The sequence below is a fragment of the Heterodontus francisci genome, chromosome 25, assembly GCF_036365525.1.
Source record: "Heterodontus francisci isolate sHetFra1 chromosome 25, sHetFra1.hap1, whole genome shotgun sequence".
Taxonomy (NCBI): Eukaryota; Metazoa; Chordata; class Chondrichthyes; order Heterodontiformes; family Heterodontidae; genus Heterodontus; species Heterodontus francisci.
Window position 1 is genome coordinate 34,679,493 of NC_090395.1, and position 271,912 is coordinate 34,951,404.

Genomic DNA, 271,912 nt, shown 5'->3' on the forward strand with positions numbered 1-271,912 from the left:
TTAACAACACACTGACCAGTATAGTACATGGTGGCAGTGGTAAAAATGATTTTTGTAGGGTAACGACAGAAAATAGCGGAGAGAAGCATGGAAAGGTCAATACCCTTATCGGAGAGCTTCGAGCGAGCGGCGGGACCCAACCAGGCCGAGGCATGACCGAGATAGATTCAATGATTTGACAGATAACGTCTGCATCGGGTCTAGTAGCATGACCAGACAAGGAGTGGTTCAGTGTTTTAATGTACGAAATGGGAGACAGTGTGGATGACATTTTAACTACCCTGGGAATTGATGAAAAGGAAACTCCATATGGCAAAGTAATAAAATCCTTAGAGGGATACTTTAAGATCGGATAGAATGTTATCGTAGAAAGGGTGAAATTCAACAAACGCACCCAAAAACATGGTGAAAGTATCGATTCATTCGTTAATGATCTATATAAAATAGCTGAGGATTGCCGCAACTGGAGCTTGCAAGAAGAACTGATTCAGGACAGAATAGTAGTCGGGGTGTTACGAGAGTGCTTCTAGTTTTTGTAAAATATGTTTTTAAGGATTTATAGTTGAATTATGGGCATTGATTCTTCTATAAGCTTGAAGAGATGCTGAACTTTGTTTTTTTTAAAAGAGATCACCAGAAGGTTCCTGGACTTGGCTTGTAAATGAGCCCTTACTGGAAGGCATCTGTTTGCAGATAATTACCCGCTTGTTGTTTTGACTTGGAGAAGATGTTTACAGAGAAGTGACAGGTCAAGATTTATAGGGGTCAGGAGGTTTGATTCTTGTGACATTGTTTTGGTTTTGCTTTGGACAGTGAGTTGAAGTGTAAACAGCTTAGAAAACAGTTGTTTTTTTCCTGCCAAGGAAACACAGCTCATCTCTTTCTCTATCTAGGAAAGAACCCTGTAGATCTAGTGTGTCAGTCTGCTCTTTTCTCCTGTATTTGAAGAAACCCTGTGTATCAAATGTGTAGGAACTGAAATCCCTGTTCACTACTCAGTAAGAAATCTTGTTTAGCTTTACAGCTGTTATGCAGGATTGAAGAGATTAAGGGACAAGAGAATCAGCTCAGTGATTTTAGAGACGAATTCCCCAAATTATTTGAAGGTTTGGAAAAACTAAAAACAGAGTATCACAATATTCTCAATGAAGAGGCAGAACTGGTATGTTTGTTCACACCAAGAAAGGTCCCACACCTACTCCTGGAAAAGGTAAAGAAGGAAATCGAAGCCATGCTAAACCAAGGAGTTATTTCCACAGTGACTAAACCCACCAGGTGGTGCTCTGGGATGGTTCCAGTAAGGAAACCAAATGGGTCTAGTAGGATTTGTGTGGACCTTACCGAACTCAATAAAGCTGCAGAAAGAGAGAGAGATTCACCCCCTGGCATCAGTCAACGATAGCCTTTGCCAAATTGGGAAAAAGCTCCATATTAACTAAACTAGATGCATATACTGGATTTTGGCAGTTACCTTTAGATAAAGAGTCTAAATTGTTAACTACCTTTAATACACCCTTCGGAAGATTGTGTGTCAACAGATTGTCATTTGGTATTGCGTCATCACCAGAGATATTCCAGAAGACTATGTCAAGAATCCTGGAGGCCTAGAGGAAATCATCTGCCACATGGGCAATGTTCTGATTCATGGAGCAAACAAAAGGCAAGGGTCAGAGCTGCATTTCACAGATTACAAGATATTGTAATGATATTGAATGAAAAGTGTGTATTCTCACTGTTGACAGTGAGGTTCCTTGGCCACATAATTGATGGATCTGGCATCAGGATAGACCTACAGAAGACAAAGGCAATAAAGATTTCCCAGAGCCAAAGAACATAATAGTTTTAAAGTGATTCATGGTTGTGGTTGACCAGGAAGGGAAATTCCGACCAAATCTGGCCACTATGAATGAGCCTTTACGACAACTTCTAAAAAGCAGCAATGCCTGATGCTGGGGAGACTGCCAGAAAAATTCTTTCAAAAAGATCAAGGAAATGTTAATTTCATCAGAAGTATTCGACACTAGGACTCAGAGCTAATGACCATTATTGCAGCAGATGCATCGTCAACAGGATTAGGTGCAGTCTTGTTTCAGATTCAAAAAGATGGATAATGCAAGCCTATGTACTTTGCCTCTCGTTTGTTGACAGAGACAGAATAAAAGTATGCCGTAATCGAGAACAGCATTGGCAGCAACATGGGCATGTGAGAAATTTTCAGACTATGTACTGGGCCTCAAGGTCAAGATCGAAACTGACCACAAACCACTAGTAATTCAAAGGAGCTAGCAAAATCACCCCCAGTGGTACGGAGAGTTCGACTACGACTGATGAGATATGACACAACAACTGAATATGTCCCAGGGAAACATCAGGTGACAGCTGACACGTTATCAAAAGCATCAATTGCTATACCTGACGTGGGAGATGTCACATTCCTGGAGGAAGTGGAAGTTTTTGCTTTAGCTATAACCAAAGATTTGCAGGCAACTGCTCAAAGGTTACGCCAAATTAGAAACCTACAGAAAGAGGATGCAGTCTGCGAAAAAGCAAGACAGTTTTGCCCTGAAGGTTGGCCAGAATATATGCTTAATAACCTGGCTTTAGGAAAATATCATGAGCAACGAAGCCATCTTACTATCGTGGATGACTTAATAGTCTAAGACAAAAGACTAGTTATTCCAAGGGCTTTAAGGTTGAACAGCCTAGAGAAACGACACCAAGAGCACTTAGGAATCACCAAGTGTAGAGCAAGAGTGAGGAACTCAGTATGGTGGCCAGGGGTTTCCAAGGAGATCGAAGACATGATTTCCAGGTGTATCACATGTGCTACCACCAGACAAAACTCTAGAGAGCCACTGATGATGTCTTCATTTCCATCCAGGCCATGGGAACACCTGGAAATGGACCTGCTAAATAAAAAGGGAATATTTTTCTTATTGTCATTTACTATTACTCGTGATGGGTTGAAGTCAAACCAATACACGGCCAGAGTTCTATAGCTGTAATTAAATCATTAAAAGAAGTTTCCACCACACATGGCAATCCAGACCTAGTGATCTCTGATAATGGTCCACAGTTCACGAATGAAGCCTTCCATGATTTTGCATAAACGTATTGATTTGCCCATGTTACAAGTTCACTGAGGTAACCCCCAGGGCAACAGAGAAGCGAAGAGAGGCATTCGAACCATGAAAATGCAACTGAAAAAGAATGAGGATTTTCAGTTGGAACTATTAAACTATCGATCAAGGACACTCCAGAACGTGTTGGCCCCTTGTGAGCTGCTAATGGGAAGATGATTGAGGTCACAACTACCCACACTCCCAAGAACCCTTCAGCCACGAATTGGTGCAGAAGATCAGGAAAGAGTGAGAGAAGAGAAAGAGAGGTCAATCCAAACAGAGAGTCACGATAGACATTACAGAGCAAAAAGTCAAATAGACCTATGACCTGGAGATTTGGTTTGGCTTGAAGATTAGGGTCGCTATGGGCGAGTCATAGAGTCATAGAGTTTTACAGCACAGAAACAGGCCCTTCGGCCCAACGCGCCTGCACCGACCATCAAGCACCCGTCCTAACTAATCCCATTTCCCTGCACTTTTTTCCCCGGTAATTATCCAACTTTTAAATTTGCTACACTAAAAATCAGTTTCCTATTCCCCCTTGCAGTCCATTCCATACAATTACCACCCACTGCGTAAAGCAGTTCAATCAAAACTCCGTTTCCAGCCTCCAAGACTCCTTTACCCAAGTTTAAGGCTATGTCTACTTTTTATAGAATCTGTGACTTTGTTAAACAGATTGATGGCTGAAATTGTCATAGGATCTTCAATACTTAAAACCTCAAGATTACTTCAGTGTTCAGAGTAAACATTTCCAGCTTCAGCAGCTTCTTCTGAAAACTCAGGTGTTTAATCACAGCTATTAATTAAGTTGCCCTTCACTGCACCCTTTCCAACACATACATTTCTCTTTCTCATAAGTGACCAAAACTATACACAATATCCTAAATGGGACAGGACTAACAGTTTCTTAAAAAGTGAATGCACAAAGTATGAACTTCTAAATTAGTTTGCAGAAACAGAAGATAAGGTAATTCAATATTGCACTTATGATCTCAATAAATAATGGGAACAGCCACTACAAAATTGTTAAACTTCATTAATGGTCTCCAAAGCTGACAGTTCTGAAAGCATCAGTTTGATGTAGGAGTATTATGTCTTGCTGTTTAAGTGACTTCAGTGGATCTGGAAATGCATGAAAGAGAGAGAGCCAGGGAGAGAGACGTTCCTTCTCTGTTGTCTTCAAAGCAATCTCTGCCCTCAACCTGTCCCGTTACCACAATTCAAAAGCCCTGCGCCACCACATTTTAGTCATGTGACTAGTTTTTTAAAAACAAACTCTCCTGCATTTTTGTGGATTCTTTTTGTCTTAGCAGACACCCGCAGTGAGGGGCGGGGGGGAGGGGCGGGAAATGGAATACTGGCTTGCTCCACCTTCAATGGCTGGTGATCAAAATCCATTTGGGTTAATTGGATCAGGGAGAAATCTTCATATCCTCAATCCTGCATTGTCCAGACAGACCAGGGATGGATAAGGAGAAATAGATCATTGGTACTGACAGCAAAGAAAAAAACAAATGGGGAAAAATCAAGAGAATCAGTTACCAGAGAGAGCGGATGAACTGGTGATACCACCAACAAAAGATCATCCAGACGACAGTGAAAACAGAGAACCTGAGTCATCCAGTAGTTCCATTCACCCGCAGGAAAGTAAGGAAGAAGAACTGAAAGACCCAATACCCCAAACAACTGACAGAAGAACACGTTATGGCAAAGTCATGAGAACCCCACAGCTTTACAGACCTGATGAATTAATTCAGAGATTTGGGGAGAGATGTATTATAATGTACATAAGCTGTTGCTGGGTAGATTATGTATTTTGACCTTAAGCATCATCACAGGATGTAATGTCATGTGTCTGAACCTCGTGTTGCTCAATGTTAATGTAGATGCATTAGCGATAAGACAGCTGTAAATAAACTGCTGTTACTTTGACCCAAAGTCTACCATCCTCATTTAATATTAATGGCACACTGACCATTGTCGTACAGATGTCTCCAGCACCTGCATTCTGGTCATCTGGCGCTGCCATCAGCGCCTTGTGGCCCACCTCCTGCAATAGGATAGGCTGCGCACCTTGGTTATGTTAATTGGCCAGCCGCCACATGATCGAAGTCGGATGGCAGCATACATGATGTGCGACAATGGCAGCTGCTCCCGGTGCTGCTGCCAGGACCCACGATGGGCTGACAAAATTCAGCTCTAAGTGTGTGTGGCACTGACTTATAAAACAACTGTATTATAAATGCAAAGTGAAGCTGCTTCACACTGATGTTAGTTATAGCGTAAATGCGGCCTTTAATCCTGAGTGTTTCTTTTTTATTGTTGACAGTGAAGAATAGAGAAGATACTACACTGGAGTACTGGTTGTCTGCTTTTTTGATTCAAATTGCCTCTGTTGAGAGTACTGCTTGCTCTAATCTGCCCCAACAATGAGCTATAATTCCAAACTAAAAGGCCACAATTTACACTTGGCTAGATTTTATCAGCCCTCTGGAGGTGGGATGACTGTTAAAATGATAACGGAAGGTGTCAGGAGGCCTGATGTCTTCCTGTCGCCACGGGATATTGTTGGAAGCAGGAATGACAACATTGCTCTGAAAGGCGGGCCACCTTCCTTAATTGGACAGCGGCCTCTTAATTGGGCGCCGCTGGTAAAATCCCCCCTAGGGTCCTGTCCGTGCAGGCTCGGGAACTGCTTTCAGTCCTGGCAGCGGGACCTCAGGCCTTCCAACAAAGTTCCGGCGTTGTGTACAAAAATCAAGGCTGACACTCTAGTGCAGTACTGAGGGAGTGCTGCACTGTCAGAGGTGCTGACTTTCAGCTGAGATATTAAACCGAGGTCCTGTCTGCCCTCTCAGGTGGTCGTAAAAGATCCCATGGCACTATTTTGAAGAAGAGCAGGAGAGTTATCCCTGGTGTCCTGGTCAATATTTATTTCTCAATTAACATCAAAAATGCAGATCATCTGGTCATTATCACATTGCTGTTTGTGGGAGCTTGCTGTGTGAAAATTGATTGTCGTGTTTCCTACATTACAACAGTGACTACACTTCAAAAGTAATTCATTGGCTGTAAAGAGCTTTGGGATGTTTGGTAGTTGTGAAAGTCGCTATATAAATGCAAGACTTTATTTTTAAAGATGTGTTTTGATAAACCTTTATAAAACACTGGTTAAGCCACAACTGGAGTATTGTGACTAATTCTGAGCACCACACTCTGGGAAGAATGACAAGATCTTAGTGAGGATACAGAGGGAATTTACTAGAATTGTACCAGGAATGAAAGACTTTGGTTACGTGGAGAGACTAGAGAAATTGGGTTTGTTCTCCTTAGAGCAGAGAAGATTAGGGGAAAATTTGATAGAGTGTTCAAAATCATGAAGGATTTTGATAAAGTAAGTAAGGAAAAATTGTTTCCAGTGGCAGAATCATCAGTAATCAGAGGACACAGATTTAAGGTCATTGGCAAAAGAACCAAAGGAAACATGAGGAAAATAATTTTTTACACTGCAATTTGTTGTGATCTGAAAGGCTGGTGGAAGCAGGTTCAATAATAACTTTCAAAAGGGAATTGGATAAATACTTTATGGGGGAACATTTAAGGTAGGGGCTGTATGGATCACAGGAGAGACACAACACTCTGCACTCCTCTAATTCTGGCCTCTTGAGCATCCCCGATTTTAATCACTCCACCATTGGTGGCTGTGCCTTCAGTTACCTAGGCCCTAAACTCTGAAATACCCTCCCAACACCTCTCCGCCTCTCTACCTCGCTTTCCTCCTTTAAGACACTCCTTAAAACCTACCTCTTTGACCAAGCTATTGGTCATCTGACCTCATATCTCCTTATGTGGCTTAGTGTCATATTTTGTTTTATGATGCTCCTGTGAAGCGCCGTGGGATGTTTTATTACTTTTAAGGCACTATATAAATATAAGTTGTTGTTGTTGTTTGTTGCTGGGTGACTGGTGATAGAATATAATGAAGGCAGATATTGGGAATCACCCATGTAGAGGCAACATCTTGGGTGGGGAGGAGGACAGTTGACACGATATTTGCGATTGTCAGAGTGACATACAATCAAAGAGCAAATTGCTGGACTTGGGGTTAGTAGAAGAGTTTAAATGCAGACCATACAATATACAGTGTGGGAGAACTCAGGATTGGAGACAATAATAGAGACAATCAAAGAATGGACCACACCATATACTGGGGCCAGACAAAGCAGGCCATGAATAGAAACAAAGTGGCAAGAGTATGGAGTGCATTGAGAGTGTAACCAAACTCATTCAAGAGTGCACCCAGAGCACAGAGAGAGAATAAAGCCAGGGGTAGACAAAAGCAACCCTACCTGGTCCACAGAAGGCACAGAAAGCAGTTAGACCATGTATAGAGATGACAAAACTCAGGGACTCAGAGCTGGAAGCAGAACACAGAGTATTATATTAGTCAGCCGTGGCTCAGTGATAGCATTATCACCTCTGAGCAAGAGGTTGTGGGTCCAAATTCCACTCCAGAGACTTGAGCACATATTCAGGCTAACACTCCAGTGTATACTGAGGTTGATCTGTGGCTAAAAATAAAAATAACTTGCATTTATATAGCACCTTACACAACCTCAGGATATCCTAAAGCGCATTACAACCAATGAAATACTTTAGCCATTCTTGTAATATAGGAAACTCATCAGCCAATTTGTGCACAGACAAGTTCCACAAACAGCAATGTGATAATAACCAGATAAGCTGGTTTTAGCGATGTGGCTGTGGATTAAATATTGAACAGGACACCAGGGTGAACTCCCCTGTTCTTTTTCAAATAGTACCATGGTATCTTTTACATCCATCTGAGGGAACAGATGGAGCCTTGGTTAAATGTCATGTGTGCCTGACAGCACTCCCTTAGTACTGCCCTGGAGTGTCAGCCCAGATTATCTGCTCACGTCTCAGGGCTGTGATGGGAACCCTGACTCAGAGGTGAGAGTGCTATCAACTGAACCTCACATGACAACAGTGATAAAGTATTCAAATAATTTAATTAAAAATTGATCTTTTGAGCAGTTTTGGGAAAAAGAAGCAGTCTTAGAGCTGAATTAGGGCAAACCATACTCTGAGTAAATTGAGGGGATAGGGCTTCAATTTTGCACATGTCAAGGTCCAAGTATGACCTTAATCCAAGTCTATAATCCAGATCTTTATAAGCAGCCAATAATGGATCCTTTCAGTCATTGTACAGCTATGTACAGATGGGTGGCACAGTGGCGCAGTGGTTAGCACCACAGCTCCAGCGACCCGGGTTCGGTTCTGGGTACTGCCTGTGCGGAGTTTGTAAGTTCTCCCTGTGACCATATGGGTTTCCGCCGGGTACTCTGGTTTCCTCCCATTCCTCCCACAGCCAAAGACTTGCAGGTTGATAGGTAAATTGGCCATTGTAAATTGCCCCTAGTGTAGGTAGGTGTTAGGAGAATGGTGGGGATGTGGGATTAATGTAGGATTCATATAAATGGGTGGTTGCTGGTCGGCACAGACTCAGTGAGCCGAAGGACCTGTTTCAGTGCTGTATCTCTCTATGACTCTATCTCTCTCTATGACTTAAAACCCAGGTCCTGCAGTGAAAGGTAATGATCAAAATCTACAATACCAAACAGGGCCCTCACTTTTTTCAATTAATCCTGCGCTCTCATCCAAAGACAACTTTCGTACTTTTAGCAAGAACTCCACTCAGATTAATTTTATGGGATTGCAAGAACATTACTGGAACAGGTAGGTGCGTGTGAGTGAAACAGGTGTGTGTCTTTTTTGAGAGGTGACAGCTGCTCCACCTATTTACAGTAGCTCTTCATTTATATTGATTCATTTACTTAGTCACACAAATTATTTTATATTCAACAGCTGCTGTGAACACTAATTTTACTTGGCTGAATGCCAGTGTAACCATTGCTATGTGTAGCAATAGATCGCTTGCATTTAACCTTTTCCCTCAAGATCTCATTTTGTTATATTTTACTTATTGTCTCCCTCTTGTTTGTATATGCTACATGTGAGCTCTGTACATACCTGACTGTGTATATCAGGATCACTTTTCTATGTCTCAGCTGGCAGTGAAGTATGTGCTGTCCCACTCGGAGAATTGCAGGCCTGCTGTGTATGACCTCCTGATCCACGCTGGTGGCAGAGAAGTATCTCACCACTAGGCCAGGCATCGACAAATGAGGTCACAGTGTTCAGTGGAAGAGCTGCAGAAATCCTGGTCTAGAAATTGGTTGAGGCTATGCCCATTTTACAGGCATAAAATGGGCACCAAAGTGTTCAATGTACTGGGTGGTGTGTGTGCTCATTCAGTGCTGGAGTGTGTCACCCGCCATATTGGTGAAGGGAGAAAAAGAGGCATTCATGACCCACACCTGAAACAGGCTTTGCATACACAAATAATGCCTGTTTGGGGCCTTCTTCGCAAAACTGTCCTGCCCTGAATGCAGCCAGCCTGACACCTCATAAAGGGGCCACTGGAGGCTGTAATTCCCAGCTCCATTGCACTGTCAAATGTCATTGCCAGTTCCCACACTGCCCTTCTCAAATGCCTACCCATTTCCAGTCTCCTCCTCCTTTCTAATTGCTTCCCCACAATTGCCTCCTTCATCCAGGACCTACCTGAGGACCCAAAATCCAAAGTTTATTCACCAGTGAGCTGCCTGAGATGCCCAGCATTCATCCATAGCTCCTCACTTAAATGAGGTCTGAGCCCCAATATCGAGCATGCCGCGGATCTTTCCAGTCCAGCTGGGATCATTCACTGCCCCCAGTTTATGCCAGTAAGTTAAGACAGATAAGCAAGAAAACCCATCACAGAAGTTACACCCTAGAAATTAACAATTGGCTGTGATTGGTCTACACTGTGATATTGTCCTCCACATCTCTATTCCTTCTCACTCTTCCCATGGTACCCCCCTTTATCCTTGTGAATTGTGCACATTAATAACACAACATCAATAAATCATTCAGACGTATTGTTGACAATGCTCTTGGCCTCTCTTCCTCTTTCCCCCCAGCTGTCGTGCCAATTCTGCTGCAGTGCACGGGACTGCATCGCATTGAGAGCTGTTTTTTTCACTCACCTGTACTTCACGGTGAACAAGAAAGACAGCAAATTTTAACAAATATGGTCCAACAAAGAGCAATGAGAGAAATGTCCAGTTCACCTGTTTTGGTGATGTTGGTTGAGAGTTTAATGTTGGCCAGGGCACTAGGCGAGCATTCATAAGAAATGGGAACAGGAGTAGGCTTCTCGAACCTGCTCCATTATTCAACTAGATCATGGCCTATCTTCTACCTCAAATCCATTTTCTCGCACTATCCCCATATCGCTTGATATCATTAATATCTAGAAATCTATTGATTTCTGTCTTGAATATACTCAATGGCCGAGCCTCCACAGCCCTTCTGGGATAGAGAATTCCAAAGATTCATCACCCTTTCAATCCATACCAGTATATTACCCCCAATTCCATGTGGTCTAATTTTGTTTACTAACCTGTGTGGGACCTTATCGAAAGTCTTCTGAAAATCCAAATACATCACCTCCACTTATTCCCTCTTATCTATTCTGCTAATTTCATCCTCAAAAAACTCCAACAGGTTTGTCAAACATGATTTTCCATTCATAAATCCATGTTGACTGCCCTATCCTATTTTTGAAGTGTGCAGTTATCACATCCTTTATAATAGATTCTGGTGTTTTTACGACTACTGATGTCAGGCTAAAAGGTCTGTAGTTCCCTGCTTTCTCTCTCCCTCCTTTCTTCAATAGTGGGGTTACATTTTCTAACTTCTAATCTGCAGGAACTGTTGCAGAATCAATAGAATTTTGGAAGATGATCACCAACACATCCACTATCTCTACAGCCACCTCTTTCAATATTCTGGAGTGTAGATCGTCAGGTCCAGGGGGTTCATCAATTTTCAGTCCCATTAATTTCTCCAGTACTTTTTACTAATACTAATTTCTTTCAGTTCCTCATTTTCACCAGTACCTTGGTTCTCTAGTATTCCTGGGAAGTTTTTTGTATCTTCCTCCGCGAAGATAGACACAAAGTATTTGTGTCCATTTTTATGTTTCTCGCTAGTTTAATTTCATATTCTTGTTTCTCTTCCTTTTTCAGTTTCTTGGTCCTCCTTTGTTGAATTCTGAAATGCTCTCAATCCTCAGGCTTACTGCTTTTTTGACAACTTTATAAACCTCTTCCTTTAGTCTAATACAATCTTTAACTTCTCTCGTTAGCCATGGTTGGGTTACCTTTCCTGCTGAGTTTTTGTGCCTCAAAGGAATGTAAATTTGTTGTAAACCACATATTAATTCTTTAAATGCTGTCTACCATCATACCTTTTAATGTAGTTTCCCAATCTACCACATCCAATTTGCCCCTCATACCTTTGTAGTTTCCTTTGTTTAGATTTAAGACCCTAGTTTCAGACTGAACTACATCAGTTTCAAAGCTAATGTAAAATTCTATCATATAATGGTCATTCTTCCCTAGAGGCTCTTTTACAAGAAGATTATTAATTAGCCCTTTCTCATGGCACAATACTAGATCTAAAATAGCTCATTCTTTAGTCGGTTCCTCAACATACTGATCTAGAAAACCGTCTCTTCTGCATTCCAGGAATTTGTCTTCCACATCATTTGTGCTAATTAGGTTTACCCAGTATATATATATAGATTGAAATCCCCCATGATTACTGTATTACCCTTGTTACATGCAGGTATAATTTACTGATTTATACTGTGCCTTACATTACCACTACTGTTTTGTAGCCTATAAATAACTCCCACCAATATTTGCTGCCGCTTGCTGTTTGTTAGCTCGACCCAAACTGATTCTACATTTTGATTTTTTGATGTAGGATGCTCTCTCACTAATGTACAGATCTCATCCTTTATTAACAGCACTGCCCCACCTCCTTTTCTTTTTTGCCTATCCTTCCTAAATGTTGAATATCCTTGGACATCCAGTTACCAGCCTTGGTCACCCTGCAACCGCATCTATGTAATAGCAATTAGAACATACCTGTTTACTTCCATTTATGCCATCAATTCATCTATCTTGTTGTGAATGCTGCATGCATTCAGATAGAATGCCTTTAATTCTGTCTTTTCATTATTTTCGCAACCTCTAGCCTTACCTGCTGGTGCACTCTTAGGTTTGTACGCTCTGTCCCTTCTTGCCTCACTCAGATTGTTAATTCCCTTATTGCTACTTTGCCCTCTTTCCTTTTCCTCTCTCTTTAATTTAGCACATCGTCCCTCACTTGATCCCGCATCCCCACTATTTAGTTTACAGCCCTCTCTGCCGCCCAAGTTATACGACTCGTCCTGGAGTCAACCTTGAACCCACATCTTTACTATTCCGAGTTGGAGATAAACCACTGAGTAAAACTGACACATAGTGTCATAGCCAGTGATATTCAAGATGAAAATTGAAGCCAAAAATGCCATTTGATGTGTGGAGAAAAAGTAGCCAACATGTGAGAATGAGAATTTATAATTCACAAAAGCACAGGGACACATTGTAAGGTTCACGCTTTAAATATTTCAAATTATGAACTGTTCTGCATTCATTGCATGATTATCTTCTCCAAATTTTCCCTTTATATTATCCTTTGCATTATCAATGTAGATTTTGATTTGCCATTTCTCTAAATTATTGCATAGCCAACCAAAATACTTTTTGCTAATCTTTTGCCGCAACCTCTATCTTGACTGTTCTTGTGGTGAGATGCAAATTTGAGCAGTTTACAGTTGGTTTCACAAACCGAGCCATTTATTTTATTGTGAGTAGCCGTCCTTCCTCATTCGGGCTCAATGGGTGCACAGGTAAAATATTTATTTTTACATTTTATATACAGTTGTGTTATTTCATAGTTCGGGATCATTATTGCATAATATTAGTGCTTTTTCAGCAATAAAGTGAATGATGTGAAAATGAACTGAATTTTAACTTGCAGCGGTGGGACCGGCAATAGGTTGGGAACCCGAATGATCTCGGTGCGGGCTTTGCCGTGGCTTTTTAACTCAGCCATGGCATTAGCATCTCACTTCCGGGTTTCCCGACCAATCACAGACTGCAGGCATGCTGATGGCCAGAACCTGCCAATGGAAGGGTTCCTATTTAAAGGGACTACAGCAGGAGGCAGAATGACTCCATTGCAGATTTATCTGTGAGGACACAGCAATTAGAAGATGGATGCCCAATGTGGGAAGGCTGGTCCCAGCCCAGTTCTCTAATGTTTCCTGGGAGGTCATGCTGTGGGCTATGAAGACCTGCAGAGAAGTGTTATTTCCCACAGAGGGGAGAAAGAGGCCAGCCTCACAAACCAAGCAGGCATGGCTGGAAGTGGCTGAGGAAGTGAGCAGCAGGAGTGTAGCCTCTCAAACCTGGATTCAGTGCCACAAGAGGTTCAATGACCTCATGAGGGTGGGAAAGCTACCAACCCCCACACTCTGACTTTCCCAGCATTCTCCTGCACAACGCTCCTCAGAACAACACACCTTACAACTCCACTCATTTCTCTCTCTCCAGGCACCTCCTCACATTCCCATCTGAACAGCCAACACTGAAACTCACCCTCATCTTTGTGCCATCTCACACCAATGCTGTCAGTCCATCCTCTCCACACAATCCATTACTCACACTTATAACTCTGCTTTCTCGCCTGGAAGGAGAAGAGAGCGCAGAACTCCAGGGAGAGGCAGCCTACCTGGCGTGGTCCTCCAGTGATAGCCACCCTCATCGCTGGGGAGGAGGCCATGGAGATTGACAGGGTGGCAGAGTGCATGGCCATTCACAATGGAGAGATGGGGGTCCCCCAGAAATCTGGTGACAGAATTAGATATCCTTCGACAACACCTACCAAACCCACGACCTCTACCACCTAGAAGAGCAAGAGCAGCAGATGCATGGGAACACCATCCTGACTTGGAACTATATCATCGTTCCTTCACTATCGCTGGTTCAAAATCCTGGAACTTCCTTACAAACGGCACTATGGGTGTACCTACATCACATGGACTGCAGTAGTTCAAGAAGGTGGCTCTCCACCACCTTCTCAAGGACAATTAGGGATGGGCAACAAATGTTGGCCTTGCCAGTGATGCTCACATCCCAGGAACAAATAATTAAAAAACACTGCCGCATGGCACAGAACAATCACTAACATTGAATTGATGTCACCACTAACTGAAATATGAATATTTGCAAAATGATGACTTTGAATCCTTTCCTTGTGTCAGTTCTGATGCATTACTTTCATCTCCCACAAGTCCACAAGTGGAGCTGCAGCAGCAGGAGACTGAGGAGCTCGCAGAAGAGGTCATACACTCTGAAGAAGCACCATCACATGACTCATGCGCGCCCTCCACCAGTGCAGATACACACTCCTTGATGGGGCTTCCAAGGTATTTAACTAGGTTGTCACATGGTGAGGCGCACATCACAAGTGAGCAGGAGCTGGTGTTGGAGACAGGGACAGCAGTGCAGTGTCCCTATCGGTGAGCGCAGGACACTTCAAGCTCTGCTCAGCTGGATGAATATGCTGAGCATCAGGACTCAACAAAATATCAGGTGCAGCAGGCCACCCAGTGAATGCTTGCCCTGACCAATGGCCTGTACATTCAGTCTGCCACTCTAAATAGGATGGAGGAAAGCCTCGCCTTGGCCATTCAGAACCTCACTGAAGTGTAACAAAATGTTCTCCAACTCTTGGCTAACAGGGAAGTGCGGGTGGACCATGAGAGGGAAGATGGAGAAAGGGCACATGGACATGCAGACGCTCAAGGCCATGCCCAGGGGACGTCTGCCACGGGCACCTCAGCTGGGAATGAGCAGCCTGCCTCCAGCTCTGCTGAAGCCACATGGGTTGGACTACGTAGAAATAATAGGAAAAGGAAAAGAAAGACTTTGTAGTTGCACTTGGGTATTTACTTGGGTAATTGTAAAAATGTCACTGTCTTTATGTATTGGAAAATGTAAATGAATCATGCACGTTTTTACGAGTCGCCCTCTCCATTGTTGCCTCCCGCCTTGAGGAGACTGGTATGGCCAGAGTGAAAAAGGAGCAAAGGATGTCAATGAGATGGAGGGATTTCTGACTTCAGGAATAATTTGTGTTGTGGGGTGGCAGTGGGTTTAGCATCGATGTGCCATATGGTTTCACACACTCAAGTTATCTGAACTGTGCCTGTATGAGCTTGCTGTGGGCTTCTCCAGCAGCTGGGTGAGCAGCTACAGGGACCCTCGCCACTTCAGTCTCCTCCTCTTTCTCCTCCTTTTCCACCTCCTCTAAGGATGCAGACCATTCCTCACCTTCCTCTTCCTGCAGCTCCAGTCCTCTCTGCAGCACATTATTGTGCAAGATACAGCAGACCACTACCATTCTGGACACCCTTGCTAGTACATACTGAATGTTTCTCTCCAGGCACCTGAATCAAATCTTCAGCAACCCAGTGGCTTGCTCTAGGGGCACCTTTGTGCTTATATATCTCCAGCTGTATCTTTCCTCTGCATCAGGCTTCTCACTGGTGTCATCAGCCAAGTCCTGGGAGGGTAGGCCTTGCATCCAAGGAGTTGTCTGCTCAGGGGTGTGAAGACCTGTTGGAGATGTTGACTGGTGCACGTGAAGGCCTCATGGTAGCTTCCAAGATATCCTGCACAGGCATGCATGAAAACCTTCTGGTGGTCACATAGCAGCTGAACATTCCAATTGATAAATACTCCAGGCTGCTCGGAGGGTGCCTTGATTGCCTCATGTGTGTAGTCTATGACTCCCTGTATCTGTGAGAATTCAGCCACTGCAGCAAGTGCAAGACCCCTCTAGGTCTGACTGGCCTCAACAGTAGCAAAGTGGATGCATATGGCAGTCACTTGGGGAAAAGCACCTGTGGGCGGCAGATTATGAAATCCTGCAGATGTCACAAATAGATCCCTGGAAGGAGCAAGAGGTGAAGTAATTCAGGGCGGTGGTGACTTTAATGGCCACTGGCAATGCATGTTCATCTGGTCCACTGGAAAGAGGTATTGTCCAGGGGGATGCAGATCTCAGCAACAACCTTTCATGAAAACCTGAGTTTCATAAGGCACTGCTGCTTAGTCATGTTGAGAAAGTTGATCCTCTTCCTGAATACCCTATGCTGGAGGTATAATTTCCTTCGAGCTGGATCTCTGTGTCCATCCCCTCGGTCCTGTGGTACAGCTGTGTAAGCTACTCCCATGCTGCAGTGAAGGCTAACTGCAGGGAAGTGCAGATCAAGGTGAGTTGCCTGGGCTGGAGCATTTCAGCTATGAAGAGAGACTGGATAGGCTGGGGTTGTTTTCCTTGGAGTGGAGAAGGCTGAGGGGGGACCTGATTGAGGTATACAAAATTATAAGGGGCATTGATAGGATAAATAGGAAGAAATTTTGTCCCTTTGTGGAGGGGTCAATAACCAGGGGGCATAGATTTAAGGTAAGGGGCAGGAAGTTTAGAGGAAAAAAAATTTCACTCAGAGGGTGGTTGGAATCTGGAACGCACCGCTTGAAGAGGTGGTAAAGGCAGGAATCCTCACAACATTTAAGAAGGATTTAGATGAGCACTTGAAACGCCATAGCATACAAGGCTACAGGCCAAGTGCGGGAAAATGGGATTAGATTGGATGGGTGATTGATGGTTGGCACAGATGCGTTGGGCTGAAGTGCCTGTTTCTGTGCTGTATAACTCTATGACTCTAAAATGCAAGATAGCAGAAATGACTTTCAAAATGTTGGAAATCACCTGTCAAGTAGTGAAAAGACACTCTCAGAAAAAGTCCTATTAACACAAGCCTTTCACATAGGTGGGGAAGCAGCTGTGCAGTTTCAATCTTCAAAGGCTTTGCAGCTTGCCAATTGCACAGAAGAATGAATCCCCACTGTGCTGTTGCCTTAGATGGCTCTGGTGAGGTACACACAGCTTAGGAAACCCATGCTTGTCAAAATCTAGGACAGAAGAGTTAATTTAATTGCTGCTCTGCCATTGGGTTCAATACTGTAGAAATATAGAATGGTTACAGCAGAGAAGGAGGCCATACAGCCCGTCATGTCCATGCTGGCTCTCTGCAAGAGCAACTCAGCTATTTTCATTCTCCTGCCCCGCCTCATAGCCCTACAATTTTTTTCTCTTCAGGTGCTCACCCAATTCCCTTTTAAAAGCCACAATTAAATCTGTTTCCACCACACTTTCAGGCAGTGCATTCCAGATCGAGGTAAATTGAGAGTGACTGCCCTTGATATCAAAGCAGCAGTTGACCGAGTGTGGCATCAACAGGCCCTAGCATATTTGAAGTAAATGGGAATCAGGGGGAAAACTCTCCACTGGTTGGAGTCATACCTAGCACAAAGGAAGATGGTTGTAGTTGTTTGAGGTATGAATTAGCCCGCTTGATTGGCACCCAATCCACCACCTTCAACATTCACTCCTTCCACCACTGATGCACAGTAGCAGCAGTGTGTACCATCTACAAGATGTATTGCAGCAACTCACCAAGGCTCCTTCAACAACACCTTCCAAATCCGTGACTTCTACCAACTAGAAGGACAATGGCAGCAGGTGCATGGGAACACCACCACCTGCAAGTTCCCCTCCAAGCCACACACTATCCTGACTTGGAACTATATTGCCGTTTCTTCATTGTCACTGGGTCAAAATCCTGGAACTCCCTCCCTAACAGCACTGTGGGTGTACCTACATCACAAGAACTGCAGCGGTTCAAGAAGGCAGCTCACCACCACCTTCTTAAGGGCAATTCGGTATAAATGTTGGCCCAGTCAGCAATGCCCACATCCTGTAAAAGAATCAAAAAACACTCACTGAGTTAAAAGTTCTTCCTTATGTCACCGCCGTTGGTTCTTTTGCCAATCACCTTAAATCTGTGTCTTCTGGTTATTTTAGATTTTAGATTTAGATATAAAGCACTGAAACAGGCCCTTCGGCCCACCGAGTCTGTGCCGACCATTAACCACCCATTTATACTAATCCTACACTAATCCCATATTCCTACCACATCCTCACCTGTCCCTATATTCCCCTACCACCTACCTATACTAGGGGCAATTTATAATGGCCAATTTACCTATCAACCTGCAAGTCTTTTGGCTGTGGGAGGAAACCGGAGCACCCGGCGAAAACCCACGCGGTCACAGGGAGAACTTGCAAACTCCGCACAGGCAGTACCCAGAATCGAACCTGGGTTGCTGGAGCTGTGAGGCTGCGGTGCTAACCACTGCGCCGCCCTAATGGCCAATTTATCTATCAACCTGCAAGCCTTTGGCTGTGGGAGGAAACCGCAGCACCCGGTGGAAGCCAACAGAGTCACAGGGAGAACTTACAAACTCCGCACAGGCAGTCCCCAGAACCGAACCTGGGTTGCTGGAGCTGTGAGGCTGCGGTGCTAACCACTGCGCCACTGTGCCACCGGTAGATCCCGGTAAAATATTTCTGATTTTTTTTTAAGAGATACAGCACTGAAACAGGCCCTTCGGCCCACCAAGTCTGTGCCGACCAACAACCACCCATTTATACTAACCCTACAGTAATCTCATATTCCCTACCACCTACCTACACTAGGCAATTTACAACAGCCAATTTACCTATCACCTGCAAGTCTTTGGCGGTGGGAGGAAACCAGAGCACCCGGCGAAAACCCACGCAGTCACAGGGAGAGCTTGCAAACTCTGCACAGGCAGTACCCAGAATCGAACCCGGGTCCCTAGAGTTGTGAGGCTGCGGTGCTAGCCACTGTGCCGCCTAGAAAGGAAATGAAGCCTTTTGAGCACTTTGTAGCTGAGCACGCAGAAGAAATTGGGAGAAGAGGAGCTGGCACCACTGTTGAATGCCAAGAATTGGCCGAGCAGAGCTAAGAAAGGAGCAGAGAATGCAGGCTTCGATCCCGCTACCTCTCGCATGAAAAGCGAGCGCTCTACCACTTGAGCTAATTCCCCAGCGTCAAATAGAATTACTACTCCTAATGAGCTAGTGCAGAGTGCTTTGATGAGCCCGTTGGAGGATGCCAAGAGAGGCTATAGAAAGATACAAAGAGAAGCTATAGAATTATCTCATAGTGAGTCAAGCCTTGGACAGCAGCAAGAGAGCAGGAAGGTTGAGAAGTACTGAAAGATTGGGGTAGGAAATTGATTGCAGCTGAACTTGGAACAAGACCCCCTCTCTTTCACTAATCTCCAGATCCATTGAAGTCACTTAAACCTCAAGGAGGGAAACGTCTCCTACTTCAAAACAAGTTTTAAAACGTGCACAGGGCCCCAACGAAACAGAAAGACTTACGGCAACCAAAGACTCTCCATCGAACTTAAAGGACTGTAAATAATTCCCAGATATTGCCTCAAACTTTCCCCCTTTATTCTTTCTACTTTTTTGTCTCTATCTGCATGTCTGTTTATCTCATTTGCATGCTAGCGTGGTACCGTCGCATATTCGTAGTCATTAACCGAATTAGAGTTTAAGATTAATAGATTTAAACAAGAAAGGTGGAAGTTTAAGAAAACCTGTCTGATTGATTTCTTTGCCTTACAATTGGAAAGCAGTGAACAAGACTCACTGAGGGGGAGCTAAAAACAGTGTTTTTAAAATTAAACCCTGTTACGGTTAAAGCAGACAAAGGCTGAGAGGGAACCCCAGACCACTTTCTCACCTGGTCATAACAATCCTCATCACGCCCACAGTCTTGCATTCTGATTTGAACATCCTCCAGCAACCCAAAATATCAGCCTTACTGAGTCATTACTTATTAATGGGTGTTCTTTTTCCTCAGAACCCCTACTCCACTGCCTTCCCTGCCCAAACCACATTAGTGGCATAGCTATAATCTCCCAACAGCTCCTCTATCCTTCATTGTCCTCCATTGGTTCCATTGGAATCAAAAATGACTACTGTCTGTAGTCAAACAGCTTCATGTAGACAAAAGTGAAGCCATCCTTTCCTACATACTACTTCCATTATCTTATCAAATGCCATCTCAGGCTAAGAATCTCAACACATTTCAACCCTCTACCTCAAATCTCAACCCTCCAGTTCCGATGAAGGGTCACTGACCCGAAACGTTAACTCTGCTTCTCTTTTCACAGATGCTGCCAGACCTGCTGAGTGGTTCCAGCATTTCTTGTTTTTATTTCAGATTTCCAGCATCCGCAGTATTTTGCTTTTAATCTCAACACATTGTTTGGTTCCATTTTGCATTCCCTTTCACAAACCCAGTACATTAACACTTACGCCATGGGAAAAATTTCTCTCTATCTACTCTGTCCAGACCCCTCATGATTTTGAACACTTTTATCAAATCTGCTCTCAACCTTGTCTTCTCTAAGAAGAACAGCCCCAGCTTCTCCAGTCTATCCATGTAACTGAAGTCCCTCATCTCTGGAACAATTCTTCTAAATCTTTTCTGCACCCTCTCCTTCCTAAAGAATGGTGCCCAGAATTGGACAATACTCCAGTTGAGACCAATCCAGTGTTTTATAAAGGTTCATCATAACTTCCTTGCTTTTGTATGCTATGCCTCTATTTGTAAATTCCAGCATTCTGTATGCCTTTTTAACCACTTTCTCCCATAGGCCTTTTTAACCACTTTGGCTCGTATGCCTTTCCTGCCACCTTCAATGATTTGTGCACAGATATCCCCAGATCTCTCTGTTCCTGCACCCCCTTTAGAATTGTATCCTTAATTTTGTATTGTCTGTTTTTTATTCTTCCTACCAGAATGTATCACTTCACACTTCTCTGCATTAAATTTCATCTGCCACATGCCTGCCCATTCCACCAGTCTGTCTATGTCCTCTTGAAATCTATCACTATCGTCCTCACAGTTCACTATATTTCCAAGTTCAGTGCCATCGGCAAATTTTGAAATTGTGCCCTGTACACCAATGTCTGGGACATTAATTATGTTCTATGTTCTTAAGAAAAGCAGTGGTCCTAGTTCTGATCCCTGGGGAACCCCAGTGTATTCCTTCCTCCAGTCCAAAAAACAACCGTTCACGATTACTCTCTGTTTCCTGTCATTGAGTCAACTTCATATCCATGCTGCCACTGTCCCTTTGATTCCATGGGCTTCAACTTTGCTGGCAAGTCTTATATGGCACTTTATCAAATGCCATTTGTAAGTCCATGTACAATACATCAACTGCACAGTACCTTCATCAACCTTCTCTGTTACCTTATCAAAAAATTCAATCAAGCTAGTTAAACACTATTTTCCTTTAACAAATCCATGCTGGCTTTCCTTAATTAGTCCACACTTGTCCATGTGACTGTTAGTTTTGTCCCGGATTATCATTTCTAAAAGCCTTCCTGCCACCAAGGTTAAACTGACTAGCCTGTAATTGCTGTGTTTATCTTTATAACCTTTTTGAACAAGGGTGTAACATTTGCAATTCTCCAGTCCTCTGGCACCACCCCTATATTCACGAAGGATTGGAAGATTATGGCCAGTACCTCCACAATTTCCACCCTTACTTCTCTCAGTATCCTTGGATGCATCCTTTCTGGTTCTGGTGACTTATCAACTTTAAATGCAGCCAGCCTTGCTAATACCTCCTGTTCATCACTTTTTGGCCCATCCAGTGTCTCTACCTCCTCTTTCACTATGACTTTAGCAGCATCTTCTTCCTTGGTAAAGACAGATACAAAATATTCATTTAGTAGCTCAGCCATGCCCTCTGCCCCCATGCATAGATCCCCTTTTTGGTCCCTAATCGGCCTCACCTCGATTTTACTATTTATACTCCTAAGATGATTTTTGGATTCGCTTTTATGTTAGCTGAAGTCTCTTCTACTCTCTCTTTGCCGCTCTGATTTCCTTTCTCACTTAAACTCTGAACTATCTATATTCAGTCTGGTTCTCACTTGCATTATCAACCTGACATCTATCATAAAGGACACTTTTTCTGCTTCATCTTACTCTCTATCTCTATCATCATCCAGAAAGTTCTAATTTTTTTTGCCCTGCCTTTCCCCCTGGTGGGAATGTACTTTGACTGTATCCAAATCATCTCCTCTTTGAAGGCAGCCCATTGTTCCATTACAGTTTTGCATGCCAATCATTCATTCCAATTTACCCGGGACAGGTCTGTTCTCGCCGCACTGAAATTGGCCCTCCTCTAATTAAGTATTTTTATGCTAGCTTGCTCCTTGTCCTTTTCAATAGATAACCTAAACCCTATGATAGTATGATCACTATTCCCTAAATGTTCCCCTACTGGCACTTGATGCACTTGATCTATCTTATGCCCCAGAATTAGATCCAACAATGCCTTCGTCCTCGCTGGGACAGAAATATACTGATCACAAAATTTCTCCTGAACACACTTCAGAAACTCTTCCCCCACTTTTCCCTTTATCTCAGGCTATATTAGGATAATTAAAGTCCCCCATTGTCACTGCTCTATAGTTTCTGTACCTCTCTATGACATCCTTGAACTTGGCACCAGGAAGGCAACATACCATCCTGGAATCACATCTGTGGCTACAGAAATGCCTGTCTATTTTCCTAACTACAGAATCCCCTATCACAATTGCTTTCCCAAACTTACTACTTATACACTTGAGCCATCCATGGTGCCGTAGACCTGATTCTGGCTGCAGTCTCCAAAGGAAGCATCACCCTCATTGACATTCAAAACTGAATAGTAGATGAGAAACAAGATGCACTCAGGGGATTCCTGCACTACCTGCCTGATTCTGTTTATTTGTTTGGGGGTGACCCATTCCCTCTCTGCCTGCATACCTTTAAGCTGTGCGGTGATCACCTCCAGAAGCATGCTATCCATGAAACCATCAGTCTTGTGCATGCACTGTAGTGGCACAGGCTGCTGCTCAAGCTCCGAAACCTGGAGCTCAAGCTCCTTCAGCTGACGACACCTCTTGCATATCTAGTTGTCCAGGACACAAGAAGCGTCCTTGAGTTCCCTCATGGAGTAGGATGTGCACTCCATGGGACTGAGGTGTCCTGCTATCCCTCTATTTATTAGAGAACTAACTAAAAAAATCAAAAATAAAACAAGACTTTAAAAAAAACTTAAGATTTAACACTTAACACCTCACAACTTTTTAAAGCCTGCTTTAATTATTCTAATTCCCTATCTTAGATCCTTATCTTTATACTTACCCTCAATCACGATGTTACTTCCCTTGGGTTCTGCCACTCCCTCCTCATTGCACTAATTCTGACTTCTATCTGACCTTATTCTTTTAATTTCTGCTTGTGTTAAATTTCTCACGCTTCACTCTCATTCTCGCACCTTCTGGTGAAGGCTGCTCTGCCGCCGTGCTATTTTATCCCTCTCCGCTCTGGCTCTACTCCTTCTCCTCCTGGGAAAGCCTGCCCTGATGTAATTTTTGTTCAGCTCGCACTCTCACTTTGATTTCCTGGACAGTACTCCCACTGACTCCTCGCTTTTACCATTTGGTCTCCAGCACTGTTTTCCCTCAGGCTCACTCTGTCTGATGACTGGTGCCCTGCAGCTGCAGTATGCACAATTTAAACAATGCACCAAGGTTACTTTACAGCTGTGAATTCATCTACTGAGAAAAATGTTCAGCAATGTTGTGACAACTCCATCACCATCAAATTCAGCTCCAAGTCACACATCATCCTGACTTGGAGATGTTCCTTCATCGTCACTGGGGCAGAATTCTGAAATTTCCTAATCACCATAATGAGAAGAGTATCACTAAGAGGACTGCAGTGGTTCAAGGAGAAGGCCCACTACCACCTTCTCAAGGCAGTTAGAGATGGGTAATAAATAAAGCTGTGCCAGCATTGCTTACAGTCTGAGAACAGTTAATTAAAAAAAAAATTTTCAATAGGACACCTGAATCCTGCAACCATACTTAACATTGAGGCACTGGAAGTGGAACTGGCAGAATTTCTGATGATGTCCTCCCATCAATCCCATCACTTCTGATGATATCCGCCTGAAAAAGGGTGGAGCAAGAAGTATCTCACCCTCACTTCTGATGGAATTACAATGTTAAACCAGGGGCAAGGGCCCAACAGAACTGCATTCTACCCAAATTCCAGCCGACCCATCTCATCCAGCCATTCGCCCCACCCCAGCCCTGAACTGTAATAGTATTATAAATAAGAACCTCTTACTATTTGGTGATTTAACCAATGGTTATACCTTATATTTAGAGTTTCATGAAAAAAGCATGGGTTACAGAAGAAGGGAATGACAGGAAGGAGGCAATTTCTAATGTCATTGTCCCCTTAATATTAGAATTTACTTTATAACTGTGGGTGGACTTACACCACATGGACTGCAACGGATCAAGAAGGCAGCACACCAACCCCTTTCTTAAGGGCAATTAAGGATGGGCATGAAATGCTGGCCTTGCCAGCATACAAACATATGCATTAGGAGTAGGCCACTCGCCCCCTCAAGCCTGCTCCGCCATTCAATAAGATCATGACTGATCTGATTGTAACTTTGACTCCACATTCCCGCCTATCCCTGATAACCTTCCACTCCCTTGCTTATCAAGAATCTATCTACCTCTGCCTTAAAAATATTTAAAGACTTTGCTTCCACTGCCTTTTTGAGGAAGAGAATTCCAAAGACTCACGACTCTCTGAGAGAAAAAATTTCTCATCTCTGTCTTAAAGGGGTGACCCCTTATTTTTAAACAGTGACCCCTAGTTCCAGATTCTCCCACAAAGGGAAACATCCTTTCCAAATCCACCCCATCAAGATCCCTCAGGATCTTCTATGTTTCAATCAAGTCACCTCTTACTCTCCTAAACTCCAGAGGATACAAGCCTAGCCTGTCCAATCTTTCCTCAAAGGACAATCTGCCCATTCCAGGTATTAGTCTAGTAAGCTTTCTCTGAACTTCTTCCAACACATTTACATCCTTCCTTAAATAAGGATTCTTACAGTTCTTTGAAGACAGAAAGAACATGTACACACCTTGCGCCTGTTTCAGTTGAACAAAATAAGTGACAGCCATTCACTGGTTCATTCCTCAGAGCAATGCCTTGACCAATCAGAGTCAAGCTGCCCGGTTTAAATTTCAAACAAAGCTTGGCAGTTAACTGTCAGTCACCGTAAACTGGTGCATTCTCCATGCAACGCCTCTACCAATCAGAGTTCACTTGCCAACCAATCAGCAGTGTTTTCTCATGCAGTATAAGTTGTTGTTTTCCCTTACATTGGTTATTAGCGCAATTGTCCTGATGAGTGCAAGATGAAAAGCTTCGACAACATGTTTCTATTTTCAGCAATACTCAAGTTCTGTACGACCAAACGACAAATTGGTTAAACATGATTTCCCTTTCACAAAACCATGTTGACTCTGCCTGATTACCTCGAACTTTTCTAAGTGCCCTGCTATAATGTCTTTAATAATAGCTTCTAACATTTTCCCTAAAACAGATGTTAAGCTAACTGGCCAGTAGTTTCCTGCTTTCTGTCTACCTTACTTTTTGAATAAAAGAGTTACATTTGCTATTTTCCAATCTAATGGAATCTTCTCCAAATCTAAGGAATGTTGGAAAATTAAAAAGAAATGCATCAAATATCTCACTAGCCACTTCTTTTAGGACCCTAGGATGAAGTGATGCTCATATGAGCATCTTATGACATTAGAATGAAATGATAAAAAAAAAAAAATTTTCATCAGCAGCAGATGCTTGAATGCCACTGTTTCATTTGGTGATGTCATGACAATGATTTTGCTTATAGGGAAGTGAATCTGAAGCTTTCCCACCCAATCACACTAACAGTCACCTGCTGAGTTGTAAAAGCAGAGCCAGATATAGCTGTATGTTAACATCTGACCTTAAGCATAAACTGAAGCTCTACAATTCAAGGTGTTAATCAACAGAGCATTTAGGGGCGAATTTCCTGTTGTCAACAATATTAGTGAATCTAAAGTGTTGTTCTTAAACCTTATACTCACATCTATATTTCACCTAAATTAACAGACAGGAATTCCAGCTCGTAAGTGTTCATAGCTGGGGCTTGGTCCATTTATGGTTAACAATAGCCCAATAAAGTGAAGTAAACGGTCAGGTCAAATTAAAGTAGATTTCCAAGAGAATTTAGTGAACCTTATAGGAGACGGCTGATCATTGTTAACTAATGTTACATAGTTACGTTCAACTTGACTCCAAATGCGCTGTAGCCAGTGACAACTTTCAGTCGCAACCCACGTTACCGCAACAAAATGATAAACCTCAAGTTGTGGTGTGAAACCTAGTAGGTGTCTACAATAGCCGTATAACATTGACGTTAGTGCAGGGAGGCTGAGCTGTGTCTGCGTACCATGAAGGTTGTCAACTTGGCTTTCACAAAGAGCAAGTGAACCAGAGGAAAACTTTGGCAACAAATCAAAGGTTGAGAGCAGAAAGGGTTCCATGCTTGCAATGTTATCAATAGAAGTAGCTTATGTTGTGCAAGCTGTTTTTAATCATAGTGCACTAGAGCATGCAATTGGCATGCTGAGCACAGATGCTATGTCTTGGATAAGCTCCTTCTGTAGTTACAAAATTGACAGAGAATAAGGTGTGATACAGGCAGGGGTTGTAACCTGCAACCTGCAAGTATGGTGACTGTCTTTCTTCTAAATATGCTTAAATATGAAACTTTTTTATTCTTAAGGATCTGATCAGCAATGCACCATTTGCAGAATTTATATCTTGTAAGTGTGAAAATCAAACATCATAATTCAGGTGCTCCTTAATTGCTCGGTGAGTAAATGCACCTTACATCTGTGATATGTAAGGTGTCAGCTGTTGCTCAGTGCTTGCACTCTTCCCTCTGAGTGAGAAGGTTGTGGGTCCTAAACCAGAGACTTGAACACATAATCTTTCATAATCAGTGCAGTGCTGAGAGAGCCTTTCACTGTGAATGGTGCCGTCTTTTGAATGAAACAGTAAACCGAGGCCCCGTCTGTCCTCTCAGATGTATGGAAAAGATCCCACAGCACTATTTCAAAGACGAGCAGGGAAGTTCTCCCTGTGTCTCGTCAATATTTGTTCCTCAGCCAACATCATAAAAAACAGGTTATCTGGTCACTATAATCGTACTGTTTGTGGGAGCTTGCTGTGCACAAGCTGGCTGCCACATTTCCTACATTACAACAATGACTGCACTTCAAAAGTCCTTCATTGACTGTAAAGCGCTTTGGCAGGTCCTGAGGTCAAGAAAGGTGCTATAGAAATGCAAGTCTTTCCTTTTCTTTATTATATTACTCAGTGTAGAACTGAGTCAAGCACCAGAAAGATGCTGAGTTTGTTTGCTATTTTGCACTGATTTGGTTGATATCAGTTTGTGGTGACAATTAAGAGTGAAACTGCTGCCCTCAGCACCCAGGCATGGAAAGTGGGAGACCCTTGCAAAAAACATTTTTTGTTTTTCTTTTATTCGTTCGTGGGATGTGGGCATCGCTGGCTAGGCCAGCATTTGATGCCCATCCCTAATTGCCTTTGAGAAGGTGGTGGTGAGCCGCCTTCTTGAACTGCAGTGGTGTAAGTACACCCACAGTGCTGTAAGGGAGGGAGGTCCAGAATATTGACCCAGTGAAAGTGATGATGTGTAACTTGGAGGGGAACTTGCAAAAAGTGGTGTTCCCATGCGTCTGCTCCCCTTATTCTTCTTATGTGGCAGAGATCGTGGGTTTGGAAGTTGCTGTCAAAGGAACCTTGACAGTCGTGCATCTGTAGATGGTACACACTGCTGCCACTGTGTGCCAGTGATAGAGGTAGTGAATATTTAAGGTGGTGGATGTTTTGTGCTAGATGTTGCCAAGCTTCTCAAGTGTTGTGAGAGCTGCATTCATCCAGGCAAGTGGAGAATATTCCATCACACTCCTGACTTGTGCCTTGTAGATGGTGGACAGGCTTTGGGGAGTCAGGAGGTGAGTTCTTCTTCTTCTTCTTTGGCCTCCTTGTCTTGAGAGACAATGGGTAAGCGCCTAGCGGTGGTCAGTGGTTTGTGGAGCAGCGCCTGGAGTGGCTATAAAGGCCAATTCTAGAGTGACAGACTCTTCCACAGGTGCTGCAGGTAAAATTGGTTGTCGGGGCTGTTACACAGTGGACTCTCTCCTTGCACTTCTGTCTTTTTTCCTGCCAACTGCTAAGTCTCTTCGACTCACCACACTTTAGCCCCGCCTTTATGGCTGTCCGCCAGCTCTAGCAATCACTGGCAACTGACTCCCACGACTTGTGATCAATGTCACAGGACTTCATGTCGCTTTTGCAGACGTCTTTAAAGCGGAGACATGGATGGCTGGTGGGTCTGATACCAGCGTCGAGCTCGCTGTACAATGTGTCCTTGGGGATCCTGCCATCTTCCATGTGGTTCACATGGCCAAGCCATCAAAAGCGCCGCTGGCTCAGTAGGGTGTATATGCTGGGCATGTTGGCCACCTCGAGGACTTCTGTGTTGGAGATACGGTCCTGCCACCTGATGCCAAGGATTCTTCGGAGGCAGCGAAGATGGGATGAGTTGAAACATCGCTCTTGGCTGACATACGTTGTCCAGGCCTCACTGCCGTACAGCAAGGTACTGAGGACACAGGCTTGAAACACTCAGACTTTTGTGTTCCGTGTTAATGTGCCATTTTCTCACACCCTTTTGGCCAGTCTGGACATAGCAGCAGATGCCTTTCCCATGCGCTTGTTGATTTCTGCATCTCGAGACAGGTTACTGCCGATAGTTGAGCCTAGGTAGGTAAACTCTGGAACCACTTCCAGATCGTGGGCGCCGATATTGATGGATGGAGCATTTCTAATGTCCTGTCCTATGATGTACGTTTTCTTGAGGCCAATGGTTCGGCCAAATTCGTTGCAGGCAGCCGCAGTCCTGTCGATGAGTCTCTGCAGACACTCTTCAGTGTGGGATGTTAATGCAGCATCGTCAGCATAGAGGAGTTCCCTGATGAGGACTTACCATACTTTGGTCTTCGCTCTAAGACGGGCAAGGTTGAACAACCTGCCATCTGATCTTGTGTGGAGAAAAATTCCTTCTTTTGAAGACTTGAAAGCATGTGAGAGCAGCAGTGAGAAGAAGATCCCAAACAGTGTAGGTGCGAGAACACAGCCCTGTTTCACACCACTCAGGATAGGAAAGGGGTCTGATGAGGCCCCGCTATGCTGAAATGTGCCTTCCATATTGTCATGGAATGAGGTGATGATACTTAGTAGCTTTGGTGGACATCTGATCTTTGCTAGTAGTCTGAAGAGACCACGTCTACTGACAAGGTGAAAGGCTTTGGTGAGATCTATGAAAGCAATGTAGAGGGGCACCTGTTGTTTGTGGCATTTCTCCTGTAGCCAGCGAAGGGAGAACAGCATGTCAATGGTGGATCTCTCTGCTTGAAAGCCGCACTGTGCCTCAGGGTAGACACGCTCAGCCAGCTTCTGGAGTCTGTTTAAAACGACTCGAGCGAAGACTTTCCCCACTATGCTGAGACGGGAGATTCCACGGTAGTTGTTGCAGTCACCGCGGTCACCCTTGTTCTTGTAGAGGGTGATGATATTGGCATCGCGCATGTCCTGTGGTACTGCTCCCTCATCCCAGCACAGGCAAAGCAGTTCATGGAGTGCTGAGAGTATAGCAGGCTTGGCACTCTTGATTACTTCAGGGATAATGCTGTCCTTTCCAGGGGCTTTTCCACTGGCTAGAGAATCAATGGCATCACTGAATTCCGATTTTGTTGGCTGTTCGTCCAGCTCATCCATGACTGGCAGAGACTGGGCTGCATTGAGGGCAGTATCAGTGACAACATTTTCCCTGGAGTACAGTTCTAGGTAGTGCTCCACCCAGCAGTCGATTTGCTTGCAGGTCAGTGATCGTTTCCCCTGATTTAGACTTGAGGGGGGGCGCGCGATCTTCTTGATGGTTGGCCCAAGAGCTCTCTTAATGCCATCATACATTCCTCTGATGTTTCCGGTGTCAGAGGCCAGCTGAATATGACTGCATAGGTGTTGCCAGTAGTCATTTGCACAGCACCTGGCTGTTCTTTGTGCAGCGCTTCTGGCTACTTTAAGTGCTACGGATGTTAACTCGCTGGGGGCTTTCTTGAAGTTCAACAGTGCAGTGGAGGTGAGTTACTCGTTGCAAAATACCTAGTCTCTGACCTGCTCTTGTAGCCACAGTATTTATGTGGCTGGTCCAGTTCAGTTTCTGGTTAGTGGTAACCCCCAGGATGTTGATAGTGGGGGAATTCAGTGATGGTAATGCTGTTGAATGTCACTGAGAGATGGTTAATTCTCTCTTGTTGGAGATGGGCATTGCTTGGCACTTTTGTGGCACATATGTTACTTGCCAGTTATTAGGCCAAGCCTGCATCTTGTCCAGATCTTGCTACATGTGGGCACAGACTGTTTCAGTATCTGAGGAGTCACGAATGGTACTGAACACTGTGCAATCATCAGCGAACATCCCCACTTCTGACCTTATAATTGAGGGAAGGTCACTGATGAAGCAGCTGAAGATGTTTGTGCCTAGGACACTACTCTGAGGAACTCCTGCAGCGATTAATAACATTTCTAATCTTTGCCAGTTCTGATGAAAGGTCACAGACATGAAATGTTAACTCTGTTTCTCTCTCCACAGATGCTGCCAGACATGCTGAGTATTTCCAGCACTTTCAGTTTTTATTTCAGATTTTCAGCATCCGCAGTACTTTGATTTTATTCCTGCAGCGATGCCCTGAAACTGAGATGATTGGCTTAGCTCCAACAACCACAACCATCTTCCTTAGTGCTAGGTATGACTCCAGCTAGTGGAGAGCTTTCCCCCAGCCCCATTGACCTCAATTTTACCAGGGCTCCTTGATGCCACACTTGGTCAAATGCTGCTTTGATGTCAAGGGCAGTTACTCTCATCTCACCTCTGAAATTCAGCTCTTTTGTCCATTATTGGGCCACGGTTGTAATGAGTTCGGAGCTGAGTGGCCCTGGCAGAACCTGGCAGACTAAGCATTGGTGAGGAGATTATTGCTGAGTAAGTGTCACTTGATAGTACAGTTGATGACTGTTTCCAACACTTTGCTGATGATTGAGAGTAGACTTCTGGGCAGTAATTGGCTGGATTGGATTTCTCCTGCTTTTTGTGGACAGGACATAGCCGGGCAATTTGTGTTGTAGCTGTACAGCAATAGCTTGGCTAGTGGTGCAGCAGTTTTGGAACACACATCTTTAGCACTGTAGATGGGATGTTATTGGGGCCTATAGCCTTTGTTGCATCCAATGTGCTCAAATTTTTATACAACATGTAGTGAATCAAATTGGCTGAAGACTAGCATCTGTAGTGCTTGGGACCTCAGGAGGAGGCTGAGATGGATCATCCACTCAGCACTTCTAGTTGAAGATGGTTGTAAATGCTTCAGTCTTGTCTTTTGCACTGACATGGACTCTGCCATCACTTAGAATGGGGATACTGATGGAACTGCCTCCTCCCATTAGTTGTTGACTTGTCCATCACCATTCACAGCTGGATGTGGCAGGACTGCAGACTGATCCGTTGGTTGTGGAATCGCTTAGTTCTGTATGTGGAGAAAAGACAAGGACAGAATTGTGCTTAGCTCTGACCCACCATGATCAACCAGGCTCCTGACCCTATAAATCTCTCAATTTATATATGAAGTCAGCGGGCTGAATTTTGTCGGAAGTTGAGAAGTCCCGCCACTGGGACTGAAACCAGGAGACGACCCTGTGGCGGTACCGTGGGGTGACATTTTGCCAAGGGCGGCCAATTATTAACAAGCTGCCATCAGGACCGCTGTCCAATTGAGGATGGTAGCCCCCCTCCCAGAGCTGCCAGCCCAATGCAGCTTGGCAGCCTTGGCAGCGACATTGCTAGAGGTGGCACTGCTGAGGCTGCAGCATGATGAAGAGTGTGCCTCAATGCTGAGGAGCCCTCAAAAATGAGTACGTTTCTTTCAGCAAGGATGGGTAGGGTGGAGTGGTCATATTCCAGTGGCGGCACTTTAGCTGCTGGGGCAGACATTGCCACCTGGGAACCCCTCCGTGGGCCATTGAGCGTTCATTAAGGAGGCCCCCCCCCCCACCCCCACAACCAGGAACCTGCTTAGAAACTGCACTGGCCACCCAGTTGGCAGCCGCACCACTGAGGTTTCTGCCGCTGGTATGGCAGCAGGAAGACATTGGGTCCCTTGCTGACACCTTCCCCAGCTTATTACCAGCCCTCCCACCTTCCAACACATCGCCATAGGGCTGGTAAAATTCAGCCCAGTGTTTCAGAAGAGGAGAAAGTTGGGGGTTGGGTGCAATGATAATTGACATGTGGCATAATGCTGAGCAATCATAATGGTGAAATGTGATCCAAAATAAACTTCAACTCACAAATTGTTAGGAAATGGTGAGTCCTGTGGAACAAACTTAGTGTCTCTCAGAAAATAGGCAACATTTTTATATTTATGGTTCCTTCACACCTGCTAAAGAACTTCCATCTCTCACTGTCACTTGGGTGATATTTTCTGTTTATTCTAATATCATAAGCACAATGATTCAAACCTGAAATGTGTTGCCTCCTACAAAGAACGATCAGCTACTGCAAGGTGCTTGCATCTCATAAAGATTTCAGTGGGTTTTTTTTACTTGCTTTACTTAATAAAATTACTGCTGAAGATAAATAAGAGTGTATATGAGGTTATAAAGTGCCTTTCAGAACCACGGGAGGCCCCAAAATAGCATAGGGAAACACGGCAGCCAATCTGCACACAGAAAAGTCCCACAGACACAATGAGGTAAATGACCTGACGATCAGTTTTAATGATTTGGGTTAAGGGATAAATGTTGGCCAAGGCAATGAGCAAACTCCCCAGCTTGTCTTTGAAATAAAGCCGTGGAATATTTTACACTCCCTTCCCCCACAGGTTTAACATCTCATCAAAAGACAATAGGATAGGCAATTACCTTTGGTTTCAAGGCCAGCCCATTAGATAGGATGATCTCTTCTGTTTGCTGACATTGAGGGTCTAATGTGAAATGAATTTTGACAGTCTCAATATGTATAAAGCTCCCTCAAACTGTCCCGCCGGACAGTTGATGTGTGAAATGGAAAATGTGGCAGAATGACAGACTTTGCAGCACAGAAATAAGGCATTCTGCCTGACAGGTCTATCCGGGTGTTTATGCTCCACATGAAACTCCTCCCACCCTACTTCATCTAACTGTGTCAGCATATCCTTCTATTCCTTCCTTCCTCATGTACTAATCTTGCTTCCTCCTAAATGCATTATGTTATTCGCTTCAGCTATTGCATATGATACATGTTCCACATTCTAGCCACTCTAGGATAAAGTTTCTCCAGAATTCCTTATTGGATTTATTAGTCACTATCTTATGAGCCCTAGTTTTCGACTTCCCCCTAAGCGAAAACATCACCAGTAAGGATCAAGTGCTTTTCTAACATTGGATCAAAGCAATGAGTTTTATTCTTCAATTCACCAGTCTAATTTTCACTTGGAAATGCATGGGTGTCCAAAATCCAATCCCCGGAAGCAGGAAAACACATAACAAACATCTTACAAAATCAATAAGACTGTCAACTGTCAATATGAAGATTTCAAAGGAGCATTGGGACTGAGCAGGTTGTCTGCCCATTATCTGAATCGGGAATGGAGAAACCAAAAAAATAGAGACAATATGGAGGTAAAACAGCAGGAGCACTTAGTGCAAGGGCCAGAATGTCTAGCACGTTGTTTATTTTTTATGACCTGTGTTATAAAATGTCATCCATCACAAGAGTTGCTCCACTAACCATATGGAGCTTGTATTTATTTAGGAGAGTTATGTATTAAAGGGTTGAAATATGTACTGTGGCCCCAGCTGTTCTAGTGACTGCAGAGAGTGCAATATCTCACTTATATTGATCCACTTTCAAAATTTGGATTTCTTCTTACTTCTCACTGTGGAATTAAATTTAATCATTAACACCAACAATTCATTTCACTAGGAACAAGTGTTGTTTAAGGAAAACAGGGTGAATGCACAGAGATACCATGGAAAGGGGCATCTTGCAGTGTTTGTTCGGTGTTTTCTTTCACTCTTCAACTTGAAAAATGTTTGCGGCCAAATTGTCGATAGTGCGAGTTTATAACACAGCAGTGAGGTTAACAGGGCATCTGAGACCTTGGTGAGTGACAGGACCAATAGTTTACCTCCTTAACTAATGAGATTCAAGAATAAAGAAAGAAACAGAGGAATGACGGAGAATAGCGTGAATTCGACACAAATTAGATACTGAAATAGAGATAAACAGAAAGTAAGATTGGATTAAGAGTGAAAAAAAGAGACAGAAAGGAAAAGTAAGAAAACGATTTAAACCTTTCTAGGCTGGAAAGCTGTGGAGCATTGCAAGAACATAAATCGCACAGCCAAATGGTTTCTTACATTGATAAGTATCAGTCCTAAATTTCTGTGGAGAATTTACTACATTTTAAAGGCACAAATGAAGCAATTTATTGAAACTCATGGAAAGGTTGAGGGCGAGCTCCCCTTTTCACCAGGCTATCGGTGGAACAGTGCAAATCATCCAGGAATTTGTGGTGATTCAGAATTCACGGTTTATCTCTTCCTCGCCACAAATTGTTGATTTATTTACATACTAACAACAGCACGTGCATTAAATTCACCATTACTTGCCCAGCAAATTCTGGGCCCTTATTCACATTTGATTGTCGTTTTTTTCTCACTGCTCAGAGCAAGTTGTCTATCGAGATTTGGTGCACCCAGACAGTCATGTTATTTTTTATTTATTTTATTTTTATTTAGAGATACAGCACTGAAACAGGCCCTTCGGCCCACCGAGTCTGTGCCGACCATCAACCACCCATTTATACTAATCCTACATTAATCCCCATGTTCCCTGCCACATTCCTGACCATTCTCCTACCTCACTAGGGGCAATGTACAATGGCCAATTTACCTATCAACCTGCAAGTCTTTGGCTGTGGGAGGAAACCGGAGCACCCGGCTGAAACCCACGCGGTCACAGGGAGAACTTGCAAACTCCACACAGGCAGTACCCAGAACTGAACCTGGGTCACTGGAGCTGTGAGGCTGCGGTGCTAACCACTGCGCCACCCACTATAAACGTGCATCATTTTATTCTGTGCCGACAGGAATCCATCAATGATCCATATTCGCCTAATGAAAGGCTGAGAATGAACTTGTAATCTGTTCTTAAATGAATACGCCTTTGTACCTGAGCAACAATGCTTATTAATGTAAGATAACCTTCTTCTTCTTCTTCTTCTTCTTTGGCCTCCTTGTCTTGAGAGACAATGGGTAAGCGCCTAGAGGTGGTCAGTGATTTGTGAACCAGCGTCTGGAGTGGCTATAAAGGCCAATTCTAGAGTGACAGACTCTTCCACATGTGCTGCAGATAAAATTGGTTGTCGGGGCTGGTACACAGTTGGCTCTCCCATTGCGCTTCTGTCTTTTTTCCTGCCAACTGCTAAGTCTCTTCGACTCACCACACTTTAGCCCTGCCTTTATGGCTGCCCGCCAGCTCTGGCGATCACTGGCATCTGACTCCTGCGACTTGTGATCAATGTCACAGGACTTCATGTCGCGTTTGCAGACGTTTTTGCGGAGACATGGACGACCGGTTGGTCTGATACCAGTGACGAGCCCGCTGTACAATGTGTCCTTGGGAATCCTACCATCTTCCATGCAGCTTACATGGCCAAGCCATCAAAAGCGCCGCTGGCTCAGTAGGGTGTATATGCTGGGGATGTTGGCCACCTCGAGGACTTCTGTGTTGGAGATACGGTCCTGCCACCTGATGCCAAGGATTCTCCGGAGGCAGCGAAGATGGAATGAATTGAGACGTCGCTCTTGGCCTCGCTGCCGTAGAGCAAGGTACTGAGGACACAGGCTTGATACACTCGGACTTTTGTGTTCCATGTCGGTGCCAGTGCCGTGTCAGTGCGCCATTTTCCCATACTCTCTTGGCCAGTCTGGTCATAGCATGCGCTTGTTGATTTCTGCTTCGAGAGACAGGTTACTGGTGATAGTTGAGCCTAGGTAGGTGAACTCTTGAACCACTTCCAGAGAGTGGACGCCTATATTGATGGATGGAGCATTTCTGACTTCCTGTCCCATGATGTTCGTTTTCTTGAGGCTGATGGTTAGGCCAAATTCGTTGCAGGCAGCTGCAATCCTGTCGATGAGTCTCTGCAGACACTCTTCAGTGTGAGATGTTAATGCAGCATTGTCAGCAAAGAGGAGTTCCCTGATGAGGACTTTCCGTACTTTGAACAATCTGCCACCTGATCTTGCGTGGAGGAAAATTCCTTCTTCTTAAGACTTGGAACACATGTGAGAGCAGCAGGGAGAAGAAGATGCGTTCTATCCTACTAAATGAGGCATTTCTGTCTTCATGATTTTCACCCAACTCCTGACAGTGTAATGTTTCTGAACTTTTAAATGTATTTTTTAAACTATTGGTTTTTCCATGGCTATTCAGGACCACCTACCCTTTATCACGTCTATCACCTACTTCCCTCTCACGTCTATCACCTACTTCCCTCTCGTTCTCTCTCTCCAATCTTTCCTTCACTCTCTCAGTCCCAGGCTTCCTTTATGTTTTGGCTCATTTTTTAAATTTATAGATACAGCACTGAAACAGGCCCTTCGGCCCACCGAGTCCGTGCTGACCATCAACCACCCATTTATACTAATCCTACAATAATCCCATTACCCTCCTGTTGATGAGTCTCTGCAGACACTCTTCAGTGTGAGATGTTAATGCAGCATTGTCAGCAAAGAGGAGTTCCCTGATGAGGACTTTCCGTACTTTGAACAATCTGCTACCTGATCTTTTGTGGAGGAAAATTCCTTCTTCTTAAGACTTGGAACACATGTGAGAGCAGCAGGGAGAAGAAGATGTGTTCTATCCTACTAAATGAGGCATTTCTGTCTTCATGATTTTCACCCAACTCCTGCCACCCATGACAGTGTAATGTTTCTGAACTTTTAAATGTATTTTTTAAACTATTGGTTTTTCCATGGCTATTCAGAACCACCTACCCTTTATCACGTCTATCACCTACTTCCCTCTCATGTCTATCACCTACTTCCCTCTCGTTCTCTCTCTCCGATCTTTCCTTCACTCTCTCAGTCCCAGGCTTCCTTTATGTTTTGGCTCATCTTTTTAAAAAAAACTTTTAATTTATAGATACAGCACTGAAACAGGCCCTTCGGCCCACCAGGTCTGTGCTGACCATCAACCACCCATTTATACTAATCCTACATTAATCCCATTACCCTCTCACATCCCCACACCATCTACCTACACTAGGGGCAATTTATAATGGCCAATTTACCTATCAACCTGCAAGTCTTTGGCTGTGGGAGAAAACCGGAGCACCCGGCGAAAACCCACGCGGTCACAGGGAGAACTTGCAAACTCCGCACAGGCAGTACCCAAATTGAACACGGGTTGCTGGAGCTGTGAGGCTATGGTGCTAACCACTGTGCCACCCTCATCTACTTTCTATCTTTTTGAGTATTCTCACTGTCCCTGTCATCTTCTGCTCTCTCGCTCTCTTTCTCTTTTGCTTCTCTTCCTACCTTTCTCTATTTCTTGAACTTGTGGAGAGCAGGAAGGATCTGACCAGGACTGAAGGCCAACAACTGCAGGGAGTGAGAGGAATCTGGGTAGGCAATGGGATGGATCTGACCAGGGCAAAAGCATCACAGAATCACTTGCCTTGGAAATGCAAGTTGGAGGACTCAATCAAATTTAAGTATTAATAGATATAATTTAGACATTACAGACAGACAGAAGGAAGTATCAAGGGTGATTAAAAGTGAAATGTGTGTATACACAAGATTTTAATATCACAAATACTTGGTCCTTGGCCCTTCTGTTCTATGGCCACGCCTATAACACTGATAACTAGCTGTCTTTTTTGGCTGACATCCCTATTGCGTTATCTGGGCTTTTTACAACACTTCCTTGTTTATATAATTCCCAATGGAGTAAACAGCAGTGTGGAAGTTGGATGAATCAATTTGAGCTCTCTCAGTGGCTCAGTGGGTAAATGAACCAACTGGCCGTACCAGAGTGAGCAATTCTTGAAAGCGTTATGTTAGCTGATCTCAAGCAAAGAAGCAAAAGGTGGACTGCAATTGGCTTCATCCCCATCATGGCTGTCTTGAGAGGTGAAATACCTACCAGGAATCACCTCTTGATCCCAATCCAGTGATCTGTGCTGGAGCATTTGCATTGGATGCTAGATAAGGATAGGATTTGCTCTGCCAAATAGCCTCCAATGCTCACTGTCCAAGTGCACATTTGAGTGAAGTGTCACCACCCAAGCAACCAAACCCCTAAGGAGGGAAGGTTAGAAAAAGACCAGTGCAGAGAAAAAAAACAGTTCTGCTGTGTGTGTGTGTGTGCGCTCCAGTTCTATCCTTCACCTTCTGACTATCAGGAGTAGAACAGTTATCAGTAAATCAAAAGACAGGGATCTAATTGAGAGGTTCAGGTAATACCATAAATAATGAAGGTAAGCAGTTTATGCTTATCTCCTGAGACCCTGAGATTAAATTACTCTCCATTATGCACTGTCAGTCTGTATTATTGCTAATAAACAGTGAAAGGTACTTTTTTAAAGTATAAAATGCATTTTAAAAGCTCATTTGATGTTGAAGAAATTACTAATATTTTTGTAACTATACACCTCAATTACCATGGATACTGTGGCTTTGTAATGCATAGGATAATTTTCTATGCTGTATTAACAAGTCATTTTGGAAGAAAGATTTGTATTTATATAGCATCTTTCACTATCTCAGGATATACCAAAATGCTTAACAGTCAATGAAGTATTGACCAGATAATCTGTTTTAATTATATTGGTTGAGGGATAAATATTGGCCAGGACACTGGGGAGAACTCCCCTGCTCTTCTTCAAAATAGTGGCATGGGGACATACACCTGAAAGGGCAGATAGGGTCTTAACAGAAAAGGTCATCATTAATTAGAGCTGATAAAAGGCTCAGCTGCTTGCTTGTTGCAAATAACAAGAATAAACAGGTGACCTATATGATAACTCCAATATGTATTATTTGGCTCTGATTGCTCTTTAATAACTGCATTGGGATGGCATTTGGAATCATTAGAAGGCAGCTTAGTGATTCACACTGTTGCTCAAGGGTTTGGCTGCACACTTAAGCCAAACAGTCCAATAGGATTGCTTGGGAACATTTTGTTTCAGCTGTACCAACATGAAATATATATATTTTAAAGTGTGTTAGATTGTATTCACCACAGTTTATGTAAGCTGCAGTTAATTGTGCATGGTGTATGGCTGAAGTGCAAATAATCAGTCCCCCTCCCCCATGGCTGGTTTGTGCTGAATCAAGTGATCTCAGCCATGGTGGCAGCAAGGGCACTACAAATAACCTCAGTGTCGGGGGGGGGGGTTGCAGAAAGGGCTTATCTAGGATTGCCAAACCTCCAGGATTGTCCTGGAATCTCCAGAAATTAAAGATTAATCTCATTGGTACTGATGTCAGCAAATCGGGAGAAAAATCATAGGGGCATTACATTTTTCCATATTCTGTTTACTTTGAACATTTTCCTTTATTAATAATCAACATAATGGAAATTAGTTCCCCTAAAGGCAGTTTGACTGGCCAGGGTGGTTGCCTGGAGAGGTCATCTGATGAAATCTCTAGGAATATGTCCAACCAGAGTTGGCAACCAGAAGCTAATCATCTGCCAATCCTACCCCTTAATGAGCAAAAATAGAGGTTGAGTAAAGACAGGAACAGGTTGAACTGTGATGGCCTTTGCAGTTGAATGGCCTGCCAGTACTCACTGCCCAGACTCAAATATGAAGAATGTCACTTGAATGAGATACCGGAGGGCAATTGGTGTCCATGAAGCCCCAGGAAAGACTCAATGGCATCAGAAACAACAAAGAATAAAAAGTTCAATTAAACAAATTATATAGACATAATGTGAGACACCACAAGAAAGCAGAATGGGGTTTATGCCCGTGATCCACCGACATAAACAGTTCCTCCCAATCTTAGCTTTACAGGGGAGAAGTAGAGTAGAGGTTTCTCCCTCACCTCTGAGACAGCAGGTTGTGGGTTCAAACCCCACTCTAGAAACTTTAACACATAACCTAGGCTGAGGCTTTGTTGCAATACTGAGGGCGTGCTGGACTGCCGGAGGTGCCATTTTTAACAACCTACCTTTGGGTACTCCAACATCTGCATGTGACTGGCTCAGGAGTGGTACTGAGATTGTCCCTGGAGCATACCCTTTTAAGAGGACTGAAAAAACAGAGCAGAATTTTGTCTCCGGGGTGGAGAACCCGACATTGGGACTATTTCCGGGCCCCAACCCTGCAGTGGGGAAGTTAGTCACAGCCCACAATTTTCACAGAGGCAGGCTGCTAATTGGCGAGGGTGGGTTGGATGGCCTATTAGCAGCAGTGGGTGCAGGGTGGAGGCATAACTGCTAAAGTGGGCCCAATTTAAAGGGATCATGGCAGCTAATGAGGCAGCCATTTGGAAGCAGGATGCAAGCATCAAGGAGACAGGAGGAGAGGCAGAGTCGTGGCATCTGGGGCAGGGCTGCCCTCACTTCATTGGTGCTGACCTTGAGGTCCTTCTGGAGGCTGTGAGGGAGGGAAGGGAGGTGTTCTCTTTCCAGAGAGCGGCAGGAGAAGGTCATCCAGCCAGACAAAACAGGCCTGGCTGGAGGTGGCTGAAACTGTCAGAAACAGGAGTGTCATGTGGAGGAACTTGGTGCAGTGCTGCAAGAGGTTCAGTGACCACCTTTGCTCTGGCAAGGTGAATGAAATGCGAGACCCTGATGGGAGGCCTCTGGGTATTCAACTTCCAGCAGACACACCAGCTGAGGAGCCTGAGGGTGCATGACACTCCTGAACATGGGAGACATGTGTGCCAAGGAACCTACTGGCTCCTCAGCAAGACCCAGAACCCTAGCACTGTTGAGGACCTGGCAGAACTGATATATGCAGCTTCTTATGTAAATCAGACTCTGGTATTGATCTGAGAGGCCAGCAGTGCCTTCTCTCTTTTTGTCCTTGCAGGAGAAAAGGGCACATAAAGCCAGGGAGAGGACTCACACTGAAGGAGAAGTGTCCCACCTCACCATTGTCAATGCAATGTAGAAGGAAGTGAGAAATTGCCAGGGTAGCCTCACAGGACCAATTGGGAGATGGAGAGATGGGCATACCTGGAGGAGAGGGTGAAAAGAGATTGAATTGTATAGATAAATGGGATGGAGTGCACTCCTCCATGTCTGACAGCATAGCAAAGACTCAGCTACATTAGGAAGCCTCAACACTGCAGAGGTTTCTGCGGTCACAGGTGTCATGCTAGGTCCCCACCTGCCAAGAATGAGGCACATTAGTTTTGTCATGAGCATTGATTTTAAACTGTTACTGGAGTAAAGAAAGAACTTGTTAAACAGATCAGCTGTGGCTGGAAAAGATATTTACATATTAGCAGACAGTGTTTGGAAGGACAAAGCAGCCATTCTCTGACATTCAACCCACAATGGACTTTTGATCACCAGACATTGAAGGTGGGGGAGCTCACATTCCAGTTTGACTGCTAAGATGGCCGAATGCACAAACGGACATGGTCAAACCAGCTAGTCACATGACTAACCTGCTGGGCAACCTGAGTTTTTTGAATTTGTACAAACAGTTTGGGCAGAAAGTCTGGTTGCTCCTGGACTGAGAAGTTCTCTCCTGTCTGCTTCCATCTCTTTCTCACAAGCCTCTGAATCCACTGAAGATACATGAACCCCAAGAGAGAAAAGTCTCCTACAGCAAGCAAGGTTTAAGAAGAATACTGGGCCACAACGAAAAGCAAGACCTACCTACAATCAAGGGCTCTACAGTGAGCTCGAAGAACCTTAACAAAAACTCTTCAGATATTGCCTCAAACGTCTCCACTTTATTTTTCGTCTACTCTTTTCTGTCTCTATTTGCATGTGTGTATCGCGTATGCATCCTAGCGTGGGTGCGTTATGTATCTGTAGGCATCAACTGCATTAGAGTTTAAGTTCAAGTTTAATAAATTTCAACTTTTCTTCTAACATAAGAAAGCTTGTTTGTGCTGGTTTCTCTGCTTTATAATTGGAAAGCGGTGAACAAGAATTCACCAAGTGGGAGCTAAAAAAACACGGTGTGTTTAAAATTAAACCCTGTTGCAGTAAGAGCAGGTGAAGGCTGAGAGTGATCCCGAGACACCTTTCTCATCTGGTCGTAACACAAGTTAGTTTTTTTTTTAGATTTAGATATACAGTTCTCATGATCTTCTTGTGTTTCCTACAGGGTCAATCGTGGAGGGTGAGCACCAAAGTACAGTCCCATCACTGGGGGCATATCAAGCATCTGAAACAGCAGAGCCAGCACTGTTATATCATTCAAGCACACCCTCCACCAGCACAGATACACTCACATCAGTAGGTCCTCACATGCGATTAGAAAGGGTTGCACTGGGTGAAGAGCACGGCACTAGTATGCAGGAGGAGGCGAGACAGGCTGTGGGCAGTCTGCCTCGGAGAATGGAGGACAGACACAGCCACGATCAGCTGAACGCAGATGCAGGGCCGTGGAGTCACCAGAAAGGCGGCTCTACCTGGACCAGCAGCAGCAGAGGTGTTCCCACATGTCAGAGTTCCCTGAGACAGTGAGGGGTCCATTCAGCTCATGTGCACCACAATGGCTAAGGGATTTGAACACAGGAGCTCCTCCAAATGAGAGAGTGGCCAGCTACATAGAGAGCCATATACGGCACCAGTGCATGCAGGGACAGTGCACTGACATGCACAGAATGTATGCAACATGTTGTAGCATGGACCTGTGTGTGGCACTGGCAGCGCAAAGATGCATGGAGTGGATGCCCATTGGAGTAGATACCTGTTGTGCCCCAAGAGCTGAGGCAGGCACTGATGAGAATGAGGGAGCGTCCCCTCACTGCACACCATCATCAACATTGGCCTCCTTGGCTCCTCTGACTGAGAGACCATCTATGCAGCAGAACCCTGTGATGGAGGCTGCCTGAGCATTGTTGTCAGTGCAGCAACCTCTGGAGGTACCCCCCCTTGTCAGCTCTACGATGAGGATGACCACTCCGGTCATCTCAGCCACAAGCAGATACAGTCAACAGGTTGTCTCCACTTCATCCAAGGCCACAAAAGGAGAGCTGTGTGGAAGTGGCCGAGAGCCCAGACCACTGCGTCAGTCAGAGCACTAGATTTTGTTTCACTTGTAAATGACTCCAGATGTGTCAGCTTCTATTTTTTAATGGCAAAACTCAAAACTAGGGATGAAGTGATGAAGGGAAGTTTTTGAAGGGGAATAGTGAGGCTGTTGGACAGATGTGCATCATTCACTGGCAGTAAGAATGCATCCATTCAAAGCTGCGTCTTCCATGAAATTATTCTCACAGACAGCTTAAAGTGAGTTCCAGACCATGCCGTCCTTCCTGGGTTAGAAGGACAACTGAACTGTGCCTGGATCAGATGTTCCCTGATGTTGATGGCATTCTTTCGAGACCCTCAAGTCCTACGCCAGCCTGGTCACCTCCCTGTAAAGCCAGGGCACCTCTCTGCTCTGCATCTTCCTCTTCCTCCTCCTTCCCCTCCTCCACTTCGACCTCCCACTCCTCCTCTTCCTTCGATTGACTGTGTCATTTCAAGTGCCTCACCCTCTTCAAGGTCCACACCTCTCTGGAGGGCCATGTTATGGACAGCACAGCAGACCACCACAATGAGTGAGACCTTAGCAAGAGTGTACTTCAGGGCGCTACCTGACCGGTCCAGGCACTAGAACCGCATCTTCAGAAGCCAGATGACCTGCTTGATGGTGGTCCTTGTGAGCAGATGGCTTCAGGTATGGCTGTGTCTCAGGGTCATGTAAAGGGGTGAGTATCCATCTCTTCAAAGGATATCCCTTGTCCCCTAGAATACATTCACAGAGTTTGGCGGGATGGAATGAAAAGCTGCGGCACCCTGGACTGCCTGAGGATAAAGGCATCATGACAGCTGCCAGGATAGCGAGTGCACAAATGCAGGAAGCTCTTGTGATCACAGACCAGCTGAACGTTTGAGGGGTGGAAGCCCTTCCTGTTGATGAATCTTACTGGGCGGTTAGGCGGAGCCTTGATGGCCACATGAATGCAATCGATGATGCCATGTACCTGGGGGAATCCAGCGATGGAGGCGAAACACACTGCCCTTTGTGGCTATGAGGCCCCATCTCTCTGGAATTGAATATACTGCCCACTGTCGCAAATAGGGCATCAGTGACTTGTGATATGCAGTGATGTGCTGTGCCTTGTGCAATGTCACCAAGGTCTGTTGCTGATCATTGAAAGGAGCCAGAGGCAAAGAAGTTCAAGGCTACAGTGACCTCCACAGCTACTGGCAGGGCATAGCAAGCAGTGCTGTGAGGTGTGAGGGCTCCTATGACGAGGCCTTAAATTTCAGTGACCATCTGCCTGGACAGTTGCTGCCTCCTGTGACACTGGTTCTTCAACATGTCTGGTAGCTCCATCTTCAGCAGTAGATCCTTTGCTGAGGGTATGGCCTCTGTTGCCTTACTGCCCCTCGTCCCTCTCCACTACTCACCTCATGCCACGGGCTCTGCCTCTGCTGCTGAGGATGCTGATCCTCATTGCCACTTGACCCAGTATCTGAGAACTGTAATCCCATCATCAGCTGTTGCCCTGCTCATGTTGAGCTGCACTCACACTGGTTTCTGGAGCTCAGTCCCCCACTCTTATTGCCCTATGATGCCAAGAGGGTCATGACCCCCTCCACTGCCTGAGTGAGCATAGACCACTTGCTCTGTAACCTGTGTGCCAATGGCTGACTGGCCCTCTCAGTCGTGCTCCCTTTCATGGGGCCACCTATACTAATGGTGCAGCCATGACGGTCTCCCTGCTGTGTTGCCGCCTCCATGCATCTGCATTGTCCCTGATCCAGTGTGCGCCCCCACCAAAATTACAAACTGGCCCTCGATGAGCTGATAATGTGCTCGTTAACAGGATTAATTGGCTTCATATCCAAATCAGGCGGGCCCACAGTCACCCCCCCATCCTTAGCAAAATCGCCAGCGGCAGCAAAGGTGACATAAAACTGGCACACTGGCCAGGTGGCACTAATTTTTGCAGCCTCCCACCTGCGCATCTCCTCCTTTGGGACCTAAAAATCCTGCCCACAATATCTCATAAATGATGCCAATATACAAATAAGTGTTTGGCAAATGTTGCAGAAATCTGACAGTACCATCATGTTCAGTCAGATTTCCGCAACCATATGTTCTGATGTTTACAGTGTATGGTGCAACACTGTATGAGCTAGGCACTTATTTTGTGCTTGGCTGCAAACTTACCTATCATCTCTGTCCTTGGGAGGGTTGCCAACTCTGGCTACATGTTACCCAAGAGGTTTCATCATATGGCTTCCTGCCTCCACCTGTCCCATCCCCCAGCTCAGTCATTGCTCAGTCTAAAAGTCCATCTTTGTGTCACACCAACCTCCCATGCCAACTGGAAAACAAATGGACTCTTCATTCTCCCATTGAATGATTCTTTACTGTCAGTCAAATGTCCTTTTCTCCTCCATCTCCAATATTTTGATGAAAGGTCACGGACCTAAAACATTAACTCTGCTTATCTCTCCACAGATGCCTGCTGACCTGAGTATTTCCGGCATTTTCTGCTTTTTATTTCAGGTTTCCAACATCTGTAGTGTTTTGATTTTGCTCCAATACTTTTTATACCTGATGCACAGAAGTGTTTAAAGAAAATGAGGAAAAAAACAATAACTTTTTAAATGCCCCTATATCTTTTCACCCTGGGATGCTCCCAGCAGTGTCCTGGAGATTAGCCTTTAATTCCTGGAAACTCCAGGGCAATTCTGGAGGGTTGGTGACCCTCGTCCTTGCTGATCTCTGCTCATTCTCTGAGCTGAATTCAAAATCAGCTTGCTTTCAAATCCGTCCTTGGTCGTTCCTCTCCCTCATGTTTGCAGCTTTCCCCAGCCCTGCAGCACAGTCTGTGTTCTTTGGTCCTTTTAACTCTGTGCACCCTCCCTGGTGTCGCTCCTCCATTGGTGGCAGACTTTTCAACTCCTCCGCCCTGCTGTCTGAAGAACTTTGCCTAAAGCCCTCTCTCCCACATTTAAAAGCCTCCTTGAAACCTTTCTGTTCAACTCTGCTTCCGGTTATCTCTCTCAACTCTTTACTACTGCTTGAAGTCTGCAGCATGAGCTGATCTCTGCCAAGGAAACAGTCGGGCTGCTACAATTGGACTCATTTCTCCAGTGCAAGAGGATGAACATGACTCGGGTCCTGCTCCTGATATCTGCTGGAGGGTATATGTGGATGGACTTTGGGTGAGAGCGGGATCAGTTTAGGAAATACTCTTGCCGGGCAAATAACCTGCTAACACTTCCTTCCTTGATTCACAGATGAAGAGCAAGTACTTGAATGTAGTTTCCGCTACCCAAACCCCTGCCCCCAACCACCCCCTACCCCCCCACCAGCCATGGTACCAAAATATAGCAACGCTGTCAGGAGAGAAAAGAGAAAATTAGCAAAACAAACAAAACCTTCTATACGGCATAGCAATGTATTAATTGCACCTTTCATATTTAAAGACTACGGACTGGATTTTACCAGCCCTCTGGAAAGGGGCTGGGAGGTGGGGGGCCTCGTAAAATGGCAGTGGAAGACGTTAGGAGGTGAGACCAAAGTTTTCCTGCCGCCACAAGATATTCTCAGGGCGGGCACCTCAGTGGCACGGCCAATTATCAGCCACTTCCCACCCCTCACCCGCATTTTACCAGCATTAGGAGCAGCCACCGTGGCGGGGGGAAACCTCCAGGTAAACCATGGTAACCTTCCAGAGGATTCCTGGGGGTGGGGGGCCCTCCTTTATGGAAGGGCCCTCCCCCCACCCTCCCGGCTGCAATGGCTGCCCCTGCGTCTATGGCGCCACCACTGGAGGATTCAACCCCCTGATCGCAGGGTCTGCCTGCCTGCCCCCCACACATTAACTTCTTCCTGCCCACCTCTATCCGTGGTGTTGCCGAGGCTGCTGAGCTGCCAGCCCTCTGATTGGGTCAGCAGCTCTGGGAGGCGGGCTGCCATCCTCAATTGGACGGCGATCCCAGTGGTGGCCTCTTAGTTGGCCACTGCCGGTAAAATGCCACCCAGGGTCCTGCGCCATTCTGAGGGCTCAGGTCCTGCTTTTGGTCCCAGTGGCAGGACAACCTGGGCTGTGATAAAATTCCAGCCTCTAAATTTATCTGATGAAAATGTTGCTGGCTTGGTGTCAGTTGAAAATAAGGGGGAGCTACCATCAGTCTCAGTGCCTGTGGGCTAAGGAGAGGAAGATTGAGCCAGTTCTCCAGTTCCCGTTCACTATCCAGTGACACCGGCACATCTGCGGATGGGGATTGTGGGCAGGATTCAGCTCGGCTGTGATGGTTCCCACAATTGAATAGTCTTGTCAACATTCACAGTCCAGACTCACATGTGTAACTGGCTACTGAGGTAAAATACTAATGGTCAGCTATGGAACCCGTGGACCTGTACCCCAACAGGGGACAAGGTCAAGAAAGCAAAGGAGAAAAATGTAAACATTGCTGGCATTGAATTATGTGAATATGAAAAACACTGCATGTATCATCTGTAAAGGGGGTCTAAACCTTTAAAATATGTGAGTCCTTGAAACAAGGAAGTTGGAAAATAGTTTGTTAATTTTCCCTACGATCACTGATATGTGACATTCCACACTCAGCAAACTACAACCCTATGTTGATGTATTGTATTTTAAAAGGTTGATTTATAAATTCCTTCACCAGCTTTTGACCTGTCACCTTTGTTTTGCATGCAGTCAGCCGACCTGGGAAGGTATAGGTGACACTTTTCTGTGGTAATGTGTAATGAAATAGGAGTCTAACCATAGATTAGTTACATATGCAAAAGTTTTCAATCTCATAAACCAACTTTGTTCCTTTGCCAGAACACCCAGAAAATGAGTAACGTTTAATCAGACCATACATAATAAGTCAGAGGATCTGCTCTTTTATAAGGACAGCAGTCTTGTCCCATAGCATACAATGTATTGTTCTGATAAGGTGCATTTGTGGGTAATTCACCTACCCCTTTAAGGCCATAAGGTCTAGTTTATGTAAATGAACACATCTTGAGGCTAATTAGCAGGTGACTCTTTCTCTGCAAAATGGCAGCTGTAAGTTATAATTGGATTTCATTCTTTTTTGATTAATTTGAATTCAATATGTTGGGGGATGAGGAGGCAAGACAGGAGTGACAACCAAATGGGACTTGCCTTTTTTGATTGAACCAATAAAAGTCACTCCTGGTTTTCTTAGTGTCACTAACCAGAGAAGTATTAACCTGTCTTGATCATTGGTTCCTCATCCTCCAACATTGAATTAAAATTATGTGAAAAAAATATAATCCTCACTGCTGCATGCATTTCCAGTTGGAGTCCATCAAGGATGGTATGTGTCTCAGATGGGAATAGCCACATCCTCTGTATGGCAGAGGGTCCTTAAATGTTCTAAGCTGGTGAAGGATCTGGAAAAGACACCTAGGTATTGGAGCACTGACATTTGCTGGCTCATGTTCCTGTTCCTGCTTCTGTTCCTCATCTGTGTTGTAATTTACGGTCCAGATTTTGCAGTGGTAATGATGGCAAAACTGTCAGCATTCACCATCATTACTGCTCTGAAACTGACAGCAGCTTCTGGAGTCTGTACATGCGCAGTTAAATGCGGATCCAAAAGTTGCTATCAGTGATTCTATGCTTCCCCATAGGATGCAAGTCTGCAATCCATTAGAAAGCACTGACGAGACTTTGCCCTTGTACACTATTTGCTGTAAAAACCCTTGAAAAAGTAACACTTTGAAAGAGTTGTAACTGGGTTTTTAATGGCGTATTAAGTTCATAATTACTACTGAGAACCTTTCTAGCCCTAGAAAACTAATTTTATATTTGTGGAGTGTCAAATTTCTCCATTCTGATAAAAATTCACATTTTTGACATTATAATTTTCTTAAATTTTGTTTTGATATTTTAGCTTCTACCTTAATCCCATGTGTATGTCCCAATCATTTATTTTATACTCCGTAAAATTGAATTAAAAATGAAGGATAGTCATCAGTGCATCTTACTTCCTGGTATGCTGTCATGAGACTACTGAAATGTGAATGGCTGCTTACCCTGCTTAGTGACATCACTGTTGCTGGACGCCTGGAGATCCCCTTGACTTGGCAAAAGATTTAAACTGACATCGGGAAAGGGGAAATCCACACCATAGAGATCACTAGATTTTTGTGGGCAGCTGTCTTCAAGGTCAGAGGTGACAACCATCATTTTGCCACTGAGTCTGAAATCTGGGCCTTAATGTAATTCTATGTATTATTCTCGAACAATTTTCTCTCCTCCTGATGGTGTTGGCTGCTTGCGTTTTACAGTTTCATGGGAAGCAGTCATCCTTTGGTACATAGGATCAGGAGTAGACCATTCAGCCCATCGAGCCTGCCCCGCCATTCAATATGATCATGGCTGATCAGTATTTTACAAACATTATTTATGTGTGAACCTTGACAGTGACTGTCCGCAGGCTAATCAGCCATGGATTCATCACAGAGCAGCCCAGTTCTTTCATCATCTGGCATTCACACACATGCACTTTCTAGCAGGAGCTGTTCAATAGTAATCAGGAGGGGGAAGGAAGCCCTGGATCATTTTCCCTCTCCTTACCCTGAATCACATATAGAGCCCCCTTTACTGCCACCACAACTAAGATTACCTAACTCACTACTGAATGGTTGGCACAGACTGGTTGCAGAACAGAGTGCATCGCAAACTAAGTGTAAATGTAGGGAATTTGGTGCAAGTGGGTATTCGGTGCGGAGGGGGAAAGGGCTGCTTTTTGCTTCCAATACTTGTAGTGGTTCATGTTACAGGCAAATATTTAATTCAATCTACCTATAACATTAACTAGATTGAGTAATTAGTTAAAAGATTAAAATCTTTGAACTATGTTGATTAAAAGCATACACTAATTAATCAAATAAATGAGACAAGGTTCTATAGGGATGGCAGTGCAGGTAGTATACCACTACTGCAGCACGTGAGAGTTTGTGGACAGCATTGCAAACCCAGACATCCACTTCTGCAGTCAGTATCTGCATCTCTGGGAACTGCAGCTCAGATTTGTTGAGCTGGAGTCCGAGGTGCAGACTTTGCGGGGCATCAGGGAGACGGAGTGTGGCACAACTGCCAGGTCCTCCAGTCCAGACTTTGGGAGTTGACCTTCCTGCTCACCTGCTCCCACTCCTTTCTGATGGTGTTCCTTGAGGATTTCCTTGTTCCCTGTGGAACCATGGCATCTCCTCCTGCCCACCTGCACCACTAGAGCCTCACTGCATCCATCAGTCTGGATCGCTCTGTGTACCCTGGTGTTTAGTTTGCATTTCTATTGCAGCAATGTTTTTTCCACCTTCCCTTTAAGAGGCAGCCTTCCTTGAAGAAACAATCAGACTGCCTGTACCACATGGTGTGTAGCAATGCTATCGGTGCTTCCAGCTGTTTCCAGCTGTGTGCAGAACTCGCAACAGAATTGAGCAAAGACCAGCACTGGAGGCACAGGAGCTTATAACAATCATTCAGATGAGATGGATAGGAAAAATATGTCTCTCAACCATCTCCATCTGAATAGGTGTAGATGCACTGAAAATGATAGCCCCCACACTCAAAAATTAGGGCAAATGAATTTAGTGCCCAAAGAGTCTGCAGATGGATATTAATAGGGCAAGAAGCTGACAGAATATAGTCGAGGGAAATGTAGGTTATTCACTTTGGTAGAAGAGTAGGAAAAAATATTTTTAAATGGTGTGAAACTATTAAATGTTAATGTTTAGAGAGATTTGGATGTTCTTGTACAAGGAACACAGAAAGTCAACATGCAGGTACAGCAAGCAATTAGAAAGGCAAATGTTATGTTGGTCCTTATTGCAAGGGGGTTGGAGTACAAGAGCAAGGAAGTCTTGCTCTGATTATACAGGACCTTGGTGAGACCACAAGTGGAGTACTGTGTACAGTTTTGGTCTCTGTACCTGAGGAAGGATATACTTGCCTTAGAGTCAGTACAAGAAAGGTTCACTATATTGACTCCTGGGATTAGAGAGTTGTCCCATGAGGAGAGATTGATTAGAATTGGCCTATACTCTCTGGAGTTTTGTTGAATGAGAGGCAATCTCATTGAAACATGTAAGATTCTGAGAGAGCTTGATAGGGTAGATGCCAAGATGTTGTTTCTCCTGGCTGGAGATCTTGAACTCGGACTCATAGTCTCAGGATAAGGGGACTGGCGTTTCATACTGAGATGAGAAATTTCTTCACTCGGAGGGTTGTGAATCTTTGGAATTATCTACCCCAGAGGGCTGTAGATACTCAATTGTTGAGTATATTCATGGTTGCAATTGCTAGATCTTTGGGTTGTAAGGGAATCAAGGGATACGGGGATCGGGCAGAAAATTATAGTTGATGTAGAAGTTCAGCCATGATCTTATTAAATGGTGGAGCAGGCTCAAGAGGCCTTATGGCCTATTCCAGCTCCTATTTCTTATGTTCTTATGTTATTTAGAAGTTCCTGGTCTGTGTGACTCAGCTATTCAATGAGTTAATTGCTACTTGGCTTGCATTGATGAGAAGTGGTTTTTAATATTTCGTCAATACAAAAATTGTAGTGTAATTCAACATGCACCGTGCCATTTTTACACTGAGCGGAGAGTGAGACTGAGTCAGTTGTATAATTTAGGCCTTCTACCTCATTTACTGTAACGTAACAATGCCATAAAACTGTTGGTCAGTGCTGAAAAAACCTCAGACATTCCCATCAAGGCGCCTATATTTTCTTGTCAAAAATACACTAGAAATAGCGGTCCTGTCTAAATTTTTAAATGACTGTTAATTTTGGGATATGTCCTTACCTGTAAATTATTTACCTGTGTATGCTCACAGGAACATAGGAACAGGAGTAGGCCACTTAGTCCCTGGAGCCTGTTCCACCATTCAATGACATCACGGCTGATTGGCTCCACAGAGTGCAAACATCATTTCCCATATAAAAATACCACGTCTATAAAGACACTTCTATATTCATTTAACCCAGTGTGGACATGTTCCAAAAATGTAGGCCAGAAGGAACCCAATGGAACACAGCTATTAGCTATCATAGAGTTTAGAGTAGCTTGGGGTCTAAAAGGTCAGGGTCTGTTCCTGATGAGTTTGATTGTTTTTGGATTTTGACTCAAAATGCCAACCCCCAGATTAGCACCACATGTCTCAATTTGGATTTTTCAATGTTGCAATCAGTTTATAGAAGTTTCAAGTTCACCTATCTATCCAACCTGAACTGGTAGAAGCAGCGTACAAAATCCAAATGGATATGAACTAGAAAAATGTTAATTGTCTTGGATTCAACAACTTGCATTTATATAGCACCTTGAATATACTAAAATGTCCTAAGGTGCTTCACAGGAGTGTTATCAAAAATTTGACATTGAGCCACATAAAGAGATATTAGGACAGGTGACCCAAAGCTTGATCAAAAAGGTTAAGTTTTAAATAGCATCTTAGAAGAGGAGAAGTGGAGAGGTTTAGGGAGGGAATTCCAGGGCTTAAGGCCTAGACAGCTGAAGACATGGCCGCCAATGATGGAGTGAAGGAAATCAGGGGTGCACAAGAAGCCTGAATCAAAACAAATTGATAGCTCCTCTCTACTTGGTGTATCACAGAGTGGTTGGACCCACATTCAAGACCAAGACTTCCTATTTTGAAAATTCTTGATCTTGGTCATCTGAACAGACACAGAGAGGAAGACAGAATTGTCCCAGAGGTAGTGAAGGAAAATTGAACAAATTCTGGGTCACTTCTCCAAACATTCTGTCAATCAGTTTTCTATAGAAATACCATGTGTTGTACCAATGATTTCAGTGGTCAAGTGTACTACCACAATAGACCTGCATGGTGTTGGGTTTGATTTCAATTAGCAGTGATATTTATATAAATTGGGCTCTGTGTTGCTTGGAAATGGATTATCAGTCAGGTGTGTCTGCTGAACAGTGTTTAAAAATGAAGCCTGCTTTCATCAAGTAACCTATCAAAACTCACTGTGTAGGCTCACATATAAAGCATTCTCACTTGAGTGAAGTACCAGAGGGTGCCCAATGTCCTTGGAAGCTAGCCTTAGCATAAATAAACATATTCAAGAGAGGAGGCAGATCCTCCACCTGGCCTTTTACCTAGAATTTAGTGTTGTAATGATTCTCTGAGTCTCCACCAATTTCATTTCCCTTTCAGTGGAGAAGCATCGAGCATCCTCAGCCTTGCACATTCTCCTGTCAACCTGAGTTAAGACCAAGAACTCTACATGTAGAAAAGTATGGCAAGAAGCCATAACTTAAACACTGTGTGGAACACACTGTGCACTAAATGGCTTTAAAACCAACTTGAACAATGGTCATAGAACTTTCTTTGGATAACATTAAGGTGCACATCCTGTTTCACGTGAAATTATGTGTTGAATTATGGCCCTTTCACAATTCTGAATGGAAAGTGGTAATTCACTGTCCCTGTTAGGATCAGTAGTTCTGTTTCCCACAGTGCATTCTGGAAGACATCTTTCTTCCTGGCAGTGAGCAGCATGAATGCTTCATTGTGGTAACCAGCCCCTATGACGGTACAAAAGGCTGTTCCTGGTCCAGCAATTGTATTTGACTTTCTAGAATGTGTTTTGTGGAAACTTCCCTGTGTAATTCACACCTGTGAGTTTGGTTTAACCTGGCTTGTTGTCTAATGAGAGTGAGAGTTTGCTTATGTTGCCATGGTGCATAAAGTTAGCAGCTGAAGTCAGCTGAAGAATCACAAGAACTCCACCTAAAGCAATTACACAAGATGAGATAGCATCAAGAATGATTTTAATAATGTCACTCTTTTGCTACTGAAATTTTCTTTGCAGTCTTTAAGCTTCACAGAATTGGCTCTCTCTGACAAAACTGTGCTCATTTTCTTTAATCAGATTATACAAGAAAAAAAATGAGCAGCTCAAGTTGGTGCATGTTTGAGATAAAAGAAAGGCTTATGTTTATTTATACAGCACCTTTCATGACCGAAGTACGTCCTAAAGCACTTTACAGCCAATTAAGTACTTTTGAAGTGTAGTTATTTTTGCAGTGTAGGAAATGTGGCAGCCAATTTGTGCACAGCAAGCTCCCATGATTAGCAATGTGACAAGGACCAGATAATCTCTTTTAAAGTGATGTTGGTTGATAAATATTGGCCAGGACATTGGCGTGAGCTCCCCAGTTCTTCTTTGAAATAGTGCCATAGAATCTTTCACATTCATCTCAGAGGACAAACGGGTGCATGGTTTACTGTCTCATCCAAAAACAGCACCTCCAACGGTGCAGCACTCCCTCAGTACTGTACTGAAGTGTCAGCCTCGTTTATGTGCTCAAGTCTCTGGAGTGGAATTTGAAACCTCAACTTTCTGTCACAAAGGCAACACTGAGCCATGGGTGACCCCTGAGCTGAGATCAGCTAAATCACTGACCAAGAATTATACCTAGGCCTTCTGGAATGAATGGCATAATAGCATACTGGTGGTGCCTTTACTCAGTAGGCATTAAGGCAGTCAAATCTTTAAGGGTGATTCACTAAAGAGCGAATGAAATTCTTGGGTAATCAGCTACATTTATCTGGTACAGAGGAGAGAGGACAGTTTTTAACAGATGAAACATGCATGTTCATTTCTGTTGTTGTCAAACTCCGATTAACAGAAAAGATTTTGGAATGGTTAGTAGTCTGAAACAGATTGAGTATTTTGACATTCCTATTAATTTAAACTTACCAATGTGAAAAATTGAACCTAGAAGAAAAACCTTCCTGCTTTACATTTCACTCACTTTCTTTTTTACAACTTTGTCATCTGCTTTGCCATGTCAGTCAGCTCCCTTTAGAATCCACAGGTTATGTGGATGATTACTTAAAGAAGAAGATTATAACAAGTTATATGGAGAAAACAAGAAAGCAGTGCAAAAGAAGTCCAATAGATGCTTAAATTAAGCACATGCAGGAAAGGTTAGTACGGTAAGGGCTGTGACCCAGCATAAACAGGTCCCACCCCAATTTCTGACAACATTAGCCCCCACCCATCCAAATGTTAAATGTGAGGAAATTCAGGGCCTAAGTTTGTACATTTCATGTCATCATTCAAGATGCTGGATTGTCCCACAAGTCAATAGCACTTGTGGAGTTGGAGCTCCTTTTTTGTATTATATTGGAGATTGAAATCCATTAAAGAAGACTTCAGTGTTGAGTGGGTTATAGAGATTTGTATCCCGAATTAAGGGAGTCACAAACAACATTTAGATCAGAGATTATGAACTTGCCAACAGTGAGAGATCTGATGTGAAATTGTTTGCAAATTGTGCTACATCACCATGGATAATAGTGTAGGATGTTAGAGAAGGTTTTGACTCAATTTCTGGATCAGACAGGAAGCCATGGATATATGCTCATGTTGTAGAAACATAGAGTCACTTACGGCACAGAAGGAGACCATCGAGTCCATGCAGGCTCTCCACAGAAAAATTCAGTCAGTCCCACTCATCTGCTTGATCCCCGTAGACGTGCAAGTTTATTTCCTTCAGGTGCTCAGCCAATTTCCTTTTGAAATCATTGATAGTCTCTGGTAGAGGATATTGTGTAACCCCTGTGCTGTGATGGAACAATGCTACAATGTGCATTTGATTGTATTAAGTCACTTCCATTTTTGGGGGTTTTGCATCTAATCCCTTAGTCTGCCAAGTTGCTGCTCTCAGATGGGTTACTGTGGGGTTTGGAGGATATGGAAGGAGAATTGAAGTTTAAAATCAGAAAGAGAGTTGTCTTTAGGCAACTGGTTCAAAGGAGCATTCGTAGAGGTCTGGGACCAACTATGGCCCCTGCCCATTTTTCCGAACAGAGTCGACCAGCCCACCCTTTGGCTCCCTTGCCCAACATCAAGTTCTCTGTCTGACCCCACATCACAACTAACCAAATCTCTTCTACCCACCCTCCCAAAAGTACGTGCTGATGCATGACCCAGAGTGATCCCAGATGAGAAAAAAAAAAGAAGAAAATTAGATGGTAATTACTACACAAGAATCAAAATTGTTTTTATTACCTGGGAACATCATACAAACTAACCACAGTGAGAACATTCAATATTTGCTCTTCTCAAATAGATGGATTGAATGTGTTTTAAGGTAGTACCAAAATAGCTATCAGTTCCATGGTGTATTTGAACAAATAGCTGTTAAATGAATGATAGATGTAATAGAACCAAAGGATCTGCAGTTAAAATAGTGCATTTTATTTGCTGTTATGCCTTCTCCTCCTCTATTTTCCTGCAATTCCAAACTGTTTCTCACTCCACTTTAATAACACATTCTTTGCTCTCTCTTTAATTGAGGCCAATTGTTGTTTCCCCTAATTTTTTTTGCATTTCTACCTGTACAAATAAATATTATTTGTCATACTTTAGAGCTACTCAAAGTTGCCAAGTCAGTAAATTTACATACAATGTACGATGTTATTACAAGTTTATTGTGTGACATTCCAGTGTCAAATAAATGTCAGTCTGACAAGCAGCACTGTATTGGATTACAAATCATTTTATTTTGCTGTGAAATATGAAGAACTGTGGCAGCTGTGGTGGATCTAGGACAGCTCCCATGCTGCACAGCTCCAGGCTCGGCTCATGTACACATACAGAATACTGAGCACCATCTTAGGACCAGCTTAAAATTACATGATGTTTTGCAGTGACAACATTTTGGCGTGCAGGCAACATTAAGCCGGGCGGAAACTTATTAGCACATCAGTAATGATTTGCAGCATCAGAACTGGGCAGATATTGGTTACTTCTAGTTTATGTACCAAAGAACTGGAGTGTAGCTAATATTATAGCCCTGTTCAGAAAAGCAAAGCGGAAAACCTTATTTACTTGCACGAAAGCTAAATACTGCAGATGCTGGAAATCTGAAATAAAAAACAGAAAATGCTGGAAAACACTCAGCAGGTCTGGCAGCATCTGTGGAGAGAGAAACGGAGTTAACAATTCGGGTCGATGATCTGAGTGTTTTCCAGGATTTTCTGCTCTTTAGCGACAGACCAGTTAGTCTCACATCGGCAGAAGGAAAACGATTGATATTACCAATAAATGTATGGGCTAATCAACAACATATAACACACAGGTTTTTAAAGGGCAGATCACACTTTGCTAATATAATTGTATTTTTGAGGACGTTACAAATCGTGCACAAGGGGAGCTGATTTTATAAGGCCAGCAGGAGTGGGATTGGAGGAAAATTGGGAGGGGATGTGCTCATCCAGAAATCGGTTCTGGACATCGGTTCCGGATTTTGTCAGCGGTGGGAAAGGTCCAAGGTGGCGCGGCCCCGATGATGCGGAGGGACTGCAATTATAATTGCTGGAAAGCTATTTATCATGAATTTTCATCGGCCTGAATGAGATTTAATTGGGGTGTGTGGGGGCGGGGGTTCCTATTCACTGAATGGTGCATGGGGATCACATGTCTTCAGATCCCTGGCTGTTTAAAGGTGGCAGCACCAAGGTGAGGAAGGCAGCCATGGGGAGTGTTGGATAAATCCAGGAAGGGGAACGGGGTTGGGGGGTGGTGCGATGACCATTACCCAACAACAACGCAGCCCTTGAGGCAAGGGTGGGTGCAGAGGGGCATTAGCCTGTGATCAGAGTGGAGTGGCATGGGGAAGGCTCCAAAGGCAAGATCATCTCTCCAAGGACAGAGCACATCAGGGAGAGCGACCAGCTGGAATGGGTCTCAGACGCCCAGTCTTTGTAGACACCCGCGCTGCGCAGCAGAGACTCAGAGGCAGGGTCAGGTGGTGCCTGGGCAAGCGGATGAAGATCGCCTAGGGGAGCCACAGCAGCCAGCCACACCAAGAAGGACTTATCTGCGGCAGAGAATGTACCAGCCTCAGTTATCTCCAGATTTACGAGTGGCAGTGTCCACGAAGATTGTGGCTCTCCCGGGAGGCTGTCACCAACTTAGGCACCATGCTGCAGGATGAGCTGTGACCCATGGGCTTTGGTGGACATCCTAGGCCCATGGTCCTTAAGATCACCGTAGCACTCAACATTTACTCCTGGCTCTTTCCAGGGATCCACTGGGAACATGTGTGGGGTCTGCCAGGCAGCAGCCCACCGCTGCATCAAGGAGGTGGCCAATGACCTGGACTGACCCTAACAGTCAGGCGGCGAGGGCCATCGGATTCGGGGCCATCGCTGGATTCCCCCAGGTGCAAGGTGTGATAGATTGCAGGCATGCAATCTATCAAGGCTCCAAAAGACCAGCCAGCCACCTTCATCAACAGGAAGGGCTTCCATTCAATCAACGTTCAACTGGCCTGTGACCACCGAAAGTGTTTCCTCCAGGTGTGTGCCCGCTTCCCGGGAAGCAGCCACAACGCCTACATATATCAACAGTCTCAAGTGCCGCAGCTTTTCCGTCCTCCCGCTTGCCTTCAGGGATGGATTCTTGGCGACAAGGGCTACCCATTGAAGGCTACTGACGCCTGTGAGTAACCCTCGCACTGCAGCAGAGGAGAGGTACAACACCTGCCATGGTTCCATCCGACAACCATCGAGCAGATCATTGGGCTGCTGCAGATGAGATTCTGGTGCCTGGATTGATCTGACAAAGCCCTGCAGTATGCCCCAGTGAGGGGCTCGTGTAGCGTGACGGTCTGCTGTGCTCTGCACAATCTAGCAGTGCAGAGGGGGGAGGCCTTGCATCGAGAGGACATGATTGATCGCCAATGAGGAGGATGTGGAGGAGGATGCTGAGCAGGCAGCACTGGATGGTGAAGCCCTTGTACCAGAGGCTAGGACCATTGAAAGACACACAAGAGAGGCTCGGGACAATCTCATACACACCGATTTCTGCCACCATGATGCCCGTTCCAAGGGAGCTCAATAAAGACTCACCTTGCTGTTTTCCACATGTCGCCTCTTTCCTGTCATACTCTTGCGCCTTGCGCCCATGCTCACCAGGCGCATGTACAAAGATGAGAAGGTGCCCATACGCAGTCTGTCCCTGCTCTGGGAGCAAGCATGAAGGTGATATCTGACAGGCAAGCAGGGAAAAATGAGAGATTCTTAACAATGGGAAAGTGACCTCCATTTATTGAAATGTTTATAGTACCCAATAACAAGACTAAGTTGCATGAAACCCAAAGTGCATCTCAGTGCTCTTCCTCATGCACTTCCGTGAGCTTTTATGAAGCTGAGGTGGAGGCAGGTTGCTGAACATGCTGCCCTGTGTCCTGGGATGAATTTGGCAGGTGTCCTCTGGCTGCCTGAGGCCTGGAGGGCCCCCACTGGCTGAAGGTTTCCTGCACAGGTGCAGGAGCCTCCTTGGTCATCGCAGTTACTGGAGCTGGGGTCACTGGCAGAGGGACTGAGCAGCCACTGTCCGCACACGGAGCGCCCTGAGGGGAGCCCCCAGATATGGAGGTGAGCCTCTCCTCCTCCCTTTCAAGGCTGACTTGGACCTCCCTGCTGACCATAGTTGAACACCAGGTGTCTCATCCCCCTCTCATCTTGCCACTGCTGTGTTGAACTCATGGCCAAGGTGAGCATATGCAGGTCTGCATGCATCTCTGGGATCGGGCTCTCCAGGAAGGTTGCCAACCTCTCAATGGAGGAAGCCATGCACTTGCACGCCTGAGATATGGCAGCACTCGTGGCATGGTTGGACTCCTCCATTGCCCACACATGACTGCGCATTGCCTCTGACAGATGTTGCCTTACCTCTTTCTGCAACTCCAGCATGTTCTGTGCTGCCGACACCAGAGGGTCATCATCAGCCTGGGGCTCAGCATGGGCCTGGCCACCCACAGTCCTCCAACTGTCAGTGGTCTTGCCTGTCACACCTCTGTCAGCTGCTCAGATGCTTGTGTTGTTCTCTCACTTGCTTGTGACCCTGCATCTAGGCCCAAGCGCATACCCACCAATGTGAGAGCGTCTGCGTTGGTGGAGGGTGCAGGGGAACAGTGTGAAGGTGCATCCTCTAAGGATTCTTCCTCCTCATCCTCTGAGGATGATGGGATTCCAGTGGCGCCAGCAGACGATCTTCCCAATGAGGTGCCATGAGCTGCATGAGAAAAAACAAACATTTAGCAGTTTTGCTGCGTGGAGCTGCCGTTGCCAAACATGTGTGATGTGATTCTCTAGAAGGGCAGTGGTGGACACATGACCTTCTAACTTTCTGAAGTGGACACTCCAGTCTCTCCATTCCTTATGGAAGGGCGCCCCTGGGATCCTGCTAGTTCCATGGCCTCCTCCGCTGTCGGGGTCAGTTCTCAGATGTCTGGGATCCCACCTCCAGTCTTCGCCCTTTCCCTTTCCTGCTGTTAATCTTCGCACAGATACCAACAGGTCACTTACTCTGGTGGCAGCCCTTTGGCCCTTGATGGGGGCTGCCGAATGCCTCCCTCTCATGTCCATTCTCAAGGGATGTGCAGGGGGCAGTGAATGACAGCTGTCTTGGAGATGCAGGCATGCATCTGACATGATCTGCTGTTGCCTCTTGGCACCCCGTTTGCCTGCATCCCCTGACCATGTAACGCTGTCTCCTGCATGACCGCACGCAAGCCCTGAAGATGGAATGGATATGGAGGACTCACCTTGGCAGAACGAAGGAGGTCATTGACCTCTTGTAGCACTGGACCGAGTTTTGGAGGGTGTCCCCATGGCTGTTGACCTCTGTGAGCTCCGTCCAGGCTTGCTTGGTCAGTGGGGAGTGTCTCTTCCTGTCATCCCTTGGAAGAGGAGCTTCTCCCTTTTCCGTACAGCCTGAAGGAGAAGCTGCAGGGCAGTCATTGCTGAACCGTGGGAGCACTCGGTGTCTTCCGCTTGACATGAACCCTCTTGACTTCCAGTCAGCTGCTGGCCATATGAGGCCTTGGTCAACAGCACAGCAGCACAGGGACTCCGGCCAGGGGATGAGCAGCACAGGGACTCCGGCCAGGGGATGAGCGGCACAGGGACTCCAGCCAGGGGATGAGCAGCACAGCAGCACAGGGACTCCGGCCAGGGGATGAGCAGCACAGCAGCACAGGGACTCCGGCCAGGGGATGAGCAGCACAGCAGCACAGGGACTCCGGCCGGGGGATGAGCAGCACAGCAGCACAGGGACTCCGGCCAGGGGATGAGCAGCACAGGGACTCCGGCCAGGGGATGAGCAGCACAGGGACTCCGGCCAGGGGATGAGCAGCACAGTCGCACAGGGACTCCAGCCAGGGGATGAGCAACACAGTCGCACAGGGACTCCGGCCAGGGGATGAGCAGCACAGGGACTCCGGCCAGGGGATGAGCAGCACAGCAGCACAGGGACTCCAGCCAGGGGATGAGCAGCACAGGGACTCCGGCCAGGGGATGAGCAGCACAGTCGCACAGGGATTCCAGCCAGGGGATGAGCAGCACAGTCGCACAGGGACTCCAGCCAGGGGATGAGCAGCACAGGGACTCCGGCCAGGGGATGAGCAGCACAGGGACTCCGGCCAGGGGATGAGCAGCACAGTCGCACAGGGACTCCAGCCAGAGGATGAGCAGCACAGTCGCACAGGGACTCCGGCCAGGGGATGAGCAGCACAGTCGCACAGGGACTCCGGCCAGGGGATGAGCAGCACAGGGACTCCGGCCAGGGGATGAGCAACACAGCAGCACAGGGACTCCGGCCAGGGGATGAGCAGCACAGGGACTCCGGCCAGGGGATGAGCAGCACAGGGACTCCGGCCAGGGGATGAGCAGCACAAAGGCAAAGCAGCAGCAAAGTCACTCAGTAAAGCAGTAGTTTAAGCAGGGCTGGCAGCCCTTTAAATACGCCGCCAGCACCTGCGTTCGCCTCCGCTGATGCCGCCATTGACGTCTCGCCTCCTGCATTCAAATGGGCATGATCGCAGTCAGCTGGCTACACACATGACAAGCGGCAATGCCACCCTCATCTGGTCCCGGTGCCAGAACCCGCAACGGGCTGATAAAACTCAGTCCAGGGAGTGCGAGGGATGTAATATGTTTGACGAATTTGCTTAAGTTCTACAGGACTTGTGACCTATGATATTAAGGTGAAATGGTGGCAGAGAGAGTGGGTGAATGAAGAAGAAAAAGCAGAGAGTAGGAGTAAATATTTATTTCTCAGATTGGTGAGGTGCAGCTAGTAGCATACTTATGATCCATTTTCTTGTTCTTCACATCATAAATGATTTGGACATGGATGTAATCTTTTGGGGGTTTTTGAGGCTCAATACTTTCTTAGCAGCAGCATGACCAACCATTCCCATAAGCAGACCTCGTGTCCCCTATGATCCAGAGTGTACTTTTTGCTGCCCAGTATTTGTATAAATGATGATGAGACTGAAGGATTGCTACAGGGAGCTTTTCCTCTGTAGTGGAATGCTTCATGGGTCACCATGCGAGCCTTCTCCCTTCAGAATGTGGGCTGAATATGCACTCTATCAGACTGCCACTCCAATTCTAACCTGGCAGTTTATTTCAATAAGTCAGTTAACTGAACAGTATACAATAAAAAATACACTTCATGAATCTCCTGGATTTTTATCCACTTCCCTTTTGAAAGCTATTATGGATTCTGCTTCGACTGCTGTCGAACAATCTTCTATGTAAAATAATTACATCTAACCCTTTCCTTCATCTTTGATCGTCTTAAATTTCTGCCCTCTAGTTATTTATCTGACCAGTGGAAATAATTTATTTTCTGATTTACGTCATCTAAACCCCTCATAACTTTGAACACTTCTGTCAAATGTCACCTTAACCCTCTTTGTTCTAATGAAAAGTCCCTCAGGTTCTCTAGTGTCTCACAACTAAATCTCTCATCCCTGGTATCATGTTAGTGAATCTCTTCTGCACCCTCTCCACTGCTTTGATATCCTTCCTCAGGTGAAGTACCCAAAACTAGACAGGGTTATACAGCACAGAAACAGGCCCTTCGGCCCATTGTGTCCATGCCAGCCATCAAGCACTCTCTCTATTCTAATGCCATTTTCCAGCACTTGGCCCGTAGCCTTGTATGCTATGGCGTTTCAAGTGCTCATCTAAATATTTCTTAAATATTATGAGGGTTCCTGCCTCTACCACCACTTCAGATTCCAGCCACCCTCTGGGTGAAATTTTTTTTCCTCAAATCCCCTCTAAACCTCCTGCCCCTTACCTTAAATCTATGCCCCCTGGATATTGACCTCTCCACTAAGGGAAAATGTCACTTCCTATCTAACATATCAAAGCACCTCATAATTTTGTATACCTCAATCATGACCCCCCTCATCCTTCTCTGTTCCAAGGAAAACAACCCTAGCCTTTTCAGTCTCTCTTCATAGCTGAAATGCTCCAGCCAGGCAACATCCTGGTGAATCTCCTCTGTACCCTTTCCAGTGAAATCACATCCTTTAATGTGGTGCCCAGAACTGTATGCAGTACTCCAGCTCTGGCCTAGCTAGCGTTTTATACAGCTCCATCATTACCTCCCTGCTGTTATATTCTATGCCCCGGCTAATAAAGGCAAGAATCCCATATGCCTTCCTAACCACCTTATATACCTGTGTTGCTGCCTTCAGTGATCTATGGACAAGTATACCAAGGTCCCTCTGACCCTCTGTACTTCCTAGGGTCCTACCATCCATTGTATATTCCCTTGTCTTGTTAGTCCTCCCAAAATGCATCACCTCACACCTCTCAGGATTAAATTCCATTTGCCACTGCTCCGCCCATCTTACCAGCCCATCTATATCGTCCTGTAATCTAAGGCTTTCCTCCTCACTATTTACGACACCACCAATTTTCGTGTCATCTGCGAACTTATTTATCATATCTCCTATATTCGTGTCTAAATCATTAATGTACACTACAAACAGCAAGGGTCCCAGCACCAATCCCTGTGGTACACCACTGGTCAAAGGCTCCACATGCAAAAACAACCCTCGACCATTACCCTCTGTTTCCTGCCACCAAGCCAATTTTGGATCCAATTTGCAAAATTGCCCTGGATCCCATGGGCTCTTACCTTCTTAACCAATCTCCCATGCAGGACCTTATCACAAGCCTTACTGAAGTCCATGTAGACTACATCAACTGCTTTACCCTCATCTACACATCTAGTCACTTCCTCAAAAAATTCAATCAAGTTAGTTAGACACGATCTACCCCTGACAGAGTGGCGCAGTGGTTAGCCTCACAGCTCCAGCAACCTGGGTTCGATTCTGGGTACTGCCTGTGCAGAGTTTGCAAGTTCTCCCTGTGACCGCGTGGGTTTCCGCCGGGCGCTCTGGTTTCCTTCCACAGCCAAAGACCTGCAAGTTGATAGGTAAATTGGCCATTGTAAATTGCCCCTTGTGTAGGTAGGTGGTAGGAGAACGGTGGAGATGTGGTAGGGAATATGGGATTAATGTAGGATTAGTATAAATGGGTGGTTGCTGGTCGGCACAGACTCGGTGGGCCGAAGGGCCTGTTTCAGTGCTGTATGACTCTATGACAAAGCTGTGCTGACTATCCCTGATTATTCCCTGCCTCTCCAAGAGGAGATTAATCCTGTCCCTCAGAATTTTTTCTAATAGTTTCCCAACCACTGATGTTAGACTCACCTGCCTGTAATTACCCGGTCTATCCCTGCAACCCTTCTTGAATAATGGTACCACATTCACTGTCCTCCAGTCCTCTGGCACCTCTCCCGTGGCCAGAGAGGATTTGAAAATTTGTGTCAATGCCCCTGCTATCACCTCCCTTGCCTCACACAACAGCCTGGGATACATCTCATCTGGGCCTGGGGATTTATCCACTTTTAAGCTGCTAAAGCATCTAATACTTCCTCCATTTCAATGTTAATATGTTCAAGTATATCGCAAGCCCCCTCCCTGATCTCTACATCTACATTGTCATTCTCCACAGTGAAAACAGATGAAAAGTAATCATTTAAACCCTCACCTATGTCCTCCAGCTCCACACACACATTGCCACTTTGGTCCCTAATGGGCCCTACTCTTTCCCTGGTTATCCTCTTGCCCTTAATATACTTATAAAACGCCTTAGGATTTTCCTTTATATTGATCGCCAATGTTTTTTCATGTCCCCTCTTCGCTCTCCTAATTACTTTTTTAAGGACCCCCCCCCCCCCCTACACTTTCCATACTCCTGTAATGCCTCCACTGTTTTCAGCGCTCTGAATCTGCCAGAAGCCTCCTTTGTTTTCCTGATCCAATACTCTATATCCCTTGACATCCAGGGTTCCCTGGATTTGTTGGTCCTACCCTTCACCTTAATGGGTACATGTTGGCTCTGAATTCTCACTATTTCCTCTTTGAATGCCTCCCACTGGCCTGATGTAGACTTTCCTGCAAGTAGCTGCTCCCAGTCCACTTTGGCCAGATCCTGTTTTATCAAATTGAAATCGGCCTTCCCCCAATTCAGTACCTTTATTTCTGGCCTGTCTTTGTCCTTTTCCATAACTACCTTTAAATCTTAGAGTTATGGTCACTATCCCAAAACTGCTCTCCCACTGATACTTCTACCACTTGTTCAGCTTCATTCCCTAGGATTAGGTCCAGTACTGCCCTTCTCTTGTAGGACTTTCTACGTACTGGCTCAAAAAGCTCTCCTGTATCCATTTTAAGAATTCCTCCCCCTTTAAGCCTTTTGTACTAAGACTATCCCAGTTGATATTGGGGAAGTTAAAATCCCCTACTATTATTATACTATTATTTTTACACTGCTCTGAGATTTACCTACATATCTGCTCCTCTATCTCTCCCTGACTGTTTGGAGGCCTGTAGTACACGTCCAGCCAAGTGATTGCCCCCCTTTTGTTCTTAAGTTCTATCCATATGGCCTCATTTTAGGAACCTTCTCAGATATCATCCCTCCTTACTGCAGTAATTGACTCATTGATCAACACTGCAATGCCACCTCCTCTTTTACCCCCTCCCCTATCACGCCTGAAGATTCTCTACCCTGGAATATTGAGCTGCCAGTCCTGCCCCTCCCTTAGCATTGTCTCTGTGATAGCAATAATATCATAATCCCATGTGTTAATCAATGCCCTCAATTCATCTGTCTTATTAGTAAGTCTCCTTGCATTAAAGTATATGCAATCCAACCTTGCATTTTTCACTTGTGCCTTAACAGGTCTATATTTGCTCTGCCTTCCAGACTGACTCAGTTTCTCTTCTATATTTGGCTGTGCCTCACCCCCTACTGTACCTCCACTTTGTATCCCATCCCCCTGCCAAATTAGTTTAACGCACCGCCCCACCCCCCCCCCCAACCCCCACAACAGCACTAGCAAACCTCCCAGCAAGGATGTTGGTCCTGTTCTGGTTCAGGTGCAACCTGTCCAACTTGTACAGGACCCACCTTTGCCAGAAACACACCCAGTGATCCAGGAACCTAAAGCCCTCCCTCCTGCACCATCTCCTCAGCCACGCATTCATCTGCTCTATCCTCCTATTCCTATACTCACTAGCATGTGGCACAGGGAGTAATCCAGAGATTACAACCTTTGAGGTCCTGCTTTTTAATCTGCTACCTAGCTCCCTAAATTCTTGTTGCAGGACCTCATCCCTCTTTGGTACCAACGACATAGGTAGAATGTGTATTACGACCTCTGACTGCTCACCCTCCCCCTTCAGAATGTCCTGCAGCCTCTCCAAGACATCCTTGATCCTAGCACCAGGGAGGCAACATGCCATCCTGGAGCTTCGTTTGTGGCCACCGAAACGCCTATCTGCTCCCTTTACGATAGAATCCCCTATCACTATAGCTCTTCCACCCCTTTTGCTGCCCTGCTGTGCAGCAGAGCCTTCTGTGATTCTATATCTATTCTAATCACATTTTCCAGCACTTGGGCCATAGCCTTGTATGCTATGGTGTTTCAAGTGCTCATCTAGTTACTGCTTAAATGTTGAGATTATTTTAACAGCAGCCCAACCAACGATTTGTTCAGGTTTGGCAAAAATTACCTCTTTGCTTTTGGTCTTTCTGGTCCTAGTTATAAAAGCTAGGATTCCAGATAATTTTTTTAACAACATCCAACTTCTCCCATTTTTAATGCTGCATATTAAAACCAAATTGGCCTCTCCTTCAACTACCTCCCACTGCTTGTAAACTTTTAATGAATGCTCAACTGTTAGCTCCAGAGCTCTCTCTTGATTCCTAAATTTTAACAGGTACACCATGTGTGATATAATCATGCCTGGAGTTTTCCAACCCAAAATGTATAACATTACACTTGTCCAATCAACCACACACAGGCCCATCCCCCAACCTATTTAAATTATCTTGCAACTTCTTGATTTGAAGGATTGATTCCAGTCTGTGCTGAATTAGCTGATTTCATTAAAGGTCCTCAACTAGGAAAAATTATCCTGGAGTCTGATTGCTACACAACAACTTGTGCTGAAAGGTGTTATTGTGTGGAAGTTGAGTGAGAATGGAATCTGGCTTGACCAAGGTTCCTCCCTGTTGCGTTGAATGGTCTCAGGACACTCAGTGTTTTGGATCCCATGCAAAGAATTACCTATTAAATGAAGTAAAAGCAAAATATGGCAGATGCTGTAAATCTGAAATAAAAACAAAGTGCTGGAAATACTCAACAGGTCAGGCAGCATCTGTGGAGAGAGAAGCAGAGTTAACATTTCAGGTCTGTGACCTTTCATCAGAACTAGCAAAGCTTAGAAATGTAACAGGCTTTGAGCAAGTGAAAAGGGGGAGGAGGAAGAAGAACAAAAGATAAGGTGTGTGATAGGGCAGAGGGCAGGAGAGATGAAATGACAAAGATGTCACAGAACAAAGTGGAAGGGAGCACTAATAGTTGTATTAAATGACAAAGCATTAGTCCAGAAAGAGTGTTCATGGCAGAATAATGAACAGCTCTATCCAAAAGCAAAAACCTGAAAAACAAGTTTAAGACAGGCTCATGGTTAAAAAATAAAATTAAATTAAAAATGGCAGTCATGCTTTGAAATTGAACTCAATGTTGAGTCCAGAAGGCTGTAGAGTGCCTAATCGGAAGATGAGATGCTGTTCCTGGAGCTTGCATTGATGTTCACTGGAACACTGCAGCAGGCCAAGGACAGAGATGTTGGCATGGGAGCAGGGTGGTGAATTAAAATAGCAAGAAACCGGAAGCTCGTGGTCGTGCTTGCAGATTGAGTGGAAGTGTTCCATAAAATGGTCTCCCCAATGTAGAGGAGACCGCATTGTGAGCAGCGAATATCTTATACTAAATTGAAAGAAGTACAAGTAAATCACTGCTTCACCTGGAAGGAGTGTTTTGGGCCTTGGATGATGAGGAGAGAGGAGGTAAAAGGGCAGGTATTACACCTGGGAAGGTGCCATGGGAAGGGGATGAGGGGTTGGGGGTGATGACTGATTGGATCAGGGTGTCATGCAGGGAAAGATCCCTTCGGAATGCTGACAGGGGAGGGGAGGGGAAGATGTGTAAAAGATTATGACAGGCTTGGATAAGTTATAAAAGGGAAATTTGTTCTGATTAACTGATTGTACAAGGACTAGGGAACACACATTGAAGGTTTTGGGCAAGAGATTCAGGGGGAATGTGAGGAAGAACTTTTGTATGCAGCGAGTGGTAATAACCTGAAACTCACTGCCCAGAAGGGTGGTGGAAACGGATACAATCAATGATTTCAAAAGGAAATTGGATTAACACTTGAAGGAAATAAACTTGCAGAACTACAGGGATCGAGCAGGGGAGTGGGACTGACTGGAATGCTCCGTGGAGAGCCGGCATGGATTCAATGGGCCAAATAGCCTCCTTCTATGCTGCAAATGACTCTGACTCCATGCAGTTGGTGGTGGCATCACACTGGAGGTGACGGAAATGGTGGAGGAAGATCCTTTGGATGTGGAGGCTGGTGCGGTGGAAAGTGAGGACAAGGGGAACCCTGTCGCAGTTCTGGGAGGGAGGGGGAGGGGTGAGGGCAGAAGTACGGGAAACGGGTCGGACATGGTTGAGGGCCCTGTCAACCACAGTGGGGGAGAATTCTCGGTTGAGGAAAAAGGAAGACTTATCGGAAGTGTTGTTGTCGAAGGTAGCTTTGTCAGAACAGATGTTTTGGAGACGGAGAAACTGGAAGAATAGAATAGAGTTCTTACAGGGGGCAAGGTGTGAGGAAGTGTAGTTGAGGTAGCTGTGGGAGTCAGTGGGCTTACAATGACTGTTTGTTTGTCAGAACTCCTTTCCATTCTCCCAGTTTCTCTGTCTCTGACTTATCTGTTTTGATGATGCTACCTTTGACAACAGTGCTTATGATATCTCTTCCTTTTTCCTCAACTGAAGATTCCCCCCTACTGTGGTTGACAGGGCCCTCAACCGTATCTGACCCATTTCCCGCACCTCTGCCATCACCCCTTCTCCTCTCTCCCAGAACTGAAACAAGGTTCCCCTTGTCCTCACTTTCCACCCCACCAGCCTCCAGATGCAAAGGATCATCCTCTGCCATTTCCAGCGTGATGCCACCACCAAACACATCTTTCCCTTCCCTCCCTGTCAGCACTCAGAAGGGATCATTCCCTCCGCGACACCCTGGTCCACTCCTCCATCACCCGACACCTCATCACTTCCCACGGCACTTTCGCATGCAATTGCAGGAGGTGTAATACCTGCCCTTTTAACTCTTCTCTCCTCACCATCCAAGGCACCTTCTGGAGAAGCAGCAATTTACTTGTACTTCTTTCACCTCAGTGAAATGTGATCGCCTGTACACTGGGGAGACCAAACGCAGATTGGGTGACCGCTTTGCGGTTTGTAAACATGACTCTGAGCTTCCAGTTTCTTGCCATTTCCACACACACCCCTGCTTTCATGCCAACATTTCTGCCCTGGGCCTGCTGCAGACTCAACATTGAGTTCAACAATTTCAGAGCATGACTGCCATTATTTATTTTAATTTTATATTATTTTTTAACCATGGGCCTATATTAAACTTGTTTTTCAGGTTTTTGCTTTTGGAAAGAGCTGTTCATTCTTCTGGCATTAACACTCTTTCCGGACTAATGCTTTGTCTTTAATACAACTATTAGTACTCCCTTTGCCTTTGTTCTGTGACCTCTTAAGTGAAGTCCTAGACAGCACCAGACTCTGTGCAACTGTCCGCTAGGGTACGTCAGTACTGTCAGTTGAGCAGGAGAGGAACTTGGAGGGAAAAGGAAATAGCTTGCAAAAAAATGAAAATGTTAAAGGAATGAAAAAAACTATATTTTGAAAAAATCCTGTTTTATGTTAACAATAACAGGACAGTTTTGGGTTGTTTGAAGAGCTCAAAGTCCAACATTTACTCTGTTGCAGATGAAGAAATAGATTGGCATTTGTGGTGTTGAAGGCAGGAATGCCAACTGCAAACTATACACTTCAAGAGAAATTGCTCAATTGTGTACTCTACAGAAATGATTGATAAATATTTTGGCATAACAGGACCAAATAATCTTCAGTGGAATGTATAGAAGTACATATAAAAGCATTACTAATATAATATAGTCAAATTACATCATGGCTGTATTTCTAAGAGACCCCTGTGTTCCCACCCATGGAAAACAATGGAAGCACACCCAAGACAGCAAAAACACAGCACGTACTGACCGGTCAATACGACTTTTATCGGAGCAGTAGTGCTCCAGTAATTTCTAACAGAAGGGATAGAATTTTTCAACATGAAGCCCATGAGAAAGAACAACCAGACCAGTAACAGGTTTCATTTTATTTGTGATAGTGCTAAATCTCATTTTCATCATACTGGGCGGAATCTTGTCCCTTTTTAAAAAATAATCACGGGACGGGACCATTTCCAGGCCCAATCCTACACTCAATGGCAATTCACCTGCCAGCACGAACTTCTGGGAGGCGGCCTCCTAATTAGCTGCCTCCGGTTCCGCCATCCAATTAAGGGTGGTGGGAGGTTCCTGAGGCTGCAGGCCCAATCAGAGGCAGACATGGGTCTGCTGTAGGATAGGGACTGAAAAGGTTTGAATTTTTGAAAAACAAACTCTGGCTACAGCTGCCAGGTAACCCATGTACAGGGGAGACCCCTCCCCAGGATGGCAGGTGGCCACAGCTATGGCCAGCTGATCAATGCTGCCCCGGTGGGGGCGTTGGTGGTGGGTGGGGGGGGAGATGGTAAGAACAGGTGGCCTCACTGACCTGCCTGGCTAGCTGCTGGCAAGATGGCTGCAGGCACCTGCTAGGCTTTGGCCTCATCTGGTTTCCCATTCGCCACCAGGAAGAACCCGACAGCATCCGCGATCAGCCCACAAATGGGCAGCTAATTATCCTTTGCCAGGATATCTGAATTTCCTCCTAGTCCAGCCTTCAATCCCGCCCCTGGGGCCCAGAAAGATTCAGCCCCTTGTGTCCAATTGTGCATTTGATTGCCTCCTGCCCCACTGAAAACTATCCAACCACAACTCATTACCTTCCCATCGTGACTTGGTTGAGATCAGGAACTCATTAAAGTAAAAAGAAAAGAAAGAACCTGCATTCATATAGCACCTTTCGAATCCTCAGGCCATCCCAAAGTACTTAACAGCCAATGAAGTACTTAGTGAAGTATAGTCATTGTTGCATGATCAAATACAATAGCCAATTTATCCAAAACAAGGTCCCACAAACCACATTGAGATAAATAATCAGTTGTTCTGTTTTTGATGGTGGTAACTGAGAAATAACTATTTGCAAGTACACAGGAGAATACCTCTTACATGCTCAAATCCTGCAAAGGGTGGCGAGCAGGGGGTTTGAACGCAATTTGCAAAATTGGGCACCACAGCGCTGGTAGTTATAACACAACCAGACTTAGCTCGGGAAAAACATAGCGGGGATCCACCCTGCCAACTATTTTTGGCATGGTGGCACTGATCGTCACATTTTGAAGGGCGATAATGTGGGCATCCTGTGTATGTGACGGAAGTATGCAGAGTAGGCAGATTGTGACATCAGTCAGAGTGTAACACTGATTTGACGCACAACCTGTCATTTTCGACTTCTTCGATCCTGTTACTGTCCTGTCTTAAATACACACAGCTTAGCGTGTGTTCATCTGCATGAATGACCACTCCACCCCCACTCCCCCACCACCATCCAACTTTCAGGTGAAGTGCTTTTGACTACTTGCTGTTTCAGAGTTAGTGGAAGTACTATGTGTTGGAGAAGTTAACAGAGAACTTCCTTCAGTCGGAAGAGACCTTTGGAAGGAGTTGTGTGGTTTGGAAAGGCTTCTGAGCACACCAGTCATGGGGGCAATAGCTCTAATTCCTCTTGGGTGAGGGAACTAAATGTAACATTTCCAAGTTTGCAGACAACACAAAGCTGGGGGGTGGGGCAGGGAGGGGGTTGGTGGGGACTGTGAGCTGTGAGGAGGATGCAAAGAGGCTCCAATGTGATTTACAAGTTGGGTGAGTGGGCAAATGCATGGCAAATGCAGTATAATGTGGATAAATGTGAGGTTATCCACTTTGGTTGTAAAAACAGAAAGGCAGATTATTATCTGAAGGTAATAGATTGGGAAAGGGGGAGGTGCAACAAGACCTGGGTGTCCTTGTACACCAGTCGCTGAAAGCAAGCATTCAGGGGCAGCAAGCAGTTAAGAAGGCGAATGGTATGTTGGCCTTCATTGCAAGAGGATTTGAGTACAGGAGCAAGGATGTCTTACTGCAGTTATACAGGGCCTTGGTGAGACCACATCTGGAGTATTGTGTGCAGTTTTGGTTTCCTTATCTGAGGTAGGATGTTCTTGCCATGGAGGGAGTGCAAAGAAGATTTACTAGGCTGATTCCTGGGATAGAAGGATTGACATATGAGGAGAGATTGGGTCGACCATGCCTATATTCACTAGAGTTTAGAAGAATGAAAGGGGATCTCATAGAAACCTGGAAAATTCTAACAGGACTGGACAGGCTAGATGCAGGGAGTATGTTCCCAATGGCTGGGGAGTCCAGAACCAAGGGCCACAGTCTCAGGATACGGGATATGCCATTTAGAACTGAGATGAGGAGAAATTTGTTCACTCAGAGAGTGGTGAACCTGTGGAATTCTCTACCACAGAATGCAGTGGAGGCCAAGTAATTAAATATATTCAAGAAGGAGGTAGATATATTTCTTAATGCCAAAGGGATCAAGGGTTATGGGGAGAAAGCGGAACAGGGTACTTTTTGAATGGTGTAGCAGGCCTAAAGGCCTGATGGCCTACTCCAGCTCCTATTTTCTATATTTCTATGTTTCTAAGTAAAACAAGTTAATTGCACACAATTTACTGTGGTTGGTTTAATTGTCATTACTTCATATATTCTATTACATTACATAGCATTACGCAATGTTTACAGCACAGAAATAGGCGATTCGATCCAACAAATCCATGTTGATGTTAATGCTCCACACGAGCTTCCTCCCAACCTTCTTCATCTAACTCCCATCAACATGTCCTTCTATTCCTTTCTCCATCATTTTGCTTCCCGTTGAATACATCTATGCGAGTCACCTCAAAAACTCCCTGTGGTAGCGAGTTTCACATCCTAACCGCCCTCTGGGTAAAGAAGTTTCTTCTGAATTTCCAGTTGGATTTAATAGTGAGTATCTTATATTTATTTATTTCTGGTTTCACCCACAAATGGAAACATCTCTAAGTCTACCCAATCATTATCTTAAAGACCTTGATCAGTCACTCTCTCCATCTTCTCTTTTTTAGAGGAAGGGTTCCTGCCTGTTCAATCATTCCTGATGAGTATAACCTCTCATTTCTGGTATCCATCTAATAAAAACAATTTTGTGCCATCTGCAGTGCCTCTATATCCTTTTTATAATATGGAGTCAGGAACTGTTCACGATACTCCAAGTGTGGGCTAACGAATTTAGCATAACTTCTCTGTTTTTTAATTCTATCCCTCTGGAAATGAATCCGAGCGCTTTGTTTACATTATGGCTTTATTAATCTTTAGTTAGGCTTAAGGAACTTTTAGTGGTTTCAGTATCTCTAACCACATATTCCTCTGTTCCTCTACCCCAGGGTTGTCCAACATATGGCCCGTGGGCCAGAATCCAGCCTGCCAAAGGTTTCCACCCGGCCCACCAAGGATGAGAAATTTCTGTTGAAAATCATTGGCTTCTTCTGGCCCGCCAAAACCTTCTGTGACTGACAATGGCTACATCTCCTTTACTCACATGGAGGGATGCCTCACTGCGCTTGGCCTCCATTACCAAGGTGGCGGACGCACTTCAATACCCAATGTTCTGGCTCCTTTAGTAAGATGGCGGCGCTCGGGCTGAGCTGCATGTCTGCCGACACTTCCCGCCCGAAATCCATTCCCAGTGCGGCCTGCCCAGCCTTAAGCTTGGGCCCCAGGCCCAACATTGGCTCTGCCTGTGTACAGCCCAGCTGGGCCTTGGGCCCTGGGCACTTCATCTCCGCCACCATCACCAAAGAGGAGCCACCTGAGGAGTTGGCAAGGCCCAGGCCTGGGTACTGGGGACAGGGTGCTGGGTTAACCAGGCCCCGGGAGCAATTGGTTGTGGGGTGGATGACAGAGAGGAGGGAGTGGTCACAGAGGGAGGGGGGAGAGAGAGACACACACTGAGATAGAGAGAAACACAAGAGACAGGGACAGAGAGACAAGTCGCCAGGACCTGATGGCCCACATCCAAAGGTTTTAAAGGAAGTGGCTGCAGAGATGGTGGAGGCATTGGTCGAAATATTCCAGAACTCACTGGATTCTGGGAGGGTCCCAGCGGATTGGAAAACCGCTACGAAGGGAAGAAGACAAAAAGCAGGAAGCTATGGGCCAGTCAGCCTAACCTCGGTCATTGGGAAAATGCTGGAGTCCATTATTCAAGAAGAAATAGCAGGACATTTAGAAAAGTTTAATGCAATCAGAGTCAACATGGTTTTGTGAAGGGGATATCATGTTTGACAAATTGATAGAGATTTTTGAGGATATAACAAGCAGAGTTGATAAAGGGGAACCGGTAGATGTAGTGTATTTGGATTTCCAGAAGGCATTTGATAAGGTGCCACATAAAAGATTATTGCACAAGATAGGAGCTCATGGTATTAGGGGTAATGTATTAGCATGGATTGAGGATTGGTTAATTCACAGAAGACAGAGAGTCAGGATTAATGGGTTTTTTCAGGTTGGAAAGATGTAACTAGTGGAGTGGCACAAGGATCAGTCCTAGGGCCTCAATTATTTACTATCTATGTTAATGACTCAGAGGAGGGGGCAGAGTGTAATATATCCAAATTTGCTGAGCATACAAAAATAGGTGGGAGGGCATGTTGTGATGAGGACATAAGGAATCTGCAAAGGGATATAGATAGGTTGAGTGAGTGGGCAAAAACTTGGCAGATGGAGTTTAATCTAGGAAGAATCAAAAGGCAGACCATTATTTAAATGGCGAGACTCCAAAAATGTGCAGCACAGAGGGATCTGGGTGTTCTTGTGCATGAAACACAAAAGTTAGTATGCAGGTGCAGAAAGTAATTAAGAGGGCAAATGGAGTTTTGGCCTTTATTGCTAGGGGGTTGGAGTTTAAATATAGGGAAGTCCTGTTACAACTGTATAGAGTGTTGGTGAGGCCGCAGCTAGAGTACTGTGTACAGTTTTGGTCCCTGTATTTAAGAAAGGATATACTGGCATTGGAGGCAGTTCAAAAGAGATTCACTAGGCTGATTCCTGGCATGAAGGACTTGACTTATTAAGAATGGCTAAACAGGTTAGGCCTTTATTCATTAGAGTTTAGAAGAATGAGGGGTGATCTTATTGAAACATACAAGATTCTGAGGGGGTTTGACAGGGTAGATGTTGAGAAGATGTTTCCACTAGTGGGGGGATCTCGAACTGGGGGACATAGTTATAGAATAAGGGGACATTCATTTAAAACTGAGATGTGAAGGAATTTCTTCTCTGAGGAGAGTGAACGTCTTGAATTCTCTACCACCGAGAGCTGTGTAGGCTAGATCACTGAAAGTATTTAAAGAGGAGAAAGATAGATTTTTGAAATATCGGGGAGTTGAGGGCTATGAGGAGCTGGCACGAAAGAGGAGTTAAGGTCTCGGGCAGATCAGCCATGATCTTATTGAATGGCAGGGCAGGCTTGAGAGGCCGAATGGCCTACTCCTGCTCCTATTTCTTATGTTCTTATGAGAGAGACAAAGACACAGAGAGAGAGAGAGACACACACATACAGACAGACGGAGAGAAGGAGAGAAGGAGAGGGGGAGGGGGAGAGGGGGACGGAGAGACAGATGGACATCTATCCGGAATATTCCACGTTGCTATATCAAATCTGCAGGCTGACATTGTCTACTTCTGCAAACAAAGACGATGCTAGGTATCTCACTGAATCAGTGTTTAACATAGTGACAAGAAAGTGAATTAATAAATTAGTCTTCTCATTTAATGCTTGTTCACAAAAATGCACATTTTTGTGGTTTTGATTAATAGTAAAATACATTTCTAATACCTTTGTCTTTCTGAACTTTGCTCACCAGTCCCCTCTGTAGGACAAAAATTATAATGTGGCCCCTCACATGAAAAGGTTAATCAGCCCCACTCTACCCCATTTAGACACTTATTTTCCAAGGAGTACATGGCCTCCTTTTTCTTCCTACCAAAATCCATTACCTCACACTTACCTATATTGAAGTTAATTTGCCAATTACACACTCATTCTGAAGTTCATTAATGTCTTAGTGAAATACTGGCGCAGTATTTCTGGTGTCATCCACAAATTTTGAAATAGGACTTGTTACGACCAGGTGAGCAAGGTGTCTAGGGTTCCCTCGCAGCCTTCACCTGGTCTTACTGTAACAGGGTTTAATTTTTAAAGCATCGTGTTTTTAGCTCCGCCTTAGTGAATCCTTATTCACTGTCTTCCAATTATAAGGCAAAGAAACCAGCATAAACAGGTTTTCTTAGGTTTAAAGAAAAAAAGTTGAAATTTATTAAACTTGAACTTAAACTCTAATTCGGTTGATGCCTATGGATACATGACATGCCACGCTAGCATGCATACGCGATACATGCATGCAAATAGAGACAGAAAAGAGCAAAAAATAAATAAAGTGGAAGAGTTTGAGGCAATATCTGAAGTGTTTTTGTTATGGTTCTTCGAGCTCACTGTAGAGTCCTTGATTGTAGATAGATCCTGCTTTACGTTGGGGCCCAGTATTCTACTTTATCCTTGTTCGCTGTTGGAGACTTTTCTCACTTGGGGTTCATGTGTCTTTAGTGGATTCAGAGACTTGTGGGAAAGAGATGGGAGCAGACAGGAGAGGCTGTGGCGAGCCAGCCAGGAGAAGTCTTTTCAGTCTAGGAGCAAACAGACACTCTCAGTTCAAACTGTTTGTACAATTCCAAAAAACCCAGGTTGCCAAGTAGGTTAGTCATGTGACTAACTGGTCTGACCACATCTTGGCTCTGTGGATTGCATCATCTTAGCAGGGCCTGGAATGCTCCTGTTACACACAATACCTTGTGATCAAGGTCCATTGTGGGTTGAATGTGTCAGGGAATGGTCATTTGTCCTTCCAAGCTCTGTCTATTAATATGCAAATGTCTTTTCCAGCCATGGCTGATCTGTTTAACAAGTCATTTCCACCCTCCAGCAACAATTTAAAATCAATGTTCATGACAAATTTAATGTGCCTCATTCTTGGCAGATGGGGGCCAAGCATGACAGACTTCTGATTCTTGAGTCCAAATTACTTATGTAAATGGTAAACAACAGTGATCCCAGCACCGATCCTTGTGGAACACCTTTTGCCAGTCTGAGTAACTACCTTTACCCCTACTCTTTGTTTTCTGTTTTGTAGCCAAATTGCTATCCATTCTGCTACATGCCCCCAATTCCACATAGTCTGACCTTAGCCATGAGTTTACTATGCAGTAACTTTTCGAAGGCCTTTTGAAAATCCAAATATATTATGTCTACTGCATTACACTTGTCTATCTTTTCTGTTACTTCTTCAAATAATTTAATAACGTTGGTCAAGCATGACCTTCCATATTGAAATCCATGCTGACAATTACTTATTATATTTTCAGTTTCTTGATTTTTTTTATTACACCCTTGATTAAGGATTTCATTATCTTTCCTAGCACTGCAGTTAAGCAAATTGGTCTATAGTTCCCTGGACTTATTCTATTTCCAGTTTTATTTATAGGAATCACAACAGCTGTCCACCAGTCCTCTGGCACCATCCCTTTTCAAATGAATTTTCAGATAAATGTAATAGTGCCACTGGTATCTCTTCCCTAACTTCTTTTAATAAGCCTGGATGCATCTATCACAGACCAGGGGATTTATCCTATCCAAGTTTGGTTAGTTTATCAATTATCTTCACCCCTTAAAGTGTCTTTATACCTTTTTTGATCTCTTCTTCTAATGTTCTTATGCCTACAATGTTAACTTCCCTGCTAAATACTGATGCAAAGTAATTCTTTAATATTTCTGCCCTTTTGCTGTAATTACTTGTGAGTTTATCAACCGGAATTTTATAGGCGTAGTGGGCCCAAAGGCTGGGGGCAAACCCATCTCGGCCATTTGTGGGATCCCACCCACATTTTTTGTCCATCCGGCAATTAATTAGTTGTCCACCCCCAGGGGCTGCCAACCAATCAGAGGGCTGGCAGCTCAGCGGTCTCATCAGTGCCACGGGGTGCAGTGGCTACTGCTGGGACTTCGCCTGGAAGAGAGAATGCCATGGAAGCACCCTCCCCACCAGATAAGTGGGGTCTGGCAGTTAGGCAGGCCTCAGCGAGGCAGGGAGAGGGGGGCTGCTCCCTGGGCCAAAAACTGCACGAATAGGAGCCCCCCTCCACACTGAGCCCTCAGGGAAGCTACCAGGATTTACCAGGCTATCTCCCGACACAACGGAGGGTGTTCCCACTGCCGGTAAAATGTCAGCAGCAATGGGAAGAGGCCCTTAATTGGTCACTTAAGTGGCTTAATTGGCCTCTGGGCAGGAGGGCTGTCCTCCACCTTCCCCACTGTTAAAATGGTATGGTGGCAAGAAAACAATGGGCACTCCATCCCCTGCTTTCCCTCGCCATTTTATGCCCTTTCCCAGCATCCTAGCCCTTCAACAGAGGGCTGGTAAAATCCAGCCCACTTCTTGTGTGTATTCCTCGGTGGTTGTCTCTATATCCTGATTTTGCTTTTGTTATTTATCTGTGTAGAATACTGTTTCATTTTTATAGTTTTCACTTTGCGAAGTAAGATATCTAGTTGTGGGGAAGGGAGTCTGGAAATAGCATTTTAGGTGTCATTTAAAGGAATGTGAATATTTAAAGGGAAAGGCTGAAAAGGCATTTCAACTCATTTGAAGCCTTTCCAAGGGAGAATGGAAAAAGGAACCGGGCAGGATGAAGGATATCCAATATGTAGTTACAAAAAAGAGCTTGCAGGCAATTGAGGGAAGTGCCCAGCATCCGACCCCATTTCATGATTGGTGGTGTTGCATGAATTGGTTTCAAGGAGGATGACGCTCTTTGCTTCTTCAGGCCACCCATGGTACAGCAATGCAATTTTTCTGGAAAGACATGGAAGCAGATTTAAGGTTGTAGCTGGTTGGTCATGCCAATGGATGGGCCAACATTATGGTGCATGTTAGCTGCAGGGATCCATGCAGCTGAAGACACACTGTCTGATAATTCAGGCTATGTGGCTCCAGATCCCCATGGCCATTGCTAAATAGATGTACCCAAGCTTACAGATAAGGCTGGGGGCATTGCAACATATTTGGTCAATCAAACTGGATGGCTGTTAATCTGCCTCACGTGTTCTTTCATCCAGTACCATTTAAAGCATGAAATACATTGAGTTACATTGAATGTACAGACCATTCAGTCCAACTGGTCCATGTCAGTGTTTATCCTCCACACAAGCCTCCACCCACCCGACATCATCTAACGCTATCAGCATATTTCTATATTCCTTTCTCCATTATGTACTTATTTAGCTTCCCCTGAAATGCATCTATGCAATTTGTCACAACCAATCCTTGTGGTAGTGTGTTTCACATTTGTACCACTCTTTAGATAAAGAAGTTTCTCCTGAATTTCCGATTGTATTTATTAGTCATTATCTTACATTTATGGCCCCTTGACCTGGTCTCACCCACAAGTAGAAACATCTTCTCTACACCTACCCTATGGAACCCTTACATTATCTTAAAGACCTCTATCAGGCCATCTTCAGCCCCCTCTTCCAGAGAAAAAAGCCCCAGCCTGTTCAGTCTTTCCTGATTAATATATCTGCTCAGTTCTGGTACCATCCTTGTGAATCTTTTTTGTACCTTCTACAGTGCATGCATATCCTTTTTATGATATGGAAACTAGATCAGTTAACATACTCCAAAATGCAGTCTAACCAAGGTTTCATACAGTTTAAGTAACTTCTTTGTTTTTTAAATTCTATCCCTCTAGTAATGAAACCTCAGTGCTTTGTTTTTATGGCTTTATTAACCTATGTCGTTACTTTTAGTGAATTGTGTATCCATACGCATAGATTCCTTTGCTCCTCTACCCTATTCAGACTTCTTATTCAAGCAATATGTGGCCGCCTTACTGTTCCAACTAATAGACACCAACTCACCGTTATCAATATTGAAATTCATTTGCCAATTACATGCTGATTCTGCAAGTTTATTAATGTCTTCTTGTATTTTTTCACATTCTTCCTTTCTATTAACCGTGCCCCCTCAATTTGGTGTCATCCACAAATTTTGAAATTGTGCTTCTGATTCCCAAATCTTTATAGTGTGAACAACAGTGGTCCCAGCACCAATCCCTGTGGAACACCACTTCCCACCTTTTGCTGGTGTGAATAGCTACCCTTATTCTCTCTTCTGTTTTGTAATCAGCTTGCTATCTATTCTGCTACCTGCCCTCTGATTCTAATCGTAGTTATGAGTCTACTATGCAGTACTTTGTCGAAAATTTTTTGAAAATCCAAATATATTACATCAATCGCATTACCCTTATCTGTTTTCCTGCCTACATTAGGGGCAATTTACAATGGCCAATTTATCTATCAACCTGCAAGTCTTTGGCTGTGGGAGGAAACCAGAGCACCCGACGGAAATCCACGCAGTCACAGGAAGAACTGGCAAACTCCGCACAGGCAGTACCCAGAACTGAACCCGGGTCGCTGGAGCTGCGAGGCTGCGGTGCTAGCCACTGTGCCACCCTCTTCTTCAAAACAGTACTGTGGGATATTTTATGTCCACCTGAAAGGACAGACGAAGCCTCGGGGGAATTTATAATGGGGAACAAAGAAATGGCAGACCAATTAAATACATACTTTGGTTCTGTCTTCATGAAGGAGGACACAAATTACCTCCCAGAAATGTTGGGGAACATAGAGTCTAGTGAGAAGGAGGAACTGTATGAAATCAGTATTTGTAGGGAAATGGTGTTCGGGAAATTGATGGGATTAAAGACTGATAAATCACCAGGCCCTGATAATCTACATCCCAGAGTACTTAAGAAAGTGGCCCTAGAAATCGTAGATGCATTCATTTTTCAAAATGCTATAGTCATTGGAACAGTTCCATTGGATTGGAGGGTAGCTAATGTAACCCCACTATTTAAAAAAGGAGGTAGAGAGAAAACAGGGAATTATAGACCGGTTAGCCTGACGTCAGTAGTGGGGAAAATGCTAGAGTCCATTATAAAAGATGTAACAGCAGAGCACTTGGAAAACAATGACAGGATCGGACAAAGTCAGCATGGATTTACGAAAGGGAAATCATGCTTGACAAATCTACTAGAATTTTGTGAGGATGTAACTAGTAGAATAGATAAGGGAGAACCAGTGGATGTGGTGTATTCGGACTTTCAGAAGGCTTTTGATAAGGTCCCACATAAGACTTTAGCGTGCAAAATTGAAGCACATGGAATTTGGGGTAAGATACTGACATGGATAGAGAACTGGTTGGCAGACAGGAAACAAAGAGTAGGAATTTCTTTTGGGCCTCCTTATCTCGAGAGACAATGGATACGCGCCTGGAGGTGGTCAGTGGTTTGTGAAGCAGCGCCTGGAGTGGCTATAAAGGCCAATTCTGGAGTAACAGGCTCTTCCACAGGTGCTGCAGAGAAATTTGTTTGTTGGGGCTGTTGCACAGTTGGCTCTCCCCTTGCGCCTCTGTCTTTTTTCCTGCCAACTACTAAGTCTCTTCGACTCGCCACAATTTAGCCCTGTCTTTATGGCTGCCCGCCAGCTCTGGCGAATGCTGGCAACTGACTCCCACGACTTGTGATCAATGTCACACGATTTCATGTCGCGTTTGCAGACGTCTTTATAACGGAGACATGGACGGCCGGTGGGTCTGATACCAGTGGCGAGCTCGCTGTACAATGTGTCTTTGGGGATCCTGCCATCTTCCATGCGGCTCACATGGCCAAGCCATCTCAAGCGCCGCTGACTCAGTAGTGTGTATAAGCTGGGGATGTTGGCCGCTTCAAGGACTTCTGTGTTGGAGATATAGTCCTGCCACCTGATGCCAAGTATTCTCCGAAGGCAGCGAAGATGGAATGAATTGAGACGTCGCTCTTGGCTGGCATACGTTGTCCAGGCCTCGCTGCCGTAGAGCAAGGTACTGAGGACACAGGCCTGATACACTCGGACTTTTGTGTTCCGTGTCAGTGCGCCATTTTCCCACACTCTCTTGGCCAGTCTGAACATAGCAGTGGAAGCCTTACCCATGCGCTTGTTGATTTCTGCATCTAGAGACAGGTTACTGGTGATAGTTGAGCCTAGGTAGGTGAACTCTTGAACCACTTCCAGAGCGTGGTCGCCAATATTGATGGATGGAGCATTTCTGACATCCTGCCCCATGATGTTCGTTTTCTTGAGGCTGATGGTTAGGCCAAATTCATTGCAGGCAGACGCAAACCTGTCGATGAGACTCTGCAGGCATTCTTCAGTGTGAGATGTTAAAGCAGCATCGTCAGCAAAGAGGAGTTCTCTGATGAGGACTTTCCGTACTTTGGACTTCGCTCTTAGACGGGCAAGGTTGAACAACCTGCCCCCTGATCTTGTGTGGAGGAAAATTCCTTCTTCAGAGGATTTGAACGCATGTGAAAGCAGCAGGGAGAAGAAAATCCCAAAAAGTGTGGGTGCGAGAACACAGCCCTGTTTCACACCACTCAGGATAGGAAAGGGCTCTGATGAGGAGCCACCATGTTGAATTGTGCCTTTCATATTGTCATGGAATGAGGTGATGATACTTAGTAGCTTTGGTGGACATCCGATCTTTTCTAGTAGTCTGAAGAGACCACGTCTGCTGACGAGGTCAAAGGCTTTGGTGAGATCAATGAAAGCAATGTAGAGGGGCATCTGCTGTTCACGGCATTTCTCCTGTATCTGACGAAGGGAGAACAGCATGTCAATAGTCGATCTCTCTGCACGAAAGCCACACTGTGCCTCAGGGTAGACGCGCTCGGCCAGCTTCTGGAGCCTGTTCAGAGCGACTCGAGCAAAGACTTTCCCCACTATGCTGAGCAGGGAGATTCCACGGTAGTTGTTGCAGTCACCGCGGTCACCTTTGTTTTTATAGAGGGTGATGATGTTGGCATCGCGCATGTCCTGGGGTACTGCTCCCTCGTCCCAGCACAGGCATAGCAGTTCATGTAGTGCTGAGAGTATAGCAGGCTTGGCACTCTTGATTATTTCAGGGGTAATGCTGTCCTTCCCAGGGGCTTTTCCGCTGGCTAGGGAATCAATGGCATCACTGAGTTCCGATTTGGTTGGCTGTATGTCCAGCTCATCCATGACTGGTAGAGGCTGGGCTGCATTGAGGGCAGTCTCAGTGACAGCATTCTCCCTGGAGTACAGTTCTAGGTAGTGCTCAACCCAGCGGTCCATCTGTTTGCGTTGGTCAGTGATTATGTCCCCCGATTTAGATTTGAGGGGGGTGATCTTCTTGATGGTTGGCCCAAGAGCTCTCTTCATGCCATCATACATTCCTCTGATGTTTCCGGTGTCTGAGGCCAGCTGAATATGACTGCATAGGTGTTGCCAGTAGTCGTTTGCGCAACGCCTAGCTGTTCTTTGTGCAGTACTTCTGGCTGCTTTAAGTGCTGTGGATGTTAAATCGCTGGGGGCTTTCTTGTAGTTCAAAAGTGCAATGCGCTTAGCGGCTATGACAGGTTCCAGCTCTTCATTATGAGATTGAAACCAGTCTGCATTTCTCTTCGCACTTTTGCCGTAGGTGGTCAAAGCTGACTCATAGATGGCGTCTCTGATGTGGGCCCACTTGGTCTCAGCATCCCCTGTGGGAGTGTTTTGAAGGGCTGTTACAAGTGAATTTAGAAATTTTTGTAACAGCTGTGGGTGAGAAATTCTGCTCGTGTTGATGCGCGGGTGGCCCTTCTGCTTGGGTAGAAGAGTAGGAATAAACAGGTCTTTTTCCGTAGTGGCAGGCAGTGACTAGTGTGGTACCACAGGGATCAGTGCTAGGACCCCATGAGTCACAATATATATTAATGATATAGATGAGGGAATTAAATGTAATATATCCAAGTTTGCAGATGACACAAAGCTGGGTGGGAGTGGGAGCTGTGAGGAGGATGCAGAGAAGCTCCAGTGTGATTTGGACAGGTTGAGTGAGTGGGCAAATACATGGCAGATGCAGTATAATGTGGATAAATGTGAGGTTATCCACTTTGGTGGCAAAAACAGGAAGGCAGATTATTATCTGAATGGCGATAGGTTGGGAAAGGGGGAGGTGCTGCGAGACCTGGGTGTCCTTGTGCACTAGTCGCTGAACGTAAGCATGCAGGTGCAGCAGGCAGTTAAGAAGGCAAGTGGTATGTTGGCCTTCATAGCGAGAGGATTCGAGTACAGGAGCAAGGATGTCTTGCTGCAATTATACAAGGCCTTGGTGAGACCACATCTGGAGAATTCTGTGCTGTTTTGGTCTCCTTATCTGAGGAACGAGGTTCTTGCTATGGAGGGAGTGCAGTGAAGGTTCACCAGACTGATTCCTGGGATGGCAGGACTGATGTATGAAGAGAGATTGGGTCGATTAGGCTAGAGTTTCGAAGAATGAGAGGGGATCTCATAGAAACCTACAAACTTCTAACAGGACTGGACCTACTAGATGCAGGAAGGATGTTCCCGATAGCGGGGGAGTCCAGAACCAGGGGTCACAGTCTAAGGATAAGGGGTAAGCCATTTAGGACTGAGATGAGGAGAGATTTCTTCACCCAGAGAGTGGTGGACCTCTGGAATTCTCTACCATGGAAAGCAGTTGAGGCCAAATCATTAAATATATTCAAGATAGAGTTAGATATACGTCTTAGGCTAATGGGATCAAGGGATACGGGGAGAAAGCGGGAACAGGGTACTGAGTTTGGATGATCGTATTGAATGGCGGAGCAGGCTCGAAGGGCCGAATGGCCTACTCCTGCTCCTATTTTTCTATATTTAAAAGTCTCATGCGAAAGACAGCCCCTCCAACAGTGCAGCACTCCATCAGTACAGCACTGTAGTGCCAGCCTAGATTTTGCTGTCCAGTCCCTGAAGTAGAATTTGAACCCACAACCTTCTAACTCAGAGGCGGAAATGCGACCAACTGAGCAGAGCAGCCAGTGTTTTGTATGCTAACACTGCAGGGTGAACCATTCGAACACCACAGAGTGCAGCACATTTGGCAGCTCGAGATTTATTTTATTAATATCTACACACACAAGCTTGAACCTGAAGGCAAAATCAAAACGATGACATTAAGGAGATAACAATGACATTCCATAACTAAAAGCAGGAGGGGAACCTTATTCCCAAAGGCATCTTGGAAAATCCAGTTCAAAAATTCACCTTGTAGCAGATACAGTAAAACAGCATTTGCTGGAGCATGAGTTCTTGCTGGCTGGCAACATATGGACAAGAAAACACTAGGTGGCCCATCAAGCTCATTCCTTCCAACAAACCACACATAGACAAATGATCTGTGGCAATGTGAAATATTGCAGCAAATGCTGTGAATATCTACACTTACCATGTGTGGCTTAATTTCATGTCTAATTATAGCAACTTTGTTTAAAAACTCTGAGGGAGTGGAAATACAAGTTGCTGTGCAGATTTGAGAAATAAATCACTTTTCCTAATTGATATACAATGAGCATCAATAGAAATCATCTGTAATTTATTCAATATGAGGGGGGAAAAACCTGCATTTATATAGCACCTTTCAGGACCCCAGAACATCCTAAAGCTGATGATGTACCTCTTTTTGAAATGCAGTCACTGTTGAAATATATGGAAATGCAGCAGACAATTTGCCAACAATATTGTCGCACAAACAGCAATGAGATAAATGACCAAATAATCTGTCTGGATGATGTTGGTTGATGGGTGTGCAAATATTCTTAAGCATTCAATTATTAGCATTATCAACAGTCATTTCTACGCTAATGTGTCATTGTCTTACGTATGTAAACATCTGTACACCCGTGTATTTCTGCATATGCTTATACATTTGTGAATTCATGTGTTTCTCTGCATTTACCTCTCCATGCATTTCTGAGTCTACATTTGTGCATGTGTACCTTTAAATTAATTTGGTGAAAAGGTCAACAATTTGCCTTTTATCAGCCTAAGCCTGGATGTTGTCCAGGTCTTGCTGCATATGGACATGGGCTGCTTCAGTATCTGAGGAGTCGCGGATGATGCTGAACATTATGCAGTCAACAGCGAACATCCCCACTTCTGACCTTATGATGGAGGGAAGGGTATTGAAGAAGCAGCTGAAGATGGTTGGGCCTAGGACACTACCCTGAGGAACTCCTGCAGTGATGTCCTGAGACTGAGATGATTGACCTCTAACAACCACAACCATCTTCCTTTGTGCTCGGAATGACTCCAGCCAGCAAAGAGTTTTCCCCCAATTCCCACAGGCTCCAGTTTTGCTAGGGCTCCTTGATGCCATACTCGGTCAAATGCTGCCTTGATGTCAAGGGCAGTCACTCTCACCTCACCTCTGGAGTTCAGCTCATTTGTCCATGTTTGAAGCAAGACTGTAATGAGGTCAAGAGCTGAGTGTGCACCTTCCAACTTTGGCTAGTGCTACTGAACTGTATACCTCCTGAGATGTTTTACCCCACCACCTGCAAGGCACTCACAAACTATTTGAAATTGTAACTGCCACAGTAGCAGGGGTTGGCAACGTGTCCATGGTAAAACAAATTTGAGGTCTGTAACTGGTAATTTCAGGGATGAGAAATTTCCCATTGGCTTCTTCAGACTGGCTTTAAAAAAAAAATGTGCAAGTGTCAGCTTCACAGCTGACAGGTGCTGGGAGCAGGAACAGCCATTTCTAAACATCGGACGGATTCGGAGTTTTCTGGCAGGCTCCAATTTTTTTTTCTGAAAGCCCGCCAGACAACTCCGAAGCTGTCCAAAGTTTGGAAACTGCTGTTCCTGCTCTCAGAAATGATCAGAGAAGGGGGGGGAGCAGAGAGAGAGTGAGGCAGTAAGAGAGAGTGGGGAGAGTGAGAAAGGGGACGATGAGAGAGAGGGAGCAGAGAGAAACAGAGAGAGAAAGGGGGGACAGAGAGTGGGAGATGGTAAAGAGAGTGAGGGGAAAGAGGGAGAAAGGGGGAAGACAGAGGGGGGGATGTCACAGAGAAGGGGGACAACACGGAGGGAGGGGAAAGAGAGAGGGTATCAGAGAAGGGGGGTCAGAGAGAGGGGGGAGAAAGGCATGGGACACAGAGAGGGAGGGGTAGAGAGACAGATAGAGAGAGAGAGGAGGGAGAGAGAGTGATCAAGCTCACTCCTGACAGATGGGCATCTATCCGGAATAATCCGCATCATTACACGTGTGCAGGCAGATGTTGATTACTTTTGCAAGCAAAAACAATGCCAGGTATCTCACTAAATCAGTATCCAACATAGTGATGAGAAAGTTGGTCAATTAATTAGTCTGCTCATTTAAAGGTTCTTCACAAAAATGCATATTTATTGTTTTAATTATTAGTAAGGACAATTTTTTATGCTTTTATCTTTTGGAAATTGTCCCATTGGTCCCCTATGTAAGACAAAGCTTGTAATATGGCCCCCCATGTGAAAAAGTTGGACACCTCTGCTCCAAGTCTTTAACTTTATGTTTTGAAATAACCTAGCAGCTAGGTTATTTTAAACACAAGTTTAAATGCTTGTGTCATGGAAACACATTTTCAAATGGCAAAAGTCACTTAGGGAATGTCTCGATTTCTACTCTCGGGCACGCATCACTTTCACTTGGGACACAAACTCAGTGACATGTTGAAAGTTGCTGGACTTTTACTTCTGTATAAATGTTGCAATTCCACTATTATCCTTTTGGACTCACGTTGTTCCAGAACTTGTATTGAGGGGAGAACAGGCAAGAAAATCCAAGAATATCCAGAAGTCAGCACTGTAAGTTCCTCATGAATACAAGAGTACAGTGGAATGGGGCTGAGTGATATTGGCAAAAGCAGGATTCTGCTGACCCATATACAATAGTTAGTAAATACAATGTAACAGATGGCTTTAATAAATCTTGATCTATGATGAACTGTCTATCATCCATAACAAAATCCATGCCACATTTACAGTTTTAAAAACTGTTGGGGAAGACATAGGGCAAATTTATTATGTTTCAATTACCATGTTAGAAACCGTCAGTAACTGATTTTTTTTTGCTGCGAATTGGATTAAAGGACAAGTTTTACAAGTTTGTCAAAGATTAGTAACTGAAACAATGAGTGCTGCTGGAGGGTACAGAGTTTGAAGAAGGGAGCTTGGCAAGTGAGGGAGTTTGGTAAGGAGGGGAACTATAAATTAATTTAATTACATTTATTTTTCTTAATTAACACAGTAAAGATGGCAGGACAGGTGATGTGTTGTGGCTGCTGTATGTGGGATCTCCTGGATGCTACTACTATCCCTGGCAACCACGTCTGTAGTAAGTGTCTACGGCTTGAGGAGCTTCGGCTCAGAGTCATTGAGCTGGAGACTGAGCTGCAGATGCTGCGATGCATCAGGGAGGGGGCAAGTTACCTGGAAACTTTGTTCCAGAAGGCAGTCACACTGCTTAGGATAGGGTCATCTTGGTTAATGGTCAGGGGCAGGAGGGTGTGAATGCGAGTCAGGCAGGTAAAGTGATCAAGACAGTGGGAGTGGAGGAGCCTCAGTCCTTGCAATTGTGCAACAAGTTTGAGGTTCTTGCAGCTTGTATGGACAAGAGTGAGGGCTGTATTGTGGATGGGCAGGCTGACCATGGCACCATGGTACAGGAAGTTGTTCAAGCAGGGGGAGAAAAAAGGATAGTAAGGGACTGTATAGTGGGGGGGGGGGGAATGACACTGTTCTCTGCTGCAAAGAGCAAGAGTCCAGAAGGCTGTGTTGCCAGCCCTGTGCCAAGGTTCAGGACATCTGCTTGGGGCAGGAGAGGAACTTATAGTGGGAGGAGGAGGATCCAGTTGTCATGGCCCATGTAGGTACCAACGACATAGGCAGGACAAGGAAAGAGGTTCTGCATAGTCAGTATGAGGAGCTAGGCCCCAAATTAAGAAGCAGAACCCGAAAGGTAATAATCTCTGGATTATTACCTGAGCCATGTGCAAATTGGAGTAGGCCAAATAAGATTAGAGAAATGAATGCGTGGCTCAAAGACTAGTGTGGTAGAAGTGGGTTCTGGTTTGTGGAGCACTGGCACCAGTGCTGGAAAAAGTGGAGCTCTACCATTGGGATGGTCGACACCTGAACCTGTGCTGGGACCAGTGTTCTAGCGAGCCGCATAAGTAGGAAAGTAGAGAGGGTTTTAAACTAAGTAGTGTGAGCAAGGAATCAAATTTGGGAAGATGTGGTAAATCAACGAGTATAGACAAGGCAAGAGGGAAAGGTATTAATATGGGAAAAGATAAACAGACTGTGACAGGAAGGGACAAAGTACGTCAGCAGACAAGGCTAGAGGTTACAACAATAATAAAAGGGCAAAACTAAAGGCTCTGTATCTGAATGCACAAATCAAAACAAAACAGATGAACTGATAGCACAGATAGAAATAAATAAGTACGATCTGATAGCCATTAGAGAGACATGGCTGCAGGGTGACATAGATTGGGACCTGAATATTGAAAGGTACATGACATTTAGGAAGGACAGGAAGCTAGGAAAAGGTGGAGGGGCGGCTCTGTTAATTAATGATGGTATTAGCATAATAGAGAGGGATGACCTAAGTTCAGGAAACCAGGATGTAGAAGCGGTTTGGGGCAAGATGAGAAATGATAAAGGCAAGAAATCACGTGTGGGAATGGTGTAGAGGCACCCTAACAGTAACCACACAGTAGGTCAGAGTATAAAGGAAAAAATAATGGGTGCTGTCAGAAAGGTACAGTGATAATCATGGGGGATTTTAACCTACATAGAGACTGGAAAAATCAGATGGGCAAAGGTAGCCTAGATGAGGAGCTCACAGAATATTTTCAGGATAGTTTCTTAGAACAGCACCTTCTGGAGCCAACCAGATAGCAGGCTATACTAAACCTGTTTTTATGCAATGAGATAGGATTAATTAATGAGCTCTTTGTGAAGGCGCCCCGAGGCAGCAGCAATCATAATATGTTTGAATTTTACATTCAGTTTGAGGGAGAGAAGAGTGGGTCTAAGACTAGTATTTTAAACTTAAATAAGGGCAATTATGAGGGCATGAAAGCAGAGCTAGCTAAAGTGAACTGGCAAAGTAGGTTAAGGGATAGGTCACTGGAGATGCAGTGGCAGACATTTAAGGGGATATTTCAGAATACACAGAATAGATACATTCCGAGAAAGATTCTAAGGGGTGGATCCACCATCTGTGATGAACTAAAAAAGTTAAATATAGTATCAAAAGTAAAGAAAAAGCATATAATTACACAAAGATGGGTAGCAGGTCAGAAGATGGACAGAATATGAAAAGCAGCAAAGAATAACTAAAAGGTTAATAAGGAGGGAAAAATTCAAGTACAAGAGAAAGCTAGCTAGAAATATAAAAACAGATTCAGAATTTCTATAAAAATATTAAAAAAGAAAAGAGTTATCAAAGTGAGTGTTGGTCCTATAGAAAGTGAGTCTAGGGAATTAATAAGGGAAAATAGGGAGATGGCAGATGAATTGAACAAGTATTTTGCATCGGTCTTCACTATAGAGGATATAAGAAACATCCCAGAAATAGCTGTAAGTCAGGAAGTAGAAGGGACGGAGGAACTCAAGAAAATTATAATCACCAGGGAAGTGGTGCTGAGCAAATTGTTGGAGCTGCAGGCTGACAAGTCCCTGGGTCCTGATGGACTTCATCCTAGGATCTTAAAAGAAGTGGCTAGTGAGATAGTCGACGCGTTGGTTTTAATTTTCCAACATTCCCTAGATTCGGGGAAGGTTCCATTATATTGGAAAATAGCCAATGTAACCCCTTTATTCAAAAAGGGAGGGAGACAGAAAGCAGGAAACTACAGGCCAATTAGCTTAACATCTGTCTTCGGGAAAATGTTAAAAGCTATTATTAAAAAGGTTTTAGCAGAGTACTTAGAAAAATTCAAGGTAATCAGGCAGAGCCAACATGGTTTTGTGAAAGGGAAATCATGTTTAAACAATTTATTGGAGTTCTTTGAAGAATGTGCTGTGGATAAAGGGGAACTGGTGTACTTAGATTTCCAGAAGGCATTTGATAAGGTGCCACATCAAAGGTTACTGCGGAAAATAAAAGCTCATAGTGTAGGGGATAACGTATTGGCATGGATAGAAGATTGGCTAACTAACAGTAAACAGAGAGTAGGCATGAATGGGTCATTTTTTGGTTGGAAAAATGTAACAAGTGGTGTGCTGCAGGGATAAGTGCTGGGGCCTCAACCTCTTACAATTTATATAAATGACTTGGATGAAGGGACCAAAGGTTTGGTTGCTAAATTTGCTGATAACACAAAGATAGGTAGGAAAGTAGGTTGTGAAGAGGACATAAGGAGGCGACAAAGGGATATAGATAGGTTATATGAGTGGGCAAAGGTCTGGCAAATGGAGTATAATGTGGAAAAATGTGAAATTGTCCATTTTGGCAGGAAGAGTAAAAAAGAAGCATATTATCTGAATGGTGAGAGATTGCAGAGCTCTGATCTGGGTGTCCTAGTTTCATGAATCACAAAAGGTTAGTATGCAGTTACAGCATGTAATTAGGAAAGCTAATAGAATGTTATCATTTATTGCAAGAGGAATCGAATACAAAAGTAGGGATGTTATGTTTCAGTTATACAGGGCATTGGTGAGACCACATCTGGAGTACTTTGTACAGTATTGGTCTCCTTATTTAAGGAAGGATGTAAATGCATTGGAAACAATTCAGAGAAGGTTTACTAGACTAATACCTGGAATTGGGGGGTTGTCTTAAAGGTTGGACAGGCTAGGCTTGTATCTGCTGGAGATTAGAAGAGTAAGAGGTGACTTGATTGAGGGGTCTTGACAGGGTGGATGTGGAAAGGATGTTTCCTCATGTGGAAGAATCTAGAACTCGGGGTCACTGTTTAAAAATAAGGGTTCACCCACTTAAGACAGAGATGAGGAGAAATTTTTTCTCTCAGAGGGTCGTGAGTATTTGGAACTCTTCCTCAAAAGACAGTGGAAGCAGAGTCTTTAAATATTTTTAAGGCAGAGGTAGATAGATTCTTGATAAGCAAATGGGTGAAAGGTTGTTGGGGGTAGGCAGGAATGTCGACTTGAGGTTACAATCAGATCAGCCATGATCTTATTGAATAGCTTGAGAGGCCGAGTGGCCTACTCCTGCTCCTAATTCGTATGTTCGCAAATGTGCATCATTTACTATCCAGTTTGGGGCCAGATACCTGAGTGGCCAATGTCATTTTAAAGTTGTCTGTATCATACATTTACATTGTGTTAAAAGGGCACCTTTGCTAGCAGTTAAGATATTTGGCTTGGACATAAATTGGTTAGTCTCGACTACAATCTTACAGATAGTGACTAAACATTTTGTAATTGAATAATACATGCAGTAATAACCACTCAGGTTTTTTCAGAAAAGCTTTTTAATAATTATCTTGCCAGAGCTGAATCAGAATTGACAGTGATAGACTGAGATATAGACATAAGTGCATTGAAGAGAATTGTTTTATTGGAGGAACTGAAGGGTGCTCTTTATTTGTAATTGTGTTTATCTAATTTTGTGTTTGGTGCTTTGGTGAGTAAATGACATTTTGTCCATGAGACATGCTGTTGTTTCTGTACTTTACAATTCAGGTCCTAGTTTAACAGCATGTCAGGATGAATAGCTGGCGGGCAGCCATAAAGACGGGGCTAAAATGTGGCGAGTCGAAGAGACTTAGTAGTTGGCAGGAAAAAAGACAGAGGCACAAGGGGAGAGCCAACTGTGCAACAGCCCTGACAAACAAATTTCTCTGCAGCACCTGTGGAAGAGCCTGCCACTCTAGAATTGGCCTTTATAGCCACTCCAGGTGCTGCTTCACAAACCACTGACCACCTCCAGGCGCGTATCCATTGTCTCTCGAGATAAGGAGGCCAAAGAAGAGGATGAATAAACTAGTCTTGGCTACCTACCGTTAATCTCTCTATCCCTTTCTATCCCACACTGCTTTTCTGTTTTACATGACTCTTCTGAAGTACCATCTGCTCCATCCTGTAACATTCTTCTGATTTGGAGATTTTCACCTTTTTGTTGGCTGCCCTGTCTTCAGACACATATTACAAACAGATGGAGAAGTTGCACAAACATTGACCATCATGGGTTAAATTGCCTTGTGACAACAGCAGTGAGAGAAATGGTCCGTCGTCCTATTGTTGATTTTTCTACTTCCTTACCTCAATAACCACAATAACAATCCTCTCCTTGAGTTTCATGGTTTATTGTATGAATTTGCACTCCTGACACAGTGTGACTCCACAGAAGTCATCCAATAAGGTCCATCTACCAGCCTGTGACGTGGTGTAGGCTAGCTCTATTCTCAACAAAAGTAATTAGCATTGGCACTGCATACTATTTTGCTTGCTAACTAGCTAATAAAATGACATTAGATTGGCTGTATACTTTATATACACATTAATTGTTTCCATATCCGTGGCTGAGTCAATAATTTTGTCAAATGTCTGTATTGCAACATGTTGGTCCTATCCCTGCACAGTGGTACTGCAACATATGCCAAAAATAGATGAATCCATGTAATGGCACGACGTCAACTCAATAACATAGGTTAAATTATAGAAATGCATACATAACTTTACTTAGAATTCTTCTTCTTTTTCTTCTTTTGGGCCTCCTTATCTCGAGAGACAATGGATACGCGCCTGGAGGTGGTCAGTGGTTTGTGAAGCAGCGCCTGGAGTGGCTATAAAGGCCAATTCTGGAGTGACAGGCTCTTCCACAGGTGCTGCAGAGAAATTTGTTTGTCGGGGCTGTTGCACAGTTGGCTCTCCCCTTGTGCCTCTGTCTTTTTTCCTGCCAACTACTTAGTCTCTTCGACTCGCCACAATTTAGCCCTGTCTTTATGGCTGCCCGCCAGCTCTGGCGAACGCTGGCAACTGATTCCCATGACTTGTGATCAATGTCACACGATTTCATGTCGCGTTTGCAGACGTCTTTATAGCGGAGACATGGACGGCCGGTGGGTCTGATACCAGTGGCGAGCTCGCTGTACAATGTGTCTTTGGGGATCCTGCCATCTTCCATGCGGCTCACATGGCCAAGCCATCTCAAGCGCCGCTGACTCAGTAGTGTGTATAAGCTGGGGGTGTTGGCCGCTTCAAGGACTTCTGTGTTGGAGATATAGTCCTGCCACCTGATGCCAAGTATTCTCCGGAGGCAGCGAAGATGGAATGAATTGAGACGTCGCTCTTGGCTGGCATACGTTGTCCAGGCCTCGCTGCCATAGAGCAAGGTACTGAGGACACAGGCCTGATACACTCGGACTTTTGTGTTCCGTGTCAGTGTGCCATTTTCCCACACTCTCTTGGCCAGTCTGGACATAGCAGTGGAAGCCTTACCCATGCGCTTGTTGATTTCTGCATCTAGAGATAGGTTACTGGTGATAGTTGAGCCTAGGTAGGTGAACTCTTGAACCACTTCCAGAGCGTGGTCGCCAATATTGATGGATGGAGCATTTCTGATGTCCTGCCCCATGATGTTCGTTTTCTTGAGGCTGATGGTTAGGCCAAATTCATTGCAGGCAGCCGCAAACCTGTCGATGAGACTCTGCAGGCACTCTTCAGTGTGAGATGTTAAAGCAGCATCGTCAGCAAAGAGGAGTTCTCTGATGAGGACTTTCCGTACTTTGGACTTCGCTCTTAGACGGGCAAGGTTGAACCTGCCCCCTGATCTTGTGTGGAGGAAAATTCCTTCTTCAGAGGATTTGAACGCATGTGAAAGCAGCAGGGAGAAGAAAATCCCAAAAAGTGTGGGTGCGAGAACACAGCCCTGTTTCACACCACTCAGGATAGGAAAGGGCTCTGATGAGGAGCCACCATGTTGAATTGTGCCTTTCATATTGTCATGGAATGAGGTGATGATACTTAGTAGCTTAGTACTTAGAATAATAGACCAGAATTATGATACATCTAATCTTGTAACAAATTGTAGATTAATTCACAACAGAGGACCTGCAGAAAATTGATGAGAACACTTTAGGCCTTCCTCATTATCCAAGTATAATGAATCCAGACACCCAAGGATAAATTAACCAATGCTAATCCTCTCCACAGAACAGATATGTAACAGAAAAGTTCACTTTGCTATTTTTCACCTTTAGTCTCCACAGCAACACACCTCATATTAACAACAGATATGTGGAGTGTCTGGCCCTTTCTTTAATTTTCAATAGGCTGAATAAGTTAGCAACACAGGGGTTTCCCAATATCAGAAAACTCCTCTTTATCTAATTGTATTGCAGTGTTTTTCCCTGTATCAAACTTTATGTCAACTAAGATAGTCTTCCTGCTACTGACTGGCCTTTTTATAAAGACAACCAGAGGTTAACTAAATTATATTAGCCAGTCACCACAACAGGCTTGTGATAAAATACGGAACTTTATAATAAGTTAGAGAAATGAGAGAAGTCTCTTTCAAGAAAACATGAGACACCAGAGACACAACTGAAAACATCTGACACAGAATAATGCAGAATCCTGACAAAACACCTAAAATAACACAAAGACCTGATACAAGGGACATGGGGATACTTCTATTATTCTCCACCAAATATGCTCCTAATCTTAGTTGGAATGTCAGCAAGCTCCAAATATCAGTAGGACTTTGCCTCTTTTGCGTATATAATAGTTGCCACTTACAGAACACAACTGGCAGAGATCTGGAGGTGAGTGGCCTGTTTACTGTTTTGTAAAATGGTGTGTCGCATGGCAGTATCCAGGGCCCCCTTTTCGCCCACTCAGTAGTGTTGATGCAAAATAGACAGTTATAAATGTACGTGAAATAGCAGTAGAAAGCATAAACAGACTGATCTTTCATGTTTACTTCTATTTTAGCAGATTGCTTCTATGTGTACAATTGAATTCAAAAAAATCAACAAAAGTTTTTAAAATCGCTCATGTGTTAAGGTCTTGTTAAAAGCTAATTATGAAGACACATGTAAGTACCAGATAACAGCATCCATAACTTCTTCCAGACAAAATTCCAACCATGATTGTTAGAGCTTGATTAATATCTCCCAAAGGCATGTTTATGGAAACATAACAAAAAAAGACAGTCACATTGCACCAAAACAAAGAAAACCTTGCAGATCTCAACAAGTTACTTTTATATCGTGCCTTTAGCATACTAAAACATCCCAAGGCACTTTACAGGAGAGTAGACAGACAAAAAAGAATTCAATACAAAATACTAACCATACAATGACTCAGTACAGAAGGTCACCATGGTGAAATACCCTAGGGCCAATTTTCTTCCACTATACACTGAGGTACACCTATTTCACAAGTATAAAGCAAAGGAAAAAGAGGCAAAATCAATTATGTTGGGTCTCCTTTCCCTTTCGCACTTTAGATACATTTCTGGTGGTATTCTTAGAGTGCGCCTCAGTGCGGAGGGAGAGTTTCCAGCTAATAGCGGTCGTTCAGGCTGAGGACACTTTGGGTGCACACCACCTGACTTGCACTCAGGCAGAGGAGGTGTGTAAAATTGGCCCCTCTATCTTTACTGATTCGTGTAGAAGAGGTGTTTTTTAATAGACACAAGATGCAAACTATTCCAGTAAATCTCTAGAACCCACCATACCTGTCGAAGTACAGCACAAATGAAACTGCTGGCACAAATAAAGACAAAAATGTCTATAAACTCTTATTTCTATACCTTAAAGAACACAGTTGTTTTGGATTGTACTGAGAGAAGGTGAAGACAACTTTTTTTTCTCTTGTCAATAACAGCAAAGTCCCAATACAGCTTGTGTTTGTGGGTGCAAGCTATGTATTCTAACAGTTCTCCTTCAATAATTTAGCTTTCTCTGCTCCAAAACAAAAGAAAAATACTGCGGATGCTGGAAATTGGATTAAAAACTGGAAATGCTCAGCAGGTCTGGCAGCATGCGTGGAAAGAGAAACAAAGGTTCAGGTCGGTGACCTTTCATCAGAACAGTTCTGCTCCAGCCTACACCAACTTACCACTAACTACATTGCAGGTGGAGATCAGATTATCAGTGGGAATGCATGAGGAATTTGACTAAGAAATTGATAGTGAATAAGCATGTTATATGGCACTGAAATTGGACATCCAGAACGTCAAAGTTACAGCTATACCTTTTCTGCGATAGAGATCTAAAGGAAACCAAGCATACTTAAAAATGAAAACTGTCCTTTGTAAATTGCGCTCACCTTTTTGAGACAGATATCCCTTCTAAAGCTCTTGAAGAGACTTGGTATAATATCTATTAGTGGACATTAAGCATGTCAAGCACTTTGATAAATATAGTCGCAGTAATCTGGAAAAAAAAGACTGGAGATATTGAAAGATTCTGAAGATGACAGAATATGAGGAGACAAAAGGATAGCAAATATAATAAACTAAGTCATCTTCTCTGTTTGCACAAAGACCATAACAGGCACTCTCCCCAACACACAAGCTGAATTTCATAGAGAGATACAGCACTGAAACAGGCCCTTCAGCCCACTGAGTCTGTGCTGACCATCAACCACCCATTTATACTCATCCTACATTAATCCCATATTCCCTACCATATCCCCACAATTCTCTTACCAATAACCTACACTAGGGGCAATTTACAATGGCCAATTTATCTATCAACCTGCAAGCCTTTGGCTGTGGGAGGAAACTGGAGCACTCAACAGAAACCCATGCAGTCACAGGGAGAACTTGCAAACTCTGGACAGGCAGTACCCAGAACTGAACCCAGCTCACTGGAGCTGTGAGGCTGTGGTGCTAACCACTGCACCACTGTGCTACCCAATTTCTAGCAGTATGAAGGAAGTACCAAAAGAAATAAAGTTCAGACAAGGCAGTTAGTTTCTTCTTATCCAGAAAGTTTAAGGAAGACAAGGCACCAGGCCTAAATGAGCTTCATCTAAGGCTCCTTAAAGCAGTGCCCAGTGAAATTAGTCATTGGGAATCATTGGAAATTAGACACTAAAATAAAAGCAAAATACTGCAGATGCTGGAAATCTGAAATAAAAACAGAAAGTGCTGGAAATACTCAGCAGCTCAGACAGCATCTGTGAAGAGAGAAGCAGAGTTAACGTTTCAGTTCTGTGACTTGTGTTCTGCTCTTCGACAGAATTTCCATTTGTCTCTTTTACTTTGTTCACCTTCATTGCTTTCTATTTCCTTTCTGGTGTTTGATAAGGTGTTGACCAAAACTCATTTTCACAGCCACATCTCCTTCCTCAGTGACTGTCCCCACTCTGACTTATTCCACTTGGATTCCAACTGAAGTTCCATCCTTCATGTTTTGAATCCACCCAGGATTACAGGTATCTCCGAGAAATGCAACGTTCCTCGGACTGCTGTTCTCGCCTCATCCTGAGATCCACACTCAGTGCTATGCGCCGCCACATGTACACACTGGACCTCTCTCTCCAGAAGCACCTTATCTAAGCTGTTCTGCTTTGCAGTTTCATTTCATCCTTCGTCTTATCTGACGCATTAACAAAAAACATTTTCTCTTCCTATCAGGTGTTAAGGACGTTCTGATGAAAGGTCAAAGACCTGAAACATTAACTCTGCTTCTCACTCCACAGATACTGCCAGACCTGCTGAGTATTTCTAGCACTTTCTGTTTTTATTGGAAATTAGAGTAATGTCCAGGCCTCGGATAGTAGTTAGTGTGTCAATAATCTTTGATCCATGAAATTACAGGCCAGGAGCCTAACATCTGAGGTGGGTGAATTATTAGAAGGTGTCCCAAAGGACAGATAATGAAACACTAGACATGGTGTGGTAAGGGGAAGTCAGTACAGCGTTATGGAAGCAATGTCTTTCCTAACTAATTTACTGGAGTTTTGAGAGGTGATTGACCTCATTGACAATAAAGACTCTGTGAATGTCATATATTCATATTTCAGCATGTCTATGGAGGCTGTTCTACAGAAATGATTAATCAATAAGGTAGGAAGACATGGAGTAAGAGGCAAACTTCTATGTCAGATTGAAAATTAGTTAAGCAAATAGTGTTTTTGAATAGAGCAGCATTGACATGGCAAATGGTTCCAAGTAGTGTGCTACAGGTTTGAGTGCTGGGGCATTGCTGTTGAATTGTATTTTTTTTATTCATTCGCAGGATGTGGGCATCTCTGGCAAGGCCAGCATGTATTACTCATCCCTAATTGTTCTTGAGAATGTGGTGGTAAACCACCTTCTTGAATACAACTGAGTGACTTGCTAGGCCTTTTCAATGGGCAGTTAAGAGTTAATCACATTGCTGTGGGTCTGTAGTCACATATAGGCCAGACTGGATAAGGACAGAAGGTTTCCTTCTCTAAAGGATATTAGTGAACCTGAGGTTTTTATAACAATCTGATAGTTTTATGGTCATCATTACTGATACTAGCTTTTTATTTAATTAATTGAATTTAAATTCCCCAGCTGCCATGTTGGGATTTGAACTCATGTCACTGAGTTATTTGACCAGGCCTCTTATAATATAACCACTGCACTACAGTAGCCCAAAAGGCTTGGACAGAAGCAAAGTTATCGAAGTTAACAGAAGACACCAAATTGAGAAGCAATAACAAACAAACCAAATACAAAGGCACATGTATAGGTGTATGAGTGGAAAAAGTACAATTATAGTGAGATTCGACGGGGGAAGGGGGTGAATACATAGCGGCAATACAAAATAAATTGATCTGGCATATACAGGAGAGGGATCGGGGGTACTGCAGCAGTAAGGAGAGTAATGTGAGCTGGGGTTCCAGAGGAAAGGAGCACTAATCTAAGATGTACTTTCCCAATAACCCAATACAATGAGATCCTTTCATATAAAAGAATTATCATTCAACACACCATAAATATATTGAAGTTGCATTTTGGCTGTCATGCAGTATAGTCCATTCAGGGTCATAAAGATTCCAGTGGCATGCTGCAGACTGCACAACTTTGCCTTACAAAGAAGCATCTATGTAGGCCACAGAAGACAAAGGCCTCCATCAGGAACAAGGATATTGGCAAGAGGAGCAGCCTCCTGAAGAAGTAGCAGAGGACAATCTATTGCATGTAGAAGATGAGTATGCAAAATTTAGACAGCAAAACAATGGACTTGATTACTCCCAGACATGTGTGTCTGGGTAAACATTTGCAAAGTTTACTGAGGAGGTAGAAACAATTAGGATTGATCAGTGGCCTCCCCAATCACTTTTCTGTCTGACCATAGTCTTTCCAACTGTCCCCACATGCAAAACTCTCATTGTTTGGCTATGTCCTGAAGGGGTATGGTTGCCTGCCTAGTATCGGTCATGCAGACTCCGCGCTTATAAACCCTATTTGTGATTGACAGCTTTCTTTAAGTGTGACGGATACCCTTTCGATCTTACTTTACCTCAGTGCTGGCTTCAAAGCAAAGGAAGAGGTATAACTGTGACTCTTTTATGTATGTATACTTTGACAGATGGCCAACAAATCAGGATAGTTGAATGCTCCAAGTGTCTTGTAAAAACTCTCAATCAAAGATAATTGGTCCCAACTAAGAATGTTATGTCTTAAATCTCCTGGAGCTTCAAGACTTCTGTTGTGTTGAAACAACGCTGGGAATCTCCTTGCAAATTCTTCTAATTGACGACCACAACTTCAGCAGAAGATCGACGGAAACCCCAGACAGACACATAATAAGCAGTTCCATTGATATTCCACCAAAGTTAGTCCAGCTAATTGGAAGAACCCCCAATGAAATTCCCAGGGAAGCACTGTAGGTTTTACATTTGAATGTAGCAAAACCTGTTATGCTTGCTCTTGCTTCTGTTTACTTTTATCTGATCCATGGATGCATTCTTGAGATATGTGGCCTGTCAGAGTGTGACTTATCTATCAGACTGAGGGAACCCCTCTGCAAGGCAGCCTTTGGCTGTACCCCCACCTGGGCAGGCATAGAGGGCCTGTAGGCTTGCCAGGAGTGCTGACATCCCAGTCTGCTGCTGGCTGCCTGCCTCCAGGCAGTTGCTCTGTCCGCCATTGTGTCAAGAAACTGGAGGCTAACTGGAAAATCTCAGTCAGCCTCCTCAATCCCTGCTCAACAAGGCTCTAAACAAGCGTAATTGCCTGCCCGCCTCATGGGGGTGGGCGGCCTCCCTTGGCCCCGAATCTGCAGCAGCCAACATGGCCAACTTCAGGAATGGGTTCGGGAAGGTTCACCAGCCAGGCTCGTAATTTTCGGGCCCCACTGCCTCTGCTCCTGATGTCGGCGGACCCAAAAATTCAGTCCATGGTGTCTGTATCCTTTCTAATGCATAGCTTAACAGTAAAAAGAGTTCATCATTCATTCTGTAAATTGTTATCTTTAATTACTTGGCAAGTATGTTTACATTTTAGGATTGAACTTTTAGCATCCATTAGCTGAGTCTCTTCCCTGGATTATTTTCTTGTTTTGTCTGGTGTCCTCGATCTAGTTCAGCTTAATGTTTCTGAACCATGATTCTCTGTGTATTGGAATCGTATAGTTAAAGAAATTCAGATTGTGCAGTAGAACACCAACTTGATGCTCCAATGCCATTCACTGAAAAATGGTGTTCTATGCCCATGATTTGTCTACGTGACATTTTCACCATTTTAGCCACACAGTCAGAGTGAAGTTCTGTGCAGCGTTTAAATGTTTCCTCACAGAAAATGGAAAGAAGAAAAATCGTAGATGAAACTACCCTGGGTTGGTTTGCCAAGCATCCAACCAAACAACTGGAGAAGAGAAGTCAGGATATTTAAAGAAACAACCTAAACAATGGGAAAGAAAGTAACAAATAAGAAAAAATGTAATAGGAATAATGACTGCTGTTATTAATTGCTGTGGCAGAATGATAGCTCTGTAATTAACCATACCAGTTGGCTTGTCAAATGATTAATAGGCATTATAGATAGAATTGGAGATATGTTATGAGTGAGTTGCACTGTTTGCTGTGGTGTTGCAATATGTATAAGTGTAGGTATGGCATTTCCATTTGACGTCAGTGTTGAAGGTGCAGCTGTTGGCATAATTGAGGAAATGGGCCTGGGTAAACAGCAACATTATTGCCCATTAAAAATACATTCAATGAAGATTAGATAATGATCAAGCATTTCAGTGCTAGGTTGTGTTTTGGTGTACCCAGGATCTATTGGCTGTCAGTAATCCACAGGCTGTCATTGACATATGATTTGCGTAGCCAGTACATTTTTCACATCAAAATATGATGTATATTACTGTAAGTTTATTGATACATTGAGTGTTTCAAAAATAAAAGTTGATTGTAGCCTTAAGAGACAGATCTATAGATAGACCACAGTCCAAAATTCAAAGCAAAAATGTCGACATGGGACACGCATTAGATTTTTGTGGAAGGTATAGAGAAAGCCTAACCAGTGTAATTGTATTCACCGATAACTACTGTTACTATTTTGGCCCTCCAAGGGTGATTAAACTGAAAATATGAAACTAGTAATAACACAATCAACTAAGGAGGTTGTGGTGTAGTGGTATTGTCACTGGACTAGTAACCCAGAGACCCAGGGTACATGGGTTCAAATCCCACCACAGCAGAAGGTGGAATTTGAATTCAATTAATAAACTGGAATTAAAAGCTAGTCTAATGATGGCCATGAAACCATTGTCGACTGTTGTAAAAACCCGTCTGGTTCACTGATGCCCTTTAGGGAAGGAAATCTGCTGTCCTTACCTGGTCTGGCCTACATGTGACTCCAGACCCACAGCAATGTGGTTGACTCTTACATGCCCTCTAAAATGGCCTAGCAAGCCATTCAGTTCTAACTAACTGCTACGAAGTCAATAAAAAAAAAGAATGAAACTGGATGGACCACCCGGCATCGACCTAGGCACCGGAAACGACAACGGCAAACCCAGCCCTGTCGACCCTGCAAAGTCCTCCTTACTAACAGCTGGGGGCTTGTGCCAAAGGTGGGAGAGCTGTCCCATGGCCGAGTCAAGCAACAGCCTGACATAGTCATACTCATGGAATCATACCTTACAGACAATGTCCCAGACACTGCAATCACCATCCCTGGGTATGTCCTGTGGCGACACAATGATATACAGTCGGGACGGAGTTGCCCTGAGAGTCCTCAACATTGACTCCGGACCCCATGAAATCTTATGGCATCAGGTCAAACAAGGAAAGCTCCTGCTGCTTACACCTACTGCCCTCCCTCAGCTGATGAGTCAGTACTCCTCCATGTTGAATACCACTTGAAGGAAACACTGAGGGTGGCAAGGGCACAGAATGGACTCTGGGTGGGGGACTTCAACGTCCATCACCAAGAGTGGCTTGGAAGTGCCACTACTGACCGAGCTGGCCGAGTCCTAAAGGACATAGCTGCTTGACTGGGTATGCGGCAGGTGGTGAGGGAACCAACATGAGGGAAAAACATACTTGACCTCTTCCTCACCAATCTGCCTGCCGCAGATGTATCTGTCCATGACAGTATTTGTAGGAGTGACCACCGCTCAGTCCTTGTGGAGACGAGGTCCCGCCTTCACATTCAGGATACCCTCCATCATGTTGTGTGGCACTACCACCGTGCTAAATGGGATAGATTTCGAACAGATCTAGCAATGCAAAACTGGGCATCCATGAGGCGCTGTGGGCCATCAGCAGCAGCAGAATTGTACTCAACCACAATCTGTAACCTCATGGCCCGGCATAGCCCCCACTCTACCATTACCATCAAGCCAGGAGATCAACCCTGGTTCAATGAAGAGTGTAGGAGGGCATGCCAGGAACAGCACCAGGCATACATCAAAATGAGGTGTCAACCTGGTGAAGCTACAACCCAGGACTACTTGCATGCCAAACTGCGTAAGCAGCATGCGATAGACAGAGCCAAGTGATCCCATAACCACCAGATCACATCTAAGCTCTACAGTCCTACCACATCCAGTCGTTAATGGTGGTGAACAATTTAGCAACTAACTGGAAGAGGTGGCTGCACAAATATCCCCATCCTCAATGATGGGGGAGCCCAGCACATCAGTGCGAAAGATAAGGCTGAAGCATTTGCAACAATCTTCAGCCAGAAGTGCTGAGTTGATGATCCATCTCGGCCTCCTCCTGAAGTCCGCAGCATCACAGATGCCAGATTTCAGCCAATTTGATTCACTCCGTGTGATATCAAGAAACGACTGAAGGCAGTGGATACTGCAAAGGCTATGGGCATTGACAATATTTCAGCAATAGTACTGAAGACCTGCGCTTGAAAACTTGCCGCGCCCCGAGCCAAGCTGTTCCAGTACAGCTACAACACTAGCATCTAACCTGCAATATGGAAAATTGCCCAGGTATGTCCTGTCCACAAAAGGCAGGATAAGTCCAACCCAGCTAATTACTGCCCCATCAGTCTACTCTCAATAATCAGTAAAGTGATGGAAGGTGTCATCAACAGTGCCATCATGCGGCACTTGCTTAGCAATAATCTGCTCAGTGACGCTCAGATTGGGTTCCGCCAGGGCCACTCAGCTCCTGACCTCATTACAGCCTTGGTTCAAACATGGACAAAAGAGCTGAACTCAAGAGGTGAGGTGAGAGTAACTGCCCTTGACATCAAGGCAGCATTTGACCGTGTATGGCATCAAGGAGCCCTAGCAAAACTGAAGTTAATGGGAATCAGGGGGAAAACTCTCCGCTGGTTGGAGTCATACCTAGTGCAAAGGAAGATGGTTGTGGTTGTTGGAGGACAATCATCTCAGCTCCAAGACATCACTGCAGGAGTTCCTCAGGGTCGTGTCCTAGGCCCAACCATCTTCTGCTGCTTCATCACTGGCCTTCCTTCAATCATAAGGTCAGAAGTGGGGATGTTCGCTGATGATTGCACCATGTTCAGCACCATTCGCGGCTCCTCAGCTACTGAAGCAGCCCATATCCATATGCAGAAAGACCTGGACAATATCCAGACTTGGGCTGATAAGTGGCAAGTAACATTTGCACCACACAAGTGCCAGGCAATGGCCCTCTCCAACAAGAGAGAATTTAACCATCTCCCCTTGACATTCAATGGCATTACCATCACTGAATATCCCACTGTCAACATCCTAGGGGCTACCATTGACCAGAAACTGAACTGGAGTTGCCATATAAATACAGTGGCCAGAAGAGCAGGTCAGAGGCTAGGAATCCTGCAGCGAGTAACTCACCTCCTGACTCCCCAAAGCCTGTCCACCATCTACAAGGCACAAGTCAGGATTGTGATGGAATACTCTCCACTTGCCTGGATGAGTGCAGCTCCAACAATACTAGAGAAGCTCGACACCATCCAGGACAAAGCAGTCCACTTGATTGGCAGCCCATCCACAAACATTCACTCCCTCCACCACCGACGCACAGTGGCAGCAATGTGTATCATCTACAAGATGCACTGCAGCAATGCACCAAAGCTCTTTAGACAGCACCTTCCAAACCCGTGACCTCTACCAACTAGAAGGACAAGGGCAGCAAATGCATGGGAACACCACCACCTGCAAGTTCCCCTCCAAGTCACACACCATTCTGACTTGGAACTATATCCTTCACTGTTGCTGGGTCAAAATCCTGGAACTCCCTTCCTAACAGCACTGTGGGTGTACCTATCTCCCATGGACTGCAGCAGTTCAAGAAGGCAGCTCACCACCACCTTCTCAAGGGCAATTAGGGATGGGCAATAAATGCTGGCCTGGCCAGCGAAGCCCACGTCCCATGAATGAATAAAAAAAACAGATAAGAGAGTGAGGTACAGCATCACACTGACCCTTAAAACTTTATCTATTAGAACTTCATGATTTAAGCTGAATAGATGATCATTTTGTGCAATCATCAAGGCTTGTTCATTATTATTTTGTGTTTTTAGTATCACTAATAACTGTTCAAAAGAGAGTTACCACTCTATGGGATATTGGCACCAACTCTCGTGAAGGTGGGAGCAATTCCAGGAGTATGGACTACATCCAAACAGGAAAGGAGCTAATGAACTGTGAAAATAGATAAATAGAGCAATGAAGACTCATTTATACTAGAAAGAACAAGTAGGTAGGCTAGAAATAGAAGAGGCAAACATACAAATAAAACATTTCGCAAAAATAGCAATTAGAAGAAATAAAAGGAATTTAGGAGGAAATATGAATGGATGAGAAAGCTGGAGGAAAAGAAATGAGATAAAGCAATAAGGTGTGAGCTTGAACAAAAATAATCAAAGGAAAAGGGGTCACTTTAAATACAAACAAGAAACAAAGATAAAATGCGCATATTCTAATACTTAGAATGTGGGGAATAAACTGGGGTAATTAAAAGCAATTATGTCACAGGAAGATATCGGTTTAATATAACAAACAGAAACTTCGCTGCAAACTGGGAACGAGTGGAAAATAAACATATTGGGTTATAATAGTGTTCGGGAGTAAGTAAAGTGTCAACCAATGAAGGAATACACGGATGGGAACTTCGCGGAGTTGCTTCCATTCCACAACAGATTGTCCAGTCAATATTGTTCATGAACAAAGGTAAAAAAGTTTGTAGTACATCCCTACCTACTAAATAATCTTTTTTTCAGTGAGGTGAAAAGAGAAATCGGCACAGGACTTTAAATCATCAGTGGGTTTTGTTTAAAAAGGAGATAGCAAAACTGCAGAGTAAACTTACATCATTAAGAAAAGAATACTTCAAATTTCAGGAGGCTGTAGATAAGACATTAAAAACTAAAAGATGGCATACATGGCTACAATAAAAATAAGAAAAGTTATAAGAGAGAAAAGGAAAGCAATGAAGTATGAGAAGAGAATCTTAAAAAGTTTTTAAAAGAACATAGCAAATTCATACATCAGTAAAACAGAATTGTTAAATATGAGGTGGGACCCTGAGAGGGGAAATAGTGAATTAGTAGAGGATAAGTGGAAATTTAACAAGTAAATTGCTGCAGTGATTACAAAAGAGAATATTGTGAAGGAAATAATTCTTGTTTTGGTTAAAAGAGATATAATAAAAAGGAAACTATTAGATGGCACAGTGGTGCAGTGGTTAGCACCGCAGCCTCACAGCTCCAGTGACCTGGGTTCAATTCTGGGTACTGCCTGTGTGGAGTTTGTAAGTTCTCTCTGTGTCTGTGTGGGTTTTTGCCGGGTGCTCCAGTTTTCTCCCACAGCCAAAGACTTGCAGCTTGATAGGTAAGTTGGCCATTATAAATTGCCCCTAGTATAGGTAGGTGGTGGGGATGTGGTAAGAATATGGGGTTAGTATAAATAGGTGGTTGATGGTCGGCACAGACTCGGTGGGCCGAAGGGCCTGTTTCAGTGCTGTATCTCTAAATAAATTAATTAAAGGTCAAGAGGGACATTTTTTATTCATTCGTGGGATGTGGGCGTCGCTGGCTAGGCCAGCATTTATTGCCCATCCCTAATTGCCCTTGAGAAGGTGGTGGTGAGCTGGAATGGAATAGATACATCCATGGATCCTGAGGGAAAAGGGGGAACAAATAATTGAGGCCCTACAAATTACGTTACAGGTTTCTATTGAGTGTGATAAGTGGCAGAGGACTGAAGAGTAGCCAATGTAATACACATTTTCAAAAGGGGAGACAAAATTTACCCAGGCAATTACTTTAACATCTGTGGTATGGAAAATTTGGGAATCTTTAAAGATAAAATTACTAAATATCTAGATGAACAGGACGTAATTAGGAATAGTCAACAAAGATTTCAGAAAAGAGAATGTTTGCCAAACCCAATAGAGTTCTTCAAAGAGATGACAAATATGTTGGATGGGGTAAATGTATTGTACACAGACTTTCAAAAAGCCTTTGACAAGTTACAACAGGAGACTCTTGGAGAAGGTTAAGGGCTATGGAATTAGGGTAACAATAGCAAATTGGATTAAAACCTGTTTTTTATTTTTTATTTAGAGATACAGCACTGAAGCAGGCCCTTCGGCCCACCGAGTCTGTGCCAGCCAAGAACCACCCATTTATACTAACCCTACAGTAATCCCATATTCCCTACCACATACCTACACTAGGGGCAATTTATAATTGCCAATTTACCTATCACCTGCAAGTCTTTGGCGGTGGGAGGAAACCGGAGCACTCTGTGAAAACCCATGCGGTCACAGGGAGAACTTGCAAACTCCACACAGGCAGTACCCAAAATCGAACCCGGGTCCCTAAAGCTGTGAGGCTGCGGTGCTAACCACTGCACCACAGTGCCACCCTAAATTAGAAGAAATAACAACTTCTTCGGCAGTCCCTTAGTACTGAGGATGACTTCCTTCCACTCGGTTTATTGCGTTTTAACATGGCTAATAAGTTCGATGCGCCAAATACAGACTCCACCACATATGGGGCAGGTGGTGTTTGAAGATTTGAATAGATGAATTACTGGTGGGGGGGGTGGGCAGGGGGCTGTGCGTTCCTTCTGCTGCCTGGACTTGGCCTCTTCATGCTCCCATCGAAATCTCGGTACCTACCCAAATGCACCTTCTCCACTGTGAGCGATCGACGGACAGGGACTCCCATGAGTGGGTAGGTATGTTGGATTTCTTCAGGATTACCTGGAGTTTCTTCATTGGAAATGGTTTCCTACAGGATTCTGTTCTGGGATCGCTACTGTTCACTGTGTACATCCAAAGATTTGGATGCAGAGCTAAGGGAGTGATGTCCAAATTTGCAGATGATATTAAAATAGGAGGCATAGTAAATAATTCTGAGAACCAAAGAAAGCTACAAGGGGATATCAATAAGTTGGTAGAATAGGCGCAAAAATTGATTGAATTTAATACCAGTAAATATGAAATAGTACCTTTTGATTAAAAAAAATAAAATTAATACTTTGAATGTGGCATTCTGAGTGTCATGGAATTTGAGGGTTCAGTAAACACAAAGAATTAAAAGTACCACATCAAATGGATAAGACATAAAAATTGGAATACTGGGTTTAATGGGGAGAGATATAAAATATAATAATAAAGATGAAATCTATGTAAAACTTTAGTAAGACCACACTTGGAGTAATTTGTGCAGTATCTTATTTTTCCTGCCAAAATGGGTAATTTCACATTTTCCCACATTGTACTCCATTTGCCAGATCTTTGCTCACTCACTTAACCTATCTATGTCCCTTTGTATCCTCCTTATGTCCTTTTCACAACTTACTTTTCTACCTATCTTTGTGTCAACAGCAAATTTAGCAACCATACCTTCAGTCCCTTCATCCAAGTCATTTATATAAATTGTAAAAAGTTGAGGCCCCAGCACTGATCCCTGTGGCAGACCACTCATTACATCTTGCCAAACAGAAAATGGCCCATTTATGCTTACTCTCTGTTTCCTGTTAGCTAGCCAGTCTTCTATCTGTGCCAATATATTACCCCCTACACCAGGAGCTTTTATTTTCCGCAATAATCTTTAATGTGGCACCTTATCAAATGCCTTCTGGAAGTCTAAGTACAGTAGATCCACTGGTTCCCCTTTATCCACGGCACATGTAACGCCCGCAAAGAACTCCAATAAATTGGTGAGACATGATTTCCCTTTATAAAACCATGTTGACTCTGCCTGATTACCCTGCTATAACCTTTTTAATAATAGCTTCTAACATTTTCCCTATGACAGATGTTAAGCTAACTGGCCTGTAGTTTCCAGCTATCTGTCTCCCTCCCATTTTGAATAAAGGAGCCACATTCACTATTTTCCAATTGAATGGAACCTTCCCTGAATCTAGGAAATTTTGGAAAATTAAAAAACTAATGCATCAACTATCTCACTAGACACTTAATTTAAAACCCTAGGATGAAGTCCATCAGGACCCGGGGACTTGTCATCACGTAGCTCCAACAATTTGCTCAGTATTACTTCCCAGTGATTGAAATTTTCCTGAGTTCCTCCCTCCCTTCCATTTCCTGATTTACAGCTATTTCTGGGATGTTACTTGTATCCTCTGGAGTGAAGACCAATGCAAAATACCTGTTCAATTCATTTTTATTTTCTTATTATTATTCTTTATTTTCCCTTATTAATTCCCCAGACTCACTTTCTATAGGACCAACGCTCACTTTGTTAACTCTTTTCTTTTTAAAATATCTATCGAAACTCTTACTATCTGTTTTTATATTTCTAGCTAGCTTTCTCTCATATTCTAATTTTTCCATCTTTATTAATCTTTTAGTCATTCTTTGCTGTTTCTTGTATTATGTCCAATCTTCTGTCCTGCTACCCATCTTTGCACAATTATATGCTTTTTCTTTAAATTTGACACTATATTTAACTTTTTTAGTTAACCACGGATGGTGGGTCCTCCCCTTGGAATTCTTTTTATCATTGAAATGTATCTATTCTGTGTATTCTGAAATATCCCCTTAAATGTCTGCCACTGCATCCCTATCGACCTATCCCTTAACCTATTTTGCCAGTTCACTTTAGCTAGCTCTGCTTTCATATCCTCATAATTGCCCTTATTTAAGTTTAAAATACTAGTCTTAGACCCACTCTTCTCTCCCTCAAACTGAATGTAAGATTTAATCATATTATGATTGCTGCTGCCTAGGGCTGCCTTCACAATGAGCTCATTAATTAATCCTATCTTGTTCACAATACCAGGTCTAGTATAGCCAGCTCTCTGGTGGGCTCCAGAATGTGCTGTTATAAAGAAACTATCCCAAAAACATTCTATGAACTCCTCATCTAGGCTATTTTTGCACATCTGATTTTTCCAGTCTATATGTAAATTAAAATCCCCCATTATTATCGGCATACCTTTCTGACAAGCTCCCATTATTTCTTCCTTTAAACACCGTCCTACCGTGCAGTTACTGTTAGGGGACCTATACACCACTCTCACGTGACTTCTTGCCTTTATCATTTCTCAGCTCGACCCAAACCACTTCTACGTCCTGGTTTCCAAACTTCGGCCATCCGTCTCTATTGTGCTAATAACCATCATTAGTTAACAGAGCCACCCTTCCACCTTTTCCTAGCTTCCTGTCCTTCCTAAATGTCATGTACCCTTCAATATTCAGGTCCCAATCTATGTCATCCTGCAGCCATGTCCTGGTAATGGCTAACAGATTGTATTTATTTATTTCCATTTGCACTATCAGTTCATCAGTTGTGTTTCAAATGCTATGTGCATTCAGATACAAAGCCTTTAGTTTTGTCCATTTAATATTTTTGTAATGCCTTGCCTTATCTGCTGATTTACTGTTTGATTTGTACTCTTTGTCCCTTCATGTCATGATCTGTTTATCATTTCCCATATTAACACCTTTCTCTCTTGCCTTGTCTCTACTCTTTGATTTACCACATCTTCCCAAATTTGATCCCTTGCCTCCACTATTTAGTTTAAAACCTCTACTAAAGTGTGGCTACCCAACCCGAACCCGACCAGACCCGACGACATGTGTCGGGTTCGGGTTGGGTCAGGTCTCTCTTCCGGGTCCAAAATTCGGGCTTGGGTTGGCTTAGACTGGATATGGACAGAGATCAGGACAAACAGAAATCAGAGATGAGAAGAGTGGGGCGGGGTGGGGGTGGCGGGGGAGGGCGTGAAGGAGGGGAAACAGCTACAAGTTCCAACATAAAGCCCCCGAGTGAAATTAACCCAACCCCTTTCACTCTGAAATCTATCAAGTCCGGGAGAAACCGACAAGTCTGGGGAAGATACAAGTAACTGCAGTAAGTACAGAAACATCAACTGAGCTCTTGCTTTAATGTATACTTAGCCCAAGGATTTAAAATTATCTGGAAATAGGGAGATTAAACTTCCCAACCTGAGTTCTCGGGGAGATTTTTTTGTTAATGACATCGGAACTTGATACAGTTCAGAAGCTTGTTTGTTACATTGCATGATTTCCTGAAGTGGACACATTTTTCCCACGAGTGTTCAGGATCAAGGTGCCTTCGCCTGTTTGAAATTAGTGTTTTTTTTTAAATAAACTTTATGTTGTTAATTGATCATTGGTACATCAACAACTGGCACCTGTGCTCGCTCACTGGTCTAAAGCCTGGCTACCTGACCAAACCCGGGTCAGGTCGGGTCGGGCATTTAACAAAATGAAAGGACTCAGGCTCGGGTTGGCTGTTGTTGGCTCGGGCCCAGGTCACGTTTTAATTTTATACCAGAGCCAGGCTTTATTCTCTACTTCTCTAGTTATGCGACTCGCTAGAACACTGATCCCAGCACGGTTCAGGTGTAGACTTTCCCCAGTACTGGTGCCAGTGCCCCACGAATTGGAACCCACTTCTACCACACCAGTCTTTGAGCCATGCATTCATTCCTCTAATCTTATCTGCCAATTTGCGCGTGGCTCAGAGATTACCTTTGAGGTCCTGCTTTTTAATTTAATGCCTAGCTCCTCATACACCCTATGCAGAACCTCTTTCGTAATCCTATATCATTGGTATCTATGTGGACCACGATGACTGCATCCTCCCCCTCACACTGTAAGTTCCTCTCTAACCCTGAACAAATGTCCCGAACCTTGGCACAGGGCAGGCAACATAGCCTTCTGGACTCTTGCTCTCGGCTGCAGAGAACAGTGTCTATCCCACTGACTATATTGTCCCCTACTACAACTACATTTCTTTTAACTACCTCCACTTAGAATGGCTTCCTGTACCATGGTCAGTCTGCTCATCCACACTACAGCCCTCATTCTTGTCCATACAAGCTGCAAGAACCTCAAACTTGTTGCTCAATTTCAAGGGCTGAAGCTGCTCCAATCCCACCTTTGCGATCCCTTTATCTGCCTGAGTCGCAGTCACACCCTCCTGTCCCTGCCCAAATCAGATGACCATATCCTAAGAGGTGTGACTGCCTTCTGGAACAAAGTATCCAGGCAATTTTCTCCCTCCCTGATGCATCGCAATGTCTGCAGTTCGGCCTCCTGCTCATCTACTCTTGAGCTGAAGCTCCTCAAGCCATAGATACTTACTACAGAGATCCCCCATTCTGCAGCCACATCACATCACCTGTCCTGCCACTTTTATTGTGTTAATTAATTTTCCATAATTAATTTATAGTTCCCCTCTTCACCAAATTCCCTTCTTCACACCCTGTGCACTCAAGTAGCACTCAGTGCAGATGCTGCCTGTCATGAAGAACACAGAAACAAAGACAGACTTGAAACATTGACAGTTTTAAATCAGAACAAAGGAAATTAAGGGTAATTTGTTGCAGGTTTTTAAAATTAGGAAGTGATAGTCTGTTTATATCTGTTGCATTCTATTTCCAGTGATTCAGTGGTCTGCAGAGTCATTAATGGCATAGGAGGCCATTCAGCCCATTGCATCCATGCCAGTTCTCCATGCCCTATCCTGTCAGTCCCACTCCCCCGCTCAATCCCCATCGCCCTGCAAGTCTATTTTTCTAAAGTAGCCACCCAACTTCTTTTTGAAGTCATTGATTGTCTCTGCTTTCACCACCCTTGCAGGCAGAGAGTCCCAGTTCATTACCAGCCGCTGGGTAAAAAAATGCTTCCTCATATTCCCCCTGCATCTTTTTTCCAAAACTTTCAATCTGTGTCCTAGTCTTTGTACCATTAGTTAATGGGAACAGTTTTTCCTTGTCTAACTTATTTAAACCTGTCATAATCTGGTACACTTCTACCACATCTTCCCTCAATCTCCTTTGTTCTAAGGAAAACACACCCAGCTTTTCCCACCTAACCTTGAAACTAAAATTCTCCATTCCTGGAACAATTCTGGTAAATCTCCTCTGTACATCTCAAGGACCCTCACATCCTTCCTGGTATAGTGACCAGAACCAAATACAATACTCGAGCTGGGGCCTAATTGGTGCTTTATAAAGGTTCAGCATAACTTCCTTGCTTTTGTACTCAATGCCTCTATTTATGAAGCCCAAGATCCCATATGTTTTATTAACCAGTCTCTCAATATATCCTGCCAACTTCAAGGATCAATGCACATGCACCCCCAGGTTCCTCTGCTCCTGCACACTCTTTAGAACTGTGCCATTATATGTTGTCTCTTCCAATTCCTTCTACCAAACGCATCACTTCACACTTGTCAGTATTAAATTCCATCTGCCATCTGTCTGTCCACTCCATGACCCTATCTATGTCCTGTTGCAGGCCGTTCATATCATCCTGTTTGCCACACCCAGAACAAGGGGCCACAAATATAAGAAAATGCAAGATATTACACAGAGGATGTTGAGGGTGTGAAATACATTAGTAGAATGAATGATTGAAGCAGTGACTATTATTTGCAAATCAAATGTTATAAGATTGAGACTGCGATGCCAAACAGGAACAGACTGCCAATGAAAAAGTATGCCTGACAAAAGGAAATCAGATGGGCACTTAAAGGAAATAAACTTGCAGCGCTATGGGGATCGAGTGGGGCTGACTGGATTGCTCTGTGGAGAGCCAACATGGATTTGATAGGCCAAATGGCCTCCTTTTATGCCATAAAGTACTCCATGACAAGTAATCTCACCTGTAGTGTATTTAGGATTAAAATGGAGGATAGATTCCTCAGCTATGATCTGTCTGACCCAAGTACTAATTGCAATTGCCTTGTAAACCAGATCAGACAATCACTGGTATTCCGAGAACAAGTATGAGGATTATATTGTCATAGACTTGATTGTACAGCTGAGGGACCAATGGCCAAATTTTCTTACATTGGAGCCATAGGTCAGGTTGGAAAAGGTGGATTCTCATATCACACTGAGAATCTTGCCACAAGAAAATACACCGTCCAGACTTATATAAATATTACATATAATAGTGCATTCTTAATATATTCATTGTATTTGCTGGGTTTAGAAGACGAAGCTGATAACATCTTGGGATTCCAGGGTAATGATATTGAATATATTGGAGCAGTGGGCTGGATCTTTATGACTCAACTTAGGATGGCTCTGCATTGTTTCAGCACAGTACGTAAATGCTATATCCAACTTCCAGTCTATTTTGCATTTCTTGCCACTTTTACCTCATGCTATTTACCTCATTTATCTGTCTCTTCCCCATCTTCACTTCTTTTTATGTCTGTCCACTACTATTCCTCTTGTCCACTACTGCCTTCACACCCTCCTTTCTGATCTGCTACTCCTACTCTCCCCTTTCTCCTCCACACTCTCCCATTACAACTTTCCTCCTCCTCTTCAACACCTACTTCCCTTCCTCACTCTCATTCTTATCCTTCTCTTCTGTCGCTCTCTTCATAATTGAGCCCACACAATCTTAGACCGCCATACAAATGGCATGTAGAGCACAATTGATAGGCCATACAAGAACTCTTTATTCCATGTTTTTTGCTCTTGAAGGCTTCATGCAGCTTATGATACAGAAATGAGCAAGACAGTGTTGGTTGATGATGCTTTAATCCTAATACTTTTTGCCAAGCTGGTGTAGGATCCATGTTTGTGTCTGTGACAAATTCAGCCAAGCTGTTGCGCTAAATGTTTAGTGCTTCCAAAGATTTGCAATCTACATCGCTTGGTGCACTTTTGAGTTCGTCCTCCAGAGCAACATCAGCACCCTGAGAATAGGTCACATCCATGGTCTTGCAGCTCGGTTGGATCTATATTTAGAGAAAACAAAGTAAACTGCCATTAAATTTCTTGAAATTCTTCAAGATACAGATAACCTAAAACCAAGAGTTTAAGCAATATTATGCAGTAAACAAGCACTCCTGACAGGACATGGTGCCAAGAAAATAAAGGCATGAGTGGAGTGATCTTAATAAGGGTGTAAGAGGAATATATAGGTTTCCAATAAAAAGTCTACCAAGCACATTTATCCCACTCCAGTTACTTCACATTAGACATGGCTGCATGGTTTTGATAGCTGTAAGGATTCAAAGTGAAATAAAGTGTGAGCAGTCTCAAACCAGGCCCCCGTGGATACAAGTCCACAGCAAAAGAACACTCCAAGTTACGACCTCTGAGAACCAATGCAAGAAATTGAAGTGGCACGTAATTACTTGCAAAGGACATTATTGAGATGAGGGGTGCATGGTGCTGTCACATTTCAGGATTCTTTAACCATTTTTTCATAGGAAAGAACTTGATATTTATTTTAAAATCATCTTTTAAGCTAAAACTTGCTTTTAAGGGGTTAATTTATCAGGAGAGCTCGATGCTGGGATGCAATTTCAAAAGGTGAAAAGTGATTGATATGCTAATTGAAAGTTGTTTTTCTCTTCCAGAAATAAATTATTAAATGACTCGTTAGCTTGTCTGGGTATTGTACTGGGAAAGCCTTTGGTTTCTGTTGGCCTGGCAGCTGATAGAAAAGGTGAACATGCCTCAAAACAGAGAAGCTTTTCAAAACTGAACATAGACCTCAAAAACAGAGTCATGGAGCTAAATGCTGTAAGAAGGTTAAAAAAAAACAGGAGGCTACAGCGAGATAAGTGTGCCCTGGGTTGTAGGACAGAAAACAGGAGAGTTGGTATGTAAGTCAAGCAAGGTGACTCACCAAAGTGACACTGCACACATTATTATATTGGATGATGATAAATTACTCTGTGCATTATGTGTGGAATAAAACCACAATGATTCAAAACATGCAAAATTAACAGGTCAATTGCATAGATATTGGGGAAATACACATACAGAAGTGAAAGATTCACTCCATATTATAAAACAGATATAAGATTGACTCACTCAGACTACTTACTGGAACAGCTGACATCACTGAGCACAAGAAGGTACCTGCAGCAAATCTAAATTTGTAGTGTACACCATATACAAGACGCACTGCAGCAACTCGCCAAGCCTCCTTCAAAACCACAACGTCGAACACCTAGAAGAACAAGGGCAGCAGACACATGGGAACACCACCACTTGCAAGCTCCCCTCCAATCCACACACCATCCTGACTTGGAACTATATCGCTGTTCCTTCACTGTCACTGGTCAAAAACCTGGGACTCCCTTCCTAACAGCACAGTGGGTGTACCTACATCAGATGGACTTTAGCGGTTCAAGAAGGAGGCTCACCACCACCTTCCCAAAGGCAATTAGGGATTGTCAACACATTCTGACCTTGCCAGCAATGCTCACATACCATTAAAGAATAAAAAACCTAGGGTTCTTTGTTGTTCATGCTGCATCTGACCATGGAATATTTGATGGTATCAAAATTGAATTATTTTAGCCCCCATCACTAATTGAAAATTTAACAGAGAAAATATAAAGAATTCAATTAAAGTTCAAAATCTGCCAGAGACAAATAAAGAATAATTTCCCATCCAAAACAACAATTTCCATTTATATGATGCCTTTAGCATCCCAAGGCACTGCAAAGCTGCGTAATCAGACAAAAATCAACAATGAGCTGCAGTAGATATTGGGATGGGTGACTAAAAGTTTGGTTAAAGAGGTGGACATTACAGCAGAGAAGGAAGTGGACAAGTGTAGAAAGGGAATTCCAGAGCTCAGTGCTTAGGTGGGTAAAGGCACAGTTGCTAAATGATGGGGCAGAGACTGCAGTGTGCAGGTGGCTATAGTTGGAGGAACACAGATTCTTCAGGGATTGTAGAACAGAAAAGGAGGCCTGTTGGTGGAAGGGGTGTTGGGAGGGGAATGTGTGGTTACAAAGAGATTTAAATATAAGGGTGAGAAATTTAGTCTTGAGCCATTGGAGGGCTGGGAGCCAATACAGGTCAGCGAGCATAAGAGTGATGAGCGAGTGGAACTTGCAGCAGGATAGGATACAGGCAGCTGAGTTTTTTTCTCATTTATTTGTTCATGGGATGTGGGCAACGCTGGCTAGGCCAACATTTATTGCCCATCCCTAATTGCCCTCGAGAAGGTGGTGGTGAGCTGCCTTCTTGAACCACTGCAGTCCATGTGGGGTAGGTACACCAACTGTGGTGTTCGGAAGGGAGTTCCAGGATTTCGACCCAGTGATGGTGACGAAACAGCTATACAGTTCCAAGTCAGGATGATGTGTGGCTTGGAGGGGAACTTGCAGCTGGTGGTATTCCTATGCAACTGTTGCCCTTGCCCTTCTAGGTGGTAGAGGTCACGGGTTTGGAAGCTGCTGTCAAAGGATCCGTGGTGCGTTGCTGCAGTGCATCTTGTATATGGTACACACTGTTACCACTGTGCGTTGGCGGTGGAGGGAGTGAATGGTTGTGGATTGGGTGCTAATCAAGCAGGCTGCTTTGTCGTGGATGGTTTTAAGCTTCTTGAGTGTTGTTGGAGCTGTACCCATCCAGGCAAGTGGAGAGTATTCCATCACACTCGTGACTTGTGCGTTGTAGATGGTGGCCAGGCTTTGGGGAGCCAGATGAGTTACTCGCCACAGGATTCCTAGCCTCTCACCTGCTCTTGTAGCCACGGTATTTATATGGCCACTCCAGTTCAGTTTGTCGTCAATGGTAACCCCCAGGATTTTGATAGTGGGTGTTGCAGTGATTGTGATGCCATTGAATGTCAAGGGGTGATGGTTAGATTTTCTATTGTTGGAGATGGTCATTGCCTGGCCCTTGTGCTAGGTATGACTCCAACGAGCTGAGTTTTTCCCCCTAATTCCCATGACTCCAGTTTTGCTAGGGCTCCTTGATACCATACTCAAGTCAGATACTGCCTTGATGTCAAGGGCAGTCACTCTCATCTCATCTCTTGAGTTCAGCTCTTTTGTCCACGTTTGAACCAATGCTGTAATGAGGTCAGGAGCTGAGTGGCCCTGGTGGAACCGAAATTGAGCGTCACGGAGCAGGTTATTACTAAGCAAGTGCCGCTTGATAGCAGGGTCAATGACACCTTCCACCTTTACTGATGATTGAGAGTAGACTGATGGGGAAGTAATTGGCCGGGTTGGACTTGTCCTGCTTTTTGTGTATAGGACATACCTGGGCAATTTTCCACATTTCTGGGTAGATACCAGTGTTGTAGCTGTATTGGAAAAGCTTGGCTCGGGGCACAGCAAGTTCAGGAGCACAGGTCTTCAGTACTATTGCTATTTGGATGAGCTGATGTTCATGAATGGAAGTTCATGAAGGGCCAGCGGGGAGGACGTTAGAATAGTTGCGTTTAGAGGTGAAAAGGCATAGTTATAAATGGGTATTTTGACAGCAAGTTAGCAAAACCTGAGGTTTCATAAATAATGTAACACTTTTATAATTATAGGTAACATATAATTTGATAGAAAACAGATGCCTGGAAATGTATGATGACCATATAATGCACTCAACGTTTGGCTATTAAAACTCAAAAGCTAAAGCAATTTGTGAAAGAGATCAAAACAAATTGGATGGTGCAAATGATGATTAGGAAAGAGACGCTTCATCTCTGGGACCAAGATTCAGATTCAGCCGAGTGTGATGAGATAGAACTCTACTTTCTTTCACAACTGTGTGGTTCTTGCATTAACTGCAGTCCCTCAAGCATGCAGATCTTTATTACTAAATTGCCAATCTTACTCAAAGGCCACAATGATAACTGGTGTACACAAATGTCAAATTCACACTATTGCAGTTGGAATTTCACCTCTGAGTTGATACAGCAGAACAGAGGAAGCTTTAATCTGCATGCAGCCAATGCTAGAAATATCTGATGCTGACATTAGGTGGTCAACATGGAAAAGTGTTGCCAAGCCAAATATCCCTGTCCTTTGATTTGGAAGCAGAATCCAAAAACTCAACAACTCTATTTTTGCTCCACTTTTCAATTTAACAGTTGCAATCATAGGTCAGATTTTCTATTGCCTTCACTAAAACCATCAATATGAGAAGTTTAATTGGAAAATAAAAGGTACAGTCATGCCAATGTTACTGAAAAATACCCTAGGATAATAAATCAATAGAGGTCATATGTTAATGACTAAAGATGATCAATGTGATTAGACATTAAAAACTTTGTACTGCATCTTTATGTATGGATATTAGGAAGGCTTCTGTCTTCAGGCAATTACCATATCAAGTAACTGATTCACTTCAGATATTTAAAGTAATAACCCCCATCACCAAGAACATTTATAAGAGTTTAGTTACCCTTCATTAAATGATAATGCTTTCCAGCTGACAAGAAACAAAGACAGGGTTAATATTTCATTGAATGGTTACAGCATAGGAGGCAGCCATTTGGCCCATCATGCCCATTCTGGCTATCTGCAAGAGCAACTCAGCTGGTGCCATTCCTCAGCCCTTTCCAGAAGCCCTACAAATTTCTCTCTCTTCAGGTGCTTATCCAATTCCCTTTAGAAAGCCACAATTCAATCTGCCTCCACCACACTCTCAGGCACTGCGATCCAGATCCTAACCACTTGCTGTGTGAAAATGTCGCTTCTTTTGCCAACCACCTGAAATTTGAGTGAGTGTTCTGCTGAGAAAGTTATGAGATTCCATATCCTGATACACTTTCAGTATGAGATTTATTAACTCCACCTCATGAAAAATAAGCATCTTCATCACCCACATACCACTAAAATTTGCTTACTGCATTCAGGGTAGTTTGGCACTACACTGTTCGCCTGACACACCCAATTACTGTGCTGTGCCAGGCTTGCTTGACTTGATGGGATTCTACGTGCAGATGTACAGCAAATAAATTATGTTTCCGTGACAACAGTATGATTTCTCTAAAGCTCCCACCAGTGATGGAAAGTTTTCAAATGACAACAGGCTCCTGTTAAAAAGGGAATGACATTTTTTCTGTTGGCTCATATAGGTTGGCTTTGCCCTAGAACTACCAAAATGCACACTCTTTTCTTTTGGGCCTCCTTATCTCGAGAGACAATGGATACGCGCCTGGAGGTGGTCAGTGGTTTGTGAAGCAGCGCCTGGAGTGGCTATAAAGGCCAATTCTGGAGTGACAGGCTCTTCCACAGGTGCTGCAGAGAAATTTGTTTGTTGGGGCTGTTGCACAGTTGGCTCTCCCCTTGCGCCTCTGTCTTTTTTCCTGCCAACTACTAAGTCTCTTCGACTCGCCACAATTTAGCCCTGTCTTTATGGCTGCCCGCCAGCTCTGGCGAATGCTGGCAACTGACTCCCACGACTTGTGATCAATGTCACACGATTTCATGTCGCGTTTGCAGACGTCTTTATAACGGAGACATGGACGGCCGGTGGGTCTGATACCAGTGGCGAGCTCGCTGTACAATGTGTCTTTGGGGATCCTGCCATCTTCCATGCGGCTCACATGGCCAAGCCATCTCAAGCGCCGCTGACTCAGTAGTGTGTATAAGCTGGGGATGTTGGCCGCTTCAAGGACTTCTGTGTTGGAGATATAGTCCTGCCACCTGATGCCAAGTATTCTCCGAAGGCAGCGAAGATGGAATGAATTGAGACGTCGCTCTTGGCTGGCATACGTTGTCCAGGCCTCGCTGCCGTAGAGCAAGGTACTGAGGACACAGGCCTGATACACTCGGACTTTTGTGTTCCGTGTCAGTGCGCCATTTTCCCACACTCTCTTGGCCAGTCTGAACATAGCAGTGGAAGCCTTACCCATGCGCTTGTTGATTTCTGCATCTAGAGACAGGTTACTGGTGATAGTTGAGCCTAGGTAGGTGAACTCTTGAACCACTTCCAGAGCGTGGTCGCCAATATTGATGGATGGAGCATTTCTGACATCCTGCCCCATGATGTTCGTTTTCTTGAGGCTGATGGTTAGGCCAAATTCATTGCAGGCAGACGCAAACCTGTCGATGAGACTCTGCAGGCATTCTTCAGTGTGAGATGTTAAAGCAGCATCGTCAGCAAAGAGGAGTTCTCTGATGAGGACTTTCCGTACTTTGGACTTCGCTCTTAGACGGGCAAGGTTGAACAACCTGCCCCCTGATCTTGTGTGGAGGAAAATTCCTTCTTCAGAGGATTTGAACGCATGTGAAAGCAGCAGGGAGAAGAAAATCCCAAAAAGTGTGGGTGCGAGAACACAGCCCTGTTTCACACCACTCAGGATAGGAAAGGGCTCTGATGAGGAGCCACCATGTTGAATTGTGCCTTTCATATTGTCATGGAATGAGGTGATGATACTTAGTAGCTTTGGTGGACATCCGATCTTTTCTAGTAGTCTGAAGAGACCACGTCTGCTGACGAGGTCAAAGGCTTTGGTGAGATCAATGAAAGCAATGTAGAGGGGCATCTGTTGTTCACGGCATTTCTCCTGTATCTGACGAAGGGAGAACAGCATGTCAATAGTCGATCTCTCTGCACGAAAGCCACACTGTGCCTCAGGGTAGACGCGCTCGGCCAGCTTCTGGAGCCTGTTCAGAGCGACTCGAGCAAAGACTTTCCCCACTATGCTGAGCAGGGAGATTCCACGGTAGTTGTTGCAGTCACCGCGGTCACCTTTGTTTTTATAGAGGGTGATGATGTTGGCATCGCGCATGTCCTGGGGTACTGCTCCCTCGTCCCAGCACAGGCATAGCAGTTCATGTAGTGCTGAGAGTATAGCAGGCTTGGCACTCTTGATTATTTCAGGGGTAATGCTGTCCTTCCCAGGGGCTTTTCCGCTGGCTAGGGAATCAATGGCATCACTGAGTTCCGATTTGGTTGGCTGTATGTCCAGCTCATCCATGACTGGTAGAGGCTGGGCTGCATTGAGGGCAGTCTCAGTGACAGCATTCTCCCTGGAGTACAGTTCTAGGTAGTGCTCAACCCAGCGGTCCATCTGTTTGCGTTGGTCAGTGATTATGTCCCCCGATTTAGATTTGAGGGGGGTGATCTTCTTGATGGTTGGCCCAAGAGCTCTCTTCATGCCATCATACATTCCTCTGATGTTTCCGGTGTCTGAGGCCAGCTGAATATGACTGCATAGGTGTTGCCAGTAGTCGTTTGCGCAACGCCTAGCTGTTCTTTGTGCAGTACTTCTGGCTGCTTTAAGTGCTGCGGATGTTAAATCGCTGGGGGCTTTCTTGTAGTTCAAAAGTGCAATGCGCTTAGCGGCTATGACAGGTTCCAGCTCTTCATTATGAGATTGAAACCAGTCTGCATTTCTCTTCGCACTTTTGCCGTAGGTGGTCAAAGCTGACTCATAGATGGCGTCTCTGATGTGGGCCCACTTGGTCTCAGCATCCCCTGTGGGAGTGTTTTGAAGGGCTGTTACAAGTGAATTTAGAAATTTTTGTAACAGCTGTGGGTGAGAAATTCTGCTCGTGTTGATGCGCGGGTGGCCCTTCTGCTTGGAATGATGCAACTTCTTTGGTCTGAGTCTAACCTTGCTGCACACCAGGGAGTGGTCGGTGTCGCAGTCCGCACTGTGGAAGCTGCGTGTGATTTGAACACTGTTTAAGGCGGCTCGCCTTGTGACAATGAGGTCTAGCTGGTGCCAACGACGTGATCTTGGGTGCCTCCATGAAACCTGGTGACAGGGTTTAGTGTGAAAGAACGAGTTGGTGATGCAGAGGTTATGATAGGTACACAACTCAAGCAGTCTCTGCCCGTTCTCATTCATCCTTCCAACGCCATAGCGCCCAAGGCAGGAGGGCCATGAGTCATGGTCGGCCCCAACACTCACACCCATTAAATATACATCAGAGACAGACAATGGCTTTGTTGGAGGCTGGTGACGTAGATTTCAGATGCTTACTTCACAGTTCAGCAACTTCTAGGCTGGAGACCGAAATATAATTGCCAAGCCCATCTGTGAAAATTATCCAGTCTTGTCAAGTTATCAAAATACCCATTTGAGACACTCATGGAGATTTTAAATCTCGCTGCCGATTCTTCGTTCTCAAATTTTGCAGTTTCTGATCAGTGTTACGAAGTCTTTTTTCCTCTCGAGCAAGGTCACAAGCAAGCGAGACTTGCATATATATAGCACCTTTCACAATCGCAGGATGCCCCAAAGTGCTTTACAGCTAATGATGTACTTTTTGAAGTGGTCACTGTTGTAATGTAGGAAACATCCAGGCAATTTTCACACAGCAAGATCCCACAACAGCAATGTGATAATGATCAGATAATGTTTCTGTGATGTTGATTGAAGATAAATATTGACCAAAACACCAGGGATAAGGTTCCTGATCTTCTTTGAAATAGTGCCATGGGATCTTTTACGTCCACCTTAGAAAGCAGATGGGGCCTCTGTTTAATGTCTCATCTGAAAGACGGCACCACCAACAGTGCAGCACTCCTTCCGTACTGCAGTCAGCCTAGATTTTTGTGCTCAAGTCTCTGGAGTGGGATGTAAATCCATAATCTTCTGACTCAGAGACTGCTCAACTTGTCCTGAAGACAGTAACCCATCCAGGAACAGAATTCTGCAAATATCAGCAGTCCTTTGGTACCTCTTCCACATGGCCATTCCCTACATGTGAATTGATCTGAGTAGGAGTGGGAACTGTAGCTAATTGGTTTTTTTTCCAGCCCAGGTACTGCTGCAATGAATTATAGAAAACTCTGACTGCTACAGCTGAGATCAGTTAACACAAATCACATGTAGCTCCCTTCCGAGATTGGTTGGCCCAGTACAAATGGATGGTGCACTTGCTTATTGAGCTATCAAGCAGTATAGTTGTAATATTTCTAATACACAACACATGCTAAAATATCACTTTTTATTCATTCGCGGGATGTGAGCATTGCTGGCTAGACCAGCATTCATTGCCCATCCCTAATGGCCGCTGAGGTGGTGGTGAGCTACCTTCTTGAACTGCTGCAATCCTTGGGGTGTAGGTAAACAACAATACTGTTAGGAAAGGAGTTCCAGGATTTTGACCCAGTGACAGTGAAGGAACGGTGATATAGTTTCAAGTCAGGATGGTCTGTGGCTTGGAGGGAAACTTGCAGTTGCTGATGTTCCCATGCATCTACTGCCCTTGTCCTTCTAGGTGGTAGAGGTTTCGGGTTTAGAAGGTGCTGTTGAAGGAGCCTTGGTGAGTTGCTGTAGTGCATCTTGTAGATGATACACATTGCTGCCAATGTGCATCGGTGGTGGAGGGAATGAATGTTGAGGGTGGTCAATGGAGTGCCAATCAAGCGGGCTGCTTTGCCCTGGATCGTGTCGAGCTTCTTGAGTGTTGTTGGAGCTGCACCCATCCAGGCAAGTGGAGAGTATTCCATCACACTCGTGCCTCGTAGGATGGTGGACATGCATTGGGGAAACAGGAGGTGCGTTACTCATTGCAGAATGCCCAGCCTCTGACATGCTCTTGTAGCCACAACAGTTATGTGGCTGGTCAAGTTCAGTTTCTGGTCAATGGCAACCCCCAGGATGTTGATAGGGGAATTCAGTGATGGTAATGTCATTGAACATCAAGGGGAGATGGTTAGATTCTGTCTTGTTTGAGATTGTCATTGCCTGGCACTTAACTGGTAAGTAACATTTGCGCCACACATCAGCCCAAGCCTGGATGTTGGCCAGGCCTTGCTGCATATGGACGTGGGCTGCTTCAGTATCTGAGGAGTCACAAATGGTAGTGAACATTGTGCAATCATCAGCGAACATCCCCATTTCTGACATTATGATGGAGGGAAGGTCATTGATGAAGCAGCTGAAGATGGTTGGACCAAGGACAGTAACCTAAAGAACTCCTACAGTGATCTCCTGGAGCTGAGATGATTGAATTCCAACAACCAGAACCATCTGCCTTTATGCTAGGTATGACTCCAACCAGCAGAAAGTTTTTCCCGATTCCCATTGACTCCAGTTTTGCTCAGGCTCCTTGATGCCATACTCTGTCAAATGCTGCCTTGATGTCAAGGGCAGTCATCTCACCTCGCCTCTGGAGTTCAGCTCTTTTGTCCATGTTTGGACCAAGGCTGTCGTGAGGTCAGGAGCTGAGTACACTGATAATGATAGATAATTATAATCTTCATAATCATTGCAATTATCATCACAACTGTTAATTCTTAAATGTATATGTCATCATGCAACCGATACCTTGGCTGATCATCACAATGACATCCAGCACATGGGGGAAAAATATCATAAACCTCCACCTCCACCAAGCATGGCTTATTAAAACATAACTAAATTGGTTAGACCACACTAGGAGTACTATGGGCAGTTCTGGTCTCCATATTACAAAAAAGATATAAAGCACTGGTATAGGTGCAAAAAAACATTTACAAGGATGATACCAGAACTGAGAGGTTAAAACCATCAGTAAAAAAATAAACAAGTTGTGACTCCTTTCTCTGGAAAAAGAGAAGGCTAAGCAGTGACTTCATGGGGATCTTGGAAGTAATTAAATAGTTAGATATAAAGATGCATCCACTTCTTCTTTGGTGTTCTGCCTTTTTGCCCCATTCTTAGAACTGCCTGTCTATAGCCCTCGAGATACTCGTATTGTCCTTCCTTCACCATATCTAGCATTGCTCATCTCCTCCTTCCTCGTTGTCATTTACCCTCCATTCTACCTTCAATCACTGTTTTCAGTAGGCCTGCATGTCTGATGACATGACTAATCCAGTTCTTTTTCTTTCTTCTGATGGTTTCAATGATGGAACCACTCTCTTTGACCCTTCTGAGCACTTCATGGTTTGTCACCCTCACTAACCAGCTGATTTTCAACATTCGTCTCCAGAACCACATCTCACATGCTTCGAAGTACTTGATGTCTGCCTTGCACAGAGTCCATGTCTCCGTATAGCAGCACACTCCATATAACTGTTTTTAAGATTCTCACTTTCAAGTTGATGCTCAGCCCCTTGGTTAACTCCTCCTTTCGTCTATTGAATGCACTTTTTGCCAATGCAATTCTCGATCTTAGCTCTTGCGTGCATTTCCCATCTTCTGTCAGTATGGTACCAAGGTATTTGAACTCCAACACCTGTTCCAGTTGTCCATTTACGATAACGTCTATCTCTGATGTTTTTCCCCACTTTCATCACTTTTGGCTTTTTGGTGTTATGAACATATGAATTAGGAGCAGGAGTAGGCCACTCAGCCCTTCAACCCTGCTCTACCATTCAATAAGTTCATGGCAAAACCGATTACTCCACATTTCCACCTACCGCTGATAACCTTCCACCACCCAGTTTAAGGAATCCATCATCCGTTGAAAGCCTTCCATTGCACTAGTCATCGACTAGCCATAAATATAAGATAGTCACCAATAAATCCAATAAAGAATTCAAGAGAAACTTTTTTTGTTAAACTCAAGAGTGTGGTTAGGAAGTGGAACTTGCCACCATATGGAGTAGTACAGGTCAGGGGTTCACAAACCTTTTGCTTCTAAGCCCCCCTGCCAAGTTATAAAAATTCCACAAACCCCCTGTAACACAGCTTTATTTAAAAACACAAAAAGAATGGCCCCATCTCATGGTAAAAACCAGAAGCAAATTTTCACACAGCAAGATCCCACAACAGAAAATAAGTTGGATCAGCATATAGGATGTGCACCTAAGCTCCAGGCTCACTTTTTTTAAAAAATTTGTTCATGGTACGTGACCATCACGCACAAGGCCAGCATTTGTTGCCCATCCTTAATTGTCCTTAAGTTGATGGTAGTAAGCCGCTTTCTTGAACTGCTACAGTCCATGTAGTGTAGGTACACCCACAGTGCTGTTGGGAGGAAGTTCCAGGAATCTGATCCAGTGACAGTGAAGGAACAGCGATACAGTTCCAGTCAGGATGGTGTGTGGCTTGGAGAACCTGCAGGTGGTAGTGTTCCCATGTGTCTGCTGCCCTTGTTCTTCTAGGTGGTAGAGATCACGGGATTGGAAGATGCTGGCACATTCTTCAGTGCATCTTATCGATAATACACACAGCTGCATCTGTTTTGGGGTTGAGGTGATTGGCCTGCAACAACTACATCCATCTTCCCTCGTGCTTGGTATGATTCTGACCAGTGGAGAATTCTACACCCCCCTGCACCCGATCCCCATTGACTTCAATTTTGCTAGGGCTCCGAATGTGCAGGGAATGAATGTTTAAGGTGGTGGACAGGGTGCCAATCAGGGGGGCTGCTTTGTCCTGAATGGTGTTGAGCCGTGAGTGTTGTTGACGTTGCACCCATTACTCTCTTCAGAATTCCCAATCTCTGACCGGCTGTTTTTTTAATTTTTTTTTATTTTAGAGATACAGCACTGAAACAGGCCCTTCGGCCCACCGAGTCTGTGCCGACCATCAACCACCCATTTATACTAACTTTACAGTAATCCCATATTCCCTACCATCTACCTACACTAGGGGCAATTTATAATGGCCAATTTACCTATCACCTGCAAGTCTTTGGCGGTGGGAAGAAACCGGAGCACCCGGCGAAAACCCATGCGGTCACAGGGAGAACTTGCAAACTCCACACAGGCAGTACCCAGAATTGAACCCGGGTCCCTGGAACTGTGAGGCCGCGGTGCTAACCACTGCGCCACTGCATTTACACGGCTGGCAATCTCCTAGAAAATTGATGGTGAGGGATTCAGCAATGATTAAGCCGTCAAATATTAAGGGAACATGGTTATTTAGTTATTTGTTGAAGATGATCATCGTCTGGCACAAGTGTTACTTGCCACTGAATGTTGTCCAAGTCTTGCTGAATGTGGGCATGGACTGCTTCAGTATCTGAGGAACTGTGAAGGGACTGAGCACTGTGCAATCAGCAGAGAACATCCTCATTTCTGATCTTATAATGAAGGGAAGGTCATTGCTGAAGCAGCTGAAGATGGTGCTCTGAGGAACTCCTGCAGCAATGTCCTGGGGCTGAGGTGATTGGCCTTCAACAACCACAACCATTCTAACCACCCCCAAACCGATTTCCATTGACTTCAATTTTGCTAGAGCTCCTTAATGCCACACTAGGTCAAACACTGCCTTGATATCAAGGTCAGCCACACTCACCTCGAGAATTCAATTTTCATGGTCACTTGCACCTTGCCTGAGTGATGTACTGGGACTCATTCACAGCATCGCAAGCTCTCAGTGACAGCAGACAGTTTGGTCAGCCCCCTTTGTTATGCTTGATTCTGTAAACAGCTGCGACAGACAAGCAGCAGTCAGCCGAATCAAGAAAGGTAAAGTAAACCAGACATGCACAGACACTGGTTAATTCTTGGCCTATTTAGCTGAAAAATCAGGCATCAAAATTCACTAACTTTTTGCTATGCTTACCAGAGCACACACTGCATGGCCTCCCAAGAAAAGAACCTGCTGCCAACCATCATTACTGGATCTCCTCTCTTCTAACATCAGTGCCAGCAGTGGCCCCACATCAACCCAACGTTAACAGTGCACTGAATTAAACTTTTTTTGGAGGTGGGATAAGAAAGTATATAGCCAATTTCGAGCTCTCAATCAGTTATAAACAGGGCATCACTGACATCAGTAGTGATCAACCTTGCACTTTTTGTTTTGACGACCCTGCTCAAAGAAAGGGATTTTTAAAAAGATTATATTCTTGAAAGATGCTAATTTGACAAAGGCATGCTTTATTTACCACCAAGTGTTTTTTTTAAAAAAAGCTTCCTCTTATGTTTGTGTGTGTAATATGCAACATATATTCCAAAGTATAGTGTACATGCTAGAATTCTAATTGTTTTGAAATTAATGTTTGAATCTCTTTCCACAAATGAGGAAACTTCTTGTGGACCCTTGGGAGCATAAAGACCAGCATCGGCCTGTGCTGTAAAATACCATGTACTTGGTAAATAATTTCAAGGTCGCAATCTCACTATGGGATTCAGCTGACGGATATAACCTGACAATTATAGCATCCGCTGAACTCAACGCAACTACCATTTTATGATTACTCCCAATTATTGCAGATAGGGCGGCACAGTGGTTAGCACCGCAGCCTCACAGCTCCAGCAACCCAGGTTCAATTCTGGGTACTGCCTGTGTGGAGTTTGCAAGTTCTCCCTGTGTCTGCGTGGGTTTTCTCCGGGTGCTCCGGTTTCCTCCCACAAGCCAAAAGACTTGCAGGTTGGTAGGTAAATTGGCCATTATAAATTGCCCCTAGTATAGGTAGGTGGTAGGGAAATATAGGGACAGGTGGGGATGTGATAGGAATATGGGATTAGTGTAGGATTAGTATAAATGGGTGGTTGATGGTCGGCACAGACTCGGTGGGCCGAAGGGCCTGTTTCAGTGCTGTATCTCTAAAACTAAAACTAAAAAACTAAATGACTAAGCACAACAGGTGTCAATATCAAACAAAAAGAAAACTGCCTTTAAGGTTGACATTCACTATGGAATACTGAAATTGAATATGTGACAACAGGACAAAGTGTCAGTAGAATCAATGTTTGAAGTTTCTGACACCATTTAAATCCAGAACAAAATCCAAAAATCCTTTTTGCACAAATTTTCTTTGCTAATTAAACTAGATGCTCAATCCATAAATCCTCTAAATTTTCAAATATTAATTCCAAGTTTGCTTATTTTTATCTATCGCTAAAAGAATCCAACTCAAAAACAAATGTAAAATCAGGTGTCAAGCTAAATTTTAAACAGGCAGCCAAATTGGATAATAAAGACATAACAGGAAATGAAACATTTCAAATATTCCCTTAAATAAAAAAGTGTGTTAGAGATCTTTTCTTTTCCAAAAGACTGTCCAAATGTGATCTGGAAGTGTTATCCTACCAGTAATATCACACTTATAAAATACTTGATTATTTTCCTCATTTGTGAAAAAGATTCAAACTTAATTGCAAAACGATTAGAAATCTAGCATGTACACCATGCTTTGCATTAAATGCTGCATATTATACACACACACACAAAACTCTTTTTAAAAAAGAACACCTAGCGGCAATTAAAGCATGCCTTTGTCAAATCAGTCCTTTTAAGATCAGATATATCTATCTATCTCCTGTTTAATCACCATTAAAATATTACTGCTTCACATCTATGCCCAATATTATAAATACTAGATTAAGGGACTGGATGACAAGATAAACTACAAAAGTCTTTTTCACCTCTGGGATTTCAAATCCAGTCAACTCATGGGAAAGTTTCTTCATCATGTGATAGCTTTAACGTTTGCAGGTGAAGTCAATCACCAGTTGCAACCCAGCTCAAAGTCAGTGAAAGGCCACCACCCATAATTCTACACTAATTTGCAATCTAATCGAATCCAATGTACCATAGATGTGGCGAACGGCAATACCACACTGGTGCAATAACAGCAGTCCTTGGAGGTAAAATTAAATCAGGAGCTTAATTCTGCATCCAGCTAATACCTAATCTGGCAACACTTGGTGCTGGAACTGCCTGGATAGACAGATAAAGCAAGTGTCTGCTCACAATGCCAATAACTCTTAGCACAGTGAAAAATAACATTTGTCCCATTTTACTTGGGGGACGGGACAAAATATTAACACACGGACAAGGTTATTGCAGTTGATAATTGCACCAGGCGTCTTTTGTGATGATCTGACGATAGTCATACAAGAAAATAGCTGGTGGCCACATCACTGTTAATGTATCTAGAGTTCAGCTGCACATGACCAAGAATTTCTATGCCAATTGCTGCATTTAGTGTAACTTCAATGACATTTCCTTTACTGGAAATACTGGATAAAAATATTTTGCTCCTCACTTGGATTTTATTCTTTTCAGAGACTTCAACGGCTGCTTTAATCTGAAATAAAATATGTGGTAGAAAGACTACCAGAGAAAAAGGACAAATTGAGGAGGGGACTTTTAAACAAAGGTAACCACCAAATATATTTTAATTAATCAGCCCAACAGCTTTATGTATCCTGTATTGTGTGGTGAATTTAACAGCGCTGTAGCTGTACACTGACAAATCGGGTTTTCAGGTTTACTCAAAATATGCAAAGTAGCAGCTTATTTTCTCTTAGACCATCACAGTAAATTCCTTCTACTGATTTGGACTGTGGGAAGAAAAATCTCTTAGAATCTCACTGAAGGACCACAAAACATCTAAACACAACAATTGTTTTACAGTTAATAAGTCATGTATTAAACTCCTTGGCTCCTGCTGTGTAGAGTTTTCCTGATTTTGGCAAAACTTCTTTCTCTTGGTTCTCTATTAAATGCCATAGATTTACAGTTATTCTTTCCTGAACACTTCAAAAACTGTTATGGTGTCTTAATTCAAAGCCAAAGTCCTAAAATATAGAAGGAATTAAGTTGTGCATCCAAGTATAATTAATTTGAATGTTGCAAAGTTAGAGGATATTTTTCAGAAAATTGTTTCACTTTTAAGAAATAGAGCAATTCAATCTAACTTAAAATGAAATTTTAATGTTGATGTGACTTTAAAAATTCAAGGTGGAGGTCATACTGTTCCATAACAAAATGAATTAAAGGTTATTTTCAACCACCCTTTCTGATATAAAAAAATGTAATGAAACTTGATGGAATGTTAGAGTACTATTCATTTGACTCTTGTTCACAAATGCTTTTACATGCCAAATACCTTTGAATGTCTTTTGCATCAATAGGCACCTCTCTTCCTAATACCTCTCACCTTCTTTTGAGCAATACAAATGTAAATAAAATTCAGTAAATTAAAACTCCAGCTTTCACAACAGTACAAGGATCTACCTCCCAGGCCATGTATATTTTGCTTATTGTAATACCTTATCCTCTACCCACAATTAGGAGGACAAAATGTTTCATAGGAAACCTACAGGCAGGAAATTGCAAGACTTAGAAAAGAGACAAAGCAGGAAATATTTTTTAAATACAATTCAATTGATAAAGAAAACAGTATGCAAGTTATAAATATATATGAAACTTGAACATGATTTGCAAAATGCATTTTCTTGGCAGTTGTGTATACTTGTATTTAATCATTTTATTTGGAAAGTCAATTCTAATGAAAAAGTTGCATGAAAGAAAGCATTCTACATTTATTTCAATAAAATATTTTGTACAGTTACATTATACCTAAAACCATTAACAAAACACAAAGGTCAGATGTCTCCTGCAAGGAAAATTTGAGTCAACTAATGAGTCAAAACAAGTTGCTCCATCATATTTTGTTGTGATTTGTTAACTAGACAGAAAGATTAGTAAAATGGTGGACTGGACAAAAATATGGCAAATGGAATTCAATATCAGTAAATGTGAAGTGTTCTCATTTTGTTTACAAATGTAGCAGCAATAATTATAATTTGAGAAGGCTAGGTGATGTGGAAGATCACAGGAATTAGGAGGTTCAGATTTACAGGAATTTAAAAGCAGCACCATAAACTAAGCATTTGGCAAAGTCCAACCCACATGGAAATCCAGGACACAAATGGCGCATGATTAAAAAAAAAGTTGGACTAAAGCAACAGGAAATAGAACACTAACAAAAAATGTAGTGTCAGAGTGATCAAAGTAGAGTAGTCAAGTACTGCAGGGGTCAGTGCTTAGTTCTATGTTATTTAAGTAAACTGGATGAAAAATAAAAAAACTTAATTAAATTTGCAAACAGAAAACCATGAAGAATAGTGGAGGCAGAAAATTTGAAGAGGGATTTATAGCAACTGCCACAATTGGTTACGTAAATAAAATTCAGCACTAACAAATGCATTACATATTTATTGTAAGGGAACAGAATTCAGAGGGAAACGGAGAAAGGGACTGGGAATAACAGGGGGTTCATTTTCAGTGTTGAGACAATGTTAAAAAAATTCACAAAAGCATAGTCATAAAAGTATACCAGAAATTACTGTCCAAGTCTAGAGAGAGTATGCAGAGACTTCCTAATGGATTGCTCCAATCATAAAAAACATCGAGTACTGGAGCTAAACATGTTTTTAAAAAAGAAAATCCCAATTCTGCTTACCTTTATTATTCTCCCTTACTTTTTGTTCGACTTAATCTTACTTGTATTTTTTCCAGCCTTTTAAAGATAATTCAGGAGCATTTGCATACTTGGTTTATTCTCTCTTCTCACTAACATCTATTTTGGAATGTTGAACCAACTCTTCTTAAAAAAGTTTAAAATTTGTTTTTTGTTGGCCAGTTGGAATCCCAAACACTGAAAACTGACATAGCCGATCGTAGATATGGCCAACTCAAAATGACAAAACTTCATGTGTCAAAGCTTGAAAAATATGGGGGTAGTGGGCCTTTAAAAAAAAAATAGATAATACTCAGACAAGCAAGATTATTAAAAGGGAGACAATATCTAGAGTTATGGACTTGGATGAGAATGTAGTCAGAGTTCAAAGGAGTGAGCTTTCATTTTATGTAATGGTCAGATATGTCAGTTGATAATAATGTCACATGTTCCACATGTATGCTAGTGCTTTGAAGAATTCCACCCAGTGGAATCTGTGTTCGATCTCAGAAGAAGCAGTTGGTGGAAGAAACCAGGTCTTTGTGATCTTTTCTGAAAGTTAGTATTCAAAGAATTGGATCCAAATATTAATAATATGGTGCATAGCCCAAAACTCACTGCCTGGATAAATGAAAAACAAAAATATAGTGCAAGGAATTCAAGTGCACACAAAATCACAGGTTCAAAAGATGCATGTGTGAAGTTTATGAAGATGAGATTAAAATTCAGCAATTGTTTTTCATGTCCTTTCCAAGAATCTCAAAACCATAAGATAACATCCTCTGGACATTGATGATTATGAACTGCAACAGCTAAATAAAGTTGTAATTAATAATCAAGTTGAAGGAAATACTATGCAGATGTGGAATCAGCTGTAAAACAGTGGGTACACTTTAGGTCAGTTTGTCCTGCAGCTGAATATTTCTATGTCAAAAAAAACAGTCAGCAGATAAACTAGTAAATCGCCTCTTTGAAATTAAGTGAAGGCTTTTGCTGTTCTTTAGATTGATGTATATCACGTCGAAGTACAGAATAAATAAGATCAAGTCTCCAAGGAAGAGAGATCCATCTTCTTGTAGTCTGGATAGAACAAGGCCAACAGCACTATATTGTCCCTGTGGCCAACTCCCAAAACACTTTAACTCCAAGAACCTTTGATCTGTTTCATGACCGATTAATTTTGGGTATGTATACAACTTTTTCCATCAATAGTTTAAGCTGTCTTTGTCTATGCTTAAAAGACGGAAGTTTGGTGGGCCAGTAATAAAATACAATTAAAAGCTTGTTTTCGTGGACTCATCAGGCCTGCTTTCTAACTCTACACAGAAATGAAACTAGCTTCACAGATGAGGGTTACTTGATAAGAAAAAGACAGACCTGATCCAAAAGAAACCATTTCTTTAAAGCAAGGAAGCTTTTGAGAATGTCATCGTATCTTAATTTGACAATATGAGGCGTCACAAATTTTTAAAAATTATTTTTCACGAGATGTGAGCATCGCTGGCAAGGCCAGCATTTGCTGCCCATCCCTAATTGCCTTTAAGAAGGTGGCGGTGAGTTACCGCCTTGAACTGCTGCAGTCCATCTGATGTAGGTACACCCACAGTGCTAATAGGGAGCTCCAGGATTTTGACCCAGTGACAGTGAAGGAACAGTGATATAGTTCCAAGTCAAGATGGTGTGTGGCTTGGAGGGGAACTTGCAGGTCTAGTGTTCCCATGCGTTTGCTGCCCTTGTCCCTCTAGGTGGTAGAGTTAGTGGGTTTGGAAGGTGCTGATAAAGGAGGCTTGGTGAGTTGCTGCAATACATCTTATGGATGGTGCACACTGCTGTCACTGTGCACCAGTATTAGATGGGGTGCCAATCAACTGGCTTTATCCTGAATGGTGTTGAGCTTCTTGAGTGTTGGAGCTGCACTCATCCAGGCAAGTGTAAAGTATTCCATCACAATTCTGACTTATGCCTAGTAGATGCTGGATAGGCTTTGGGGAGTCAGGAGCTGAATGACTCATCACAGAATTCCCAGCCTCTGACCTGCTCTTGTGCCCACACTATTTATATGGTTGGTCCAGTTAAGTTTCTGGTCAATGGCAACCCCCAGGACTTCAACAAATGTCATCTGCTCCTCACTGGTGATGAGGCCAGAAATAGAGTTCTAAAGAGCCCTAAACAACTTGGCTTCTTCCGACTACCTTCCTTTTCTAAACTTACATCTAGTGTACAACTCCCAAAATTTAATACAGTTCATGTCAAAAGTAAACCACAACTACCTTCTGTTCAACTTAAGCAAGTCAATCTTTGGAAAACATTCTATACATCCTTAACACTCCAGAAGGCAGTGTTGGCTGCCCAGTGCCAGGGTTCAGTACATCTGCTGAGGGCTGGACAGACAGTACAAACTTACGGGAAGGGGGTGGGGGGTTCGGGTGAAGGGAGATTTAGAAATCCAAAGAGAAGCATCAAGGTATCGGAACAGTATAGCATTTGGGTAAAGGCAAGCAGAATGGGACAGGGTCAGAGAGTTTAACAAAAATTGCACAACAAATGAGGTCATTGCAGGGAATAGAAGTAAAAAAAAAAATGAAACTAAAGGTCTTAAGTCAGATGAGCTAGTGGCACAAATAGAGGTAAATGATTTCGATCTAATCCCCATTAGAGACTTGGTTATACGGTGATCAAGGTTGGGAATTAAATATTCCAGGGTACACATTTCAGAACGACAGATAGAATGGCAAAGGAGGAGGGATAACCCTGATAGTAAAGGGTGACATAAGCACATTCATGAGAAAGAATCTGGCCTCAGAAGATCATGAAGTAGAATCAGTATAGGTGGAAATTAGGATGAGCAAGCATCAGAAAACACTGGTAGGAGTAGTTTATAGGCCCCTTAACAGTAGTTGTACCATTGGACAAAGCATTAAACAAGAAATTATTGGAGCTTGTAACAAAGTCAATGTAATAATTGTGGGGACTTTAATCTTCTTATAGACGGAGATAATGAAATTGGCAAGCGTAGTCTAGAAGATGAGTTTGTAGAATGTTTTCAGGACAGTTTCTTGGAGCAATATGTTGTGAAACAGACCAGGGATAAAACTATCTTAGATGTAGTATTTTGTAATGAAGCAGAGTTAACTAGTAATGTCATATTAAAAGATCCACTGGGAAATAATGATAATACCATTGCAGTCCATGTTAAGTTTGTAAGTGCCATACTCCAATCACAAACAAGAATCTTAAACTTCAATAAAGCCAATTACGTAAGTATAAGGGAAGAACTGGCTAAGGTAAATTGGGTAAACAGTCTAAAAGGTATGACAGTAAATGAACAGTGGGAAACCTTTAAAGAAAGAATTCAAAATGTTCAACAAAAATACATTCCTTTTAAAACAAAAACTCAGCAAGACCCATCAGTGGCTTACTCAGGACGTTAAGAACAGTATTACATTAAAAGAAGAGGGGTACAATGTGGCAAAAAAGAGTAAAGTCAGAGGATTAGGAGTGTTTTAGAAACCAGCAAAAGGCCACCAAAAAGTTGATTTAAATAAAAGGAAGAGAGAGTAAACTAGCCAGTAATATAAAAATGGATTGCAAGAGCTTCTATAGGATATCAAAAGACATGAGCTAAAGTAAACGTTGGTCTCTTAGAAGCAGAAACAGGAGAAATTATCATGGGGAATGAAAATGGCAGAGGCATTGAACAAATATTTTGTGTCTGTCTTCACAGTGGAAGACACGAGTTTCATACCAGAAATAGATGGTAATCTAGGGGCTAAAGAGTGACGGAAAGGAGGGAGAGAGAAAACAGCAAACTACAGGCCAGTTAGCCTAATATCAGTTATTGGGAAAATACTGGAATCTATTAGTAAGGAAGTCTTAGCAACACTTAGAAAAGCACAGTTTGATTCGAACAAGTGAACATGGTTTTACTAAAGGGAAATCCTGTTTGACAAATTTATTTTGAGTTTTTTGAGAATGTAACTAGTAGGGTGGATAAAGGGGAGCCAGTAGATGTAGTATACCTGGATTTCCAAAAGGCATTCAATAATGTGCCACACAGAAGGCTAATAGGCAAGATAAGGGCTCATGGAGTTGGGGTAATATATTAGTATGGATAGAGGATTGGTTAACAGACAGGAAACAAAGAGTGGGCATATTCAAAGTTGGCAGGCAGTAAATAGTGAGTGCTGCAAGGATCAGTGTAAATAGCTGAGACCCCAGCAATCTATATTAATGACTTAGATGAAGAAACAGAGAGTAGTGTACCTAAGTTTGCTGATGATATGGTTACCGTCAAGTGAGGAGAGGTCAAAGGGCTTACCTCTTTTCCCTCTCCTTGTTTGACTACAACAGATTTAATTCATTCTTAAAGCGGATATACTGGCAGTTCAGTAGGTGTTAGATTACTTACTTGTTCTGATCATAACAAGAACCAATCGAACAGGTTTTCTTCAGCTAAGTAAGAAAGAGATGAACTTTATTGTACCTAAACTGAACTAATAAAATAATAAACAATGCGCCAACTTTCACTCTCATACACACACACACAAATAGGTTACAGAGTGGGGAAGGTAGACTGGTTGAACTATAATTAATAAAAATAAACAGGTATACAGTCTGCGAAGTTTGGTGATTCAGCAAGCTTCCAGCTGAATTCAGTTGTTCTGAGACTTTTCATTTGAAGAGCTAAATGACTGGCTCGGTGAGTCCCTTGGAGACAACGATGCGGATGATTTCCTCCAAAGGGATTTCTGGCTGCAGACGGAATATGCAAAGGTGGTCAGTCAACAAGCAGGATTTGAAAGCTTTGAAGCTGGAATGAAGAGAGAAAAGGGACCCCCACTTAGTCTACTCATGTCAGCGTCCAGTTGCTTCTCCTCTGCTGCAGAGAAAAAAAGCCAACCAAAAACCACAGATGGGGAGGGGCTTGTCACATGACAGTCACTCAGTGATTCAAACATAGCAGTGAGCAATATTCATCTGCTTGCTGAAATGAACAGGTAGTTCCTTTAAACTTCCTGCATCTTAATTCTTGCTGGGAAATGCAGATATTTCATCTCCCTCCTCACAGTCCTTTCCAATGTAGGTTAGTGTTGCAAACTAGGTGATCATCTTAAGCTGCTAGCAGTTACCCTTTTAAATGTTCTTTTTAAGTTTCTTCAAAAAAAATATAAATTCAGATCTCGAGTTAGTGGACCAAAGAAAATTATCATTCAACAAAACACATTGGCATGACAAGACAGAGAGTAATGTAAGTTTGCTGATGATACAAAGGTAGGTAGAAAGGTAAGCTGTGGGGAGGACAGAGAGAGATGGCAAAGCGATATAGACAGGTTAAGTGAATGGACAACAAGATGGCAGATAGAGTACAATGTAGCAAAGTGTGAAGTTACTCACAATCACAAGAATAGAAAAGAATATTTTTTTTAAAAGGTGTGAAACTTGTAAGTGTTGATGTTTGAAGAGACTTGGATGTGCTTGTACAAGGAACGCAGAAAGTTAGCATGCAGGTACAGCAAGCAATTAGGCAAATAGCATGTTGACCTTTATTGCAAGGGGATTGGATTACAGTAATATTGAAGTCTTGCTGCAATTGTACAGGGTTTGGTGAGACCACATCTGGAGTCCTGTGTGCAGTTTTGGTTTCCACATTTCAGAAAGGATATACTTGTATTGGAGGCAGTACAGCAAAGGCTCATTAAATTGGCCCCTGGAATGAGGGGTTGTCCGCTTATGAGGCAGAGTAAATTGGGTCTATAATCTCTGGAGTTAAGAAGAATGAGAAGTGATCTCATTGAAACATACAAGATTCTAAATTGGCTGTATAGGGAGACAGAGATAGTTTCTGCTGGTCAGGGATCTAAAGCACAGTCTCAGGATAAGGGACCGATAATTTAGGACTGAGATGAGGAGAAATTACTTCACTCAAAGGGTTGTGAATCTTTGGAATGCTCTACCCCAGAGGGTTCGGGATGTTCCATCATTGAATATATTTAAGGCTGGAATAGACAGCTTTTGGGTATCTCAGGGAATCAAGGGATATGGTGAACAGGCAGTAAAATGGAGGTGAAGCCCAAGATCAGCCGTGATCGTACTGAACGGCAGAGCAGGCTCGATCAGCCATATGGTCTACTCCTGCTCCTCTTGTGTTCTTGTGTTAACAGGCTTTTTCAACTTCTGCTTACAGACATAGTATGTAGACAGGGAATACTATTTATGTTAATTACAATGACTTACGCTTGTGAGAAACATTCCATGTTGCTTGACAGGGGACACAGGGAACCAAAGACCAAGCAAGGGTTGAAGGCACAACAGGAGATAAGTTTGAGGAGAGTTTTGAAAAAAAGGGATATATACAGAAACAAGGAAGTTTTTGGAAAGGGAATTCCAGAATGCAACTCCATTTACTGCTAATTCCATGAATTTATTCTAACTGTTCCTTGCATTAGTATAAAAACATTTAAGTTTATTCTTCAACATCTTATCATTTTGAAATTTTATCATTTATTTGTTCGTATTTCCATTCTCTCCCACGAGCACACCATTGTCTTCGGACCCCACCACAGCCTCCATCCTTTTCCCTTGCAACTATCCAAGGCTGAACTGGACTGTTCACAACCTTGGTGTCCTTGACACAGATGGGTATCCGACCATATATGTCACCATCACTAACAATGCCTACTTCCACCTTAGTAATGTACCCAACTCCGCTCCTGCCTCAGTTCACAAGAACATACAAAATAGGAAAAGGAGTAGGCCATTCAGCCCTTTGAGTCTGCTCTGCCATTCAATACAATCATGGCTGATCTTGAATCTCAAATACACCTTCCTGCACTATCCCCATATCCCTTAATCTCCCTAATATCCAAAAATCTATCAATCTTTGACTTGAATGCACTCAATAACTGAGCATCCACAGTCCTCTGGGGCAAAGAATTCCAAAGATCAATAATGCTTTGAGCATAGACATTTCTCTTAATCTCAGTCCTTATTGGTCAATTCCTTATTCTGAGTCTGTGACCCCTTGTTCGAGGCTCCCGAGCCAGGGGGAACAGCTTCCCAGCATCTACCCTGTCAAGCCCTTTAAGAATTTTCTGTTTCAATTAGATTACCTCTCACTCTGTTAAATTCCAGGAAATATAGGCTCAGCCTCCTCAATCTCTCCTGATAAAACAATCCCTTCAAGGAATCATTTCCCTCTGAAACCCTCATCCACGCCTTTCTTACTGCCAGACTTTACTATTCTAATGCACTCCTTACCAGTCTCCCATCTTCCACTCCCCATGAACTTAGTCATCCAAAATTCTGCTGCCAGTGTCCTAACTCGCATGGAGATCCGTTCATCCATCACCGCAGTGCTCACTGACCTATATTGGCATTGCTTAAACAACAGCCTCAATTTTAAAATTCTCATCTGTGCTTGCAAATCCCTCCATTGCCACACCCCTCCCCAATTCTGTAATCTCCTCGAGCCCGACAACTCACCAAGGTAGCTGCGCTGATCCAAATCTGGCCTTTTACGCATGCCATTCTGGAGTTCAGTAAAAGCTTCATGTTACATGGAAGGCAACAAAGACATTGAGGATGACTTATTGGTGGAAAAGAACCAAAAAGAAGATATAGGAAGCTTCTGAAATCTAGCCCAGGCACCTATGAAGGTAGTGTTGTTAAGCTGAAACACCTACATCTTATTGTAAAATACATACCTCAAAACAAAGCTTCTGAAATTGAGTAAGACAGACTACCAGAAATACAAATTAAAATCAAATTAGACCCTTAATAATTGCCAATTAGCAAAGTCTTACCTTTCAGGAAGGAATCTGGCACATTGGTACTCACTTACTCAGTTAGGGATTTTACACTAAGTAAAGAGTCCATTGAAGTTAGCATATGGTTTTTCACAACTGCACACAAACTGAAGTTGAATCAAGTGACTTTGCTCGTACTCAGTGCTTTGTGTTTTACCTACTACAGAATAAAGTAGCTTACAAACCAAAATGACATATCACTGAATGTTAAAATAGTCTGCCTTCACAGAGATTAAGGAGATATGGTCAAGATGACAAGGGAGTTTCATTGTTACATTCCCAGGTCCCACTACCGATAAAGGGGCAGCGGGAGGCAACTTCCATAAAAACCTGAGGGGACCAAACCAATTGAGAAAGTCTGTTGGTGTTGTTAAAATGATAGAGACACCTGCAGGAGACTCAAATTAGAAGAGTTAAGGAGATGACAGACACTCTGTACTATGCCGCTTATAGTTAAAAAAAACTAAGCATTTCATAAGATAAAACCCCCCAAAAAACAATAACAAATTAATCACAGTTGATACAATAACATAGAATATACTCACTGCTGTCTTCTTTGGTACGATTACACAAATAATAAATTGGTGTTAAGTGCCTACACAAAAGAACATTGGCACAATAGTGGTTGGATTTTCCAGTGATTACATAGGTTATACATTGGATTATCAAACATTAGATAAGACAAAGAAAGGGGACTAGGGTCGGCAGAGCAAAAACAATTAGCATTAGAACATTACTGGCATAAAAATGAGTACATGGGGTGAAACATTGTTCATTCATGAAAAACACTGCCCAGAGGATGAGCGATTCCTCCCCCACCCACCCCCACACGTTATATGATAGAACACTAGCTGAGGTGGAGTCAGACAATGAAACCTTAAGTGCAATTCGAGGCTCGAGGCTCACCAACCGGGGCAATATAAGACACAAAAGATAAAACTGATCAGCTTCAGCAACTAGCAACTACAGCCAAAAAAAAAAGTTAGAGGTATTTGCTCTCAATCACTTACCAGAGTATGCATGAGGGACCTTCATTAGAAGGTTTCATTAAAAAGTGAAATTAAAGTGGAATCTCTATTATCCATCATAATATAGACATTTCCTCTGCTCCTCCTTGTCCCGTCACCAGCCGCACCACCCCACCCACCCCCACCACAACCACGTCCAGCCTTCCGAGTAGATAATGGAATTTGTGTGATAACCAAGGGTCTCCAAATATTGGTCTTGTACAGTGGGACAGTATCCTAGATGTGGGACTGAAGACAAGTACAAGTAACAGTCAATTTAATCTTCCTTGGCTTATGAGATCGATTTATGTCAGACAGGAGGAGCCTGGTGTTAGCAGCTGCGCAATAATTCAATGGACACATGTAAAGTTTCATCCCACAAGAAATCCAATAGGTAATTGGAGCACAGAAAACGAAGCCTCTGCTGCCGCACACTTAAAAATATAATCAGGATTCCTAATTTTTTGTAAAGAAATTTCACACCGTAAGACAAATTCAATGAACATAATGCTAACAATTCAGTTCTTTCTTTTCCACCCCCCCAGATCCTTGGCATAGGGTAGAGAAAAGACAAGTGGAAAAAAGTGATTAAATAGATGTCAGGTTCCTTTATAAGATGGTCAATCTGAGGGTTAGTCAGTCTGTTTTACACACAAATTTATTCCAAAAATTATATCAAGGGTAGCATGGTCTGAGATATGGAAACTGATTATTTTCTCACTATAGCAGGTAAATGATATAAGGAATAAGAACCATCGAACAAAGAATAAAAAATAGAGTAATATTGACAAAACTGCCACCTCGTCAGCTCCATTTCATGAAAATATCCCCTTTCTCACAAAGAGCTAATGTTTCACAAAAATCTTCTAATCCAATTAAAGAATTTATTCGAATTATACTGTTGGAGGAACTACTCTTCAATTAATTAAGCCAAGCTTAACAGTCATTCCTAACACTAATCACAAACACATGGTGACCCATTAAAAATTGTCTTAATGAAAATTACATCAGCATCCTTCCATTCTGCCAACATTTCAGAGAATCAATTAGAAGCTTTGCAGAGAATGGATTTACTTATTAATGCTTCAGGGAGTATCCCCAGAAAAAGTTTCCTTGGAAAGCTGGCTGTGGCCCAGGACATATGCAGCTTTTAGTTATGCTTGTTATGAAAACAGCCATAAAATCCAAGAGTGAAAAAGGGTAAATTTGTGCACGTTAGTTAAATTACAACTGGAGTCCCATGTGGGGTTCTAGGCACTCAATTAAGGAAAAAAAATTAAAGTCATTGATAGCATATTGTGTAGAATCACCAAGATGATGCCAAAGATAGGAACTATGATCAGTGACTTGAGAAAGGAGAACTATTTCCACTGAGAAAAGATTTAACAAATGTGGGGAGTCAGTGACAAGGGGCAGGGCCATAAATTAAAAATTTAGAAATCACCAGCAAATGAGGAGAGTTTAAAAGCAATTCCTTTACACAGTGGGTTGTTGGAGCATGGAATACATTGCCACAGGGCGTGGCTGAGGCAAAGGCCATTGCATCTTTCAAGGGAAAACTGTACAGAAATTTGAAGCAAAGGAAAATAGAAGACAATGGGCCAAATAGCTTCCTTCTACACCGTAAATCTCTTTGGTTCTATAGTTTGTAGCTCTTGGTATTACTGAACTTCAGATGTGCAGTGTGAAAAGGTGAGAAGTGTTTAGTTAAAATATCACCATGTCTCAAGCATGAATATTAAACTTTTTCTGACTGATCCAATTGCAAATGCCCCTTTTTGAGCTGCATGGATAGATTCACTTGGTTAAGAATATATAAATTAACAGGGCTAAATCAATTAAATACTTAAATATAACTAGGGTCCTGAAATGTCAACAGCATTTTGTCCTGCATGGGGAGAATCTTGCAGCCAATTGCAAGAACACTGTTCATTATGCACCATAATATATACTGTAATAAATACATGGTGATTCTATTAATAATGAGCAGGAAATAAAAGAACTAGCATCTTCTGGAATCACATGTGGCTAAAAATCATCCATCATGGATACAAAACATTCATCACAAAAAATTAGATTTTGTATTTAAAATGTTTCTGTACATGCCTACTGTACAAAAACAATTGCAAAGATGTGGTCCACTCTGAACTTAAACTGTATGAAACCTTGATCAGACCATAAAATAACTTAAAATAATCAATTACATTTTTATAATCATCATTTAAACCTTTACAACGCTGAGTTAAAACACCCAAAATATTTAGTATGAGTAAACAATCTTAAGCTTATGTAAAATTATTCACACAAGTTATAAATTGACATTTCTTTAATTTAAACCATTTCCAAGTGTTTACGTTTGGATCCAGTTCAGTGCATCAGTTATACATACATACTTCCATTTTCACAAGTCTACCAACACATACATATTCAGTGGGTTACACTTGCTTCAATTGATGGTGACTCAAGAATATCAAGCAGTTTAAAGAGTGCAGAGATATTAAAACGCGGCGCCAACAAAAAGCATGTAACCAGGTGTTCAGATTTAAATTCCATACCATTTTCAACATTTACTAGAGTTATTGTGCAATTTTAATGACAAGTTTGGAGTTTATCTTCAGGTATGTACTTTATTGTACAATTTCTTTTGACTGTTGACCACTGTAGGATAGGGAGACTAAATTTGCAACTTATTTGTCATTCATATCCTATCTTGTTGCAGAACAACATCTGGAGGTCTGTATAGTCCTTCATATTTGGTAGACTGAACTGCAGCTGTAAAAAATTAAAATGTAAATGGTGCAATGGTCAATGCTGCATACAACTTAACTAATCTGTGGGTTTTGACATTTTCTGCTGAAAATTTACGTTACTCAGGAATCTCAAATGCTGAGCCATGAAAAAAGTCCATGACCTAGATGAATAAACAGAATTGCATAAAAGATGAGCAGCATATGAAGTGAAGGGAAAATACTGCATGACAAGTTGGTAACAATTTCACTTGTTAGGGCTTGCAAATCCATAATTCAAAATCTTTAGTTTAAAACAGTCCCTTCAACTATGCAAAGACACAGACCTTCATATGTCACCCGTTGCAACTAAAACCTAGCATTTATCAGATTTTTTAAAAAAACATCTAGTCACCACCAATTTATTGATTTGGACAGTCCAAATGGCTTAGCTCCTAATAGGGTTACAGACCAAATTAGCATAGAAGTCTTCAAGATGTACTTGGCTATAGCATGCATCTTCACTAACAGCTGCCCTCATCCTCAGGTTGCAGATAATCACACCAGTTTGATGCAGTGCTCCCGTACCAATTAGGAAAATACCACTAGTGCTTCCTTCAACTTGATGTTCCTCAGTACAGTGCTTTTGGTGATAACTTTACAAAGTAGGAAATGAGACCATATTGCAAGCATTAGCATTTGATAGAATTATAAGAAAAAGAACCTCAAGAACAGTAATTATTCAATGCTGCAGAAACCATTTCATCTTTACTTTCTGTTCACAGTCTTACCTCTCCCACTCAGTTCAGTATCTTTGTTCTGCGCCCTTGAACATTCCTTTTCTTACTGCAACCCCTCCACCTCCCATGTTTTATGTTCAATGCTGTATCGTACCCAGACGTACAAGAATTTAAACGTGTTTAGAAATATAGTGAACAAACTTTGCTTAGCTCCAAAATGAAATGCATGTGTACTGTGCTTCCAACTTTGTGAACTATGGTACTGAATGTCTGAGTTACACACATTTTTGGAGAAAAACAATGGGTTTTCGAAATCCCAAGTAATAGAATGTACTGTATAAAAACTAACAGCTGGCTACACAATTATATTTTGGATTTCCCCATTATTTTTTACAATTTTCACTTCACTAAATTTCTCCCAAATACCAGAGCATTGTTGCAAAGGTGGCCTGCTCTTAGGTCTCAGCAATTTTGTAATCAGCCAGTAGGAGGCATACAGAAACAACTTGGGTGAGTGACTGGTTAACTTTTTTTCCTATAGGGGAGCCCTTACTTTCACTTTGTACCATTCATGGTCTAGATAACAGTCCATGGTCTAAATAGGATCAGAAACACACAATGTGGGGAATTCCAAGCACAAACATGTCTTTCTACTCCTTGAGGCAGAAAATATCTGCACCAAACCACTGTACAATCAGTATGCTCACCTAAAGTATTATGAACTGGCCTCTGCAACGGTACAAAATCATACCATTCTGTTTAATTATTAAGCATCTGTGGAATTACTGGCAAAGTACCATTCGCAGGTGAATATCACTGCATAGCCAATCCAATGACAAAATCTAGCTCCAAAACAGCACATTATAAGGGTGGCTGTTCTAAGACAATATTAAAAATAGTATTGCTAGTGTTGGGGACATTTGCTATGAATACATAGAACCACTGGCCAAAAAAAAATGCCAACTTTAGGAAAAATAGATTTGATAACAGGAGAGACATTTTTTCGGCTTAGACAATGTAGTTCACTAGATGGTACTGGACATCGAAAACTCATACTGGATGTAGGAGACATCAGTTGTTTCAGCACAAATAAATATGAGTAGTTGACATGTGATTTTGGATGTTTTGGTGAACATGAAATCATCCATTTAACAGATCATCCACACATAGCAAAATCCATTAGTGCACATTAATATATTTGAAATCAATTGGAGCCTAGAATAAAACATCCCCAACAAATTGAAAGTTTGCCATCAGCTGCCATCAACTGAAATTGAGAATGTGACTTCTAAAATTAGACACAAGCTTGATTAGAGACTTTTCAGTGTTAATTTAATAAACTTCATTTGTACAATATGGAAAAGTCTCCAATTGATTGTGCGGTCATAGACTGCTCCCATTCTACATTGAGTTACACTCATCTTGCACTCAATTCTACTCCACTCATGCACTCTCCATGTGGTACTCGGCAGGTTACAGAACAAACTCACACTCACACTGGAAAAATTCCAACAATTAAGATGCTTTGAACAAACGAATACAAAATAATTTTTTTTTTTACCTTTTGCTTAAACTACAGTCGCTCAGTAGGCAAAATAATTTGAACATGGCTTTGTATTTAACTACATAATTATTCTGACAATGTCATCTAAAAAATCCATTGTGTTTTTTTAAACAATTACAGCACTCTTTAATTTAGCATTCACACATGCATACATTGTTTTGAAACAAACAGCCATCATTTTTCAGTGTTGGGTCAAAGGGGGGGATGGGGCCATAGCAAAATTGCAGTGTGACACCAAGACCCACAGAGGCTGCTGGACAATGGCAATACCCGTTTTAAGACTGACCAAAAGGATAAGGGCCATGGAAACCCTGAAAAGAAAAAAAAAGAATAGTGAAAATGTTTTTCTTAGCAACAGGAACAGAATTTCATGGGAGTAGTGTGTTAGTATCTATTTCCAGTTAGTTTAAAGTAGGGCTGTAACGAAGCCTCAAGTATGGACGTGATTTTAGATCGGTTTAAAAGCAAAATATCAATCTCCCAAGTTCTTATTCAGACTTCCATTTCTGTCCTCACTCTTTCATCCTCCCTCTTTCTCCCTCCACCTCTCCCCTTCCATTCATAATTGATAAGACAGAAGAAAAAGCCAACTAAAAAAATGTTGAAATCTCAATTTGGAGGCTTCAGTTCAAGTCCCAGGTTCAAGTGACCTGAAGCTTCGTTATTTTTCCAGGGCCAATTTTGGCAGGCTCAGTTACATGACTTTGGGGTGGCCTGGAAAATTCTTCCATTGTCTGCAGAATTGAGAATCCTAATGAACAACATCTGGGAAGAGAAACTACTTAATTGCCCAAATCAGTCACAAAAAATCCTAATCATTAATTCAGAAAGCCGATGATGCTCAAAAGTATTTTTTAAAAGGCTTCGTTACCGCTCTAGCCTGAAACAATTACTGCATATCCATGCAACCGTCTGTTCTACTAACCCATGGAGTCAGACAAATGAGGTTCTGAATTACATAACAAAAGTCTACCACTTTATTTCCATCATCACAACAGGAAGTTAGAACAGCCTCTTAGGCTGAAAGGAAAAGAAATATAAAGGGAGTTGTAGGCAAGTGACACAGTGATACAAGCTTGTTGGAGCTCCAAAGCACTGCAGGCCAGAATCATGTTGCCACAAGGTGAAGCTCTATTCTCAACTGTGCCATCATGAATAGTGGAAGCTGTTACTTCCTCACAGGTGAGTCAAAACAAAAATCAGAGTGTCAGTTGACTTGTGCCACTTTGGCATGTCATCTAGAAAACAACTATGCAGCATGAATGGCAAAGGCTAGAGTGAAGGTCTCCAACCCATCCCCCATGCAATGTAAGACAACATGAAAAGGGATGGGGGGGTGGGGGGAGGGGGGTGAGGCTGGTGAGGAGGAAAAACATAGTTTCCATTAACTTTCAGGTGTATATTCGATTCCTAACTCGACCTTCTACTCTGGACCAGAAAAACTGGTGACACTGCACCAGTCACATGATGTAGGATTCTTCTGGTCCAAATTCACATCCCTATGCACATCTCAAAGTACTCTTTACAACCTTCACTGCTCAATGGCCAAATAATATACACACCTGCTAACAACTCAAAGAAGCTTTATCTATTAAAATGATGCTTTATATTTACTATAAAAAAATATGGCTGGCAGAGATACAAGGCAGTAATATATGAGTTACTGTGAAAACTGAAGTTTCACTCACAGGTTTATGTTATTAGAAACCCTCCATTTGATTTCTGCCTTGTATCTCGCTGCCAGTCATCCATCACCCCACAGAACTGAGGCCATTCCAACTTCCTAATTGGATGTGGTGGCATTTGTGTAATCAACATTTCTCTGTGGCATTCTGTAAAGTCAAGCACACACAAAATTATGGTTCAAAGACACAAAAGAAAAAGAAAAAATTCGAATAAAAATTCACCTTAAAAAAATACACAGAAATGAGTGCTGGACTAGGAATTTCACAATCCCAACAGCCAGATTTAAAATATTTTATTTTATATAGTTGACCCTCACAGATGCCTACTAAATTTAGTTGTATTAATAGCTCCTAGAGCCCAGCCATCAATCTCACACTGTACTTACCCAGCCATATTAATCCTTTTCCAAACTCAAGTGCAAAATTTCTATCCAAATATGACTGGCACTTTTTTGGAGATCATTAAAGAATCAGATGTCCAAGTAGAACATTATCAATGACTTGACTATTTCAGTAGGCATTGATATTTTGTTTGTAGTCATGTCATGGGGTGGGGAAAGTCAACCACCAACTAAAGTAAATTGCAGTGAACATCTTTCAAAGTAAAACATTTGATACAGAATTATAATCTTTATTGCCTGACGAGAAAAAATTCCTCAAAATGGAATAATGGGACTTCCATCTTACCCAAGATTAAGTGTCTTTGGAAGCCTCCATCTCCTCAAAAAACTCAAAAATGTTGTTGCCTCCCATCACCACAGAATATATGCTTCATGTCACATATTCTGAAAACAGAAGGAAAAGCAGCAATATTGAGCTGCAATGCCTCACAATGTGCAACAAGCACAGTATTAAGCTTATCATTCCTTCAGCCTTGCTAGTGTGCTTTTCACAGTTTACAATTATGTACGAGTATAGAGAGAAGTATTCAATAAACAGTGCTCTCAAAATACGTAGTTATATACCCTACACTTTGCCCACACCCACTTCACAAAGCAATTCAAATAAAAGTGCCATGCTTCTACCAATGCATTCAGACTCTCGGGAAAGCAGACAGCTGAATCTGTTAGGCACAGAAAATAGATTTCAAACAATTCCAGCTTTATGACATGATTCCTGAAGATGGCACAGTTCCTACTGTTCACAGAATGCACTTAACAAAAGAAATGCTTGCAACTGTTCACTCAATCTAGCAATTCTTAAATCATCATAAATAACTCCATCAACTACAACTGATTATACAGCTTCACACCTTACAGTACACACCACTGATCCATGTCAACTTTTCACGACACCACAAATTTGGTAGTTTTGGATCTGAGTTTAAATATGTTCAATTCCTCATGTAAACAACCATTCACTTATCAGAGATTGTAAACATTACTGCAGAATTAATAAATTTGTCAGATTTTAAGAAAAGCTCCCTCATAGCTTAGTTAAAACAGGCCATGTGTAACTCAGTCACAGACTAGAGAGAAGAGTACAGTTTTGATTCCCAGTCTGTTAGCCAATCTTAGCCTGGGTGGCAGTGGGGCACAACAATTGGCCTCAGCTGGAAAGAGGGAAATCAAAAGGTTCACGCTCTTATCAGTAGCCAATGGCTCCTGCTGGAAATTACATGCGTGGGGACAGGATTGGTTGAGCCGTGATGTCTCCGTAGTTCAAGAGCCTGCCAACAATAACTGTCAGGTCTGTTGCATAAGGAACAGCCCTTTGGGTGAAGAATGAGAGCATGACTGCCATCCATGAAACTGTAGGTCAATGGCAGTCAATTCCTTTAGAAGACGGAAAGATTTGGCAAAAACCCTGGACAAAAAAAATCAAAGCATCAATAAAGCTTGCAAAAATTCCATGTGAAAGATGTGCTTATGAGAACTGTAGCTGTAAGCATGCCTACTTCAGTTGGAAAACCTTACCCCCTCCTTCCCTTTTAAGGCAGCAGGAGAAAGGGGGAACAGAGGGATAAGAACAGGTAAGAATTCAAAAACACAAAAGGGAGTGGTCATTCGTGTTTACTTAAAGAAATTATAGGTCAAGATTGCAATTAGTCTTATTCTAGTCATTTTATTATTACCAGAAATATAAGGAACCTTTATGAGACTGTCCAAAAATATATGTCCTAGAATGGCTTGACAAGTATGGGAGAAGATAAATTTTCTTGATATGATCCAGAGGAACTTTAGAAAAAAAAATTTAAAATTACTAATTATAAAATGAGGGGAGGAGTAAATATTTTTACCCACATCCCAGTACTAATCTAATTGCACCTCTGGTCAGCTTATTAAGTCACTTCTCCAAGCTTATGTGGGTCAGGTTTAAGCATACAATACAAGATAAATAATTCAACAAAATAGCTCAGATTTTTAAGTTTTGTAGAATTGTGACCTTCATTTGTCATTAAAAAAAATTCAGATTAATTGAATAGGTTCTGTTCCTTCAAAAGAAAGTTCAGAAAATTGTCTAAGATGTGCGCTAGCTGAACAAATGTACTTTCAATGCTTTTAGTTATCTGCAGAGTTACTGTAAACATTCAGCTCTCTACTTAGCTGAAGTACACAAAACATGCTAATAGTTTCAACTAACTAGTCTAATACCAACTGAAAAAAGAGGTCTCTGTCCAAGTGCCCTGTTTATATGGTCCCTCCATTTTTCAAGCTTCCGGCTCTCTTGCACACATTTTAATGACACATCTTCATAACAGTGGTAAGCTGCCAAACAAAGCATCAGTTTATGCACAAAATTAACAGAATTACAGCTTTATTCAAGTTGGATAAAAATATGAAAAAACCTAAGCACCAGGCTTATTCTGCATTATGAAGAAAAAAAATGCATATACATACCACCTTTCACATTCTCAGGAGATCCCAAAGTGTGTCACAGCCAATGGATTATTTTTCAAGTATATCACGATTGTGTCAGCAAACACAGTAGCTAATTTACACATAATAACGTTTAACAAACACCAAGTGAATGAATAGCCAGATAAACTGTTTTGATGCTATTGGTTGAGAAAAATGTTGGCCAGGACACTGGAAGAACATCCCTCCTTATCTAATATCATGGGATTTTTATATCCACCTGAACAGGCAGGTGGAGCCTTGGCTTAAATGTTTATCTGAAAGAGGGCATCTGCGACATTGTTGAATTCCCTCCGTAATGACGTAGTAACAAGTGCGTTTGAAATAATAGTGATAACAGTGGTGGCTCATGGGCACCTGCAAGGTATGCCTGGGACGAATCAACAGCCTAAAAATGTTTACTTTACCTCCTTTCCTCAGGTAACTTGCCAGATGAGAATTCTATTTCTTCCTGATTTTCAATCAGAAGGGTATAAGTGAGAGACAAAGTTATTGTTTATCCCATCAGAAAATCAGATATGCCTTTAACACACTAAATTTTAAAAAAATTGACTGACTATTCTCAAATTGAACAATGCTTTGTTTGTAAGCTTCATCATTGTATTAGAGCATGGAGAAAGCAGCAGCTTTAATCCATATTGAGAATTCTAATTTATTAGACTGACAAGCACATCAACAATAGCATATTCTTGGAGTTGTAGACGATAAAAAGGTGTAACATGTATACAATGATGCAGTCTGGGAGTTTGCTACTTGCATGAAATACTTTACTTAGGGACCTAAAAGATGTTGCAGAACTCAAGCCCCAAGCTTCCGAGGGGAAAGACAAAGACATATCAAACACAAAAAAAAATACAATAGGCAAGTTAAAAAGGATTGGGTTTATTTCTGCATGTTTTGTGTTTATATTACAAATTTCATTTTTAGCACAACGCCTTCTGGTTACTGAAAAAATTAGATGGCAGGCAAAGGGACTCAAAAAGTTATAGATCGAAGCCCCATTCTAGGACTTGAGCACCCAATCTAGGCTAATGCTTTAGCACAATACCAAGTGTTGCATTGTCAGATGTGCCTAATGAGATGTCAGATTGAGGCCCTATCTGTTCAGGTACACATAAAAGGTCCCACGGTACTATTAGAAGAAAGCAATTTTCCTCGTATCCTGGCCAACTCAACCAACGCTATCAAGTTAAGATTAAATGGTTACTTCCCTCATTTGCTGCTGATGAGACCACAGTGCAAGAAAAATGGCTGCTACAATAGCCTAAGTAGCAGTAACTACCTTTCAGAAGCAATCTTTTGGGACATCCTGAAAACATCAAAAGGTGCAAGTTCTTTCATTAATAGTAAACTGGTAAAATGGCTCAGTATGATGCTCAGAAAACTGAAGAGATGTTTATTATAGAATAAGTCTATTAGAAGCTTCAAGATTTCTGACATATCTACGACAAAATATGCAAAGCTTTCTGGGTACCAGAATTTGTTGGAAGTCAGAAGCTACAGGTTGAGAAACAGTATTAGTGTCAAGGGAACAGGAATTTGGTATTTAAATTTGGAACCCAAACCAAGAGCAATGGCTCTATCAGTACACATGTAGTTTACTGCAGAGCTATATAGATCAGCAAAGTTCCAGCTTCAATTCCTGCTCTGTAGTTAGGGTCAGATGATCTCTGCAGTCAGAGGTAAGGGGCAGATCTCAGCGTCCCTGGACGTTTTTGGCGGCGGTGGTGGGGGCGAGGGGGAGAGACAGGAAAAAAAAAGGGGAAGAAATAAATCACTAATACAAAAATAAAATATTGCAGATGCTGCAAATCTGAAATAAAAAAAGAAAATGCTGGAAATGCTCAGCAGGTCTGGCAGCATCTGTGGAGAGATAAAGAGTTAATGTTTCAGGTTGATGACCTTTCATCAGAAATAAGACATCGTATGTTCCCATTCTTCGTTGCTATCCAGTTGCCCCTACTGGCAAGCATGTCCATGCTGATAAAGGACACATTTCTGTTCGGCCATGGTACACCTCTCCCCGCCCCCATCATTGACATCATCAGGCTATACAACCTTCATAGTCTAGGTTTACACATAAAAACCGTCATTTACGCCAACACATCACCACTTACAGGACAGATGGCGAGACAAATGGTGCCTTTCTTTGAGTGAATTTGAACAAAGTACTTTCCCATTTTATCTCCATGAGGGGGAAAAAATGTACAACTTTGAACGTGGTGTAATTATATCAACCAGTAAGTAGTGGAGTGCCCCAAGGATCAGTGCTAAGGCCGCAGCTATTTACAATCGATATTAATTACTTAGATGAAAAGACAGTAATGTATCCAAGTTTGCTGATGATACAAAGGTAGATGGAAAGGTGAGCTGTGGGGAGGACACAGAGAGGCTGCAAAGAGATATAGACAGGTTAAATGAGTGGGCAACAATATGGCAGATGGAGTATAATGTTGGAGTGTGCAAAGTTATTCACTTTGGTCATAAGAATAGAAAAGCAGAAGTTTTTTTTTAAAAAGGAGTGAAACTTGCAACTGTTGATGTTCAAAGAGACTTGGGGTGCTTGTACAACGAAAGCAGAAAGTTAACATGCAGGTACAGAAAGCAATTAGGAAGGCAAATGGCATGTTGGCCGTTACTACAAGGGGATTGCAGTACAGGAATAAGGAAGTCTTGCTACAACTGTACAGGGTTTTGATGTGGTTAGAACTGGAGTACTGTATGCAGTTTTGGTCTCCACATTTAAGAAAAGATATACTTGCACTGGAGGCGGTACTGCGAAGGTTCACTAAATCGATCCCTGGGATGAGGGGTTTGTCCTGATGAGGAGAGGCTCAGTAAACTGGGCCTATATTCTCTGGAGTTTAGAAGAATGAGTGGCAATCTCATTGAAACATACAAAATTCTGAAGGGGCTGGATAGAGTAGACAGATTGTTTCCACTGACTGGTGAATCTAAAACATGGGAGCACAGTCTTGGGATAAGGGGCTGATCATTTAGGACTGAGATGAGGAGAAATTACTTCACTCAAAGGGTTGTGAATCTTTGGAATTCTCTACCTCAGAAGGTTGTGGATGCTCCATCGTTGAATACATTCAAGGCTGGGATATGCAGTTTTTTGGTCTCTCAGGGTATCAAGGGATATGGCGAGCGGGCGGGAAATAGAGTTGAATCTTATCAGCCATGATAGTTTTAAATGGTGCAGCAGGCTTGATGGGCCATAAGGTCTACTCCTGCTCCTATTGCTTGTGTTGTGTCTCAGCACAGGAGGCTGGTCAAAGTAATGTTAAAAATCACTACTCAAGGTCTTCCATTTATTGAAAGCTGTAATTGACCAGTGCTTTAAAATTCTCTGAGAGAAAATAATGAATAAACTGAATGGATAAAAGATAAAGCTCCCTTTAAAAATAATTGGTTGATCATATTACTTCTTTACAAATTTATAGGTCACAAAAGCCCATGCAACAGTACATGAAATTCCAAAACTGTATTTGACAAAGCTTACAAAATCAAACATTTTACACATGGCAAGGAAAGAGGAAAAAACTGCCAACAACCCTCTAAATGGCACATTTATCAAAATCTTTAGTTCATTATCCCAGAAGATCAGCGCCAGATTTTGCTGTCAAAATAACAGTGAGGCTAGTGGCGCAGCAACTTCAGGGGAAGAGCTGTTAAATACCAATATCTAAAAGTTGTTGGAGTCGTGTTGCTCTGCCATTAGTTTCGCAACAGCAGTATTGCTGTCTGTCCTACCATTGGCAGGCATTAAATATCATGAAGTTGATGTATTTGTATGGTAGACACAAGCTAAGCTCACCACACAAAGTTAAGTCTCGTCATTTCAAGCGCAAGCACTCTCAACGACGCAACACTTATTAATTACTGCCAATTAACTTCTCTGGGATGGAAAATTAACTATTATAAGTGTGGAGTCGGAGTCCTTCAAGTATTAATTGTTGTTGAAGATTTATTAAGTGTCAAATTTAAAATAATTTTTTTTGTCTCTTCTCTCACTTAGTCCAATCTTTCTTTCCCTCTTGCTTTATCTTTCTGTACTTGATTTGACATTGAATTCTTCTCGTTTTTGTTTATTTCTCAATCTAATGGTTAAGGAGATCTAGTTCATTGCCCTGTTCACTCTGATGCCAGATGCCGTTTCCCTCGCTGCGCCATTAAGCAATTTAATGGGCAAAAATTTGAAAAGCTGAAGAGTGCAGAGGTGTCTAATGGCAGACACGTTAGCTGCCCAGCTACAGAAAAATCCGGCCATTTAATTCGCAAATAATCAGCACTGCAGACTTGAACATATTCATTAATGCTCCCACTCCAGATCAAGTGTAACACACATCAGATACAAGGAACAGTGTTGACTAAGTTTCACCAAAAATGTGCTTTAACTTGAAATTTAGAAGAGCACTCATACTACACCAGTGTCAACTAGAGCATGGCTACCCAACCCAAACCTCCAACCAGAACCGACGACATGTGTCAGGTTCGGGTTGGGTCGGGTCTCTATTCCGGGTCTGGCACTCAGGCTCCGGTCGGGTTGAGCCGAGTCGGACACAGTGCTCTCGGAGAGAAAAACTTCAAAATTTGAACAGCCAGGACGTCAAGTCGGGAAACGTGCATCCGGACTCCGCACTATCTTCGGGGAGCAAGTGAACATCTCCAATCCATGCAAGGTACAGCACAACCTCTTTGATACAATCAACTTCATTCCGGTAGTTGGGTCGAGTCGGTGCGGGGAAAAAAAAATCAGAGGACTCAGGCCGGGTCAGATGTAATTCTGTCGGGTCCGGGTCGGGTTTCAATTGCATACCCGAGCAGGCCTTTAGTGTCAACACCACCCATGTCAAGTGCTCTATTCTCCACTGCTGTCAACTTCAGGGCTTTGGATACCAGGAAACAGTAATAATGTTTAACATGGGGAATTTTTGTGTAATGGCTAAGTGCCCACCAGATACTGAATTAGAACGCTCCAGCACATTTAGTATGGAACTAATATAGTCATATAATTCACATCAAGGAGTAAGTGGTTTAAAAACAAAACGGTGTTCAACATTATTAGCACTTCATACTTCTCTTAGCCCCAAAATGAGACAACTTGAATTTATATAGCGCCTTTAACGGAGAAAAATGTCCCAAGACACTTCACAGAAGCATAGTGATTCAAAAATTGACATTAAAGAGATACAGAGGGAGACTGTAAATTTGGTCAAAGAACTGGGTTTTAAGAAGTCTTTTAAGACTTTTACAGGAGGAGATACAGGTGAAATGGCGGAGAGGTATATGGAGGGAATTTCAGAGCTTCGGCCTTGGATAGCTAGTGGCAAGCCTGTCAATGGTGGGGTGAAGGAGTGGAGGTTACACCAGAGGCCAGAGTTGGAAAAGTGCAAAGTTCTGAGGGCAAGGTTCAGTGAGGCAGTGGCCAGGGAGAGACTGGAATCAGTGGCAAGGGAATGAAGTTTATGCTGGGTGGAGGGGCGAGGGAAAGGGCGAAAACAATGGTTCAGTCCTCTCATACTTAATTGAAGGAAATTGGGACTCACGCTGGACAAGCTGAAAACAGAGGCAATGGAGTGGGTCAAGAAAGGTGGTGGTGAAATACAGCTGGATGTTGTCAGCGTACATATGGATGTGACATTGTGTCTCCAGATTACGTCATTGAGGAGTAGCACATAAACAAGAAATAGGGAGCCTAGAATGGAGGCAATAGTGCAGAAATGGGAAAAGAAGCCATTGCAGGAGGTTCTCTGGCTATGACTGCACAGATAATACGGAAGCAGTTGACGACAGTCCCATTCAACTGAATAATGGAAGAGAGGTGTGATCAATCGTGTCAAAGATTGCAGAGTGGTCAAAAGGACAAGAAGTGCACAAACAATTACAGATGATACCATTTGTGACTTTGATTATGGCCATTTCAGTGCTGTGGCAGGGGTGAAAACCTGATTTGAGAGATTCATGGAAACATGGAGTTGTGGGCAAGTTGGGAGAGTGATTAATATATTCAAGGACTCTAAACAGGAATGAAAGATTGAAGATAGAATGGTAGTTTGCAAGAACAAGAGGGGTCAAGGGTGGGTTTTTTTGAGGAGGGACGTCAGACGGCAGTTTTGAAAGGGAGGGAGACAGTACTTGAGGGGGAAACATTTGCAATGTCAGCTAGCATGGGGCCTGAGAAGGATGGCTGAATGGTCAGCAATTTAGTTGCAACACGGTTGAGACAGCAGGAGGTTGACAACATGAGCTCTGTGACGCAATAAGGGAGACATGAGAGAAAGAAGCAGGTTCAGAGCTCGGGCAAGGAAAACCTTCGGGAAAATAGTGTGACCATGAATATGGGCAAGAGAGTTTATATGGAAAGAAATGTTAAGGAAGGAGGAAAAGACTTAGGAGAGAGGCCAAGTTGCGATGCAGGTTGAAATCACTGAGGATAAGGAGGCACTCAGTGCAAAGATGATGGGGAGTAAGGAATGAGGATATCCTGATGAGAAACCTGGGTGGGTGGGAGAGAACAAGGATTTTTTTTTATATAAAGAGAGTGAGATGGGTGGAAAATGCGAAGTGTTCAAATGGAGACGGTACCAGGAGGAGTGGATGAGACCAAGGTGAGATTTAACGATAAGGACCACGCTGCAACACGGACAGTATGCACACAGCAGGTAGCGGAAACTATAGCCAGGTGGGGAGGCTTCAGTATGGGGGGAAATTGTTGACAGCCATGAATCATGTTTCTCTTAATGACATGATTTCAATGCAATCATCCATAAGGCTGTGGACAGTAAGGCCATAATTTGAATGGAAGAGCATTCTGGAGGAAACTGCAGAGAGGCAGTAATTGTTGATCTGCTGGCACAGTTCAAGGGGTCAGCTGTGGGTTGAGTGATTGAGACAGGAAGGATGACGAGATTGGGCACCAGAAGATTGCAGCTGGGATAGCTGCTCTAAAAGGAGGCAACAAGTGGCTCGATGGGACCTTTGGAGAATGCTGACAGAGGGGAGCTGTGGTCTTATTCAAGAAGTATTCAAGCCTGTGGCAGTGACTGGATAGTGAGAAGGAATAATCATGGTCTGGGGCAGTAATTTCGGGGGCTGGTGGGGTGGGTGCCGCAAATTGTTAGATTGGGGAGAAATGAGAGGTGATATAACTGGGTGACAGAGGAGAGGAAGGCAGGAAAGAAGATCCCAACAGGGGTAAAAAGGGGGAAATAAATCGGCTTGGGTCTGAGGAGTAACCAAATATGTTTGTGAATGGACAATGTTCCCTTTAAGGCATGCTTGTGCACAGCAATCTGGAATGTACCACACATTGAAATAAAGAGGCCACTCACAACTTCATGGAAGAGCAGTGACGTTTAAAATGCAAGTTGCCCATGGACAAAAAAGTAGCACTCAGGAGTTTTTAGCCCGCCAATACAAATTTAGAGCTAGCACTGAGCAGAGTAATGAAAAATTAATCAAAATTAGCACAATAATCATTTCCTCAGAACGGACATCAATAAATTCCTTCAATCCTGTTAACTAGCTCCTCCCTTTTGAAAAATTCTAGCTTCAGGCCAATTCCTCAAGGGACTGGGCACAGTACATAGTGAGAAGTTTATTTTGAAGAACTTCTAAGTAGAGTTTTACCATTGCTCATTCCCTAGAGCCCAGGATGCTTTGCTACAATTCACCATTTTCTTCCCATGCACTCCCATCTCCAACTGGGAACTGAGCAAGTGAAGATCACAGGCAGAACCTTACATACCGTTACACTCTGGTGCAGCACACAAAGCAACATACTACGTCACCTCATGAAGCATAAAATAGTATCGAGGGAAAGCAATTAGCAGCAATAGATCAGAACGACTTATGTCACATCAAAATTGTAGTTGATCGCTTTGAATTAAAAAGGCAATGATTGCTGTAAGTAGATTGTCACAATTTTTCATGTACAACTTTTTTTTGTATTTCAGTGACCTCTTTATTAATTGATCTACAATTAGGCCATTCTAAGCACGGAGGTCTTCTAACTGTTTGGCTTTCAAGTTTATGAAAGTGGCCCAAGACTCACAACGTAAACCACCTGAGCAGAGAAAGGGAAATCAGAAAGGGAAAAAAAAGGCCTTAAAGGGTTTCATTGTAGCTACTGCCAATATCAGTGTTGAAACCCAAGATGGTAAACTAATGATACTCTTCTTCTCTTCTCCCCAGCCCTGAAACCATTTGGCGAATCCCTTACGTCTTTCATGCTGATTAGAACGAGACCTTCATGGAGTATTTCTTGTCTTAAAAAGGCTGGTTGTTTATCATCAATAGGATTGTGTTCAATTAATTATGCATTCTTACAAACTTGTCACTTCAGGTGTGTTGAACCCAGCCTCTGACAGGATTTGGTCCTGCAATTATAGGAGGTAGAAGTTTATCACATTCTCACCAATGCAAGTTCCCTTTATTAAATAGAATACATTAAATTGTTTAACAAAACACCCATTGGTGTTACTTCCACTACAGCTGTCAAGTGAATTAAATATGCAGCATCCAATGTCAGTTATACTTAGAACATCTGGCAACATCAGCAAAACATTGGTGACTTAAAACAGTTACATCAGAAATATTCTTGAGCTGGAAAAACTGATCAGAGGTCAAAGCAAGACTAATCAGTCGAGAAACACTTAGACGACTCAGGTACGGGGATTTAGGACTCATAGGTTCTCCTAGAAACTGAAATGCTGCCTTGGAAAATTGAAAAGATTTCCCTGTTCTTTTGCCAATTAGCTTCCAAACACCACATCACAGCAAGGAGTTAAGGAGTATACGGTTATGTAGAAACAGAATTTGGTGAGAAGTTAATCTCACTCTTCAATTTTGGTTCAGTTGGTCTAATCAAAAAAAACTTATACTAAACTGGTATCCTCAAAATGATTTAGCCCAAGGACAAACAAACCCATTTAGTGTCACAGACTTTCTTGCAGTACACTCACATTGGCAGTTTTCATATTCAAAATAGACACTTACCACAGACGATCAAGAACTTGCACTGGAAATGTAAGCACTTCACCAGCCCGACACCAAAAGTATAAAAACAAAAACTACAGTCCCCCATCTAATATAGTACTTGGAAACCAAAGCTCATCGCTTAGCAACTGGACAGTTAAAGTGAATTCAGTTCCCTACATTCTACAGCACTGGTATATCACCATACAAAAATAAGGCACAATCCTAATCTATCATTTTTCTCAATTAATTCAAAAATATTTCAAGTTGCAGCATATACTAATCCAGTTAATATTATTTTAAACCTTTCCCAACACATTCCTATATCATACCATCTTTATTATTGGAGTTGTCCTCCTTTCAAACAACAAGATCATAAAGATAATCTTTCTAACAAGGCCCTCACTAGAAGATAACTTTTGTTTCACTCAGACAGCTTTGCAGAGGGTCATTTAAATGCTGTTGATACAACTAGTAAATATTTCAGCTATGTGCTGGAGTACTTCTGTGCATGAAAAATGTATTAAAGGCTCTCCCAAATTATCTTTGTGCATCATTTGAGCAAATGAATGCCACTGGGTACTCAAGAGTTGTCTCTGCAAAATATCATGTGCACTGCCTGTTCAGACTTCTACTTTAATCATTTTGATGGAGCAGGGCAGAAATGAAAGATGGGTTTTTGTTTCCTTATTCTGATTTCTTTTCAAAATCAAAATCATAAAGCTCAATTTTGTGAAGGACTTTTTTTCTTAACTCCCCTCAACACTCCTGTCCTGACTAGTGGAGATTCACAGTGGAATATGGCTCCCTGAGCACCAGCAGTCCTCTGGTACCTATTTCCAAAATAACCTGTGTAAACCCGGTCATCTGAAAACACCATCAGCAGAAGGGGTCCCAATCCTTGTCAAGTCTCTCACTTACACTTGATGGATTATTAATTGTGTTTCAGGGACAGGAACCCCAAGAAACTTGTTCCTTCCTTATCTGAGAAGGCAGCTAATGGTAGGATCCACTTTGACTCACCATTGCCCCAGCTAAAACTGGCTAATAGCACAGACCAGGAATTCAACCTGGGACCTTCGTACTGTTTTCAAACTGTTTACTGAAGCCTCCCTCCTGTCCAACGTAACTATGAGGCATTCAGAGTCGAAGAGAGGGAAAAAAACCTCTGATTAAAAGTAGAATTTCCAAATATTTTTCATATCTAATAATGGGTAAGCTAAGTATGTGTTTACCCAGTTTATAAAACTTGCATTTCAGGATTATACTGATTCTGGGCTTCACACAACCAGCAGACAGCTGTACTTCAAAAAAAAACATTTTAGTGTAGCCAGAAATGGAAGTCAGATCCCCAGCTGAAGGATCACAAGCAACTGACAGACCAACTCACTTGCACTAATTCAGGACCACACATCGCACTATGCTCTATCTTAAGGCAAGGAAAAAAGTCCTGGTTGCCCGATACTGGACAAGTATGAATATTCAAGACAGAGGATTCAGCTACAGACAGTGTACCACACTCCTGACTGAGAAAGCAATAGGAACCGGGCAGATTAAGAAAGAAAACAGATAAGATACCAAACTAGAAAAAGACAGTTAAGAATCAAAACAGTGAAACTTAAAATGAATTATAAAACAAAGCTCAGATTTTTCATTTTATTTACAGAACACTATTAACATACATTTGTGTTCTTCAGCCTCTGTAAGCATTCAAATACTCTTATGAAGCTAAGGATGCAAAATGTAGTTCATCTCCCAGTGTCAAGAAAACTGCACTCAAAAGGATTTTATGTCAAATTCCAGGTCACAGGAAAGTCAACCATCTATATTTGTTGTTGTCCAGGGGCAAATAGGAGAGAACAGAAAGCTTACCAGTACAGTGCATCATTACATTCCAAGATAAAACGGATGAAATTTTCACTCTCACGAATGGCGAGAGTACTTTGAATTGGGTAGTTCAACTTCAATTTTACAACACAAAATGAGAAAGACTCCCTTCAAATTTTAACACAACCTCACTAATCCAGCAATCGCTTCTGAAGTTAAGGTTTACTTGCATCAAGAGTTAACAAAAAGATGGTAAGGCTCCTATTCCATCTGGCCTGCAGAATGACCTGAGCTGGGGATCTTCAATGGTGCATCAAGGAATAAAATGGGAAAAGGTTCTCTCCCAACACTATCATCCCTCAACTTCATGAGCTCACTCACACATGCATATAAAAAATAGAAAAAGGGACAAACAAAATAAATCATTCTGTGTTTACCTGACTGTAAGTCACCACTGATAAGTTGCTAGAGTGACTGTTAGGGGAGATATTTACAGAGTTCTGCGACAGTCCATTTTGATCTTGTTCATTTTGGTCTTCAGTTGGGCCCCATGCATTTTTACTGATGGGATTTGTACTTTGGCCCCCGGGGTCCTTCACATTGTTGTCTTCAGATTGCCTGTTTTTCTGTGGTGATGCGAAAGGGTTAAAATTGCCTTCAATCTTGCGACAGGGTTGTGAAGAAAATTCTGTTTCAAATGAAGAAAGCTGCTGCGTAACTCCTAAAAGGCCTCCGATTTCAACACTCAGAATCACCCAAATCACATCTGAGAGTAACACAAAAGCATGGAATTATGATTAGCATGGCAATAATGACAGAGCTGAATTTTTGTTTGTAAAAGTTTCTAATAACCATAGAATCGAGTACAGCTTACATTTAAATATTTTCCACCTCATGTAAACAATTTTCTTTGGCAATCTATATATATATATATATACACAGTTGAGCTTCCAATTAAGATCATAAATGTTGTATACATTTGAATTGCAAAATATCTTTCCTTCTCCAACTTCTATTGCCCTGAGAAAATGATTGTTTGGAAAGGGGGCAGGAAAAAGGAAGGAATAAGGACAGCCAGTGATGCAAATACTGAGTCAGGTAGCATTTGTAAAGAAAGGAAAGATGATTCTAAAGGGCTATGCCTGAAATGGCAAAAGTTTTCCTTTCAGATTTCCAAATTTTGCATTATTTTGTTTTAAGAATAATAAATCTGCTTTCCTTTGCTGCCAATTTGCTGCTATTTTCCTTAAAAAGGCAGACTTGAACTCACAACATTTGGCCTTCCAAGCCCTGTCCAAGGAGGTCATCTTTGATGATGGCAAGATTATTTGCCGATGAATGAACATCACAGCCAAATTCAGTCCTACCTTAAATCGGATAGAGATACACCTACTTTCAGCAAAGGGAGGAGCACAGTCATTAAATTGCAATCAGGGCTTCAGCCATGTCCCCTTCGCAGTCCCCCCACCCCGCCAACGGTTTTGCCAATAAACAATTACATCAAATATGGGATCTTGCCACCACAGACCAGAGATCAAACCAGTTTTCATCCTGCTCAGTACCCACTGAGGTATTAGGCAGGCAAGATATCCGCCTCAAAAGAATTTTCCATCATCATCCCATGTCATGCACAAGGGCTAATTAGAAATGCCCAGTTGACCTGCCCCGAAGCCTCAAATGTCATTCTGTAATGTCATTCACTTAGAAGGTGTATAGGCACAGACAGATGACTCTCATCTCAGTGTTTCCTTACTGTGTGGAAAAAGTTGTCGTCCAGTTAGCGCTACTTGAAAAGCAATAGACAAGAGTATGAATTCATCATATGACAAAATCATGGACGTAAACCATCTTCCTACCAATATCCTATTTGGTGTGATGCTTATGTAGACATTTGAAAAATTGTCCACCTTGGTTATTTTGGGAACTGAATGGGCAGAGACAGCCATATTAACGCAGCTGTTGCATCACAGTTGCTCAATAACACAATTCAATAATGATGTATGGCAGGTTTATTCTTTTAAATTCTGCATTCGTTTCCTTTAGGGAAGGAAATCTGCTGTCCTTACCTGGCCTGGCCTACATGTACCTCAAGACGCACAGCAGCGTGGCTAACTCTTAACTGCCCTCTGAAATGGCCTAGCAAGCCACTCAATTCAAGGGCAATTAGGGATGGGCAACAAATGCTGGCCTTGCCAACAACACCCAGAACCCATGAAAGAATTTTTTTAAAAAGTCCGACAAAATGACTAAATGACACCTCTGGAAAACTGAAGCAGATTTTATCTATTAATGCAGCAGAGCTCTCTTTCTATGCTGGTGCACTAAACGTTAAAATACAATACACTACCATTTGACAAATTCCAAATAAATACAGTCGTAGAGTTATATAACACAGAAACAGGCCCGTCAGCCCATCCTATCCATACCGGCCATCAAGCACCTATCTATTCTAATCCCGTTTTCCAGCACTTGGCCAGTAGCCTTGTATGCTATGGCGTTTCAAGCGCTCATCTAAATACTTCTTAAATGTTCAGAGTTCCTGCCCCTACCACCCTTTCAGGCTGTGTGTTCCAGATTCCAACCACCCTCTGGGTGAAAACATTCTCCTCAAATCCCCTCCAAACCTCCTGTCCTTTGCCTTAAATCTATGACCCCTGGTTACTGATCCCTCCGCTAAGGGAAAAAGTTTCTTCCTATCTACCCCATCTATGCCCCTTATAATTTTGTATAAATCAATCAGGTCCCCCTTCAGCCTTCTCTGCTCTAAGGAAAACAACCCTTGCCTATCCAGTCTCTCTTCATAGCTGAAATGCTCCAGCCCAGGCAACATCCTGGTGAATCGCCTCTGCACGCTCTCCAGTACAATCACATCCTTCCTATAATGTGGCGACCAGAACTGTACACAGTACTCCTGCTGTGGCCTAACTAGCATTTTATACAGCTCCAGCATAACCTCCCTGCTCTTAAATTCTATGCCTCGGCGAATAAAGCTAAGTATCCCATATGCCTTCCTAACCACCTAATTTACCTGTGCTGCTGCCTTCAGTGATCTATGGACAAGTACACCAAGGTCCCTCTGTACTTCCGAGGGTCCTACTTTCCATTGTATATTCCATTGCCTTGTTAGTCCTCCCAAAATGCATCACCTCACATTTCTCTGGATTAAATTCAATTTGCCACTGCTCAGCTCATCTTACCAGCCCATCAATATCGTCCTGCAATCTAAGGCTTTCCTCCTCACTATTTACGACACCAATTTTCATGTCATCTGCGAACTTACTGATCATACCTCCTATATTCACGTCTAAATCATTAATGTACACTAGGAACAGCAAGGTTCCCAGCACCAATCCCTGCAGTACACCACTGGTCACAAGCCAATTTTGGATCCAATTTGCCAAATTGCCCTGGATCTCATGGGATCTTCATTTTTTGACAATCTGCCATGCAAGACCTTATCAAAAGCCTTACTGAAGTCCATGTAGACTACATCAACTACTTTACCCTCATCTACACACCTAGTCACCGCCTCGAAAAATTCAATCAAATTTGTTAAGACATGATCTCCCCCTGACAAAGCTACGCTGACTATCCTTGATGAAACCCTACCTCTCCAAGTGGAGATTAATCCTGTCCCTCAGAATTTTTTCCAATAGTTTCCCTACTACTGATGCTAGACTCACTAGCCTGTAATTACCTGGTTTATCCTTACTACCCTTCTTGAATAATGATCCCACATTTGCTGTCCTCCAGTCCTCTGGCACCTCACCCGTGGCCAGACAGGATTTCAAAATTTGTGTCCAGAGCCCCTGCAATCTCCTCCCTTGCCTCACATAGCAGCCTGGGATACATCTCATCTGGGACTGGGGATTTATCCACTTTTAAGCCCGCTAAAACCCCCTCCATTTCAATGCTAATTTGTTCGAGTATATTACAATCCCCTCCCTGATCTCTACACCTACATTGTCCTTCTCCATAGTGAACACAAATGAAAAGTAATAATTTAAAACCTCACCTACGGCCTCAGGCTCCACATACAGATTGCCACTTTGATCCTTAATGGGCCCCACTCTTTCCCTGGTTATCGTCTTGCCCTTAATATATTTAAAAACGCCGTGGGATTTTCCCTTATCTTGCCGCCAGTGGTTTTTTCATGCCCCCTCTTCGGTCTCCTAATTACTTTTTTTTTTAAGTACCCCCCTAGACTTTCTATACTCCTCTACTAGGGCCTCCCCTGTTTTCAGCACTCTAAATCTGCCATAAGCCTTTTTTTTTCCTTATCCAATCCTCGACATGCATGGTTCTCTGGACATATTGGTCCTACCCTTCATCTTTACAGGAAGATGTTGGCCCTGAACTCTCACTATTTCCTTTTTGAATGACTCCTCCTGATCTGATATAGACTTTCCTACAAGTAGCTGCTCCCTGTCCACTTTGGCCAGATCCTATTTTATCATATTGAAATCGGCCTTCCTCCAATTCAGTACCTTTACTTCCGGTTCATCTTTGTTCTTTTCCATAACTACCTTAAATCTTACAGAATTATGGCCACTATCCCCAAAATGCTCCCCCACTGACACTTCTACCACATGTCCAACCTCATTCCCGAAGATTAGGTCCAGTACAACCCCTTCTCTTGTAGGACTCTCATTGCTGACTCAAAAAACTCTCCTGGATGCACTTTAAGAATTCCACCCCCTTTAAGCCTTTTGTACTAAGACTATCCCAGTTAATATTGGAGAATTGAAATCCCCGACTGTTATTACCCTATTATTTTTACACCTCTGAGATTTGCCGACATATCTGCTCCTCTATCTCTCCCTGACTGTTTGGAGGCCTGCAGTATACTCCCAGCAAAGTGATTTCCCCCTTTTTGTTTTCAAGTTCTATCCATATGGCCTCATTTTAGGAACCTTCTAAGATATCATCCCTCCTTACTGCAGTGATTGACTCCTTGATCAATAGTGCAATGCCACCTCCTCTTTTACACCCTCCCCTGTCACGCCTGAAGATTCTATACCCTGGAATATTGAGCTGCCAGTCCTGCCCTTCCCTTAACCATGTCTCTGTGACAGCAATATCATATTCCCATGTGTTAATCAATGCCCTCAATTCATCTGCCTTTCTTGTAAGACTCCTTGCATTAAAATAGATGCAGTCCAGCCTTGCATTATTTGCTTGTCTCAACAGGTCTACATTTGCTCTGCTTCCAGACTGACTTAGTTTCTCTTCTATGTTTGCCTGTGCATCACCCCCTACTGTACCTCCACTCTGTATCCCATCCCCCTGTCAAATTAGTTTAACCCCCCCACCCGCCAAAAAGCACTAGCAAACCTCCCTGCAAGGATGTTGGTCCTGTTCTCGTTCAGGTGCAACCTGACCCGTACAGGTCCCACCCCTTTCAGAATGTCCTGCAGCTGCTCCGAGACATCCTTGACCCTAGCACCAGGGAGGCAACATACCATCCAGAAGTCACGTTTGCGGCCACAGAAACACCTATCTGTACCCCTTATGATAGAATCCCCTATCACTATAGCTCTCCCACTCTTTTTCCTTCACTCCTGTGCAGCTGAGCCACCCATGGTGCCATGAACTTGGTTCTTGCTACATTCGCCTGAGAAGCTATCTCCCCCAACAGTATTCAAAGGGGAAAATCTGACAGAGAGGGAGATGGACCCAGGGGGCTCCTGCACGACCTGCCCAGTTCTTCTACTCTGCCTGGACGTCACCCATTCCCTTTCTGCCTGAGCAGTCTTTACCGGCGGTGTAAACCACCTCCCTGTATGTGCTATCCACAATGATCTCAGCCTCATGGATGCGCCACAGTATCCCCAGCCGCTACTCCAGATCCGAAACGCGGATTTCGAGTAGCTGCAGCTGGAGACACCTGCTGCACACGTGTTCGCCCTGGACACCAAAAGTGTCCCTGACTTCCCACATTGCACAGGAGGAGCACTCCACGCTGCCGAGCTGCCCTGCCATGACTTACCCTTAACTTACTCCATTAAATTACTCAAAAATTTTGAGATTCTTTACACGAGGGACCTTGATTCCCTAAAAAAAAAACACTACTTACTATATAAAAAAAACTGTAGACCTTACCTTTCTCTTTACTTTAGTTACTAACCCAGCTATTTACTGATACTCCTGAACAGCAGTTACTCACCAACAAATCACCTTGCAGCTTTCCTGTGATGTCGCTGTTCAAATTTTTTTTTTTTCCAAACTCAGTCAGTGCGCGCCAACTCCTGAAGAGGTCCGACTGCTCTCCGCTCCTGATGGTAAGTGAAGGCCCCGAGCCTGGTGTTGAATTTATCCGCTCCGGGTTCTAGGTGCTCCCACACAGGTTCGACTGCTCTCCACTCCTGATATTAGACTCACTGGCCTGTAATTACCTGGGTTATCCCTACTACCCTTCTTTAATAATGGTACCACATTTGCTGTCCTCCAATCCTCTGGCACCTCTCCTGTGGCCAGAGAGGATAAAAAATTTGTGTCAGAGCCCCTGCAATCTCCTCCCTTACCTCACATAGCAGCCTGGGATACATCTCATCTGTGCCTGGAGATTTATCCACTTTTAAGCCCGCTAAAACTGCTAATATCTCCTCCCTTTCAATGCTAATTTGTTCAAGTATATCACAATCCCCCTCCATGGTCTCTACACCTGCATCGTCCTTCTCCATAGTGAACACAGATGAAAAGTAATGTTTAAAACCTCACCTACATCCTCAGGTTCCACACACAGATTGCCACTTTGGTCCCTAATGGGCCCTACTCTTTTCCTGGTTATTCTCTTGCCCTTATATACTTATAAAACGCCTTGGGATTTTCCTTCATCTTGCTCGCCATTGATTTTTCATGCCCCCTCTTCACTCTCCTAATTACTTTTTCATACCCCCCTACACTTTCCACACTTCTCTAGGGCCTCTGCTGTTTTGAGCCCTTTGATCCCGCCATAAGCCTCCTTTTTTTGTCCTTATCCAATCCTCTATATCCCTTGACATCCAGGGTTCCCCAGATTTGTTGCTCCTACCCTTCACCTTTACAGGAACATGTTGGCCCTGAACATAATGCAGAAGAAAATATGCACTTCCCTCTATTCAAAAACCTGTCTTTGCCTTTTGCACATTGAATAGGTAACATTTTGCTCAGCATTTCTGGAGAATTGGGAGGGAGCAGGTGCAGAGAAAGAGGTAAGCGGGAGCAATGCAAGGACTTCTTCAGACTTAGCCTAATTGAAATGCACAGAACTTCACAAACAGCTTGTCGCACAAAAGCATTGATAAAAGATACAAGCTTACCTACCAGACCACCATCTCATCACATGGCGATCTTTGCAACAAAAAAAAAATGATGAACAAAAATTTTTACTTTATTCAAGAGGATTAATTAAGAGGGGGCAAAACAGAGAAATACAGCATCCAAGTTTAACATAGTGCATAAGTATCTTAAAGCTAAAATATATTTCCTATTAAAACAGAAAGGATGTATAATTATAGAATGATGAATTATCAGAATCTTCCTATAATCATGCTGCATACTATGGAGCCTCAATGGTCAAATATAAAGTTTAAAATAAATGTTCCTGTTCATTTGTAGATATTTCAAGTTGCTGATAAAAACAGGTCTTGCTGTTCTAATTCAGGATTTATCCACCCATTAGGCAACAATGTCAAGAACAACCTTTTGCAAAACTTCCAGGCCAAAGTTAAAACAGAAAAATTGTTTAGAAACTCAAGCACAGAAGAAAAAAAGTTGCCCAGGCTGCCATGGACCAGATTATTGGGATTCATAGACCAAATATGGTTGACATGATAGTTTAGATACCCCTGCTCCAGAGATGCAAAAATCTACAGAAATGTTAAAACCGCCCTTGAACAACAGAACCTATGTGCTGAGGCATTACAATTACTTCCTGATTTATCTCCGGTTCACTGGCCTTGTACAATACTTATACTGGCCATTTTCTGAAAGCCCAGACTCCCAGAAAACTAATTCGCCGTATGCTGAAAAGAGACAATTAAATTATTCATCATCACTTGGACAAGAAAATACTGGGGTGAAACATCACTTGCCCTCACTTATTAAGTAGGTCACTCATTTTATCTCATTACCTCCAAAGTAAAGCCCAGTAGCTGTACACATGCGCCACTGTCCCTGGTACATTGCTGGCGTAGTTGGACTTCGCATCTGAACGCTGACATCGGTAACTTCCTGAGGTTCCAGTGACCGGACCATCACCATGTTAACATGCCCAAATTGGTCACCTCCCACGTATTTTAGAGATACACCAGGAGGCCATTGCTCTGTGCCTAGGAAGAAGAGGGGAAATCAAGGAGACCAGTATTGTCTGTTCAGACACACCAACTCAAGTGGTCAAAAACTATTATTTCTAACTGGAAAAATGACTAACTCAAACCACTGGAGTGAATAGAACACATCAAATTAGCAAAAAAAAGATTGATTTATTCCACAAACTAATTCTGAGATGAAACACTGAAATGGAGAATGCAACAGCATTGAGTAAAGAATATGCTTTAAGTGGCACAAAATAAATTCTTTGATCTGCAAAGGGTGAAACATGGATTTCAACTGCAACAGGGACTGAATAAATTTTTATTCAAAGCTTTTTCCCTAATCGCCCAATAAACAAGAGAAGCATCACTGACAGAAGTTAGATAGTTACAGTCAGAAAATACCTCAGACATATCATAGGGCTTATTTTACATTGTGGATCAAACTTCCATGTATTAATTTATTTAATCGCCTCATATTATCCTAACCGTGGCAGCGAATACCTATTACTACCAGTAATTCACGTTGATTCAGAAGGAGGCCTGACTATGGCCTTATCCAATTATATGTGTCAGATACATTTAGCACTTAAAATAATAAACGTTACAAAATGTATCGCTGAGTAACTTTATTGATCAAAGCCACCATTTTAGTTTACTAAAAATGCTCTGAGACATCCCAAATACAGTACTAATTCTCTAATTGTATTGCTGTGTATTGACAGTTCAAAGGAACATTGTGCCAAAATTTCCCATGCCCATCACTACAAATTATTGAGATCTCAAGAACATTTAAGAGAAATGAATTTCAGATTACCAGGAATAGGAGGGGCAACTCTTAGAGAGACACTAGTGCATTACCTTTCGAGAGGTAGCACAAAATTTTTAAAAGGCAGATGTCGTAACAGAGTACGGGGGATGTGTTTGCACCTGCAAAATCCCACAGCTTTGACATATATAGATTTATGTCCTCCTGACTCCTCAAGAAAGCATTTTAAGCTATCTAGGGTAAAGTAGTGACAATAACTGGTATTGGCAATGGTAAGGAGAATTTGAGGTGATGAAAAAAACTGGTAAATGGAATTTATTAACTTGAGTACTGTAAAGTGCCCACCTAGGCCACATCGTTGTGTGAAAACGCCAATCACTCGCCAGTATTTCTGGAAATAGAGAGTGGGGGAAAAAAACACTTTCAGACCAACCTACTGAAGCAGAGGATTAAGTGCATGTTACATGCTGTCCTTTTCACCAGGGTAGAAAGTGCCAGTAACGTTTCCAGTAGTAGTTTCATACCAAATGTTGATATTTGCTTTGTGTGGATTATTTCTCAAAGTATACGTAATTTGGTTTATTTTTATTACTAAATGTAGCGTATTCCTGCGTTCAAATACAAATACTAACAGTCATTTTTAAAGCTGTATCACACTTCTTGCACTTCATAGTTTATACATCACGTAGGATACTACAACCTAACCGCACCAAACATCAATTACTTCCATAAACTAGTGGTTCTCAAAGTGTGGTCCACAAGGGTCCTCCAGATGCTCTGTGGGCTGAGCCAAAATGCAAGTCACTGATTCACAGCAGCACGGCTGAGGCCATGCAAGAGAACAGGCCAGAACCTGAATTCCCACCATGTGACATCACACAACCAGACAGGCTCCCGTACACACAGCACAAGTCATCGTAAGCGCAAGCAACAGTAGTATACTTTTATAAGCAAGATTTATGTTATAATTACAACATACAACTGCAAGATTGGATTTTCAACACGCGGTGCTGAAAACAAAGAGGAACCAGCTGACCGTGGAGCCCAACATTAGACTGAAGCTCTCCAGCTTGGAACTAGACATCACCTCATGAAAAGCAGTGCCATTGTTCCCATTAATTCTGATGATTTTTTTTGCGGGGCAAGTGAAAGTGGGTGGGGTAGAACAGGCAGATGGTTGGTGGGATCTTCTGCTCCACCTAAGTGGTCCGCAGACAAAAAAGTTTGAGAACCACTCCCATAAACACCCAGTAATTGCACCATAATTTTTCATGTTTCAGTGTGAATATAGAATAGGGGTTGTTCAGAACAAGGTACAACTAAAACCTTATCCTTTTGTATTTGACAGATGAGCTTCTGACTTCGTAAAGTTGCTATAAAACACAACCTAGTGACTTCAAAACCACTCACTGTACTTTTCAGGTGACTAATGTGGAAACATGGCAAAGTTTCACTGAACCAAAACTCCCACTGCCAGAACCTTCCTCTCCCACCTCGAGTCCACAAAGTGCATATCATTTGCTTAACACCTAGAATCAGAGGGGCCATCCACTGGCCCACTAGGTAATTGTACCATTGAGCCACACAGAAATCCCATGTCTAAGGACTCTGTTGACTTGACTAATCTTAATGAGGCACTCCTCATTAGATAGTAGGGCATTCCAGTTGTTAATGTCCCCAGGTTTCCTATTTCTTATCATGAGATGATTTCTGCTGTAAGTATAGGTATAAGCAATGAATGAGAACATAATCAGGTTCATCATAATACTCAGCATGCTCAAACAGTTTACTGACTAAAATGCTGTCCAAGGTCAATCAACGAAAATGGCCCTTGGATGATGTAACACGGTCTAACATTATCTATGAAATTATATTCAACAGAAGGCACCAGTTTGAGGGCAGAACGGTTAAGTGGAAAATAAGTGAATTTAAAAAATGAGACTCATCTGTTAAAGCAAAATTTGGAGATAAAGAAAAATGTGGAGCATGTTTTTATAAAAAACTCCCTTATTAAAAAATTGGCAACTACTCAGAAATCAATTGTTTAGCTCTGCCTGCGCCCTCCTGATTACAGCGACTATTTTTATGATTTTGGAGACTACACAGCCTCTCTAACTAATGCTGCGTAGCCCACCTGCTTTTTGGAAGTTTGTATGGGGACTCTCACATACACGGACATAAGCTGGTTTAAACAGCTTTCAAATTTGTATTTTAAGAATCCAATTTTGAAAAGAAACCTTAGGCTAATAAATATATACCACTACTTAAAAGAAAAACACAAAAGTACAACCACAAGCAGCAGAGACTGGTAAACCACAACTTTCAGGCAGGAAATCTGAAATAAAAACAGACAGTGCTGGAAATACTCAGGTCAGGCAGCATCTGTTAAAAGAGAAGCAGAGTTAACGTTTCAGATCTTTGACCTTCCATCAGAACTCGCAGATCAGAAATCTGAGCCCTTGGATCAGTTTCATGCCTGACAATTGTTACGACCAGGTGAGCAAAGTGTCCAGAGGTCCCTCTCAGCCTTCACCTGGTCTTACCGTAACAGGGTTTAATTTTAAACACACTTTTTAGCTCTCCATTGGTGAATCCTTGTTCACCGCTTTCCAATTATAAGGCAAAGAAACCAGCACAACAGGCTTTCTTAGGTTTAAAGAAGAAAAGTTGAAATTTATTAAACTTCAACTCTAATTCAGTTAATGCCTACAGATACACGTTGCGCCCAAGCTAACATGCATACGTGATACACATGCAAATAGAGACAGAAAAGGGAAGAAAAATAAAGTGGTAAAGTTTAAGGCAATATCTGAAGAGTTTTTGTTACGGTTCTTCGAGCTCACTGTAGAGTCCTTAATTGTAGCTAGATCTTGCTTTTCTTTGGGGCCCACTATTCTTCTTAAACCTTGTTCTCTGCAGGAGACTCTTCTCTCTTGGGGTTCATGTGTCTTCAGTGGATTCAGAGGCTTGTGAGAAAGAGATGAGGGCAGACAGGAGAGATCTTCTCAGTCCAGGAGCAAACTGACAGTCTCCGAGTTCAAACTGTTCATACAGTTTAGAAAAACCCAGGCTGCCAACCAGGTTAGTCATGTGACTAACTGGTCTGACCACGTCTTAGATTACAGCTGTCTCTGGAATGCTCCTCTTACACACAATACCTGGTGATCAAGGTCCATTGTGGATTGAATGTGTCAGGGAATGGTCCTTTGTCCTTCCAGTCACGGTCTGTTAACATGCAAATGTCTTTTCCAGCCAATGCTGATCTGTTTAACAAGTCCTTTCTTCACTCCAGTAACAGTTTAAAATAAATGTTCACGACAAAATTAGTGTGCCTCATTCTTGGCAGGTGGGGGCCTAGCATGACATTACGAACATACATACAAACATAGGAATTAGGAGCAGGAGTAGGTCACTCGGCCCCTCAAGCCTGCTCTGCCATTCAATAAGATCATGGCTGATCTGATTGTAACCTTGACTCCACATTTCCACCTAAACCTAGCAAAATCTCACCCCCTTATCAAGAATCTAACTACCCCTGCCTTAAAAATATTAAAAGGCTCTGCTTCCACTGTCTTTTCAGGAAGAGAGTTCCAAAAACTCTTTCCAAAGGAAAAAAAATTCTCATCTCTGTCTTAAATGGGCAATCCCTCATTTTTAAATAGTGACCCCCTAATTCTAGCTTCACCCACAAGGGGAAACATCCTTTCCACATCCACCCTGTCAAGACTCAAGACCTTATATGTTTCAATCAAGTCTCCCCTTACTCTTCTAAACTCCAGCAGATATAAGCCCAGCATGTCCAACCATTCCTCCTAAGACAACTCGCCCATTCCAGGTATTAGTCCAGTAAACCTTTTCTGAACTGCTTCCAACGCATTTAAATCCTTCCTTAAATAAGGAGATCAATTCTGTACACAGTACTCCAAATGTGGTCTCTACCAATGCCCTGTATAACTGAAGCATAACCTCCCTATTTTTATATTCAATTCCCCTTGGAATAAAAGATAACATTCTATTAGCTTTCCAAATTATGTGCTGTAACTGCATTAACACTCTTTGTCCCATGACATCTTGGATATTTAATCTCTCCTGCTCTCTGCCCTATTACACACCTTTCCTTTTGTTCTCTTCCAGCATCTCCCCCCTTCACTTACTTAAAACTTAATACTTTGCTAACCTTTGCCAGTTCTGATGAAAGGTCACAAATGTGAAACGTTAACTGTGCTTCTCTCTCCACAGATGCTGCCTGACCTGCTGAGTACTTTCAGCACTGTTGTTATTTCAGATTTCCAGCATCTGCAGTATTTTGCTTTTATGAACATGATGTAAGTAGGAACAGCTACACAAGATAAACTATACAATAGCCCCACAGTATGCCTTTTATTGGTACTGCAGAAGTGGAAAGGTAATACTGCTAGAAATTTCACACCAGTGTGGCAGTATTGTCTTGAAAAGATTTGACCATTAAGTTATGGCTTCAATCAACTCCACGTATTCCTAAATCCAGGCTGGCCAATGTGTTCAGGCTTGTATCAACTATTTCTCTTCCAGATGCAGACATACAGGTACATGAGGGACTCCTGAATCTTTGGCTTGTGTTACATGATGGAGTATCTAACCACTGCAAGTTCAAATGTCCTGTGTATAATATGAACATTGGGAGGTACTACAAAGGAGTCATCAGTGGGAGAATTGCGATGATTTCAGAACATTAAAAGAACAAAGCTTTTAGTTTCATAATGGTATTCTGGACCTGGAAATTTCTGCTATGTGCAGCACAATTACCAGCCATCTATAAATCATCTTTTCCTACGTGGACATTCCTTTATACTTCACCTGATTCTCTTCCTGAACAAGCATGGCTATGCTACTGTTTTACTACTGAATTTCCCGTTCACCAAATTTTGTGTAACCTTTGTCTGTTTTCCCATGGCTCCTTGCAACCAAAAAAACAGAAGCCTGCCTCAGTATGTTTGATTTTACCCAAGCATGAATTTCGTAACCGACTCTGAAAGGGACATTAATGCACATAATTGTTCATTTACATAGAAGCTAAATGAATAAGAACCTATTCTATCCTCCACACAAATTGGAATAAGCCACTCAGGACAATCACTGGGACTTGTTTCTTTTGGGGTTTTATACTAGAAAGACACACTTCAATTCTTGCCCCCTCCTGCACAAGCTGCACAAAATTACTGTCCACAGAATAACCTTTCATAAAAGGCGGCAGCCAACTTTGTAGATAAAAATCAGACAAAAACATCTTAAATATACCAGGGAGTTGGTCTGAGCATGCCACGAATATATTCAAAGGAGTTACAGCAGTTGTATTTTTATTCTTTTTCCTCGATAAATCTTAGGACAAGGTCACTGATATGCAAAGTCTGGGTACCGACAATTTAATGTTACAGGTTCTCTATAGGGTCAGATAGGGATGGTCAAGATTTTGTGTTTTTATTCTAGTTTCTTGCATTCAATGTCACTGACCATTCCCATGAGTGAATCTCACATCTTCATGACCCAGAGAATGCTTTAGCCGACTCAACATCTATGCGAACGATCATGAGACCCAGAGATCGCAGAAACCGCTTATTCGGTGTACTGGTCGCTGTAATTTATCATGCCTGCCACATTATTTTCCTCTCTTCAGAACACAGACTAAGCCAGAATGAGGTTCCAAACCAACGCCTCATTTATTTTTTATAAGTGAACAGTAAGTGATAATAAACTGAACCATACTTGGTTATTCTTCTGGGGACAGGAAACATTAAAGATGCCACTTATCCTCTCAATATTTTAAAAACAGAAGTTTACTTGCTGTAACTTTAATGTGGTCCAATTTAAAAACAGTGCTATTCTGCTGGCTGGAATGCTGAAATTGATTCTCCTTAGTAAAACAAGAGAATATTACAATCCCTTTTAAAGTTATGTAGATTCAACAGGGAATAAATAACTATCTCATAACTGTAAGCCAACCACAAAAGGTTTATTTCATTTATCAGTACTGAATGGATATAATTTGATAGGAGCAAGAGTATGTGATGAAACATGACTGCCTTGGCTTTTTCTCATTCATTCCATTCTGCTTTCCTGAGTAACTGTGAAGCCTATTGCAGCCAACTTTATCTGGACTTTAACCATGAAGGTTTACAGCATAAAAGGAGGCTGCCTTTTTGTTAGGTACTTCAGAAAAATCCCACTTCCCCCACAATTTAAGGCCTCTACAATATTTTGTCGTCTTCTGTTTTAAATATTTATCTAATTTTTTTTCTTTAAAAGATGCAATCGTATCCACTTTAACCACTTCCTGTAGTAAAGCATTCCTTCCTTACTGCATAAAGGATCTCTTAACCTTTATTCACATTCTCTTAAATGAATGGCTATTCTTCACTGACATTCATTCGATCAATACGTTTTAAAACATTTTTTTTTAAACTCTCTGCTCCAGTGGCAAATAGCACCAATATCTCAAGTTCTTTAGTACTTCTACTGTAATCAAACCAAAGTTTTGTATCCTTCTTGGAAATGGGAGGTGCCAGAGGACGAGAGCATTGTAAATGTTTCTCACCTTTTGGAAACAGGTGTGAGAGACAAAACAGGCAATCACAGGACGGTCAGCATAACGTCAGTGTTGGGGAAACTTCAGCAGACAATTATCCGGAGCAAAATTGTCACTTGGAAGTGCATGGGTAAATAACTAACTTGATTGAGCTCTGATATGAAATAACAAAGATTGATGAAGGTAGTGCAGTTGGAAGTGCCATGCAATAGAAAATCTGCAAAACTGAAGGGGCCATGTCAGCGTGGAAACACAATTGGCTGCGATACAGAAAGCAGAGAGTAGTGATGAACAGTTCTTTTTCAGACAGGAGTAAAACATTCAGTAGTGTTCCCCAGGGATCAGTATTCAGACCACTGCTCTTCTTCATATATTAACGACTTGGAATTGGGTATACAAGCAATAATTTCAAAGTTTGCAAATGCCACAAAGCTCGGAAATGTAGTAAGAAGTGAGGTCCCCAGCATCACAGATGCAAGTCTTCAGCCAATTACATTCACTCCATGTGATATCAAGAAACAGCTGAAGGCACTGGATACTGCAAAGGCTATGGGCCCTGACAACATTCTGGCAATAGTACTGAATATTTGTGCTCCAGAACTGGCTGCGCCCCGAGCCAAGCTGTTCCAGTACAGCTACAACACTGCAATCTACCCAACAATGTGGAAAATTGCCCAGGCATGGCCTGTGCACAAAAAGCAAGACAAATCCAACCCAGCCAATTACCACCCTATCAGTCTACTCCCAATCATCAGCAAAGTGATTGAAGGGGTCTTTGACAGTGCCATCAAGCGGCAATTGCTCAGCAATAACTTGCTCACCGACGCTCAGTTTGGGTTCTGCCAGGGCCACAGCTCCTGACTTCATTACAGCCTTGATACAAACATGGACAAAAAAGCGGAACTCCAGAGATGAGGTGGGAGTGACTGCCTTTGACATCAAGGCAGCATTTGACCGAGTATAGCATCAAGGAGCCCTAGCTAGCACAAAGGAAGATGTTTGTGGTTGTTGGAGGTCAATCATATCAATCCCAGGACATCACTGCAGGAGTTCCTCAGGGCAGTGTCCTAGGCTCAACCATCTTCAGCTGCTTCAATGACCTTTCTTCCATCGTGCAATCAGAAGTGGGGATGTTTGCAGAAAGTTCAGCACCATTCACGATGACTCAGATGCTGAAACATCCCATGTCCATATGCAACATCCAGGCTTGGGCTGATAAATGATAAGTAACATTCGTGCCACACAAGTGCAATGACCATCTCAAACAACAGAGAATCTAACCATCTCCCTTTGATGCTCAATGGCATTACCAAAGCTGAATCTCCCACTATCAACATCCTGGGGGGTTACCATTGACCAGAAACTGAACTGGACCAGCCACATAAATGCTTTGACTACAAGAGCAGTTCAGAGGCTGTGAATTCTGCAGCGGGTAACTCACCTCCCGTCTCCCCAAAGAGAGGCCACCATCTACATGTGTGATGGAATACTCTCCACTTGCCTGGATTAGTGTGGCTTCAATAACACTCATGAAGCTCAACACCATCCAGAGCAAAGCAGCCCACTTGATTAGCACCCCAACCACCACTGATGCACAGTGGCTGCAGTGTACACCATATACAAGATGCACTGCAGCAATGCACCAACACTCCTTCAACAGCACCTTCCAAACCCGTTACCTCTACCAACTGGAAGGACAAGGGCAGCAGATACATAGGAACACCACCACCTGCAAGTTCCCTCCAAGCCACATACCAGCCTGACTTGGAACTATATTGCCGTTCCTTCACTGTCACTGGATCAAAATCCTGGAACTCCATTCCTAACAGCACTGTTGATGTACCTACACCCCAAGGACTGCAGCGGTTCAAGAAGGCAGCTCACCACCACCTTCTCAAGGGCAATTAGGGATGGGCAATAAATGCTGGCCTAGCCAGCAATGCCAACATCCCACGAACGAATAAACAAAAAAGATTATCTCAGACTTCAGGAGGACATTCACGGACTGGGGTAATGGGCAGATGAAATTTAAATGCTTTGTGTGAAGTGATGCACTTTGGAAGGAAAAATGACAAGAGACAGTATAATCTAAGTGGTAGAATTTTAAAGGAGGTGCAAGGGGAGACACCTGAGGGTACATACACACAATTGTTTTGTAAGTGGCAGGATAAAGCTAATTAAAAAGCATATGGGATCTTTGGCTTTATAAATAGAGGCATATACAAAAGGCAAGGAACTAATGCTTGACCCATATATATCAATAGTGAGACCTCAGCTGGTGTATTGAGTCCATTTCTGAGCATCAGACTTTAAAAAAGGACATCAGGCCTTCGAGAGGGTAGAGAGGACATTTACGAGAATGGAAACAGGGCTGAAGGATCTCAGTTATCTGGCAAGACAAGAGAACCTGGGACTGTTCTCCTTAAAGCAGAGAAGGTTAAAGGAATACTGAACAGAAGGGTTCAAAATTCTGAGGAGCTTTGATAGAGAAAATTGGGAGAAACTTTCCACGAGCAAGAGGGTCAGTAACCAGAGAACACAGACTTGAAATAATTGGCAAAAAAATCCAGGGGGGAACAGAGGAGAATTTTTAAAAAAACCTCTTGTTATCATGATCTTAAAATCACTGCCTGAACAGATAGATTCAATGGGAAATTGAAAAACATGCAGGGTGAAGGGAAGTGTGACTAATCGACAGCTCTTTCAGGGACCCCCAAACTAGGCATAATGGGCGAAATAGAATCATACAGCACTGAAGTCTGCTATGAAATTTATTTTTCCTTCTTTACTCTGGTACTCTATGCCCCAACTTAGTAAACCTACAATTCTTCTGTTTTTTTTAAAAATAGTTTTAATCGCTTATATTCACACATTCAAGGAATTATATGTTTGAATTCTCAGGTCTCTATTCATCCACATCCTTCAGCAACTTTCCTGCCAAAATGCATGCCCTTACACTTATTCACAGTAAATTCTATCTGCCTCCAGCCTGCCCATTCCACTGACCTATGTCTTCTTAAAGTCTTTTATAGTCCATCTCACGGTTTGATAAACCCCATATAAATAGGCAAATTTTGGGACTGTGCTCCCTATGCCCAAGTCCAAATTATCTAAATACACATGCAGACAACAAAAGGACCAGCAATGGCTCTGGGGTACACCACTTACAACCCTTCTTCAATCAAGAATCACCCAGTTACCCAAACTATTTCTTGTCTGACAATCAACTTTCCAGCCATCCTGCTGTTACATTTGCTTCTATACCATGTGTCTGAATATTTCTGAAAAGCCTCTTGTGGCACACCTTATCAAATAGATCTCAAAAATCCATGTACACCATATCTACAGCACCTCCTTTAACAACCCAGTCATTTCTTACAAAAACACTATTTGCTGCACGGCTTGTCTTTAATAAGTCTGTGCGGGCTGTCCTTGAATTACCCATACATTGTTAAATTTTTAATCCATAAAATCACTTAATATTTCCTTTCATCTGCTCGCCTTTATTCATATTTCCTTTGAGCCCTTTTCACCCTTCCAATAAACTTAGTATCATAATTTTCTTCTTAGTCCTAATATCAAAAGTCTTTACGCCATTTAAATTTCAGTTTTGTTTTAATCTCTAACACAGGGTTGAGACTCTTCGGAATTTCCCACCCCACAGGGTTGTGGATGCTCCATCGTCAAATATATTCAAGGCTGGGACAGAGAGATTTTTGATCAAGGGATATGCAGAGTGGCCAGAAAAGTGGAGTTGAGGTAGATGATCAGCAATGATGGTACTGAATGGCGGAGCAGGCTCTAGGGGCATATAGTCTACTGCTCTAACTTCACCTAAATATTAACATTGTATCAATATTTTTCCATTATAAATCCCCATGCGTACACTTAAAATGTAAACTCATCATACTCAAATTGCAGACTCCTGCTACCCGAGAGGTGGCGGTGGACTGTTGGTGGGATGGTGTAATGTCGTGTGACAAGTTTGCAAGCACACATTTCACTACAGATGTGGAAATGCAAATTTACAATGGCAATTTGTACATATAAAATACAAAAGAACAAAGAATAGTACAGCACAGGAACAGGCCATTCAGCCCTCCAAGCCTGCGCCGATCTTGATGCCTGCCTAAACTAACACCTTCTGCACTTCCGGGGCCCATATCCCTCTATTCCCTTCCTATTCATGTATTTGTCAAGATGTCTCTTAAACGTTGCTACCGTATCTGCTTCCACCACCTCCCCTGGCAGCAAGTTCCAAGCACTCACCACCCTCTGTGTAAAGAACTTGCCTTGCACATCCCCTCAAAACTTTGCCCCTCGCACCTTAAACCTATGTCCCCCAGTAACTGTCTCTTCCAGCCTGGGAAAAAGCTTCTGACTATCCACTCTGTCCATGCCGCTCATAACTTTGTAAACCTCTATCATGTCGCCCCTCCACCTCCGTCGTTCCAGTGAAAACAATCCGAGTTTTTCCAACCTCACCTCATAGCTAATGCCCTCCAGACCAGGCAACATCCTGGTAAACCTCCTCCGTACCCTCTCCAAAGCCTCCACATGTCCTTATGGTAGTGCGACGACCAGAATTGCACGCAATATTCTAAGTGTGGCCTAACTAACGTGCTGTACAGCTGCAACATGACTTGCCAATTTTTATACTCTATGCCCCGACCGATGAAGGCAAGCATGCCGTATGCCTTCTTGACTACCTTATCCACCTGCGTTGCCACTTTCAGTGACCTGTGGACCTGTACGCCCAGATCTCACTGCCTGTCAATACTCCTAAGGGTTCTGCCATTTACTGTATACCTCCCACCTGCGTCAGACCTTCCAAAATGCATTACCTCACATTTGTCCGGATTAAACTCCATCTGCCATTTCTCCGCCCAAGGCTCCAACCGATCTATATCTTGCTGTATCCTCTGACAATCCTCATCATTATTCCCAACTCCACCAACCTTTGTGTCGTCCGCAAACTTACTAATCAGACCAGCTACATTTTCCTCCAAATCATTTATATATACTACAAACAGCAAAGGTCCCAGCACTGATCCCTGCGGAACACCACTAGTCACATCCCTCCATTCAGAAAAACACCCATCCACTGTTACCCTGGATGCAAAGATTTCTGTCAAGGCCCCAGCAATTTCTTCCCTTGCTTCTCTCAGTATTCTAGGGTATATCCCATCAGGCCCTGGGGACTTAACTACCTAATGCTTTACAAGACACCCAACACCTCCTCCTTTTTGATAATGAGATGACGGAGACTATCTGCACTCCCTTCCCTAGGCTCATCATCCACCAAGTCCTTCTCTTTGGTGAATACTGATGCAAAGTACTCATTTAGTACCTCACCCATTTCCTCTGGCTCCACACATAGATTCCCATCTCTGTCCTTGAGTGGGCCAACCCTTTCCCTGGTTACCCTCTTGCTCTTTATATATGTATAAAAAGCCCTGGGATTTTCCTTAATCCTGTTTGCCAATGACTTTTCATGACCCCTTTTAGCCCTCCTAACTCCTTCCTTCCTACTGTCTTTATATTCCTCAAGTGCTTCGTCTGTTCCTAGCCTTCCAGCCCTTACAAATGCTTCCTTTTTCTTTTTGACGAGGCTCACAATATCCCGTGTTATCCAAGCTTCCCGAAACTTGCCAAACTTGTCTTTCTTCCTCACAGGAACATGCTGGTCCTGGATTCTAATCAGCTGACGTTTGAAAGACTCCCACGTCAGATGTTGATTTACCCTCAAACAGCCGCCCCCAATCTAAATTCTTCAGTTCCTGCCTAATATTGTTATAATTAGCCTTCCCCCAATTTAGCACCTTCACCCGAGGACTGCTCTTATCCTGATCCACAAGTACCTTAAAACTTATGGAATTATGGTCACTGCTCCCCCACTGAAACTTCGACCACCTGGCCGGGCTCATTCCCCCATACCAGATCCAGAATGGCCCCATCCCTAGTTGGACTATCTACATACTGTTTCAAGAACCCCTCCTGGATGCTCCTCAAAAATTCTGCCCCATCCAAGCCCCTAGCACTAAGTGAGTCCCAGTCAATATAGGGGAAGTTAAAATCACCCACCACCACAACCCTGTTACCTTTACATCTTTGCAAAATCTGTCTACATATCTGCTCCTCTACCTCCCGCTGGCTGTTGGGAGGCCTGTAGTAAACCCCCAACATCATGACTGCACCCTTCCTATTCCTGAGCTCCACCCATATTGCCTCACTGCATGACCCCTCTGAGGTGTCCTCCCGCAGTACAGCTGTGATATTCTCCTTAACCAGTAATGCAACTCCCCCACCCCTTTTACATCCCCCTCTATCCCGCCTGAAGCTTCTAAAGCCTGGAACGTTTCGCTGCCAATCCTGCCCTTCCCTCAACCAAGTCTCTGTAATAACATCATCATATTTCCAAGTACTAATCCAAGCTCTAGGTTCATCTGCCTTACGTGTTATACTTCTCGCATTGAAACAAATGCACTTCAGACCAGTCCCGCTGTGCTCAGCAACATCTCCCTGCCTGCTCTTCCTCTTAGTCCTCCTGGCCTTATTTACTATGTCCTCCTCATTTATTTCACTGGCTGTCCTACTGCTCTGGTTCCCAACCCCCTGCCACACTAGTTTAAACCCTCCCGAGTGACGCTAGCAAACCTTGCAGCCAGAATATTAGTGCCCCTCCAGTTTAGATGCAACCCGTCCTTCTTGTACAGGTCCCATCTGTCCCTGAAGAGAGCCCAATGGTCCAGATATCTGAAACCCTCCCTTCTACACCAGCTGCTCAGCCACGTGTTTAGCTACACTATCTTCCTATTTCTAGTCTCACTGGCACGTGGCACAGGGAGTAATCCAGAGATTACAACCCTAGAGGTCCTGTTTTTTAAACTTTCTACCTAACTCCCTAAACTCCCCCTGCAGGACCTCATCACTCTTCCTGCCTATGTCATTGGTACCGATGTGTACCACAACCTCTGGCTGTTCACCCTCCCCCTTCAGAATGCCCCCTGTCCGTTCAGAGACATGCAAAAGGACAATACAAAAGGACAGCATTCACTGTTTAAAATAATGGGGGATTTAAATGCCATTTGCGAGTCACAGTCCAATTATCCTCCACTCTCCAACTCTGTTTTGCCAGATTACACTTCATTCTGACTCAGCTAGTGCAATGCCATGGGAACTCAACTGGTGGAAATCTATTTATTTTATACTCTCTCCATCTCATATTTGAAAATTCTCCATCTGCTCCACTAACCTGTTAATATTTTTCAATCTAATTATTTGTGGACAGGTCTATTATTTCACTAAACTTTACCCTATTCCAATTCAGCATCCTTATCTTTTAACTATTATCGTTCTGTTTTTACATTGAAACTATTTTTATTGTTTTCAAAAAATACTTGTATTTATATAGCACTTTTCACAACCACAGGACACCTGCTTTACAATGTAATACTTCTGAATACTTGTCACTGTTTTATCAAACACAGCAGCTAATTTGCTCACAGCCACGTCTCACCAACAGCAACGTGATAATGACCAGATTATTTTTTTGTGATATTGACTGAGGAATAAGTATCGACCATAACAGGGAGAATTGCCCTGCTCTTTTTAGAAATACTGTGGGATAATTTACATCTACTTGAGAGCGCAGATGCGGTCTCAGTTTAACATCTCATCCAAAAGACGCCCTCCCAGAGTACTGCAATGGACTGTCAGCTTTGATTTTTATGCTCAAGTCCTGGAGGAGAACTTGGGGCAGCACAGTGGCTAGCACCGCAGCCTCACAGCTCCAGCGACCCGGGTTCAATTCTGGGTACTGCCTGTGTGGAGTTTGCAAGTTCTCCCTGTGTCTGCTTGGGTTTCCTCCCACATGCCAAAGACTTGCAGGTTGATAGGTAAATTGGCCATTATAAATTGCCCCTAGTATAGGTAGGTGGTAGGGAAATATAGGGACAGGCGGGGATGTGGTAGGAATATGGAATTAGTGTAGGATTAGTATAAATGGGTGGTTGATGGTCGGCACAGACTTGGTGGGCCGAAGGGCCTGTTTCAGTGCTGTATCTCTAAACTAAACTAAAACTTCTAAGAAGCGAGCGTGCTACCAACTGAGCCATGGTTGACACCATTTCCATATCCTCATCAGTCATCTGCTCCAACTAATTTCCCAGAACTAAACCGAGCAATTTTTCTTCTTTTGTGCGACGAGAAACATATATCCTCAGCCATATGCTATCCCTTCGTGACAGCAGCTTTTGAGGCAACTTGCACATATAAGCTGACAACAACCAGCTCTGCCTTTCTGCCACCTGTCTCACCCATCAACTACTGTCAGAGCGCTTGCCCCACATTCACTGTTCAATGAGCTGTAATTTCATCCAGGTGAAACTTAGGAAAATTGAAGCCATCGTTCGAGCCTGCCACAAACTCCATACTCTTTCAATTTCATCCCACGTCCTGAATACAGTCGCCAGTTGAATCAGACTGTTCCTAACCTCAGTTTCCAATTTAATCCCAAGCTGTGCTTTGGACCGCCATACCCTATCTATCACCAAGACTCAACTACTTCCACAACAAAGCCTACCTCTACTCTTGCCTTGGCCAATCTGCTGCTTCCATCTGCCACCTCCAAATTCAGCCAAATCCAAAACTCTGTGGAACTATCCTATCACACCCTGTCCCATTTACCCTGTTCTTGCTGATGTACATTGGCTCCCAATATCCCTCTTCACCCCTACAAGCTCCTCCCAGAACTATAGCTTCTTGCGTGTTCCACCTGAGCACCCCCCCAATGCCCCCCCCGACCAACGTTCACCCAACCATTGGCAGTCGTGCCTGCAGCTGTCTCGACCTTGTGATCAAGGAGCTCCCTTCCTAAACCTCTCCACATCCCTCTCCATAAAGCCCACCAATCTGGCCAAGTTTTTGTTCACCCCTCCCAATCTCTCTTTTGTGTCCATTTTTTGTCCAACTATGCCTTTGCAAGGTGCCTTTGGACATTTTTCTGCATTCAAATTACATTATAAATGTAAATTGTTTTATAAGTTTTGTATTGCTTTGCCAACCGCCAAACCTTTATAACCATTCGTAAACTTCGTACAGGCCCCTTATCCGTAAGACTTTTTGAAGACAGTAGAAATATAAGGCCTGCCATGGGTTTGTGGCCTTTTAGCTGGTGTCCAGAGGGTTGAACTTGATGGCATCGTGAAACACTGCCAGTTTGTGCACAGTACCTCTAACTCACTGCTGACACAAAGGGTTAGAACTTGAGCCTGTGCAGCATATGGTATGTTTTGTGTGCAATCCTGAATTGCCCCGTAGATCCTATTCCCATGCTTCTCTTCATATATGGTCAGCAAAGATTTTATCCACAAAAGCTTTCACCCACATAATTGTAACCCAGATGGTTCATCATCGTCAGAACATTTATAAGATGATCTGAAATTCACTCAAGGTATCTCAAACAACTCCCTATTCTGGCACAAGGACTCGGCCGCTAAGCTTTCTCAGAATAGATTTTTTAAAAATTCGTTCATGGGGTGTGGGTGTCGCTGGCTAGGCCTGCATTTATTTCCCATCCCTAATTGCCCTCTTGAACCGCTGCAGTCGTTGGGGTATAGGTACACCAACAGTGCTGTTAGGAAGGGAGTTCCAGTATTTTGACCCAGCAACAGTGAAGGAACAGCGATATAGTTCCAAGTCAGGATGATGTGTGGCTTGGAGGGGAACTTGCAGGTGTTCCCATGCACCTGCTGCTCTTGTCTTTCGAAGTGATGGAGGTCATGGGTTTGGAAGCTGCTGTCGAAGGAGCCTTGGTGCGTTGCTGCAGTGCATCTTGTAGATGGTACACACTGCAGACACTGTGCATCTGTGAAGGAAGGAGTGAATGTTTGTGGATGGGTTACCAATCAAGTGGGCTGCTTTGTCCTGGATGGTGTCGAGCTTCTTGAGTGTTGTTGGAGCTGCACCCATCCAGGCAAGTGGATGGTATTCCATCACACTCCTGACTCGTGCCTTGTAGATGGCGGACAGGCTTTGGGGAGACAGGAGGTGAGTTACTCGCTGCAGAATTCATAGCCTCTTACCTGCTCTTGCAGCCACAGCATTTATGTGGCTGGGTCCAGTTCAGTTTCTAGTCAATGGTGACCCCCAGAATAATGATAGTGGGGGATTCAGTGATGGTAATGCCATTGAATGTCAAAGGGAGTTGGTTAGATTCTCTCTTGTTGGAGATGGTCATTGCCTGGCACTTGTGTGGCGCGAATGTTAGTTGCCACATCAGTCCAAGCTTGGCTGTTGTCCAGGTCTTGCTGCATATTGACATGCAGCTGCTTCAGTATCTGAGGAGTCACAATTGCTGCTGAACATTGTGCAATCAGCAAACATCCCTACTACTGACCTTTTGATGGAGGGAAGGTCATTGATGAAGCAGCTGAAGGTGGTTGAGCTGAGGACACTGCCCTGAGCAACTCCTGCAGTGATGTCCTGGGACTGAAATCATTGACCTTCAACAAGTCCAACCATCTTCCTTTGTGCTAGGTATGACTTCGACCAGTGGAGAGTTTTCCCCCGATTCCCATGGCTCCAGTTTTGCTAGGGCTCCTTGATGCCATACTCAAGTCAAACGCTGCCGTCATGTCAAGGGCAGTCACTCTCATCTCGCCACTTGAGTTCAGCTCTTTTGTCCATGTGTGGACCAAGGCTGTAATGAGGTAAGGAGCCGATTGGCCCTGGCGGAGTCCAAACTGAGCGTCGGTAAGGTTTTGCTGAGCAATTTCTGCTTGATAGCACTGTCAAAGACCCTCCCATCACTTTGCTGAAGATTGAGAGTAGGCTGATAGTGCGTTAATTGGCCGGGTTGCATTTGTCCTGCTTTTCGTGCACAGGACAGAGCTGGGCAATTTTCCACATTGCCGGGTATATGCCAGTGTTGTAGCTGTACTGGAACAGCTGGGCTAGGGCACGGCTAGTTCTGCAGCACAAGTCTTCGGAATGTTGTCAGGGCCCACAGCCTTGGCAGTATTCAGTGCCTTCAGCTGTTTCTTGCCATCACGTGGACTGAACCTAATTGGCTGAAGACTGGCGTCTGCAATGCTGGGGACCTCAGGAGGAGACAGAGATGGATCATTTACTCAGCACATCTGGCTGAAGATGAATGCAAATGCTTCAGCCTTGTCTTTTGCACGCATGTGCTGGGCTCCCCCAGAGTTGAGGATAGGGATATCTGTGAAGCCTCCTCCTGTCAGTTGTTTTTATTGTCCACCAGCATTCATGACTGGACATGGCAGAACTGTAGAGTTTAGATCTGATCCAATGGTTGTGGGATCGCTTAGCCCTGTCTATTGCATGCTGTTTCCGTTGTTTGGCATGCAAGTAGTCCTGTGTTTTGGCTTCACCAGGCTGACACCTCATTGTTAGGTATGCCTGGTGCTGCTCCAGGCATGCCCTCCTACACGCTTCATTGAACCTAGGTACAAAAGTCAGATCAGCAATATAGGCTTCATTATTCAAGACCACCAAATGACTTCCTATGAACAATTTGTCAATTAATCCTTCTTAACATAGTCAAACCTTTTTCACAATGTTCAAATTGTGATTTTAGGACCAGTTGTATGCCACAAAATTCAACTCAAACCAACCTCCTGAGAACTGTACCCCACAAATAAAAATATGTGAAGCATCAGGTTTGATTCTTACGTTTGAAATATGGATCCAGAATCAATTACTAACATACAACCAGCCTCATCCACAGTCCGAAACACCTGTTAAATTTTAACCACCTCACCTTCTAAAAGCAATGTGAATTAGAAAAATACCATAAATCCACTTCACATCTCTTCATTGATATTGCTCTTTTTAAAATATTCCAGGATAGCATAGGCTAGTTATAGTTAACTTCCCAACCAACAAACTGCCCAAACAAAACATTTAAAATCTCTAACATTCAGTGAATCACCTCAGTTAAATGATTTTGGGGTAAGGTGGTACATAATGATGGCTTGAGCTCCCCACAAAAAAGTAATGAGCATCCGGCACAAGTTAATCCTATACCACTCCCACACTGCCCCCAAGTGAACAGTGACAAAGCAACAGCCATACAGGCTTCGACAACAAGTGCCTTACCAAGGGAATGTTGTGTCAGTGATCTGTTTTGTGATGGCCTTTAAGGGTAATGATCCTTTAAGATCTTAGTATGCTAATGAGCTAAGTACCAGGATGCAGTCATGTGACTCAGAGCCAGAGTCACACTGTAACTCTTAACACCAAGAGGCAACTCCTGTAAATAGACAGCAAATAGATAGCTCTGCACTGCATAATAGTTTAGCTGTTTAATAAATCTGTTTGAGATCTTCAATCAACTGATCTCCACGCATCTCATTTATGTTGCATCAGACAACATAAAAAGCTTCTCATTACATGAACTTAAAGCAAATGGCAAAAAATTTCAAGTAAAAAAATAGAACTGAGCATAAATGCTGCTGTATTCATTTCTGACAAACACTATACCAATGACAGGAAAGTCTATGTGGAATATGTTGGAATGTTTACCAGCTTTACAGTAAGAAAATTTTCAACGGCATTGCTCACATAAGTCAGATGATATGCTTCTTACAAAAGGAATTTTAAAATAAATACATTATTGTTCCTTCAATTGGTGCTGCAGATTCACCAGCTTAAGTCAGTGTCCTTAATCTGTGGATTCCCAAGAGATTTGTAGGGAAGATTCAATGCTGTGATTTGTAGAAGCTCTCTTAATGTAAATTTACATTCAACACCTATCGAATCTTGGACCCTTGTCTGTGGTTTCTCCTCCTTATCCCCAAAAGGAAAAAGCCTTACTGACCAACATCACAGCATAAAACATGCATGCAATAACATAATGAAATGCGATGGCCAAATTGGACATCCTTCCATTTGTCTATTATTCTAAATGGTATACTTCAATAAGCTTGCATGTTTGCCAGTTTCACAGCAATACTCAACCTTTCAAAATCTGAGTAGGGCAGATAATTACCTGTGTTCTGTATCCTCCATGTCTTGGTGAACTGGGTGTCAGGTGGAACAGACTCCCCCTCTCCTATTGTAACATCTTCTACAAATGACATAGAAGGGGCATTTATATTTGGGCTCTCAAAGTCATAGTAAGCACCAATGGCAGCCTGCAAATTCCTGAAAAACAAAGGCAGAGAGTTTCTCCATCAATTACTTGAAATAAACAAATATTTAAAGTGTTTCTGAGATAACATACTGGAAGACCTGCATATAAATTCCCAGAAAATTGAATTCAAGAAGTATCACTGGAAAAAAACATTTGTCCATGCCACAAGGGCAGGAACTTTATTTTACTTGTAACAAAGACTAAATAGAACACAAACACACAAAACAAAGCACAACACAAAGAATAAAATCCATTTATATATTGCATTTAACATAGAAAAATGCTTATGACATTTCAATGAGCAGGTGTAAGCTTTTATGAGAAGGTTAGGACAGGTGACTGAAAATTTGGTCAAAGAGATGTGTTTCAAGTAGGCTTTTGCTGAAGATGGAGATCGGGACGCCAACAAGGAGAAAGTCAGAGAAGTTGGGTCTAGAGATGAAGAAGCTGTGCATAAGGATTTTGGCAGCAGTGACAGTAGCAGAGGTAGTAAGACAGGGGCACAGGTGTAAGCAACAGTCTTTGTAGTGGATGAGGTTTGAAACTCAACTATGGGTTTACCTGGAAGCCAAGGATGCGAGCAGTCTGGTTCAACATGAGCAATCAACCAGGGAAGGAGATGGAGTCAATGGCTTCGAACATCCTGTTTTTGAATTGTAGGAAATCCTGGCTCATCCACAACATAAGAAGATAGGATCAGGAGTTGGCCATTCAGCCCCGCAAGCCAGTTTCACCATTCAATTTGATCACTGATGATCAACACCTCAACTCCATTTACTTTTGCTCCCTATCCCTCGATACCCTTACCCAATTAGATCACTAATCAACCTTCTCAACACAAGGGAATATATGAGAGAAGCTTATGAAACCTATCCTCATAGTTTAACCCTTTATGTCCAGGTACAATTATGGTCAAACTGCACTGTACCCTCTACAAGGCTAATACATCCTTTCCTGAGGTGTGGTGCCCAAAACTGAACACAATACTCCACAAGGCATTTGACCAGGCTCTGTACAACCAAGGCAAAACTCTCTGCAAGACTCTCTCCAAGGAATGCAGACAGTGAAGATTCTCAAAATTGATCAAGAAAGGTGGTGAAATTCATGATAACTGGGAGGTCTCTAGCTTTGCTTTTAAATTCCAGTGTAAGTGTTACAGCCAGGTGAGAAGTGGTACAATGGCTCCCTTCTCTTTCCGTCTCTCGGTTGACCACAGCAGGTGTTTTAAAAGAATTTGCTTGTCAATTTAGTGAGTGTCTACTAACTTCTTGCCTTTTGTTTCCAGCTCCCTCCCCCCCACCCCACTCAAAAGCCAACATTTCAAAAGCCATTTAAGTACTTTTGTACCTGTGCACTAGCTTTCAGAAGAAGTGCATGCACCTAGATACTCAAATCCCTTTGCTCTTTCACAGTCACTATTCACTCGGCATGAAGAAGGTAATCCAATCGGTCATTCTCGGATTCAAAGTGGATGACTTTCACTTCCCCCACATTAAACTCCATCTGCCACAACTGTGCAACAGCCCCAACAAACAAATTTCTCTGCAGCACCTGTGGAAGAGCCTGTCACTCCAGAATTGGCCTTTATAGCCACTCCAGGCGCTGCTTCACAAACCACTGACCACCTCCAGGCGCGTATCCATTGTCTCTCGAGATAAGGAGGCCCAAAAGAAAAAAGAAAAAAGAATTCACTCGGCATGAAGAAGGTAATCCAATCGGTCATTCTCGGATTCAAAGTGGATGACTTTCACTTCCCCCACATTAAACTCCATCTGCCACAACTGTGTCCACTCACATTTGAACTTCCATCTACACAAATTACTGTACCTCCTAATTTAGTTGCCTACAAACTTGGATATGCAACTCTTCATTCCTAGCTTTGGAGAGGGTGCACAGGAGATTTACCAGGATGCTGCCTGGATTGGAGGGCGTGTCCTACGAAGAGAGATTGAGGGAGCTGGGGCTTTTCTCGTTGGAGCGAGGGGGAATGAGAGGTGACTTGATGGAGGGGTACGGGATGGTGGGAGGGATGATGGGAGGCATGGGTGGAGTGGATGGCCGGAGACTTTTTCCCGGGGTGGAAAGGGCCGTCACCGGGGGGCATGATTTTGGGGTGATTGGAGGAGTGTTTCGGGGAGGTGTCAGGGGTGGGTTCTTTGCGCAGAGGGTGGTGGGTGCGTGGAGTGCGCTGCCGGCGGTGGTGGTGGAGGCGGATACATTAGGGGCATTTAGGCGACTCTTGGATAGGTACATGGATGATAGTAGAATGAAGGGTAGGCAGTTAGTTTGATCTTAGAGTAGGTTAAAGGTTCCACACAATATCGTGGGCCGAGGGGCCTGTACTGTGCTGTACTGTTCTATGTTCATCGAAGTCATTGACATTTATGGTGAAACCCCAAGGACCCAGTGCAGATCCCTGGGGATCACTTGTCACATTCTGCTAATCAGAGAGTCATTCCTTTTATCCTGTCTTTTTATCTCCTGACCAATTACCAATCTGTCAGACAGTAGTATGACAGCATGGGCATATATGTTGATGGGATCAAGAGAAGGGGTGGAGAGTTACAGAAGAGCGTCTTAACAAATATATGGGAGCTTACCTTGAGAAAACAGATGTTAGAGGGATAGCAGAGATGTTAGAGTATATGTTAGAGGAGAAATAGAGGAGAAAGAGAAGGGAGCCCAGGATGGATCCTTGGGGAACTTGGAATGGGACTATCCGGAAACTGGAAATGTGATAACTAAATTAGGATTAGGAGGAGTAGAATGATTCAAGAGCAGTCGCAATGAAGTGGATATCAGAACAGAAGCAGTGGAAGTAAAACGTGCAACATGTCCGATCAACCATATCAAAGCAAAGTGTCATATAGTGGCAGCTGGAGTTCCCAAATGTGGCCATGTGTTCAGGAAGCCACCAAGTGGAATTCAGCCACGACAGAAAGGATTCATATTACTGCTTTTTTGGGTGCAGCCACCTTATTTGTCCTCTTTAAAATGTCCAAGTGAGCCACATTCATGATTCAGTAAAGTGTTTTAGATTATATGGAAGTATAGGAGAAAGACTAAGCAGCACATTAAAAAGCCATATACTGCATATTATATTACCAACTTTTTCTCCCCCACACCAATTTTCCTCCTTTTGTTCCTTAAAAAGTTGATTCCTTCCAGGCAGAAACACAAATCACCTTTCAGTATTGCACCCAAATGGCCATAGAACCATAGAAAAATTACAGCACAGAAGGAGGCCATTCAGCCCGCCGTGTCTGTGCCGGCTGAAAATCTCGCCGCCCAATCTAATTCCACCTTCCAGCACCTGGTCCACTGTCTCGCAGGTTACAACACTTCAGGTGCATGTCAAGGTATGTTTTAAAAGAAATGAGGGTTTCTACCTCCACCACCGTTCCTGGCAGTGAATTCCAGACAACCACCACCCTCTGGGTGAAAAAGCTTTTCCTCACGTCCTCTCTAATCCTTCTACCAATCACCATAAATCTGTGCCCCCTGGTAATTGACCTCTCTGCTAGGGGAAACAGGACCTTCCTGTCTACTCTATCTAGGTCCCTCACAATTTCGTACACCTCAATTAAGTTACCCCTCAGTCTCCTCTGTTCTAAGGAAAACAACCCTAGCCTATCCAATCTTTCCTCATAACTGCAATTTTTAAGCCCTAGCAACATTCTTGTAAATCTCCTCTGCACTCTCTCCAGAGCAACTATGTCCTTCCTGTAATGTGGCGACCAAAACTGTACGCAATACTCCAACTGTGGCCGAACCAGCATTTTATACAATTCCAGCATGACATTCCTGCTTTTGTACTCTACACCTCGGCCAATAAAGGAAAGCATTCCATATGCCTTCTTCACCACTCTATCTACCTGCCCTGCCACCTTTAGGGACCTGTGAACATGCACTCCAAGGTGTCTCACTTCTTCCACCCCTCTCAATATCCTCCCATTTATTGAGTTATTCCTCGCTTTATTTGCCCTCCCCAAGTGCATTACCTCACACTTCTCCAGATTGAATTCCATTTGCCACTTTTCCACACACTCAACCAAACCACTGATATCATTCTGGAGTCTATAGTCATCCTCTTCACTATCAAATACATGACCAATTTTTGTGTCATCAGCAAATTTCCAATCATGCCTCTTCTGTAACTCTTCACCCCTTCCCTCATTAATATAAACCACAAACAGAAAGGGACCCGACACTGAGCCCTGTGGAACGCCACTGGAAGCAGCTTTCCATTCACAAAAACATCCGTTGACTACTACCCTTTGGTTCCTGTCAATGAGCCAATTTTGGATCCAACCTGCCACACTCCCCTGTATCCCATGGGCTTTCATTTTACTGACCAGTCTGCCATGTGCGACCTTGTCAAATGCATTACTAAAATCCAAGTAGACCACATCCAGTGCACCACCCTCATCAATCCTCCTTCCTCAAAGAATTCAATTAAGTTAATAAGACATGATCTTCCCTTAACAAATCTATGCTGGCTATCCCTGATCAGTCCATGCCTTTCTAAGTGGCAGTTTATCCTGTCCCTCAGAAATGATACTCATAATTTACCCACAACTGAGGTCAGACTGACCGGCCTATAATTATTTGGCCTATCCCTCGCACCCTTTTTAAACAATGGTATAACGTTCGCAGACCTCCAATCCTCTGGCACCTTGCCTGTATCTGCTGAGGATTTGAAGGTGATCCTCAGCTCATCTGCTATTTCCTCCCTGACTTCCTTCAACAACCTGGGATGCAATCCATCTGACCCTAGTGATTTATCCACTTTCAAGGATGTCAGACCCTCTAGTACTTCCTCTCTCATTATGCTTATCGTACCTAATATTTCACACTCATCCTCTTTAACTACAATGTCTGCATCATCCCTCTCCTTTGTGAAGACAGAGACAAAAACTCATTAAAAACCCTGCCCACATCTTCTGTATTCACGCATAAGTTCCCTTCTACATCTCTGATGTACATCTACATCCTTAGTTATCGGCTTGCTCTTAATGTATTGATCAAACATCTTTGGGTTTTCCTTGATTTTACCTGCCAATATTTTTTCATGTCCTCTCTTTGCTTTTCTGATTTCATTTTTACTTCAACCCTGCTCTTTCTATACTCCTCTAAGCTTTCTAAAGTATTAAGTTTTTTCTGATCGTCATAAGTTTTCTTTTTCTGCTTCAACATACCCTGTAAACCTCTGGATAACTAGGGGGCTCGAGATTTAACTGTACCACCCTTTATCTTTGTGGGGACATGCCTACACTGTGCCTATAGAATCCTGCTTTTGAATGCCTCCCATTGGTTTGCCACTGATTTTCCTTCCAGTAGCTGTGTCCCGTCCACTTTTGCCAGATCACCCCTCAGTTTCATAAAATTTGCCTTCCCCCAATTTAGAATTTTAATTCCCATCTTATCTTTGTCCTTTTCCATGATTATGCTAAAACTAACTGTATTATGATCGCTATCTCCAAAATGGTCACCCACTGCTACTTCATCGACTTGCCCAGCTTCATTATCGAAGACTAAATCTAGAATTGCGCCCCGCCTCATTGGGCTAAAAAAGTTCTCTTGAATGCAGTTCAAGAATTTTGTGCCCGCTGTGTCCTTCGCATTGTTTGTTTCCCAGTTGATATTAGGGTAGTTGAAATCCCCAACTATTATTGCCCTATAGTTTGTACACTCAGAAATTTGCCATCATATTTGTAAACTTCAGGTAGCTACTTTATCACAGCCACCGATCCTGTCCTCACCAGCTCAGCATATATTACTGAATGATATTCAGGAACAAAATCATTTTCCATCTGTCTCCCCCCCACCCCGCCACTTAAATTGGGGTGTAGAGGCTAATTTGATGGCTTGTACCATAACTCCACTCTTCAGGTGGGATCAGTAAACACAGCTCAGACCAGAGTTCAAATCATGAACCATCCTGACCTGTTGGGGCTCAACTCATGACTAAATAGATGGGGAGCCCTGCATTAGTTATGTAAGCATAAACAAATGACATCATAAAAAGTTAGGATGCAGGTCCAGCAAGTGATCAGGAAGGCAGATGGAATGTTGTCATTTATTGCAAGGAGGATAGAGTATAAAAGTAGGGAACTTCTGCTACAGTTGTACAGGGTGTTGCTGCATCACATCTGGAGTACTGTTCGCAGTTTTGGTCTCCTTACTTAAGAATACAGTTGTATTCAAAGCAGTTCAGAGAAGGTTAACTCGACTGATTCCTGGGATGAAAGGTTGGACAGGTTGGGCCTGTATCCATTGGAGTTCAGAAGAATGAGGGGTGGTCTTATTGAAACATAAAAGATCCCAAGGGGTGAATGCTGTGAGAGGATGTTTCCCTTTGCGGGACAGACTAGAGCTAGGGAAAAGAGTTTAAAAATAAGGGGTCTCTCATTTAAGACAGACATGAGGAGAAATTTTTACTTGCAGAGGGAGGTTAGTCTGTGGAATTCTCTTCCCCAGAGAGCAGTGGAGGCCAGGGTCATTGAATATCTTTAAGGCTGCGTTAGACAGATTCTTGATTGACAAGGGAGACAAAGATTATGGGGGTAGACAGGAAGGTAGAGTTGAGGCCACAATCAGATCAGCCATGATCTTACAAAACGGCACAGAAGACTCAAGGGGCTGAATGGCCTACTCCTGCTCCTAATTCTACGTTCTTAATCAAACTAAACATTTGCACCACTAATTTTGCCTTTTTTAATTACCCTGGTAAAGGTAGCACCAAGTGCACCAGTTGCAGTGGACAAATAATTAGTTCTACAAATGCACCCTTTAAGGGGACACTACTAAAAATCATCCAACTGGTTCTAATTAAACAAATTCAGACTTATCCTAAATCAGTACTTAGTTAAATCAATTATGCAATGAACATCCTGAGGTGCCCACCCGCTGCAGAAGGTCTCGAGTGTACCTGTGGACACTGCAGAAGTCAGCCAGCCAGAGAAACCCTCCCCTTGGGGTTATGTTCATCCTGGAGCAGCGAATGGTCATCTGTGCTTAGTTCAGAAGCAGATCCACGAGAAGGTCCTCTGACTTTCCCACCTTCTCCACAACAGGTGGCCCAAGATCAGAAACATGGGTCTGAAGTTGAACCAAATTGAGGAGCAGCCCATTTAAATAAAACTAACAGGGGCTGAAGCCTCTCACAATTGTGGCACATGGTTTTCTCCAAGCTGTAGAAATTACACATGGCCTGGATGTCCACGAAGTAGTCCACTACCACATTTAACACCATTACTCTACGTAACATTCTCCACCCAGATCCCCAATAATGCAGAAAAGGATCCCTGGAGAGACAGCCTCCCATTCCGGGGTCCCACCTCTGCCATATGGCAAGATGAAACATCAGGACATGTCTCGGCAGAACGAGAGCATGGAAGTGGAGAGAGTGCAGGAGCAACCTGTACAGCAAATCAACCCATGCAGCATGAACTGCTATTTTGCAGGTTAACAAAAATAAAACTTGTTATTTTTTAGCTTATGTAACTAGCAAATAATTTTTGAAAGCCAAAACCATCCTAGTTATTCCTAGAATGTGTGCACTCTAATGTTAAAACATACTATGTGCAGTTTTATTGTAAAACTCCATTCTGATAAAGATGCTGGAGATCCAACAAGTGTAACAATAAACTTAAAATGTTAAACATTATGAGCACAAAGACAAAATGATAAGATAAGCACTGCCCATGACTCCATGGATTCCTTAACAGCAACACAAAATATCAGTCTTTGAAAATTTGAAGCCATCATTCTTCTTCTCTTCCTCCTATTGTCTTCGACTGATTTTTGGAACAAAAGATACAAGATTGTCAATCAACACAACAGACTGCAATTCATTTTCCCTTCAGGCCCATTTAAAAAGGAAATGCTATCCCATCCCCATAATATCTTAAAAGTATTTGACATCATAACTGGTTTCCGCATTTAACAGTTCAAAGATCCCTAATAAAAGTGAGCATTTTCTATTGCTGGTCTCATGCTCCACTAACAAGATGGAAGCACGATCTCCAGAATCAGTTGGAAGATGATATGATAATGAGCCTCTCTCATCAGTGACTCTACTAGATATTACCTGGGAAACCAGGTTGGACTGCAGATGGCCTGAAAGCTTCCATCTGCTCAATCCATCCATATTTAAACTGGCAGCATGGCTGCGTAGTAAGACAAGAGCACCATTTGTTGTGATTAAACATTTTTAATTAGAGAAAAAGAAAATTTTGCCTGTTTATTGAACACCAAATGATATATTCTTTTGTATATTTCATAAAGTAAATTTCAAATAACGTAATCGCTTGTGGTGGTAAGCAGATCAATCACAAGACACTCTAAAATTTAGTTGTTTCCTCCAAGGGTGTGCAAATTCTGTAGCATTAGTCCCAATGTCATTATTTCAGTCACATTGCTCCTCTCTACATATCAATTACCCTGATAAGGGAGCAGGATTCTGATTATTTTGGGCCTATATGATTATTCAATTCAGTTTCTTTGAGCATATCCATCACCACCAGCAAATATTGTAATACTGATCTTTGGATTTATTGAAATTGTACAGCTCATCATTTTGATGACTCTGCTTTTATCTCTAACCAGGGCACCCCATAACCAAGTCCAAACAACTCAAAAGAAGGTTGATAAGAGCCAAGTTCCAAGGGACTCCCAAAATGTGCAATGGAATTTAACCTAAAACCGCATAGCTTACCCGCACCAAGTATTGGTAACACTTCATGTTCATTGGTAAGGTTCTCTCCAACAGCAAAAGCCGCAAATATTGGAACTTATGAGGTCCTACTATAATTAGGGTTCATTTTATTCAAGAAACCATAATCAGGAATTCAGTCAAAGTTTTAAAATCCTTATATAAATACAAGAATTCTGCAGTTTAAAAACTTCTGCAGCTTAAACCTTTTAAAATACCTCCACAATTTAAACATGCATCAATACATGTCCAAAGTATCAGTGGAATATATTCTTTAGTATATTTCATTAAGTAAATGTATGACTGAATCTTGTTCTGTGACCTGCTCAAATTTCTTTCAGTGCTATACTGCGAGGTAATCAGCAGCTTTCCATCAGCCATCCTCCCTTGAATGCTTTCTGTACAAAATAAGCGCCTACTTCTGAAACTTAGCATGCAGGACCTGAGATGTAATTTTACATGTTCAATATTGCTGCCTTAAGCACCCCCAATTTAAAGGTAGAGAGAAAAAAAAAATTCTGACTTGCGTGATAACTTTCAATAAACAGGAAGGACCAATTTACTTTGAACAAAAATAATCAAGACAAAGTTTAAATTTTCTTTGCGCAAATAAACCCACTCCTGATGCAACTTGCAGTTTAGGGCTGTGATTACTTAACTTGTGTTCAATATCGCTACTGTCCAATTGAGGGCAGGTGGGGGGGGGGAGGGGACGAAGCCATGGAGGGATTCGAATGCCTGGAGGAAAATTTAAAAATGAGGCCTTGATGGACCATGGACCAATGTAGGTCAGCGAGCAGAGATGATGGATGAACAGGACAAGGTGTGAATTAGGACGCAGACAGCAGTTTTGGATGAGCTGAATTGACAATGATTTTGAGGGGTAACACAAGAGTAGTTTTTAAAAAATTTACAGAGGTCATGCAAGTTCTGAATAGCATTTGTGCTGTTGACTGAAAGTTAGATCGTAGCTACAAGTGATTAGCTAGCATCCTCCTCTCCACGCCCTGCCCCTTCCCACCACACCCAGCCTTGGAGGTATTTGAAATGAATGCAAATCTTGCAATAAAGGTGGGTAAATATAATTTGAAATTACAAGCATTTTTAGCAAGATAACTAAATAATTCCAAACTGTTACTTTGCAACTTATGAGTGCTTCCATTTTTCTGTTGAAAATTGATGATCTGTGGTTTAAAACTGGAAGAGATTCCATAGATGCTGTAATTATGTATGTGCTTTTAAGGGAGGTCACCAGAAGGTTTTTTTGGACTGAACGTGAAAACAAACCATTACTGGAAGGCACCTGTCTGCAGATAATTACCCAGCAAAAGTTATTTTTGACTTGGGGAAAGATATTTGCAGAGAAGTGACAGGCCAAGATTTAGAGAGGTCAGGAGGTTCGTCTCTTGTGACATTGTTTTAGTTTTACTTTGGACAGTGAGTTGGAGTGTAAACTGCTTGGAAGACGGTTGGTTTTTGCCTGCCAAGAAAACCCAGCTCATCTCTTTCTCTCTCTTTTAAAGAAACCCTGCGTATCCAGTGTGTCAATCCCCTCTTGCCTCCTGTATTTGAAGAAATGCTGCGTATCGAATGTGTGGGAACTCAAACACCCGTTGCTGCATTTCTGCTGTAAGACTTTTGTGAAAGCTCTGTTGCTGCATTTCTTGGAAAGCCTACCCAAACTGATCTTCAACATCACCTGGAAAGAACTGTTCTAGGAAGATCCCAATGACAACCCTCTATACGCATTTGGGATGCCGAACTAAAACAAAGGACATCTTTGCATATCTTCTTTTTCTTCTTCAAGAGTGAGCAAGTATTTAACCTGCGTTTCCTTTGGTTTTTTTGTAATAGAGCTCTAAAACGCAAATCCCTTCATTTTTCTGGTTAACCGGTTTGTGTGTGTGTGTGTGGGGGGGGGGGGGGGGGGGCTAAGGTAAAAAGGGAACTTTAGTATTTCAATCTGTGTGTTTATGCTTTACTTCATTACTGGTTAAGACTTGTTTTAAAATAAATTGATAATTTTGTATTTATTAAAGAAACCTGGTTGCTGTGTTTGATCCTTTCCTTACAGTCTTACATTCAAGTCTGCAAGATATTTGCCGATGCCAACTAAGAATGCCAAGACAATTCAACCACTCATCATCGTCGATGCAGCTTACAACTTTTCCTTTGTTTGTCATGAAGATTTTTATTTCTTCATGCAGTGACTAGAATCTGGCTCGTGTTGCCACCCTGCTAAGCCACTGAACATGGCTGAAGTAAATGACATGATCATGGTCTGGTCTTACATCTTTTGATCAGAGAATTTTGAATGCTGGATGCTAGGTCATCTACCCTTCCAGCAACTGTCTGATGTGAAAGGTAGGTTTTCTCCACCACCAACTTTTTGTCGGGAATGCCACAATGTAAATATGCATAAGCAATGTTTCACAAATTCCCCAGACAATGGTTTCACTTTCTTGGCAATTGCTTCAACTAGCAAAAAACTGATACTGATTGCTGCCTCTGAATTCTGGTTTGCAGCTTTGAATAAATATTGTTGCCCGATCATGTTTTGTTTCAGCCAATTAACTTGACTGATTCTCACATGACCCGCGAGGCTGTCCAATTTGCTAGTGTTTCGTAGAATAATGTCGCTTGACAGTATATTCCTTGAAAACAGTAGTCTTCTCTTGACATATCAGACACAATATGCCCCCGTTGTACTCAATAACAAAAAAATAATCGGTCCAAGAGCAAACGTTTGACTGCTCAACATTCAGTATCAAATTTCCTTTTCTTGCTGTATTCATGAACCGCCATCTTTGTTTCAATAACGATTCTTGGCAAACCCTGATTGAGATCGCTATCAGGGCTCCGGCTGTCATTCCCAGTTGAAGGGGCTCTCTCTCCGTCTATATCTCTCTTCACCCCCCCATGCCTCCCTCTCTCTCTGTCTGTCTAACTATCTCTCCAGCCGCCTCGTCGCTCTCTCTCCCCGCCCAACCCATCTACCTCTCTCTCCTCCTCCCCGTTGACCTCTTTGTACCCCCACCCCAGTCTACTTCTCTCCCCAGCACCCCCCCAATCGAATGTTCTCTCCACCACCTCCCGCGCCATACACCTCTGTCTTCCCACTCCCCCCGGCCACCTGTCTCTCTCTCCCCCACCACCCCAGTCCACCCACCCCCCCTTTCTTCCCCTTGCTCATCCAGCCTCTCTTCCTCCCCACTGTCCACCACCCCCCCCCCAAGCCAGTGCAGGTTTAAAGGACAGTCTGACTCAATCTCTCTCTGTGCTCCCCCAGCACCGCTCCACCTCGCGGCTCTGGCTGTGTGCTGGCCCACTTTCTGCTCTCCCCTCAGTCTTTCTCTCCTTCTCCCCCACAGAAGCCATTCCCATTCACTCGTTCACTTTCTGAACTGCACAAAAACAGCAGGGGTGGCTGATGGCAGACAGCCTGCACCGCGATCCGCTAATTAGCGCTCACCCTGCCCGGGCAGCTCGCTGTCAGTCACAGGATTGGCAGGCTGGATAAAAACCTTTGACAGGCCAGATTTTAGCCTACGGGCACAATGTTGGACAACCCTGATCTACAAGATGCACTGCAGCAAAGCTTCAACTGCACCTTCCAAACCCGTGACCTCTAACACCTCGAAGAACAATGCACGTGGAAACACAACCACCTCCAAGTTGCCCTCCTAATCACATACCATCCTAACTTGGAAACATATCATTCCTTCCCTGTTGCTGGGTCAAAATCCTGGTACTCGCTATTTAACAGCACTGTGGGAATACCTTCACCACAGACTGCAGCAGTTCAAGGAGGCGGCTCACTACCACCTTCTTAAGGGCAATTAGGGATGGGCAATAAATGCTGGCCTTGGCATTGATGCTCATATTCAGTGTATGAATGAAACAAAAAAAGCATGGAAACTGCATATCACAGGAGGCAGACAGAGTTTATGATAACTGGAGTGTAACTACAGCCTTAAACTAAAACAGAAGGCTTTGTTCCGTTCCCTTGGTCACTGTTCTTTGCAAGATGTGAGCAATTTATAAAGTAACCAATTACGATGCATGAAATTGGACAATTCTGCAAATTATACACAAAGATGCTGAATTTCATTTTATACCCAGTTAGTTATCCCACTTGAGTGGCAGATTACCAAAATGGCACAGTATTTATTTTCACAGGTAAGCAGGCTGCTCAGTTTACTCCATTGCTAATAACACAAATCATAGAAGCGTTACAGCACAGAAGGCCATTCGACCCATCATGTCCTCGCTGGCCCTCCTAAGAAGCAATTCATGCACTGCCATTCCCCTGTCCCCTCTCCACATCCCTCCTTTTCAGATATTTAGATTGTTTAGAAAATGTAGAAAAATTTACAGCGCAGAAGGAGGCCACTCTGCCCATCATGTCTGCGCCAGCCGAGAAGCAAGCCACCCATCCTAATCCTATTTTCCAGCACTTGGTCCATATCACTGGAGGTTACAGGACATCAGGTGCATATCCAGACATCTTTCAAATGACTTGAGGGTGTCTGCCTCTACTACCCTTTCAGGCAGTGAGTTCCAGATCCCTAACATTCTTTGGTTGAAAATATTTTCCTCATCTCTGCTCTAAGCTTTCTACCAATCACTTTAAATCTATGCCTGCTAGTCACTGACCCCTCTGCTAAGGGAAATAGGTCCTTCCCATCCACTCGATCCAGGCCCCTCACAACCTTGTAAACCTCAATCTCCACTGTTCAAAGGAATTCAGCCATTCTGGCATGCAGTAGTTACAAACAAGTTTTCAGATGTCCCTCCCATGTTGGGTACTTGATAGCCTACTAAATGCTGACTAAAAAGCTTCCCATTTTTCATAATCAATTGCACAGTTAAGACCAGCTACTCCCCATCTGGCTTGTAAGCAAGACTGATTCACTGTCTGCTCAGAGATCAAGGTGGAACAGAGCTGTGAAATCAATCTAAGCAATCTAAAAGGAATCCAGTTTTGACATCTCAACTAGAACTCATCACTCAGTATCGTCATTAGCAGAGATTACCTCTTCCAACCAAGTGCCAGAGCATCAACTGTATTCAGACAGGTGGGGAAACTCTGAAATTTCTCCTCCATGAGTTTCTCAGCAGTCCAAGTTTCCCATTTCTTCAGATTTCAAATATTCAATGCTATCCAACTGGTCTTTAAAGATGCAAGGGGAAAGCAGGGACTGACATTAAGCGTACAGCTCCTGCAATGGGCCAATGGCTCCCTTCTAAACTGTAAGTATTTATGATGTAGTATGTCATGAATCCAACCCTTGCACCAAGACACTATTTTATATGGTGAAAAAATGCTTTGTTCGATCAGCTCAAAACAAGAGGCTAGCTGGTTTGTGAAATAATCCATACATGCAAAAACTGGCTGAAAAATGTAACATGGTTGAAAGGCAAATGCCAAACTGCATGTTGCCCCCATTATGTTTAGAGGATATTTCTAACTAACACCTGAAGAAGTATTTGCTTCGTCACAAAGGATTATTCTGTTCTGAGCTACTCATCTACAACAGCTAACTTTTGATAGACATTCATTTCAGTAACAGTCTAATTGGCACTTGTTCCTTCTATAGTATGACAAGATTCACTCAGGCAAGCAGAGGAAAACAGGAGGGGGACTGGGGCTGCAAAATAGCATACGTCCATAGAAATAAAGAACTTACAGCACCTACTAACTTTGAGGGTAGTCACTAATGTTCCCCTTAATTTCCCTTCGCTACGTGTAACCTGTCTGTTGCACTGCACAGTCCCTTTAAGATTGTCGCAAGGCCACACATGCTCACATCTTAAAGGGGCCACATCTCATGCATTGTCTGTCGCCTGCACAGTAAGTTATGGACTGCTGAGCAGTCACGCAGTTGAGAGGGAATATTGGTAGTCATTGTTGCAACACAAGAGACGCAGCAACCAATCTGTGCACAAGATCCCACGAACAGCAATGTGATAACGACCAGATAATCTGTTTTACTGATATGGTTCAAGGATATCGGACAGATCATTGAGAACTCTCCTGCTCTTGTTCAAAAGTTTCCTACATGACAACAGTGACTAGACTTCAAAAGTACTTTGAGATGTCCAGTGGTCATATAAAGTGGTATTTAAATGCAAAGCTTTTTTTCTTTAATGGAGATCGATGTTCACTTGAGTGTGCAGATGGGGCCTCAGATTAGTGTCTCATCCAAAAGAGGCCAACTCCAACAGCGCAGTGAAATCTTGAGATTATGTTCTCAAGTACCCGAGATTTGAACCACAATGGTTGATACCTTACTTCCTCATATACAAACATTCTTCCTATCCATTCTCAATAGGAGATATTTTAGCTTGTTTTTTTCTTGATCTTAGTCAGGAACATAGGAGCAGGAGTAGGCCATTCAGCCCATCGAGCCTGCTCCGCCATTCAAAACGATCATAGCTGATCGTCCACTTCAATGCCTTTTCCCCCACACTATCTTCATATCCCCTTATGTCATTTGTATTTAGAAATCTGTCAATCTCTGCTTTAAACATACTCAATGACTGAGATCCACAGCCCTCTAGGGAAGAAAATTCCAAAGATCCACAACCCTATGAGTAGAGAAATTTCTCCTCATCTCTGCCCTAAGTGGTTTCCCCCTTATTGTGAAATTGTATCCACTGGTTCTAGACTCCCAAACCAGGGGAAACATCTTAGATGCATCCACCCTATCGATCCCTTTAAGTATTTTGCAGGTTTCAATGAGATCACCTCGCATTCTTCAAAACTCGAGAGAATACAGCCCAGTTCCCCCAATCTCTCTTCAGAGGACAGTCCTGCCATCCCGGAAACAAGTCTCGTTAATCTTCATGGCAGCACTCCCTCTATGGCAATAATATCCTTCCTAAGATAAGGGGACCAAAACTGCACATAATACTTATTCCAGGTGAGGTCTAATCAAGGTTCTAAACAATTGAAGCAAGACTTCACTACTCCTGTACTCAAATCTTCTTGCGATAAAGGCTAACATACCATTAGCCTTCTTAATTGCTTGCTGCACCTGCATGTCAGCTTTCAGTGACTTATTGACAAGGACACCCAGGTCCCTTTGTACATCTACACTTTCTAATCTCTTACCATTTAAGAATACTCTGCGCATCTATTCCTCCTACCAAAGTGGATAACCTCACATTTTTCTACATTATATCCCGTCTGCCACGTTCCTGCCCACTCAGTAAGTCTATCCAAATCTCCTTGAAGCCGCTTTGCATCTTCCTCACAGCACACGCTCCCACCTTGTTTTGTGTCATCCACTGACTTGGAAATATTACATTTGGTCCCCACATCCAAATCATTTATATATATTGTGAACAGCTGGGGCCCAAGCACTGAGCCCTGCGGTACCCCACTAGTCACAGCCTGCCAACGTGAGAAGGACCTGTTTATGCCTACTCTCTGCTTTTTGCCTGGTAACCAATCCTTAATCCATGCCAGAAAATTACCTCCTATCTCATGTGCTTTAATTTTGCTAACCAACCTCCTGTGGGGGACTTTATCAAAGGCCTTTTGAAAATCCTAGTATACCACATCCACCAACTCCCCTTTATAAATTCTGTTCGTAACATCCTCAAAAAACTCCCAACAGGTTTATCAAACATGATTTCCCCTTCATAAATTCATGTTGACTATGCCCAATCAGATCATGATTATCCAAGTGTCCATTTATCACATCCTTTAGAATAGATTCTGGCATTTTCCCAACGACTGATGTAAGGCTAACAGGTCTGTAATCCCCTGTTTTCTCTCTCCCTCCCTTCTTAAATAGTGGGGTGACATTTGCAACCTTCCAATCTGCAGGAACCTCTCCAGAATCTATAGAATTTTGGATGATGATCACCAATGCTATCTCCATAGCTATCTCGTTCAACACTCTGAGATGTTGAATATCAGGTCCTGGGGACTTTTCAACCTTCAGCCCCATTAATTTCTCCAATACAACCTTCTTACTAATACTAATTTCCATTTTTCATTCCCCCTAATCCCTCAGATCTCTAATTCTGGAGATTTCTTGTATCTTCCTCAATGAAGACAGGCACAAAGTAATCATTTCATTTCTCTGCCATTTCTCGATTCCCCAGTATAAATTCTCCTGACTCTGCCTGTAATGGACCCACATTTGTCTTTGCCAAACTTTCCTTTTTACGTACCTATAGAAACTTTTACAGTCCGTTTTTATATTTTTTGCTAGCTTACATACATATTTTATTCTCCTTTTATCTGTTTCTTCATTGTCCCAATCCTCAGTTTGCTACTATTTCTGACAACTTTATAGGCCTTTTCTTTTAATTTTATACAATCCTTAACTTCCTTTGTTATCCATGGTTGACTGCCTTTACTTTTATGGTTTTTGTGCCTTGAAGTTATGTATAGTTGCTGTAAACTATGTAATATTTCTTTAAAGACTATCCATTGCTAATGTACTGTCATACCTTTTAATATATTTTCCCAATCCACCAGATTTGCCAATTTGCCCCTCATACCTTCATAATTACCTTTGTTCAAATTTAACACCCTGGCTTCAGGTTGAACTACCTCACTTTCAAACATAATGTAAAATTCTATATTATGGTCACTCATCCCTAAAGGTTCTTTTACAACAAGATTATTGACTAGCCCTTTCTCATGACAATGTTACATCTAAAATAGCCTGCTCTCTAGCCAGTTCCTCAACTTACTGCTCTAGAAAACCATCCCTAACCCACTCCAGAAACTCATCCTCCACTGCATTTGTACTCATTGAGTTTATCCAGTCTATATGCAGATTGACGTCACCCATGATTACTGCATTACCCACGTTACATGCTTCTCTAATCTCCTGATTAATACCATGCCCCACGCTACCACTACTGTTTGGTGGCCTATAAACAACTCCTATCAACGTTTGCTGCCCCTTTCTGTTTCTTAGCTCCACCTAAACAGATTCCACATTTTGTTCTTCAGATCTGAGATCCTCCCTTACTAAGGTACTGATCCTATCCCTTATCAGCGCAACAGCACCTCCTTTTCCTTTTTGCCTGTCCTTCCTAAATTTTAAATATACTTGAATATTCAGTTCCCAGTCCTGATCACTACCTCTATTTAGGCCTTTAAGTCATCTGCCTTGTTGTGAATGCTGCGTGCAATGAGGTGGAGTGCCCTAAACCTTGTCTTCTTGACATGCTGCATTCTAAGCCTAGTTGATGCTCACCTTTGTTTCGCCTGCCATCTAATGTCACTTGCTACTTTTCTACCTCCTGTTACCAGCTTTACCTTCCAATTTGAGCTACCCCTCAGGTTCCCACTCCCCTGACAAGCTCGTTTAAGCTCTCCCCAACAGCACTAGCAAAACTTCGTGAGGATGTTAGTTCCGGTCCTGTTCAGGTATATCCCGGCCATCATGTACAGGTCCCACCTGCCCCAGAACCGGTCCCAAGGCCTCAGAAATCTGATGCCCGCCCTCTCTCCTACACCAATTCTCCAGCCACCTATTCAAATTGACTAATCCTCCCATTCCTATGCTCACTCGCATGTGGCACTGGGAGTAATCCTGAGATGACTGCTTTGGAGGTCCTGCTTTTTAATTTCCTTCGTAACTCCCTAAAATCTGCTTTCAGGACCTCATCCCTCTTCCTACCTATGTCATTGGTACCAATATGGACCACAACCCTGGCTGTACACCCTCCCCCAGAAGGATGTCCTGCAGCTGCTCCGTAACATCCTTGACCCTGACACCGAGGAGGCAACACACCATCCTGGAGTCATGTTTACTGCCGCCTAAATGCCTGTCTGATCCCCGGACTAGCGAATCTCTCATCACTATTGCTCTCCCACTCTTCTTCCTCCCCTCCTGTGCAGCTGAGCCACTTGTGGTGCCATGGACTTTGGTCTGGCGGCACTCCCCCGTGGAACCATCGCTCTCACCAGTTTCCAAAATGGAAAACCGATTAGCAAGCAAGATAGATTCAGGGGACTCCTGCACTGCCTGCCCGGTTCTCTTAGAGTGCCTGGCAGTCACCCATTCCCTCTCTGCCTGCATGCTCCGAACCTGCGGTGTGACCACCTCCCTAAATATGCTATCCACGTAGTCCTCTGCCTCGCGGATGCACAAAAGTGATACCAGCCACGCTTGAATTCTGAAACCTGGAGGTCAAGCTCTGCAGCCGGGGACACTTCCAACAGATGTGTTTGGCTAAGACACGTGGTGCGTGCGTGACTTCCCACATATCACAGGACATACATTCAATTTGCCCGAGCTGACCTACCATAACGTAACTTTAAAAACTTTTTATTACAATGAGAAGTAAAATAACTCAGTTACTCATCAATCAACTTCTTCCGCTGTATCGAAGAGGTCATTCACCAATCAACTTCTTCCCTGTACCGAAGAGTTATTTCTCTAATTTAATAGCAGGAAAGTGCGATTTTTGCTGTCCTCCCATCAGCAATTTCAGTTATTTTGTATTGGCATACAACAGTTGGAGATGGAAATTGCTTGTTAACAGATATGGTGCCATGTAGCAGTGAGATACTTCTATAAAGCAAAACGTATTGATCTTTGGCATGCTGACAACTAGGGTTGAAATAGCAGTGGAGTTATCTTCATGTTTTTGATCTACGATTAACTTAATGCATCACACTTTTCAGTCTCCACATTCAGGTGGAGAAATGGGGCAATGGCTGGGAATATGCAGCTCTGAGCCAAGAGTTAGCGCAAGCACAGATCAATGCGGAAATTGTCAAGTTGCAGTCCATCATTCACCGCTCTACCATAGGCCGCACTGTAGACCCATTTCTCAGAGTCAGCAATCAGCGGAATCAATTGATCTGGCGAGAACACCCTCTTTTAGGCTCTCATACCACTGTTAGAAATCCCGTAAAATGTCAAGTCTTGTTCAATGAGGTGTAATTGGGTTTTTAACAACGACCTGAGTACTGACGACTGCTGTACAACCGATCTGGCCCTGAAAAGTGTTTGTGAAATGTTTAAGGGCTCTACTATTTATTAGATTGAAACGATTTTTTAAACCAGATTTTTTTAAATAATTTTTTTTTTTTTAAATGTATTTATGATATTTCAGCTTCTGTTTTTAACCCTATGTGTATGTCCCAAACTTTACTTCACTTGCCATTGCTTTTGAGACGTGATTATTCGTGCTCATTCCCTGATTAGCTGTCTGTCGGAATTCTTTAATGTGATTGGTTGCTTGGACGGCTTGATGATATCAATGCAGCTCAAGTCTAAGAACCCCAATTAAAGAATGCTGCAATTTAATACACGTTGGGGGAGTTCAAATTCTCGCCAGAGATCGCTGGATCTCTCGGTGCAGCTTTCTTCTAGGTCAGCACGATCGCCCTTGTTTCGCCGCTAACCACAAAATCCGGGCGATTAACAAAAACTTCATTGCCCTTACATTCAGAAACCTTATAATGCAGGTCATGCTATATGCAGCACAAAAGACCCATCCAGTGATCAAAAGAAAGCACATACAAATGTTGACTTAGTGCCAACAGAACGATAGCACAATCACTGAATATGAAGGATACTGCAGACACTTTTATCCTAATGAAGATGGCCGAATAGAGCAGAGCTCAACCTCAGCTCACCACTCTCTGCAATGTTAACAGTTCTCTCTTCTTTCAAATCTGCCATCGTCAACCCTCTCCAACAAAACCCACCTTTGAATCTTCTGACCTTGCAAACTAACGCCCCATTTCTAACCTCTCTTTCCTCTCCAGAGTCCTTGAACTTGTGGTCACCTTCAAAATCTTTTCCTATCTTCCTCACAATTCCATGTTTGAGTGCCTCTAATCAGGTTTTCACCCTTACCACAGGAATAAAATGGCTCAAAGTCACAAATAGCATCTTCAGAGTGTGGTAAACTGTTTCCCCTCACCCTTTTCCATTTATCTGCAGCTTTTGACACAGTTGACCATATCATTCCCCTATAATACCTCTCCTCCCTCATCCAGCTGGGTGGGACTGCACTCACCTTGTTCCATCCTCATCTATCCAGAGAATCACATACAATGGCTTCTCTGCCTGCTTCCATATCATTACCTCCGGAGACCACCAACCCCCGCCAAGGATCTATCCTTGAGCCATTCCAATTCATCAGTGGCATACCACCACGCTGCAACATCATCCAAAAACACATCAGGATACCCAGCTCTACCTCACCACTGCCACTCTCAATCCCTCCCCTCTGTCTTTTTTAGTCACGCCGCTTATTCGGCATCCAGGACTGGCGCGCATAAATATTGGGAAGACAAGCCTCTTCAGTCCCTGCCACAAACTCTATTCCTGAGCCAACAATTCCCTCTCTCCTGAAACAGCCCGTTCACAACCTTAGTGCCCTATCTGATCTCAAGATGAGCTTCTAACCATATACCCACTCCAATACCAAGAATGCCTACTTCCACCTACAAAACATCACTAAACTCTGCCCGCCTCAGCTCATCTGCTGAAACCCTCATCAATGCCTTTCTTACCTCGAGACTTGACTATTCAAGTGCTCTCCTGGCCAGCCTATCTTCCACATTACATAAACTTGACCTCATAAAACTCTGCTGCCCACATCCTAACTCGCACAAAGACTCATTCACCCATCACTCCTGTGCTCGTTAATATATACTGGTTCCCAGTCCAGTAGACTCGAATTTAAAATTCTAAACCTTATTTTCAAATTGCTCCATGGCCTCACCATCTCCTTCAGCCCGACAATCCTGGCCTCTTGCATATCCCAACTTTAAATTGCGCCACTCAGTGGCTGCGCATTTGGCTGCATGGGCTAAGCTCTGGCATTCCATCCTTCAGCCTCACCGGCTCTCTACCCCTCTCTCTTCCTTTAAAATGCTCCTTTGATCAAGCTTTTGATCATCCGTTCTGATATCTCCTTAAGTGACTCAGTATTACCTTTTGTTTGATTCCGATTCTATGAAGCTCTTTAGGCCTTATATTACGTTAAAGACACTATCTAAAGTAAATTGTTGCTGTAGTTGCACATGATGACCTGCCACAATTACTCCTATTGGTGACTGATATGCAAGGTGAGAAACTGCGGCTATACCACCATCATGATATACTGTAGCACACACCATTCAAGGGTTTAATCAGATAGGTAAACTTGATGACCTTTATTAAAAAATTTTGCTTAGGGCACATGAAGCTGGGTCAGGTAAACAGATGTTCCTCTGGTGTGCTATCTGGGTACCTTAGGTGAAGAGTGTAGGACTGAATTTCAGGATATTGCTTGTATTGCCTCAGAATTGATGTACTGAAGATTCTATGATTGTAATTCCTAGTCCAATGTAACTCCTGTAATTTCTCAGTTATTTTCAACTATTGACTTTGGGTAACTCCCTGGAATTTCCCAAATATCATCTACTTTTATTTGATGAGGCGAAACAAAACAGGAAATTAGCCTCTACCAGTTCTGGACAACATCCATCACACAACCAACACCACATATATATATAGAAAAAGTAACTGCCAATTTATCTCAGTCCCGTTTGTAGAACCTTGTTGTGCATAGGTTGGCTGCAGCATTTACTTACAGGACAAAAATTACACTTCTAAAAGTAAATTATTGGCAGTGAAGCATTTTGGGATGTCTTAAAAAACCGAAAGGCATCATCAATTGAAAGTTCTTTCTTTCTGATAAAATGGTAATGCTAAAACAACTTTTTAAAAGAAAATTATTTATTCATTCATTGGATGTGGGCATCGCTGGCGAGGACAGCATTTATTGCCCATTCTTAATTGCCCTTGAGAAGGTGGTGGTGAGCCACCTTCTTGAACCACTGCAGGCTGTGTGTGGTTGGTACACCCACAGTGCTATCAGGGTCAGGCTGATCAGGGTCAGGCTGATCAGGGTCAGGCTGATCAGGGTCAGGCTGATCAGAGTCAGGCTGATCAGAGTCAGGCTGATCAGAGTCAGGCTGATCAGAGTCAGGCTGATCAGAGTCAGGCTGATCAGAGTCAGGCTGATCAGAGAAAAAAAAAACAGTGCTGTTAGGAAGGGAGTTTCAGAATTTTGACTCCGCAACAATGAAGGAAGTTCCAAGTCAGGGTATGGGCTTGGAGGGAAACTTGCATTTATATAGAACCTACAACATAGTAAAACATCCCAAAGCACTTCATACAATCGTTAAAACAGAATTTGCTTTAAAATGTTATATACGTGTAAACACAAATTTGATTATACGATACAAAACATGAAAAGATTAAATGCATTTCGGGCTTGTTTGTGAAGCTCAAAAAGTTCCAGATAACTAAGCACAAACAAAAGGATCCACTAGATCACATCACATCCCCATAAAAAAAAATCAAAAAACCTCTCTCAAAAACCAGTACTTCAAAGTTAACATTTCTATGTTAAGTATAAAACATCTTGCATAAAATATAAAAATTGATCAAAACAATTCAGAATATGCCAAGTAAAACAAATATGTGAACAAATAAAAGTACTGCAAATGCTGGAAATCATACTGGAAAAAGCATGTGAACAATACCTTTAGTATCTGTAAAAAACTTCAGAAGACAAAGAAAGAAAGTGTGGCTGATTTGTCAGTTTTTAAACTTAATCTTACATAAATACATTTCTAGAATCCTACTGCATTGAAAATTCATTAGAAACCAGTTGGAAAATTCTTAGGACTGTACTGTATTCAAACAAAACTGGGAGAAATACAGCAAACTATGTGGAACTTTCCAGAAGGCTATCGAAAGTATGTTTATAACTTTCCATTTAAGATAATAAATATTACCACATTTAAGATAATAAAACATAGCGAATTCTCCTGAACTGTTCCTAGGCACGAGTGTGCAATCAAATAGGTTAGTCTGCATCAACACAGCCCAGAAAGAGTCAATAAAATGATGTATGACGGCTGGGAAGCACCGTCCAGTCGCACATCACTGAAGAGTACAACTTTTCAAGTACGCTACAAAATGACTCGACAGAAACAGGGAGCGGGCAGACAGTTGATCAAGGCGCGGTGCTGCTAAAAGTGCATTTGTGGCAGAGGGCCGGGACAGGCCCCTCCCCCCGAAAGTCCAACAATCACCCCTTCGGTAACGGAGGTGGGAGGCGGATGGTAGCGTCCCCCCTCCCACTGGAGCCGCTTATGTAATCCGCGAAAGACGCACAACAACAAGGCCCGGAATGAGCACTGTCGGCATATCAAAGGGAAGGGGAGGAAGGAAGGAAGGGCCTGAAGAGGCCTGCGCCTTACCAATTGGTCATGTCCAGGAAGAACGCACAGCCGGCCGGGTTGAGCTGGAAACCCAGCAGCCTCTGAAACTCGGAAATGAGCACATCCTTGTCGGTGGTTCCCATGCAGCTGAATTTCTGCATCAGGTCCTGATCTAAGTCCATATCCACGTCCATCGCTTCTCTTTCTTGGTCTCTGTTTTCTCTCTTGTCCCTTGAAGTGCCGCCGGGCCCACTGTCGGTGAGGGGGCCCCCGCTCAGCTTGCTGTGTACGGGTGCGCTGTGACGTGTAACTCCAGGCCGAGGCCTACCCCTTCAACATTGTCGCTACCTCGTTCCGATGGCGTCCGCTTCAACAGCACGGTCCCCCTCTCCCAGGCCATGCGCATGCGCGCCCAACCAGGCCTGCCCTTCCCGCGAGTCACACTCACTCGCCCGGCGTCACCCTGCTCTGACGTCACACTCGCCCGTGACGTCATTGAGCGGCTAAAGATGGCGTCCCTCCTCACATCAAACTGTGAAAAGCACACATAATGAGGTGGGGCCTTGAGCTGTCATTGATTGAGATAGGTCCAGGAGGAATGAGGAGAAATGCATTATCAACTGGTGATGTGTCTTTTGGTGCCTAAAGCTCCTTGAAGGGTATCTTCTTACACAGCAACAGCTGGTGCAACAAAGAAAAACTGCAGGTATTAAAAAAATCCAGAACAAAAGCAGAAACTGAGGAATTAAGAAAGCATCTGTGGCGAGAACAAAGGATTTTGTGTTTCGGGTGTAGTCTCAAAACTAGAGGATATTACATAGAACAGCTTTTTTTAAAAAAAGAGGTGGAGGAGGGCAAATTTGGAAAACTTCCAGAGGTATTTTACAAAGATGCCTTCAAAATAGTGAAGCTAAGCAAAGAAGGTGATAATTAGAGAGGTGACCAAAAGCTTGGTTAGAGTACTTTTTTAAGGTGGGATTTAGAGAGATAGCCAAATTCCAAAGCATAGGGCAGGACAGCTGAGGTACAGCAACCAGTGGTGCAGGGGAAAAGAAAGAGTGTGTCCTGGAAATCTTTAGGTGGAAAATGCAATAGTTAAATGGCAGAAGTAATATTAACAGGAACTAATGAGATGCATAACAAGAGAATCAAAGAAATTGAAGATATTTACAAGATATAGACATGTCAATAGCTGAAGGAAGTCAGAGCTGAGACAACTAGAAATGGAAGTACAAAAAACTGAATGCAGAGCAGACTCTAAAAGCCTGTGAGAACAAAAAAGCAGATCAACACCAAGGGTGTAGACCAACACAGTGTTCCAATCCCTATCCAAGGAACCAAGCCATCCCTCTGGAAAAGCTGCAACATCCATCCCACTTTGCTGGCATTCCTGCCCGAAAGAAAGTGGGAAATCTTGTTCAGCTCTTCAGTTAGTAAAATGAATATGAAGGCCAAAGGGCTGGCAAGTGCCTAATAGGAAAATATGGCGCTGTTCCTTGAACTTGCATTGAGTCATGGGACAGGATGGGGTACAAATTTGTCTTGGGTGGTGGCACAACGCAGGCAGTATCAGATTGGTTCCTGATAGTCAGTTCCATTGGAATCAATGCAATTAAATATGTGCTGCATATGAAGGGCGGCCAATCTGAACCTGTTTCTTTGTGCCACCGCCCTTGATGAATTTCTAGCTTAATGTGTTTTAATTGCAGACCCATTAATTGGGCGGTGCAGTGGTTAGCACCGCAGCCTCACAGCTCCAGTGACCTGGGTTCAATTCTGGGTACTGCCTGTGTGGAGTTTGCAAGTTCTCCCTGTGTTTGCGTGGGTTTTCTCCGGGTGCTCCGGTTTCCTCCCACATGCCAAAGACTTGCAGGTTGATAGGTAAATTGGCCATTAGCAATTGCTCCTAGTATCGGTAGGTGGTAGGGAAATATAGGGACAGGTGGGGATGTGGTAGGAATATGGAATTAGTGTAGGATTAGTATAAATGGGTGGTTGATGGTCGGCACAGACTCGGTGGGCCAAAGGGCCTGTTTCAGTGCTGTATCTCTAAACTAAACTAAAAACTAAATACTTGAGTTCGATATTTTTGTGGTTAGTTACTACTGAATGAATAACTGCCTACATAAGACATGCTGTTGTTGAACTTCTTGTTTCCTCCTTATTCTTTGAATTCCACAGGCCGTTTTGTTAAGGGAGCTGGGCAGAAAGGGAAAAAAAATCTAAAATTAGACACAGTTAAATACATAGCTTTGTTCAGTCTCACTGATGTGTAGGATACTTTTGCAGTTTCACTTAAAAATAGCCCAAAGTATCATTTAAAATTAAATGTAGATTGAGCATTATTAAATATTCGGGCAGGAAGCTTTGTATTATAACTTTTTTTTTCATAACAGCCAGTAAAATAGAACAGTTTGACTGGTAAAGTTCTCAAAATATAGAACAGCAACATGAATACTTAATCTCTCAATTATATTTTGTGGGTTGAAAAAGAAGACGGTGTTGAGTCACGATGCACAATTAATCTCACAAATTCAATGTGAAGCTTCCCAGCTCTAAATTCACTTATCTGCCATTCAGGATAGAAGATAAAAGTCTGTAAAGGTTTTAAACACAAATCTATATTTTAGTCAACCCACACAACCAACTCGGTGTTTGAAATATACATTTTATGACAATTAATATGACTGTTACTGGTTCTGTGACTGACCTGCAGCAAGTCATTGAAATTTCAGGATACTATATGTATACTATTTCCCATGTACGTTAGGCTGTGAGCTGTTTCACTATCCTATTAACATGAACTATCTGCTAAGCTCATTAAGAATATGTAAGGATACATCTACAAGTTTCTTACGGTTATACATTTCAGTGCCAATTTAATGAGTAGTGTACTACTTTGATACCAATAAATGGGATTATATGTCTCCCTGCCCCTGAAGGAGAACACCTAAATTGTACAGTGAGTGTCCGGACTGTTTTGATAGGTCAGTTGAAGAGGCGAGTCTGTTGGGTTTATTAGATGGGTAGTGCCTGGTGCACGTGGGTCATGCAGAGGACTGGTGTGGGTGATGCATGTGCAGCTGCCAGTGGTGGCATGTGAGGGGGATGGTGATCGATGGAGAGCAAAAACAGCGGAAGGTGAGGGGAGCCCAACAACCAAGGTATCTTGGCTGGACAGATAGTTTTCGTGAAGGATAGGATGGAATTGACGGAAGGGATGGGATTGGAAAGAAAAGGATGGGGATGGCAGGGGAGGGCTGGAAGGAATGGGAGGAGTATGGCATGGGATACAGATGGCTTGGGAGGGGTGGCATTGGAGGGATGGATGAGTTGATGGAATTGGTTAAGTGTGGCAAAATGGCATGGACAAGTCTTCGATGCAACCTATTATTGAAAAGCCATTCTTTATGCTAAAAAGGGTCACGAGATCTGAATGAAAAAGTTTTAGAAAAGCTGCCAGGTGAATTAAAAGAATACATCAGTGTTGCTTCTATAGATGAGGAAGAAGATAACAGTTTGTACCCTCCAGAGGTTCTACAAAGTCTAACTCCAGCTGGCATTCCACCGTACAAGCTTAGACTCCAGAGAGGATGAGTTATCATGTTGCCACGAAACCTGAACCCTAAACAAGGACTTTGTCATGGAACAAGACTGGTAGTCAGGAAGCTCTATTCTTTGATGATAGATGCTGAAATTATAACAGGCAGATTTCAAGGAAATTATGTTTATTCCTCATAGTATTGAGCCCATCAGATGTAAATCTGCCTTTTCAACTCAGAAGAAAATGGTTCCAAATTAAACATTCATATTCTATGTCTATAAACAGGTCACGAGGCCAGACTCCTGACAAAATTTGTATTTATATTCCTAGGCCTGTTTTTACACATGGACGGCTTTATGTAACTTTTACCAGAGTGAGAAGTTTTGATTCTGCTAAAGTCTTTGGCAAAAGAATAACTAGAAATTGAAGAAGTACTGTTGCAATAAAGATACTAATTTGACCGCAAATGTTTTGCAGGTCTCAACTGGTAAGTTACTGCAACAAAGTTAGGTACAGTGAAAGTCATTGTACTTCCAATACCCAAGTTACACCATGAATTTGATTTTGATGATCACCAAAACACTGCAGATATTTTAGAGAGGGATACATGTAACATCTACAGCTTTTCAGAAGATGTTTGATAGGTGTCTCACAGGAGACTTTAAAAAAATCAGCCACGTAGTAAAAAAGAAAATTTAGCACACGGATAGAAAGTTGGTTAGTGGATATTATTCAGATTGGAGAAGGGCTGGAAGTGGTGTTCCTGAGGGATCCACTTGTATGCCTAATGCACATAGTTGATTTGGACTTTGGAACAGGGTGCACTATATTGAAATTTGATAATGTAACAGTAGAGAGTTTGATAACAAGAAATGAGTCTGTAAAAGACTTCAGGAGGACATAAAAGGTTAGCAGTATTGGCAGGCAGGTGGCAAATGCAATTTAATGCAGAAAAGTGTGATATAATGTATTATGATGGGAAAAGCAAAGAATAGGAAAATACATTCAATGGAAGACCACAAGCCATTTATGAACGAGGAAGACCACTCGCTTGTCTTAATTCATTCATTCAGAAGTATGCCACACACCCAATCATTGCTGGATCTAATTCTTTGTAAAATGATTTAACGATGTTTGGCTCCACTACTGTTATGATGGAGTCCATTCCAATTGTTAATCACCCTCCATGTGAAGAAAAACTTGCGAGCAACAGAACCAACTTTGCCTTTTATCAGTTTGAACCAATATTGCCTTGTCCGCCTCGCCCTGTGTTATTAAAGTGCTTCCATTTTTTGAATATGTTTTGAGGGCATGTGTTTAAAAATTGTGGAAATTGAGTCATTTGAAGGTCTAAAGAGAATGCATAGATGCTGGACTTTTTATTTTAAAAGGTCACTGGAAAGACTTTGGGACTTTGTTTAAAAACACACCTACTGGAATTCACACGTCTTCAGCTAAGTAGACAGCAGGAGCCTTCTGACTAGGGGGTTGTTTACAGAGAAGTGACATGAAGATTGATGGTGGTCAAGATTTGGTTTCGTTTTGGATATTGTTTTGGTTCAGTTGTGGGGTAAGCCTGCTAAGAGAGAGATGCCACCAGCTCATCCTTTTCCACCTCTTTGAGAAACCCTGAGAATCCAAAGTGAAAATTGGAGAAACTGATGCAGCATTTCTCCTGAAAAGTCTGCCAGATTGATCCTCGAGGTCGCCTGAAAAGAACTGCTCCAAAAAGATCCCAGTGACAGCCGTCTATGCGTATTTGGATGCCAGAATATCTTTTCTTTTTCCTTTTCCTTCAAGAATTAACAAGTATTTGGCCAAAGTATTTTTTTTGTCTTTTTTTTTGTGAAGAGATCTCTGCAGCGAAAACTTCTTTATTTTTTTCTTTAACGTGTGTGTGTTGGATTTATTTGGAAGGGAACTTTCCTATTTCAGCCTGGGTGTTAATAAGCTTATTGAATAAGTCTGGTTTTATAATAAATTATAATTTTGTTGTTTACTAAAAAAAAAACCTGGTTGGCAGATTTTATTCCGCAATAAAACTAGGGTATATAATTGGCCGTATCGGTTACTTGGTAAAACATTTAAATATATGTTGTGACCTGTGGAGAAGTGGAACTCGAGAAAGACAGTACACTCCTCCAGTCTCGGTCATAACACCTGTTTAATTTAAAGTAGTACTCAAGATTTACCTGTTCCTTTCCTGTAACTATCTTGTATGCATATTTAGTACCCACCTTGTGGACGTCTCCTTTTCATGCTGAGAAATCTATTTCTCTGCAGCAACATAATTGGCAACTTATATAGCACCTTTAACGTAATAAGATGTCCCACGGTATTTCACAGGAGCGTTACCAAACAAATTGGACACTGAATGACATAAAAAGATATTGGGACAGGTGACCAAAAGCTTGGTCAAAGATTTAGGTTTTATGGGGTGTTTGAAAGGAGAGCAAAGGAGAGGTTTAGTGAGTTTACGATTTAGGCAGTCGAAGACACAGCCACTGAAGGTGGCGCGATTAAAATAGGGGATGCGCAGGAGGTCGGAATAGAGGCCATGGAGGGATTTGAAAGCAAGGTTGAGAATTTTAAATTTGGGGGTTTGCCATACCGGAAGCCAGTATACCTCAACATGCACAGGGGTGAAGAGCGAATGGAACTTAGTTGGAGTTAGGATAAAGGGAGCAGAGGTTCGAATTAGGTCAAGTTTATGGTGGGTGCAAGGTGGGAGGCCAGCCTGGAGAGCATTGGAATAGTCGAATCGAGAGGTGGTTGAGGGTTTCAGCAGTCGGTGAACTGAGGCAGGGGCGGAGGTGGGTGATGTTATGGAGGTGGAAGGAGGCTATCTTGGTGAAAGAGAGAATATGGAATCGGCAGCTCATCACAGGATCAAATAGGTCGCCAAGGTGGTAAAGAGTCTGGTTCAGACAGTTTTCAGGAAGAGGGATAGAGTTGGTGACTAAGAAATGGAGTGTGAGGCGGTGACAGAAGACCAAGGTTTAGCCTTTCCAATATTTAATTGGAGGAAATTTTTGTTCACCCAATACTGGATTTCAGACAAGCAGCATGACAAAGCTTTTGAGAGAGGTGGTGGTGAAATGGGACTGAGTGTCATTGGTGTGCATGTGAAACCTGATGTGTGTTTTTGCATGATATCACTGAAGAGCAACATGGAAATGAGAAATTGAGGGAGCCCAAGGATAAATCGTTCAAGAACTCCAGATGTAATGGTGTGGGAGCAGGAAGAGAAGCCATTGCAGGTGATTCTCAGGTTGTGACTCATTAGATAGTAATAGAACCAGGCGAAGGCAGTCCCACTCAGCTGGACGACAGAGGAGAGGGGTTGGAGAGGGATGGTGTAGTTAGTTGTGTCAAAGGCTGCAGATAAGTCGAGAAGGATGAGGAGGGATAGTTTACCACGGTCACAGTTACATTGTCATTTCTGACTTTGACGAGGGTCATTTCAGTATTGTGTCCAGGGCGGAGACCTGATTGAAGAGATTAAAACATGGAGTTGTGGGCATGGATTTTGGGGGTGACAACATGTTCAAGGACTTTGGAGAAGAAAAGGTATTTGGAGAGGGGGCCATAGTTTCCAAGGAGAGTGGAGTCGAGGGTGGTATTTTCTGAGGAGAGGACAGGTCATGAGAAGTTCAGTAACTGAGGAGAGGGAATTATTAACAATATCAGCTAACATGGTGAGGAAGAGAGTTGCATGGTCAACAATTTGGTGGGACTAGGTATGAGGGAGCATGAGGTGAGTTTCATGGACATGATGAGGGGAAATAGGAGAGAAACTACAGAAAGATGCAAATTCAGGGGGAAGGTAGAGGAAGCCTGAGGGGAAGTTTGCTGTTCTGGGGAAGGGACGAAGCATTCAGTGGTAGCTAAACAAACAGTCTCAATTTTAATGACAGAAACCCAGGAGCTCTCACCTGTTGGAGATGAGGGTGGAGGGAGAAGGGTTTAAGTAGACAAGTCTGTAGTGGAGAAGAGAAGCCGGGAGTTATCTTTGCATTCCAGATGATCCTTTAATAGTGAGCAGTTTTGGCAGAGGACAGCATGACTCAATAGTTATTTATGTGGTCTAGATCTGGCAATGAATGACTAAACCGGTTGGCTGCTGTAGACATTCAAGCATGCATCCCTTCAACTTAAGGGAGCAAAGTTGGGGGCTGTACCAAAGGAAGTAAATAGGGTAAGAGAGTACTGGTTTAAATGGGGACAAGGGCAACAAAGTTGGAAGTGTGGATGTGATTGAGAAGATGAGTAGCTGTTGTGAATGGAAGGCTAAAGACTTGACAATTGGGAATTTGAAAGTACAGTTCTAACTTACTTGAAACTTTTTTCAAGGTTGGACACAGAAGGAAGTGGGTTTAGAGAGGGAAGGAGGATGTGACTGGAGAGGAATACAACAAAGTGATCAGAGATGGCCTTACCTATGATTGATGTGATGGGAATAGAGAAGCCACATGACATGGCAAGACTGGGGTGGTGTGAATATGCATAGGGGAGTGTATATGAATGGAGAACAAAGAACAAAGAAAATTACAGCACAGGAACAGGCCCTTCGGCCCTCCAAGCCTGCACCGATCCAGATCCTCTAGCTAAACATGTCGCCTATTTTCTAAGGGTCTGTATCTCTTTGCTTCCTGCCCATTCATGTATCTGTCTAGATACATCTTAAAAGACGCTATCGTGCCCGCGTCTACCACCTCCGCTGGCAACGCATTCCAGGTACCCACCACCCTCTGCGTAAAGAACTATCCACGCATATCCCCCCCTAAACTTTTCCCCTCTCACTTTGAACTCGTGACCCCTCGTAATTGAGAGATTAAGGAAAGATAGGAAGGCAATAAACACAGGGGAGAGGGCCTGATGGAGATTGAAATCACCAAGGATGAGAAATCACTGAAGGGGGGAAGCAGTGAAATTATCTTGCTGAGGCTTATCTTTCCTCTACCCTACCCCTGAAACTTGGCTTGGTACTTGGGTGTGCAGTAGAAATTATGATTTTAAATGAGAGCTGAGAGGGGTGGAAGAAGGTGAAATTTTCAAAGGAGAAAATGCCAAAGGAGTAGGGGGGTCAGACCAAGATGTGATTTGGTGTTTGGGCGAGGCAAGTGATGGAAAGTATAGCCAAGCAGGAATGCTTCATTAGGGAGATAGGTGTCATCACTCATCAGCTAAGTCCCTGTTAAGACCATAATGTTGATGCAATCGTCCACAGTAAGCTCGTGGATGGTGAGGGCCTTGTTCACGAGTGAATGGACATTCTGGGGGTGATGTGGAGAGGGACGGTGAGAGCTGATCTGCTGACAGAGTTCACAGGGTCAGCACTGGGATGGGCAAATTGGACGGAAAGGAGGCTGAGAGATTTTCTCTATTCTTTCCTCGTAACTCAGATTCCTATGTTAAATTCCAGTGTTACTTTAGTGGCCATTAACAAAGCCTCAGATTCCTAATATCAAGATCAGTCTCCAGGTGTTTTCTCTGGCACTTGGGTTATGGTCCTATAGTTTTTATTCGGAATATGCGGTTTGCCTTAAAGGCTTGCAAGGGATCAGTATTGCTTTAAGAGCCGGCAAGCCTTAGGAGTTAAAGGAAAGTGCTGAGGGTAGAAATGAGGTTCGCAAGTCAAAGTGTTATTATTGCAACAAAACAGGTCACCTTCGTTCAGAGTGCTGGAAATTGCGAGGTAAACCCATAGGACTTGTTGGGGTATGCAAAGTTAGTGCAGAGGAAAAGACTCTGACTGAGAGTATAGCAGACCAGGCTATAGCTTTAACGACAGCTGTGAATGTGAAACCAGATACTAAAACTAAGAGGAGTGTAGAAGTTAAGAATAAAATACCTGAGTGTTAAAATGATTTTTTTGTCGAAGGGGAGAGTAACTCCGTATCCTGTAAGTGAAACAGGAAAACCTTTCATTATACTCAGGGAAACATTCTGCTTTCCCAAAAACTCTGCTACATAGGAAGATAGGAACAGAAGTAGGCCATTCAGCCCTTCGAGCCTGTCCCGCCATTCAATGAGATCATGGCTGATCTGCGGCCGAACTCCATATCTCGTAATATCTTTGCTTAACAAAAATCTAACTCAGATTTAAAATTAACAACAGTTCTAGCTTCCACTGCTGTTTGTGGGAGAGAGTTCCAAATCTCTACCACCCTTTGCATGAAGAAGAGCTTCCGAACATCTCTCCTGAACGGTCTAGCCCTAATTTTTACACTATGCCCCCTAGTTTTAGAATCTCCAACCAGTGGAAATAGGTTATCTTTATGTAGCCTGTCTTTTCCTGTTAATATCTTGAAGACTTCGATCAGATCATCCCTTAACCTTCTAAATTCTAGCGAAAACAGACCTAATTTGTGTAATCTCTCCTCGTAACTTAATCTCTGTAGTCTAGGTATCATTCTTGTAAACCTACGTTGCACTCCCTCCAAGGCCAATATATCCTTCCTAAGGTGTGGTGCCCAGAACTGCTCACAGTACTCCAATTGGGGTCTATCCAGGGTTTTGTACAGCTGCAGCATAACCTCTGTGTCTTTATACTCCAATCCTCTAGATATAAAGGCTAGCATTCCATTAGCCTTTTTGATTATTTTTTGCACTTGCTCGTGGCATTTTAAAGATCTATGCACCTGAACCCCCAAGTCTCTTTGGACATCCACTTGTAAACCGTGGCGCGGAGTCAACACCCCCTTGTCCACAGCTACAGTTACTTGGCTTAGTACAAAGAGGGGGAACTCAGTCCTTTCTTTAACTATCAATTTACCTTATTCACGTTATTGTACAATGTAAGAATAAGGCTTATACACTTAGTTAGACAAAAACCTACAACTCCCCTGAGTTATACAGTTAATTACAAAACTAGCTAGAATTCATAAGCACACCCACTAGGTTCCTCTGACCTTTCCCTGTCCTAGTCACAGAATACAAAGGATATTACCCGAAAAAGGGAGTGTTAACGCTGGCCAGGCGTTCCGTTCTCTCTCTCTTCTATGTCGTCGCCGCGTCGCTCACGCAGGGTCTTCCGCTTCCACGATGGTTAATCTCCGGAGTTTTCGCTGGCTCTATGCCCAAAAAGCTCTATTCTTATCCTGTTGCTTATTTCTCCAAATCTGAGCTGTGTCTTTTCAGTTGGTTTAAGTTTGCTCACCTCGTTCACAGCTTCTCTTAATTGGCCCAGGCCCAAAGACCCCGGTATCACACCGTGTCCAAATAAGGCCCTTTTCCTGTGTCCTGTTCTTTGTCTTGTCCCATAAAGTAATTAGTTCAAACTGGTTTTTACCAGCACAGGTCAGTGTCCGAGCTCCAGGTTACTACAGGTCAAACAATTCCAGCAGTTTGTAACTAATTCTGTATTTCTTGCAGCCCCTGGCCAACATCTCCCCCATCATGATCCAAAGATACTTAACTTAGGATCATCAAGTTTCCCTTCACTGTGAACCATTCCTGAGAACGTCATTGTCCCCCAATGTGTGTGCAATACTGTTACATATAAAAAGATACGTTATAAAACTTAGTAGATACAGTTATTTCTTCCAGTTTTTGTTTGTATTGATAACCGTTCCTTGTTTCATTATAGTCCCGTCATCCAATCTTCGCAAAAGTTCATTTTTCCACCTTCTAAGCTGATATACATTGAATACAACAATTATTAGCGCACATAGAATCACAATGACAGCAATATGTGATACAATTCTGACCCATGGATGTATTTGAACATTAGATCCCCAATTCCAAAACTTATTCCAAAACCCTGGGTCACGCAACAGTTCATTTGCCTTGTCAGCATGAGTTCTAATTGTTTTAGTGTGTTTATTCCATTGATGAATTATCTCTTTTGCCTCTTCTGCTATTTGTGCCCAATCTGCTGTCAGGTGTGGGATGGGTGGTAATTCAGTGGCAATATATTCCCGTACTTCTTGATCTGTATCAGTACGCTGGACCGTAAGATTTTCCTTTATCACTATCCTCTTTATTGGCTTAGGCAGTACTTGTCCACCAACAACCAAGTCCGAGGTTACATTGTGAATGGCTACATTGTGTCCCTCCAGAGGGCACTGTCTCCATCCTTTGTTGTAATTTATAGCAGCCGTGGCTATGTAATACGTTTGCCCCACAAGGGCATATTGTAAAAAGGTCTGGTTATTTACAGGCAAAATGGACAATGAACAATTTTCATCTGTGCTGAGCCTGCAATTTGTAAGTTTCTGTCTCGTTGTCTCTTCCGGACAGGCCCAGTGATTCCCCCCTTGATGACATCTTGACAAATCTACCCCTTTCTCAACACCATCCATTACAATGGCATGAGATGGTGGGTTACTTAAAGATATCCAAATACCCTCCTGGTACTTGCCCACATTATGGACTCTCTTTAAAGGGTAGGTCAAATTACTCCCGTGTCGGGGAATATGAAACGCTGCCCCAACATAATATCTTCCTCTATCCTCTTCACAGGTACCTAACACTCTGTTAGTTAAGGTCAAACTTCTGTTCCCTCCGGTATACCCAATGTTTTTCCCGCACACGCCAACCCATCTACTCCCGCATAATACAAATTGAAATCTTCTCGCTGTCCTTTGTTGGTTCGAACTATCTTGATCTGCCGAGCAAAGTTGTTTCTGGCCACGGGAAAGTCTTCCCGCGTCGACACTGCTTCAGGCGCGTTCATTCGTCGTGATAGCTCCAATGCGGATTCACCCATAGTCCCAAATATGGTCAATTCAATAGCAATGCAATGTATCACCCTCTTCATTGTGGGCTGGACCTGTAATATACAAGTGTAATTTCTGCTCTTATTTACAGTTTCTTTCTTATCCTATTTTAAGTCCAGTCTCTCCATACACTGAGCCAGACTGTCTATATCTTCTTCCCAATTTGTTACTGATTCTAACCGTCCATTTCTCCTAGCCCACTTACTTTCCCTGTTTTCTTTATTTTGTTCCCCAATATCCTCAATCGGTGGCTGCCATTCCTACCCACTAACAGCACCTTGTTTGGCTAGCTCATCCGCTTTCCTGTTCCCTTCCGGAATCAGTTTTGAATGAGCTTTTACCTTCGTGATCCCATATCCTTTCCCCTGTGCTCCTTCAAAGATGTATCTTAATAATGGGGCCGATGGAAGGGGCTTCCCATCCGCTGAAACAAAACCCCTCGCCTCCCATAAGGGCAAATGTTCCGTGAGGCTATTACAGACATACATGCTATCAGAATATATAACCGATCCAGGCGGGAAGTATTCTGGGTGGCCAACCACATATGCGATGGCTGCTAATTCTGCCACCTGCGCGCTCATGGTTTTAGGCAATTTTAAGGCTGCACTAAACTTTTCCTGACCGTGTTCGTCTTCTACATATATCCCGCACCCAGTCCTCCTCTCGCCATCCTGAACTGATGAGGAACCATCCACAAAAATTTTTAAGTGGGGTTCTTCTTTTCTCTTTGTATCTTTACTTTGTCTCCATTGCTTTCTCCAATCCACTCCTACCCCCTCCTTTTTGTTTTGATACAAATGGTCCCTTGGGATCATTTGCTATCATGACTTGACACTCATGTTTCTCTCCTTGATACACTAGGTTGTCTGCCAACATAGTGGTAGTTTTTACTCCTTTCACACTTATGTTTCTTCCCTGCAACACCTAGCAATTCGGTTCTGACTTACTGAGCCATCTTTGATGCTACCGTCTAATAGTAACTGTACAGGGGTATGTTCTGTCAATATTGTAAGTGGATTCAGTCCCACTATGTAAGTAAAATACTGTACTGTCCAAAAAACTGCTAACAAATGTTTCTCGCACGTCATATACCCCTGCTCTACCGGTGAAAGCATACGAGAGGCATAAGCTACTGGTCTCAATTTCCCGTGTGTCTGCTGTAACAGAGCTGCTGAGAGGGTGGTGTCTGTGGTAGCTACCTCCAATGAAAATGGCTCAGTTGGATTTGGGGTTTTCAGAGCAGGCGCAGCAGCTAGTGCCTGCTTTAAATCTGAAATGGCCTGTGTGTGTTCAGTTTTCCACTCCCACGCCACATTCTTTCTCAATAGTTCCATTAATGGGGCCGCTTTTGTAGCGAATCCATCAATGTGGCCCCTGCAATATCCCACTAAACCCAGGAAAGATCTCAACCCTTTTACATCCCTCGGGACAGGGAGTCTGCCAACCGCTACTACCCTTCGTTGGTCAATTTCTCTCTTTCCCGGTGTCAAGATCATTCCCAAGTAAGTAACCTTCTGTTTCATAACTTGCGCTTTTTTAGGGTTTACTTTTAGTCCCAATTCGTGTAACAATTGTAGTAATTCACTTAATAACTGATAATGTTCCTGTTCCATTTCAGTTTGTAGCAGTAAGTCGTCTACACACTGCAACAGACTTTCAGGCTTTGAGAACCTTTTTAACCCTTCCCTTAAACGTTGGTGAAATATAGATGGGGAATTATGAAATCCCTGTGGCAGGGCGGTCCATGTATATTGTTGTCTTTGAAAAGTAAACGCAAATTTATATTGGCATTCCTTCTCCAATGGAATAGACCAAAAACCGTTACTTATGTCTAAAACAGTGAACCACTGTGCATCCTCATTTTGTTTAATTACCGTCTCTGGGCTAGTTGCTACGGTAGGGGCCGTTAACGGGGTTACCTTATTTAATTCTCGATAGTCTATCGTTAGTCGCCAGCTACCGTCCGGTTTCCTCACCGGCCAAATAGGTTAGTTGTTAGTGGAGGCTACCGGTCTTAGTATACCTTGTAGCAACAAACTCTGTATCACCTTTCCTACCTCCTCTTCTGCCTGTTTCGGAAAACCATACTGCTTCTGTGGTTTGGGGTCTGGGCCCTGTATACACACACTTCTGGTCATTTTCCCACAATCATGTTTATGTCGAGCAAATACTACTGAATTCCGTGTGATAATTTGTTGTACTTCACTATCGCTACTCATTTCTTCTGGTTTTGTCCACAGTTCCCAAACTTACATATCCTATCCTGGTATTCCCCCACCGGGATGGATGTGTGATCTATACTACCCCTGCCCAAGGGCATTTGCCAAATCGCGCAATTAACAGGGTCAAAACAGAGTCCTGCTTTAGCCATGTAATCACACCCTAATATATGTTCTTGTTCTCTGGGTAACTCAATGAGAACCACTGAGTGCTCTATTGCTACGTCCCCCACACTGACTTCCAACGGTACGCTCACATATCCCACTTGTGAATGTCCTGTAAATCCACGTAAAACAAGTTTACTTTGAATTTTCCAATCTACTTTACTAACATTGGTGGTGTTTACGGTGGTTCGGAATCCTCCAGTGTCCCAAAGGAACGTGACAGGGTGGCCTCCAACCCTACCATTCACTAGGGGTCTGCCTGTGTTATCCCACCGCGTGTCACACACTCATAATGGAGAGGCCTGCGTCCGTCATTGTGGTTTGGGGTACAACCCCGAAGACGGTGCTATCTCTAGTATATCACACTGAGGATTTGACCTATTCGGTCCTTCCACGGGTAGGCTCTGGCGTTTGTTCTGGCCTCCTCCCCGACCTACATTTTCTCGTCTCAGGTTTGGGCATTCTCTTTTGAAATGTCCCTCCTGGCCACAGTTATAGCAGTGGGTCGGCCCGCCCGGAATTCTCCCTGTTCCTAGGACGGATCCTCTCCCAATGCCTCTACCCCTTCCTCCTGTCTGAAAGGTTGGGTGGGGTGCCCCTTGTGTAGTTCCCCTCCCTTCATTTCTCCAGGTTATTGTCTGTTCTTTTACAGGCATCGCCTTTCCCCAAGGGGCCTTGGAGAATTTTGTTGTTTCCTTCTCCCATGCTCTAACCATCCTCCTGAGTACCCAAGCGTCTGTGTGCGTGTCATCAGAGGGATCAAATTGATCTAGTGCCCTTCTTGACTCCTCAGTGCCATGCGACACCAGCGTTCTCAGCCATCGGTTTCTAATCTCTGGCATTGGATTGGCTCTATCTAGGTTCGCGCCATATACCCCTTGAAACACCGCCCAGATGCGAGCCGCAAATGCGACAGGGTGTTCACCTTTTCTTTGATAACATTTTGTTAGCGCCTCCACTGGGTCCCCTCTGTTAGCACCCATGACATTTAATACTTGTTCTTTTAAATCCTTATTTGTGCCTCTACCGAGTTTTTGCTCCTCCGGTAGGGCAGAGTGTATGTGTGGGTGTAGGCACATTATAATTAATTTTTTTTCTTCAACATCATCTAAGCCGTGTATTCCTCTCTGTTGACTGACCGCTTGGAATAGCTCCCTAGGATCATCCCCGGGTGCACACGTCCCAATATCTTTCGCAATATCCCTCAATTGCTGTACCCCATTGGAGTGGAATATGTCATACGCGGGCCAGCTGCCACCTGACCATCTGCCCCTATCGCTGCCCTAGTGGTCACAAGGGGGTCCATGGGGGCCGATGACTCCTTTGGCTCCGGCTCATATGCTGGCGGAGGATCCTCGAGTAGAGGGTCTCCATCATCATAACCGTATCTAGCCGCTTCATCTGCTAACTCATTCCAATCTATGCCCCCTTCACCATTCTCCTCACTTCCTTCGGGTGCAGAAGCACAGATTATACCTCTCTGTGCGGCTAGCTGCTTTTGCAGTCTCGCTATGTATTTTTGACACTTTGTATGATCACCTGAATTACTTTTCTTTTCCTAAGCTGCTCTCTGAATCACATTCATGGAAGTTTTTAAATCACTACATTGTTGCTTCCATCCTTCCACCTCAGCTTTAGCTGTTTGGGCTCCTCCCTCTCGCCTACTTTTTCCCGTAACTAGTTTTTCACACTGTAACTGATATTGGTTCATATGCATCAAATCCGCACTTCTCTGTCCCTGCAAATCAGTTACTTTTTCACTAAGGCGGGCTGCCTCCTCACGGAGTTTTTTATTCTCCTCCTCTAGTCTGTTCTGCTCATTTTTAGCTTGCTGTTAGCATTCTATCCATTCCTCAAGTAAGCAGCCAATAGCTACTGACTTCTGTATCTTTTTAAATTTCCTAGCTGACATCTTTGCCTGTGCAGTCTTCCAAAGGGCTTCCCCTACGGGTTTTCCCCTATCACTATTGTGACCAGCATACGCTCCGTATTGCGGCCACTTCGCTATTACGTATTTTTGGAGGAATCCTTTCCAATCAAAATAATCCGGGTCTCCAGGGTTTGGAGATTCCCTTTGCTTCGTCATCTTATCTCAGTAGCTACAAATTAACCCCTAAGTTCCTGTTCTCTCTGTACTTTGCCAATTCGGTTTGGCTCGAGTCTCCCGCTGATTCAACGGAGAGATTTATCCTCGAGCCCACCCAGGGACGCCAATTATGTTAACCGTGGCGTGGAGTCAACTCCCCCTTGTCCACAGCTACAGATACTTGGCTTAGTACAAAGAGGGGGAACTCAGTCCTTTCTTTAACTATCAATTTACTTTATTCACGTTGTTGTACAATGTAAGAATAAGGCTTATACACTTAGTTAGACAAAAACCTACAACTCCCCTGAGTTATACAGTTAATAACAAAACTAGCTAGAATCCATAAGCACACCCACTAGGTTCCTCTGACCTTTCCCTGTCCTCGTCACAGAATACAAAGGATATTACCCGAAAAAGGGAGTGTTAACGCTGGCCAGGCGTTCCATTCTCTCTCTCTTCTATGTCGTCGCCGCGTCGCTCACGCAGGGTCTTCCGCTTCCACGATGGTTAATCTCCGGAGTTTTCGCTGGCTCTATGCCCAAAAAGCTCTATTCTTATCCTGTTGCTTATCTCTCCAAATCTGAGCTGTGTCTTTCCAGTTGGTTTAAGTTTGCTCACCTCGTTCACAGCTTCTCTTAATTGGCCCAGGCCCAAAGACCCCGGTATCACACCGTGTCCAAATAAGGCCCTTTTCCTGTGTCCTGTTCTTTGTCTTGTCCCATAAAGTAATTAGTTCAAACTGGTTTTTACCAGCACAGGCCAGTGTCCGAGCTCCAGGTTACTACAGGTCAAACAATTCCAGCAGTTTGTAACTGATTCTGTATTTATTGCAGCCCCTGGCCAACACACTGTACTTAACTTCGTTCCCATTTAGAAAGTACCCCGCTCTACCCTTTTTTTGGTCCAAAATGGATAATCTCACACTTGCCCACATTGAAATCCATCTGCCATAGTTTTGCCCATTCACCTAGTCTGTCAATATCTCCTTGCAATTTTATGCTATCATCTAGACTGTCTACGATGCAGTCTAACTTTGTATCATCAGCAAATTTGGATATATGACTTACGATACCATCATCCAAGTCGTTAATGAATAATGTGAATAATTGAGGCCCCAACACAGATCCCTGCGGGACACCACTAGTCACATCCTGCCAATCGGAGTACTTAGCCATTGTCCCCACTCTCTGTCGCCTACCATTCAACCAGCTTCCTAACCATGTCAATAATTTGCCCTGAACTCCATGGGCTTCTACCTTAGTTAACAGTCTCTTATGTGGGACTTTATCAAATGCCTTCTGGAAGTCCATATAAATAACATCCATAGACATTCCTCTGTCCACTACCTTAGTCACCTCTTCAAAAAAAAGTCAATGAGATTTGTCAGGCACGACCTTCCCGTCATGAATCCATGCTGGCTGTCCCTGATTAACTGAAATTTTTCTAGGTGTTCAGTCACCCTATCCTTGATTATAGACTCCAGCAACTTCCCCACCACAGATGTCAGGCTAACTGGTCTGTAATTTCCTTGGTTCCCCCTTTCACCCTTTTTAAAAAGTGGAGTGACAAGTGCATCTTTCCAATCCAGAGGGACCACTCCTGAATCTAGGGAACTCTGAAAGACTATAGCTAGGGCATCTACAATGTGCTCCCCTACTTCGTTTAACACCCTCGGATGGAAACCGTCAGGTCCTGGGGATTTCTCACTCTTTAGTTCCATTAATTTCCTTGTTACTGATGTTTTACTTAGGTTAATTGTATTAAGTCCCTGTCCCCTATCGGCTATTAATTTTTTCGGGACTTCCAGCAAGTTGTCCTCCTTTTTCAACTGTAAAAACTGAGGCAAAGTAATTGTTCAACATGTCTGCCATTTCCCCATTATCAATGACAATATCTCCATTCTCAGCTTTTAGTGGGCCTACATTGCTCTTGACCACCCGCTTTCCCTTTATGTAACTATAAAATTTCTTCTTATTGATTTGTTTGTTATATTATCTTTTTGAAGGATTTTTTTGTTTCATTCCGACATTACCTGATTGGTGGTTTTACTTCATCGGTTCATGCATGATGCCTTCGGCTATTTGTTTCACTATTTGTATCTGTCAAAAAAGAAAGAAAATATAGTCAGCAATGAAAAATCAGGGCTCTGAAGAAAGGTTACACCAAAATGGTAACCTGTCTTTTCTCTTTACAAATGCTGACTGACCTGTGTATTTCCAACTTTTTCTCTATTAAATCAATCTTGCAGTTCTCACTGGGGCCCAGTGCACACTTTCAACTTGTTTTTCTGGTACTAGAGGGCTGAAGAAGTCCTCTTAAGCTGCTTCTGTGGGTCCTTGGAACTTTGCTGGAGAGAGAGAGAAAGACAGGGAGAGAGCAGTGCTTTCTTCTTGAAGTTCAATTGCAGTCTTCCCAAACCTTTTTGTGAGGCACAATTCACTCAATTCCCAGGTTGGCCAGCAGATTAGTCATGTGACCAGCTCTTTGTTTGAAACAGTTTCGACTGCAACAGTTGTTAATTCTTCAAAGCTTACTAAATACACTCGGTTGGCGGGTGGGTGGGGGGGACACGGGGGTGGAGCGCTGGCTCTTACACACACACTAACTCTCAATGTCTTTTGGTCATCACTATTGACAGACCCGTCTTGCTAATTGAATCAGTGAGCACTCCCATTTTCTCTCTATTCAACTGTCTGTCAGAATGCAAATGTGCAGCCATGTCTTCAGCCATTCATCTCTGTAGTCTTTTTAAACAAATGTCCAGTAAAAGTTCAAATAGTATTCCATATGATGAAATTAATCTGTTTCCATTTGCCAGGTGTGGTGTCTGTCACAATACGGACTGTGCTTGTATTTCAGGGAGAGATATAGCAAAATAGGTCCCACTTTTAAACCAGAATAAATCTTCCTTTAGTTCTGAAAGGTCTGATTGTCATGTTTAGTAAAGTAGTTTTTGCTCAGAGGTGAAAAAGAAATAAAATTGTGGCTTGCTGAACTTGATCACACAGTAATTTTTGATAAACAGAACAAAGTAAAAATAACAAAGACAAACACACAACCAGGCTTCGGAGGGAGTACAAAGAGAATGAAAGGTCACAGACCTGAAATGTTAACTCTGCTTCTCTCTCCACAGATGCTGCCTGACCTGCTGAATATTTCTAGCATTTTCTGCTTTTATTACAAATTTAGCCTGAACAGCTCTACATTGAAAAGAAAGGTATTTTTAAGTTGGTGCAAGAGTCTCATTTATTCTCATAAGTGATGATTCTTGTCGTCAGACTTAAACCATACTGCAGGTTATGTATTCTACAGAGAAGGCCCTCTCATCATTCCTCACAAGGTTCAGGTGCTATTTTTAAGGGGTAAAACCATTGTGCTTCAAGGAACCTCCAAGGAAAACTCTGTATGGAGGACACAAAACTTTGCGACTATTATCAGAAATGGATAGAAGAGTGAGCACAAACACTCATTGATGAAACTAGTAAAAATGTAAAAAGGAACTTTTACTGTCAGTTTTTTAATATTTAATATAAGTTAAATACAGTGCAAAGGAAGAGGTTTATAATGTTTCCAAGTGAGTAGTAAGCCTGAGGATTGGGAGGATTTCAGAATTCAACAAAGGATGACCAACAGCTTGATAAAGAGAGAAAATAGAATATCAGTAAACGAGCAAGAGTTATAAACATAGGTATGTAAAAGGGAAGAGATTAGCAAAAGTAAACACGGATCCCTTACAGGTTGAGAAAGGAGAAATTATAATAGGGAAAAAGGAAATGCAGACATTAACCAAATACTTTGTACCTGTCTTCACAACAGAAGACACAAAAAGCATTCCGGAAATAGTGGAGAATCAAAGATCCAGTGGAAATGAGGAACTTGGGGATATAAAGAAGTAGTGCTGGAGAAATTAATGGGGCTTAAAGTTGCCAATCCCCTGGACCTGATGGCCTGCGTCCTAGGATTTTACAAAGATAGTGCTTGCATGGTTTTGGATCTTCCAGAATTCCCTATATTTTAGAACATACTCCATGGATTAGAAGGTCCCAAACATAACCCCACTATTCAAGAAAGGAAGGAGAGAGAAAACACAGAACTATAAGCCAGTTAGCCTGATAGCAATATAGGGAAAATGCTAGAAACTATTATTAGGGATGTGGTAATAGAGCACTTAGAAAATCATATGATTCAACAAGGATTTATGAAAGGAAAATCGTGTTTGACAAATTAGTTTTTTGAGGTTGTAATTGGAAGGGTAGATAAGGGAAACCAGTGATTTTTTGGGGATTTCCAAAAAGCATTCATTAAAGTGCCGCACAAGAGGTTATTAAACAAAATTAGGGCTAATGGGATTGGGGACAATATATTAGCATGGATTGAGGATTGAACAGACAGAAAATACAGAATAAGAATATACAGATTATTTTCAGGTTGGCAGTCTGTAACTAGCTGGGTACCACAAGGATTGGTGCTTGGGCCTCAGCTATCTTCAATAATTCACTTGGTTACGACTTAGATAAGGGGACTGAGTATAATGTTACAAGTCTGCTGACAATACTAAGTTAGGTGGGAAAGTCAACTGCGAGGAGGATGCAAAGAGGCTGCAAAGGAGTCAGGTTGAATTAGTGGGCAAGAATGGGCCAGATGGAATATCGTGTGGGTACTTGTGAAGTTATCCATTTTTGAAGGAAAAATAGAAAAGCAGAATATTTTTTAAATGGTTAGAGACTGAATGTTGGCATTCAGAGGGACCTGGGTGTCCTTGTACATGAATCACAGAAAGTTAACATGCAGGTACAGCAAGCAATTAGTAAAGCAAATTGTATGTTGACCTTTATTACAAAGGGATTAGGGTGTAAGAGTAAAACAATCTTACTGAAATTGTATAGGGCCTTGGTGAGACAACATCTGTAGTACTGTGCTGCGCTTTGACCTTGCCTAAGGAAGGATCTGCACGCCTTGAAGGGAGTGCAACCAAGGGTCACTGGACTGATTCCTGGAATGAGGGGATTGTCCTATGAGGAGAGAATGAGCAGACTGTGACTATATTCCGTGGAATTTAGAAGAATGAAAGTTGATCTCCTGGAAACATATCCAATTCTTAAAGGGCTAGATAGCGTTGATGCTCTCAGAATGTTTCCCCCAGCTGGGGAGTCTAGAACTAGGGGTCACACTCTCAGAATAAAGGGTCAACCATTTAGGACTGAGATGAGAGAAATTTCTTCACTCAAAGGGTTGTGGTTCTTTGGAATGCTGTACCCCAAAGAGGTGTGGATGGTCAGAACATATTCGAGACAGAGATCAATAGATTTTTGGGTACTAAGTAAATGAAGAGATATGGGGAGAATATGGGACGGGTGGAGTTGAGGTAGAAGATCAACCATGATTGTATTGAATGGCGGTGCAGGTTCAAATGGCCTACCCTGCTGCAATGCAGGTTGTTGTTGAGATCGCTGTGCTTCTCCAATTCTGGTCTCTTGTGCATCCAAATTTTAATCACTCCAACCCTGGCAGCTGCGTCTTCAGCTGCCAATACCCTAAGTTCTGGAATTCTTTCCCTAACGCTCTCCACTTCTCTACATCTTGCTCCTCCTTCAAGACACCTCTTAAAACCTACCATTTTTACCTATTGTAATATCTCCTGATTTGGCTAGGTGCCAAATTTTGTTAGGGCATTCCACAGGAGTGTTATCTATGATTATTTTCCGAAGCAAGTTTTTGTTCATTCTCTTTTGTTCTTTTGTTTGAACAGTTTCTGATATCAACAAGGGTACCAGCTTGAATATATTACTGAGGCTCAAAATGTTGATGAAAAAACGCATTTTACCTCAGTTCAAGCTATTATTCATAGTATTTTTCTTACTGATGTAAAAGTTGCAGTCATAGAGCCACCAAATGTTCCTTTATTTTGGCTGTACAACATACAGAATCTAATGCATACCATAAGACATGTTGAAACAGGTGTTCAAGTTTTCTACTGGTGTAAGTTCAGTTGCTCGACGAGTTCAAAGCAACCTATTCTCAATTGGTATTGAGCCTTTCGATATACAAACCTGGCTGGCCTAAATGCAGTACAATATATAATGCTGTCTCTGTTACAGTAGGCAGGTGATAATGTACATAAAATTTCAGGTACTCAAGCCTCTTGCAAGCTCAAAGTGGCACAGTACATGCAACAAGATTATGCTCTTATTTACCCTATGAATACCAGAATTGGGTAAAAGCCCAATCCTACAGGGACACGTCGATCAAATGTCTTTGAAACTCGAGTTTTTCCCACTCTTAGCATTGCAATTTGTTAGTTTATGTGAATATTTTAGTAAAAATTAGTTTGGACAGACCAACCCTTTTCTGATTATCAGCAGAGCTGACCCTGTAAGGAGAGACACTTGATTAATGTGTCCCTGTAAGATTAGTCTTTTATCCAATTCTGGTATTCAGTGGGTAAATAAGACCACAGTGTCTTTGCATGTGCTGTATCACTTGAAGCATTCAAGAGGCTAGAGTACCTGAAAGTGAATGTGTATTATCACTTATCTAGTATAAAGAGAAGGCATTATTTAATGCAGTACATCTATGCCAGTCAGGTTGGTAGAAAAAAAGTATGCAGCCGCCTTTACTATAACTGTACTTTAGCAATGACACAAGTATGCTAATCGATATTGTCAGGTTCCATAACTAGTTGAAGCCAAGATCTCTGATGTCATCAGCACTCACTGTTCAAACAAAAATAAATCAATAAAGAGACCACAGACTCCACACTGTAAACAGTCACTGAGCCTTGTCGCACCGAACTCAGTTGCAAAAGCTTTAAGGGATCAACTCCCTGACAGGGCTGAAGCCTCATAAGAGGGAGGTTCAAAACTTATGAAGCAGTGACAGCAACCTCCACTACATCACAGATTGTTATCTAGTGCACAGTGATTTTACAAATTCACATGATTGGCTAATGTAAGTGCAGGTAGAGACCTGCTCGGGTATGAGATTGAAACCCGACAGACCCGACCCGACCACATCCAACCCGAACCCGACCCAAGCCTGAGTCCTTTGATTTTTTTTCCGGCACCCGACCCGAACCCCGTAATAAAGTTAATTATATCAAACATACCTTGTCCAAGTGTTATGATCCTCCGTTCCAGCAGCAGGCTATTCCTGCAGAATCGTGCAGAAGTTCCCTCCCTGAGCAAAGCAGCATTGTGTCGACGTCCAGCCTGACCCAACCTGAGCCCGAATGCCGGACCCGGAAGAGAGACCCGACCTGACCCGAACCCGACCCGTCGTTGGGTTGGGTAGCCAGTCTTTAAGTGCAGGCACTATTTCCCATGCACGTTTTGTAACAATGATCGAGCAGTAGCTCCCCACCCCCATTTTGTAGCATGTTCTCTCCATCATTGACAGCATAAAAGAAAATCCACACAACTCACCAAAACTTCTGGAATCCAAATGCAACTTGTTAACTTCACACAACGATCTAAACTCAAATTGCTTGCCATTAGGAGGCTGTGCTAGCCCTGGGGAGTGGTGATTTATGGGAGTCTGTACCAGCAAACATTATATTCATGGGATAGATGCAGATACTTGGGTGAAAATACCATCATCATTGTGTTCCCTCCTTATAACAGAAAAGTTTGTATATACCAGCAACAAAGAAATGCAACTAGAGGAAGAACATTCTGGGCCCATAATTAACTCCAAGGTATGTTAGAAGCAGGGGTGAGGGTGGTCCTATATCACATGTGAAACTCAGAAGTAAGTTCAATGCCTCTGTTAGTGGCATTTTAATGCAAGCAGCTGATTATCATTTTTTTTCTGGGTTTGACATCAGTTGCACGTCAGCAGGCATGATGAAATTTCAGCTCCAGTATTTAAAGTGACAACACGAGGATGGAGTTTCGAGGTGGCAGCAACAGAAGACAAGGTGCGACAATGGACTTAGGATGCTCAAATGCTGCATTCCACTTCAATGAAGCCACCCCTGATGTAATACTGGAGGCTGTGAGGAGTTGGAGAGAGATACTCTTCAACAATGGGTGGAAGAAACCTGCTGCTGCAACAAGGAAGGCATGGCTGGAAGTGTCCAAGAGGTCAGAAGCAGGAGCATTATGCCACACTCCTGGATTCAGTGCAAGTAGTTCCTTAATGATCTAACCAGGTCAGGAAAATTGAGCATAATTATACATTCACCTACATCCTGCTGCCACCTTGCCCTTTTGCCTTGTTAAGCCTACTCTATCGCATCACTCCTCATACCCACTTACCTTGCAAGCACACTCATCCTTCTCTTTCTGTGCACTTCCTGACATCCCCATCTATCCATCCACCACTGATGCTCACCCTCATCCATATGTAATTCCATGCCTCTCCCTGATAGTCACCCTCAACAAATGCACTGCATCCATGAGCACATGCCATGACAGTTTGTTATCTTGAGTATTGCTGAAAATAGAGACATGTTGTCGAAACACTTATCAGGACAATCCGCAAGAATAACCAATGTAAGGGAAAACAACAACTTATACTGCATGAGAAGAGAGTGCTGGTTGTTTGGCAGGTGAACTCTGGTAGAGGTGTTGCCATGGAGAATGCACCAGTTTACGGTGACTGACAGTTAACTGCTAAGCTTTGTTAGAAATTTAAACCAGGCAGCTTGACTCTGATTGGTCAAGGTATTACCCTGAGAAATGAACTAGCGAATGGCTGTCACTTATTTTGTTCAGCTGGAACAGGTGCAATGTTTGTACATATTCTTTCTATCTGCAAAGAACAGGGCCCTGTGTATTAATATATGTGTATTTATGTGTACGCGCAAATGCACCACACTGCAAGCCCTTCTCACAATCTTAAATTGGTTGTCAGCATAATTCTTAGCACACTGTTGATTATTTAGCAAATGTTGTCTAATCGTGGAATCACATGTAATGTTGGACACTATGTTTTGAGTTTTGCAAGCATGGCTGGTTGGGTACAGCCTGTACCTTGCCTGTTGCAAACAGCAGAAGGGACATGTTGTTTGATATGATCCACCAATCTTTGGGGCGTATGGCCTATATACCTAGCATCACAGTGGCATTGAAATTCATATAGTCACATTACTCATTTGTGCGATAGGCAGGACATCTTTTTGGCTTGATGGCAGCATCCTGTTAGTGGCGAACACCATACAGCTAGCTTCACCTGTTGCTCAAATTTTTGGGATACATTACCCTTTCAGGGCAATTTGAGGTAGACTGGGCACTTTTCAGGGCCAAGAACGATGGGCTTAGGCCCATCCGTAAGTTTGCACGATAAACAGTGAGAAATGATCTGATCAGGGTAGCCATTGTCTCGCAGGATGTCTTTGATTCGCCCTATTTCAGCATCAAGCTTGCATGGTGAGCAAATGGCTTGGACCCTATTTACAAGGTTGCCAATAAGGCCAATCTTATAGCGCATGGAACTGTAACTAAATAAAATAAAAATAAAACAAAAAAGAATCCCAACGCATGTATTGACCAGTGAACTGGTGCATTCTCCATGGCAACACCTCTACCAATCAGAGTTCACTTGCCAACCAGTCTGCACTCTCTTATCATGCAGTATAAGTTGTTGTTTTCCCTTACATTGGTTATTCTTGCGGATTGTCCTGATAAGTACAAGACAAAAATCTTTGACAACTTGTCTCTATTTTCAGCAAAACTCAAGTTCTGTACTACTAAACGACTAGTCTCTTATCTGTTCCCAGATAACAACTGCCACTGAGAGGTCAATGGCTTTTTGGTGTCTCTTCCCATTGGAGCTGCGGAGATGGGAACATTCCAGCTATCTTCACATGTTCAGCAGTCCATGGACCTCGCAGACAATGAATCCTCAGTGGAACTGATTGCTTTTAAGGTTGCACTGTCAAAGAAATAATGTTTACCATGCACACGTTCAGATATTTATACTTTAGTGGGTCCAGTTGGACAGATAGTTGGTCAATGAAAAGGAGAATCATTCAGCAGCAGCAGAGAATGTGCGATGTACTAACCCAGTCTTTCAAGCACACTGAACATGATTGCAGAGAGAATGGAGCAGTAGGAAAGCACAGAGAGGACATGAACAAATATTGGCAAGAAAAATCAAGGAAGACCCAAAGATGTTTTATAAATACATAAAGAGCAAGAGGATAACTAAGGAAAGTGTAGGGCTCATTAGAGACCAAAAAAGTAACTTGTGTGGCATTGCAAGACATGGGCGCAGTTCTTAATGAGTACTTTATGTCTGTTTTCACAAAAGAGGGGGACTAAGCAGACATTGTAATTAACGAGGAACAGTGTGAAATATTGGATGGGCTAAACATAGTGAGGAAGGAAATGTTAAGATGTTTAGTATCCTTGAAAGTGTCTATAACAGCAGACCCAGACAAATGTATCCCAGCCTGCTAAGAGAAGCAAGGGAAGAAATAGTAGTGGCTCTGACCATCATTTTCCAATCCTCTTTGGCTACAGGATTGGTGCTAGAGGATGGCTAATTTACCATTGTTTAAAAAGACAGGAAGGGATAACCCGAGTAATTACAGGCCAGTCAGCCCAACCTTCGTGGTGGGCAAGTTATTGGAAAAAATTCTGAGACACTGTATAAATTGGCAGTTAGAAGGCCCACATTAATTGAGGACAGTCAGCATGGTTTTGTTAAGGCAAGGTCATGTCTGACTAACCTGATTCAATTTTTGAGGAGGGAACAAGGAAGGTTAATGAATTTGATGTAGTGTGCATGGATTTTAGCAAGGCTTTTGACAAGGTCCACATGGTAGACTGGTCAGAAAATTAAAAGCTCATGGGATCCAAAGGAAAATGGCAAGTTGGATCCAAAATTGGTTCAGTGGTAGGAAGCAAAGGATACAGCAGGATATAGATCGGTTGGAGACTTGGGCGGAGAAATGGCAGATGGAGTTTAATCCGTACAAATGTGAGGTTATGTATTTTAGAAGCTCTAATGCAGGTAGGAGGTATACAGTAAATGGCAGAACCCTTAGGAGTATTGACAGGCAGAGAGATCTGGGCGTACAGGTCCACAGGTCACTGAAAGTGGCAATGCAGGTGGATAAGGTAGTCAAGAAGGCATACTGCATGCTTGCCTTCATCGGTCGAGGCACAGAGTATAAAAATTGGCAAGTCATGTTGCAGCTGTACAGAACCTTAGTTAGGCCACACTTAGAATATTGCGTGCAATTCTGGTCGCCACACTACCAGAAGGACGTGGAAGCTTTGGAGAGGGTACAGAGGAGGTTTACCAGGATGTTGCCTGGTCTGGAGGGCATTAGCTATGAGGAGAGGTTGGAAAAACTCGGATTATTTTCACTGGAACGACGGAGGTGGAGGGGTGACATGATAGAGGTTTACAAAGTTATGAGCGGCATGGGTAGAGTGGATAGTCAGAAGCTTTTTCCCAGGGTGGAAGAGTCAGTTACTGGGGGACATAGGTTTAAGGTGCGAGGGGCAAAGTTTAGAGGGGATGTGCAAGGCAAGTTTTTTACACAGAGGGTGGTGAGTGCCTGGAACTTGCTGCCAGGGGAGGTGGTGGAAGCAGATACGATAGCGACGTTTAAGAGACATCATGACAAATACATGAATAGGAAGGGAATAGAGGGATATGGACCCCGGAAGTGCAAAAGGTGTTAGTTTAGGCAGGCATCAAGATCGGCGCAGGCTTGGAGGGCCGAATGGCCTGTTCCTGTGCTGTACTGTTCTTTGTTCTTTTGTTCTTTGATAATGGTTGACGGGTGTTTTATGACTAGAAGGCTGGGTTAAATACTGGTTCTCTTGCTGTTTGTGGTCTGTATCAATGATTTAGATGTAAATGTAGGGGGCATGATTACGAAGTTTGCAGATGATACTGTCAGGCGAGCCCCCACCTGCCAAGACTGAGGCACACATTATTTCGCCACATGAACATTAAGACTTAAAATTGTGGCTGGGAAGAAAAGAGGGCCTTTGACAAGGAATTGCCAGGCCCCTCGCCGGAAAGACTTTTTTTGCATACAGGCAGACAGTGTTGGAACAAAGGACCCAGTCCCTGCTTCTTCAATACACAGAAGACCTGGTCAGGCCAGTTTAGTCACATGACTAACTGGCTGTTTGAATTTGAACTTGCTGAGAGACAGAACTCGGAAAGCTCTTTTCTCCTGGACTGAGAACACCTCTCTCCTGTCTGCTCCCATTTCTTTCTCACGGAACTTAAAACCATTGAAAACATATGAACCCCAAGAGAGAAGAGTCTCCTACAGTGAACAAGGTTTAAGAAGAACACTGGGTCCCAACAAAAAGCAAGACGATCTACAATCACGGACTACAGCGAGTTTGAAGCTCAGTAAAAACCCCTCTTCAGAGGTTGCCTCAAACCTCTTCATTTTATTCTTTTTCTCTTTTCTGTCCCTATTTGCATGTGCGTATTGCGTATGCATGCAAGCGTGGGGCGTGGCGTCTATCCATAGGCGTTAACCAAATTAGAGTTTAAGTTTAAGGTTTAATAAATTTCACTTTTCTTCTTTAAACCTGAGAAAACCTGGTTGTGCTCATTTCTTTGCCTTATAATTGGAAAGTGGTGAACAAGGATTCACCAAGGGGGAGCTCAAAACAAACTGTTAAGAAATATAAACCCTGTTACAATAAGACCAGATGATGACAAAAAAAAGACCCCTAGACACTTTTCCCACCTGGTCATAATACAAAAATTGACTGTGTGGATGATAGTGAGGAAGAAAACTGTAGGCTGCAGGAAGATACCAATGGACTGCTCAGGTGGACAGAAAAATGGCAAATGGAATTCAATCTGGAGAAGTGTGAGGTAATGCATTTGGGGAGGGCCAACAAGGCAAGGGAATACATAATAACTATGAGAAAAGTGTGGAGGAAATGAGGAAACTTGGAGTGCATTTCCACAGATCACTGAAGGTAGCAGGACAGGTAGATAAGGTGGTTAAGAAGGCATACGGAATACATTACTTTATTTGCTGAAGCATAGAGTATAAAAGAAGGGAGGTGATCCTAGAACTGTATAAAACACTAGTTAGACAGCAGCTAGAGTACTGCATACATTTCTGATCATCGCATTACAGGAAGGTTGTAATTGTGCTAGAGAGGGTACAGAGGAGATTTACAAGGATATTGCCAAGAATGGAGAACTTCAGTTACGAGGAAAGGTTGGATAGGTTGGGGTTGTTTTCAACAGAGGAGGCTGAGGGGAGATTTACTTGAGGTGTTAAAATTATGAGGGGCTGAGATAGAGTAGATAGGAAGGACCTAGTTCCATAAGCAGAGAGGTTAATAAACAGGGGAGAAAGATTTAAAGTAATAAGTAGAAGGATTAGAGGGGGAGTTCAGGAGTAAGTATTTCACCCAGAGGATGGTGGGGGTCTGGAACTCACTGCCTGAAAGGGTGGTAGAGGTAGAAACCCTCATCACATTTAAAAAATACTCGAATATGCACTAGAGGAGCAATAACCTCCAGGGCTACGGGCCAAGAGCTGGAAAGTGGGATTAGGCTAGATAAATCTTTCTCTACCTGCATGAACACAATAGGCCGAATGGCCTCCTTAGGTAAAGGCCTGCTCGGGTATGAAATTGAAACCCGACCCGGGCCCAAGTCCTTTGATTCTTTTTCTGCGCCCAACCTGACCCGACCCCCGTAATAAAGTTAACTATATCAAACATACCTTGTCCAAATGTTGTGATCCTCTGTTCTGGCAGCAGGCTATTCCTGCAGAATCATGCAAAAGTTCCCTCCCTGAGTAAGGCAGCCCTGTGTCCACATCCAACCCGACCCGAGCCCGAATGCCGGAACCAGAAGAGTGACCCGACCCGAACCCGACATGTCGTCAGGTCTGGTCGGGTTCATGTCAGGTAGCCAGGCTTTATCCTTAGGTGCCATAAATTTTTCTATGTTTTCACCTCAAATATGAGCATTTTGCAACAGTGTCCTCTTGCATGGCTAGAGTGACCAACTGCATGGAACATCAAACACAGCTATCAAATGAGTCCATTCTCGCCTTGACCATGGCCATGCACACTCTGGATGCCAGTATGTTTGCCAGCTTAAGTAGGATGACAGCTACCTTAACATTGGCCTTTGATCTGCACCAAATTGCTCTCCAGCAGAGTGGTAGCAGTGATGTGTGGCTAGCTCATAAGAGGGATGATGCTGTAAGAGAACATGGAAGTTGGGAGTCCACTCCAGGCGCCTTCCTTCTCGCTGTACCAAACTTGACAACCCTCCGCTGCAGCGAGTACCTGTCCTGCTGCCTTGTATTCCAGGGACCACAATGCTCCTGCGCAACTGGAGGAGTCTTTGGCGGAGCCCTCTCAGGCTTCAAAACGCAGAGGTCGCTGACCAAGAGCATCTCTGCAGCCAGAGCAGGGATCGAAGCAGCCTCCCTCTATCTTTGCTGACACCACAAGGAATGCACCATGTAGGAACTGTACGAAAAAGAAGAGTAAAGCCTTGTAATTTCACAATAGTATGCACATGTGTTTATAAGAAAATGTTATATTGTGAAGATTCCATTCTTTAGTAGAATTATATAAATTTTATTAGTTTGCGTTAAAGGCCAGCTCCCCGACCCAAACCCAACAACATGTGTCGGGTCAGATCACACTTCCGGGTCCGGCATTCGGGCTTGGGTCAGGCCAGGGTGGGCATACTCTATCACAAACTCAGGTAAGTGGCTCTCATGTTAATGTAATTTTTGGACTAGAAAGGTGGTTTTGTTCGTTATTTTAAGCTTGTGCAGATCAGCAACAAAGTGAAAAACGGAAGGTATGTTAACTGATGGTCGGGTCGGGCACGGGAAAAAATGGAAGGACTCGGGCCGGCTCGGGCTTGGATGTGGTTCTGTCGGGCTCGGGTCAGGTTTCATTTGCCGGCCTTTAGTTTGCATCAGTTTCTCATTTGGTCCATTCTTGGTTGCTGGGTGTCAATCACCTTTTAACTTGCTTGATAATGAACAGGAAGACTTGAATTGATGGGGATCAATAGGGGATGTTAAGAGGTTGCTTGGTTGTTTGCAGGACTGCTGAGTAGCATAGAAGGCTGTGAGAAGAGTAGCCATTGCAAGTATTTTTTTATTTGTTATTGTAGTGCATCTTTCGCATGCGAATGGCTTGTTCAATCACACATCTGGTGGGCATGTGGCATTCATTGTAGTGCTATTGGACTTCATTGGTCATTTTTCTGACAAATGTCATCAGCCAAGTTTGAAGTTTGTCTCCTAGCAGCCATCCGTTAGTATTTTTACAGGTCCAAAGAGTACAGGGAGTTTGGACTGCCAAGGGTGTGAATCATGGTAGCAAACCCAAACACCCATTGATTCTGACTGGCATTGAAGGAGAAAGTTCACATAAATTGCTGGCCCAGCAAAGATACCATCAGACACCTGTGTTATGGATTTGTGGCTCATCGACTGTGAAATCCTGGATATGTCTCAAGCAGAGCCCTGGAAAGATCCAGAGGCAAAGATTTGAGGGTGGTGGCCACTTGACAGCCACTGGTAATGTATGGCCATCAGGTCCAGCAGGGAGCATGTCTTCTAGGAAGCTACAGATGTCTGCCACCACCTGACACAACAATCTGAGGCTCCTGAAGCACTGGTTTTCGGACATGTTAAAAACTCAGTCTCTCCTTGTACACCCTGTGTTGAGAATCGTGCCTTCTGCAAGCTGTACCTCTCTGCTGCTCCACTGACTGATGTTTAGCTGCAGGTCTCTTAACAGTAGCATGCTGCTGTTGCTGCCAGTGCTGGTCATATTGCTCCTGTTCCAAGGTCCAATCTAAGGTAGTCATATTGCCACTTATCCTGATGTGATTCAAAAAACCTCCAACGTGTAGAAAATAAATTCTCAGCTAAAGTATTATGAACAAACTGTTTCCCACTAGTAGGTAACAAAGCAGCCCTGACTACTGAGTATTTATTGTGGTATTCCATAAGAACATAAGAAACAGGAGCAGCAGTAGTCCATTTGGCCCTTCGAGCCTGCTTTGCTGTTGTGTAAAATCATGGCTGGTCTTCTGATCAACTTCACCTTCCCACATTATCCCCATAACCCTTAATTCCATTAGTACCCAAAAATCTGTCAACCTCTATCTTTAATATACTCAACAACTGAGCATCCACAGCTCCCAAGGCAGAGAATTCCATAGATTCACAACCCTTTGAGTGAAGAAACTTCTCCTCATCTCAATCCTAAATGACTGATCCCTTATTTTGAGACTGTGACCCCATGTTCTATGATTCCCAGCCAGGAGAAACATTTTCTCGGCATCTAGCCTCAAGAATTGTATTTGTTTCAATTAGATCACCTCTCATTCTTCTGAACTCCAGTGAATATAGGCCTAGTCTACTCAATCTCTCCTCATAGGAAAATCCCCTCATCCCAGCAACCATTCTAATGAACAACGACCTGCCATGAAATCCTGAGCCTCCTCAGACACTGGTGCTCACACATAACAAGAGAGCTCATCCTCTGTCGACCCTGTGTTGTGGGTCTCAACATGAAGCAACATTACTGCATCCATTCCCTCTGCCCTGTGGAACGGCATGTGGCTCAAGCTGGTTCTGCTGTTGGTGTTGGGGTTGCTGCTCCTTTTGTTCTTCATCAGAGGTAGAGCAAGGTAGAGCCACATAAGCTGCTCCCTTGCCATAGTGAAGGCTGACCGCAGGAAAGTACAGTTCAAGGTGAGTGAAGTACAAGACAGATGAACTGACTTCCAAGACATTGGCACTCACCTGTCAAGCAGTGAAAGCACACTGTCAAAAGAAGTGCTGAGAACACCAGCTTCTCACATGGGCGTGGCTGAAGCTGTTCAGTTTCACTGTCCAAAGCCTTCCTAGCCTGTCAGTTTCACTGAAACCCTCCCTGCTGTGCACTCACCTGGTTGACCCTGGCAAGTTGCTGACATCTCAGGGAATAGGTGCGCTGGCTGTTAGAGCAAGAATGGTGGTTTAAAACAGCAGTTAACAAGCTATTTGAATATTTTAATGAGTTAACCAACAGCTCCAAGTGGGTTCCCAGCTTGCCTGCCCAGGTGAAACCCAAGAAGTCGGCAGGATGATGTCAGGATCCCGACCCAACATCACTTTTAGGGGAGTGAAGACAGGAGAACTCCCTGCACAAACGCGAACCCACCTTCCTTTGGCAGTTAAAATTCCCCATGGCTACAACAAAATCAGAGCTGGGAATTAAATATTGCAGGTATAACGGGCTGGATTTTATAGGGTTTCTGACGTTGGGAACGGTGGCGGGGTGGGGGACGTGAAGATCGCAACAGATGAGGCCTGCCACCAACGCCAGCAGGGCCTGTCCCAATCTTGGCGGAGGCGGTGAGACCTCGTGGTGGTCCCCCCACCGCTTGGCAACGGGATCCGTCTTACAATATGCAGATAGGGTATTTACCATACATTAATATGCAGGCTGCAGCGATTCAGGCAGCGGGTTGAGATTTTCATTCGGATGTGCGGCACTCACGTGCCTTCACGTTCCCATGAGTGAAAAGCTGGCGGCAACAAAGCATCAGTCCTTGGAGCAGGTGAAGGTGGGTGGGGGTCTGCAGTGACCAGGACATAACTCTGCATGAAAGAAGGGAGGTACCCCATGCCATTCTACCATAAAGGGGGTCACTCTGCGCGCGCTAATGTTTGGCAGGGGGTGAAGGGGGCTGACTCTACAATCGGCCAATGACATTTGGGGGAGTGGGGAGCAATAGCACTCCATGACTCCCTTGTGTCGGTATGGGCCAAAAATGTTATGGGGTTAAAGGTTATGTGGTCAATGGTTGTATCCTCGCAATGTCAGTAATATGACCGTGCTCATGCTGCCCCGCTTTTATGCAAAGCTAAGATGGGCAATGTCATGCCATGCCATGCCATATAGGTGATGATTGAATGCAGCTGAAGCACCAATGTACATCACTGTCTGCCCTGATATTTGCCATTAATCTACTGAAGGCACCAAGTTCACCTGCAGCGTTCAGATGGTGCTGGTCCACCCTGTCTTTCTGGATCCAAGTGTCGTGAGCAGCCATTTCCGCCGAAGGCCGAACCAACAGGCAGGCACAGCCTACGTAGAAGCTCATGGAAGCAAACAGCAGCTGCCAGCAAGCCACTTTCGACGTCGGAGAAGACAGCGGGTCTACAGGCCTTGCATGACATACCTGCAGATGTCCGAATGTCAGAGGTGACTGCGGATGTCCAGAAAGGCTGTGACACATCTTTGTGCACTGCTGAATGATGACCTATAGCCGATGGGGTTTGCTGGACACCCTATGCTGTGGCCCTCAAAGTTACTGCGACTCTTAGCTTCTACGCCTCCGCATCGTTCTAGGGACCCACCGCCAACCTGTGTGGCATTTCACAGTCAGCAGTGCATGACTGTATTAAGGATGTCACCGATGCCTTGTACTGGAGGACAGGTGACTATGTTCACTTCAGTTCAGATCCTGAAAGTCAGTCCCAAAAGACCATCGGATTTGGAGCCATTGTGGGAGTCTGACAGATGCAAGGGGTCATCGACTACACACATGTGGCGATCAAGGCTCCAGTCGGACAACCAGTTGCATTCCTGAATAGAAAGGGCTTCTACTCATTCAACCTGCAGCTAGTCTGTAACCTCAGGAAACGCTTCATGCAAGTGTGTGCCCGCTTTCCAGGCAGCTGCTATGACTTATTCATCCTGCTCCAGTCCCAGGTGCCAATGCTCTTCACTGCACCGGCTCAGATCCAGTGGGGGGCTTCTTGGGGACATGGCTTCTGACACCGGTGAGAAACCCCACCAGCGATGCAGAGGAGAAACAATGCCAGCCCGGGCTTGACACAAGCTACCATCGAGCAGGCCATCATCATGCTTAAGATGCGCTTCCGCTGCCTGCACAGATCAGGTGGGGCCCTTCAGTGCTCACCAGAAAGGGTAGCCTGCATTGTTGCTGTGTGATGTGCTCTGCACAACTTTGCAATGCAGAGGGGGGAGGCCATGCAGGAAGATGAGAGACAGGAGCAGGAGACATGCTGAAATAATGAGAACACAGAGGAGGTGCAGCAGCATATGCGCATGGGAGGACGAAGATCATTGAGGCATCGCCGACAGGGCGAGCAAGGGATGCTCAGCAACGCCTTATTGCTGAGCGCTTCCACTATCCCTAAGGAGCAGAATAAGCTCCCCATGTCACACATCACTGTTCTTCATCTGGTTGACAGTCTTCTGCATCTGTGACATCTGTGTCTCCACCATTACTGGCAGCAGATGACTGAGCCATTGCACATATGACTGCATCAATGCAGTGCAATCATCAAGCATACTGGTTTGGCAATGATGTTTGTCATACATTGACGTTGCTGCAGGTCAATGATGTAATGGAAGAAGACCTAGTCGGCACATGCTGGCATGCATCATTCACACAGTAAAACGGAGACGCCTGTTAGATGAACACATTTAATGAGAAGTGAACAATACATTTATGTTGCACCTGTGATAGCCCAAATGTGTCATTGTGTCCTTTTTAGCCATTTGTAGGTGCTCTTTCACTGTGCAATCTGTGCGCGAGCAGCATGACAGGCTGCTGATCAGAATGCCATTTGGCTTTGGATGACTTGGGCAGATATCCTCTGGATGCACGAGGTCTGGAGGGCCCTGGCTGCCTGAGGACCTCCTGCACCAGTGTAAGGCTGTCCTCTGACGTTGTGGCTGCTGGAGCTGGACTCACCAGTGGAGGGGCTGAGGAGACGGTGTCCACATTGGAACCGCCCTGAGGGGAAACCCCACATATGGATGGCTGGCTCCCCTCCTACCTCTCCAGGCTCGTGGGAACCTCGCTGCTCTCCTGAGAAGGACCAGGTGCAGAGATCATGTCCAGGCCCCTGGTCCCTCTCGCCTAGCCACTGCTGCATCCAGCTCATGGCCAAGGCGATGGTTTGCAGGTCAGCGCATATCTGTGGAATGTGGCTGTCCATGAGGGTCACCGTCCTCTCCATGGAGGAATCCATGCGCTCATTTGCCTGGGACATGGCAACTGTCATGGTCTGGATGAGCCTCCCCATCATCTGCTCATGGCTGTGCATGGCCTGTGGCATCTCCGCCAGACGTTGCTTTACTTCTCCCTGCAACTCCAGCATGCCCTTTGCTGTCAATACCAGAGGGTCATCATCAGCCTCGGGCTCAACATGGACCTGGCCGCCCACAGTCCTCCAACTGTCAGAGACCTCGGCTGACCCAGACTCTAAAGCTGAAGACATTCTCAACGAGGTGAGTGTCTTTGCGCTGGTGGAAGGTGCGGGAATGTCATGTGACGCTGCTTCCTCTGAGTTCGTCTCCTCCTCCTCTGGGCGCACGAGTTCTGGAGGGCCCCGGCTGCCTAAGGGCCTCCTGCACCAGTGCTCGAGGTGTTGGCAATCTCCGGGGTCTCTAATGCTACCTCGCAGCATCGCCATGCAAAATACAATGTGAAAAGCACAGTTTTAGGTTCACTGGTGTACATAACACTAACATTACAGCATTGGGTCCACAAAGGAAATGTTTCTAATAATCATTGCATTTGTCAAAGAAATGTATGTTCACCCTGGAACCCAAGCTCCACTTCTGAAATTGCACATCCTCCAGGACCACCACGTAGTTCGAGGGCCTTCTCCTCAGCCTGGGTCAGGGGTCGGATGTCTAGCACCCCTCCTCCAGACCTGGAGAACTCCCTCGCATTGTGCGCACTCTTTGCCTGGAAGAGCAAGGATGCAAATGTAAAACATTGCCATACAACAACATGATGCTTTGCACAACAGGGGTGCTACAACAAAAGGTGGGGACGGTCCGTGTGTCAGATGGACTCAGCCTGTCATGTACGTGCCATGCTCTGGGGTGCAAATGAGGGTTGATTCTTGCACACATGCAGACACCCATGTGGCATCAATCCTCCCCACACACTCTCCCTGTGTTTGACGTGGCAGTGGCACCCATGTGCCACTCTGTATGGGCAAACCCAGGTCAGATGGGGCCCCAAACAAAAGTGCCACTTACCTTTGCCGTGCGAACGAGATCGTTCATCCTTTTGTGGCAGTGGACCCAGTCTCGGTGGGTGACCCACAGCAGCTCACCTGCTCTGCAATCTCCATCAGGCTTGCTTGGTCAGGTGGGAGGGCCTCTTCGTACCGTCACTGGGGAAAAGGACTTCCTTCCTTGCCTGTGCAGCCTGGAGGAGAGTGAGCATGGAGGATGGCTGAACCTTTGGGGCCACCCTTCTGCCATCTCCTGTGCCTTGCTGGTGTCCTGGTTTCACAATGTCATTCAAGAGCTCCTGTGCTGGCTTCTCAACTCCAGCACCAAGGTATTTAAATGGATTCTGTCTAACTGCAGGGCTGGCTGCCTTTTAAATATGGCACCAGCACCTGATGAGTCATCAGGTGATGCCATTTGCAGCATCGTGCAGCCCGCCCCCTCCACGTCAATTGGTGGGGGGGAGCGCCCTGAGCATGCTAATGAGCCACTGCATTTGGAATCATGGCAGCTCCGGGTTGTGCGGCCCGTGTGTGCAGGCCACCATTTTATTCGCCCACTGCCAATTCCGGCGGTGGGCTTATAACATCCAGGCCAACATATTTAGAAAAGCTGGAGAGGAAAAAAGGGGGAGTGGTGGTTAGAGGAGCTGTACTTAGTAGAGATAACATAATGGCAATAGAAAAAAGTGATGCAGCCATCAATAAGACAGAAGAAGAATTCATTTGAATAGATATGAAAGATCAATCACCATAATAGGGGCAGTCGACAGACCACCAAATAGTGGAAGGGAGTTGGAGGAAGAAATATGCAAAGAAAGTAGGAGAATGAGCATAAAATGTAGAAAAATAATCATGGAGTGTTTCAGCTACCCTGAAATTGGCCAGAAGAGGTAGATAAAAGGGATAATGTAAGAAGCCCAACCAGGAGGATTCATCACTGGATCAGGGCATGGGAGGTGAACCAGAGCAGATAAGAGATGTAAAAGTAGAGGAACATCTAGACAATAGTGACCATAATAAAATATACTTTAAGATAATAATTGAGAATGACATAAGCATGACAAAGACCAGGGTAGTAGATTGGAGAAAAACCTGTTTTGAGAAAAGCCTGTGGAAAAATAAAATGGACAACAATGTTGGCAAACAATGAAGTCGAACAACAGTGGGCAACATTTAAAATGGTGTTCAACAGAGTCCAAGAGAAATATATTCCACTATAAGACAAGAACAAACTAAACACTAATGACACAGCATGGATATATAAAAACATAAGGGAAAAAATAGGGTAAGGAAAGAGACATACACCAAGTACCTGGACAGTAGGGGAGAGTATGCTAAGGGAGAACACAATAAGGAAGACAAAAAGAAACTGTGAAATTAAATGGCCAAGGAATATAAAACAAAATAGTAAAATGTTCTACAGGCACATAAATAAAAAGGAAAATTGGGATGGGAATAGGGTCATTAAGGGACAGTCAGGATAAAATCACAGGCAGCAATGCTGAAATGGCAGAAATATTAAATAATTGCTTTGCTTCAGTGTTTACTAGAGAGACAGATCAGGTGGACATGGAGACTGATCAAGTGGACATGATATTGGAAGATGAGATTAGAAATATTATAATTCCATTTAAAATAAAGAGGAGAAATGTTAAAAAAAAACTCAGAGGATTAAAACCCTGATCCCAGCAGATTGCATTCAGGTATTTTAAAAGAATCTAAAGAAGATATTTAATAATTTGTTAGAAAAAGGTATAGTGTCAGAGGATTGAGGATTAGCTTACATTATACCTATATTTTAGGAAGGGAGGTTGAGCATGTCGAAGGAACTATAGACTAATCAGCTTAATACAGTGGTAGAAAATAATGGAATCCGTACTACGGGATAAAAAAGAAAACATTGAGAAACCAAAAATATAATAATGAACAGTCAAAATGGATATCAAAAGGCAAAATCATGCTTAACCACCTCATTTAGTTCTTTGAAGAGATAACAGAAAGTATAAACAAGGGTAATACAGTATCTTGATTTCCAAAAGGTCATCAATCAGATGCCACATAACTGACTAATGAAGAAGGTTGGAGCATGTTGAGTCAAGGGACAAGTAGCAGAACTGGATAGGTATCTGGCTGCAAGACAGAAAGTGGAGACTAGGGGGTCAAGGGTTGCTATTCAGAAGGGCAGAATATGAAAACTGAGGTCCCATAAGGATCAGTGCTGGGACCACAGTTGTTCACAATTTATATTAATGATTTATGCTTTGGAATTAAAAAGATAATTCCTAAATTTGTGGATGACACCAAATTGGAGATGAAAGTCAGTTCTGAGGAGGACTTCAACAAAGTACAGGAAGACATTAATAAACTTGCAGAATGGGCATATAATTGGCAAATTATTTCAATGCCAATAAGTGTGAGTTATTACAGTATGGTAAAAATAAGGAAGTCACATATTACTTGGAAAATAAGAATGTAAATGAGGTAGAAGAGCAAAAGAATCTGGGAGTAAAAATACAAATCACTAAAAGCAATGACACAGGTTAATAAGACCATTAAAAGAAGCAAATCAAGAATTCAGGTTTATTTCTAGAGGGATAGAATTGAAAAAGAGAATTTTGTTCAACTTGTAATGAACCTTGATTGGACCAGACTTGCAGTACTGTATGAAGTTCTAGTCAGCATATTATAAGAAGGATACAGAGGCACTGGAGAGAGTGGAAAAATATTTATAAGGATAATACCAGAAATGTAAGGTTATACGTTTCACGAAAGAATGAACAGGCTGGGTCTCTTTTCTTGAAAGGAGAATGCTGAGGGGTGACCTAGTAGAGATCTTTAAAATCATGAAAGGCTTTGATAAAGTAGACACAGAGAGTGTTTTCATTGGTGGAAGAGCAAAACTAGAGGCCATCAACAGAAGATAGTCACCAAGAAATCAAATAGGGAATTCAGCAGAAACTTCTTTACCAAGAGAATGTGGAACTCACTACCATAGGGCGTGTTTGAAGCGAACATTATAGATGCATGTAAGGGGAGGTTAGCTAAGCATATGAGGGAGAAGGCAATAGAGGGTTATGCTGATAGAATTAGATGAGGGAAGATGGGAGGAGGCTGCCTTGGACAGTTCAGCTGAATAGCCTGTGCCTGTGCTGTATATTCTATGTAATTCTATGCAAACCATTTCAATGTTCCTCCTGCAGAATGTGGGAGGTAGGGGTCGCCAAGAGTGTCCCTGCTGACTGCATCTGCGGGAAGTGCACCCAACTCCAGCTCCTCGCAGACCGCGTTAGGGAACTGGAGCTGGAGCTGGATGAACTTCGGATCATTCGGGAGGCAGAGGGGATTATTGACAGGAGTTATAGGGAGGCAGTCACACCTCAGGTAAAAGAAGTAGGTAGATGGGTTACCGTCAGGGGAAGGAAAGGGAACCAGCAGGCAGTGCAGGGATCCCCTGTGGCCGTTTCCCTCAACAACAGGTATACCGTTTTGGATACTGTTGAGGGGGACGACTTACCAGGGGTAAGCAATGGGGTGCAGGTCTCTGGCACAGAGTCTGTCCCTGTTGCTCAGAAGGGAAAGGGGAAGAGGAGCAGAGCATTAGTCGTTGGGGACTCCATAGTTAGGGGAACAGATAGGAGGTTCTGTGGGAACGAGAGAGACTCACGGTTGGTGTGTTGCCTCCCAGGTGCCAGGGTACGTGATGTCTCTGATCGTGTTTTTGGGATCCTTAAGGGGGAGGGGGAGCACCCCCAAGTCGTGGTCCACATAGGCACCAACGACATAGGTAGGAAGAGAGATGGGGATTTAAGGCAGAAATTCAGGGAGCTAGGGTGGAAGCTTAGAGCGAGAACAACCAGAGTTGTTATCTCTGGGTTGTTGCCCGTGCCACGTGCTAGCGAAGAGAGGAATAGGGAGAGAGAGGAGTTGAACACGTGGCTGCAGGGATGGTGTAGGAGGGAGGGTTTTGGTTTCCTGGATAATTGGGGCTCTTTCTCGGGTAGGTGGGACCTCTACAAACAGGATGGTCTTCACCTGAACCAGAGGGGTACCAATATCCTGGGGGGGAGATTTGTTAGTGCTCTTCGGGGGGGTTTAAACTAAATCAGCAGGGGAATGGGAACCTAAATTGTAGTTCCAGTGTACAGGCTGTTGAGAGTAGTGAGGTAGGGGATAAGGTTACAGGGACGCAAGAGGGCACTGGCAAGCAAGAACTTGGTTTAAAGTGTGTCTACTTCAACGCCAGGAGCATCCAGAATAAGGTGGGTGAGCTTGCAGCATGGGTTGGTACCTGGGATCCTGATGTTGTGGCCATTTCAGAGACATGGGTAGAGCAGGGGCAGGAATGGATGTTGCAGGTTCCGGGATTTAGATGTTTCAGTAAGAACAGAGAAGAGGGTAAAAGAGGGGGGGGTGTGGCATTGTTAATCAAGGAAAGTATTACAGCGGCAGAAAGGACGTTTGAGGACTCGTCTACTGAGGTAGTATGGGCCGAGGTTAGAAACAGGAGAGGAGAGGTCACCCTGTTGGGAATTTTCTATAGACCTCCGAATAGTTCCAGAGATGTAGAGGAAAGGATAGCGAAGATGATTCTCGACAGGAGCGAGAGTAACAGGGTAGTGGTTATGGGGGACTTTAACTTTCCAAATATTGACTGGAAATACTATAGTTCAAGTACTTTAGATGGGTCTGTTTTTGTCCAGTGTGTGCAGGAGGGTTTTCTGACACAGTATGTGGACAGGCCAACCAGGGGCGATGCCACGTTGGATTTGGTACTGGGTAATGAACCCGGCCAGGTGTTCGATTTAGATGTAGGTGAGCACTTTGGCGATAGTGATCACAATTCGGTTAGGTTTACCTTAGCGATGGGCAGGGACAGGTATATACCGCAGGGCAAGAATTATAGCTGGGGGAAAGGAAATTATGACGCGATTAGGCAAGATTTAGGATGTGTAGGATGGGGAAGGAAACTGCAGGGGATGGGCACAAACGAAATGTGGAGCTTATTCAAGGAGCAGCTAATGCGTGTCCTTGATAAGTATGTACCTGTCAGGCAGGGAGGAAGTTGTCGAGCGAGGGAGCCGTGGTTTACTAAAGAAGTTGAAGCGCTTGTCAAGAGGAAGAGGGCGGCTTATGTTAGGATGAGACGTGAAGGCTCAGTTAGGGCGCTTGAGAGTTACAAGCTAGCCAGGAAGGATCTAAAGGGAGGGCTAAGAAGAGCAAGGAGAGGACGCGAGAAGTCATTGGCGGATAGGATCAAAGAAAACCCTAAGGCTTTCTATAGGTATATCAGGAATAAAAGAATGACTAGAGTTAGAACAGGGCCAATCAAGGATAGTAGTGGGAAGTTGTGTGCGGAATCAGAGGAGATAGGGGAAGCGTTAAATGAATATTTTTCGTCAGTATTTACAGTAGAGAAAGAAAATGTTGTCGAGGAGATTACTGAGATACAGCCTACTAGGCTAGATGGGATTGAGATTCACAAGGAGGAGGTGTTAGCAATTTTGGAAAGAGTGAAAATAGATAAGTCCCCTGGGCCAGATGGGATTTATCCTAGGATTCTCTGGGAAGCCAGGGAGGAGATTGCAGAGCCATTGTTGTTGTTGATCTTTATGTCGTCATTGTCGACAGGAGTAGTGCCGGAAGACTGGAGGATAGCAAATGTTGTCCCCTTGTTCAAGAAGGGGAGTAGAGACAGCCCTGGTAATTATAGACCTGTGAGCCTTACTTCGGTTGTGGGTAAAATGTTGGAAAAGGTTATAAGAGATAGGATTTATAATCATCTTGAAAAGAATAAGTTCATTTGCGATAGTCAGCACGGTTTTGTGAAAGGTAGGTCGTGCCTCACAAACCTTATTGGGTTTTTTGAGAAGGTGACCAAACAGGTGGATGAGGGTAAAGCCGTGGATGTGGTGTATATGGATTTCAGTAAGGCGTTTGATAAGGTTCCCCACGGTAGACTATTGCAGAAAATACGGAAGTATGGGGTTGAAGGTGATTTAGAGCTTTGGATCAGAAATTGGCTAGCTGAAAGAAGACAGAGGGTGGTGGTTGATGGCAAATGTTCATCCTGGAGTTTAGTTACTAGTGGTGTACCGCAAGGTTCTGTTTTGGGGCCACAGCTGTTTGTCATTTTTATAAATGACCTGGATGAGGGTGTAGAAGGGTGGGTTAGTAAATTTGCGGATGACACGAAGGTCGGTGGAGTTGTGGATAGTGCCGAAGGATGTTGTAGGGTACAGAGGGACATAGATAGGCTGCAGAGCTGGACTGAGAGATGGCAAATGGAGTTTAATGCGGAGAAATGTGAGGTGATTCACTTTGGAAGGAGTAACAGGAATGCAGAGTACTGGGCTAATGGGAAGATTCTTGGTAGTGTAGATGAGCAGAGAGATCTTGGTGTCCAGGTACATAAATCCCTGAAAGTTGCTACCCAGGTTAATAGGGCTGTTAAGAAGGCATATGGTGTGTTAGCTTTTATTAGTAGGGGGATCGAGTTTCGGAGCCACGAGGTCATGCTGCAGCTGTACAAAACTCTGGTGAGGCCGCACCTTGAGTATTGCGTGCAGTTCTGGTCACCGCATTATAGGAAGGATGTGGAAGCTTTGGAAAGGGTGCAGAGGAGATTTACTAGGATGTTGCCTGGTATGGAGGGAAGGTCTTCCGAGGAAAGGCTGAGGGACTTGGGGTTGTTTTCGTCAGAGAGAAGGAGGAGGAGAGGTGACTTAATAGAGACATATAAGATAATCAGAGGGTTAGATAGGGTGGATAGTGAGAGTCTTTTTCCTCGGATGATGATGGCAAACACGAGGGGACATAGCTTTAAGTTGAGGGGTGAAAGATATAGGACAGATGTCAGAGGTAGTTTCTTTACGCAGAGAGTAGTAGGGGCGTGGAACGCCCTGCCTGCAACAGTAGTAGACTCGCCAACTTTAAGGGCATTTAAGTGGTCATTGGATCGACATATGGATGAAAATGGAATAGTGTAGGTCAGATGGTCGGTGCAACATCGAGGGCCGAAGGGCCTGTACTGCGCTTTAATGTTCTAATTCTAATATCTGAAAGACCTCGATTAGCTCACTTCTCAATCTCCTCTTTTCCAGAGAAAAGAGTCCCATCCTGTTCAGTCTATCCTGGTAGGTAAAACCTTGCATTCCTGGTATCAGCTGAGTAAATTTTGTTTTGCACCTTTTCCAGTGTTACTATATCCTTTTAGTAATATGGTGACCAGAACTGTTCATAGTGCTCAAAGTGTGGTCTAACCAAGGTTCTAACTTCTCTGCTTTTCAGTTCTATCACTCTAGAAATGATCCTTAGTGCTGGTTTCTTTTTTTTATAGCTTTATTAACTTGCATCTCTACTTTTAGTGATTTTGTGTATCTATCCCTCCAGATTTCTCTGCTCCTCTACCTCACGTAGAATCATTTCCCAAGGAGTTTATGGCTTACTTTTCCAACCAAAATGTATCATCTCACACTTACCTATATTGAAGTTCATTTGCCCATTCTGCAAGTATATTCAAAGTGCTGCATTGGCTGTAAAGTGCTTTGCAACACCTTGAGAACGTGAAAGTTATTTCTTTTTTCCCCTTAAAAACTAAATCCAAATGAGTTAATACACCCAGTTCTTTTAAAGTGCATTTTTAATTTCAAGTATTTTTTTATTTTTCTTATGTCCACTATTTTCCTTTAAACAATTTTTATCCCTCAGCCAACATCCACTAAAAAATGACGATCTACTCAAAATTACATTGCTGTTGTGGGACCTTGCATTCCAGTGTTTAAACTGGCTGTCACATTTCCTACATGACAACAGTGACAACATTAAAAATAGCTGCATTAGTGACACCATTTTTCCTGGCCTGAATGGAGATGATTGGTTAGTCCTCTGTCATTCACGCCTGGAGACGGCACTGCTGTAAGTGATGAGGAGTGACTTGATGCACATAATTTGTACTATGCAACTATCCTCTACTCACTGCACTTTGCTGAAGAAATCACTGTGTTATATTGGGAGAAGTTGCTGAGGTTATGTGCTCAGTTCCTGGAGTGGGACCTGAACTCAACCTTCTGACAGAGACAAGAGTGCTTCCAAAGAACCAAGATTGAAACCTGTTAGTAGTCTTCTGCTATCCTAATACGAAACGATTTAAAAAATACACTTATATTTTTTCTTTACTCCATAATAATTTCTTTGCTGACTCTGCCAATACTTTCCTCCTTTCTTCTACTGAAATTGTTAACAACTTGCAGGGTCCAGTTCCAGTGGTAACCCTGTCCCTCTGAAACTTGCCCAAGTACCATTCTGAATAGTGAACCTTGGAAATGAACAGAGCAGCCATGATCCAATTTAATGGTTGTACAGGCTTGAGGGTCTAAATGACCTCCTCCTGTTCCTAGTGTTGCTAAGTTTTTTTTTATTAATTTTTTTCTGGGTTGTGGGTAACAATGGCAAGGCTTACAGTATGTCCCTGGGGGTTTTGAGGGAATTAAGATTTCACTACATAGCATGGGAAGTCACCTCTAGGCCAGATCAGTTTTTTTGGCCCTTTTCCAATGGGAAAAAATGTAGACATAGTGGTTTTTAATATGTGTTTTGAGAGTGTAGACACGGTGGTTTTTAATGTGTTTTGAGCAAAGCTTATCTAAAAATAATTATTTTTCCTTGACTGCCCAAACTGAGTGGTGGATGCGTTGGCAGACGGCAGGTATTTAAAATGCGGAATGGGTATTTGTTTTGCATAGATCCCTAACATTGATCAAGTCATTACCAGTGTTTGATTATTGAGGAAATCATTTAGCATCTTAGGGTGAACAACTCTTTTGATCTCAGTGGGTAAGGGAGAAAACAAATCAGGACACAGAGTCCAGAAGAAAAGAAACCCTTGCATTTATATAGCGCCTTTCACGACCACCGGACATCTCAAAAGCACTTTCCAGTCAAAGAATACTTTTTTTTAACTGTAGTCACTGTTGCCATACAGGAAGCATGGCAGCCAGTATGCACACAGCAAGCTACCACAAACAGCAATGTGATAATGACCAGATAATCTTATTTTCTTGTGATGTTGATTGAGGGATAAACATTGGCCAGGACACCAGGGATAACTCCCTTGCTCTTGTTTGAAATAATGCCTTGGGATCTTTTATATTCACCTGACCAAGCAGATGTGGCCATAGTTTAACATCTCATCCAAATGACAGCACCTCCCACAGTACTACACTTGAGGGTCAGCCTTGCTTTTTGCACTCCAGTGCTGAAATGGGACTTGAACCCAGAACCTTGTGACGAAGAGGCAAGAGTGTTACAAACTGAAGCATAGCTGACACTTGTGGGGCAATCATACAAGGTTTGTCTGGCTGCAGCAGGAGAATCCTTGGCCTGGTCAGAGAGTTTGCGCTTTTACATTAAGAAAAGGGCAATGTAAATATAGATGCGATCTGCATTATAAGTGGAGTGAAGCATCCTCAAGTGTGATGTACTGTATTTAACCAATTAATCTGTAATGAACTTCATGTACTGCCACACTTGAATTGTATTGTAATGTACCTTTACAAATTTAATGAGTTATTGAGTCAGACAGTCATTTATGGCACAGAAAGAGGCCATTTGGCCCATCATGTCCATGCCAGCTCCCTGCGGAGCAATCCAGTCAGTCCTGCTCACCTGCTCAATCCCCATAGTCCTGCAAGTTTATTTCCTTCAAGTGCCCATCCAATTTTCTTTTGAAATCATTGATTGTCTCCGCTTCCACCACCCTTGTGGGCAGCGAGTTCACTGCTTAAAAAAAGGTCTTCCTCACATCCCCCCTCCATTGCTTGCCCCAAACCTTCAATCTGTGTCCCCTAGTCCTTGTTCCATCAGTTAATGGGAACACATTTTCCTTGTCTAACTTATGTAAGCCGGTTATAATCTTGCACACCTCTATCAAATCTCCCTTAAATCTCCTTTGCTTCAAGGAGAACAAACCCAACTTTTCCAAACTAACCTTGCAAGTAAAATTCCCCATCCCTGGAACCATTCTGGTAAATTACTTCGCCACCCTCCCAAGGACCCTCACATCCGTCCTAAAGTGTGGTGACCAGAACTGGATGCAATACTCTCTTTGGAACCTAACCAGAGCTTTATAAAGGTTCAGCATAACTTCCCTGCTTTTGTACTCGATGCCTTTATTTATGAAGCCCAAGCCCATATGCTTTGCTAACCACTCTCTCAATATGTCCTGTCACCTTCAAAGATCGATGCACATGCACCCCCAGGTCCCTCTGTTTCTGCACACTCTTTGCAACTGTGCCATTAAGTCTATATTGCCTTACCCTTCTGCCAAAATGCATCACTTCACACTTGTCTGTATTAAATTCTATTTGCCACTTGTCTGCCCATTCTGCTCGCCTATGTTTGTCCTGTTGCAGGAGGTTTGTATCATCCTCACTGTTTGCCACTCCTCCAAGTTTGGTATCATCAGAAAATGTTGAAATTGTACTCTGTATTCCAAGATCCAAGTCATTTTATACATAGCAAAAGAAGTAGTGGTCCTAGCACTGACCCTTGGGGAACACCACTGTCTACCAGCCTCCAGTTTGAAAAACAACCATTTACCATGACTTGCTGTTTTCTATCCTTAAGTAATTGTTTTTTTATCCAATTGGATACTGACCCTCGTATTCCATGAGCCTCAATTTTGTTAACCAGCCTTTTCTGTGGTACTATATCAAACACTTTCTCAAAATCCATTTATGCAACATCTACTGCATTCCCTTCATCAACCTTCTCTGTTACTTCATCAAAAAAAATTCAATTAGATTGGTCAAGCATGATCTGCCTTTGACAAATCCGTGCTGGCTTTCCTTAATGACCTCAAACATCTCCAACTGCCTGTTCATTTTTTTCCCCTGATAATTGTTTCTAAAACTTTACCCACTACTTATGTTAGACTAATTGGCCTGTCTAATTGGCTAGATCTATCCTGACACCATTTCTTGAATAAGGGTGTCACATTTGCCACTCCCCAATCATCTGCCACCTCCCCTGAATCTAGGGAAGATTGGAAGATTATGGCAAACCCTTTGGTTATCTCCACCTACACTTACTTTAACAACCTGGGATGCTAGCCATCCTGACCAGGTGACTTATCTACCCTAAGCATAGCGCGCCTTTCCAGTACCACCTCCCTCTCAATTTTTACCCTGTCCATTGCCTCTACTCTCTGCGCTTCTACCAATATTTTGTCAGATTCCTCTCCCTTAGTAAACACCAATGCAAGTACTCATTAAATATTCTAACCTTGCCCTGCACCTTAAACATATGTCACCTTCATTGTCCCTAATAGGCCCCAGTCCATCTCTCACCACCCAGTTACTATTTACATGCTGGTAGAAGATTTTTGGGTTCCCTTTTATGTTGACTGCCATTCTATTCTCATATTCTCTCTTTGCCAGTCTTATTTTCCTCTTCATCTCCACTCTTAACTTACTGTATTTGGCCTGGTTCTCATTTGAATAATTCACCTGACATACACCGTACACCCTTTTTAAAAATTTCATCATAATCTCTATCTCCTTGTCACCCATGGAGCCCTGTTTTTGGTTCCCCTACCTTTCACTTTTGTTGGAATGTACCTAGCCTGTACCTGAAGCATCTCTTCCTTAAAGATCACCCATTGTTCTGTTACAATTTTTCCTGTCAGTCTTTGTCCCATTTTCCCTGGCTAGATCCCTTTTCATCGCATTAAAATTAGCCTTCTTCCAATCTAGTCGTTCTACCTTATATCATTCTTTGCATTACTCTTATAAACCTTATGATACGATCATCACTCTTACCCAATTGATCCCCCACAGACATTTGGTCCACTTGGCCCGCCTCATTTCCCGGCACCAGATCCAGCAATGCCTCCTTTCTAATTGAGTTGAAAACATACTGATCAAGGAAGTTCTTCTGAACACATTTGGGTAATTCCTCCCCCTCCCCTACTCTACCCTTTAAATTATCTAAATCGATATTTGGGTAATTAAAGTCCCCCAATATCACCACTCTATAGTTCTTGCACATCTCTGTGATTTCTTTGCAGATTTGTTTCTCAATCTCTCTCATTATTTGGAGGCCGATAGAATACCAATAGCCATGTGATTGTCCCCTTTTTGCTCCTCAACTCTAACGAAATGGATTCTGTCCTTGCCTCCTCAAGGCCATCCCCTCTTTCCAATACTATGATGTCTTCCTTAAACAGTGCTGCCACCCTGCCTCCCTTTCTTCCTTCTCTATCTATTCTGAACACTTGTATATTAAGCGCCCAGTCCTCACCATTTTTTAAGTCACGTTTCCGTTATTGCCACCAGATCATATTCCCATACTTCTATTTGAGCTTGGAGATCACCAGACTTATTCACCATACTTTGTGAATTTATATACATGCATTGTAATGAATAAAGTATATTTTTGGAATAAAAAGGACCCACCACTATGGGTGAGAGTGATGTTTACTTATTTTTGTAATCATATGTGGACCAAAAGTATACTAATTCTACCAATTCTCTCATTGTACTCTGTGTTCTTTTCTTTAGTGTTTTGTATTCTGTGCAATAAAGCAGCTTATGAATTGAAAGGAAATGTCATCTCACTTAGCATTCACTTAGTCTGCCTTCAGAGATTGAAGGAGTACAGACACAAAGATTTGGTCCATCACACAACAGATTTCATTGTTGTACTCCCAGTTCCCAGTTCCTGCTTTTACACTAGTAATGATAGGACTGCTCGAGTCAACTTCCCAAAGAAGCAGAAGGCCAGACTACTTAAAGAAAAAACTGACACCACTGAATCCGAGTAGATAGCTGCAGCAGATTTGAATTTGTAACACAAACAACAATAAGAGCTTGCATTTATATAGTGCCTTTAATGTAGTAAAATATCCCAAGATGCTTCACAGGAGCATTATATATTTAAAAAAATGGCACCAAGCCAAATAAGGATAACTCCTTCAATGGCTTCCTGTCATTTTTTTTTGCAAGAGTATTTACTTAAAGCTTGGTTAAAGGTTTGAAGGACAAGAGAGAGGCAGAGGGGTTTTAGGGACAAAACTCCAGTGATTTGAGCATGGCAGCTGAAAGGAGGGCCACCAGTGGTGGAGTCATGAAAATTGAGGATGCACAAGAGACTAGAATTGGAGAAGCACACAGAGCTCAGAGGGTTGTAGGGCTGGTGGAGGTTACAGAGACAGGGATGAGCAAGGTAGTGAAGGGATTTGAAAACAAGAATAAGAATTTTAAAATCCAGCTGTTACTGGACTGGGTGCCAATGTAGGTCAGTGAACACAGTGGTAATGGGTGAACAGGTCTTCATGTGAGTTAGGACCTGGGTAGAAGAGGTTTGGATGAGCTTAATTTTATGTGGGGCAGAAGATGGGAGGCCAGCTAGGAGAGCATTGGAATACTCAAGTCCAGAGGTAACAAAGGCATGGTTGAGGGTTTCAGCAGCAGATGAATTGAGGTGGGATAGAGTCAAGTGATGTTACAGAGGTTTTTTATTTTTTATTTATTTTTTATGTAGAGATACAACACTGAAACAGGCCCTTCAGCCCACCGAGTCTGTGCCGACCAACAAGCACCCATTTATACTAACCCTACAGTAATCCCATATTCCCTACCGACACTAGGGGCAATTTATAATGGCCAATTTACCTATCACCTGCACGTCTTTGGCTGTGGGAGGAAACCGGAGCACCCGGCGAAAACCCACGCAGACACAGGGAGAACTTGCAAACTCCGCATAGGCAGTACCCAGAATCGAACCCGGGTCCCTGGAGCCATGAGGCTGCAGTGCTAACCACTGCGCCACTGTGCCACAGGAGGTCGTAGTGATGACATGAAATTGTTGTTGGAATCTCATCTCAGGGTTAAATATCACACCAAGGTTGCTTACAGTCTGGTTCAGTCTCAGACAGAGGCCAGGAAGAGGAATAGATACGATGGCAAGGGAATGGAGTTTGTGGCAGGTACCAAAGACAATGGCTTCGCTCTTCCCAATATTTAGTTGCAAGAAATTTTTGCTCATCCAGTACTGGATGTTGGACAAGCAGTCTAACAATGTAGAGACAATGGAGGGATCGAGAGAGGTGGTCTAGATCTGCGTATCATCAATGTACATGTGAAAACTGATGCATGTGTTTTCAGATGATGTCACTGAGGGGCAGCATGTAGATGAAAAATAGGAGGGGGCCAAGGATAGATCCTTGGGGGGGACTCCTGAATTAATGGAGCAGTAGTGTGATGAGAAGCCATTGCAGGTGATTCTCTGGTTATGACTGAATAGCTAAGAATGGAATCAGCAAGTGCAGTCCCACTCTGCTGGACAACAGTGGAGAGACATAAGAGCAGGATGGTGTGATCTCGAGGACAAGGAGAGATAGTTTGCCATGGTCACAGTCACATAGGATGTCTTTTGTGACTTTGATAAGCGCTGTTTCAGTACAGTGGTGGGGCGGAAATGTGTTGGAGGAATTCACATTTGGAGTTGTGGGAAAGATGGTTATGGATTTGGGAGGCGACAGCACATTTAAGGACTTTGGAGAGGAATGGAAGGTTATAGATTGGGCGGTAGTTCAAAAGGACAAAAATGTCAAGCATTTTTTTTTTAACGAGAGGGGTGATGACTACATTTAAAGGGGAAATGGACAATACCTAAGTAAAGGGACAGAGCAGACTGTTCTTTCTTTCCCCGCACTCAGCACCACCCTCCTGAAAACATTGTTATGTGAGAACCCATATGCTACTCTATGGCAGTCCAGATATCCAGTTTTAATTTTTGACCCTTAAGAGTGAGACATGTTGTTGCCTGCTGTTTCTTTCCCTACAATCAGATTTCTTCCCCGCCAGCAGTATCAAAACCCTGACCCAAAGTCACAACCAACATTCTCTATGGCTGTAACTGTTGCCTTTTATCCCTCCTTGTCTTTCTTGGTATGCAGTTGACTACCATCCTCCTCTAATGCCTCTTCTTCAATGTCCAGCTCAGCGGGGTTTGCATTCACTAATCTATTTGATCATGGCCAAGCATCTTTTCCTACCATTGTCACTTTTAGAATCCACCAAGGATCCATCCTAGGCCCCTCTCTTCCTTATCTACATACGGCATCACCTGCAGACATGGAATCAGCTTCAACACAAATGCTGAGAACATCCAACTCTACCCCTTGATCCTTCCACTGCCTCTGTATTATCAGGCTACCTGTCTGACATTCAATCTTGGATGAGCTGCAGTTTCCTGTATGTAACTATTGGGAAGAGCAAAGCCACCTTTTTCAGCCCCTGCCACAAACTTTGTACCTTTGCCTCTGATTCCATTCCCCTTCCAAGCTACTGTCTCGAACTGAATAGACTGTTTGCAACCTCAACAACCTCAAATCAACCTTATAACCTCCCCACTACAAAGATGAACCTATTTCAACCTCCACAACATCACCACTGCCTCAATCTATCTGCTGCTGAAATTCTGATCCATAGCTTTGTCACCTCCAGAATCGATTACTCCTCTGTTCACTTGGCTGGCCCCTGATCCTCAAGCCTTGATAAACTCTAGTTCTTCTAAAGCTGTGCTGCTCTGCTGACCATGGTGCCCACAGGTAACAGGAAATCAGAATTCTATTCCAGAAAGGTAGCAACAGCTACCACATCCAAGGAAGGCAGCAGGCCTTCACTCCTCACTCACATTTTTGCTGGTTTAAATCACAAAATGACAAATCCTACTCAATAATGTAGTTTTATTGATAGCTTCACTGCTCCCATCCTAGTTTTCATCCCCTTTTGATTATTTAAGACCTGAAAGGTTTTCTTAGGAGTAAAACACACAATTCACCTGGAACCTCCCTGCTGGAAGTGCGTATGTGTGGAAGTTGGATTTGGATATGATGCCCCTGCACTTTAAAAGCAAGCAGACAGTGATTGTCAAGATTCATGTTTGAGACATGGCTACTTCAGTGAGGGACTAAAGGAAACCATGGGGAAAATCACTAAGGAAATGAAAATACACTTCTTTCCCAAATTTAGAGCTTCCCACCAAACAACACATGAGATTCCCCAGTCCAGTGGGTAGCCAACAAGTGACCTGCTCTGAGACCTTTGTCAATGCAATCCATAAATGGCCAGAAGGAAACATGATACTGTATTTGTAGTTTTTTTCCCTTTTCTTTTTGTCTCCTGTAGGCTCCAACTGATTCTGGGATACAGCGTTCCGTGGACAATTATCGCTCTACTTGCTTTACCCAAGTGATCATTTTCATAAGTGAACCTGGGTGTGAGCCGAATATGAATCACGCTCATCCAACATCATGACCGCAGATCCTGTCGGGTGTCCTGGGGATACCATCTTGCAACATTTTGGACAAGCTTCAGGGGGCAAAATGCCCCAATCGTGCGTTGGCAGCAAGAGAGTTTCCTACGGTAGCAATTAAAGGCTTGTAGTAACTTAAGGCACAAGCATTATCCTTATTGTTTTTGCTGATAAAAATTCAAATAAGGTACCTGACGGATCGATAGGAGGGCAGGGAACCCCCAGGTTTGCAGATATAAACATATGAATTAGGAGCAGGAGTACACCACTCGACCCCTCAAGCCTGCTCTGCCATTCAATAAGTTCATGGCTGAACTGATTACTCCACATTTCCACCTACCCCTGATAACCTTCCACCCCCTTGCTTATCAAGAATCTGCTTTAAAAATATTCAAAAACTCTGCTTCCACTGCCTTTTGAGGAAGAGAATTCCAAAGACTCACGACCCTCTGAGAGAAAAAATTTCTCCTCATCTCCGTTTTAAATGGGCGAGCCCTTATCTTTAAACAGTGACCCCCTAGTTCAAGATTCTCTCCCAAGGAGAAACATCCTTTCTACATCCACCCTGTCGAGACCCTTCAAGAGTTTACATGTTTCAATCAAGTCACCTCTTACTCTTCTAAATTACTGCGGATACATGCCTAGCCTGTCCAATCTTTCCTCATGAGACAGCCCACCAATTCCAGGTATTAGTCTAGTAAACTTTCTCTGTACTGCCTCCAATGCATTTACATCCTTAAATAAGGAGACCAGTACTGTACACAGTACTCCGGATGTGGTCTCACCAATGCCCTGTATAGCTGAAGCATAACCTCCCTACTTTTGTATTCAATTCCCCTCGCGATAAATGATAACATTCTATTAGCTTTCCTAATTACGTGCTGTACCTGCATACTAACCTTTTGCGATTCATGCACTAGGACACCCAGATCCCTCTGCATCTCAGAGCTCTGCAATCTCTCACCATTTAGATAATATGCTTCTTTTTTATTCTTCCTGCCAAAGTGGACAATTTCCCACTTTCCCACATTATACTCCATTTGCCAGGTCTTTGCCCACTCACTGAACCTATCTGTATCCCTTTGTAGCCTCCTTATGTCCTCTTCACAAGTTACTTTCCTACCTATCTTTGTGTCATCAGAAAATTTAGCAACCATACCTTTAGTTCCTTCATCTTAGTCATTTATTTAAATTGTAAAAAGTTGAGGCCCCAGTACAAATCCCCGTGGCACACCATTCGTTACATCTTGCCAACCAGAAAATGGCCCATTTATGCCTACTCTCAGTTTCCTGTTAGCTAACTAATCTTCTATCCATGCCAATATGTTACCCCCTACACCATGAG

The 271,912-nt window shown here is 43.2% G+C and overlaps 1 protein-coding gene and 1 long non-coding RNA gene across 8 annotated transcripts; one reads left to right on the forward strand and one right to left on the reverse strand.

Annotated features, from left to right (window-relative positions):
• Window positions 1-116,358: 116,358 nt before the first annotated feature.
• On the reverse strand, window positions 116,359-216,967 carry ilrun (inflammation and lipid regulator with UBA-like and NBR1-like domains). 7 transcript variants are annotated; one of them, XR_010977466.1, is made up of 6 exons: window positions 216,570-216,956; window positions 192,457-192,611; window positions 171,931-172,128; window positions 164,254-164,582; window positions 150,153-150,296; window positions 145,732-148,775 (listed from the first exon to the last, which is right to left on the reverse strand). XR_010977466.1 is itself a non-coding variant. In XM_068057065.1 (5 exons), the coding sequence occupies exons 1-5, from the start codon at window positions 216,722-216,724 to the stop codon at window positions 116,442-116,444; spliced, it is 963 nt and encodes a 320-aa protein (XP_067913166.1). In that variant the 5' UTR covers window positions 216,725-216,960; the 3' UTR covers window positions 116,366-116,441. The 7 variants fall into 7 exon arrangements, 6 of the variants coding, with proteins under 6 accessions (XP_067913172.1, XP_067913166.1, XP_067913169.1 ...); XM_068057065.1 differs by lacking the exons at window positions 145,732-148,775; window positions 150,153-150,296 and adding an exon at window positions 116,366-116,567 and having other exon boundaries at window positions 216,570-216,960; XM_068057068.1 differs by lacking the exon at window positions 150,153-150,296 and having other exon boundaries at window positions 145,733-148,775.
• A 47-nt stretch (window positions 216,968-217,014) lies between these two features.
• LOC137383815 (uncharacterized) lies at window positions 217,015-243,568 on the forward strand. Its single transcript, XR_010977467.1, has 3 exons — window positions 217,015-217,236; window positions 241,090-241,416; window positions 242,986-243,568. It is a non-coding gene; the product is annotated as an uncharacterized lncRNA (long non-coding RNA).
• The last annotated feature ends 28,344 nt before the right edge of the window (window positions 243,569-271,912 follow it).

What these genes read in the sequence shown, in the direction of transcription:
- ilrun (XM_068057065.1), bottom strand. Translation starts at nt 216,724, where the DNA reads ATGGACGTGGATATGGACTTAGATCAGGACCTGATGCAGAAATTCAGC. An exon ending in TTCCTGGACATGACCAATTG is followed by an intron (nt 192,612 to 216,569) that starts GTAAGGCGCAGG and finishes TTTGTTTTTCAG; the next exon opens with GAATTTGCAGGCTGCCATTG. An exon ending in CAGTGGTGACTTACAGTCAG is followed by an intron (nt 116,568 to 164,253) that starts GTAAACACAGAA and finishes CTCTAAATATAG; the next exon opens with ATCCAACCGAGCTGCAAGAC.